At 33.7% G+C, this 282,871-nt stretch overlaps 22 protein-coding genes, 2 long non-coding RNA genes and 1 pseudogene across 32 annotated transcripts; 8 read left to right on the top strand and 17 right to left on the bottom strand.

The window, feature by feature from the left end:
• Positions 1-32,108: 32,108 nt before the first annotated feature.
• On the top strand, positions 32,109-45,119 carry LOC126701781 (UDP-glycosyltransferase 83A1-like). 2 transcript variants are annotated; one of them, XM_050400143.1, is made up of 4 exons: positions 32,109-32,339; positions 32,602-33,098; positions 34,154-34,984; positions 45,048-45,119. In XM_050400143.1, exons 2-4 carry the CDS (start codon positions 32,627-32,629, stop codon positions 45,098-45,100), a joined length of 1,356 nt encoding a protein of 451 aa, XP_050256100.1. In that variant the 5' UTR covers positions 32,109-32,339; positions 32,602-32,626; the 3' UTR covers positions 45,101-45,119. The 2 variants fall into 2 exon arrangements, with proteins under 2 accessions (XP_050256100.1, XP_050256099.1); XM_050400142.1 differs by lacking the exon at positions 45,048-45,119 and having other exon boundaries at positions 34,154-35,238.
• On the top strand, positions 40,066-85,115 carry LOC126701782 (UDP-glycosyltransferase 83A1-like). 5 transcript variants are annotated; one of them, XM_050400145.1, is made up of 4 exons: positions 81,920-82,132; positions 82,669-82,742; positions 83,315-83,808; positions 84,019-85,115. In XM_050400145.1, exons 3-4 carry the CDS (start codon positions 83,337-83,339, stop codon positions 84,900-84,902), a joined length of 1,356 nt encoding a protein of 451 aa, XP_050256102.1. In that variant the 5' UTR covers positions 81,920-82,132; positions 82,669-82,742; positions 83,315-83,336; the 3' UTR covers positions 84,903-85,115. The 5 variants fall into 5 exon arrangements, with proteins under 5 accessions (XP_050256104.1, XP_050256105.1, XP_050256103.1 ...); XM_050400147.1 differs by lacking the exons at positions 81,920-82,132; positions 82,669-82,742 and adding an exon at positions 40,066-40,164; XM_050400148.1 differs by lacking the exons at positions 81,920-82,132; positions 82,669-82,742 and adding an exon at positions 50,696-50,700.
• Positions 50,922-51,437, top strand: LOC126704137 (UDP-glycosyltransferase 83A1-like). The gene has a single exon (XM_050403164.1). The coding sequence runs from the start codon at positions 50,922-50,924 to the stop codon at positions 51,435-51,437; it is 516 nt and encodes a 171-aa protein (XP_050259121.1).
• Positions 85,116-94,626: 9,511 nt separating the features above from the next.
• LOC126702457 (40S ribosomal protein S19-3-like) lies at positions 94,627-97,946 on the top strand. The gene is made up of 4 exons (XM_050401159.1): positions 94,627-94,818; positions 96,529-96,619; positions 96,733-96,916; positions 97,530-97,946. Exons 1-4 carry the CDS (start codon positions 94,735-94,737, stop codon positions 97,600-97,602), a joined length of 432 nt encoding a protein of 143 aa, XP_050257116.1. The 5' UTR covers positions 94,627-94,734; the 3' UTR covers positions 97,603-97,946.
• Positions 97,947-100,795: 2,849 nt separating this feature from the next.
• Positions 100,796-101,924, bottom strand: LOC126704138 (RNA polymerase II C-terminal domain phosphatase-like 4). The gene is made up of 2 exons (XM_050403165.1): positions 101,791-101,924; positions 100,796-101,645 (listed from the first exon to the last, which is right to left on the bottom strand). The coding sequence occupies exons 1-2, from the start codon at positions 101,922-101,924 to the stop codon at positions 100,796-100,798; spliced, it is 984 nt and encodes a 327-aa protein (XP_050259122.1).
• Positions 101,925-109,961: 8,037 nt separating this feature from the next.
• On the bottom strand, positions 109,962-111,365 carry LOC126702452 (probable F-box protein At4g22030). Its single transcript, XM_050401153.1, has one exon. The coding sequence runs from the start codon at positions 111,289-111,291 to the stop codon at positions 110,053-110,055; it is 1,239 nt and encodes a 412-aa protein (XP_050257110.1). The 5' UTR covers positions 111,292-111,365; the 3' UTR covers positions 109,962-110,052.
• Positions 111,366-114,226: 2,861 nt separating this feature from the next.
• LOC126702447 (probable F-box protein At4g22030) lies at positions 114,227-120,830 on the bottom strand (annotated as a pseudogene).
• An 81-nt stretch (positions 120,831-120,911) lies between these two features.
• Positions 120,912-122,744, bottom strand: LOC126702446 (cell division cycle 20.1, cofactor of APC complex-like). The gene has a single exon (XM_050401149.1). The coding sequence runs from the start codon at positions 122,345-122,347 to the stop codon at positions 121,064-121,066; it is 1,284 nt and encodes a 427-aa protein (XP_050257106.1). The 5' UTR covers positions 122,348-122,744; the 3' UTR covers positions 120,912-121,063.
• Positions 122,745-130,515: 7,771 nt separating this feature from the next.
• LOC126702454 (probable F-box protein At4g22030) lies at positions 130,516-131,742 on the bottom strand. Its single transcript, XM_050401156.1, has one exon. It carries the CDS (start codon positions 131,740-131,742, stop codon positions 130,516-130,518), a length of 1,227 nt encoding a protein of 408 aa, XP_050257113.1.
• A 2,523-nt stretch (positions 131,743-134,265) lies between these two features.
• On the bottom strand, positions 134,266-135,530 carry LOC126702455 (probable F-box protein At4g22030). The gene has a single exon (XM_050401157.1). It carries the CDS (start codon positions 135,514-135,516, stop codon positions 134,266-134,268), a length of 1,251 nt encoding a protein of 416 aa, XP_050257114.1. The 5' UTR covers positions 135,517-135,530.
• Positions 135,531-138,695: 3,165 nt separating this feature from the next.
• LOC126702450 (probable F-box protein At4g22030) lies at positions 138,696-139,998 on the bottom strand. The gene has a single exon (XM_050401151.1). The coding sequence runs from the start codon at positions 139,954-139,956 to the stop codon at positions 138,706-138,708; it is 1,251 nt and encodes a 416-aa protein (XP_050257108.1). The 5' UTR covers positions 139,957-139,998; the 3' UTR covers positions 138,696-138,705.
• Positions 139,999-141,077: 1,079 nt separating this feature from the next.
• LOC126704139 (uncharacterized) lies at positions 141,078-141,931 on the bottom strand. Its single transcript, XM_050403166.1, has 2 exons — positions 141,818-141,931; positions 141,078-141,710 (listed from the first exon to the last, which is right to left on the bottom strand). Exons 1-2 carry the CDS (start codon positions 141,929-141,931, stop codon positions 141,078-141,080), a joined length of 747 nt encoding a protein of 248 aa, XP_050259123.1.
• A 7,150-nt stretch (positions 141,932-149,081) lies between these two features.
• On the bottom strand, positions 149,082-149,543 carry LOC126702458 (probable F-box protein At4g22030). The gene has a single exon (XM_050401160.1). The coding sequence runs from the start codon at positions 149,541-149,543 to the stop codon at positions 149,082-149,084; it is 462 nt and encodes a 153-aa protein (XP_050257117.1).
• A 45-nt stretch (positions 149,544-149,588) lies between these two features.
• On the bottom strand, positions 149,589-150,332 carry LOC126702459 (probable F-box protein At4g22030). Its single transcript, XM_050401161.1, has one exon. It carries the CDS (start codon positions 150,330-150,332, stop codon positions 149,589-149,591), a length of 744 nt encoding a protein of 247 aa, XP_050257118.1.
• A 3,192-nt stretch (positions 150,333-153,524) lies between these two features.
• On the bottom strand, positions 153,525-154,810 carry LOC126702451 (probable F-box protein At4g22030). The gene has a single exon (XM_050401152.1). It carries the CDS (start codon positions 154,780-154,782, stop codon positions 153,532-153,534), a length of 1,251 nt encoding a protein of 416 aa, XP_050257109.1. The 5' UTR covers positions 154,783-154,810; the 3' UTR covers positions 153,525-153,531.
• Positions 154,811-161,866: 7,056 nt separating this feature from the next.
• LOC126702462 (uncharacterized) lies at positions 161,867-165,442 on the bottom strand. The gene is made up of 3 exons (XR_007647757.1): positions 165,342-165,442; positions 165,167-165,227; positions 161,867-162,205 (listed from the first exon to the last, which is right to left on the bottom strand). It is a non-coding gene; the product is annotated as an uncharacterized LOC126702462 (long non-coding RNA).
• Positions 165,443-168,287: 2,845 nt separating this feature from the next.
• Positions 168,288-169,578, bottom strand: LOC126702448 (probable F-box protein At4g22030). Its single transcript, XM_050401150.1, has one exon. It carries the CDS (start codon positions 169,536-169,538, stop codon positions 168,288-168,290), a length of 1,251 nt encoding a protein of 416 aa, XP_050257107.1. The 5' UTR covers positions 169,539-169,578.
• Positions 169,579-173,384: 3,806 nt separating this feature from the next.
• On the bottom strand, positions 173,385-174,636 carry LOC126702453 (probable F-box protein At4g22030). Its single transcript, XM_050401155.1, has one exon. It carries the CDS (start codon positions 174,621-174,623, stop codon positions 173,385-173,387), a length of 1,239 nt encoding a protein of 412 aa, XP_050257112.1. The 5' UTR covers positions 174,624-174,636.
• A 5,636-nt stretch (positions 174,637-180,272) lies between these two features.
• On the bottom strand, positions 180,273-181,886 carry LOC126704140 (expansin-A23-like). The gene is made up of 2 exons (XM_050403167.1): positions 181,760-181,886; positions 180,273-180,886 (listed from the first exon to the last, which is right to left on the bottom strand). Exons 1-2 carry the CDS (start codon positions 181,884-181,886, stop codon positions 180,273-180,275), a joined length of 741 nt encoding a protein of 246 aa, XP_050259124.1.
• A 6,278-nt stretch (positions 181,887-188,164) lies between these two features.
• Positions 188,165-190,981, top strand: LOC126702456 (40S ribosomal protein S19-3). Its single transcript, XM_050401158.1, has 4 exons — positions 188,165-188,359; positions 189,555-189,645; positions 189,811-189,994; positions 190,671-190,981. Exons 1-4 carry the CDS (start codon positions 188,276-188,278, stop codon positions 190,741-190,743), a joined length of 432 nt encoding a protein of 143 aa, XP_050257115.1. The 5' UTR covers positions 188,165-188,275; the 3' UTR covers positions 190,744-190,981.
• A 10,578-nt stretch (positions 190,982-201,559) lies between these two features.
• Positions 201,560-213,265, top strand: LOC126703701 (diacylglycerol kinase 1). Its single transcript, XM_050402756.1, has 8 exons — positions 201,560-201,826; positions 202,393-203,808; positions 205,021-205,387; positions 206,072-206,148; positions 207,084-207,203; positions 210,212-210,376; positions 210,861-210,998; positions 212,909-213,265. Exons 2-8 carry the CDS (start codon positions 202,648-202,650, stop codon positions 213,056-213,058), a joined length of 2,178 nt encoding a protein of 725 aa, XP_050258713.1. The 5' UTR covers positions 201,560-201,826; positions 202,393-202,647; the 3' UTR covers positions 213,059-213,265.
• A 7,062-nt stretch (positions 213,266-220,327) lies between these two features.
• On the top strand, positions 220,328-225,171 carry LOC126702225 (UDP-glucose 6-dehydrogenase 1-like). Of its 4 annotated transcripts, XR_007647688.1 has the most exons (4): positions 220,423-220,593; positions 221,405-222,912; positions 224,729-224,785; positions 224,880-225,171. XR_007647688.1 is itself a non-coding variant. In XM_050400883.1 (3 exons), the coding sequence occupies exon 2, from the start codon at positions 221,422-221,424 to the stop codon at positions 222,862-222,864; it is 1,443 nt and encodes a 480-aa protein (XP_050256840.1). In that variant the 5' UTR covers positions 220,423-220,593; positions 221,405-221,421; the 3' UTR covers positions 222,865-222,912; positions 224,880-225,171. The 4 variants fall into 4 exon arrangements, 3 of the variants coding, with proteins under 3 accessions (XP_050256841.1, XP_050256840.1, XP_050256839.1); XM_050400883.1 differs by lacking the exon at positions 224,729-224,785; XM_050400884.1 differs by lacking the exons at positions 224,729-224,785; positions 224,880-225,171 and having other exon boundaries at positions 220,328-220,467; positions 221,405-223,090.
• A 7,198-nt stretch (positions 225,172-232,369) lies between these two features.
• Positions 232,370-233,238, bottom strand: LOC126703251 (uncharacterized). The gene is made up of 3 exons (XR_007647981.1): positions 232,977-233,238; positions 232,572-232,733; positions 232,370-232,409 (listed from the first exon to the last, which is right to left on the bottom strand). It is a non-coding gene; the product is annotated as an uncharacterized LOC126703251 (long non-coding RNA).
• A 5,433-nt stretch (positions 233,239-238,671) lies between these two features.
• On the bottom strand, positions 238,672-261,998 carry LOC126701408 (pre-mRNA-splicing factor ATP-dependent RNA helicase DEAH1-like). The gene is made up of 28 exons (XM_050399489.1): positions 261,765-261,998; positions 260,545-260,649; positions 260,327-260,457; positions 259,890-260,105; positions 259,690-259,761; positions 259,021-259,107; positions 258,461-258,494; positions 258,259-258,313; positions 255,591-255,650; positions 255,370-255,441; positions 253,637-253,700; positions 249,753-249,832; positions 249,448-249,515; positions 249,297-249,354; positions 249,048-249,105; positions 248,678-248,746; positions 248,183-248,251; positions 247,920-248,009; positions 247,469-247,555; positions 246,898-247,013; positions 246,254-246,320; positions 244,740-245,780; positions 244,331-244,393; positions 243,603-243,726; positions 243,388-243,488; positions 241,073-241,135; positions 240,895-240,967; positions 238,672-239,087 (listed from the first exon to the last, which is right to left on the bottom strand). The coding sequence occupies exons 2-28, from the start codon at positions 260,642-260,644 to the stop codon at positions 239,041-239,043; spliced, it is 3,165 nt and encodes a 1,054-aa protein (XP_050255446.1). The 5' UTR covers positions 260,645-260,649; positions 261,765-261,998; the 3' UTR covers positions 238,672-239,040.
• An 8,831-nt stretch (positions 261,999-270,829) lies between these two features.
• On the top strand, positions 270,830-278,756 carry LOC126703517 (SKP1-like protein 1A). Its single transcript, XM_050402472.1, has 2 exons — positions 270,830-271,209; positions 278,515-278,756. Exons 1-2 carry the CDS (start codon positions 270,877-270,879, stop codon positions 278,686-278,688), a joined length of 507 nt encoding a protein of 168 aa, XP_050258429.1. The 5' UTR covers positions 270,830-270,876; the 3' UTR covers positions 278,689-278,756.
• The last annotated feature ends 4,115 nt before the right edge of the window (positions 278,757-282,871 follow it).

Below are 282,871 nucleotides of genomic sequence, written 5' to 3' on the forward strand. Positions count from 1 at the left end.
AAGCAACTTTTGTCAACAACTCATCGAGAAGCTGTCCATGAGTGGCTTGTGTAGTCATGAAAGACTCCATCATGGCATGGAGTGAGAGAAGGATCCACAGCTACAATCAGATCCACATAAGTCTCCTCAGCAGTAGGCATAGCACCAGAGGCAGGGGATGCAGTAGAAGCTTCTCCTCGTGATCTCTTAGAGTCCCAGTGCTTGGCTTAGCACTCTTCATCTGTGTCTGTCGTTGTCTAAGAAAGGTGGCTCCTATGGGAGCGATGATGTGAACTAACTCTAAGGGTGGAAACTCAGACAACCCTAAAGACCTCAAAATCCTATAAATATACATGGGAAAGAACAATTTCTGACCTTTACTCTTACTCCTAGAAATATCAACAATGGTTTGGATAAACAGAGAAGGAAAACACATAGACCCATCAATAACAAGAGCATAAAGAAAAGCACATCTATCTATAGGAATAGTATGAACATGCGAAATAGGATAGATGTTATGATAGGAAATCCTCAAATACAAATAATTAAGTTCAGTATACTCAAAAGAATTAATTCATAGTTCCGTACCGCAAGAAACAGGTCTACCACAAAGAAGTGACATCATGTCATCAACAGATGGAAACTTAGTGTATGGGTATGTGGGTTTATGAACTAATGGAACTCCTAAAGCTTCAGAGACAGTTTGTTTCGTTATTGTAAACTCTTGACCCCTAATCTAAGAAGTCAAGTAATGAACACCTGTGACCTCAGAATAAACAGAGAGGTTAGAGTAAAACTCTCTAATCAAAGCTGTAGGAAGAGGATCAGACACCTCACACAAGGACACCCAGTTCCTAGACACAAAATTCTCTGGATGGAGGGATCTAGCTCACTTAAAACAGTTTCCCTTTCACCCCATATAGACCTATATTTGGTCAAGGCCTCATCAGTCTCCTCACATTTGGTAGACAGAAACCAATCTCTATCAACTAAGGCTAAACCAGAAGAAGATGACCCAGGGTTCCTATTTGCTCTAGTCTTAAATCTCTTACTAACCTTAGGAGCCACGACTAAGGATAGAAACAAAAACAACAAAACAAAACCAAGGGTAGATTGCATTAAGAAGGGTTAGAGACAGGATAACATGTAATTTTGAAAAACTATATGATGCATGGTATTAGAATTCATATGATGCATGCTCTAATGCTCTAAAACAATCTAATTTCATCACAATTTGGAAAATTGACCAAGATAATTAAGAATTATAGAAATTCCCCAATTTTGAAAACCCTAACTTTTCAAAAATATTCTCATATTGATCAACTGAACAACATAACAAGTATAAAACATGATATAATCACTCAATCCATCACAAACACAAGTCAATTTTAACCAATTTTACCTAATTTCACAAAATCCCCAAATCTCTCAAGAACATTAGAACCCTAATTTTGAAATTTTCAATCAAACCATAAAAATTTTGAAATTAAAGCATGTGAATCATGTTTATATGATGCATGAACAAAAACCCATGATTTAGTTTTGATCAGAAAGCCCAAAAACATCAAAAACCCCAAATTTTGAATAGTGCAAAAATCCCTAAAAAATGCATGAAACCATGTAATATGATCAAAAAGGAAGGTCGAAAAGGTCTTGCCTTAAGCGTATGAAGAAAACCTTTGAAGCTTTGACCAAGAAAATGACAACCAAAATTTTTTTGTGAGGAAGGATCGAGAGAGGAATCGGAGAGAGACAAAGAACTTTTGAAAAAGTCTAATCTAATTCCTATATGTTTTAAAAAATCAAAATTCGATCGGTCGAGAGGAATCAAAATATACATGTAGAAAAGGCTCGACTGATCGAAAGGAATCGGGAAGGAATCGAAGGGACCCAAGACTTTAAGCTGAAAACATAATTTTCCTCTTCACATTTTGATTGGTCAATAAATAGGCTTGATCGGTTGAATCTTGAAGAATCAGAAATTTTGAAAAATTCTAGAAATTTTTCTGCAAAATCATTTGAAAAATTGTTTTTATGATATGACATGTATGTTCATGGTTTCAATTGATTTTCAAAACCAAACTTTTCTAAGAAAAATTCAAACTTTATCAAATTTCTTCAATCTTTTCTTTCCTCACTCCCCAAAATGCATTAAACACATCAAGAAGTTTAATTTTGGAAGGCCACAAAACTTAACATACAATCACATGTACAAAATTTAACAAAGTTTTGCTTGTGGTGTGTGCAACTAGTAAGTGTATGAGAGACTTACAAGGTAATATGTAAACAGAGAATAAACACACTTTCTACATTATTCATCACATAAGTTTGAAAGTAACTATCACCTAAAGAGTTTCATCATATAACTCCCACATCTCCTAAAAAACATGCTTGCAACCATGCAATTTTTTTTTTTTATATATATATTTTTTATTTTCCTTTTTCTTTTGAAGCATATTTTTCTTTGTTTTTCATTTTGCTTTTAGCTTCTTTTATCTAATGTACAATGACACCTTAAGTATTTTGCTACGCAAGTGCTACACCATACCGAGCATGGCTTTTATGATTTGCACACAAGTGTTCTTGATTGGCGAGTAATAGTGATAAGATGGTTATTTATGTCTCTCATAGGATTTTTTAGTCCTTGCATTCAAATGAATGTGACTTCAAATTCAAGAGTATGTAATTAAAAACCATAAACAACTCACACAATATAAGCATTATATAGCACAAACTAGCAAAGTGCAGAAAAATAAAGCTCATCAATGCTAAACAAGGTACACAGTCATGAAATGTAAATTTTATAAGCCAACCTAAATTACACACCTTGAAGATGTATAATACAAAAACCATTTTTTCTGATCTAAAAAAAAAAAAAAAAAAAAAAAAAAACACTAAAAAACAACAAAAACAAACCTAGAATGCAATGAATGAATGTTATGCAAATGCAAAACCTAGAGAAACAATTTTGGTTACAAGAGATAGAAAGAATTAACACAAGGACCATGTTAAACAGACTCACTGAGGCTGAGTCTTTTGCATCCGGACTCTTTTAGATGCAAACTTAGAGTTGGGATTTTGATTTGAATTGGCCCTAATTTTAACTCCAATATTGGTATAAAGGTTAAGAAACTTTACCAGCTCATGAATAAGTGCCACAAGATCTTGTGCTTTTGGCACAGGCACTTTTTGTTTGGAAGCTTGCTTTAAAGCTTGCAACTTAAAGCAATTTGGCTTAGTATGTCCCACTCCACCACAAAAGTGACAAAATCACTGAGGTTTGTGGTTTTTCTTACTTCCAAATTGATTGGGATTCTTAGGTTTAGACTCACTCCGATCTACCCTAGTTCTTCTAAAAGCTGGAACTACTTCTTTATGTACCTTAACCTTAAATACAGGTGGATGAACAACAGAAATAGAAGATACATGTATAAACTTAGGAGGATTGACAATAGAAGTAGATTCGCTCTTAACAAACCCTAAACCTGTCTTATCAGAAACAGGCTATTGATCATGTAACATCTCATCTAGTTTAGAAGTAGAAGTCCTATCTATTTGTTCTCTAGCAACAGATAATTCTAATTTTAAACTTTTAACCTTTTCAAGCAAAGTCATGTTCTCAATTTTAACAGAGTTTAAGAGTTCATTAGCATCAAACAGCTTTAGTAGTAAATTCTTCTTTTCTTGTTCAAGAGTGTTTATCTTTTTCAACCCTAACTTAACACTCATAGCATCTTTAGCTGCAATCTTGCTTAGCTTATTATAAACTTCTTGCAAATCAACATTCTCAGAGAGTTTCCCATCAGAACGGTTCTCATCAGCAGTCTTAATTTCACTTACTACAGCAATAGTAGTGAAAGCCATGAAGTTTCCTTCTTGATCACTTTCAAACTCATGATCAGAAACTTCATCACCACTTAGAGTAATAGCCATAGCTTTACCTTTGGATCTCAAGAAAGTTGAACACTCAGATTTTAGATGACCATAACCCTGACAACCATAACATTGTTGTCCTAAAGAACTATTGGAAGATTGACCTACTTTATCTTTTGATTTTTCAGAATTGTTATTTTTGGCAATGTCATTCTTCTTCACATTCTTAGTATCAACATTGTTTCTATTTCTTGCCCTCCTATTATTATTTCTCAGAAAATTTCTAAAGTTCTTGACAAGATAAGCAATCTCAGTAGATGAGAGTTCATCATCAAATCCACAATCATTAACATCATCAACAGATTTTAAGGCCATAGATTTGGATTTATTAGATTTTGGTAAGTCTAATTCATAGGACTGAAGAGATCCTACAAGTTCATCTATAGGGATAGAGTCAACATCTTTACTTTTATTTATGGCAGTCCCTTTAGATCTAAAATCCTTAGTTAATGATCTAAGAATTTTCCTAACAATTTTTGGTTGATCATAAACTTCACCCAAATTAAAAGCAGAATTGACAATATCATTCAACTTAACATAGAATTCATCAAAAGATTCATCATCAGACATTCTAATACTTTCAAATCTAGAAGTCAACTGCTGCAATTTATTAATTTTGTTAGGACATATGTAATTCATGTTAGGAACATATGTCAATGTAGAATTGACTAATCTTTTGACAAAATGCACTTTACTTGTAATTGGATAGATCTAGGATGTGTTTAATGCTTCAAGAAATAAGGTTTCAAGTTCAAGTGTTAAAGCCATGCAAGTCTGTCCAAAAATCAAGTGAAGAAGTGCTGGATTTTAAAGCTCGACAGCTAGTATTTATCGAGGTTTAAAAGGTTGTTTAAGCCTGATTCTCGACAGCTACTCGATAGATAAGCTATCTATCGAGATTTATGAAAATTAGTTTTTTAGATTTGATTTCACTCCAATCCGTGGATACATGTTTAGGTTTTCTTTTCTCACAACCCTAAACATATATAAGGATTATTTTAAGGGCTGTCACAACTGATGCAAGTAAGAGCAACTTGATGCAAAGGTTTTTTACAAGCATTTTGTAGCAGGAGACATATGCCCTAGTTCATCTTTCTCTTTAAGAAGCTGCTACGTTTGTATGCCGTAAGGTTTTGTAACCAAGGAGCTTCATGATCTTCATCATGTTGATGAATTGAAGAACTTTGTAGCCAACATCCTTTTCAAGTTGATGGTTAGTTATGTACTTGGATCCATGCATCGAATTGATTAGTCACGTACTGGGAGTTGTGCATTGAAATGAGAGATTATCACTACAGAACAAATCCAATTGGGTATTGGGGTAAGGGTTCAACTGTAGGTTGGTATAAAATATTGAGATTCCTTTACTTGTAACTGCTTGTTGTGATAATAGTGGATTCTTGAGAGTGGTGACTTTAAAATCACTCAGTAGGGTTTTTGCCTTGAAGGTTTTTCCTATTCGTAAACAAATCACCGTGTCAACTTTATTTTCCGCTGTATATTTATTTTGGTTGATGATTTGTTTGTGCTACCACGCTTATTACATGTAATTGAACTTAATTAATTCACTTGGCTAATTAATTGGTTAATTCATCACAAGGGGTCAATACATTCTTGGCCTATCAAATCTTTACTGCCTTAGTGCCTTCATGCACTATTTGTAAGATGTTCCAAGCAGTGTGAGCAATCTCAACATTTAAGATCCTCTTAAATTCTTCAATGGAAACAGAGTTAAATATAGCATTCATAGCCTTACTATTAAAGTTTGTTGCTTCCTTTTGGATAGTAGTCCATTCACCAATAGCAATGGTTGGTTTCTCCCAACCGTTCTCAATAGACAGCCACACTCTTTTATCAATAGATTTCAAGAAGGCTTTCATCCTAACTTTCTAATAAGCATAGTTATTCCCATCAAAATATGGAGGGATCACAAGAAAGTGACCGTGTTCCATGACAGCAAGGGTTAAGGATCAACTCTAGGTTAAGAAACCTATAAACGAGAGCTAACCTGCTTTGATACCACTTGTTTGTTCATTTAGATCCCTTAAACCAGATTGTTTAACCTAATATATTAACAAAGTGATTACTTAGATTAATTATTCAGATTTAGGTTAAACACAAATAAATCATATCATGCAAAGTAGTGGAAAATAAATAACATCACGATATGATGATCTAGAAAAACCGATTAAACAAATTGTTTCAAGGTAAAAACCTGGGAAGGATTTGACTTAGCTATCTTCAAGGTAAAGTAAATCCACTATAAGATAATTGAAGTTTTTACAATCAGATTTAATCCTAAATCTATTGCTATCCCATGTAGTAACTTACTAATACAACCATGTGCAAGCTCCGAATCTACAGATTCCTTCTCTTCTTGGATTTATAGCAACACAAGCCATCTTGCTTGTGACTTTGAGATCTCACTCAAAGGTTTCAGATCACCATCAATAATGATCTTGATGTAGCAACTATGTTCTACAAATGCTTGATTGTAGTTCTTGCTTTGGTAGATTCTTGTGTATTTAGAAGGTAAAAAACCTCTTAGATCTCACAAAGAGTAACACACAAGTCTTCTCTAAAAGTCTTCAAAACATTGCTAGGGTTTCCTTTTTATATGTGGAGAAGTTAAAATGAAACCCTAAACGTTTTCGTGGGCTTAGGCCTATTTAAAAATTCTACAGAAAATCTAGACTTGCAATTTTTGATTGGTTGAATCTAATTCTCGATCAGTCGAGGAAGGCAAAACCTCACTTCCTTTTTTTTGCAGTCAACTGGACTTGAAACTTGAAACCTATACTTAGACTAGACATGTTTTGTTCTCGGTTTGCCAACACAACAAAAATATGATTTTAAACATTTAAATCTAAATCTTTAGAACCTTTAAATCTAAATCTTTAAATCTAAATCATTAGAGGGGCACTTTACATTTCTTACTTTTCATTATCTTTGCACATTACTGTTAGGTTCTAAGTACTTAGGAACTTATGTATTAGAACTCTAATTTGTATTGTTGGTAAACCATGATCAAAACAGGTTTTTAGTCTTGTTTAGACATGCTCAAAGTATAACTCTTTTGTATAAAGTTGGAATCGAGCTGTTGTAGAATTTATTATGCAATTCAGTCTAGCTCGATCAATCGAGAATTAGACTCAATCGATCGAAAGTTGGGTAGAATGTTTTTCTATAGAATTTTCCAACTCAGCCCTAAGCCCATATGACATGTAGGGTTTTATGTTTTGCCCTAGGTATAAAAAGGAAACCCTAGCCACGTTTTTGAGGTGGCTCTATTTGCTGGGTGTGTGAATCTCTTATGAGATCTAGAGGTGGTTGTCTTCACACATGCTTAGGATTATCAAGAAGGAGATTTCATTGAGAGCTTAATGATCATTCAGTTGCTACACTAAAGAGCTTAAAGAAACATAAGCGGGTGTGCTTGTAATTGCTTGAGAATCCAAGAAAGAAGGAGTCCGTGGTCTTGGAGCTTGCACGTGGTCGTGTCTGTAAGTTTCCACTGGTGGGTAGCAATAGGATGTTAGTGGTTTAAGTTGCTATTGTAAAATTTCGATTCTTTCATAGTGGATTCAGGTTTATCTTGAGGATGGTTAGGTTAAATCCTCCCCAAGTTTTTACCGGTGTGGTTTCCTAGGTCATCATATCTTTGTGTTCTTTATATTCCGCACTTTACATTGATATGATTATATGATTGTGTTAACCTAGATCTAAAATTTGGATTAAGTAATTACTTGGCTAATTTACTAGGTTAATTTAGTTGTGTTTTAAGGGGTCTAAAAACGTACAAGTGGCATCAGAGCGGCTAGCTCTCTTGCAGATCTTTTGATCTCTGAGCTGATCCTTGACCCCTGTTGTCATGGAACACGGACACTCTCTTGTTATTCCACCTCACTTTGACGGGAATAATTATGCTTATTGGATAGTAAGAATGAAAGCATTCCTGAAATCAATTAATGAGAGAGTCTGGAACTCTGTTGAATACGGATGGGAGAAGCCCACTACCCTTGTTAGTGAATGGCAAACTTTTTAAAAAGAAGCAGCCGCGTTCAATAGCAAAGCTATGATGCTATCTTTAACGATGTTTCTATGAAGGAATTTAAGAGAATCTCAAATGTTAAGGTTGCTCACACTGCTTGGAATATCCTCCAGACTATGCACGAAGGCACAGAGACTTTCAAAATTAATAAGTTGCAACAATTAACTTCTAAATTTGAAAGCATTAGGATGTCTGATGATGAATTCTTTGATGAATTATATGCTAAACTTAATGATATTGTTAATTCTGCTTACGACTTGGGTGAAATCTATGATCAATCTAAAATTGTTAGGAAGATTCTTAAATCTTTAACTGAAGATTTTAGACCCAAAGTGACTGCCATCACTGAGTAAGGATGTGGACTCCATCCCTGTTGATGAACTTGTAAGATATCTTCAGTCCTATGAGTTGGACCTACTTAAGACTAACAAATCCAAATTAATGGCTCTTAAGTCAGTTGATGATATTGATATTGGTGGATTTGATGATGAGCTTTCTGCTACAGATTACCAAGAACTTTAGGAATTATCTTAGAAACAACAACAGAAGGGCAAGAGATAAGAACACTGCTGAACCTAGAAACTTTAGAAAGAATGATCCCACTAAGGTTAACAACACTGATAAACCTAGAGAAAAAATATGTCAATCTTCTAATAATTCTATGGGTCCTCAGTGTTTTGGATGTCAATGGTCATATAAAATCTAAATGTCCTACATACTTGAAGTCTAAAGGGAAGGCTATGGCTGTAACCCTTAGTGATAATAAAGTTTCTGATGATGAGTCTGCTTGTGACGAGGATGGAAACTTCATTGCTTTCACTGCTACTACTGTAGTCAATGAAAGTGTGTCTGCTGAAGAGAACCCTTTTGATGGGAAACTCTCTGAGGATGCAGATCTACAAGAAGCCTACAATAAACTTTGCAAAGTTGCTGCAAAAGATGCTATGAATGTTGAATTAGGCTTAAAGAAAATTGCATCTCTTGAGCTTGAAAAGAAAAATTTGCTTGTTAAACTATTTGATGCTAATGATCTTTTGAATAATGTGAAGATTGAGAACATGCTTTTGTTTGAAAAAGTTAAGAATTTGGAATATGAACTATCTGTTACTAGAGAACAAACTGATAGGTCTACAAGCTCAAAACTTGATCACATGCTAAGTGTTCAAAAGTCTCCCTCTGACAAAACTGGCTTAGGTTTTGTAGAAAGCATCTTTGTGTCTGCACCCCATTCTACAAACTTTGTACCTTCTTCTTCTTTCGAACCTCTTGTGAGAGAGGTTGTCAAACCCTCTATGAGTGAGGCTAAATCTGTAGAAGTTACACTTCCTAGGAAGATTAGGGTTAATCTTCATAAGTCTAAACCTAAGGCTCCTAACCCTCCTAAAGGCAAGACACATGATAAGCCTGTATGGGTTTGTCACTTTTGTGGAAAGTCTGGACACATTCGTCCAAACTGTTACAAGCTGCAAGCTGCTAAGAGAGCAAACAAACCAAAAGTACATGCGCCTTAAGCACAAGATCATATGGTACTCATTGGTGAATTGGTAAAGACTCTAAACCTTTATTCCAATCCTGGAGTTGGAAATCATTCCCATGTGAATAAGAATTCCAATGCTTGTGGTGCATCTAAAAGGTTTTGGATGCAAAAGGCTCAATCTAATTGAGTCTTTCTAACATGGTCCTTGTGCTTCAATGCTCTACTCTTTGTGACCATTGTTCTTCTTCTTTTTTTTTTCTTTGTTTCTAGGATACGCATTGCATTATATTCATGCATTTCATTCTAGGACTGTTTTTGTTTCTTCTTTTCAAAAAAAAAGGGAAGCAAATTGTGTTTTGCATTATTTTCTTGGATTTGAAAACAAGGTTGGTCAATTTATTTTCACATAACATATTTTTGTAACTTGTTTAGCTTGATAAGCTTATTTCTTGCACTTTACTAGTTGAAGCTTTGTAGTGCATGTTGTGTGGGAAAGATGTTTATAGTTTTTTATCACTTTTTCTTAATCTTGAAGTCACATGTCTTTGATTGTCGGACTTGAACCTTTGGAGAAAGGTATAAATAACCATCTCACCACTGTTCACTAGCCAATCATGAACACCTTAGTGCATATCGTAAGATTTTGTACTTGAGAAAGTGTAGCACATGCACAAAAAGAACATAAGGTGTCACCTCGGTTTAAATGCTTAAAATTGGTGTGTACATTATTGGACTTAAAGTTAAATCAATCAAATAAAATTAGTGTGTACATTATCCCGACTATTTTAATAAGTTTCTACTAAATTAAAATTTGTGTATACAATATGAGGCAAATCAAGAAACTTACATGATTGCAAGCTTATGATCTAGGAGATGTAGGAGTTATATGATATAACTCTTTAGGTGATAGTCTCTTCCAAATTCTATGTAATGAATTTTTTAGACTTTGTGTTTGATTTCTATTCACATATCACCTCACATGTATCTCAAGCTTTTGCTAGTTGCATACACTGCACGAGTTATTCTTTACTAAACTTTGTACATGTTATTGTGTGTGTTTTTGGTTCGACCAACCAAGTTTGAAAACTCCTTGAGTTTTATGCAAATCATATTTGATGCTTGAGAATTTAAGAGAATGGATTGAAAATCTTAAATTTTGGGAAACTTGGGTTCAAAACTTGAGTTTTTGAAAAACATTTCATCTCATACGTATGCATTTTATTCTTAAAATTCAATGATTTGTGGAGTTTCTACGCAAAACTAGTTTGTTTTTTTTTTTTTTTTTTAAATTGTTTTTTTTCCAAATTTCGATTGATCAAACTTGTTTTTTGATCAATCGAAATTGCGATTAAAAACTTTGGTCAGCCTCTATCCGTTTCGATCAATGCTCGATTGATATTGGTTCAATCGAAGCATTTTCAATCGATCAAACCTAATTTTCGATTAATCGAAAATCGTATAAAGAGTTTTTTCAAATCTGATTTTCACGTGTTCAAACTTACTTTCCAAAAAGTTTTCAAAACTTTGTCTCTCTATACGACTCGGTCAAGGCTTCAATCAATTTTTTTTGTCGTTTTCCTTCATTTTTTTTGCAAGGTTTTTCTCTCCCAAGGCCGGTAAGACCTTTATACCCTTCCTTTTGCATTTATTTACATGTTTCATGCATTAAATCATGTGATTTGGGGAAAATTTTGAACCTAAAAATTCTTGGGGCTTTTGATGATTCAACTTGTTTCTCTTGAAATTGATCGATGGGTTTTTGTTCTAAGACTCTATGTAACTGTTCTTGATGGTTTAATTTGATCAATTTGTTGTTTTATGAGAAATTGAAATTTCTAGGGCTTGAATATACCCGAATTAGGGATTTTGTTCAAATTGGGTTTAATTGATGAAATTCGCTTGTTGGATTGATTAATTTGATCATTATGAACTGTTTTCTACCTTGTGTAATGATCAATTGGTCAATTTGGTACAAATTGAACAAGTGGTTTTTCAAAATTTTGGGGTTTTTGTTATAAACTTTATGCTCAAGCCAATTTTGTGATTCTAAACTTAAATTGAACTTGTTCTCACTGCATTAGAGCATGCATCATGACATTATATTGCTCATGCATCATATATATTTTTTTCTATATTTTTTTGTGCTAACTTGCAGTGTTGATCCTGCCATTAGGGCAAACTTTGAGCGTAGGGGCTGGTTGCCACTATTGGATATTGGTCATCCTCCGCCAGCTGCCTTGATTAGAGAGTTCTACTCAAACCTCTCTATCCACATCTATGATTCCAACACTTTAGTAAAGAGTTGGATACAAGGTGTAGAGTATACCATTACTCCTAGGGTAGTGGCTGATGCTTTTGGGGTACCGTTGGTCTAGCACCCTGTCTATCCCTATGATGAGTCTCCTCCCTTGGATGACATCATGTCTTACATCACTGAGACTTCTATCCAGTGAGGTTCTGATCCTCTGATCACTTCTGCTGAGCTCATTGAGACTACCTATCTTTTCTTTAGGATAGCGTGTCATTCCTTGTGGCCTATCTCTCATCTGCACACCATTCCTTTGGAGCAATGTACATTTTTGTACGCTCTTGTTACTGATGCTCCTATTAGTTTTTCTCATTTGTTTCTTCATTCTGTGAATGAGGTTTATAGGAGTTCTTCTGTTGCTCATGCTCTTTTTCATGCTATTTTCATTCATCGAATTTTGCTGTTTTTTGGGTTAGATGACTTCCCCGCTTCTGAGCCCGTACACATAGTTGCTCCCATAGATGCCACCTTTCTTAGGCAAAGGGCTGCTCATATGAGAGCTTTAAACATCCTAGAGTTGAGCTTTCTGGTACGGCACCCCCTCCTCCCTCTTCTACAGGTACTACTTCTGGTGAGGTGTCTACTGATCCTGTTGGTGCTGCTGCTGCTGCTGTTCCTCCACCATTTACTTCAGATGACTTTGACATTCGTCGTACGTTGGAGATTGTCATGACCGTTCAGGCGACTCATGGTCAGCTTTTGGTGGACATGCTTAATGAGCTCTGTGCTTTGCGAGCAGATTTGGGGCATCTTAGACGTTCGCTTTCGCCACCTCCTTTTGATGATGGTTTCTAATTGCCTTTTGGTATTTCGTCACAAAAAGGGGAGTACACTTGTCGAAACTAAAAAAAAATGTGCCATAAAAAGTGTTATAGGTACATACACCTACACGATGTGGACTAAATAATATGATGAGACCAAAAAGTATTTAATATATATATATATATATATATGTATGTATAAAATAAAAAAAAGGAGTCAGTTTCAAAATAAAAATAAAAATAAAAAAGGAGTCCACGTGAGGCTAAAAAGCCACCTAACCTGCCATTACCCATAAGAAAGGATTGAAAAGAGAAAAATAAGGAGCTAAAGGAAAGCTAGTCTGCCATCATCCAAACAAAAAGGGATAAGGGCTGAAAAGAAGGCCACGGCAGGAACAAAAATTGAATTAAAAAAAAAAAAAAAGAGATCACGTGAACTGCCTAGTACCTATGAAAAGAAAATTCTAGAAACAAAACAAACCAAAAGGCTGAAAAGTGAGTGATGGCATGAGCACGTAAAAAAGAAAATGGTCCATGAAATTGCCCATTAACCGGTCAGTTGAGGAACAAAAAAAGGAGGGAACAGTTTCTCAAACTTCTCTATAAATAAAGAGCCTTCAGCTAGCAAAAAAGGGAGGAGAGAGAAACAAAAAAAAAAAAAAGCAAGTACACACACACGGCAAAGACATAGAGAGAAAGAAAAACAAAAAAAGAAAAAGAGAGGCATAGATTGAGAGAGCAACATCAAGCAGCGGAGAAATATGCAGCATAGGTTTGTATATGGGATTTTACATCAGTCCCTTTCTCCCTCATTCTCAAATTTGAATTTTTGCTTGGTAATGCAAATAGGATCGGGTTTCATGGGGACTGGGGAGTTCCTAACTCTATACATGAAGCTTTAAATATGAGTCCTTGACTCATAACTCCTATTTGTACATTACCAAATAAAAATTCTTTCACTACCAAAATCTTTCTCTCAACCTTCTTCAAATAATTTTTGTTTGGGAAAACAAATAGGGTTGGGTTTCATGAGGAGTTCTTGACTCATAACTCCTATTTGAAAATTACCAAATAAAATTTCTCTCAATTTGTGTTGTAATATCTTTTCTCTTAATTGGAGTCCTTGACTCTACCCCAAAATTGGAGTCCTTGACTCTACCCCATTATTGGAGTCATTGACTCTATCCTAAAAATTGGAGTCCTTGACTCTACCATTTTAATTGGAGTCCTTGACTCTACCCCATTATTGAAGTCCTTGACTCTACCATCTTAATTGGAGTCCTTGACTCTACCCCATTATTGGAGTCCTTGACTCTATCCTAAAAATTGGAGTCCTTGACTCTACCATTTTAATTGGAGTCCTTGACTCTACCCCAACTACATTATTGGAGTCCTTGATTCTACCCCAAAATTGGAGTCCTTGACTCTATCATTTTAATGGAATTCTTGACTCCATCATCAAATTAATGGAGGCATTAACTCTACCAAATTAATTGTGACTAATTCTTTGGGGTTATTAATTCTTTAAACAAGATTAGAGTTAATAATTCTTAAAATAAAATGACCATAAAAAAATTGATTTAAGGAAATTTTCTAATTCCCAATGTTCATAAAAAAATAATAAGAATTGCTTCAAAGGAGTTTTCTTTCCATTAATTAAATTTGGAAACTTCAATTAAAATATTATGAAAGAAAGGGAAAATTACTTGGAAAAAAGAAAATCTTTGATTCAATTTCCATAAAAAAACATGGTCATTGACTTATCCTTGAGATTAAAACAAATTATCTCACCCAAATACAAAATTATGCCAATACTTAATTAAAAGCCAAGTATTGACTTAAAGACCCATCATTTAAAATGGGGCAAAACCTTATTTGAGACTTTAAATCTAAAACCTCAAATTAAGAACTACGAAGTGGCTTGATCCCCACCAAGGGTACGTAGGCAACCTAAATAAATTATTAGGTGCAGCCACAAATAAATAAAGGCATACGTCCCCTTGAACATAAAAATAAATAAACCTATGTACAAAAATGACATGATTGGAATCAAAAGGTCTTCCCTTGAAACAAGGGATTGTAATTAAGAGATACATTATCTTGAATGGGTACAACTCACATCAATAAAACCCATACGCCAAAAGGCCTATGGGTGAAATTATGTTTGACGAATTTGACTAATTTGACAATATTTGTTAAACATAATTTGACGCCGTTTGTTAAACATAAATTAACAATCATTGTTAAACATTAGTTAACAATTTTCGTCAACAACACTTGTAGAGGATTTTTGTAGTTAGGGGAGATTTTTGTATGTTGGAGCTTGTGGAGCTATTAGATTGTATCTAGGTGCTTCATTGTGTACTTACTTTTTGGCTCTTGATGTATTGTTTTTAGGCTATACATGATAGGGGGAGGTACTTTGAGATACATTGTTATCTATGTTTCTTATTTCACTACTTATTGATTTATATTTATGAGTTATTCATGATATATGTCTTTATTTTGTGTTTTGTGAAATAAAGAATTTATTTTTGTTTTGCTTGTATTTTCCATATATGCGTTTATGTGTTTGTTGAGCATTGTGTTTGTGTTTTGTCACGGATTTCCAAATGGAGAGTTTGTTAGATTCTAAGTACTTAGGAACATATGTATTAGAACTCGAATTTGTATTGTTGGCAAACCATGATCAAAACAGGTTTTTAGTCTTGCTTAGACTTGCTCAAAGTATAGCTCTTTTGTGTAAAGTTGGAATCAAGCTGTTGCAGAATTCATTGTGCAATTCGGTCTGGTTCGATCGATCGAGAATTAGACTCGATCGATCGAAAGTCGAGCAGAATGTTTTTCTGCAGAATTTTCCAACTCAGCCCTAAGCCCATATGACATGTAGGGTTTTATGTTTTGCTCTAGGTATAAAAGGGAAACTCTAGCCACGTTTTTTAGGTGGCTCTATTTCCTAGGTATGTGAATCTCTTGAGAGATCTAGAGGTGGTTGCCTTCACACATGCTTAAGACTATCAAGAAAGAGATTTCACTGAGAGCTTGGATATCATTCAGTTGCTGCACTAAAGAGCTTAAAGAAACACAAGCGGGTGTGCTTGTATTTGTTGGAGAATCCAAGAAAGAAGGAGTCTGTGGTTTCGGAGCTTGCCCGTGGTCATATCAGTAAATTTCTACTGGTGGGTAGCAATAGGATGTTATTGGTCTAAGTCGATATTGTAAAACTTCGATTCTTTCATAGTGGATTCAGGTTTATCTTGAGAATAGTTAAATTAAATTCCCCTTAGGTTTTTACCGATGTGGTTTCCTGGGTCATCATATCTTTGTGTTCTTTATATTCTGCACTTTACATTGATATGATTATATGATTATGTTAACCTAAATTCGAAATTTGAACTAAGTAATCACTTGACTAATTTATTAGGTTAATTCAATTGTGTTTTAAAGGATCTAAAAACGTACAATTAGGATTTCATATGCAAAGAGTTTACATATTTATAAAATGTGGATAATAAGTGTATATTAACAAGTGTGTAAAAACTTTTCACATAAAATCTAAATATGTATTTCATGTGAAAAATAAATGAATATAATAGCCAAACTTTGGGAATTCGTGGGGGTTTATGGCTTTATTGTCACAACCTTAAATTTTGTGATTTTTTTAGTAAGAAAAGAGAGAGAGAAAAAGAAATAGAAAAAAGACGTGGCTTACTGACAAAAGCAATGTGCTAATGCATATCAGAATTTACGAACTAGTTCCCGAGGCATACCAGATAGGAAAAAGAAGGCCATTGTAAGAGCATCTCCAGTAGCCTCTCCAAATTTTTGCCTAATTTTTGCCTGTTTGGAGAATAAACAGTGATATTTAGCTTTTAGCTACCCACTTTTTAAAATACACTTTCCAACAGACTCTCTATTCTTTCTCTATCTCATTTAAATATTATTTCTTCATTCTTTCTTTATTATTTCTTTAATCTTTCTTTATTATTTTTTTATTCATTCCCAACAACTATATTTTTCAAATTCCTAACAGCTATATTTTTAAATTTCCCAACGGTAACATTTTCAAATTTTCCAACAATTATATTTTCTCAATAGCCTTTTTTTTTAAGGGTTATTTTTTTCAAATGGTAATATTTTTCAATAGTCATACTTTTCAAAAAGACTTGATAAATTTCAAAATTAACATAGATATGATAAATTTCAAATTACATCGAATTTTACCTGTAGAAAACTAACATAAATGAAGAGAAATTTCAAATTACATCGAATCACTATATCGTTGCCACAAGTGCTCAATGAGATCCAATTGGAGTTGAAAATGAGTTTCTGTATCTCTAATTTTTTTATGGGCTGCAATGAATGCCGTAAATTGACTAAATTCTTCTGCAGGCTCATGGGACACTGTTGTAGGGATGCTTTCAGGCAATTGTTCATAATCAAAGTCTTCTGCTCCATTAGTATCACGTTCATCTTCAATTATCATGTTATGCAATATTATGCATGCCTTCATAATGTAATCAAGAGCCTCTGTTTTCCAAAGACGTGCAGGCCCACGAATGATTAAGTTATACTGAAGGAGGAAATATTGTTTAGGCAAGTAATTAACCATGATATGAGCACAAGTATCTAAAAAAGCATTCAAAAGGTTTACTTAGCAAAGCATTTAAACTTTTAATCTCTAGCAAAACAAGAAACAAACTCCAGAGGAATGAATGATAAATCACAAATCAACACCATACTTCAGGCCTAGGTCTAAATAAATGTTTTTACCACAGGGAGTTCTTTGTAGAAGATTAAGAACTCCCTTATATGGCGTCCAGGATACTCACACTGCAAAAAACAATGGCTTCCCTACAGTTTAGAAACTGAGTTCTGGTTTTAGAAAGATCCTCTCCACTGAAACCTAAATAACTTCTTGCATTCATGTGGGTTGGTTATTTTAGGCCCTGTCCTTGGCCTGCTCTCAACTACCCTAGGCTGGGTACTTCCATTTTGGGGCTATCTTTAGTCTTAACCCAAAAAGCTTGCCCTCAAGCCTCTCGAACCTAATACTGAACGAACAATTTCATTGCTCCACACAAAGATATGCACTTGTTTTTTTGTTGGGCATGACACATTTGTTACTTGAGAGGAGATTTATTGAAAACAGACGAACATAACAAAATAAAATCAATGAAAATCAAATTGAAACAATCAAAGAAAATACATCACATATTTATAGATTCTAAACATTAGCTCAAAACAACAAAATTGAACTGAGATTAAAGCCAATACTTTGGTTGAAGGCACAAAGATAGACCCAAAAATCCCAGATGACGAAGAAGATTCTTTAATTGGACCTAAAAAGTTCAGAAGTCAAGGAAGAAGATGACGCCGTTTTCTTATTCCCGTCCATTGCTTCTCTCAGAAACCTCTCTGTTGGTGTGTGTCTATATATATATATATATATATATATATATATATTCAACAACTACTGTCTAAGAAAAAATTTCCCAAGTTCCCCCTGCCTTCTCTGTTTTCCTCAGAGCAAGATTTCAATCATATTACTGTAACACATGAATCAAAATGCATTGAAAAAAAATAAAAGAACAAGAAGAAGGAAGGAAGAAAGAAAGGGATTAAGCTCTGTATCAGGGAAGGCCTTAAGTCGAACAGTTGGCATGCAAAAATAGAGATGAAGCCAAAAAATTTATTAAAAAATAAGAAACTAAAAGGAATCAGATTAGCTTATTGACTCTAAATAAGATTGATTAAATAGCTATAGATGAGATCAAGAAACAGAGTGAAAAAGAAAAACACAAATCAGAGATACATAGAAAAAACCCATAAATCCAAAACTAAATCCAGACAGTAGCAATAGCAAATCATGCAAAACCACCAATAAATTCAAACATTATTAAAAAAAAACCATGAAATCAAATTTTGGGTACCGATTTTCGTTGTTGACCGATATTCTCAGATTTCCATTGTTGACCGATGTTCTCTGATTTCCGTTCTTCCTCACTGGTGGTTGAGCCACGATTTGGGCTTCAAAATATCTGGGCAGATCGTTTTGTGAGAGAGAGCTTCGTCGATTTTAAGCTTCACCGTCGTTTTCTGATGAGAAGCAAAGAGAGAGTTTTTTTCTAAAGAGAAGCAAGAGAGAGACGGAGTGAAGAAGAAAGAGAAAGGAAGGAAAGAGAAAAAAATATTTTTTTAATTCAATCGGTATTAGTTTAATGAGAAATATTATTTGCAAAACCTACAGTAATTGCTACAGTACTCTCCAGGCCTGGAGAGCTACTGTAGCAAATCTAAAATTTTTTTGGGAGATAGAGAGGCTGCTGGAGGAGTGATTTTGTGTGAACAGTAACTTTTCTCTCCAAAATTTGGAGATGGCCTACCCTGTTGGAGATGCTCTAAGACTGTAGACTGCCAAGTTTTTCGTCATTGTACGATTGTTACTCATGGTGGTAACAAGTAATAAATAACAAGTATGTGGCTTTATTGTCACCACCTAAAATTTTGTGATTTTTTTTTTAGGAAGAAAAGAGATAGAAAAAAAAGAAATAGAAAAAAGACGAGGCTTTTTTTTTTTTTTTTTCCTAAAAAAAAGACGAGGCTTATTGACAAAAGCAATGTGCTAATGCATATCAGAATTTAAGAACTGGTTCCCGAGGCATGCCAGATAGGAAAAGGAAGGCCATTGTAACTTGTAAGGCTGTAGACTGCCAAGGTTTTCGTCATTGTACGATTGTTACCCATGGTGGTAACAAGTAATAAATAACAAGTATGACAAACTTCTCTCAAAAGGTACGATGAACTTGGTTAGGCCAATTTTTCTTTAGTCTAATTTAATTATACAAATATATGTATATAATGTTTTTTTAAGAAATTTGAATTTTGATTCTTATTCTTCACATCTAAGTACTTATATTTGTAGTTTCTCAAAAAAAAAAAAAAAAAAAAAGTACTTATATTTGTAAAGTGATCATCATATTAAGGATGTGTAATGATAATAATGATATTTCTCACTTTCCTTGCTATGAAAATTTCTTGTGTGGATGTTTTAGTTGTGTCTTAGCATGCTTGAATGATGAGAAATTTGAGTGGGGAAGAAAGCAATGATTTTGAAAAGGGCATGTGGTTGGTCATTATGTGGTTTTCTCTTTATAGGTTTTGGAGATTTAGCCACCAAAAAAAAAAAAAAAAAAAAAGAAAAGAAAAAAAGGGGGGCTTTGTTTTGGTTTTATTGAGAAATCTGGTTTATTGAATGCTTCAGAGTGGTTTGATAACTATGACATCCGTTGATTTGGATGGGTTTTTATTTTATTTTTATGTTTTAAAATGTGTATAATTATTGAGAATAATGAGTCTTAAATTTTTTTTAATTGTGATCTATGTTTCATACTCACGTATCCTTGAATTCTTTATTTTTATTTTTATTTCATTTGCTTCTTCTATTCCCTGCTTATTATGCAGTGTACATTTGGGTTTTGTTTGATATTTTATTTTTTGAGTACATTGCTTTTCGGACAGTCGATTTGAATGGTCGAATGAAAGAGAGAGGAGTTGAAATTTGGGTTTGCTCAATTTATTATTTTAATATTCTTTTTAATTGATTTTACATCTTGTTATGCATGTAACATGTTTTAATTGATCTACATTTTATAATTGGTAGTTTGGAAACGATGGGAGGTGTCACTTATTTCTAACCTGCATCATGTGAATTGAGTTAGTTTGTTATTATAGGTTTTGAAATTAATGTAACTAGTCGTTAACCCATACGATATACAAAAAAACTATTGATTCTGAAAAAAAAAAAAAAAAAAAAAAAAAAAAAAAAAAAAAAAAAAAAAAAATCCAATAATGAGTAAATAGACATTATGAAGAAAAAAAAATCAATTGAAATTAATTATTTTTTCAACCTACTAAGACACAAATACCAAAAGTCTCAAGACTTAAAACTTCAAAATTTATAGAATCCCCAAATTCTACTTCAGAACCAAACCAAATTCAACAAATTTATATATAACATACCAAATAAAAATTTAACGTTCCCTAGACTGGAAAACATAGGTTGCATCTTTGATTTTTCTCCAAAAAAATAGATGCTTATCTTTCATGTATAATAAAAAAAAAAAAATTAGTAGAAATTTCAACCCAAAAACCAAATCCACGATTATCAACGTGAGTCTCTTTTTTTCAATGTTAGTCTCTTTTTTGTTTTTTTTAGTCCTATCATAATTTTTGTTTTTATATAGATTATCAACGTTTGAGTTTGAGTTTAAGTTGAACTTGTTAGAAAGATAGAGTTTCACTCCTTATTAAGTTTTGATTAAACAAAAATAATTTTATTTTAAAGAAAATGATAATGATGAGTTTGAATTTAAGTTGAACTTATTAGAGAGATAGAGTTTCACTCCTGGTTAAATTTGAACTAAGAAAATAATTTTATTTAAATATTGTGCTGATGTGGAAAATTGTGAGAGTTTCAGAGGTTTCAATTATATATATATATATATATATTAGCAATATGTTAGGGACTTCAAAATTTGAAAACAATAAGAGCTGTTCTTCATACCATTAAATCAGTTATGGCATCAATTATATGCCTTAATCTTAACTCCAAGCACAAGGATTTGATTTTCAATCGGTGTTATTGTGTCTTGAAATTATCATGGAAATGAAGATGGAACCATTCCTTTGTAATGGGATATTTAGAACTCTTTTTTTTATTTTATTAGTTAATTATAGTTTATCTTTATTATATTTTTAATTGAGTGATTGAATAATGAGCGGAAGATAAAAAAAAGAAAGTAAACACAAAGGTTTATGTAGTTCGACTTAATAACCTACATTCATGGTGAAAAACCCTTAATGGCTATATAATTGTCTATTAAGCTCTTATATTGAAATGAATTCAATATATATAGGATTTATGAATTACAAAACAATATTCTAACTCTAGCCTAACTATATATTAACCAATGCTAATTGTTTATTCTATAAATACATGGGACTACAATTGATTTGTTCCTCTTGGACTATAATATAGTTAACACCCCCACTATACTAATAAGGTGGAAATCTTGAGTTTGAAAGATCTTGAATGTAAAACTTGACAGGTCAGGGGTAGTATACAACCACACATGATGATGATGGTTGACACCAAGAGTTTGGAAGTTGAGTCGTTAAGTGAAAGTATTGTGTGACTAGCGTTGTTGAAGACAAGTACAACATTTTGCATGAGGCTGGCAACGCAATTAATATGGCACATATGCTGCTTGACTGACATGGTGGGATCTTTTGTTACTGGCATGTCACTAATAACGAGGTTGACATCTAGCGGACATGGCAAAGTTTAGATGTGGCAAAATGGGCGGGTCGGATCAATCGGGTTTGCGGGTTAATTGGGTTGTAGGTCAATCGGGTTGTGGGTCGAGTCATGTTGCAGGTCAGGTTGAGTTGACCCATATTTTTCAAACAAGTGTTTTTTTTTTTTTTTTTGGAAATAGATGCAATTTGTCAATTATTTATGAGTTCTTTAACTGTGATTAGATTCTCACTGGTAATACTGTTACCACTTACCAATTACCATTAAACACTTGATACCCAAATTTGGTACAACTCTTATTTCAGCTTTCTAGAAGCTAATCTTAGTATAATTTTCGATTTGTTTAAAATAGGAAGAGAAAATGAACGTGGTAAGTAAAGAATGACAAACTATAATGGAGTACATAACATATTAAGTAAAGAAGAATAAGTAAATATTTTATAAGAATTACATCTTAATTTCAATTTACTCAACATTGGTAGACGTGGCAAAATGGGCGGGTCGGGTCGGGTTCGGGTTCGGGTCGGGGGGGTTGCGAGTCAATCAAGTCGCGGGTCAAAATGGGTCATTTTCAAACGTGTCAATCGGGTCAGGTTAGAAAATTCTGATCCATTTTGACATGTCTAGCAGAGTTGCAGCCTACAAGCAGGATCCAATCCCAAAACTTCATATAGAATGACTCTATTGATATGAAAAGTTATGTGACTATGGCTAATACATGGTAGTACTTTTTAAAATTAAGGGGTGTTCAATAATATTGTTTTAGTAATGTTGTTTAAATGTTGTGAAAATACGCGTGAGTTTAAAAGTGTTGTGAAAATACATATTGTATTGTTTAATCAATGAAAACTGTTGTTCAAACAACGTTACCTAGCAGACCCTAAGTTTTGCATTTTCCAACTTGAGACCCTTGTTCTTGAAGTCAAGATTAATTAAAAATTGGTTTCTATCCTAATAAATTGGCGACTATAGTGAGAGTAAATGCTAGTAAAAGCTCGAAGAATAATAGATAATATTGCTTCAAGTTCAGACCTATTTTACTTAAGATGAGTCGAGAAAATCAAGCGTTAGCCATTGCTGGACACCAACATAAAATAGATCAAAGCTTTGATAGGTTGGGTCATAGAATAGCTGAAGTTTGATGCCTTACCTAAGCAATTCTCAAAAGAAATGGCAAAAGTACTTCGAATGTGTCCAATTACACTTTGTAATATAGACTTAGTACAAAACTCCACTGTTTTCAGACCCAAACCGGACTGGAGGTCGGACCGTGAAAACCGAAAACCAGATTGAAATATGGTTTTTTAAGCATAGAGAACCAGGCATATGTGGCAATTCCGTGAACCCCTGAAACCAGGGTTGGACCACATGGTTCATGCAGAACCAGTGGCAAGAACTCTGAGGTCCAACCCCTTAGCATTTTTTTTTTTTTTTTTTATAAAAACAACTTAACACAATTTTATTCTACTTAATTAAATTATCCATCTCTTACAAAGAATAAAAAAAATTATAATTAAAATCCTTCAAAAATATTCAACTTTACTTCAAAAATTAATCATAAATTTTAATGTTTTCATGGTTATTATTTTATTTTATTAACTTTCTTATTTAATTATTAAATATATGCTTGAAAATCATTAAATTTCCCTCACATATATAGATATATTAGTCAATTTTGCTAGTTTTATAAATTTAAATTTATATTTAGGCTTTACTTAATTATAAAATTAATTATAACATCATCATGGTTCAACCTCGGTTCAACCTCAAAAACCTTGAACTTCTCCCTTTTACTGTTCAATGAACAGTCCAGGTTTCAAAACCTTGCAAAACTCTGGAGTGGTGGATGGTCCTACTCCTCAGACCAATAATACACTGGCCAGGGGGCATGAAAGGCCTTTGGGATATCTTGAGGTTAACCAAAGTAAACCACCTCAAGTAGAACAACCTAGAGTTGAGCCACTTCGAGTAAAGCCACCTAGAATTAATGGAGTCACCTTGAATTGCAATTCTTAGGGACAATTTCCCAAGGGATGAAGAAAAATCCACTAAGGTTGTGTTTGTTTCACCTGAAAATGCTTTTAGGAAACTGTTTTACACCCTTAGGTGTGTTTGGTACCCATAGAAAATATGATCAAACAGAAATTTAGCAATCCGTTGACCGTAAAATCAACCACTAAAAGCATAAAATCATTTACACTTTGATTTTACCTTCAAACATTTTCCGAAAACCACACCTAAAGAGAGAGAGCTCAAGCACACTCCTCACATGGTCCAAAACCCATCTCCAAGCTCACCTCAGCCAAGCTCCAGCCAACCCAGATCATGTCGCCCCCACCACCCAGATCACGCCGCCCCACCGCCTAGATCACGCACCGACCAAGCTTTCTCTTTTTTCTTTCTTCTTCCTCAACTCTTCTTCTCCCTCTTGCTCAATGTCGCTACCATCTAGATCGGAGCCTTGCATCTGGTTCTCGTCGTCGCCACCCAAGACCGATCTCATCGCCGCCACTGAGACCAATCTCATTGATCCAATCTCCATCTCTTTCCCAATCTATCTCTCTTTCCCTTAATCTCTCACTCTTACTTCCTCTTCTTACTGAGTTTGTGAATAAAAATGTTTTTATTTTGATATTTGGTTGTGTTAAGTGTATATTTTGAAATTTTTTGTTATAAAATTTGTTTAGGAGCTGAAAAAATGGCTGAGAAAATGTGAAAATTTTGTAGGAAAATAGCATTTTCATAATGTTAACAAACACCAGAAATCGTTTTCTGTACTATTTTCTATTGTAGAACCAAACACTCGGATTTCATTTTCCTTACGAGAATTCACTTTCCCCTGCATTCATTTTACACTTAGAATTCGATTTACATAGAACCAAACGCAACCTGAGACTCAAGAATTAGATTTCGAAGGGCATAAAATGCGCTATAACTCTAGTCTTGAAGAATGTGAGTTTAGTGGTTAAGAGATTGATAAGGAAGGCCATGATCTTTCCATATATAGAAAATTATGGCCAATCACAAAAGATGAGTTGGTTGATGAAAAATTCACCAACCATCTAACTCGAGAATTAAAACTCGGAGGGCATGAAATCATGGTTTTGAAACTTGGACCGTTCATTGAACCGTAAAAGGGAGAGGTTCAAGGTTTTTGAGGTTGAACCGAGGTTGAACTAGGATCGAACTGTAATGATGTCATAATTAATTTAATAATTAATAAAAATAAAAATAAAGGTATTAAATTCATAAATATTAATAAAATTGACTAAAATATTTTTAAAAATTGAAACAAACTATAAATTAAATTTTATTATTTATTCTTATTATACCTAAATTATATAAATTAATGAATTAACTATAATGTTTTTTTTTTTTTAAAAATCCAAAAAAGAGGGGAGATGATGAGATTTATTATTAAAAAAAAAGACTAAAGTAAAAAACTCAAATATGGACTTTTATTAGGAAATAAATTAGTATAGTGGGGATTTGGCTATTTGCATTTTGCAAAATAGGAACTAGAAGATTTTTTTTTTTTTTTTTTTTGGCTGAATGAACCAGAATGGATGAGTGAATTTAAATTTGAAAATCAAATTTAAATTCACTCATCCATTCTGACTCCACCCACGTGATTTTTGATTTATCTATTCCCAATGCTTTTATTACTTTTACTTTGTGAAGCTTTACTTTTACACGGTTATCCAGCATTAGAACATCCACATCAGTAGATGCAAAAATTGTGTAAATTTACACATCTAAAACCTACTTTTTCTATTTTACACACTTACTTTTACAAATCAACCACATCAGTATGTCTATTATACACATTTATTCAAATAAAATATTCAATTCACACCCACCGTCAACCCAACCAGCCACCATCATCAACCCACCCAGCCACCATCTTCAACCCACAAATCTTTAGCTAATTCATTCTTATCAAACCCATAAACAGTCAACAAAATTTTTAAAAAATAAAATAATAATAATAATTCTAAGCAAAATTATGAGCAGCCAAACAAAAACCCAGGTGCGTTGGTGTTGCTCTATTCCTCCAAGGTTCCAGGCTTCAAACACCTGGCCGGATAGAGTTTTTCCAGGTGGGTTTCTTGTCGAACCAGACGAAACCGCATGTTGCGTTTGGGTCCCACCAGAGCTCGCTGTATCGGCTACGCTTGTTCCACGTCTGAACCGTGCCGGCGAGGCCGAGGAGGAAGGCGGTGCAGGGGATGAGGCCCATGAAGGCGATGGCGAAGGATGTTGCTCCGACGCAGGGGTCAAGAGTTTTTAAGCGATCTGGAAGAGGATCTGAGTTTTTGAGCGGTGTAGGCGAAGGATGTTGCTCCGGTGGCATCATTTTGGCTAGCCGGAATATCAGATTGAAGAAAAGGATCTGAGATTGAAGAGAAGGATCTGAGAGCAACAGGGACAAAGAAAGGGACTGAGATAGAACGAGAGAGAGGTAAAAGTGAGGCGAAGGAGTGAGAAAAAATTAATAAAATAATTATAAACGAGCTACAGTAACCATGTATATTTACACGGTTACTGTAGCTCGTGGAAATGTTTACACGATTTTACACATTTTTACACCCACTAATGTGGGTGTTTTTTTGCTCAAAATGTGTAAAATTTGTACTTTCTCTAAAATAGAAGACTATACATGGACTGATGGGAATGCTCTTAGCCTTCTAGTTCAATACTCCTACAGTCCTCCCTCTTCTTCCTCCTCACGAGTCACGTCTGCAACTGCGCTCATCTATTTTTTTTTTTTTAATCTCATCATGCCATCAATCGGTGCTCCTTAAATTTCTTACTTCATCTTCGGATCTTCTTCATCAGTTTCTCTCTTTCTTTTTATTTTTATTTTTTTTCACTTTAGATCCATGCCAGAATATCAGATCTGAAAATCAAATTTCACCGACGCCTTACGGTTGGATCGGCTTACGGTTTGAATGGTTTTTCAGGTCAAACCTCGGTTCAAGTGGTTCTCTCATATTTTCTATATACCTGGTTTTCATGTATAAAAATCCGTTTTGATGAGCAGTTCACAGTTAACTCGATCGGACGGTACGGTTCGGGTTTAAAAGCCATGCATGCATAAAATGCCTTATGATTTTAATATTGAAAAGAGATGTGCTACGTCTACAATATTTTTTTAATATTTTTACAACAAATCATAAGTGGTTAGTTGTTATTAGTTCTAATTTGAACCTACTACTGAAATTATTTTTCTACCCCATTAATAACAATCCATAATAACCTGTCACATTAGATTTGTTATGAAAATGTTATGGACATAACATTTCTTTATTGGAAAAAAAGTAAATTTAAATGGAAAGAGTTTGCTAATGAATGATTAGTGAAAATATCCAATTATATTCAATGTCATTATTCGATGATAGAGATTATAAGAATATTTTTCACTCACTCTAAGTGGGTTTATAATAGAAAGAAATGTAAAATTTTATACATTTTTCTTTAAAATAACTTACATATGTAAATGTATAATTGTGTAAATTTACAATGAAACTATTCATTTTACATTTAGTTTGTTATTTTATTCTGAGAATGAATGAAGAGAGTGAATAATGATTATTATACTCGAAGAAAAAAATAATTAAATAGTTAAAAAAATTTAATATTTTAATAAAATGTAGTATAAAAAAGATAATTTAATGTGAATTATTTTGATAAATGGGTATGTAAAATAATAAATAAATAAAAAAGGTACGTTTCTATATTAAAATAGATATGATTTTTTTCACAAGCTTATGTGAATTTTCTTACCAGCAAAAGACGTACACTTCGAAGTGGTATCCACTGTTCGATGGCCCATCCTTAAATCAATAATTCATAATCAATGGCCAGTATCAAAGTCGTATGTTTTCGGTTCATCAAAAAAGTTGTATGTTTTCTTACTTCGAAGTGGTACCCACTGTTCGATGGCCCATCCTTAAATCAATAATTCATAATCAATGGCCATTATCAAAGTCGTATGTTTTCTTCTTCTTCTTTTTTGAGAAAACATCGTCGTATGTTTTCGGTTCATCAAAAAAGTTGTATGTTCTCTGACTTCGAAGTGGTATCCACTGTTCCATGTCCCAGCCTTAAATCAATAATTCATAATCAATGGTCATTGTCAAAGTTGTATGTTTTCTTACATCCAAAATATTTTTACTTCGATTGAAGTTGGACATGATGTTGAAGTTGTATGTTTTCTTACATCCAAGATATTTTTACTTCGATTGGACATGCTTGCATCAATGGTCATTGTCAAAGTTGAAGTTGTATGTTTTCTTACATCCAAGATATTTTTACTTCGATTGGACATGCTTGCATCAATGGTCATTGTCAAAGTTGAAGTTGTATGTTTTCTTACATCCAAGATATTTTTACTTCGATTGTACATGCTTGCATCAATGGTCATTGTCAAAGTTGAAGTTGTATGTTGTATGTTTTCTTACATCCAAGATATTTTTACTTCGATTGGACATGCTTGCATCAATGGTCATTGTCAAAGTTGAAGTTGTATGTTTTCTTACATCCAAGATATTTTTACTTCGATTGTACATGCTTGCATCAATGGTCATTGTCAAAGTTGAAGTTGTATGTTTTCTTACATCGAAGATATTTTTACTTCGATTGGACATGCTTGCATCAATGGTCATTGTCAAAGTTGAAGTTGTATGTTTTCTTACCTCCAAGATATTTTTACTTCGATTGTACATGCTTGCATCAATGGTCATTGTCAAAGTTGAAGTTGTATGTTTTCTTACGTCCAAGATATTTTTACTTCGATTGTACATGCTTGCATCAATGGTCATTGTCAAAGTTGTATGTTTTCTTACAAAGTTGCACGTTTTGCTTACTTGCTGACTAAAAGTAAATGAAGTAACCTTCACGTCTCTGCCTCGATGAACAGATCATAGCTGCCGTCTGATATTTTGCAGGAATTTTAATCGAATTGTATGTTTTCACTTTTCACACCAGCCAAACTTTGGACTATAGCTGTTTTGCTCTGAATTTACAAGATTTAATACATTTGTTTATTGAGTTAGAGTTTTAGAGTTTGAATTGCATTTATTCGGTGCTTTTGATTTTCTAGTTTTATACATATTCTTATTGCGATTTATATTACAATTATTGTCCTGATTTGCTACACGTAGCTCATTACATTGATAAACTGCTCTTTCAATTCTTACCTGAGGACAGTCTATTCTTTATTGATTATTATTATTATTATTATTATTATTTTGAATAATTTAATAGTTAGAATAACAAAGAGAAATTTGAACCATGATTCTCCATTTATACTCATATAGAGCAGACAATTTCATTAGTTACTATACTCTAAATTACACTTTGTATCCTAAACTTTTATAATGCATGATTAGTAACTTAAACTATAACTCGTGTTACACTTTGCACTAGCCATCAATTCTACTATTATCGTGGATGGAAAACCAAAGTTTAGGGTACAAAATTTAATTGGGAGTATAGTTTAAGATAGTAAAGTGTAACTTCTTTGTTTTTATGGGATTGAGAAGATGGACAATTGGGTCTTTTTAAGTTATGTCATCCAAGATAATGGCAAAATTGATGGCGGTGTGCAAAGTATAACATGAGTTATAATTTAGAGCGCTAACCATGTATTTTAAAAGTTTAGGGTGCAAAATGTAATTTAAGGTATAGTTTAAAATAGTAAAGTATAATTTCCCCTTTATTATTAACCAAAATAGTCTTTTTTTTTATTATTAATAATAGAGTTATTAATCATTTTTTTTGTAGACACAAAAAAATTAATAAAACTTTTCAGAAATTCTAACATAGCATTTCGTTAATAGTAGATAAGAAAATAATATCAATTATTGATAAAACCTTGTCAACCCGTGAAAAATGTGGGCAAATTTTTTGTGTACATCCTTGTAGAATTATTACTCAACGACAATAGACTAAGCCTTCCAGTGTACAAAGTCCTTTTCTTTGGGCATGGTTTGAACGGCGACTCTTAATTTAAGATTAGAAAGAAAGGAAATTTTTACCAGCCAATAACGACAAAAATAGCCAAATACCACTGATTTTCGAAATTTTTAGTTGAAACTCGAGTTTGCGAAACTCGATTTTGACATGAACCTCGAGTTTACAAAAAGCGAGTATTTGAAAAAAGTCCACTTGGAACTCCAGTTTTATAAACTCGAGCTCCTTGTGATATATTTTTCCTCTGGAAGAACTAAGTTATTGTCACAAACAGAGTGGTCTGGCGACTTGACCTCGCGACTTGACTAAGTCACAAGTTTGAGTCACGAGCTAACTGCCTGGTCAGATTAGAAGTTTTGTCCTGTAATGCTCCAGCTGGCGTGACTCTTCAACTCCTCTGCATGCTTCACACGTGTACCAGTTTTGGCAACTTGTCAGTCACAAGCTAGTCACGAGGCATTGCTGAGTGCACACTCTTGAGCAGTTCTTCACACTCTCTCACACACTACCCTTACATGAATCCCACCTAAATACAGGGTTTCTAAATGTTGAATTACAAGAAAATTTGGCACGAAATAAAGCAAACAAGATGGTTAATTAAATTCAACCTTACAAACATCATACTTATAAATGTCACTTTAAATGTCACACTTTCATTATTGTGCCAAAACCAGCAAAGTAAGGGGTGGTTTAGTTTGATATAATAATAAAAGAGTGAGGTTTAAAGTGAACACACACACAAAAAACATAGTGTTGGGAATTTAGAACCTGATTATTACAAATTAACTAGTTTTATGCCAAGTTAAGTTAATTAAGATATTATGCTTTCAAGTTCAATTTATGGTTAATTGTCTCACAAACCAATACCACAAAACAACTAAACAAGTGCAAAAAATAAAGAACAATGCAATATGGTTACAAAGAGAAAACCCTAGAAGGGAAAAACTCACTAAAGATTTACCACCAACCCTTAAGGAAATAGATCCACTATATAGAATTGAAGTTTATAATAGAATTGACCCTAATCTTATAGCAACTCCAAGTAGAACTTACTGACATGACTACACACAACACTAAATCCTTGGACTCTTCTATTGTGGATTTTGTTCAACTTGAATGCTAGACTACAACTTCAAGAATATTCTTGAAGATTCTTCATAGTAGCAATCTCTGTGGTTTTTGAGTGTGCAACAACTTCACTTTTAGCATCAGTCTTGAACGGTAGTCTTGAACATCAACTAGTCTTGAAAATGACTTCTAGACTTAATCTTTGTTCACAATTTCCAACCTATAAATACAAATCTAACAAAAAAGCCTAATGGATTGCAAGAGTTCATTGTATGTATCCTTACTAATAATTCTAAATTTTAAGATCTTCTCTTTACTGATTCTTGATAAATTTTAATATCTAAATCATATATTAAGAAAATTCATATTCTTTTTTTTTTTTTTTTGAGAAGAAGGAAATTAAACCCTTGATTTTAAAAACTTTCAATTAAAATAAAATAATGAAAAATATAATAAAACATCTCTTTTTTTTTTTTTTTGGGTGAAACCTAGTTTGACATTTATTATCCTGTTATTCTATAAATCACAAAAATGTAATATTTATTATCCCGTTATATCTCCAATATTTTTCTAACTAAAATATTAATTATTGTGGCCAAGTAAGAAAAAAAAAATCTTGCACTAAGTTTTATATTAGTCGCCCAACATTATTTTTTATGATATGTTTAATACTCTACAAAATGAATTGCCAAGTAAAAAGAAAAACCCAAATGAATGAATTAGGTGAAAAGGAATTACCTTTAATTCTTGGCTTGCACTGATGCCAATCACCTTCTTCAGGTCACATTCATTTTTACTTAAAAAATTTATAAGCACAAAAAATTTGACAAAATTTTTCACAAATGCTAACAAAACATATTGTTAAAAGTAGGCAAGAAAATAATATCAATTATCGAAAAATCCTTGTCAACCCGTGAAAAATGTGGGTAAAATTTTTTGTGCAAGTCCTTGTAGAATTATTATTCTAACGACAATAGACTGAGCCTTCCAGTGTACGAAGTCCTTTTCTTTGGGCATGATTGACCGGCGGCTCTTAATTTAAGATTAAAAGAAAGGAAATTTCTACCAGCCAATAGCATTCTCTTTTTTTGGTGAAACCAATAGCATACTTGAATCCTCTGAACAAACTCTTATTTCTTTCATTTGAATAAAATTTCCTTTACCAAATTCTCAAGAACCCTTCAAGGTAAATGGAATAAAATTTCCTTCACCAAATACACAAGAACCCTTTAAGGCATGCACCTTTTTGATGACATTTTATTTCACATTTGCTATAAAGAGCTCTAAAAATCAAAGCAATAGCTCCCAAGCACGTCTGTGAGAGCCTGAAACACTCTTTTCCTCTCTTCAACTTTTAGCCGGTTTGAGCTTTCGACTTACAAGAGTTTTAAGGCCTTACTGAGCTTACTCACACAGTCACCGATCATAGATGCCGTCTGATATTCTGCAGGAGTTTTAGTCGAATTGTATGTTTTCACACCTGCCAAACTATGGACTACAGTTGTTTTGCTCTGATTTTCCCAGATTTGATACATTTGTTTATTGAGTTAGATTTTTAGAGTTTGTATTCCATTTATTTGGTGCTTTTGATTTTCTAGTTTTATTATTGACCAAAATAATCTTACAATTATCTTATTATAGTAGCATGTGCTTTACTGCTTATCATACTTTTCAGTTGTCTCCATTGGTAGTTACTAGATATTTTGGTTATGATTTGTAATTTTGCAGACTTCAGAATTTAGAATTTGGGGTCATGGGTGGCCAACCACATGTGCTAGTCATACCATTTCCAGCACAGGGCCATGTTGCCCCACTTATGAAGTTTTCTCACTTTATTGTTGATCATGGGATCAAGGTCACATTTGTTAGCCCTGAGTTCATACATGAAAGATTAAAAACTACAATGCCAATGAAGAGCCCAATAAGGCTAGTCTCATTCCCAGATGGTCTAGAACCCGGCGATGATCGAAATGATACTATTAAGCTGATCAATAGTTTTCTAGAAGTTATGCCAGGTCATTTCAAGAACTTGATTGAGAAAATTAACGAGTCTGATGATGAGCGTATCAGTTGTGTCATTATTGATGGAATGGTTGTGCCCGCACTCGAAGTAGCTGAGAAGATGGGAATTAAAATGGCTATATTTTGTCCTGCTGGACCAGCAACCTTGGCCATCATACTAAGTATACCAAAGCTTATTCAGGATGGAATTATAGATACTCAAGGTAATAATTAACTACTATTTTGTCAATTAACACCTCTAAGTCTCCATTTCGTGGTTAAGATTTTATTTTAAACTAGTCGCTAACCCGTGCGATGCACAGGATAGTTAAACAAAATTTATACACATTCACTTTTATTGGTACAATCATTTGAAAATAATTCTAACTAATATCCAAATGTAAGAGACACATTGACTTACTATTTAAAGTAGTCTTCTGAAGAATTTACACATATTGTGCAACTGAAAATAAAAATTACAACAATTAATTCCATTATCTTTCATGCTATACTTTGTAATTGTACGGAATTAAGTCAACTCAATTTAAGTATTTGTAATAAAATTGGCTTCTACTATTCTCTATTCTATAGAGATATGAACATATTGGATTTCTCAAACAATTACCGGTATTGCAATAAAATGATTTATTATTGAAAATAAGAAACAAAGAAAATCTGTCTATAGCTTAAGAAACACAATATAATAAAATTAAAGAGATAAAATTTTCGGAGGACAAAATATTTTAGATAGTTTTAGAAACAGATTATACACTTAAAAGGATTAGTAATTTATAGCACTTACCTCCCACTATTAGTATACAGATACCAAGTGCGGTCGTCGTAACCCTTTGAAAGAGCCTTCCCCAATTGGACCCTATAAAAAAAAAAAAAAAAACACCCAATTAACAAAATTGATCCAAAAGGGTCTAAAAAGCACACAAAATCAATTCAAAAAACAAAAATATGAGACAAAGTAATTACTTTTCGCTACCAATGAAATCGTCTTTTGTATTGCTGTTCCAAGCTGCAACACTTATCTCTCTAAGGCCTTCAATTAACGAAAATACAAACTTTTCTTGGAATACCGGAGTATTATGACCATCTATACACACACACAAAAAACAAAATCAGCATAACTCACTATAACTCTATAGAAGCCTCAAAAATATAAAGAGAAATTAAAGGGGTTGAAGTTCATATGGATGTTATTTTTATATTAAACAATTGATATGTTATATGGTACTTGTTTGGTTTTGATAAAAATAATTTGACGATGTAGGAGCTCCATTAAAAAATGAGTTGATTTGGCTGTCAAAGGAAATCCCTGAATGGACAAGCACAAAGTTGCCATGGAGCTGCCCTGGAGACTTAGAGTGTCAAGAATTTTTATTTGGACACGTTTTCAGGATGAACCATTTTGTCAAACAATGCAACTGGCTTCTCTGCAACTCATTCTATGAACTTGACTCATTGGCCTTAAATTTAATTCCTGAAATCATGCCTGTTGGCCCATTACTTTTGGCCAATCAATCAGGCAGTCATATTGGAAGCTTTTGGCCAGAGGATTCAACTTGCCTAAGTTGGCTTGATAAACAACCTGTGGATTCAGTCATTTATGCTTCCTTTGGCAGCACATCAACCTTCGACCAACAACAATTGGATGAACTTGCACTTGGACTTGAAAACATAGGCCAACCATTTTTGTGGGTTTTTCGGTCAGATATCATCAATGAAGCACTTTCTAAATTCCTGGATGGGTTTAGAACAAGAATAGCTGATCGTGGAATGATTGTTAATTGGGCTCCTCAAGAGCAAGTGCTAGCTCACCCTTCTACTGCATGTTTTCTAAGCCATTGTGGATGGAATTCAACCTTGGAGGGTATAAGCATGGGAGTCCCATTTCTATGTTGGCCTTACTTTACAGATCAATTCCAAAATAAGAGTTACATATGTGATGTTTGGAAGGTTGGTTTAGGGTTGAACCCAGATGAAAATGGGATTATCACCAGGCATGAAATCAACACAAAGATAAAAACATTGCTCTTTGATGATGGTATAAAAACAAGTGCATTGAAGCTGAAGGAGATGGCTAAAAAGAGTGTTACCGAAGGTGGATCTTCTTTTAAGAATTTTAAAAGCTTTATTGAACAAATAAAGCATTAAGATGTTTTTAGAGTGTTTATGTTTTATTGCTTCTATGTCTATCAAAGTATGCAATTTCATTTAAGTTTTATTGCTAAAAAATGAAGATGTGAACAGGTGTTTAAAGATTTGAATTGCCATAATGCCTTGCAAAGTTGGCATCATGAATTGCAATTAGCCATAATTTTGTTTAAGCTTAATTAACCTGCTTATTGAATATTTTATTTCCCCTTTTTCTGTTCTTTTTTGGTAAGCAAAAAGGCTAAGTGCTTCAAAGTGGCAATTTATCAATTATGACTAAAGTTTTAGCAAACATTATTGCTTCTAAAGTACACAAGTGAAAATGCTAGCTTAACCACAATTCACAAAATATTTAACATTTCAATTTTTTTGCAAAAAACACTTCTGAGTTAGCAACTTAGCATGCATGTTGACACTGAAACAATGAGTTGCAGGGATGGAAACAAGGAAAGTTTTGGACGGGGATCTCATTCCCAACCATTTCTACTACATACGAGTCAATAGCATCTCAAAAAACACTTTTGAGTTAATTGCAACATTTTTTTTTTTTTTGTAGCCTAAAAAAAATTAAAAAACGACATGACATTATTTTATTGAATAAACTGAATGCACGTGGTAAGCTTATGTGGCACTTAACAGAAAATATGGATGAAAGAATTGCTAATGCAAATAGAATAAAACTTCAAGAGGTAAAATCTAAATTCTAAAACTTCATAGTGTAAAATCCAAACAAATCCAAATTTTAGAAGTGCTGTTTTCAATTTAGCCTTAGTTTTTTATAAAAACTTAAAAAATATAAAAAATAAAAAATAAAAAGGCTGATACTATCATCGTTAATCAGTAGAGTCTATATCAATCAATAATTGCTCGGTAAGAAAATAAGGAGGATCTTCGATCTAAACCTGTTTAGATGCAAATATCTAGTTTAAAAATGATGCAGCATTATTTTATTGGATAAACTAAACAAGCGTGACAAATTTATGTGACATTTAATGAAAAATTAGAATGGATGGATTGCTAATGCAAACATAATATAACTTTAAAGGGTTAAATTTCAAATCTTGAAACTTTAAGGTGTAAAATACAAACATTCCCAAACTTTATGTGGCACTTAATGGAAAATATGGATGAATGAATTGCTAATGCAAATGGAATAAAACTTCAAGAGGTAAAATCTAAATTCTAAAACTTCATAGTGTAAAATCCAAACAAATCCAAATTTTAGAAGTGTTGTTTTCAATTTAGCCTTAGTTTTTTATAAAAACTTAAAAAAAAAAAAAAAAAAAAGTTGATACTATCATCGTTAATCAGTAGAGTCTACATCAATAAATAATTGCTCGACAAGAAAATAGGGAGGATCTTCGATCTAAACCTATTTAGATGCAAATATCTAGTTTAAAAATGATGCAACGTTATTTTATTGGATAAACTAAACAAGCGTGACAAGTTTATGTGACATTTAATGGAAAATATGGATAGATGGATTGCTAATGCAAACATAATAGAACTTTAAAGGTATAAAATTAAAATCTTAAAGTTTTAAAGTGTAAAATACAAACATTCCCAAACTTTAGGGCTTAATTTGCACTTTAGTTTAGTTTTTATTCTTTTAGTCTTTAAAATCTATTTTATTGAATTTTTATTTAGTAACTCTCATCTGGGAAGCATCGACATGCTGCATATGTGTCCCAGCCCCTTTTTTCTTTTAAGAAATTATTGGACACGTCGAAAACACGTTGGAGACACAGCCTATGACTAGACGTGGCAAAACGGGCGGGTCGGGTCGGGTTCGGGTCGGGTCAATCGGGTTTGCGGGTTAAACGGGTCACGGGTCAAAACGGGTCGTTTTTAAAACGGGTCAATCGGGTTGCGGGTCAAACGGGTCGCGGGTTGAGTCGGGTCGTGAGTCGGGTCGAGTTGACCCGTATTTTTCAAACAATTTTTTTTTTTTTTTTTTGGAAATAGATGCAATCTGTCAATTGTTTATGAGTTCCTTAATTGTGATTAGATTCTCACTAGTGATATTGTTACCAATTACCACTAAACACTTGAATTGATACCCAAATTTGGTGCAACTCCTGTTCCAGCTTTCTAGAAACTAATCTTGGTATAATCTTTAATCTATTTAAAGTAGGAAGAGAAAATAAAGGTGGCAAGTAAAAAATAACAAACTATAATGGAGTACATAACATATTAAGTAAAAAAGAATAAGTAAATATTTTATAAAAATTACACCTCAATCTAAATCTACTCAACATTGGTAAACGTGGCAAAACGTGCGGGTCGGGTTCGGGTTCGGGTTCGGGTCGGGTCAATCGGGTCGCGAGTCAAAACGGGTCACGGGTCAAAATGGGTCATTTTTAAACGGGTCAATCGGGTTACGGGTCAAACGGGTTGCAGGTCAAACGGGTCGGGTCAAAACGGGTCTGACCCGTTTTGCCATGTCTACCTATGACGATAAAAAAAAAAAAAAAAAAAAAAAAAAAAAGTTTTATAACCTTGCATCTCCATTATTTAACCTTCTCTCTCTCAATTATTGTTTTCAAAATATTTTTTTTTTTTTTTTTTTTTTTTTTTTTTTTTTTTTTTTAGAGCTGACTGCCCTTTTTTTTACTTTCAATTGGACTTTTGAGTGGCTAGCTGTCAACCACTCCTTCTCTATCACTCGTGTCTTTTTTTTTTTTTAACTCACATATGAGCAAGGCACTCACATAATGGGCGGCTTTAATATGTTTGGGCACTCGCACTGAACGTGTAATTGGATTAGAGTTAAAAATTAAAATTATTTTAATATTTAGCTTATTTTTGTTATTTTTTTATGTTTCATTTTTTTTGTCTTGTTTGAAAAGTCAATATTTTTAAGGGAATATCATTTATTGTCTTGTCTATCTTTTAAAAATGTATAAATTTCTAAAACTACCCTTAAATAAATTTATCAAAAAATTGAATTTGTTGGTTTTTTTTTTTTTCAAATAGTTTTGAAAATAAAATAGGAGTATAATAGGAATATTACTAAATTAATAACTTTTATTTTTATAAACAGGACAATATTTTGGGACATCCTAAAATAGAATAGAGAACAAACAAAGTGGGATGAAGGTAGTATTATTTATAGGCCTTATTGTACTTTTTGGCACTATTCATGAAGAAATTATACAGTCCGCTGGTGGACCACCATGTCGCTTGTCCACTATTCCACTAAAAAGCTCCTACTTGTTTAAAATTGTTGAGTCAGTAATCAATTTTTGTTTAAAAAAAAAAATTAACTCAGCAATTTTAAACAAGTGTGAATCTTTTAGTGGAATGGTGGACCATGTCACTTGTCTACCATGTGCACCTTATAATTTCTCTTATTCATGAGCCCCACAATACTTTTTGGCACTATTCATGGGTTCCACTGTACTATTTCAACTAACTTTTACCTTGATTTACAGTATTTTTAGCAATAATTTTTCAGTTTCAGCAAAATAAACGGTATCCAAACACACCCTAAAATTCAAACTTCAAACCCTATGAATAGTGTTCAAATGTCACTTTTTCAAAGTAAATGTGGGAAGAGACAAAAAAAAATTTTGAATGACATAAAAAATTTAGCTTTCTCTCATATGTATATTAGTTGGGATGATAGAAAAGCAGAGGGATCGAAAATTTTTGTATTTAGTTGAAGAGAAAAGTGAGAGAATAAAAAATATAACTTATATAAATTTACTTATTACATTAAATAAGAAAAATATTATTTATTATCAATTAAAATTAATGAAATTACTCCACGTCTTATAAAAATGAACACGTTGCACATATTATACTATTTTAAATTTTTGTTATTATACATATTTTTTAAAACAATGCAAAAAAAAAAATTTTAAAAAAATAAAAAGAAAAAAAAGAGGAGCACAGACTAACGTTGAACAACATGATGAAAATAATAATAATAATGTTATAATTGAGGGTAAAATTTTAAATTAAATGGCTCAAGCAAAATGGCTTCTATTATACTCACCAATTTAATGTGGTTTCTAATGAGCTCAATGCCATAGACTTAAACTCTCTTTTTTTTTAATAAAGAAAAACATTATTCTCCGTGAGATTATTTAAAAAATAATCGGTTTTGGTGGTGAGAAAACTCTTGGCCCGCCAAAAATTATCCTACTTTTTCTCCTTTACTGGACAAACCAAATCCAAAGATGATCCTCACTCCTCCACCGCTACCACTAGCTTCGCCGCTGCTGCTTTTCGGCAAGTACAAGTCAAAGACAGAAGAACTACTAAGAAGAAAGATAATTCTAATTCCAAAGTCGATTTCAACAACGCTGGGCTCCAAGACAAAAACAGGGGTAAATCTACTATTATCTATGTAGGTTTTTATTTCCTATCACTGCAAAAGACTTGTTATTGAGATTTATTGAATTTGGTGCCTATGATGTGTCTATCGAAATTCCTTAGTAATAAGAAAGTTGTCAAAAGGAGTTTCTTTCAATATGATCACAAGCCCAACTAAATTATAGTAAGCTTAAAGTCTATAGTGAGCCCATTTGAATTTTCTTTGATCTTCTTTTCTGTAAAATTTTTCTTATAGATCTATGTGATTGTGGAATGCTTTTTTCAAAGATGCAATTGCTTCAAAGGTGGGTTTTTTATTTTTTATTTTTTTATCTCATCAAAAAAGTTGGGTTTTTTTAATTTTTACAAAACCTCAACTTTTAAGTCTTATTTTAATTTTTTTTTTTTTTGGGAGACATAAAAATGAAACAAATATACATGTTTACACTTTAACCTTCATGTCCAATTACTTTAATTTAAATCATAAATCCGGCTCCAATTATTTTTCAGGGCCTAAATTGATGGAATAGTCCCTGGACATTAATTTAAGACTAGAGATAAATAAATAAATAAAGACTAGAGATCAAATTCTTGAGAACCCTGCAAGGCATGCACCTTAAATTGTCACATCCAATTTCACATTTGGAAGAATGAGTTATAAAAAGCAAACTAAACCAGCTATTACTCTTCAATTTTTAGTTCCTTTGAGCTTTTCACTTTAAAGTTTTAAGGCCTTATACACACTGTCACACACATAGATCATAGTTGCCTGTCTAATATTTTTCTGGATCTTCAGTTCGACTTCTTGTATGTTTTCACACCAACCCTTTCGTGAACTAGAGTTACTTGTTCTGTTTTTACCTTATTTAATACATTTATTTATGAAATTTGATGGTCAAAGTTTGAATTACGTATATGGGTAAAACACATCTAGTGTCATCTTTTTTAAGAAAAATTAAATTCAAAACAACCAAGTGTTTGAATTTGATTGAGAACCTAAAGTAATGTATCTTTTTTTTTTTTTTTTTTTTTTTTGCCAAAAATCTTGTAATTCAACTGTACTTCTTAGTGTTTCAAATGAAGATATCCAAAATTAGAATCCTCTACCCCCAACTATCGAATTATCAAACAAAGAACAAAGTTTAGCTACAACATTGGTTATAACTTAAGGTTACAAACTCACTCAATAAAATAAATATTACAATATATTACAGTAATGTATCTTTTTTTTTTTTTTTTTTTTTTTTTTATCAAGAGTCTTGTAATTCAACTGTACTTCTTAGTGTTTCAAATGAAGATATCCAAAATTAGAAACCTCTACCCCCAACTATCGAATTATCAAAAAAAGAACAAAGTTTAGCTATAACATTGGTTGTAGCTTAAGGCTACTAACTCATTCAATAAAATAAATATTGCAATATATTTTGAAAATCTAACCGTTGAATTGTATGTTCTTTACACTCTTAATACACATGTTAAATTTTGTGTCAATTGGATATTATTTACTATATGATCTATAAGCTTATATTTTGTGCATAATTTTAAATTACAAGGGATAATTACAGTAAACCTACCTGAGGTTTGGCCCGTTTCCGGTTTGCCTACCTGTGGTTTAAAACTTTACACTTTGCCCACTTGTACTTCAATCCCTTACCCCCCCCCCCCCCCCCGGTTACCCACCTCACCCTCAGATGTTAGAAAAACACTTTTTTATTCTAAAATAGAACATAACACAAATTGAAGTACACGAACTCACTCTATTTTCCTCACGAGCCCTAGAAACACGAAAATCCCTATAGATTCCCCATTCTACATCTGATATTGACATAGTGTTGCAAGTGTAAACCTAGATGAGTAACAGGTTATTTGAGAGACTAAAATCCTGGTAAGTCACTGTTTGGGTTTTTACTTTGGGCTTGTGGTTGTTTTATTGTTTTTTGAGTAATCAATCAATGGTCAATGTTACATGTAATGGAATGAGAATATTGGTTGTATTTGTTGATGTTTATGAAAAATGTGACCACCTGTTCTTTGGATTTGTGTTTGTTTATGAGCATTTTATCTGTCGTGGTCATTGTGTCTCACAGTGGACCCAAGTTTCTATTGGGTTTAAATTTTAGTGTTTGCATATGCTATTTAGTAAAACAGAATCAAAAGCAAAGCAGAAAATGTGGTCCCTCTGTGTGTGTTGCATTCCAAAAGCAAAATAGAAACATGCAAGTGTTTACTCTTTTGTTGTTTACAATTCTTTAATTGTTAATTGTATATGTGTCAAATGGTAATTTGTTATTGCAAATGGATGATGAGGAAGTGAAATTGGAGGTACATTATGAGGGTGCTTTTCTGTGGAACCCTAGTTTAGAATACTTTGGTGGGAAAGTTGAAATAGTGTACAGGGATCTTGATAGGTTTAGTTATTTTGAAATAAAAGGTATATGTGAGGAATTGAGGATTGATGAACCGTGTAAGGTTCATTATTTAGGTCCTAGGGGCAACTTGGAGCAAGACTTAAGGCTCATACAAGATGATCAAGATGTGGTGCCCATGTGCGAGCCTAATTAGGGATGGCCAAGAGACACCATCATATTGTATGTGGAGAGTGGTAATGCTCCACTTGTAGTTGAAGTTCCTGATGGTGGAGGGGTTGGTGTAGGAGCTGGTGCAGGGGCTGCTGTAGGGGGTGGTACAGGAGCTGCTACAGGGGGTGATGGTCTGGAGAAGGAGTTTGATTAGTTGAATGAAGGTCTGGAAGGAGAAGACTTTGCTGATGATGTTTTTGGTGAGTCTTCTCCACCTCACACAGTGCCATATGAGCCTAACACTGTTCCAACCATTGATACACCTCATCCAAACACTAATACACCTCATCCATCCAAACACTAATACACCTCACCCCAACACAGATGCACCTGGCCCAAGCAGTGTTCCTCCTCCAAACATAGATTTAGGGTCTGTTTGGATAGAACTTATTTTGCTGAAACTGAAAATACTGTAGTAAAATAATTTATAAATGTGTGAATAGTACCGTGAGACCCATTTTTAATGAAAAAATTATTGAAAAGTGAAGTTTGTGGGTCCATGAACAGTGCACAAATACACTGTTCTGGGTCAAAAGTTACGGCTACTGTTCATAAAAGTGATGAACAGTAGCGTTTTACTCTTGAAACGCGTGCCCACAAAAAAAAAGCTAAAACGTAAACATGAAACGCAACTTCAGTGGATCCAAACAGATACTTAGATGAAGAGTGGACTGAACCAGCTTTATAGGATGATATTGCAAGTGTGGATGGTACTGATGATAAGTAGGGGCTTGGCAATTTGGAGTTCAATGAAAGGACTGATACATGCTTACCTTTTTACATGCTTACTTGCTGATATTGAATGCTTATACAAAGATATTGTTAAACACAACATATTGTTAAAAGTAAGCAAGAAAATAATTTCAATTATCCATAAAGTCCTTGTAGAATTATTACTCAACGACAATAGACTGAGCCTTCCAGTGTACAAAGTCCTTTTCTTCAGGCTTGATTTGACCGGCGGCTCTTAATTTAAGATTAGAAAGAAAGGAATTTTCTACCAGCCAATAGCATACTTGAATCCTCTGAACAAGCTCTTATTTCTTTCGTTTGAATAAAATTTCCTTCACCAAATTCTCAAGAACCCTTCAAGGCATGCACCTTTTGATGACATTTGATTTCACATACGCTATAAAGAGCTCTAAAAATCAAACCAATGGCTCCCAAGCACGCCTGTGACAGCCTGAAACACTCTTTTCCTCTCTTCAAATTTTAGCCGGTTTGAGCTTTCGACTTAAAAGAGTTTTAAGGCCTTACTGAGCTTACTCACACAGTCACCGATCATGGATGCCGCAGGAGTTTTAGTCGAATTGTATGTTTTCACACCTGCCATACTATGGACTATAGTTGTTTTGCTCTGATTTTCCCAGATTTGATACATTTGTTTATTGAGTTAGATTTTTAGAGTTTGAATTGCATTTATTTGGTGCTTTTGATTTCCTAGTTTTATTATTTACCAAAATAATCTTACAATTATCTTATTATAGCAGTATGTGCTTCACTGCTTATCATACTTTTCAGTTGTCTCCATTGGTAGTTACTAGATATTTTGGTTAAGAATTGTTATTTTGCAGACTTCAGAATTTAAAATTTGGGGTCATGGGTAGCCAACCGCATGTGCTAGTCATACCATATCCAGCACAAGGCCATGTTGCCCCACTTATGAAGTTTTCTCACCAGATTGTTGATCATGGGATCAAGGTCACAATTGTTAGCCCTGAGTTCATACACGAAAGATTAAAAACTACAATGCCAGTGAAGAGCCCAATAAGGCTAGTCTCATTCCCAGATGGTCTAGAACTCGGCGATGATCGAAATGATAAAATTAAGCTGATCAATAGTTTTCTTGAAGTTTTGCCAGGTCATTTCAAGGACTTGATTGAGAAAATTAACGAGTCTGATGATGAGCATATCAGTTGTGTTATTACTGATGGAATGGTTGTGCCAGCACTCAAAGTTGCTGAGAAGATGGGGATTAAAATGGCTGTACTTTGGCCTGCTGGACCAGCAACCTTGGCCATCATACTAAGTATCCCAAAGCTTATTCAGGATGGAATTATAGATACTCGAGGTAATAATTAACTACTATTTTGCCAATGACCCTATGTCAATTAACACCTCTAAGTCTCCATTTCGTGGTTAAGATTTTATTTTAAATGAAAAGAAACATGGAAAAGGGGATAAAGTTCATTTTTATATTAAAAAATTGATATATTATATGATACTTGTTTGGTTTTGATAAAAATAATTTGACCCTGTAGGAACTCCATTAAAAAATGAGTTGATTTGGCTGTCAAAGGAAATCCCTGCATGGACAAGCACAAAGTTGCCATGGAGCTGCCCTGGAGAGTCAAAGCGTCAAGAATTTTTATTTGGACATCTTTTCAGGATGAACCATTTTATCAAACAATGCAACTGGCTTCTCTGCAACTCATTCTATGAACTTGACTCATTGGCCTTAAATTTAATTCCTGAAATCATGCCTATTGGCCCATTACTTTTGGCCAATCAATCAGGCAGTCATATTGGAAGCTTTTGGCCTGAGGATTCAACTTGCCTAAGTTGGCTTGATAAACAACCTGTGGATTTAGTCATTTATGCTTCCTTTGGCAGCACATCAAAATTCAACCAACAACAATTGGATGAACTTGCACTTGGACTCGAAAACATAGGCCAACCATTTTTGTGGGTTTTTCAGTCAGATATCATCAATGAAGCACTTTTTGAATTCCTGGATGGGTTTAGAACAAGAATAGTTGTTTAGAACAGGAATAGCTGATCGTGGAATGATTGTTAATTGGGCTCCTCAAGAGCACATGCTAGCTCACCCTTCTACTGCATGTTTTCTAAGCCATTGTGGATGGAATTCAACCTTGGAGGGTATAAGCATGGGAGTCCCATTTCTATGTTGGCCTTACTTTACGGATCAATTCCAAAATAAGAGTTACATATGTGATGTTTGGAAGGTTGGTTTAGGGTTGAACCCAGATGAAAATTGGATTATCACCAGGCATGAAATCAACACAAAGATAAAAACATTGCTCTTTGATGATGGTATAAAAACAAGTGCGTTGAAGCTGAAGGAGATGGCTAAAAAGAGTGTTACCGAAGGTGGATCTTCTTTTAAGAATTTTGAAAGCTTTATTGAACAAATAAAGCATTAAGATGTTTTTAGAGTGTTTATGTTTTATTGTTTCTATGTCTATCGAAGTATGCAATTTCATTTAAGTTTATTGCTAAAAATGAAGATGTGAACAGGTGTTTAAAGATTTGAATTGCCATAATGGCTTGCAAAGTTGGCATCATGAATTGCAATTAGCCATAATTCTGTTTAAGCTTAATTAACATGCTTATTGAATATTTTACTTCCCCTTTTTCTGTTCTTTTTTGGTAAGCAAAAGTGCTTCAAAGTGGCAAATTATCAATTATGACTAAAATTTAGCAAACATTAGTGCTTCTAAAGTACACAAGTGAAAATGCTAGCTTAACCACAATTCACAAACTATATTTAACATTTCTATCTTTTTGCCAAAAAAACACTTCTAAGTTAGCAACTTAGCATGCAACAATGAGTTGCAGGGATGGAAACAAGGAAAGTTTGGGACGGGGATCTCATTCCCAACCATTTCTACTACATACGAGTCAATTGCATCTCAGAAAAAACTTTTGAGTTAATTGCAACAATTCTTTTGTAGCCTAAAAAATATATAAAATGACATGGAATTATTTTGTTGAATAAACTAAACACTTGGTAAGCTTATGTGGCACTTAATGGAAAATATGGATAAACAAATTGCTAATACAAATGGAATAAAACTTCATAAGGTAAAATCTAAATTCTAAAACTTTATAGTGTAAAATCCAAACAAATCCAAATTTTAGAGGTGTTGTTTTCAATTTAGCCTTAGTTTTTTATAAAAACTTTTTGAAAAAAAGAAAAGTTGATACTATCATCATTAATCAGTAGAGTCTACATCAATCAATAATTTCTCAGCAGAAAATAGGGAGGATTTTCGATCCAAACTTGTTTAGATGCAAATATCTAGTTTAAAGATGATGCAGCATCATTTTATTGGATAAAATAAACAAGCGTAACAAGTTTATGTGATACTTAATGGAAAATATGGACGGATGGATTGTTAATGCAAACATAATAGAACTTTAAAAGGGTAAAATTCAAATCTTAAAATTTTAAGTGTAAAAAACAATTATCCTCAAACTTTAGAACGTAATTTGCACTTGAGTCTAGTTTTTATTCTTTTAGTCTTTAAAATCTATTTTATTGAATTTTTATTTAGTAATTATGATCTGGGAAGCATTGCCTGTATTGCTTGTGTTAGACACGTACGGGACATGCTGCAAATGGGTCTATTTGGATTGAGCTTATTTTTGCTAAAACTGAAAACTTAAACTAAAAATACTGTAGCAAAATATTATTTAAATGTATGAATAGTGCCGTGAGACCCATTTTTAATGAAAAGGTTGCTGAAAAGTGGAATTTGTGGGTTCGTAAACAGTGCACGGATGCACTGTTCACCGTGGAAAAGTCAACATTTGTGGCTACTATTCATGAACAGTAGCCGCATTACTCCTGAAACGCATGGAAACAAAACAAAAACAAAAACAAAAAAAAAAAACAAAAAAAAAAAAAGAAGAAGAAGAAGGACGCGTTTACTGCGTGCAACTGTAGCATGGGTCTCATGCCCAAAACGCAAACGCTGAAACGTAATAAAATGTCCAAACCAACAGGTACTATGTGTCCCAGTCCCTTTTTTCTTTTAAGAAATTATTGGACACGTTGAAGACATGTTGGAGATACAGCCTATGTCAAATAAAATAAAATAATAATAATAAAAAATGAAAAAAGAGAGATTTATAACCTTGCATCTCCATCTTCAATCTTTCCCTCTTTCTCATGTTGTGTTTATTTATTTATTTATTTTTTTTACCTTCTCTCTCAATTATTGTTTTCAAAAAATTTCTTTCTTTCTTTTTTTAGAGTTGTGTGGCTGACTGCCCTTCTTTTTACTTTCAATTGGACTTTTGAGTGGCTAGCTGTCAACCACTTCTTTTTTATCACTCACGCGTCTTTTTTTTTTTAATTCACATATGAGCAAGGGGCTCTCATAATGGGCTTTAATATGTTTGGGCACACACACTAAAATTCAAACTTCAAACCCCATAGTGGATTCCAGTTAGCTCAACTGGTAAAGTCTCTAATGGTTGTATAAGAGATCTGGGGTTCAATCCCCGCCTACATCAAAAACTGATTGGTGTCTTGGTCTGATAATAAAGAACTATTATCAGGAGCGGACGCCATAGGTTAAAACTCTCTCAAAAAAAAAAAAAAAAAAAAAAAAAAAAAAAAATCAAACCCCATAAATGGTGTTCAAAGGTCACCTTTTCAAAGAAAACGGGGGAAGAGATAAAAAAAAAAAAAAAAAGTTGAACAATAGAAAATATTTAGTTTTCTCTCCTATATATTTAGTTGGGAGGATAGAAAAGTATAGAGATAGAAAATTTTTGTATTTGGTTGAAGAGAAAAGTGAGAGAATCAAAAATATAACTTATATAAATTTACTTATTACAGTAAATAAGAAAATTACTCCCTCCGTCCCACTTTTTTTGTCCTGTTTGAAATGTTAAACTTTTTAAGGAAATATTATTTATTGTCTTGTCTACCTTTTAAAAATGTATAAGTTTTCAAAACTACCTTAAAAAAATTTATCAAAAAATTGAATTAGTAAATTAATAGGGGTATAATAGGAACATTAGTAAATTAATAACTTTTATTTTTAGAAAACAAGACAATATTTTGGGACATCTCAAAATGGAATAGAAGACAAAAACAATGGGATGGAGGGAGTATTATTTATTATCAATTAAAATTAATAAAATTACATCTTATAAAAATTAACACATTACACATATTATACTATTTTAAAATTTTGTTATTATATATATTTTTAAAAACAATGCAAAAAATAAATTGGAAAAAAAAAAAGACCACAAACTGATGCTGAACAACATGATGGAAAAAAAAATAGAAATAATGATATAATTGGGGTAAAATTGTAAATTAAATGGCTCAAGCAAAATGGCTTCTATTATACTCACGAATTTAATTTGGGTTCTAATTAGCTCAACTCGTAAAATCTCTAATGGTGTATAAGAGATTTGGAGTTCAGTCCCTGCCTACACCAAAAACTATTCTTCGGTGCCTCGAGATTATTTAAAAAAGGGTCTAATTAATACCATCCATTTTTGGAAAGTTTTTATGAGGAATTGAAAAAACTATCATACCAGTTAATTACTTTGTCTTTTTTTTCATAAAAAAAATTCCTAAAATAGTTTACTAACGTGTGCCCTAAGGGCACCGTTAGTAAATCCCATTAAAAATAACCAGTTTTTGGCGGTGAGAAAACTCTTGGCCCACCAAAAATTCTTCTACTTTTCCCTCTTTTAGAGCATTCCAATCAAAGTTTTCAAAATTTTTAGCATTTAGCATCTCAAAAAGTCATTTTGTTAATTTTAACACCTTATTTTACAATACACCAAATATCAAAAGTTCTATTTTTTTACCACTTCATTTAAAATAATATAAAAAACTTATTAAAATAATAATAATAAACTACCTCTACAAACATTAAAAGCAACGCCACTTATCTAAGGAATATAATAATATTTCTTGTTATAAGATTTGAGCTACAGTAGGTTGCTATCTATGGCAGTCTACTGTAGCTCATATGCCAAAATTTATAAAAATAGCATCTTCGTTTTAGGGTGTTTTTTGAGGAATGGGGTGCAAAAATTTGACTTTTTAGCTTTTAAAAGTCTTATTGTGAATGCTCTTACCGGACAAACCAAATCCAAAGATGATCCTCACTCCTCATCGCTACCACCAGCTTCACTGTCGTTGCTTTTCGGCAAGTACAAGTCAAAGATAGAAGAACTACTAAGAAGAAAGATAATTCTAATTCCAAAGTCGATTTCAACAACGCTGGGCTCCAATACAAAAACATGGGTAAATATACTATTATCTATGTAGATTTTTTTTTTCCTACCACTGCAAAAGACTTGTAATTGTGATTTATTGAATTTGGTGCCTATGATGTGTCCGACGAAATTCCTTAGTTATAAGAAAGTTGTCAAAAGGAGTTTTTTTGAATATGATCACAAGCCCAACTAAATTGTAGTAAGCTTAAAGTCTATAGTAAGCCCATTTGAATTTTCTTTGATCTTCTTTTCTGTAAAATTTTTCTTATAGATCTATGTGATTGTGGAATGCTTTTTCAAAGATGCAGTTGCTTCAAAGTTGGGTTTTCTTAATTTTTACAAAACCCCAACTTTTAGGTCTTTTTTTTTTTTTTTTGGAAAGAGACATAAAAGTGAAACAAATATACATATTTACACCTATTTTTATTAAAGGTGGGTTACAAGAGACAATGTGGCAATTTTTAAATCTCGGGTAGGCAATGTAAATTAAGGTCAAATTACAATAGGTTTATTGTAATTACTCCATAATTAATATAGGTATCTCCGTCGCACCTGTGTCCTAAGTTTTCAAAACTTGTCATGTCATATACGTACCCATAACCATACATGTAATTGTGACCATACTTCCTAGTCTATGATTCCTATTAAAGGCACGCGTAATAGTAATATGGATGAATCTTGAAAATATTTTTTGTTATTGGGCCTGCACGGGAATTCTATGTCCCCAGCAAAACCCAAGAAATTTTGGTTTACCAAATACCCAATCACCTTCATGTCCAATTCCTTTAATTTAAGATTAGAAATTCAGCTCCAATTATTGTTCCGGGCCTAATTTGATGGAATAGTCAATGGATATTAATTTAAGACTAGAGATCAAATTCTTTAGAACCCTGCAAGGCATGCACCTTGTCTTGCTGCATCCAATTTCACATTTGCCAGAAAGAGCTATAAAAATCCAACTAAACCTTCTATCTCTCTCCAAATTTTAGCTCCTTTGAGCTTTTGACTTTAAAGTCTTAAGGCCTTAACAGTTAATTCACACTATTTGATTGTCACACACACAGATCATAACTGCTGTCTGATATTTTGCTGGATCTTCAGTTGACTTCTTGTATGATTTCACACCAACCCTTTCACGAACTAGAGTTATTTTGTTCTGCTTTTTACCTGATTCAATACATTTATTTATGAAATTAGATGGTCAAAGTTTCAATTACATATATGGGTAAAACACAACTAGTGTTATCTTTTCTAAGAAAAATTAAATTCAAAACAACCAACTGTTTGGATTTAATTGAGAACCTAAAGTACTATATTTGAGTTTTACCCTATATTTGATTTCTTTTTTTTTTCTTTATATATATATATATATATATATATCCTTATTGTGTATTAAGATTATTGTCTTTTTGCCATTCGAATCCCCCACCCCCACCTATCAAATTATCAAAAATATATGTGGATATTAATTAAGATGATTGTCTTGATTTGCTACATGTTATTACATTGATAAATTGTTCTTTCAATTCTTACCCTGGGGTCATTCTCTTCATGTTCCTGTTTTATTATCAAATCAGAAATTTTACAATTATCCTTTTGTAACAGTAGTGTGTGATTACCAATGCCTTTCTCGGCCTTCTAGCTAAGATCAAGTGTGTGATTTACCAATTATCATGCTTTTTGCTCATAATATATTGTTTTATTTCCTTGTTTTTTACTACCTTCAAACTATGAGACCATTCTAAAGCCTGTCAGTATTCGACTTCTTGTGAATTATTGGAGCTCTTCTAAAAAACAAAAAAAGTTTTTTTTTTTTTTTGGCATTCTTAGAGTGTCATGCTATCCATATTCTAGCTATTTGTTGGAGATTTACATGAGATATTGTTCATGATTTAATTGGAATATGACTTCAATGTGTTATTTTGTAGATTTAGGAATTTTGAATTTGTGATGTTATAATTTTTGTGGCAATATAGCGTAGAATTTGTCATGGGCAGCCAATCACATGTGCTAGTCGTATCATTTCCAGCACAGGGCCATGTTGTGCCACTTATGAAGTTGTCTCACCAGATTGCTGATCAAGGGATCAAGGTCACATTTGTTAGCACTGAGTTCATAATTGCAAGATTAACAACAACAATGCCAGTGAACGGCCTGATAAGGCTAGTCTCATTCCCAGATGGTCTAGAACCTGGGGATGATCGAACTGATGCTCTTAAACAGATAAATAGTTTTCAAGAAGTTATGCCAGGTCATTTCAAGGACTTGATTGAGAAAAGTAACAAATCTTATGATGATCGGATTAGTTGTGCCATTGCTGGGATATCAGTTGTGTGGGCATTTGAAGTTGCTGAGAAGATAGGAATTAAAAGTGCTGCATTTAGGCCTGCTGGACCAATAACCCTGGCCTTTACACTCCGGATCCCAAAGCTACTTGACACCTCTAGTCTCTCCATTTCACTTGAAATGAAGAAAGTTCATTTCACGGTTAAAATTTTATTTTAAATGATGAAAACAAAAAATGGAAAGAAGTTAAAGTTCCATGAAGGTTACTTTTAAATTAAACAGTTGATACATGATATGGTACTTGTTTGGTTTTAGTAAAAAGAATTTGATGACCCTGTAGGAGCTCCAATAAAAAATGACTTGATTTGGCTGTCAAAGGAAATCCCTGCATGGAAAAGCTCAGAGTTTCCATGGAGCTTCCCAGGAGAATCAAGGATGCAAAACATTTTTTTTCAATATGCTTTCAGGATGAATCATTCTGTCAAACTATGCAACTGGCTTCTCTGCAACTCATTCTATGAACTAGACTTGTTGGCCTTAAATTTAGTTCCTGAGATCATACCTGTTGGTCCATTACTTTCAAGCAGTCAATTGGGCTGTCAAATTGGAAGCTTTTGGCCTGATGATTCAACTTGCCTAAGTTGGCTTGATAAACAACCTGTGGGTTCGGTCATTTATGTTTCCTTTGGCAGCACCTCAATTTTCAACCAACAACAATTTGATGAACTAGCACTTGGACTTGAACTTATAGGTCCTCCTTTTTGTGGGTTATTCGGTCTGATATCACCAATGAAGCACTCTCGGAATTCCTAGATGGGATTAGAAAGAGAATAGCTGATCATGGAAAGATTGTTGATTGGGCTATCTCACCCTTCTACTGCATGATTTATAAGCCATTGTGGATGGAATTCAACCTTGGAGGGTATAAGCATGGGAGTCCCATTTCTATGTTGGCCTTACTTTACAGACCAATTCCAAAATAAGAGTTACGTATGTGATGTTTGGAAGGTTGGTTTAGGGTTGAACCCGGATGAAAATGGGATTTTCACAAGGCACAAATTCAACACAAAGATAAAAGCATTGCTCTCTGATGATGTTATAAAGACAAAGGCACTAAAGTTGAAGGAAATGGCTAAAAAGAGTGTTAGTGAAGGTGGATGTTCTTTTAAGAATTTTGAAAGCTTTATTGAACAAATAAAGCATTAAGATGTTTTAGAGTGTTTATGTTTTATTGTTTCTATGGCTATCGAAGTATGCAATTTCACTCAAGCTTATTGCTAAAAAATGAAGATGTGAGCAAGTGTTTAAAGATTTGAATTGCCATAATGGCTTGCGAAGTTGGCATTATGAATAGCAACAAGCCTTTACATATTATTTATATATTTTCACGCATCGCAATGTTCTTTAATCCAAGTTCAGGTATAAATATTTAGTTGTTTATAGAGACTTGATCTTTATATAAAAGGCAAAAAAAAAAACATTATTTTGGTTCTTATATTTTGGGGTTATAGTCAATTTGATCCTTAGATTTTGGTAGCTGTCAATTTGGTCTATATTATTTTTAACTTACAATCAAATTGATCTTTACCGTTAACTTATTAACAAAAAAAAAAATAGTGCTACAGACACAAATTATTTTACAATATTTTTACAAACTGCATTATTGGCACATGGTTAATAAAATAATAATAATAATAATTTAATTACTGCTTTTTAAAAAGCCCCATCGGCAATTTTATTGACATCAGCAAATTAAAAAAAAATGGAAGAAGGGATGAGTTTTTTTATTATTAAAAAATATCAAGTTTTTCTTACACTTTCTTGTTAGCCAAACACAGAAACCCAGAAATGCAAAAGTAAAACTCATCCCAGAAAATTCATTCGTTATCTCACAATCAAAACTTATCATTATCACCCACAAAACCTTTGAATATGAATTCAGCAGCACAAAGTGGCGTACCCCTACTATAACACAACTAAAACGCGCAATCCCACTTGAAGGAAGTGAAAAGAGGATTGATTCCTTCTAGTGGGAATCAGAGTTAGTGAGGAAAAGATTTTGGGTTTTGGGTTGGTGTGAGTGCCTAAGCAAATGTCTTCTATGTTGTGGGTTTAGGTACTAGTATTGATTACGAGGTACTGAATTTTCTAGGTTGAGCTTATTTTGTGTTTTCAGGTTGCTGTGTTTGGCTAACAAGAAAGTGCAGGAAAATTATGATTTAAAATGGAAAAAAATTTTAAAAAGCACTCATCCTTCTTCTTCTTTTTTCCGTTTTTCTTTGATCTTTCTGATGTTTAATTTTTTTTCATTTTTAAAATTGATGATGTGGCTTTTTTTAAGAAGTAATTTAAAATTTTCATTATTTTATTAGTCACCCGTGTGCTTACAATACACACCATTTGTTACGTAAATATTTTCCGTTAGTTAGTTAATGATAGAAACCAATTTTATTGTAAGTTGAAAATAATATTAACCAAATTGACTACTACCAAAATGTAGAAATCAAATTAACTATGACCTCAAGATGATGTTTTCTTGGGTGCATATAATATGCACTCAGTCATATATAATTTAAAGTAATTTTTATTCTTTTTATTTAGTTTACCTATGATTCTTGTTAGAGGCTCGCTTAACAATTATAATATGGATGAATCTTGAAAAAATATTTTGTTATTTTTCTTGCACTGGAATTCACTGTCCCCAGCAAAACCCAAGAAATTTTGGATTCCCAACTACCCAATCACTTTCATGTCCAATTACTTTAATTTAAGGATCTGTTTAGATACTGCTTATTACTGAAAACTGAAAACACTATAACAAAATAATTTTTAAATGTATGAATAGTGTTGTGGAACCCAGTTCTAAAGAAAAATTTGCTAAAATCTGTACTTGCGGGTTCCGTAAACAGTACATGGGAAACACACAAAAAAATGCAGACATGCATGTTTGCTATTTTCAGTGCAAGCTAAACATACACTAAGTGTGAGTTTGGGAAGTACTTTTTGCGCGTTTCCCAGTGGATGCATTTTTTTAGTGGGTCTCGTGCACTGTTTATGGGAGCTACAAGTACTTTTTTCAACAAAAACAATTTTAAAACTGGGTCCTACGGCACTATTCACACATTTAAAAATTATTTTGCTACAGTGTTTTCAGTTTTTAGCAATAAGCAATATCCAAATAGACTCTTAGTGTGTGTTTGGATACCAATGAAAAATTAAAATTATTTTACTATTTACCTTATTTTTTATACTATTCATGGGCTCCATTGTACTTTTTAGTACAATTCATAGGCTCTGCTATACTATTTCAATTAATTTTTACCTTTATTTATAATACTTTCAACACTAAGTTTTCAGTTCCAATAAAATAAACGGAATCCAAACAAACCCTAAATCAGAAATCCATCTCCAATTATTTTTTAGGGCCTAAATTGATGGAATAGTCAATGGACATTAATTTAAGACTAGAGATAAAATAAATAAATAAATAAATAATAGAGATCAAATTCTTGAGAACCCTGCTGCAAGGCATGCACCTTAAATTACCACATCCAATTTCACATTTGCAAGAATGAGCTATAAAAAGCCAACTAAACCATCTATTACTCTTCAATTTTTAGTTCCTCTGAGCTCTTCACTTTAAAGTTTTAAGGGCTTATACACACTGTCACACACATAGATCATAGCTGCCGTCTGATATTTTTCTGAATCTTCAGTTCAACTTATTGTATGTTTTCACACCAACCCTTTCATGAACTAGAGTTACTTGTTTTGCTTTTACCTTATTCAATACATTTATTTATGAAATTTGATGGTCAAAGTTTGAATTACATATATGGGTAAAACACAACTAGTGTTATCTTTTCTAAGAAATATTAAATTCAAAACAACCAAGTATTTGAATTTAATTAAGAACCTAAAGTAATGTATCTTTCTTTTTTGCCAAGAGTCTTGTAACCCAACTAGTTGGTACTTCTTAGTGTTTCAAATGAAGATATCCAGGATTAGAATTCTCAACCCCCAACTATTGAATTATCAAAAAAATATGTACTTTGAGGGGGGATATTAATTAAGATTATTGTCTTGATTTGGTACATGTTATTACATTGAGAAACTGTTCTTTCAATTCTTACCCTGAAGTCATTCTCTTCATGTTTCTATTTTATTATCAAATTAGAAATTTTACAATTTTCTTGTTATAACAGTAGTATATGAATTACCAATACTTTTCTTGGCCAAGGAAGTCAATACCATATCGGAAGGCGTTTTGGTTTATTCAAAAAAATGAAATATTTCGGTACCGATTTATATCGGTGTACCATTTCGGGATTACTGCTAATACATATATACCATATATGCATTGAGTTAAAAGTGTGTATATAGTTATTAAATTTATATCCATCCTATATGTTTTTCTTTTTTTCTTTTTTTTTGAAAACTATCCATCCTATATGTTTAGTTCAACATACCCAATAAAAATGGGCCAAGTCCAATATATCATATCAGTCTTACATTATCTATCTAAGACTTAAAAAATTAAAAATAAATTTAAATATAAGTACAGAAAAAATAAAAAGTTTTCAAAAAACAAATTGAAAGTAAAATTTCAAAATTGAAACTTTTAAGATTGATTGTCTTGGAAATAGAAGAGAGAGTTTGTGTGGATAATAACACTACTCCTTGTCCCTCAGCCACATATTTTAACTTTCAATCATTTCTTATTTTTTGTTGTATTTTCATTTTGTTACTTTTTCTCCTTATCTCCTTCTCCACTTATTCAACTATTCTCTCTTTCTTCCATAAACCATCCAACCAAGCTTCAGTTCTGCTCAACCCAACTAAAGCTTCAGGTCTGAAAGTTGAAATAGTGTGTAAAACACCCTTGAACGTTTAGACCCCCAAGTACAAAATAACCAATTCAAGCTTTATGTCAAACAACTAGTGCGCAGAAAATGAACAAAAGCTATAAAACAGAATTGGTAAACAATCTAAGCCAATTAAAATCACAACTCACAGCAGATAATAAAAGGCAAAGATAAAAGGGAAGGAAGATGCAAACACAAGGACAACACATGATGTGTTATCGAAGAGGAAATCGAAGCCCTTGGCGTAAAACCTCTTCGCCGCCCTCTAAGCGGTAAGTAATCCACTAGTAAATGTAGTTGGGATACATGGACAGCAATAGACCCTCCAAGCTTCTTGCTCCAACGAGGTTGCGCCGAATCTATTTTTTTTCTAGCTTCCTGGATTCCGCTACTTGACCATAGCATCAACCAATGTAAATTGGTTCCTTCCTAACTGCTTCCTAGAACACCAAACAACCCTCTCACAGTAATGGATATGCTGAGAAAAGGTTTTGGTAAAAGACCTCTCAAAGGTTTAACAATGGAGAGGAAGAGAGTTAAGGAATTTGAAGAGACTCTTATGAAAAGATTGTAGATGAATCAATCTTGTTTTTCTCTAGGGTTTCTCTCTCAAAATTCTCTCTGGAAACTCTCTTTCTTATGTGGGTATGAGGGGTATTTATACTGGGGTGAGAATGGAATGTGAAGAGTTAGGTTTTACAAAATAGAGGTGGCTCGCAGCTTGGCCTCGCGGCTTGACTGAGTCGCGAGATCTAGCTGCGCGGCAACAGAACTGCCAGTTGTCTTATTTTGTCCTGTAGTGCTCCAGCTAGCATAACGCTTCAACTTCTGGCATGCTTGGCACGTGTGCTGCTTCTGGCGGCTTGAAGCCGCAAGTCACCCGCGAGATAAAGTCGCGACTCTCTATTTTCTTGCACACTCTTGAGCATTTCAACACTCTATCTCACTCACTACTCTTACAACAAACCCACCTAAATACAGGGTTACTAAATGCTGAAATACAAGCAAATTTGGCACGAAATAAAGCCAACAAGATGGTTGATTAAATTCAACCTTACAAGGTCCACCACTTATACTGCTTTTTGCTCATAATATGTTGTTTTATTTAATGGTTTTTTACCTTCAAACTAGCTCTTACGCACATAGTTCTATGAGACCATCTAAAGCCTGTCAAATATTCAACTTCTTGTCACTTATTGTATCTCCTCTCACAGAAAAAAATAAAAAATAAAATAAATTTGACTTATTGTTGCAGTGTTAAAGGGTGATGCTATTCTTAATCTACCTATGTGTTGGAGACTTACTAGAGAGATTGTCTATGATTTAATTGGAATATGACTTCCATATGTTATTTTGCAGATTTTGGAATTTTGAATTTGTCATGGGTAGCCAACCACATGTGCTAGTCATAGCATTTCCAGCACAGGGCCATGTTGCCCCACTTATGAAGTTGTCACACCAGATTGTTGATCATGGGATCAAGGTCACATTTGTTACCACTGAGTTCATAAATGCAAGATTAATAACTACAATGCCAGCAAATAGCCCGATAAGGCTAGTTTCACTCCCGAACGGTCTAGAACCCGGGGATGATCAAACTGATGCTCTTAAACTGATAAATAGTTTTCAAGAAGTTAAGCCAGATCATTTCAAGGACTTGATTGAGAAAATTAACGAATCTGATGATGATGATCGGATCATTTGTGTCATTGCTGATGTAACAGTTGCATGGGCATTTGATGTTGCTGAGAAGATGGGAATTCAAAGTGCTGCATTTTGGCCTAATGTACCAACAACGTTGGCCCTTATACTCCTTATCCCAAAGCTTATTGAGGATGGAATTATAGATACTCAAGGTAATAACTAACCAGTGTTCTTTGCACCTCCCAGTCTCTCCATTTCACTTGAAATGAAGAAAGTTCATTTCATCGTTAAAATTTTATTTTAAATGACGAAAAGAAAAATGGAAAAGAAGTTAAAGTTCACATGAAGGTTATTTTTGAATTAAACAATTGATACATGATATTGTACTTTGTTTGGTTTTGATTAAAATAATTTGATGACCCTGTAGGAACTCCAATAAAAAAAGACTTGATCTGGCTGTCAAAGGAAATCCCTGCATGGAAAATCTCAGAGTTTCCATGGAGCTTCCCAGGAGAATCAAGGATGCAAAACATTTTTTTTCAATATGCTCTCAAGATGAATCATTCTGTCAAACTATGCAACTGGCTTCTCTGCAACTCATTCTATGAACTTGACTCGTTGTCCTTAAATTTAATTCCTAGGATCATACCTGTTGGTCCATTACTTTCGAGCAATCAATTGGAAAATCATATTGGAACTTTTTGGCCTGTGGATTCAACTTGCCTAAGTTGGCTTGATAAACAACCTGTGGGTTCAATCATTTATGCTTCCTTTGGTAGCACCTCAACCTTCAATCAACAACAATTTGATGAACTAGCACTAGGACTTGAACTCACAGGCCTACCATTTTTGTGGGTTATTCGTTCAGATATCGCCAATGAAGCACTTTCTGAATTCTTGGATGGGATTAGATTGAGAATAGCTGATAGTGGAAAGATTGTTGATTGGGCACCTCAAGAGCAGGTGCTAGCTCACCCTTCTATTGCATGTTTTATAAGTCATTATGGATGGAATTCAACCTTGGAGGGTATAAGCATGGGAGTCCCATTTCTATGTTGGCCTTACTTTACAGATCAATTCCAAAATAAGAGTTACATATGTGATTTTTGGAAGGTTGGTTTAGGGTTGAACCCAGATGAAAATGGGATTATCACAAGGCACGAAATCAACACAAAGATAAAAGCATTGCTCTTTGATGATGTTATAAAGACAAAGTCACTAAAGTTGAAGGAAATGGCTAAAAAGAGCGTTAGTGAAGGTGGATCTTCTTCTAAGAATTTTGAAAGCTTTATTGAACAAATAAAGCATTAAGATGTTTTTAGAGTGTTTATGTCTTATTGTTTCTATGTCTATCGAAGTATGCAATTTCATTCAAGCTTGCTAAAAAAATAAAGTTGCGAAAATGGAATCATTAATAGCAACTAGCCTTTGTTTTGCCAACTCATGAATCTCAATTGCATACTTGTATCATATTATATACTATATTATTATGTAATAAAAATTGTGTTTGAAGCATTAGTCATTTCTGTAATTGATGTTAATAAAAAGCCTGAGAGAATTGCATCAAAGAATTTTGTAGGAAGAAGTCCAATGAAATATAAATAGTGTTATTTTTTTTCAATGATGATTGTAAGAGTCATATTTTTATGTATTGGCATATCCGAGATTAAAAAGCACTTTATATGCAATTGAGTCTTAGTTTCTAGTGTACTTAAGAATAACATATTGTTCACCAACAAGTGGTACAAGTAGTTTTATTGAAAACACAAGATTACTCAAAAAAACTGCTCAAGAAAAGCTGAATTGCTGGTCTTGATACCCATCGATATATCAAGAATAAATGAATCTTGATATCTCTCTATCTATCATGCCTTGCAAAAACTAAACGTTTGCTTCTAAGCATGTACATATCATAGCTCCTATTGGTGCCTCCTTTCTTAGGCAAAGAGCAGCTCAATTAAAAGCTAGCTCAAAACGTCCTAGAGTTGAGTCTTCTATAGGTGACGCATTTAGAGGTCATCCTTCTGGTGATCCTCCAACTGAGGAGTATGTGGATCCCACTGCTGTTGTGGATCCTGAGCCATCCACATCTACTGCCATTTCTACTAGATCTATGTTGGAGACCGTACTTATAGTCCAGTCTGCACATGGACAACTGCTCTTGGACTTGCTCAATGAGGTTGCTACCTTAGAAGCTGAGCTTGCTGCCACTAGTGGTGCCTCTCCATCAGCTCCACCCTCGGATCAGCCATGATTGCCCTTTGGCAATACGTCGCAAAAAGGGGGAGTGCATAGAGATAGGGGGAGTGTGATAGATGAGATAAGGGGAGTAGTTTTTTTGATGTATTTTGAGATGTATGTTCTTTGTTCTTATTTCACAAACTTTGATGCATTGTTTATGGTTTATATATTATGATGTTTATTCATTATATGATGGTTACTCATTATAATATGTGTAGCTTATTTTAAACGTAGATCAGAAAATTCTGCAGAAATTTCAAACGCAGCCCAAGCCATATGATGTGTAGGGTTAAGTGTTTCACTCCTAGTATAAAAGGAAAAACTCCAACCACGTTTTAGAGGTCTTTGAATAGCTTTTTATTTTCTCTTGTGTGAGATTTGAGAGGTGTTTTCCTTAAAACACAAGGAAAGCTCTCCCAAGTCTAGATTTGAAATCAAGTTTTGGTGGTGATTCAATTGTTGCACAAAGATCCTTCAAAGTACAAAATCTTTGAGTGAAGTCTTAAAGTCACAAGTAGGAGAACTTGTGTTTGGTGCAGATTCAAGGAAAGAAGTAGTCTATGGACTCAGATCTATCATGTGGTCGTGGTAGTAAGTTTTCTACTCGAGGTAGCATTAGGATGTTAGTAGTCTAAGTCCTTTTATAAAACTTCAATTCTTTCATAGTGGATCTATTTTTACCTTGAGGATAGCTAGGTCAAATCCTCCCCAGGTTTTTTACTGGTTTGGATTTTCCTGAGTCATCAGATTTTTGTGTTCTTTACTTTCCACATTATATTTGTTTTGCTCATAATTGTTTAACCTAGACTTGAATAACAAACTTGTTAATCAACTTGACTTAATATTAGGTTAACATATTGTGTTAAGGTGGCTAAAAACCTAACAATGGTGTAAAATCCAAATATTTCCAAACTTTAGGGAGTAAAATCCAAACACTCCTAAAATTTAGGGGGTAAAATCCAAATTCTGAAATGTTAGGCTGTAAAATCAAAACACCCACAAACTTCAGGTAGTAAAACCCAAATTCTGAAACTTCAAGATATAAAGTCTAAACATCCCCAAATTTTAGGAGTGTAATTTGCAATTTACCCTAATTAATTTAAAGGGTAATTGCAGTAAACCCACCTGTGTTTTGGCCTAAAATTATTTTGCCTACCAATGATTTGAAAAGTTTCAATTTACACACTTGAGGTAAACTTCGTTCATTTTCCATAACCAACTTTTGTTAAAAACAGGGGTAAATATGTATTTTTGCTCTCCTTTTTATGTCTCTCCCCCCCCCCCCCCCCCCCCCCCCAATAACATAAAAACTCAATAGAAATAAGATCAAAATGGAATTGGTCACTCTTTCCATTCACATAGATCTTAAACACGGAGAACATAAACCCAAAAAAATCAAATCCAAATCAAATCTCCACAATTTTATAGCTAAAGCCCACTTTCTACTAATTTTATATTTGTTGCTTGCTAACCCACTTTCCACCAATTTTATATTTGTTTCTCTTTTTTTCTTTCTGGGACAGTCTCTCGCCTCCTTCTGTCAGACCAGAAGGTCCAAAACTTTCTTCTCTTCTCTCTCATGGAAATTTTTGTTACGCAGGAATTTTCATTGGTTTGCTCATATGAATTTTCTTTGATCTGGTTTGTGTTTGGAACTTTGGATTGGGGTTTTGTTTGATCTAGGAGGTTCAAAATTAAGCCGGATCTAGAGGAAAAGGAGCAGATCGATAAAATTAAAAGAGTGTAAATATCTTGAAAAGGTTTGTGTGGATTTGGTTCTTGGTGACAAGATGTTGAGGTTAAGGACCCGGTCAAAATCCCCACCAAGTATCTGCACGTCACCACCAGGAAGTCCCCTTGTGGTGAAGGTACGAACACTTTGATAAAATTGTAAAAATTTGGCTTGGCAACGCACTGGTCCAGGTTGATTGGGTCATTCAATAGCTGATTTTATAGATTATTTTTCCATAGAAACTAAATGTTACGCCCAGTATTGAGAAAAAAAAAAAAAAAAAAAAGGGGTTGATTAGGTTGTGGATTTCCTTTTTTATTTTTTCCTAAAATCATGTGGTGTTCTTGTAATGGTTTTTTTGTTTGGCTTTGTTTACTATGGCCGAAATATCCTTCCACTTTGGTTTGGTTTTAGTTGGTTGATTTGGTGGTTGAATCTTAATGCTTCTTAATTCTAGAATGAATGTGTTATGAGAAATTTTGTATTTTGATAGGAATTTTGGATGAACTATTAGATTTCGTTCCTCTTCAATTTTTTACAAATAGCACTTTTTTATTTTATTTTCTCTTGTCTTTTTACTTTTTTTTTTCCGATAACTTTTTACTTGTTTTTTGATTTGGGAAGAGAGAGACATAAAAAGAAAGTAAAAGTACATATTTATTCATGTTTTTAACAAAAGTAGGTTACAGAAAACAAACAGAATTTGCCTCAGATGGATAAAGTAACACTAACCACAAATAGGAAAAGTGATTTTGGGTTAAACCACACTTGAGTTTACTACAATTTTCCCCTAATTTAATGAGAGTATTTTTAAAAAAAAAAAAAAGAGTAAAAAGTAGAAGGACAAAGTTTAGCTATAAAATTGATTATAACTTTAGTTTATAACCTTACTCAATATCTTTTTATTTGAGTGAATTTGACAAATCTACCATTAGATTACATCATCTTCTTATATCTTCCATTCTTGCAAAATTTTTAAAAAATTAAAGATCAATAGGAATTGTAGGGACACAGTTTTAGTTGACCCGATCCTCGTTGGTCAGGTCTTGGCCCAAAAGGTCCCACACAATGAATTTTTGTAGAGTATGGGTTGAAGAACTGGGTTTCAGTTAGCTTAAACGGTTTGTTGCATGGGCTCAAGGGATACAAAAACAAGAACAAAAGGAGATAGCAGTGAAGAGAGATCCTTCTCAAATGATCAGGTCTCAAACTTGATTAATGGGCACAGATTCATGCAAATAAAATTTCTCTACAGTGTTCTCTCCTCTCTTTTTCTCCGTCTCTCGTCCCCTCCTCTTGGGGGACTTTTACATATTATATAGGCCCTCTCCTATCATTTGGGCTTTACACTTGTTGATCATCCAAACCTCCACTTGAGCACATGTCCCATCAGACACCCTTATCAATTTTTTGTGAGTTGCAATGGCCAAGGTAGCACTGTTCAGGGGTCTTCTCTTCATTAATGCGGCCAGGAGAGTAGTTGTGATACATTTAATATGGTGGTGGCAGCCTTTGCTGAGATATTTTGGGTCTCCTTCCTTTTTGCGGATTCGGGGAATGGACTACAGTGGCTGGGACGCACCTTCGATCTGGATTTTGCAGTGTCCGAGGAGGAATTCGTCCTCGGACATATTCTCTTTACCCCAATGGGCCTAAATAAGGATTCTGGGCCACAATGTCTTCTCGAACGGACTGGTCCTCGGACGGGCCCAGGGCCCAATCAACCTATTATTCTGGGCCGGTCCCCACAATAGCCCCTCAAAACTCCGGTTTTTGATCTCCTTCCGAGGAGAAAAGCGGGGTTTTGACATTTACAAAGGATGGAATTAATGACATCTTGGTTCGCGCGTGCGGGCAGTTACTTTTAACGCGTTACAATTTACGAGGCGCGGCCATTTACTCCAGGTAGCTTTATGTCTCCTTTATCCAACGGCAAGGCGTAGATCTGACGGCCAGCATTTTTCCTTGAATTTTTGAGCGGGAGTGATTTTCTCTCTCCCTCTTGCTATATAAAGCACTAGAGAGGCTCATTTTTTCTTTTTTATCTGCATATCAGAAGTCCAGAGAACTCCAGCGCCCAGAGATCTACGAACACTTCCGTTCTTCAGATTTCCATAACCGTTTCTGCGAAGCGTCCTTCCTAGAAGAGATCTTCAAGCATCTTACTGGTCGTTTGTGGAGGTACTCATAAGTTTCGTTCGTTTTGTTGCTTCGAATTTCTCCTCGGATTTCACTTTTCTCCTCAGTTTTTATTTTCCTCCCTCCAGTTCATCTTAGATGGGTAGATTCAAAGACCTAGTAGACACTCCTGTTGCCATGGAGGCTTTTAGGGCAAAATACCACATCCCGCAGGGGGTGGTTCTGCGGTACTGTCCCCTAGAAGGAGTATTGACAAATAGAGACGTGGGTGAAGTTGTCATTCCTATGATTGCCTTTATTGAAGGAGGAATGACACTCCCCATGCGTAGGATTACCCGGGACTACTTGTTCCACCATAGGTTGACACCGCATCAGTGCGCTCCGAACATGTTCAAGGTATTAGGCTGCATAGATGTCTTGAACGAGTGGATGGGTCTAGGCCTGACCTGGCATGATGTGGTTCACCTGTGCGAGTGCCACTACGTCGAAAAGGGAGGGTATTACCTTAAATCTCCGTCCGAGGTGGTTAGGTTAATCTCCTACCTCCCCATATCCAATAAGACTATGAAGGATGACTTCCTCATTGCCTCAGGAGAGTGGAGCGATGGTTTTCATTGTCCAACTCGGGCAGGAATTCCAGGTGCAGCGCCTTTAGAGCCAATCCTTTAGGGAGGGGGCTTAGCTCTTCGGATTCACTCTCTTTTTTGCTTAAGAGTCATAAATTTTATAATTTAACTCTAATCCCCTTCTCGGTTGTATTGCAGATAGAGCTCTGGTTGCTCCCAAGCTGAGCCACGTGAACGTTCCGGCCTTGAACTATCTTCTAAGGTCAGAAATCTACGTCACCGAGGACGAGTAGCTGCACACGTGTCATTTGGTTTTGGGCTACCGACCACTAACCCGCTCTTTCCAAGCCATTGGCCACGCCATAAGAGCTGGTAGTCCAAGGTTGGCTAGGATTGACGTATCCAAGCCCAAGTTTTTGGCCCGACAAGATCTCAAGCCAGTCGTGTTACCTAGCGTTCAGAATCTTCCACCAGCCATGCAACTGCCTCCGCCAGACAACCTTGACGTTGCTGCGCCGGTTGAAGGAGAGACCGAATCATCTCGTCTTTCTCTTGAGGAGGAGATAGACGAGTTCTATTTTGAAGAGGAGGTTCATCAAGCCCCTTTGATTGAGCTTTCAGACCCTGAAGGGGAGCAGGATCGAAACTTCATGGTCGGCGCTCCGATTATTATAGCCTGCTCGGACGACTCTTCAGACGAGGAGGTAGACAATATGGCTGGCAAAGGAAATATCTTACAAGAATTGATGTCCTCCCGAGGAAAGGGTCAATCTTTGAAGGTGCTTGCTCAGTCACAGACCCAGGACCTTCCTCCAGTCACTCCTCAGGTTCCTTCTGACCTCGGCCTAAAAGTTAACCCGGACCTAAAAAAGAAAAGGCCGGCTGAAATCCCTGAGGAAGGCGAGGTGGTGCCCCGCCAGGGCAAGCAGCAAAAAACCACCCGGGGGCAAAAGAATAAAAGGGCTTCCTCCGTGGAGAGCCGAGAGGAGGAGAACCGAGCTGAAGTGTGTGTTCAACCACGCACTTGGAGCCCAAAGTTGGAGCTAGATGGGGTTGCTATCCCTTACACTGCATCGGTCCGAGAATACAACAAGGGCCGAGTAGGGTACATAGCTGACGCTTTGGAGTAGCCAGTACTCCTCCCTCGGGATATGGAGGCCTACAGGCGGTTCTCTTAGCCCGAGCTCTTTCTATCCCTTAAGAGGGACCTTGCAATGGTAAGTGACCCTTCTACCCTTTCGTTAAATCATTAGACATTGTTGCATTCTAAGACAATTTTTGTTTTGTTAGCAGATCACTCAGCAGGTGTTTGTGGCTGAGGAGTTTTGTCGCAGCAACCGCAGCTTAGCTGAAGCTGAGGCCCAATCTCGGACAGAGGTGGAGAAAACCGTGGGGTCCCTCAAGCAAGAGAACTTTGAGCTTACGGAGAGGTTCAAAGAGGCGGAGAAAAAGCGCCGGAGTGTTGAGGCCGGCTTGAAGAACGCTGAAACCCAAGCAGAGGACCAGCGCCAACAATTGTACGTGACCAAGACCAGCTTGGCCATTGAAAAACAAACAGTGCTGGATCTCAAGGCTGCGCTACAAAAAGCCGAGGAGCAGATCCGGCTGGCTAAAGAAGAGGTTCAACTAGCTCGGGAAGCAGCCGAGGCTGAAAAGAAGGCCTCTTACCAGCTTGGGGCTGAGGAGACTGAAGCCAGGCTCTCTGTGGAGATTCCAGAGGTATGCAGGGATTATTGCAGCATCTCATAGGCTCATGCCCTTGATGCTGCAGGAATTCCTACAGACTCGGTGCTGAGGTTGCTCGGGAAGGTCTTCTTTCCGCCGGAAATCCGAGAGAATCCTGATGGCGCTCCTGAAGCTTCTGAGCAGGCCATGGCTATTCCTGATGCCATCCCTCTACTTTATAAAGCCAAGGATCCTACCAAGGAGTCCATCTCCGAGGTTCCTCCTCCCCTGCCAGAGCAGAAAGAGAATCCTCTTGCTGAGGCTTAGATTTTAGGTTTTTAATTATTGTATTTTTTTTTTCTTTGAATGAGAGTTGTCTTATTTTTGTTCTTTTGTAAAGACCTCTCTTTGTATTGACCCCGGCTTATTAATATAAAATGTTCTTTTTTCCTTTCTCTTCTGATGTTTACTAATACTGTTTCTCTTGGAATTGCACGAGAGTTGTAAGTCATTAGTTTCCGTCTAAAACTTGTAGAGGTGCCTCAAGTTAATAATTTCCCCTAAGTCTGTGGTCCGAGAAGCCATGCAGGACTTAGGTTCTGTTTAAAACTTGGATAGATGCCATAAGTTATTAATTTCCCCTAAGCCTGTGGTCCGAGGAGCCATGCAGGACTTAGGTTCTGTTTAAAACTTGGATAGACGGAAATGGACCATTGCGATGATCATGGAACAAAACATAGGCTGAGCTATTTTCATTAATAATAATATTTTCTTAGGTTATTTACATTCCACGGGTGAGGTACAGTTTTTTCATCTAAGTCTTCTAGGTAATAGGCACTTATTTCGACCACAGATGTGATGCGATACGATCCCTCCCAGTTGGGTCCCAGCTTGCCCCAGGAAGGGTTCTTAGCGCTGCCGAGAATTTTCCTCATTACGAGGTCGCCTGGACTTAGAGGTCGCAGCTTTACATTGGCGTCATATCCCCGCTTTAGCTTCTGATGATAATAGCCCATATGGATCATCGCTTTTTCCCTTTTTTCCTCAGCTAATTCTAGACTTCTCCCCAGTAACTCGTCATTGTTTTCTGGGGTAAAGGTGCTAGACCTCAATGTGGGGAAGCTGTTCTTGATTGGGAGCACAGCTTCGGCCCCATAAGTCATTGAAAAAGGAGTTTCGCCCGTTGATCGTCGCAGCGTCATTCGATAGGTCCATAAAACATGCGGGAGCTCTTCCACCCATCTCCCATTTGCATCATCCAATCTCTTTTTCAGACCGCTTACTATGACTTTGTTCACGGCCTCGGCTTGCCCATTTCCTTGGTGGTAGGCAGGAGTGGAATATCTGTTGGTGATGCCAAACTCGTTGCAGTATTCCCTAAAGTTCTTACTATCAAATTGAAGACCGTTGTCCGAGATGAGGGTGTGAGGAGTTCCGAAGTGCGTAATAATGTTTTTCCAAATGAATTTCTTGGCATCCACGTCCCTGATGTTGGCCAAAGGTTCAGCCTCTACCCACTTGGTGAAATAGTCGGTGCCGACTATTATGTATCGCTTATTCCCTGTTGCTTTAGGGAAAGGACCGACAATATCAAGATCCCATTGAGCAAACGGCCAAGGGCTAAAGAGGGGGTTAAGGATTCCTCCAGGTTGGTGGATATTTGGGGCGAATCTCTGGCATTGATCACACTTCTTCGTATATTCTTGGGCATCTCTCTGCATATTCGGCCACCAGTATCCTTGGGTGAGTGCCCTGTGCGCCAGCGATCTTCCTCATGTGTGACTCCCACAAATTCCCTCATGTAGCTCCTCAAGCAGGGACTCGGACCCCTCTGGGTGTATACATAATAGGTACGGCCCAGAATAGGAACGCCGGTATAGCTTGTGGTCTTTCGACAACCAAAACCGAGGTGCATTCCTTCGTATCTTCTCGGCTTCCAGTTTTCCCTCTGGTAGTGTATCGTCTTTGAGGAAGTTCATTATAGGATCCATCCAGCTGAGACTCTTTCTAACCTGATGGACCTGAGCTGGGTCTCTTCTAATTGAACTCGCTTAAACTAGATCCTCGACAAGGATTATTCGCGGCAGATCATGCGCCGAGGACGTGGCAAGAGTGGCCAACGAATCTGCATGGGTGTTCCCACTTCTGGAAACGTGTGTCAGATTGAAGGATTCAAAACCCGACTGTAGGCGTTTGACTCGTCCGAGATACTCTTGCATTCTAGCATCTCTAGCTTCTAACCCACCCATCACTTGGCCAATGACCAATTTGGAGTCCGAGAACGCTTCCATTACCCTTCCGCCCAGTTTTTGAACCATCGTCATCCCTTGAAGTAAGGCTTCGTACTCAGCCTCGTTGTTCGTAGCCGAGAACCCGAGTCTTAGTGATTTCTCAATGGCAATACCTTCGGGCGATATTAAAACTAGCCCAATTCCAGATCCTCTTTGGTTGGCCGCGCCATCCACGTAGACCCTCCAGCGCAAGGTCTCCCATGCTGAGATTGTGCCAACCGATTTTCCATCCATGTCTTTCTTCTAGGTTATTGTTTCTACAGAGGGTTCAGCGAATTCTGCGACTAAGTCCACGGGGACTTGACCCTTGACAGAGGACCTAGGCATATATTTAATATCAAAGGCTCCCAAAAGTGCACTCCACATAACGATCCTTCCTGTGTAGTCGGCGCTTCGAAGCACCGCTCGAAAGGGAAGCTGGGTTAGAACGATGACCGTGTGTGCCTGAAAGTAATGAGGGAGCTTCCGCGTGGCGTGCACTACCGCCAGAATTGCTTTCTCCAATGGTAAGTATCATACTTCGGCCTCATGTAATGATTTACTTACGTAGTACACTGGTCGCTGTACCCCATCGTCATCCTGTATCAGTACCAGGCTTACAGCATGAGGGGCTACGTATGCAAACAGTACCTCGTCTGCCTCAGGGCTAGACATGATGGGTGGTCGCGACAAGTATTCCTTAAGTTGCTGGAAGGCCCGGACACAATCCTCTGACCACTCAAACCCTTTCCACTTATTTATCAAGAGGTAGAAAGGTCGACATCGGTCTGCAAATCGTGATATGAACCGGTTTAATGCTGCGATCATGCCAGTGAGTTTCTGCACTTCTTTCGGATTCCGAGGAGCCTGTAGGCTATTAATCGCTTTGATTTGATTTGGGTTTACCTCTATCCCTTTGTGGGTTACCATATAGCCTAGGAATTTCCCAGACCCGACCCCGAATGAGCACTTGGAAGCATTGAGCCGCAACTTGTGCTCCCTTAAGATGCCAAAAATGATCTCTAGGTCTTTCACGTGCTCGGACACCACCTTGCTTTTTACCACCATATCGTCTATGTAGACTTCAATAACTTTGCCTAGTTGCGGTTCAAATATTCTGGTCATCATCCTTTGGTATGTTGACCCTGCGTTCTTTAGTCCGAAAGGCATCACCTTATAGTGGTAGTTTCCGACGGGTGTCATGAACGCCGTTTTCTCCTGATCCTCTAATACCAGAGGTATCTAATGATAGCCCTGGAAGGCATCCAGGAAGCTCATTTGAGGGTGGCCTACAGTCGCATCTACCAGTTGGTCTATTCGAGGTAATGGGAACGGGTCTTTCGGGCATGTCTTGTTCAAGTCTGTGAAGTCTACGCAGACTCGCCACTTCCCCATTTTCTTTCTTACCACCACCGTATTTGCCAGCCATTCAGGGTAAAAGACCTCTTTAATAGCCCCTGCCTTTTTCAGTTTTGTCACTTTGTCTCTAACAGCACTGGCATGTTCCTTTGAGGGACGTCGGGGTGGTTGCTTCTTTGGAATGGAAGATGGGTTAACATTCAAGTGGTGACAAATAAGGCTAGGGTCAACCCTCGGGGCGTCGTAAGCGTCCCATGCAAACACATCGACATTTCTTCTCAGAAATTCGACCAGTTCCTCTTTTTCTTGAGGAGGCAACTCGGAGTCGACCTGGAAAAATCTCTCCGGGTCATTGTCAACGATAAACTTTTCTAAACTTTCACACCTTATCTCCTCGGCTGACTCATTGACTTGCCCCGCCGAGGTAGCTGGTTGCTATAAGTTCTCAGAGGCTGAGGACTCGGCTTGGGACCGACGTGAGATGGCGGCCATTATACACTGCCTGGCCATGGCCTGATCTCCACGAATCTCTTCTAATTGGCTTCTGGACGGGTATTTTACCTTTTGGTGAAGTGTGGAGGATACAGCTTCGAGGGCATGGATCCATGGCCTGGCTACTATCGCTGTGTAGGGCGAGTAGGCATCAACCACGATAAAGTTCACCTCCACCACCTCTGACCCAGTCTGTATGGGTAGTCTGATCTGCCCTTTTGGCGTAACAGTCTTCCCTTCAAAGCTGATAAGGGGAAAGTCATAAGCCGTCAAATCCTCCGGCCTCAGGTTCAACCCCTTGTATAGATCAGGGTACATTACCTCTACTGCGCTACCCGGGTCTACCAGCACCCTTCTCACATCGAAGCCTCCAATTCTCAGTGTAACCACTAAGGCATCGTCATGAGGTTGGATAGTTCCCCTCTTATCCTCGTCCGAGAATCCTAATATTAACGAGCTTCCCTTTTTAGACCTTTTAAATTCTCTTCCCCCGTCCTCGGCAGAGAGCCGAGCCACAGACAGCACCCTGGAAGGAAATGACCCGGTTCTTCCTGGAGCGGCGAGGATGACATGGATCGTTCTTGTGGGGGGTCTTAAGGATACATCTTTTCGAGGCTCTTGCATTGCCTGGCCCGGATGACCGCTCGAGGGGTGTAAAAGGTGACGTAACTTTCCTTCTCGGACCAACTGATCTAGGTGATTCCATAGATTCTTGCAATCCTCAATGGTATGTCCATGGTCTTGATGATAGTGGCAATACAGGTTCTGGTTATGTTTTGAAGGGTCTCCAGCCATCTTTCCCGGCCATCTGAAGAAGGGTTCGTTCCTCACTTTCTCCAGCACTTGTTGTACTGGCTCTCTGAATACGGCATTCACCGTTTGCAGGTTACTTTGTCCAGCCTGTCTCGAAAAATCTCTCCTCGGCTGGTTATGGTTATATCGTTCCGACCTGAAATCATTCGCTTTGGGGGGAATGATCTTCTCCTTTCCCTTTCCTTGTAGCTGATCTTCTTCCACCCTTTTGTACTTATCAATCCTATCCATCAACTGATGAACGTTGGCAACTAGTTTACCAGTGAGAGATTTCCTTAAGCCATGCTCAGTGGGGAGACCGCTTTTGAATGTGCTAATAGCGACATCGTCATGGTTCTCATCCAACTCGTTATACATCTCTCAATATCTATCCGAATACGCCTTCAGGGTCTCTCCCTCGTGCATGGATAAGGACAACAACGAACTTAGGGGTCGAGGGACTCTGCTATTTGTAATAAAGCGAGAGCAGAAAGCCTGAGTGAGCTGCTTATATAAGCCTATGGAATTTGTCTTCAGGCTGTTGAACCATCTCATTGCCATTGGTCCCAAGCTGGATGGGAAGACTTTGCACATTAGGGCTTCATTTTGCGAGTAGATAGCCATTTTTTGGTTAAACTGACTCACGTGCTCCATCAAGTCTGCTCGACCATTGTAGATGGCGAACGCTGGTTGATTAAAGCGTCGAGGCAACTTAGCCCCTTCAATTCTGTACATGAAGGGTGATCTTGAAATCTAGTCTAGTGCCCTATTCATAGCATCGTTTCCCAAACTCTTGTTGGATGGGCTCTCATACTTTCGTACAGGACGAGACTCCTTCTCGCAAGAAAATGTTTCACTTGGGGGTGTTCTCGATCTCTATCGATAACTCACGTCCTCCTCGTTAGAGGACGCATCTGAGTTGGAAGGAGATCGCTTTCGCCGCGCACGTCGCAACTTCCTTTTCAGGTCATCTATCTCTTGCTGCATGGCCTGATGACTGTTTCGCCTTTGGGATACGTGACTACCTATCTGGGTATGACTTTGGCTCGTCTGGGTAGTATGTACGCTTCCCTCACGATACCTTCTGCTGCCTGGGTTGGCAGGATTATTTTGCCGCTGGGACTCAATGGGTTCTGTCTGTTGAGGGTTAGCTTGGCGAGGATTCTCCTGGTGTGGACCTAGTTCTGCCATGCTCGACCGTTGTGCTTACTGATATTTTAGTTCTTCCCACAGACGGCGCCAATTGTAGGGACACGGTTTTAGTTGACCCGATCCTCGTTGGTCAGGTCTTGGCCCAAAAGGTCCCACACAATGAATTTTTGTAGAGTATGGGCTGAAGAGCTGGGTTTCAGTTAGCTTAAACGGTTTGTTGCATGGGCTCAGGGGATACAAAAACAAGAACAAAAGAAGATAGCAGTGAAGAGAGATCCTTCTCAAATGATCAGGTCTCAAACTTGATTAATGGGCACAGATTCATGCAAATAAAATTTCTCTACAGTGTTCTCTCCTCTCTTTTTCTCCGTCTCTCGTCCCCTCCTCTTAGGGGACTTTTACATATTATATAGGCCCTCTCTTATCATCTAGGCTTTACACTTGTTGATCATCCAAACCCCCACTTGAGCACATGTCCCATCAGACACCCTTATCAATTTTTTGTGAGTTGCAGTGGCCAAGGTAGCACTATTCAGGAGTCTTCTCTTCACTAATGCGGCCAGGAGAGTAGTTGTGATACATTTAATGTGGTGGTGGCAGCTTTTGCTGAGATATTTTGGGTCTCCTTCCTTTTTGCGGATTCGGGGAATGGACTACAGTGGCTGGGACGCACCTTCGATTTGGATTTTGCAGTGTCCGAGGAGGAATTCGTCCTCGGACATATTCTCTTTACCCCAGTGGGCCTAAATAAGGATTCTGGGCCACGATGTCTCCTCGGACGGACTGGTCCTCGGACGGGCCCAGGGCCCAGTCAACCTATTATTCTGGGCCGGTCCCCACAGGAATGTTATTAATAAATTATTTAAATTGCAATTTTTTGTACTTTAAAATTACGTATAAAATATAAGTTTATAAGTCATATAATAAATAATATCCAATTGATATAAAATTTTACATATGTATTAAGAACGTAAAAAACAAGCAATTCAACGGTTATATTTTCAAAATATGTGATAATGTTTATCTTATTGACTAAAGTTGTAGTTTTAAGTTATAACTAATTTTGTAACTAAACTTTATCCATAGTAAAAAAAGTCAGATTTTTATTATTATTTTTATTGATCTAAAATAAATTTAAATTTTTGCATGGTGATTTGAACGCTCAAAGATCAGTTCAACGAAAAAAACAAAAACTTCAACGGTCAATCAAAAAAACTGAAAAAATAAAAACAAAAACAAAAAACAAAAAACAAAAAACTTCAACGTTCAACCATGTGCTATACGCAGAAGTCCTTGTATGCAACGCAAGAACTTCATCCTCAATTTCCTTCTCTCCTCCCACGGTTCCACCCATAACCGAGCCACTGTATCAGCAGCGAAGGTACTCTGATCTTTTCCCCTCTCTCAATTAGTCAATTTGATAATTGATGCACCAGATTTTCTCCTAACTTATTCTGTCTTGAACTATCGACTTCCTCTCTCTCTACCAACTCCAAGTTTCCAATAATTTTATAACTTTCTGATTTCTGGGGATTACATCTGTTAGATTCGGATTCAGAAGAAACGACTATATTATAAATATATAGGCTAGCGTGAAAACAAATTACAGAATTTACAGTCTGCTTGCTAAAGTTGCGTGAGGTACTTTTTTCTATTCAGTTCATTTATTAAATAATTATTCCTGAAATTTTCAGTTAAACAAAGAATAAACACTATGCAAAATGCAAATGCATAATAAAGAAGAATTAAACATTATTCCTGAAATTTAGAAAACACTGTTGCGTGAAATTTAGTCAATTGTTTATGTAATTGTTAAACAAAACTTATATTTGTTCCCTTTTTTTTTTGGGATCCAATCCTCTCCATTTCCCTTTGAAATGGAGAGTGTCCATTCCATGGACAGGATCTTTTTGAAAAATAACAAGGGTTAAAAACGTGACAGCTCATAACTTAACTCAATATGAATCTTAACTGTGGTTAAACACTTAAACGAGAGGGCTCTTTAACTCAACCGGACAAATTCTACTGGAAAACAGAAAAAAAATAAAACATAAAAAGTGAAAAGAGAGAGAGAGAGAGAGAGAGAGAGAGAGAGAGAGAGAGAGAGAGAGAGAGAGAGAGAGAGAGAGAGAGAGAGAGAGTTACAGCTCTTTTAGGAGGTAAAAGTGAAAACCAAACGTGCACGTTCAAAGCTTCAAAGAACACGTTCAAAGGTTCAAAGAACAAGTTCAGAGCACATCTCTGTTTCTATCTTGCCAAAATAGAGGTATATCCGTAAAACTTGTTTATGGTTATCTTATTTGATGTTTGATCATTTTTCTGCATTTATATTGTTGTCTTGGTGAGTTTAATTATATTGTTGTTTTGGTGGCTGGATGCAAGTTAGAGTCTATTTGAATTTTAATTTTTAATTTTTTGAGATAAAGATTGAATCTTTATAATGGCTGGATGATTCTTGGAGTCTATCTCATTTTTCTGCATTTATATTGTTGTCTTGGTGAGTTTATATTGTTGTTTTGATGGCTGGATGCAAGTTAGTCTTTTTGAACTTTTATTTTTAATTTTTTGAGAAAAAGATTGAATCTTTATAATGGCTGGATGATTCTTGGAGTCCATCTCAATTTTTTTGCATTTATATTGTTGTCTTGGTGAGTTTATATTGTTGTTTTGATGGTTGGATGCAAGTTAGAGTCTATCTGAACTTTTATTTTTAATTTTTTGAGATTAAGATTGAATCTTTATAATGGTTGGATGATTCTTGGAGTATCTTTTTTTTTTTTTTTTTTTGAGATAAAGATTGAATCTTTATTAGTATATGGCATATTTGATTGCCTGGTCTATCCATACCAATGGTCCCTGTTCTGCCTGGTCTATTTCCCATTTGATTGCTGACATTCAAGACTTGGCTATGTCTTTTGTTTCTTGCAATTTTAGTTGGATTAGTAGATGCCATAACTCTACTGCTCATTCAGTAGTCAAATTTTCCCTTGCTTCCACTGACTCGTTCATTTTTACTTTGGCTACTCTTTCATTTTTACTCTGTCTCATTTTTTTAAATCATCTCTATTTTGAAAACAAATGATAGGTGAAAGTTATAATAAATTTATGGTCAATTTTTTCTAGGGATAATGATGGAAATACATGTTCCTTCTAATGTGCCCATGGAATCTACCCCATTTAAAGGGATGGAGTTTGAAGCAGATGAAAATGCATATGATTTTTATAATGAATATGGCAGAAAGGCTGGTTTTAGTATTAGAAAAGAGTATGTAAATAAATGTAAAAAGACTGGAGTGGTTACTTCAAGGAGATTTGTATGCGCGGAGGAGGGAGTTCGATGCAAAGACAAGAGAGATCAGAATATAAAGAATCTATGAGCAGAAACAAGATATGGTTATGTGTCCCACCCCTTTTTTCTTTTAAGAAATTATTGGACATGTTGAAGACACGTTGGAGATACAGCCTATGTCGAAAAAGAGAGAGAGAGAGAGAGAGAGAGAGAGATTTATAACCTTGCATCTCTATCTTCAATCTTTCCCTCTTTCTCATGCTGTGTTTCTTCAATTTTTTTAACCTTCTCTCTCAATTATTGTTTTTAAAAAATATCTTCCTTCTTTTTTTCTCTCTCTTTAGAGTTGTGGCTGACTACCCTTCTTTTTAATTTCAATTGGACTTTTGAGTGACTAGTTATCAACCACTTCTACTTTATCATTCACGCGTCATTTTTTTTTTTTTTTAATTCACATATGAGCAAGGCACTCACATAATGGGCTTTAATATGTTTGGGCACACACACTAGAATTCAAACTTCAAACCCTATAAATGGTATTCAAAGGTCACTTTTTCAAAGAAAATGGGAGAAGAGGTAAAAAAAAGTGGAATGATAAAAAATATTTAGTTTTCTCTCGTATGTATTTAGTTAGGAGAACAGAAAAGCGGAGAGATAAAAAACTTTTATATTTGGTTGAAAAGAAAAGTGAGAGAATCAAAAATATAACTTATATAAATTTACTTATTACATTAAATAAGAAAAATATTATTTATTATTAATTAAAATTAATAAAATTACATCTTATAAAAATTAACATATTACACATATTATACTATTTTACATTTTTGTCATTATATATATTTTTAAAAAAATGCAAAAAATAAATTTAAAAAAAAAAAAAGAGAGAGCAGATTGACGCTGAACAACATGATGAAAAAACAAAGGAAAGAAAAAAAAAATAGAAAAGATGTTATACCAAATCCAAAGATGATCCTCACTCCTCTATCGCTACCACCAGCTTGGCCACCGCTGCTCATCGGCAAGTACAAGTCAAAGACAGAAGAACTACTAAGAAGAAAGATAATTCTAATTCCAAAGTCGATTTCAACAACGCTGGGCTCCAAGACAAAAACAAGGGTAAATCTACTATTATCTGTGTAGATTTTTATTTCCTACCACTGCAAAAGACTTGTGATTGAGATTTATTGAATTTGGTACCTATGATGTGTCTGACGAAATTCCTTAGTAATAAGAAAGTTGTCAAAAGGAGTTTCTTTGAATATGATCACAAGCCCAACTAAATTGTAGTAAGCTTAAAGTCTATAGTGAGCCCATTTGAATTTTCTTTGATCTTCTTTTCTGTAAAAATTTTCTTATAGATCTATGTGATTGTGGAATGCTTTTTCAAAGATGCATTTGCTTCAAAGTTAGGTTTTTTTTAATTTTTACAAAACTCCAACTTTTAAGTCTTATTTATTTATTTTTTTTTTTGGTTAGAGAGACATAAAAATGAAGCAAATATACATATTTACACTTATTTTTATTAAAGGTGGGTTACAAGAGACAATATGACAATTTTCAAATCACGGGTAGGCAATGTAAATTCAAATCAAATTACAGTAGGTTTATTGTAATAACTCCATAATTAATATATGTATCTCTGTGGCACCTGTGTCCTAAGTTTTCAAAACTTGTCATGTCATATACGTACAGGGCCGACGGGGGGGAAGGGGGGCAGGCGCCCCCCCGAACTTTCAATTTTTTTTAGTTCTAATATGGTACATATATCACACATGCCCCACCAACACAAAAGACATTAGGTTGTAGTTGTACACAAGATGCAAATCCTACTGCCATAAGGAAATAGGAATCATAGGGGAATGGGGCTGATCTAATAATGATTAAAAAAAAAAAAAAAAAAAAGAAAAGAAAAGAGGATCCTACTGCCAAATGAAAAAGGAATTACACAACCTAATACTAATACTCATAGGACTCTATAAATATATATATATATATATATATATATTTATTTATATATTTATAGTATAAAGGAGTAAAGGATGCCTCACATTAAAAAAAAAAAAAAAAAATCTTTTGATACTAGTCTCTTTCAATTTGTAACTTAGAGTTTTTGTTGAGTTTTTAAAAGCATTCAGCACTTAAAGGAATTGTCCAGCTTGCTGAAAAGATGGTAGAAATGAAAAATGATGCTTCATATCCATTGGTTTACTCATTAGTGACCTTGGCATTGATCTTACCAGTTGCAACAGCTATTATTGAAAGAGTTTTTTCAGCAATAAACATAATTAAAAATCGACTATGCAATTGAATGGGAGATCAATGGATGAATGATTGTTTAGAAAGATATATTTAAGACTATTGAATGTGAAAAAATCATGCAACGGTTTCAAAATATGAAAAATCGTCGAGGGCAATTGAGTAAATTAAGTTAGGTGTGAAAAGCCAAATTAAAGTTTACATTTTATGTTAGATTCTATATGACAAGTACATTAGAATATAGTTGCTTATTTATTTTGTTATTAATATTGATTATTTTTTTAGATTAGTTTTTTACTTTTAATCTTGTCTTTTAATCTTGCCTCCCCTAACCTAAATTCCTGGCTCCACCACTATATACCATACCCATAATGGCCTGTTTGGAAGTTTAGAGAGGGAGGAGAGTAGAGGGGAATGGTTATCCTCCACCTTATTTGAATGTTTTTAAAATTAGTAAGGGGAAAGGAGTAATTAGCCCTTCCTCTTGTTTGGATGTTTTAAAAATTAGGATGGAAATGAGAGGAAATGATTTAAATAGACAAATTTACCCATATTTGAAAATCTTTTTTTTATCTAATTAATAAAGCAAAAACTTTTTTTTTTTAATCTGTTCTTTTACTGTTTGGATGCCAAGAAAATGCCATCCCCCATAAGAAATTTTTTTTATTGTTATGAGTGCTCTTTAACTTGCATACAGATACCAATAGTTTCTTTATTGACCAGTAACAAATATCTGCAAAACTCTTCATAATGGACTTAGACAAAATCCTTTCTCATCACCACCATGAAGGGCATAGAATTCTAAGAAAATTTTAGGATATTAAAGCTCCAGAAACAATAAACTTTGCGTCAGAAGTCTCTCATTCAATAACATTACAAGGCTCTAGATGTCAAGAATGGAAACCTCCTTATTGGAAACGCACAAGTTTGCAAAACAATAGAGACATTAAAATTATTATTTTATCAGATCAGTCACAACAAGGTGTATGTGCATGTGCATAGTGAGGCTCCGCTTTGATTTTCGTAAGATTTCATTTATTTTTGACTATCTCTATTTTCTCAGCAACCAAACGGTGATATAATTGTACTCTATATGTAAATCTTACTCTGTTCAAAGTAGGTGATCTTATGAGCATCGGATGAGCATATTGTCCTTATAATCATTGTTTTTCCTTTCCCTTGTTCTATAACGTTAAAACAGGGTATCCTTAGCTTGTATACTGTTTGATATTATTAATACAATACCTATCTTTTATCTCAAAAAAAAAAAGTAGGTGATCTGATTGGTTTGTTTTTGTTCAAAGTAGGTGACATTCATTTTCATCAACTTCAGATGGATGAGATTTTTTTTTCTTGGCTTTATCTATTTTCTCAGCAACCAAACGGGGGATAGGTGTACTAGATTTGTGAATTTTACTCTGTTCGATTGGATTGTTTTGTTTCCTATTCTTGGATTTTGAAAATTGATCAATTTTGTTTTGTTTATATCTTCAATCATGAAGCAGCATGTTGATCAATTAAAAATAATATACAACGACTTGGTGCTGTGTTTGATTCCTAAGAATATGCTTTGAAGAGTTTTCAAAATCAAATAATTGATCGTCTGTTTGGTTACTAAGGAAAATAATTTTTTAGTTAGTAGTTATTGAGGAAAATATTAAGGGAAAGAAAAGAAAAGAAGGATCTATGTTAATTTTTTGGTTTGTAATTTTGTTAATTTAGAAAGGGTAAATTGGGGAATTCATTTGGTCAATAATTCATTTACTCTACTCTCCCTCCAAATCTCTCCAATTTAGGGGAGTTAAAAATGAGGGGTTAGAGGTAGTTGAAACCCCTCCAAAGCCCTCCTCCTCCTTCCTTAAAAAACTTCCAAACAAGGTAATTGAATTACTCTCCCTCCCTTTACTCTACTCCGCCTCCTTTTTTTAACTTCCAAATAGGCCATAAATGTAATTGTGATTTGTGACCATGCTTCCTAGTCTATGATTCTTATTAAAGGCACGCGTAATAGTAATATGGATGAATCTTGAAAATATATTTTGTTATTGGGCCTGCACTGGAATACTGTGTCCCTAGTAAAACCCAAGAAATTTTGGTTTTCCAAATACCCAATCACCTTCATGTCCAATTCCTTTAATTTAAGATTAGAAATTCAGCTACAATTATTGTTCCGGGCCTAATTTGATGGAATAGTCAACGGATATTAATTTAAGACTAGAGATCAAATTCTTTAAAACCTGCAAGGCATGCACCTTGTCTTGCTGCATCCAATTTCACATTTGCCAGAAAGAACTATAAAAATCCAACTAAACCTTCTATTTTTGTCCAAATTTTAGCTCCTTTGAGCTTTTGACTTTAAAGTTTTAAGGCCTTAATAGTTAATTCACACTATCTGATTGTCACACACACAGATCATAGCTGCTGTCAGATATTTTGCTGGATCTTTAGTTGACTTCTTGTATGATTTCACACCAACCCTTTCATGAACTAGAGTTATTTTTTTCTGCTTTTTACCTAATTTAATACATTTATTTAAAAAATTAGATGGTCAAAGTTTGAATTACATATATGGGTAAAACACAACTAGTGTTATCTTTTCTAAGAAAAATTAAATTCAAAACAACTAATTGTTTGGATTTAATTGAGAACCTAAAGTACTATATTTGAGTTTTACCCTATATTTGATTTTTTTTTCTTTTATATATATATATATATATATATATCCTTATTGTGTATTAAGATTATTGTCTTTTTGCCATTTGAATCCCCCTCCCCCACCTATCAAATTATCAAAAATACATGTGGATATTATTTAAGATTATTGTCTTGATTTGCTACATGTTATTACATTGATAAATTGTTCTTTCAATTCTTACCTTGAGGTCATTCTCTTCATGTTCCTGTTTTATTATCAAATCGGAAATTTTACAGTTATCCTTTTGTAACAGTAGTATGTGATTACCAATGCCTTTCTCAGCCTTCTAGCTAAGATCAAGTGTGTGATTTACCATTTATCTTGCTTTTTGCTCATAATATATTGTTTTCTTTCCTTGTTTTTTACTACCTTCAAACTATGAGACCATTCTAAAGCCTGTCTGTACTCGGCTTCTTGTGAATTATTGGAGCTCTTCTCAAAAAACAAAATTTTTTTTTTTTGGCATTCTTAGAGCATCATGCTATCCATATTCTAGCTATGTGTTGGAGATTTACATGAGATATTGTTCATGATTTAATTGGAATATGACTTCGATGTGTTATTTTGCAGATTTTGGAATTTTGAATTTGTGGATGTTAAAATTTTTGTGGCAATATAGAGTAGAATTTGTCATGGGTAGCTAATCACATGTGCTAGTTGTATCATTTCCAGCACAGGGCCATGTTGCGCCGCTTATGAAGTTGTCTCACCAAATTGCTAATCAAGGGATCAAGGTCACATTTGTTAGCACTGAGTTCATAATTGCAAGATTAACAACTACAATGCCAGTGAATAGCCTGATAAGGCTAGTCTCACTCCCAGATGGTCTAGAACTTGGGGATGATCGAACTGATGCTCTTAAACTGATAAATATTTTTCAAGAAGTTATGCTGGGTCATTTCAAGGACTTGATTGAGAAAAGTAATGAATCTTATGATGATCAAATTAGTTGTGTCATTTCAGGGATATCGGTTGTGTGGGCATTTGAAGACTGAAGTTGCTGAGAAGATGGGAATTAAAAGTGTTGCATTTTGGCCTGCTGGACTAGCAACCTTGGCCCTTACACTCCAGATCCCAAAGCTTATTGAGGATGGAATTATAGACACTCAAGGTAATAACTAACTAGTATTCTTGACATTGACCAAATTAACTACTACCAAAATATAGAAATCAAATTAACTATGACCTCAAGATGATGTTTTCATAGCGTCACTCAGTCATATAATTTAAAGTAATTTTTATTCTCTTTATTTAGTTTACCTATGATTCTTATTAAAGGCTCGCCTAACAGTTTTAATATGGATGAATCTTGAAAAAATATTTTGTTATTTTGCTTGCACTGGAATTCACTATCCCCAGCAAAACCCAAGAAATTTTGGATTCCCAAATACCCAATCACCTTCATGTCCAATTACTTTAATTTAAATCAGAAATCTAGCTCCAATTATTTTTCAGGGCCTAAATTGATGGAATAGTCAATGGACATTAATTTAAGACTAGAGATAAAATAAATAAATAAAAGACTAGAGATCAAATTCTTGAGAACCCTGCAAGGCATGCACCTTAAATTGTCACATCCAATTTCACATTTGCAAGAATGAGCTATAAAAAGCCAACTAAACCAGCTATTACTCTTCAATTTTTAGTTCCTTTGAGCTTTTCACTTTAAAGTTTTAAGGCCTTATACACACTATCACACACATAGATCATAGTTGCCTGTCTGATATTTTTTTGGATCTTCAGTTCGACTTCTTGTATGTTTTCACACCAACCCTTTCATGAACTAGAGTTACTTGTTCTGCTTTTACCTTATTCAATACATTTATTTATGAAATTTGATGGTCAAAGTTTGAATTTGATTGAGAACCTAACGTAATGTATCTTTTTTTTTCTTTTTCTTTTTTTTGTTACCAAGAGTCTTGTAATTCAACTAGTTGGTACTTCTTGGTGTTTCAAATGAAGATATCCAATATTAGAATCCTCTATCCCCAACTATCGAATTATCAAAAAAAGAACAAAGTTTAGCTACAAAATTAGTTATAGCTTAAGGCGACAAAATTGGTTGTAACTTAAAATAAATATTACAACATATTTTGAAAATCTAACCGTTGAATTGTATGTTTTTTACACTCTTAATACACATGTTAAATTTTATGTCAATTGGATATTATTTACTATATGATCTATAAGCTTATATTTTATGCATAATTTTAAATTACAAAAACTTGCAATTTAAAAAATTTATTGATGACATAGCTATTGATCTTTAATTTTCTTGAAATTTTACAAGCATGGAGGATATAAAAAGAAGATGTAATCCAATGGTAGATTTGTCAGAATTCACCTCCAATGAAAAAATATTAAGTAAGTTTGTAGCTTAATACTACAACTAATTTTGTAGCCTAAGATTACAACTAATTTTGTAGCTAAACTGTGAGGGGGGATATTAATTAAGATTATTGTCTTGATTTGGTACATGTTATTACATTGATAAATTGTTCTTTCAATTCTTCCCCTGAGGTCATTCTCTTCATGTTCCTGTTTTATTATCAAAACAGAAATTTTACAGTTATCTTGTTATAACAGTAGTGTATGAATTACCAATCCCTTTCTTGTCCTTCTAGCTAAGATCAAGTTTGTGGTTTACCATTTATACTGCTTTTTGCTCATAATATGTTGTTTTATTTAATGGTTTTTAACCTTCAAACTAGCTCTTAAACACATAGTTCTATGAGACCATCTTATGCCTGTCAAATATTCAACTTCTTGTGACTTATTGTATCTCTTCTCACATTAAAAAAATAAATAAATAAATTTGACTTATTGTTGCAGTCTTAAAGGGTGATGCTATTCTTATTCTACCTATGTGTTGGAGACTTACTAGAGAGATTGTTTATGATTTAATTGGAATATGACTTCCATATGTTATTTTGCAGATTTTGGAATTTTGAATTTGTCATGGGTAGCCAACCACATGTGCTAGTCATACCATTTCCAGCACAGGGCCATGTTGCCCCACTTATGAAGTTGTCACACCAGATTGTTGATCATGGGATCAAGGTCACATTTGTTACCACTGAGTTCATAAATGCAAGATTAACAACTAAAATGCCAGCGAATAGCCCGATAAGGCTAGTTTCACTCCCGGATGGTCTAGAACCCGGGGATGATCAAATTGATACTCTTAAACTGATAAATAGTTTTCAAGAAACTAAGTCAGATCATTTCAAGGACTTGATTGAGAAAATTAACGAATCTACTGATGATCGGATCATTTATGTCATTGCTGATGTAACAGTTGCGTGGGCATTTGATGTTGCTGAGAAGATGGGAATTCAAAGTGTTGCATTTTGGCCTGCTGGACCAGCAAACTTGGCCCTTATATTCCATATCCCAAAGCTTATTGAGGATGGAATTATAGATACTCAAGGTAATAACTAGTATTCTTGACACCTCCTAGTCTCTCCATTTCACTTGAAATGAAGAAAGTTCATTCACTGTTAATATTTTATTTTAAATGATGAAGAGAAAAATGAAAAAGAAGTTAAGGTTCACATGAAGGTTATTTTTAAATTAAACAATTGATACATGATATGGTACTTTGTTTGGTTTTGATAAAAATAATATGATGACCCTGTAGGAACTCCAATAAAAAATGACTTGATTTGGCTGTCAAAGGAAATCCCTGCATGGAAAAGCTCAGAGTTTCCATGGAGCTTCCCAGGAGAATCATGGATGCAAAATATTTTTTTTCAATATGTTTTCAAGATGAACCATTGTGTCAAACTATGCAAATGGCTTCTTTGCAACTCATTCTATGAACTTGACTTGTTGGCCTTAAATTTAATTCCTGGGATCATACCTATTGGTCCATTACTTTCGGGCAATCAATTGGAAAATCATATTGGAAGCTTTTGGCCGGAGGATTCAACTTGCCTAAGTTGGCTTGACAAACAACCTGTGGGTTCAGTTATTTATGCTTCCTTTGGCAGCACCTCAACCTTCAACCAACAACAATTTGATGAACTAGCACTTGGACTTGAACTCATAGGCCTACCATTCTTGTGGGTTATTCGGTCAGATATCGCCAATGAAGCACTTTCTGAATTCTTGGATGGGATTAGATTGAGAATAGCTGATAGTGGAAAGATTGTTGGTTGGGCACCTCAAGAGCAGGTGCTAGCTCACCCTTCTACTGCATGTTTTATAAGTCATTGTGGATGGAATTCAACCTTGGAGGGTATAAACATGGGAGTCCCATTTCTATGTTGGCCTTACTTTGCAGATCAATTCCAAAATAAAAGTTACATATGTGATTTTTGGAAGGTTGGTTTAGGGTTGAACCCAGACGAAAATGGGATTATCACAAGGCGAGAAATCAACATAAAGATAAAAACTTTGATCATTGATGATGGTATAAAAACAAATGCATTGAAGCTGAAGGAAATGGCTAAAAAGAGTGTTACTGAAGGTGGATCTTCTTTTAAGAACTTTGAAAGCTTTATTGAACAAATAAAGCGTTAAATTGTTTTTAGAGTGTTTCTGTTTTATTGTTTCTATGTCTATTGAAGTATGCAATTTCATTCAAGCTTGCTAAAAAAATAAAGTTGCAAAAATGGAATCATTAATAGCAACTAGCCTTTGTTTTGCCAACTCATGAATCTCAATTGCATACTTGTATCATATCATATATTATATTATATTATTATGAAATAAAAATTGTGTTTGAAGCATCAATCATTTCTGTAATTGAAGTTAATAAAAAGCCTGAGAGAACTGCATCAAAGAATTCTGCAGGAAGAAGTCCAATGAAATATAAAGTGTTATTTTTTTCAATGATGATTGTAAGAGTCATAATTTTATGTATTGGCATATCCAAGATCAAAACGCACTTTATATGCAATTGAGTCTTAGTTTCTAGTGTACTTGAATAACATATTGTTCACCAACAAGTGGTATTATTGAAAACACAAGACAATTAAAAAAAATTGCTTAAAAAAAGCTGAATTGCTGGTCTCAATACCCATTGATATATCGAGAATAAATGAATCTTGATATCTCTTGATCTAACGAGCTTTGCGAAAACTAAACATTAAATTCTATTTTTAGCCCATGATGACTTGACCTTCTTGGAATTTGTGCACTAGGGTTCCAAAACTTTTTTTTTTTTTTAAACATAATTTATGTTCATCATCATTGAGACAGAGACATACATGCATAACAAGAGTTGTTGTGACGTCTATGCGCCTAAGATTTTGTACCTAGCTACTACCAATTCATCCAAATGTGGATTAATGAACTCTAAAAGTTACAAAAATCAAAAGGATCAGTTGTAGATACAAAGCATCAAGTGCAAGTTGTTTATATTGGGAGATTTAGTACTAAGGAAAGTCTTGGGGAATACCAAAGATCCTACCATGGGAAAACTAGGACCTAATTGGGAGGGGCCATATCGAGTTACATTAATCTCGGGGACAAGGGCATATCGACTAAAGGACCTAGATGAAAGACCTGTAGCTAGGCCATGGAATGTATTTAACTTTAAAAAGTATTACTTATTACCTTTGATCGATATATAGAAGTTCGTACATTATCCATGTTTACTACTGTTAATTCTAGAAAATAGCAAAGGACATTAAGAAGGCCCAAGCCGCGACGTTGAGATTATGGTGCAAAAAAACAAACTCTGTGGTACTAGACTCTGTCTTTGCCTCGAGTAGGTCTTAAGCTGAATTTTCTATCTTAGCCTGACTCTAGGGTTACTAACAGAAAAGGAAATTGAGACTTAACCCCCCCCCCCCCCCAACGGTGGTACTAGACCTTGTCTTTGCCTCAATTAGGTCTTAAGCTAAATTTTCAGCCTTAGCTTAACTCTAGGTTCACTAATAGAAAAGGAAATTAAGACTTAAAAAAACAAAAAAACAAAAACAAAAAACAAAAAGGATGCAAACCCCATGGTACTAGACCCTATCTTTGCCTCAGATAGGTCTTAAGTTGAATTTTCTGCTTTAACCTAACTCTAGGATCACTAATAGAAAAGGAAATTAAGACTTAAAAAAAAAAAAAAAAAAGATGCAAATCCTGTAGTATTAGACCCTATCTTTGCCTTAGATAGGTCTTAAGCTAAATTTTCTGCCTTAGCCTGACTCTAGGGTCACTAAGAGAAAAGGAAATTGAGACTTAAAAAAAAAATGGTGTTAACCAATCCCACAGAGCTGAACTTTTTTTCTCTACTTTCATTAAAACAAACTTCCTACCTTAGTGAAATTCTAGAACTAAAGGAGGAAAGAGGATTACAAAACAATAAAGAATGAAAATAAATGCTCTAGAAATATGGGAATGCAATATATATATATATATATAGAAATAGAAGAACGATAGTCTAAATTACAAAATTAACCCTCTAGACAAGGCATATAAAAACTAGAAATAAAAAGAAAGTAAAGCTAGGATCTAAGAAGCTTTAAGCCACCCCTCCACAAGACGGCTCCTCTTCAGAACATGCCAAATCACCTACCATTGGGTTAACTGCAGGTGGACCCCTAGCCTCCCTCATCGGGGACTCATCATTGATAATAGCCTGGATCTCGAGGTTTGGGACTATTATCAATTCATCCGAGATTAGGATGCTATCATCTTGCCTCAGAGTAGAGGAAGCCTCTACCTGCATCTTGTCTAAGGCCTTGGTCCACCCCTTGGTGAAGTAAACTTGAAGATTCCGCTGCACTTCAGGCTTCACCAAGATAATGTAATCAGTCTGGTCTTGGTAATATGCAACTTGAATCTTCTCATCGTCCACAGTGACAAAGGCCTTTAGCTCGGTCTCCTTTTCTTCTAACTTCTCTTTAGCTTCCTGGAGCTCTTTCTCTAAAGCTTCTTTCCTCTTAGTTATAGCCTTGGTATTCTCCTTGGCCTCAGAGTGAAGCTTCTCTGACTCGAATACTTTGTTCATTGCATCTGAGATTTTGCTAAGGAGATCCTCGTTGTCCTTAGCCAGCTCTTCTAACTTGGCCTTAGTAGCCAAATACCTTTTCTTCAACATTGTGGAACATTGATAACCCCACAAGATAATAGTTAGAAGTAGAACTTAACTTATGAAAAAAGAAAGAAAAGTAAAGAGATGGGGGGGAACTTACCACGATCACTTCCCTCTTCATGTTGAAGCGGAGGGAGTTGTCATCCCACTTCTCCCAGTGGTTCATATCTTTGGGAAGAAGGAGTGCCTGACCCACACACTCAACAACGAGGCCCCCTCAACCCTATCTCTAGGGCCTAACTCTGTCAGTCATAAGAAGGGACTCCCCATCTACTACGAAGGACATTGTGTAAGCTGGGGCTCCTTAAGTTTGGACAGGGGCATTGGTCCCCACAGTAGGAAAGTCTTCAAGGTCAAGGATCGTCACCACAGGACCAGAACTCCCCCTCTCTCCCCTTTGCTGTTTTCGCCTACCTTGCGACCCGTGAGATGGAGTAGTGGACACAGGAACAGCTGAAGTCACCACGAGGGCAACTGGGGCTTGAGTAGAAGGGGGTGCACCCAGAATTTGGTTGAGAGTGACTCGGGTTCATTGGTAAGACATTTCTTCCAGAGTATCTTCTTTAAGAAGAGTGGTCGAGAGTTCAAGCACTTAAATCCTAGTAGAGGGATCTTGAGAAGTGGAATTACCCATCTTTCTTCTTCTTCTTTGGCACAGGCTGTTGATAAGAATAGCTACCGTAACTCCTAGGTGTTCCCGGGGTAAAAGGAGGTGGAAAATCCTTACATCTTCGTCCTTCTGCACTCTTTTAGACAGGGATAGAATGTAGTCCTTTACTCGGATGTCAATGTAAGGGAGTAAAGGGTGATTTTGTGTGATTGCCCTTCCCACGTTTTAAAAACTCCAGTATACAGAGGTATACCCGAGGATAAGATACTTGGCCTAAAGTTTCTCGTCTGAGTGAAGGTATATGGGAGATCTCAGCAGCCTGTTCAAATCTGTGGAGTTGATCAACTGTCTTCTCTTTTTGAATGCGTGGTCATCTGAAAAGATAAAGGAGCGATATAGAAATTAGTTAGGAAGATAATATTGAACGAACTGTGTTAACACATACATATGAAATGAATAAATAAAGATATAAGAAAGAAGCTCCTAAAAATCCTACCCACCTACTCTACTCGCAGTTGTGGGATAATGGATTCCATCGAGATACCAATTCCCCGAGATGATCAAATAATCTCCTTCTTTCTCTTTGTTGAAATCCGGAAGGCCCGATATGAGTCTTACTTCCCCATGCTGGATTTTGAAATAAAATCCCGAGGATTTACTATCTTGGAAGCTATATATATATATATATATATATAAATATTTAATATCATGCTCGGTTAAACTAAGGTCGAGTCTCCTATTAAGTACATCTACGCTACTAACAACTCTAAATACATTAGGGGTACATTGGTCGGGGCACACTTTGAAATGCCTTAAAAAGTTGGTTAATAACTTACTCACAGGGATCCTAACCCCACCCTATACAAACGCTACCTAGGGAATAACGACCCTACCTTCCTTTCTTGAGAATATTGCCTCAGACTCGGGGCAATGTCTCACCTTTACATCCTCGAGGATACTATACACCCTTTTAAACTCAGCTAACCTTTCAAGTGTATCAACCATGGGTTTGAACTTCCCCATTGACTAGATTTGATATGCAAAAAATTAAAAATTAAAAATTAAAAAAGAAGAAGAAGAAGAAGAAGAAGAGGAAAGAGGAAGAAATTAAAGACTTACAAACAAGAAAAAGAGAGACGAAATGCCAGAGTACACCTGAGTAAGGTCAAAGAAGTTATTAGAGAGAAGGAGTACGAAGAACTCGAGAGAGCTTGGAGAGGGAAAGGAGAAAAATAGAAAATGGGAACTCATAAACTAGTTTGAGTTCCCCCTTTTATAGAGAAGGAGAGAGCAGGAAAAAGGGGGAAAGTGACCCTTGGTCTCCCACACCCTTTTCCATTTTCCAAAATGCACATCTAGCCATTCATAAACATGCATGCCATTAATCGAAGGGCAATAAACTTGGGCACGTTTGGAACATTTATTACTTGATAGCGCCACCTCACATCAGTGACAGTTAATGATTACCTCCCATCTATCTCAAACCATGATCTCCACCTCAGCACTAATGACATGGAGTTCGTGGGAGGCTATTGTGTGGGGAGTGGATTCAATTATGGGCCGAGGCCCAAAGGGCTTGAAAGCTCATACTAAAAAGGACAGGTTGAACCCATCTCTATGAACCACAAAGAGAAGTGTCCCCCTAGACGATTCCCAAGGAGATCGGGATATGCCACCAACATTGAAACTCTCATATGAGGTAATAAACACAGATGATCTCAGAAAATACAAAGGAGTAATATGGAACTGATTCCTTTTTTATATTGAGGTGCCATTCTCACCAAGTATATACCTTGGGAAATTCACTAAGAGGATAAGAATCACAAAAACTATCACCTCCGCATTAATTAAAGGTTTTCTACCTAATTTCTTCCACATTAAGTGCATATAGGACAACCTAAACAGTACAAACACCCCCCAAAAGTCCTGTTTCAAGATAAGAAGGGGGGAGAAACCAATAGAAGAAGGGGAAATATCCCAAAAAGATCAAATTAAGGGCAAACCAGCTGGAAGGATAAGGAATGGGAGAATGCCTATAAAAGAAGAGGAGATGACAATGAAAAAGGGGATGAGAAAAAAGACTAGAAAAGAGAGAGGAAAAATAGAAGAAGAGACATTCCTTTATTTTTAAAGTCCTAGTACCACAGGAAAAGAGTGTAATGGTTGTTGCTTGTAATATTAATACAATCTTGCTTTCATAGAGTAGTTGTTTGAACTTCCTATTGTGGAGTTTTCACCTTGTTTAATTGATAAATGAATTGTGATAATCGGTCACCTAGGAAGGAATTTGTCTTAATAGCTTATTTAACCTTCTTGAGAATTTTTGACCCCCCCCCCCCCCAACACACACACATATATTGATAAGTAACAAAAATTTTATTCAAAATAACAAGGACACTATAAATGTACTATTGGGCAATAAAATCAAGAACATATGATTTATATTATTGTAAGAGGTTATTATTATTATTATTTTTAAAATAATTGTAAATGTGGGGCAGGGTGGGGTCTCACAAGGCCCTGTGAGGCTGAGATTAGACAAGGTAGGGGGTGTTTGGTAATATTGTTTAGATAACAGTTTTAGTTGTTTAAACAATACATCCCGTATTTTTACAATACTTTTTCACCCACACGTATTTCCACAACACTTAAACAACGTTATTAGAACAACCTTATCAAACAGCCCGTAGTTTCCTCAACTTGTCATCCTCTCAAAATCTTCAACTCCAAACTATCCAAATATAAAAAACTAGTCGCTAACTCGTGCAATGCACGAGATTGTTTTAAATCAAATGTTAACATGTTCACATTTAAACATTTCTCAAATTTCAATTATTGAAAACTAAATTGGCTCTAATATAAGATGAAACATGTAATATTATGAAGAAATATTAAAAATGAGATAAATACAAATAATATGAAGTAATATATTACAATAATCAGAATGTACTCTTACATTTGGTTTAATAAGTATTACAAAAGAACCAGTAAATAGAATAAATATTCAATTGTGCTTACATCTTCAAGCTTTATTCAATACTTTTCAAGAATGTATTTCCTCCCTTTCTTAGGCTCTTCTCTTTTCTCAACTTCTTCAAGCTACTTAATTTTTTGCCAAATTAGTATCAAGTATAACACCAAACTATACCAATTCATCAAAGATTTACAATGTAAAACCAAACACTCTTAATGTCAATAAATTTCATGATAACCCCACCCCAACTATTGAATTATTAAAAAAGTTCAACATTTCTATAATCTTCATGAAAATAAGTATTCCATTGGTTTTCATCATGAAATTCAGAAAGAAATAACAAAATAGATTATTCACACACAAAAAACCTTCAATATATCCAAGTTATAAATAAAATACCAGTACGAATAGTGCTAAGGCGAAAAAAGGTACTATCTTTTGCCATATATAAATACAACATGACCTGTGACTTTGCATTTGTGGTAAGCATAGGTTTTTTCCTTGGTCATGGTAATCACACCTATTTTATTATATTTATTTTGCTTGATGACTAAGTTTGAGAAAGTGTAATCCTATGAGTAAACCTAGTATTTCAGCCAGATGTGGCCATTTATGGTTGCAAACCTATTACCCACCAAACATGGTGCCATGCATCAGTTTTCACAATATGGCTTGCATTGACGCTTTGAGCAGTATTGTAGAGACTGTAAATTAATTAAAAATGTGAATCCAAAACAAAGTACTTACTAATCTTTGAATTTAGCAGTCTTAGGAATGTCCAAATCAATATAAACTCATACTCTCTTGTAATGCACGGGATTCATTAGAAAAAAAAAGTACAATTATCTATATATAAACTTATATTTGTGGTAAAAAGGTCATTCTATTCAGGCCCATCAGCTACCTAAAAAGAGAAAGTACCCACTCCAAGTACCCTGCTTGGAATCAGAGTTTCATTAATTTTTATTTTTTGGAATGCTGAATACTTGCTGATATGATCATTTGAAAGTACTATGCACAAATATTCATCATAACAATAGCATATCACTGACTCTAACCAAATGTACAACAACCAATTATGCATAATACAAAATACAAAACCAAGCAAAAGCCATCATAAAAAAGTTATAAAATTATTACAAAGAAAGGCTATTATGTGGATGGCCTACTCATATTTCATTGCAAGGGAAATATATTGTGGTAGAAGTAAGGAATGCAATCAATAAGTCAAAGAATTTATACAATCTTCATAAAATTCTTGATCCATTCATTCGTATGGCAGAAAATCTTGAAGGCTTAGAAGAGTTTGTGGATTTAGCAATGAGGTGTGTGGCAGACTCAGGAGACAAAAGGCCTATAATAGATGAGGTTTTTAAAGAAATTGAGAACATTAAGAAGCTGGAATAGTTTCTGAAATGAATTCCATTTTTTGGTCTGTGATTACAATCTTTAGCTTGTAAAATACATGACAAAAGAGTGTGTCGATGAGAAAGTTATAAACTGAAATTTTTGTTTCAGAAATTCAAGACCAAGCTGGTCAATACTATTACTATAATAATTTGTCAAAATTGTATGCAAAGTATATCCTCTTGTGGTACTTTGGCAGACAGATTTAAGTGTCCTATTTGCCTATTTCAGTCTAAAACATGTGCTGCACATTTTTGGCTATGTTGATGATTGCTTCATTTCATAACACAAATCCAATATTCATCATTTGCACACCATTGAATATTGAAGTTTCAATGGAATCATCACAATAACAGGGAGAGGCCTACATCAGAGGGCATAGCATCTTGTAGACATGTACAATATAGAGGTAAATAATCCAACTTTGCTGTGCTAGATATAGATGCTAAAGATAATGACATTTGAGTAAAGGTTTGTCACATTTTGAAAATCGAAGGACCCCAAAAACCATGCTCTTGAAACGGATAAAAAAAAAAAAACCTCTCTCAACAAAGAAAAAAGGAAAGGGAAGTAATAGGGTCTCTCAAAGCTAGAAAAAAAAATGCCTTAGAATTTGAAATGAGATCCCACCCACCCACCCATCTACAATAGGTTATTCCAGCTTCTTATTGAGTCCATCCCTCACTCCAAGGTAAACTATCTCTACAAAACCTAATGAATATATCAAAAATTCTAAAACCAAAAAATTCACATAAAACCACAATACACAGTTTAGTTGCAAACAGTAGAATATATCAAAAATTCTAAAACCAAAAAATTCAAATAAAACCACAATACACAGTTTACCATTATGTCAAAGAATAAGCTTAACATCTACTAGAATAAATTAAAAAGAATAATTGCTGGAGGTTCACTACAAAACAACAGCTACAACCTAACTAAGAACATAAAACTTCTTCCTACATTTTACAATCAAAGACAGACCAAAGCAAAAAAGACATGAACTTGTACAGAAGAGGTAGAAGGTTTGAAAAAAAAAAAAAGTAGACTGAGTGGAGACAAAGAAGGCTGACATTTTAGGTGCCCAAATAATTATTCAATCAAACAAATGATTAAGCTAAGCTAAATCAGATGCCCAAATACAAACTATCTGACCTAAAATTTCAAAGTGCCATAAGTTTAATTGTTAAAAGAGGGAAAATAAATAAATTTAACATACCTCTATGTTTATAAATTCCAATTGAACGTTTAGCAATTCAGAAGCTAATCTCCGCTGCAACAATGCAAGAATTAGCTTGAGTTAGTGTTTGAATTATTAAAATCGTATTGTTTAAATACAAACACAGAGGATCCATTTAACAAACAAAAAATCAATTGAAAGATCTAAACTTATATGTATGTATATTATTACTCATACCTAAAGAGACAACAAAAACAGGGGTAGGTATATAAGAGAGAGAATCAGATCAAACATGTATTTCTATTTTTGCTTACTTTGAGATTGAATTCCTGGACTAAAACTTAAAATTCAGAATTCCAAAAACAAAAACACACAAAAACCTCTTTATCTAACAGATTAGAAAGTAGAAAATCGAAATTTTTGTATATAAAATCAAAATTTTTGTTTTTTTATAGAGCAGGGTTTTGATCGCTTACCATTGCCGGGAAAAGATTGTCTCAGATGGGAGTGGCGACCAAGGAGAAGGATTTGAGTCTAGGGTTTTCAGTTTTGGGTATCCTGCGAATTCTCTTGCATACTCCAATCGTGTTTCCAAGCTGAGTTTGTGTTTGTGTCAAACGCTTTTTTTTTTTTTTTTTTAAGACAAACGTCCGGTCAGATGGGAGTGGAGACAAAGAAGAAGGATTTGGGTCTAGGGTTTTCAGTTTTGGGGTTTCGTATTCTCTTGCAGACTCCAATCGTGTTTTCCAACTGAGTTTGTAATTGTGTCTAACGCCTTTTATTTTTTAAATATTATGCTGACATGGAAAAATTATTTTTTAAATATTGTGTTGATTTGGAAAATTGTAGGAGTTTCAAAAGTTTCGGTTATATATATATATATATATATATATATATAGGGATAATAAATCAATAAAAACCTGAATTTTTTTAAGGACTAAAAAAAAAAAGAATAGCTGGGTCAAAGAAGTAATTTTCAAAATCTCAGTGACCAAAAAAAAAAAAGAGTCATGCGCTTGGTTAACCCTAATTCCTGAAACGTATCTTATATACTCTCTTTTCACAAACCCTCTCACACACATACAACACATCGCCGCAAGAGCACAAGCAGCAGCACCAGAAGAAAGAAGAAAGAAGAAAGAAGAAAAAATGGAGGCGGCGAGAACCGTAAAAGATGTGTCACCTCACGAGTTCGTCAAGGCCTATGCCGCTCACCTCAAACGCTCTGGCCATGTATATCTCTCTCTCTCTTTCTCTATTCATAAACTCTTATTTTTACATGTTGATGATGCGTAAATCTGTTTTGTTCTATGAATCTGAAACTTTTACCTTTTGTTTTGTTTGATTTATTTTTTAGTGAGAAGTGAAAGTGATTGTTCTTTTGGTTATTTGTGGTTAGCCATTTGATGAAATATACATTGGAAGCTTATTATTGTGGATGTTTGAGTTGCAGGGCAGATAGGTTTGTTTTGTACTTCTATGTAAATCTGAAAATTGCAAAAAAATATTTTATTTTTCATGGAAATCCCAGGTATCCATTTTTGGGATTGTTCCAAAGATGGGTTTTTTTTTTTCTTCTTTTGTGTGTGGAAAGACGTGATTCATTTGAAAAGTTATAGAAATGATAGATTCTATGGAACTTCTTGTTTTAAGGGTTTTTTTTTTCATTGATGTATAAGGGTGCTTATTAGGATGGAGATGTGGTGTAAAGAATAGTGGAGTAGTTCTTCTTTATATATTGGTTTGTTCGTGTCATGTCTTTAGCAAATTTGTTCAGGGGGATATCTAATAGTTAAACATGATTACATGGTCTAAAAGGAAAAGTTTAGATTGATTTCCTTGCGTGTTTATATTTGTAGAACTATATTGTAGTTGTGTATTTTTAGATGAATGTGTGACAATCATTAAAATCAAAGAACTGAATACAATAGTTCAAAACTCAGCAGCAACACTGCAAGCAATCATCAACAACAAATAAGCTGCTACAAACAAAACCACAAACACACCAAACAACAACAATGGGCAACAGACAGCACCCTGAACCACACTTGTTACCAAAACAATAAAAACAAAAGAACATGTCGGCATTTGAAGGCATATTAGATGTGCTCCATACACGTAGATTTAAATATTCTCTTCTTTAGTTCCTTTGCACCCCATTCAATCACAGTGTCCCACCAACAATTATAAGGATCATTGATTAAAAGAGCTGCATAGTCTTCTTCTAGTGTCTTTGAGTGAAATAGCATGCCTGGCCCTTTAGGCACTCCCATGGCTTGCGAGAAGGAAAAAGGACTCATCCTTTGCATCTGGAAGTCCACAGAAAAATTATTGCTAACAAGTCGCTGGGTTTTGATGCACATGGCCCTGGGCTAAAGTTCGTGGGCTTGGTGTAGTGAAAGAGAAAAAGTAGCTTCAGTTTTGAAAGAAGAGGTGATCTGTGTCTCAACAAAAATTCTGAAAAATACACATAAGCAGTTCCCTTTATAGCCTCAAGATAGTAGCCTATCCCTTTTAGTCAATTGATGCCTTAATGCCAACCAGCATATGAATGAGTGTTTAGCTATCAACAGGAACTAACATATTTTACTTCTGTTAATGTAATTTCTATTATTCTATTAGTTTTTAACATTGGACTTTCCAAATGTGCACATGAAGTAAAATAATTTGTGATTTTGTTCTTTGCAATTGTTTGTAAATTGTTATTTTGTTTTGTGCAATCATTTTTATGTGGGTTTATGTGAAAGCAGGCTGTTGCTTGTTCCCATATTTGTATAGGGGGTTTAATTTGCTTTCTCGTGTTTTTTGTTTATTATGGAAATTAACAAGTTCCTGTGGCTTTCGTTGGCATTAAGGATTTATATTGTTTTGTAAATGTAAGCAACAGTTTTTAGCCATGCTGCTATTCTTATGTTTTCTTTCTGTCTCCATGTTTTCTAATAGGTTGAGCTGCCTGAATGGACTGATCTTGTTAAGACTGCAACATTTAAGGAACTTGCTCCATACGACCCAGATTGGTACTACATTAGAGCTGGTATGTCTCCCTCTCTCTCCCCCCTAAAAAAAGTGTGTGCATGCAATCACATGTAAATGTTTTCTACTATAATTGTGTATTGTGATTGCATTTTTAACTCAATTGTACTGTAGCTTCCATGGCAAGGAAGATCTACTTGAGGGGGGGTCTAGGTGTTGGTGCCTTCAGAAGGATCTATGGAGGAAGCAAGAGAAACGGCAGTCGCCCACCTCATTTCTGTAAAAGCAGTGGTGCTATTGCTCGTCACATACTTCAGCAATTGCAGACAATGAAAATTGTTGAAATTGATGCAAAGGGGTGAGTATCTTTGGCATTGATTTTGGTTCATTTATTAAAGAATGGCAATTTGTGGCTCAATGTTTGGATTATTCAAACCCCAAATAAAAATATTCTCCTTATTACTTGAATTGTGTATTTGAAAGAAAAGGGTTCCTGATGTGGTTCATTTCATACCCTCAAAAGTTGAGGGTCTGTTTATTGGGTTAAAGGTATCCAAGGTTTTCCTCAGTGAGAAATATGATCTCAATTTATAAAAGTTATTCTTTTTGGGATACAAATTAATAAGACATGGTAATTTTTCCTACAATCTTCTGCACGGTATAAATGAAAGCATCTAGAAAACGGATTTTTGTTTACATTATAAATTAAGACAATTTTTTGGGCATTCTAGTCACGTTGAAAAGAAGCCTGAATACCTGATAAGAAACTTTGTTTTACTGTTCTCTGTGCGAATAATTTTTAGGAAAGGACTAATTTTTTTTATCTAAATTCAGAACGAAATTTTATTCACATGGGTCAATCATGTATTGTTCTTTGATAAAGTACCTCCCAACATCATGTGAGGACAATATCATCAATCTAACATCCCATAAATTTTTTGGTATTTACAACAACTTCTATTGTCTGCCAGCGGAAGGAAAATCACATCCAGTGGCCGGCGAGATCTTGATCAAGTTGCTGGACGCATCACACTTACCCATTGAGGGATTAATGCAGGCTTGTTAAGGATGGAGAACTACTTGAGAAGGACCTTGGGATTTAGTTGTTTGAGTGGACATAAATATAAGAGGCCAGTAGCACATTTAATTTTCAGCTTTTACTGTCAGTCACATTTGACCTCAGCTTCTATGAGTTCACTGTGCTAGTTGTTTTTACTATTTTATGCAACTGTTCAAGCGTAATTTTTGAAAATGTTCTTATTAATGATTTACCTTTCTTTGCTTCAACTGCTTCGATGTTAGCTTATGGTGACTGAAATAGTTTTATTCATGGCCTTGTAATGAAATAGTTTTATGCTCCTTGTAATGAATTTGAACGCATTCATCGACATGTGCACACATCATAAATGCATACATATATGAACTTATGAATGTTCCAGTCTCTACCAAAATCCATGTTGAACTTCACTATAGCTCATCAAGAGCGTGAGAGAGGAGCCTCATTAGCTGTGTTGTGGCATATAGAGTGAATTTTTTGAGAAATTGTCTGCTAATTTGACGTGGTTAACCTAAATATTGTGGTTTTGGTTGCATTGAAACTAGTACTCTGTTATTCTGATATGGTCACCAGTAATTCCAAAGTGTGTGAGGTGGTTATTTACTATTCAGTGCACCCTTGTAACGGGCGTCTCACTGACTGTACTTAAACAATGATTAATTGATTGAACTAAAGTTTGAAACTCAATTTTAATTCTTTTTTATTTGGGTTTGAAACTCAATAAGTTAATGCAAAAAACCAAACTTGACTCAATATTGTGAGCATTATAACTTTAATGAAAATTTGTCAAATACTTTTTATACTTGTTTTATAATATTTTTTTGATGGTTTGTTTTATAAAAAATAATACTTTAGTAATGTGAATGAATTAATCGGTAATTTTTTTCCTAGATAATTCATAAGTAAATCTTTAGACTAACATGCAATGCATAAAAAGGTTTTAATAAAATTTGATCTTTGTTTTTTTCTTTTATTTTGTCTAAATAGAAAATGGTGATGATTAGTAGGAATTTATTATTATTATCTTTATTAATAAAACTATATATTCTACTGTTTAAATAATTTGGTAAGAATTTAGTGGAGACTTTAATTATGAAATATAATTTAAAAAAAAAAAATATATATATATATATATATATAATAAAAGAATGAGTATAAAATTATGAAAAACTTAAAAGTTTTATTTTATTTTATTTTATTTTATATATATAGAGAGATTATAGATTACATTTGTGGGTTCAAGTTAATTTATTTAACCAACTTAGTAGGGCTCAAGTACAAGCTCAAACTCATTTGGGAAATTAACAAATCAAACGTGAACATAAAAACTGAACTAGTTTAAAGATTGATGTCAATATTTTTAGTCAAATGAACCAAGTTAGAACAACTCAACACTTGTCTTTGCTACAACTTGATCTTTTCATGACAGATTTTGGAAGAAACTAAGAAGACATAATTATATTGAGATAAATTTGCATTACACGATCACATTGAGTTTGCAAACTATATTATTAGCATCAAGGTCCTCGTGCATCTGGCATTTCTCCATTTTCAATTAAACATTCACCATGCAACTCTTCCGCTTAATCTATTAGTAAAAAGTGGCATTCATGATTCATGTCACAGTGCTGTTTCAACTAGTTCTCTACCTATTCTATTGGGAGTTTGGGACGTAAACATTCAGCCAATTCTAAGGAAAAATGACCAAAATTCAATTGGATTGATACCAAAAATTAAAATAAAAAATAAAAATTCCTGAAAAGTATATCATAAAAAAATTAGAATATAAGGCAAGAGACAAGGGTTCAACGCCCAAGCCACATCTTGTTTATGTTGTATACTACCTTTATATTGTTATACAACGTCTATACAATGTAATGTATATCTATTAGTACACATCATTCATTTCACGTTTTAAATGTGAACATTAATAATAAAAAAATGTGTACATCACTCATGAAATTATGAACATTTAAGTATGAAAAGTGTACAATAATGAGTATGAAACAATATTTTGAGATTGGGTCCTAAGATCGATAGATGCCAAGCAAGTCCGAAAAAGTTTATAAGCCACACTTATTATCACAAGAGTTGTATTAAAAGCGAAACAAGTAGCCTTGACGATTTGGTTCTGTTTCACTGGGCACAAGCTAGTGGTGGATGGTGGCTTTCATTTTCTGTATAAACAGTTTTGGCCCTTTTGGTGATAGTAAAACTCTTTCCGCTTCCATACTCTGTCTATATATGTTAAACTATGATTCAAGATCTGTTTAACCACCTGATGTTAGACTAACATGGCTAAATATTCTCCCACCCTTCAATTCATGCAATTGCAGATACACAATATGACTTTTCTATATAACAATAGCATAATTCGATATATTCAACAGGGTAGACTTGTTTAGAATCCCATGGCCACATTCACAGACAAAATTGTGGACGTCAAGGAGATATAAGAATCATATTATCAAAAACCACAGCAATCATGTCTCATCACAATTGAGGAAGAATTCGATTCCTACACGTAGCAATTAACTACTTGAAATCAAGCTCAAAAAAGGGAAAAACATGTTCCATACAGTTTGTGAATCCACAAAGTTGTGTGGAATAAACACTGCCCCACAAAAAAATAAAGTTATGAACCCTGAATTTCTTTGTCTAGGAAAAACCCTCTAGTTCACTAATTGCAGTGTTACAACCAAAAAAAAAAAAAAAAAAATTGGAAACTATGCCCAGTCCTGTTAGTAGAAGTGAACTAAGATGATCTCAACTTCTAGTTTTTCAGCTCAACCTGAAAATCTTTTTCAGGATACCTTTTAGAATCCCATGGCCACATTCACGGACAAAATTGTGGACGTCAAGGAGATATAAGAATCATATTATCAAAAACCACAGCAATCATGTCTCATCACAATTGAGGAAGAATTCGATTCCTAGACGTAGCAATTAACTACTTGAAGTCAAGCTCAAAAAAGGGAAAAACATGTTCCATACAGTTTGTGAATCCACAAAGTTGTGTGGAATAAACACTGCCCCACAAAAAAATAAAGTTATGAACCCTGAATTTCTTTGTCTAGGAAAAACCCTCTAGTTCACCAATTGCAGTGTTACAACAACAACAAAAAAATTGGAAACTATGCCCAGTCCTGTTAGTAGAAGTGAACTAGATGATCTCAACTTCTAGTTTTTCAGCTCAACCTGAAAATCTTTTTCAGGATACCTTTTACATGCATCGTAGCAAGCATGTAACCACCTTGGATGGACCAAAATAGTTTTGTCCAGCTCTGCCTGCTGAGACTCCTCTGCTGTGGCAGCACAAGTGACCACATGTGTGAAGGGGGTAAGAACATCATCCATAGAACAAATTGCTCCCAACTCCTCTGCCATCAACCAAAGACACGAATTTTCTGGCTTCAAACTCGGGGGAAAATTACCTTTGAAGGTTAATTTACATCCTTGGAGTACCCTAAGGTTTGCAAGTATCGATCTAACATCTCTATGCACAAGACCACCCTTGGATTTTGGGTTGAAAAAAAGTCTGTGGATTAGTTTAAGTTTTTCAAGAATGGTGGCGAGCACGCCAGTGGTCTCATCTTCATCAGTGTTCAATGCAGAAAAAGATGCAATACTCTTGGCACTTTTTGAATTAAAGTAAAAATATTTCTGAACAAGAATCAAGTTTGATTGATCATGTTTCCACACATGCAGGTTATCATCAAGAATAATAGCCATACGTTTGTACCTTGGCACAAGATCAAGACTCTTCTCTTCTGAGTCAACTAAATCTTCACGTGCAATAACTCTGGACTTGAAGTAAACTTTTTCAGGGTCAAGAAACTCAACCATTTTTGATGCATAATCTCGTTTACCCATTGTACACATATGCAATTCAAACATGGTACTTGCTTCTTTCAGAAAAGTGTGAACGAAAGGCCTCAACTTGGTCATCAACGCCCAAGGTTGCACACGGAATAGGCTATCCTTGAACTTATGTTGCAAAAGTTCTTCAGGGGTTTTCAGATATTTCGATCTTTTTGTTGTATGAAGCAAAGTTTTATCTAGATCAAGAACTAAAACAATCTTTTTATTGTTTAACAATTTTTCTTACTACCATCTGTAACTGAGGAATTTCATCATCAGTGCTAACCCACAAATTCTTATCAATGTACTTGAACCTGAATGCTTCATTCACACAATCCATACACATTCCTCCATAAGCCTTAAGATTTGCTTTATGTGTATCATCATGAACACCCATGATACTAAATGAACTGGAATACAAGCCTGATGAATCTTGTGGGAAGACCATCTTGGGAATAATGATCTTTATGATGAATCTTGTAAGTTTCTTTATCCCAAGATTTGTGACTCTCTCTCTCTCTTATGTATTAATGTATAAACGAATACACAAATATATATATTCAAGGAAAAGATGTAGATTACAAAGGAAGTATCAAAATATTCTCAAAAAACCCAAATTCCAAATACACACCCAAAAGAGCTCTCTGGCCACAGGGGAAACCTTAATTTTCCCAAAGTAAATTGCCTCAGCTAGAACGCTATTACAAAACCAATGTTGAGGCACAAAACATGTATATATATATATATATAGCAAAGGCTGGTTTGTGCCGTGGAGCATAATTACCGAATCCAAGTAGGACTTTATTTTTTATTTTTTTATTTTATTTTTTATTTGAGAAGGAATCCAAGTAGGACTTGGATTGCTTAAGTCGGCAAACGTATTTTATAAAGATTTTTAATAACTTTGTTTCAAAACAATTTTAGTGTGTAATGAAATTTCACTTACCTTCTTCTAAAATTTCACTTAATCCAAGTAGTTGCACAAAATTGCAGTAATTTTTAGATAAAAACAACATTTTATTTGTTCTTATTAATTTTTTTAAATAAAATAATAATAAGTGTTTTAACAAAGCATACAACCTATAATAAGTGTTTTCTAAAATTTCAAAAAAAGATTAAATTTAGTTGGTGGGTACCATATAACTACAACTTACAATTGTGCCTATCTAAAATATAATCTACAAAACCTAAAATTAATAGAATAGAATTACATATATATATATATATATAAAGGTTTCAATAAATAAAAAATACATAAAAGCAAATAAGATAGAATTAAAAAAAGAAAAAGATAAGAATTGAATACTATTGTGTATCAACATATGTTTTGTTAATTTTTTAAGTACATTTTGTTTTTTGATAAATATGCATCTTATGTCATCTTTTTCCTAGTAATTAACAAAAGAAAGTATTTGGTTTACATCTGCAACTACAGTTGTGTCTATCTAAAATGATATCAATAAAGTCTAAAATCAATAGGATAGAATTACCTATATTAAAAAAAAAAAGGATAGAATTTAAATAATAATAAAAAAGAGATAAAAAGTACGTAAAAGAGAAAATGATAGAATTTAAATACTGTGTATCAAACTACGTTTTTGTTTTTTTTGTTTTTTTTTTTTTTAACTACATTTCTCTTTTCTTTTCTTTTTTTGGATAAATTTGCATCTTATTTAACCTTTTTCCTAATAATAAAGTTTTAAAAAAAAAGTGTAATTGATTTTCATCTAAACTCATTCTTTTTGTTCATATCATCTTCTTCACAACCTAAAATTCTCTCTATATTCACACAATTTTTTAGTGTATTATTCTTTCTTCTACATATCTTACAATTATTTGCTATATTCTTCCCTTCTCCTTTCTACCCTACCTACAACCTTGTAGGTATTTTTTTTTTTCTTTCATCAAATTGAATAGATTTTGTTTATTTGTTGCCTTTTTATTATATATTATATGATTTTTATCAACAAGTTTTAAAGATAGACTGAAATTCTATGTTTGATCGCACCTTTTAGTGTTTTTTTTTAGACGTTATTATAGCAAACAATATATTTGTATCATTTCTTTTCTCATTACATGATCATTATTTGTTTGTTGACATCAATATTTTATTGTGGATTTAATTTGTTATGGTTTTTGTTTGATGTTTTGTTCCATGTAATCTATCTTCTTTAAAAGCAAAATTTGCTATCAACATGAAATTGGATACAAGAGAAAAAGAATGATCTAAAAATGTTCTTATATCCATCAGTCCAAGTTCCTATGTAAGTTTATCTTTACTTAACTCAGTTTTCATTTTTTTTTTTTTTTTTTAAGTTCAAAAATTTGGATTGTTTTTCATTAAAGAATTGGGATTTTGGCTTAATTTTGTTTTCAACTGTTTTAATTATTGAATTCATTATTTTTTCATGTGAAATATTAATATCTATTTTTTTTTCGAGAAAAAAAAATATGTGCTCTTAAAGGCTAAAGCAAAATACAATTACAAAAATTACTTTAAACTAGGGTGTTATATTTAATTACAAACATTACTTTAAGTTAGGGTGTTATATTTATTTATTAGTAAGTTAGAATGTTACATTATGTTAGGGTAGTATATTTATTTATTATTAAGTTAGGGTATGGATACATATGTTGGTTTTACAGCTAAGTGGTGATACAACTTATAACCATTTGAATAAAATCAACACTAAAACAAATGATTTAAATATCAAAATAAAACATAAAAATTAAATTTCTTTTAACTGTACAAGTACAATTTATTTTTTAATCTTAAATTTGGAATTAATTATTTTAGGATGATTTGCCTCTTCATAAATAAATAGGAATTATTAAAAAAAATTAGAAAAAATTTTATTGATCATTGTAATTAAATATATTACATATAAGGACAAATATAAAAAATTCAGTTTGTTTTAAGATTTTAAAAAATAGATTTTGTTTTTGTTATTATCTTTTACACACACACATAGAAAGAGAGAGAGAGAGTGAGAGAGAGAGATTTTATTAATAATTGTTATACTATTTTTATAATTTGCCACAGTTTTTAAAATATTTTATAATATTTTTTTTGAACAAAAAAAATACCAAACTTGAACTTACATAATATACATCTTCCATGTAACTTACATTTTTTTTTTTCATTTTTTTTGTTATTCAATTTATTTATGTTATCAAAATATTTTTTATTAAGTCGTGCATCGCACAGCATAATACTAGTAAATAAATAAAGAGTAGGTTAAGGTGACAAGTACTTATAATTGTGACCAAATTTCTTGAGAAATATTAGGATCTGATATGGCAAAATTGTAAGTGGTGAAAAAAAAATAGTGAGTTTATGTGAAAGTAACAAATAGTCAATTACCATTAATCACATAAAATAATTGAAACAAAAAGTATGATAAAAATTGTGGTTCTAAATTACTTATTACTTATGAAGTTCATAAGTGAAAATGCCAACTTCATCACAACTTCTCTTAATTTAGCAAAAATTTTCCAAACACTTATTGTCATGCCGAGTTTGAAATTAACTATCGGTAATGATGGTAAGTAATTCTAGTATAATCATCATCAATCATCATATCCACATGCCCCCATTGTTAACAAAATAGGTGAATCTTTCTTAAAATAATGCATCTCCTTAAAAAAAAAAAAAAAATGCTAAAATGGACCAATAGTGTCATATATATCAAGGTTTTCAGACTCGGACTAGATCGTACGGTCTGACCCAGATAATTGGGAACCTGTCACTAACACGATTCTTTTAACCACCAGAACCGTTCTATGCACAAAAAGCACGAAACTGTTCTAGCCGCGGTTGAACCGCCTAGATTTGAGAACCGTGAATGGTTCTCATGGTTCAGATCAACGTTTTTTTTTTAAAAAAAAAATTAGAAGCTCACAGCACCTTATCACCATGGTTGAAGCTTCAACCACTATGAGATGCTGTCAAACATTGAAAATATTGAGATCCCATCATCTCTATCTCGCTAGCTCTATCTCTCGTTTATTCTATATCCAAAACCTTTTTTCTTAATCTTCTTCTCTTTCTCTCCCTGTCTTGTTCTCCTACCTCTACTCCGTCTAGAAGTTGCATAAACTGGTTTAAGAAAACTAAAGAAAGGTAAAAAAAAGAAAGAAAAGGTATGAATTGGGAAGTTGGAGTGACGGAAGAAATGAAGGTTAGGAAGACGAAAGAAGGGAAAAATATGTAGAAGTTAAAGGCTGACTTGGTGCAGATATTTTTTTTAAAGGTGTGGTGTAGATTAAACCTTATGGAAGCCTTGGGGAAATAAAATAAATAAATAAAAAAAGGTAAAGTTGATGTCCTGATCCAAACGTGATGTGTTGCTGTGGAGTGGCAAGTGAATGGAGAGAATAAAAGAAAAATATTTTAAATTTGTATTGGGTTAGAAGGAGAAAGATTATGCCTACAATATTTTCACAATAAATTTTAAATGGTGGGTTGTTACTGGTTGTCATTGTTGGAACAAAAAAGTAATCTCAATGATACGTTCAAATTTGAACCAACCTATAATTTATTGTAAAAATATTGTGGACGTAGATTTTCTAGATTAGAAATTAACGTAATGATATTTTTACTTAATATTTTTATAATATTTATACAATAAATTCTTGTATTAGAATAATATTTAAAGTAATGTTAATTCTCTAAATGAATTAGACTATTTTAGTTAATTTTTCTATTTTTTATTAATTTAATGTTTTTATATATATTTAAAATAATTATTAAATTAATTATGACATCATCACAGTTTGACCTCGATTCGACCTCGGTTCGACCTCAAAAACCTTAAACCTCTCCCTTTTACGGTTCAATAAACGGTTCGAGTTTGAAAACTTTGATATATATTAGAATCTCCATACGGATATAATGTGAAGTGAATATATGTATAAAAAAATAAGTAAATATATTTGTATATATAATTAAAATACTAAAATTATTTTTAGGGTTACTGCACTTCCTCTAGAATATGTAATGTCTTCCTTAAATTTTAAAACTGAACAATGTTTCTCTCAAACTTTAAAACTGGGCAATGTCTCCTTTTAGACCATTCTCATTAGCTTATGCCAAAAAAAAAAAAAACATTTTGTATCATTAAAACCTAATTTATTTATTTTGCATTACCACTCTAACAACACACTCATAGGTTCTAGTTAGCTCAACTAATAACGTCTCTAATGATTGAATAAGAGATTTAGAATTTAATTCCCTCCTACATCAAAAACTAATTAGTATCTTAGTTTGATCATAAAGAACGAACGTTATAGGTTGAAATTCTCTCTCTCTCAAAAAAAAAAAAAAAATCTAACACACCCTACATTTCATTCTCTATTTTACACTACATCATAATAAATAATATATATTTTTAGACCCACAACAACAGCAACGGCCACAAACCTTAGTTTTCTGAACCAAACAATAGTCCACCATACTACTAAGCTGCCATGTGAGAACCGCGCCCAAAACCTCAGGCGTAAATGGGTTCTAGTGTTGGTGTTCTGGCATGATGCAATGTTGAGATTGGCAATGGTGGCAACGTGGTTGCTTGGGTATTGATGGTGGCGGAATTGATTGAGGAAGAGGACGTACGGTGGTTTGCTTGTTGTGGTGGTGATATGAGAGAGGGAGAATTTTCCTTTGCCAGAAACCAAAGGATAGGAAAGAAATTGAATAAAAAAAGGCCTAAAAAGAAATGCAAGCTGTGAGCTACAGCATCCTTTATTTTTAGAGAATATTGTAGCAACATGTAAAGTTTTCTACAGTGTTGCATAATGGGCTGGAGGCGTATTTTTGGTGTTTTTTTTTGCTATGGTATTCTCTAAATTGCATTTAGATAATTGGATGACTAGATGCTAGTGGCAGCTTTAGGAATTTTCTTGAGGGAAGTCATTAAGAAACTTAAATTAAATAAATTTTAATAAAAAGATAACTTGAATATATTGTGTTATTGAGAAAAAAAACACATACATGAAATTTTACAATTTCTTTCTACGAGTTTTCATATTTTGAAATCATGACATGATAGTTTATTGTCAATTGTCATTATCTATTATCAATTAATGTAGATGTAAACATTTTATTTTGTTAAGTTTGTATAACATTTTTATTTTTGTGTAGTTGTCATTATTTATTAGTTATTTCAAAAATTATTTAAAGTTATAGTATATTTATATTATACATGTACATCTTCACACACATTACAATTCACACAAATAACATTATATCAAAAAATAAAAAAATAATACACAAAATTAGTATCAAACACAGACACACTCACACTCACATGTATATAATATATATTTATAATAAAGAGAGATATTCAAAACTCAAAAACACTCACATTTTACTCTTAAGAGTTGAAAACATATAGAAAGTCAGATAGAGATTAATAGAGATGAAATGAGATTCATGAGAGAAAGGAAGAGTGATTTGTGTTGTTAATTAGTTTTGGGATGAGTTGATCTATGTTGTTTGATTTTTGTGCTAGATTGATTTGTGATTAGGGTGTGTAAGATTTAAACTAAGTTGTGCAAAATTTTTAAGGGTAATTAAATTAATAAAAAATATTTTATATATATAATTTTTTTTTTTTTTTTTCAAGTCAAGGGATTCAAATCAGGGGGTTCATTTGAACCCCTAACTTACAAGTGCAGCCGCCCCTGCCAGATGCATGAGCCAATGATAATGCTTTCATTATTGGTATGCTTCTCTTAAAATTTAAAACTGAGCAATGTGCTCCCTTAAGCATTACGTAGTAAGTATTTTAACATATTGTGTTAAGATTTACTTCAAATTTGATGGAAAATACTTTTTCTTTTAAATTTAACTAGTAAGTTACTCGTGCGATGTATGGATAATGTTATAATATTTTATGTAAGATAGTTTTAAAGAATGTTGTATAAATATTATAACAAATTTATTTGTAATGAGTTCATCATAAAAAGCAATAATTATAAATTGTACACACATATTTATTATAATTATTCGATTGAAATAATGAGAAATAAAAAAAAATAAAAAATAAAAAATAAAACTTTGGAGGAGTATTATAGAATAAAAGTTGATATAAAATTTTTCTTTCTCTTTCTCCTTAATTCTAAAACAAAATACACGTTCTAAACTTTCACAGTCAATCACATCATTTACAAAACTCATAAATCCACAACGTCCGACCTTAACATCAAAATAGTAATTGTCGGTGTCACTCAACATAAAATGCAAGCCCTCATTCCTTGGTTGTAGCCAACTTATAAGAGTAGGATTAGATGAAAAAACAATGTTACAGCTTGAAAGATTGAAGGTAAATGACATCGTTTTTGGTTTGTGTATATTTGACATGGGATGGCATGAAGGGTTATGGATAGGTATATATATATAAAGGGATAGAAGTGTAAGAGGTGAAAATGATGAATTAAAATGCAAAGAGGTTTGTGGTATGTATGAAAAATGAAAAGTCTTGAAACATTGAACCAAAGGATACAAAGAATATTTAATTTTTAATTAGAAAAGTCTTGAAACTTTGAACCAAATGAAATAAAAAGTCAATATTTAATTTGTTCTTATCTTGAGAATATTTCAATTCTCTTTGTATAGAATACTTCACTTAGCAGAACCTCATGCTTTTCTATATGACGTCTCTTTATATATATATATATATATATTAATGATTGATTAATGTAAATCATAATTCAATAATTATAACAAAAGATGGAAAATTTAAATTCTAAATGTTTTCATTAGAAACACCAAAAAAGTGGCAAGCTGCAATCGATGAAATATATATAAAGTGAAATATTTAGAAGAGTAAATTATTTTGATTCATACACACACATATATGGATTCACACATCTGATATTTTTAGTGTTTCATATACTAAAATATTCATTAATTCGATTATATTATTATTGCACATTGAAAATACCAATATATATAACTATATCTCCCCAAAAAAGAAAAACTCAACAAGAAAAGCAGACTCCTTTTGTAGGTTTACATTGAATTTTTGGTTTGTTCACTCCTTGGCCTGAGATGGCAAAAAGGAAAGAGGCTGTGGTAAGGTTTTACTTGAGCCATTTCCAATTCGATGACCAACTGCAACTATTCAATGGTATTGTATTATAAAACAATAGAGTATAATTCAAATAATCTATCCAGTGCAATTCTTTGACCATCTGTCTTGAATAGTTTACTAATTAGTAAACTATTCAAGACAGATGGTCAAAGAATTGCAACTAATCTACAATAGAGAATTACTTTTTCAACAACATAAATTTGAACTCTCTTGTGCTATGGTCGTAAAGTTATTTGTGTCTGCAACTTAAATTTTCAACAACTTGTAATAGGAAAATCAAGTTATTGTATAATATGCAAGAAAGTGAGAAACTAAGAAAATACATACATATTTACAAACTCTTTTTGCACAAGTAGCTAATATAAAATTTGAGAATTTTGAGCATTTTTTCTATGTTAGAAGATTGTACAAAGAATAAATTAAGTTATAAACAATCAACAAATCAAAAAATTGAATTAACTATGTACAAAATATCCAAAACTAGAAAAGCTTGCTTGCGAATTCGTCTACATGGGAAGAAGCTGACTTTCTAGCAAGTTCTCTGAGTTGTGATAAGCTTCTCCCAAGTTTCAAAGCCACCTTCATTTCAAACAATTCCCCATTTTCTCTTTTCTCCAAATCTCTTTCCTCAAGTGTGGTTTCAATTGATTCCTGCAGTAGTTGGAAAAAGCCACCACAGTTTCTATACATCTCAATCACCATCCCAACTTGCCCACCATGCTCAAAAGCATTAACTGTGCTAGCTAAAGCCCCAGCAGCCACTGCTACTATTGGTGCCCATGATCCATTACCAACAAAAGCTGAGCCCAATGCTGCAATGCCTGTGAGTAATGGACCTGAGATAGCTAAAGTCTTATTGATCTTCAATGCCAAGTTGCCAAGTCTTACATAGTCCTCAATGTCTTTTCTCTCCACCACCTTAACAATCTCTCGCATTTCCATTTCAAGTTCCTCACTCCATCCATTGTTAAATTGTTTTCCTTCATGTAAAAAGTTTTTCTTTTGTAGTACTTGATTTTTAGGCCACCAACTAGCTGGCTCAAACTTTGCAGGGAATTTTTCAAGCATCGCACCAAGCAAGGGAAGTGGGTAGGCTTTATCAAGGGCCAAAACTTTTTCCATCACCTCCTTCACATCTTCTTGAGCTGGAGTTCCAATGGCGAGCAAGGTTTGGATTTGGCTCTGGAGCTGCTTGAACAATCTTGTAGCATTACGTTGTTCTTCAGCAAGCTGTGAAGGCTGAATTTTGTTCATTATTAGCAACATTCCGGTGGCCGCGGAATACAAAAGAGTAGACGATAATTTCAACGCCAAAAGGGGCATTCCAATGCCACCAGCTGTGGCTGCAACACCAGCCATTGTTGCAGCTGTGAGAGTTATCATGTTGATGGAGTTTAGAAGAAGGGTGTTCCAATTGTCACGTTGTTCTCCAATGTTGGCGTGCATCTCTACTCTATCAGCAACGGCCTCCAAGAGAGCATAGAGTTGAGTGGTAACAATATTTGTACTAGAGTTGTGTGATCTATCATTGATCTTTTCTACTGGGATTGTGTTTATGAACCCGTCTCTTATATTCAGTTCCTCACCTAGATTTCTCATTGGTATTTTTGGAAGTGAGAGAGAGAGTTTTGGAAGATTTGGGACATGAATAGCGGCATTGATTTTCCTTGAACAACAACATGAAGAAGAAGACGAAGGTAAAAGAAGAACTGAAGCCATTTGATTGAGAGGTTTTCTCTTTTGGTTCTTGTGTATATATGTTATAGAAAAAGAAAGGTTTTGAATGAAGGTGATGAGGCTCTCAACTCTTATTTATAGTGTGGAACTATAACTGGGTCAGCTACAGAAAAATGTTGAATTCAAAGGTTGACTGGCCTGATCCATTCGTATTGGCTGACTTTTTCATATTTTTTTGGGGGGAATTAATTTTATTGGCTGACCCATTCTGTATTCATAATTTTCTATGTTCAAAATTTTTTTCTGGTTTATAGCGTCGAACTATAACTGGGTCACGACGCAGCTATATATTACTCTATTACTACAAACTAATTGGCTAATTGCTTTCTTATATTTTTTGTCATACAATTTTAGATATCTCTAAGAGGTCAACATCTCAAAGGCGAAAGCATGTGTCCTTTTCATAGGCACACCCAGACAAGTTTAGTATATTAGTATAGTAGAGTATCTTTTGTGTCACCATTTTTATTATAACTATAAGTTGTTTGACAATAAATAATAATAAAAATGATAGGTTTATATGAAAGTAATTATTTATAATTTATGATAGACTATATCATCAAATAATGATAAATGGTGGTGGTGTAGAAAAGTTATTATATATGTCTTTTATTTGGTTTTTGATATTGTATTTTGAGGACCTTTGAATTGATGATAAAAGCTCAAAATATACTTAAGAGAGATCTATAAAATTTACCTCAAAAAAAAAAAGATCTATAAAAAAATTATAAATAATAGGAACAAAGAAAACTTACAAATTGGAGCCAAATTCAACTTATTTCATTAATTAGTAGATGGGGGAAATTCAAATATTGGAACTTGGTCTAAATTGATTTTGAAAGCTCAAATTATGTACTTAAAGAGAGATCTATAAAATTTTCTTCAAAAAAGAAAAAAGAAAAAAAAGAGATCTATAAAAAAACATAAATAATAAGAACCAAGAAAACTTACAAATTGGAGCCTAATTCAACTATTTTCATTAGTAGAGGGGAAATTCAAATATTGCAACTATGTAATAGAGATTGAAAATGAGCGACAAGTACAAATTGTGATTTAACGTTTTATTATACTTACCTCATATTTAATATCATTCCACTGTAACATTTTTGTTTTTACAATTCATAGATGCAATCATGCAACAAGTTCTCTTGCGATTCAATATCATTCCATTGTAACATTTTTTTTATCTTTTACAATTAATAGATGCAACAAGGTGTAGAAACTTAATATGAGCTTATGATTGTAAGAGATTCATAGGTAAGATCACGTTATCTTTTTCATCACTGCACACTTTAATGTAATACAAAACTTTAGCATTAAAAAACATGTGGTACTAATTCTAAATGTAGATTTCAAATTATTTTTTTTCTTGGTTTTAGTCCCAATTTGATAAACAAACAACTTCATTACTTCAGTTTCTTGAAAGAAAGATTTTTTTTTTTTTTTTAATTTTTTATCAACCATCGTGTTTCATGCTAATATCAAATTCCTTATACAACATTCATAATAATAATCAACACTTTTTTCACTTTGAATAATAATAATTTACAAAATTCAAACGAATACTCTTAAAATTCTTTCATTTTTTTTTCCTTTTATCAATATTGTTCAACATATCTATGTGTATGCACGAGTTACAAGCTAGCACATATATATAAAATAAGAAACCATTTCATATTTTAAAAATGTATGGTTTAAAAAAAGTATAAGCTAATATTATGTATAATTTAAATATCTTCTAAAAAACATGTATAATTTGAATGATGTAATTATGATTGTTTTTAATTGTACTATGCATATACAGGGGGTTACACTCTAATTTATACATAAAGTCAAACCTGAAAAAAAAAATCCAATTAGATTTTCAATTGGTGTCTAATTTTGCACCACATATCCCCTTTTTTTTTTTTTTTTTTTTTTAAAAAAAAATTGTGGCAAGTGAGTTGTTAGTGCAAAAGCAAAAGAGTCAAATAAATAGGAAGGAAAAAGAAATGTTTGGTTTGACTTTGACAAGGTATTAACATGATTCTTGGCAACGGAGATTAGAGAAAATTTTAAAAATATTAATGAAAATGAAAAGGGAATTTATATTTATGTTGGACTTAAGCTTTAGATTAGGTTTTGTTCCCATCTAAACCAAGTCGAAATCAAAACTAAACTCTAGCATAACAGAAAATTAATAACATTTTCTATCTATATTTTTAGCATATAGTATTATTATTATACAAATAGTGGTTGGACAAACTAAAATTGAGAATTTCATGGATAATAATTTAAATGATTTTTTTTATTTGTTTCAAATAAACTTATATTTATTTTATAAGTTGATTATTTATATTTTCAAATATGTAAACATTATATACTTTATATATTAACTAAGCAAAAATTTAATATGCATTTAGTGATGCTTTTTTGTAAATGTATCTCATGTATATGTATGAGATTACAAACTAGTTCATTAAAACTAGAATACACAGCTATTAAATTATAATTAAAATAAAACTCAAATGCCCTTAAAATTGCAATTTTCAATGCACAATAGTTTCAAAAAAAAAAAAAAAAGCCAAAATTAGTTAATAAAAAAATAAGGCTAAAATGCAAATTGCACCAGCTAAATTTGACCGTTTGACTGAAATTCATTTCAGTCATTTAATTTTACTTTCGTTCAATTGAATTATTTAAGTATCAGATTTATTTAATTTAGGTCTTTGGACCAATTTTCATTTTATTGTATGTTAGAAACTAAGAAAATACATACATGCATATTCTTTTTCGAACTCTTTTTGCACAAGTAGCTAATATAAAATTTGAGAATTAAATATTTTTTCTATGTTAGAAGATTGTACAATGAGTAAATTAAGTTATAAACAATTTATAAATCAAAAAATTGATTTAACTATACACTAAATATCCAAAACTAGAAAAGTTTGCTTGCGAATTCGTCTATATGAGAAGAAGCTGACTTTCTAGCAAGTTCTCTGAGTTGTGATAAGCTTCTCCCAAGTTTCAAAGCCACCTTCATTTCAAACAATTCCCCATTTTCTCTTTTCTCAAAATCTCTTTCCTCAAGTGTGGTTTCAATTGAATCTTTCAATAGCTGGAAAAATCCACCACAGTTTCTATACATCTCAATCACCATCCCAACTTGTCCACCATGCTCAAAAGCATTAACTGTGCTAGCTAAAGCCCCAGCAGCCACTGCTACTATTGGTGCCCATGATCCATTACCAACAAAAGCTGAGCCCAAGGCTGCAATGCCTGTGAGTAATGGACCTGAGATAGCTAAAGTCTTGTTGATCTTCAATGCCAAGTTGCCAAGTCTTACATGGTCCTCAATGTCTTCTCTCCACCACCTTAACAACCTCTCGCATTTCCATTTCGAGTTCCTCACTCCATCCATTGTTGAATTGTTTTCCTTCATGTAAAAAGTTTTTCTTCTGTAGTACTTGATTTTTAGGCCACCAAACAGCTGGCTCAAACTTTGCAGGGAATTTTTCAAGCATTGCACCAAGCAAGGGAAGCGGGTAAGCTTTATCAAGGGCCAAAACCTTTTCCATCACCTCCTTCACATCTTCTTGAGTTGGAGTTCCAATGGCGAGCAAGGTTTGGATTTGGCTCTGGAGCTGCTTGAACAATCTTGTAGCATTACGTTGTTCTTCAGCAAGCTGTGAAGGCTGAATTTTGTTCATTATTAGCAGCATTCCGGTGGCCACAGAATACAAAAGTGTAGACGATAATTTCAATGCCAAAAGTGGCATTCCAATGCCACCAGCTATGGCTGCAACGCCAGCCATTGTTGCAGCAGTGAGAGTTATCATGTTGATGGAGTTTAGAAGATGGGTATTCCAATTGTCACGTTGTTCTCCAATGTTGGCGTGCATCTCTACTCTATCAGCTACAGCCTCTAAGATAGCATAGAGTTGAGTGGTAACAATATTTGTACCAGAGTTGTGTGATCTATCATTGATCTTTTCTACTGGGATTGTGCTTATGAACCTGTCTCTTATATTCAGTTCCTCACCTAGATTTCTCATTGGTATTTTTGGAACTGAGAGTGTTGAAATCAAGAATGCAAGCTCAAAGAAAGTTCAGTAATGGCGGAAAGCATGCAGAGACGTGAAGGCATGCAGAGAGAGAGAATGAACATTCTGAGCTTTGAGAAAAATGATTTCGTATATATTAAAATAACTGACTCTGTTTCTTTATATAGCAGAAACAGAGCAACCAAATGACCAAGTGAAGCAATACTATCAATCAATACAAACATGACAAGTGGCCTAACTAACTAAGTATGCTCTGTAATATCTACACCCATGTAATACAAGCACTGCTATATACAAAACTACAATACAAAAACTACTAAACTAATAGCTACAAGATAATATCTCCAAGATATTCTATGTGACAAATATCTGCAGGCTCAGATATTTACAAGATATTTTACACTCCCCCTCAAGATGAACTATATATGTTGATTAGATTCATCTTGGATAACAAATAATGAAATTGCTTATACACGAGTGCCTTAGTAAAGAAATCCGCAATCTGGTGTCTAGTAGGTACATGGAAGGTCTTGATCACTCTAGCTTGAATTTTTTCTCTAATGAAGTGGCAGTCTATTTCTATGTGCTTTGTTCTGTCGTGGAAAACTGGATTTGCAGCAATATAAATAGCTGTCTTGCTATCACAGTAAAGGGAAGCTGCATGATTGTGCTCTAGTCCAAAAGTCTTGAGCAAAGCTATCAACCAAACAACTTCACTTGTGACTGTAGCCATTGATCTATACTTAGATTCTGCTGAAGATCTTGATACAACTTGTTGCTTTTTACACTTCCAAGAAATCAAAGACTCACTAAGAAAGACACAAAAACCTGATATAGACCTTCTAGTATCTGGACATGCTGCCCAGTCAGCATCACAGTAGGCCTTAAGCTTCAATTCTGAGTTTGCAGAGAGAAATAACCCCCGACCTGGTGTCTTCTTTAGATATTTAAGAATTCTATAAGTTGCCTGCAAGTGAGGCACTTTGGGAGAACTCATGAACTAACTAAGTTTGTGTACTAAATAGCATATGTTTGGTCTGGTGAGTGTCAAATAGAGCAATTTACCTATCATCCTTCTGTACAAGGAAGAATCAGGAACATCCTCTCCCATTGAACTACTGAATTTGGCAGACCGCTCCATTGGCACATTAGCACATTAGCAGGCTTGCAAGCTAGCAAACTCGTATCAGACAACAACTCCAAGGTAAATTTCCTTTGACATAAACTAATACCCTTCTCGGTTCTAGCAACTTCAAGGCCTAAGAAATACTTCAAAGTGCCAAGATCTTTTAGCTTGAACTTGTTGTCTAGGAAAAGCTTGAAGGTGTTGACAGCCTCCACATTATTGCTAGCTATAAGAATGTCATCAACATACACTAGCAAAATGATGATTGAACCTTTGTGGACCTTGGTGAAGACTAAATAGTCAGATTTGGATTGGATGAAACCATCAGCAATGATAGTAGCAGACAACTTAGCAAACCACTGTCTACTAGCTTGCTTGAGTCCATAAAGAGACTTTGTGAGCTTACAAACCTCCCCCTTACTGTCAAATCCAAGTGGAGGAACCATTCACACCTCCTCATCTAAATCCCCATGAAGAAAGGCATTGTTGACATTCAATTGAGAGACATGCCAACCATAAACAGCAGCAAGAGCCAACAATGTTCTAACAGTGACAAACTTCACCACAAGAGAGAAAGTCTCATAATAATCAATGCCCTCAACTTGAGTGAATCCTTTTGCAACTAGTCTTGCCTTGTATCTCTCAACAGACCCATCTGCCTTGAGTTTAATCTTGTATACCCACTTGCAGCCAATGGGAACCTTGCCAGGAGGAAGTTTGGTCATAGCAGCTTGCCACAAAGGATCAATCAATGCTTGAGCATAAGAGGTAGGTTCCTTGGCAACAATCAAAGCAATGGAAAAAGCCTTATGTGAAGTAGACAATCTATTATATGAAAGAGTAGAAGAAAGAGGGTAAAGAATACCTAAACTGTCAGAAATAGAAGAATCATGAGATTGAGGTAGAGAAGCAGTGGCCAACACATGAGCAGATGCAAGATTACAATGATAGTCATGAAGATATGAAGGTAGCTTATGAGGTCGAGAAGACCTTCTAACAAGTGGTAACTCAGGTACAGGAGAAGAAATAGGATCAAGAAGTTCATTATGATCAGAATGAACAAAAACATATGGAGGAGCTGAAACAGAATGCACAAGGTCAAGAAATTCATCTGGGGGAACATCAGGATCAACAGAAGAGAAAGAAAGAGAAAATTTTGCAGAAACAGTAGGAGGAATATCTGGAACCGAATTTTGAGGTGGAAATATAAGAGAAGAATTGGAAGTAGAAGATATGATAAGTTTAGAAGTCCAATGTTTGAAAGGGAAAATGAACTTCTTAAAAATGACATCCCTAGACAAGAAAACAGTTTTAGAAGCTAAATCATACAATTTATAACCTTTGGTACCAAAAGGATAGCCAATGAAAATGCATGCTTTAGCTCTAGGATCAAATTTTGTTCTATGTCTAGTTAAGGTTGAAGCATAACACAGACTGCCAAAAGACTTAAGATGATCATAGGTAGAAGGATGACCTAAGAGTTTCTTATAAAGAGTAAGATTTTGTAACAATGGATTAGGAAGCCTATTAATGAGATATGTTGCTGTCAAGACACAATCCCCCCAAAATTTCAAAGGCAAATTAGCCTGAAATCTTAAGGCTCTAGCAGCATTTAAAAGATGCCTATGTTTTCTTTCAACCACAACATTTTGCTATGGAGTTTCAACACAAGACAGTTGATGAATGATACCCTTAGAAGCATAAAAGGAAGAAAGGGCAAATTCAGGTCCATTGTCTGAGCTAAACACTTTGATAGGAACATTAAATTGGGTCAAAATCATATGAAAGAAGGATGGAATTAAGGTTGAAGCATCAGACTTGTGCTTCAACAAATATACCCAAGTACACATGTTGTGATCATCAACCAAAGTGAGAAAATACTTTAATCCATTCAGGGAAGGAGTGGAATATGGTCCCCAAATGTCAGCATGAACCAAATCAAAGCAAAGAAATGCTAGAAGAATGAGTAAAAGGCAATGTGTGCTGTTTAGCTAAAGGACAAATGTGACAGTCAAAAGGCTTAGTATTATTGCAAGATTTGATATCAGGTACAATATTATTCAACAAAGTCAATCTTTGTGAAGATGGATGATCTAATCTATAGTGCCATAGCCTAAAAACACTATCAAAAGAATCAAGATTACAAGAATTAACACTTTTGCCATGAAAACATGATGACAACATAGACAAAGCCTCAGAAACAAAATCTAGTAGAGTGACCTGTGAAGTGCACTGCAATGTGCAAAGGCCTCCTGAGTTATGAAGCTAGCAACCTGATAGGTAGTGGCAAAACTTGCTTCTGGTGGGGCTTGAGTACCAAAATGGCATTGTGAATTTAGTAAACCAACCAGTTGTTGATACTCAGCTCTGGTGAGGGAGACAAGTTCATTAGAGGTATCCTCAGTTGTAACCAGATTGCTTGCAAAGGTTTGAGACTTGTTCTTGAACTTGTACCTAGGAGGGTAACCATGTAGTTTGTAACATTTATTAACTACATGTCCCATAGCACCACAGTGAGTGCATTGAGGTCTGCCAGTCCTTGACTTATTGAAATTCTTGACATTACCACCAGACTTGGGTCCCAATGCTGCCAATGCAGCTGCTGTGTTAGTCAAAACCTTCTTCCCAGTACTAACCTTTCTTTGCTTCTCATCTTGAAGCAAAAGAGAGAAAACCTTACTCAAAGGAGGTATGGGATCCATAAGAAGAATTTGACCTCTAATTGCAGTATAAGTCTCATTCAGTCCCATCAAGAATGACATAGTACAATCCTCCACATGGTGTCCACAAGTACAGGTTCTATAGGTAGAAAATTCATCCCAAAGACCCTTAAACTTTATGTAGTATGCATTGATACTTAAATCCTCTTGAGTTAAAGAGCTAACTTTCTTCCTTAATTCGAAGATCCTAGGACCATTGCCTTGTCCAAACCTGTATTGTAGGTCAAGTCAGACCTCTCTTGCAATCTTGAAATACACTATGCTTGATTGTAAATCCTTAGAAACAGAATTGAACAACCAAGCTAATACTGTGCTGTTACATTTACACCAAGCTGTGTACAGAGGATGGTCAATGGATTGTGGCTTAGAAATTGAGCCATCAATGAACCCTAGTTTGGTCTTGGCATCCAAAGATATTAGAATAGCTCTATTCCAAGTGTTATAATTCTCCTCAATAAGAGGTTGAACGACCAATGAAACACCAGGATTATCACCACTGGATAGGAAATATGGACTAAAGGAATTTTCCCAAGGCTGGACAGTACAAGCAGTTGCACTAGATGTACTTTCAGCCATACTTAGTACAATGATGAAGATACAGAGTCCCAAACAAGAATTGGCAAAAAAAAAAAAAAAAAAAAAAAAAACTAGACTTTCCAGAGAATTCTTCAAAGAACAATGAATGCAGTGATATGATGTACAACCAAATCAAATCAAGATTCAATATACAATCTTGATGAAATCACAACAAAGAACAGCAAATTGGGAAATGAAACCCTAAGAAATCAAATTAAGATTCAATTTACAATCTTGATGAACTCACTGCAAATCGGGAATTGAAACCCTAAGATTGGAAAGAAATCAATTTCCAATTATGAAGAAAAAGAATCTAGATTTCAATATGCTAAAGAAATCAAGATCTAGAGAGTGATGAACTTAGCGCAAGAATCAATCAAAAACACAATGAAGAAAATTTCTAATTGATTTGAAAGAAGCACCAAGAAATCGAAAAACGAAATTGAACTAGGAAGAATCAGAGAATACCAGACTTGAACGATTCTCTGATCTAGTTCAGCTCTGATACCATGTTGAAATCAAGAATGCAAGCTCAAAGAAAGTTCAACAATGGTGGAAAGCATGCAAAGACATGAAGGCATGCAGAGAGAGAGAATGAACATTCTAAGCTTTGAGAAAAATGATTTCGTATATATTAAAATAACTGACTCTGTTTCTGCTAACCAAATGACCAAGTCAAGCAATACAATCAACCAATACAAACATGACAAGTGGCCTAACTAACTAAGTATGCTCTGTAATATCTACACCCGTGTAATACAAGCACTGCTATATACAAAACTACAATACAAAAACTACTAAACTAATAGCTACAAGATAATATCTTGGAGATATTCTATGTGACAAATATCTACCAGACTCAGATATTTACAAGATATTCAACAGAGAGAGAGAGAGTTTTGGAAGCTTTGGTACATAAATAGCAGCATTGATTTTCCTTGAACAACAACATGAAGAAGAAGATGAAGGTAAAAGAAGAACCGAAGCCATTTGATTGGGAGGTTTTCTCTTTTGGTTCTTGTGTGTATATATATATATATACATATATATATATATTTTTTTTTGAGGCAAAAGTTTTCACTAAGAAAAATTAGGAGAATACAACACAAACTTTCTCGAGTTGAGAGTAATCAGAACTTTAAACATAATACCAAGTATATTACTATCCTTACACATTCAGCAAAAAAGTAGAACTTTACATCACTATCTTTCTTCAAACAAACAAACAAACAAAAGTAAAATTTAATTCGGATTGGCGTTTTGCATTGTCCCGTTGTTGAGTAGTTTCACTATCGGATAACCTGGGAAAAGGGCTCGGGGTTTGCTTTTGGAGCACGTTTTGCAGCTTGGGGGTCTCCAAAGACATTCCAGAATTTAATTTTTTCATCTGCTGCTGCTGATGCCACTGTGCAACCATCTGGGCTCTGAGCCATAAACAGAACTCTGGAAGTATGACCAGTGAGCTCGGCCATCTTCACCATTGATGGATATTCCCAGAGAGTAAGCTGGTTCTGAGTAGACCCATGAGAGCTGAGCAGCTCTCTCTCATTCTTGTTCCACAATAATGAACAAACCTGAGAGCCAGTGTCCACAGAATTCAAGCATGCACCAGTATGAGTATTCCAAAACTTTATGCATTTACCATCTCTACCTCCACCAGAGGCTAGCAAATTGCTCTCGAAAGGACACCAAGCAAGAGCTTTCACTGCAGATGTGTGATCTTCGAGCCTGTGAGCCCATTGCGTTGGTGAATTTGAAGATGTCCTTGATTTGTCCCATATGAATAGTAGATTATCATTTCCTCTACTTGCCAATTTCTGGCCTGAGCGTGACCATTTCAGCCCGCAAACCTCTTGCTTATGACCTCTGTAGGTTTCGACAATATGTGATCCGACTCTTACATCATGGTTAATGATCAGACTGTCCATTCCTCCAGTGGTAAGGATGTGATGATTGTCGTTCCATGCCAGTGATCCAACTCTCAATGTGTGGCCTCCTGGCAAAGTTCTTGGCTGTTCCTTAGATGTTAAATCCCACAACTGTACTTCTGAGTTGTTCAAGCCAATGGCAATGTGCTGGCCATCAGGAGCCCAGCTAACACTTGTAATCGGGCCTTTTCCTTCATCAACAGTGACAAGTTCTGAAGTAGAACCATTAGAAGCATCCCAAAGATAAACTGTATTTCCAAGAGCAATTGCAAGAACATTGCAGCTTCCCCAATCCAGTAAATTTAAGTAGTAATCGTCCACAAGGTCAGGGGCATCTAATGTCCTCTCAGAAGTCTGAGGAATGCTTCGCTTGGGCTTGGTGGGCTTATCCTGCTGCTGAGAAGAGGAGAGAGCAGGGGGCTTGTTCTTGAAAGGGAGAATTCGAGTCCCGGTCATGTTGAGGGCCTCTGCCAGATGCTTCCTGTAGGGTGAGCTTGCAGGTGGGTTCTCTTTGCCTTTCCTCCCTTCATTCAGCATAGAGTGCGCATAATCAAAATTAATTGCTGATCGGTTTGGAATAAATCTATCCAAGTTTTCTTTGGAACTCTTTTTCTTTGATGAAGAAGAATTTGATCCTGAGTCCATAACTCTAGCACAAACAACAACAATATATATACAGACAAAAAAGAAAAAACAGAGAGAGAGAGAGAGAGAGAGAGAGAGAACACAAAACCCTACAAAAAGATACTATTAGTAACAGTTAGAAATTAAAGAAATCAAAGAATCAAAGCCTGTGAAACAAAGGGTTAGATCAAAAGCAACAAAATAGTATAAAGAAATAGTTTTGATGAAGAGAGCTTGTTATTGTTGTGAATATTTTGAGCGCTTGTGAACAAGAAGTAGATCTTGAGAGAGAGAGAGTTTGTGAGGGTTGTGAGAGGAATGAGAGGGTTTATATCGTGAGAAATACTGATGAGGATTATTAGGGTTTTGTTCTGGTTCTTGTGTATATATGTTGTAGAAAAAGAAAGGTTTTGAATGAAGGTAACGAGGCTCTCAACTCTTATTTATAGACTGGAACTATAACTGGGTCAGCTACAGAAAAATGTTGAATTCAATGGCTGACTTGAAAATAGATATAAAGAAGTGCCTAACGGCTAGTGTTTCAAATATAATATCATTTCTCATTCAAGAAATGGTGTCGGTTTGATCAGGACAAGTAGCTGTGTTATTGGTCAAAGATGGTGTGTTTCAATACTGTCTAACCTTATCTCTGGCTTGTAAAATATCAAAGTTCAGTGGCAGAAAAGTCCAGCGGTTGGTGATGTTAATTAAAGTCGGTCTGGAGGTTAGAGTTTGTAGATGATGACGTCACTCACTTGTGTAACCGTCCCAATTTTTTAGCTATTTGTCTTTTTTGACTGATTGTTTTCTTATATTTTATGTGTCATACAATTTTGGATATCTCTAACTCTAAGAGGCGGGTCAACATCTCCAAGTCGAAAGCATGTGTCCTTTTCATATGCACACCAAGTCCAAAGTTTAGTACAGTAACGTAACTTTTGTGTCACATTATATATATGAATTTTTTTTTTTAGTGATAAATATTAGAAAAAAAAAGTGATAAGTTTATATGAAAATAATTTTTTACAACTTATTATTAACCACATCATCGGATAATGATAATTGGTGGTGGTGTAAAAAATCTATAATGGGTATGTCTTTTAATTATTTGGTTTTTGATATTGGATTTTGAGGACCCTTGGTCTAAACTGATTTTAAAAGCTCAAATTATGTATTTAAGAGAGATTTATAAAAATTTTCCTCCAAAAAAACACGTAATAAGAACCAAGAAAACCAAGAAAATTATTATCATATATAAGCTCAAATGTAAAAATACCTTCGATAACGTAGAAAACCTTCAATACTAGAAACGAAAGATTTTTTTTTTTTTTTTTTGAATAAAGTCAATTCTCCACAACCTTGGCCATGGACTTGTCTTCCAAATTTTTTTCACAGCTCTTTTGCCTTCATCTCTCTCGTAACAAAATAATTTTGATTTTTGGCAAAACGCGTAAAAGGACAATACCATAATCCTGTACCTTCCTCTAGTCTTTAACATATTTTAAAGTTTGCTATTTTCCACAACAATATACACTTGTTGGATGGTAAATAATGTTATGAATACTGTTTCGGAGCCCGATTCGGTTTGTTTAATAGGACGATATATTTCGGTACCGGTCAATTTCGACGTACCGTTTCTGAGTGTTTCGAGATTTCTTAAAAATAGTATATATATATATATATATATATATCTTATTACTTTTAGAAATAAAAAATAAAAAAGTTATATTTTCATACATTTATAGAACTTGTTAATTTAAAATTAATCTAATTAATTAACTTTAACAGTTAAGCTACTATTATCTTAATTAAAATACTAATTATTTCTTTTAATGCAACAAAGTGAGAACAAAATTAAAATAAGGCTGGGCAGTTCAGCTAAGCACACTGCCCAAGCCAAACCAACCCTATGTCCAACATTTTATTCTTTTATTATTCTTACTTTTTTCCTCACAAGCCATATATTTTTTTTAAAAAAATTTCTAGGTATAAATGCACTTTTAATTCATACATTTTGCATTTTTTTCATTTTTGTCCCTACATTTTATTTTTACCACTTTTAGTCCATAAACCAATTAACGCTTGACATTTAGGCCCTTTCCATCACCCAACTAACAACAAAAGCTGACGTGACTAACGATGGAATAAAAGAATAATATAATCACACACATTAATTAATTAAATTTAAAAAAAATTTAAAAAATTTAAAAAAATTAAAAAAAAAATTAAAACTCATTAGTTTTTGGGAAGAACTAGCTATTAATAATCTTCATGTTCTTCTTCTTCTTTAGAACATGAACTTCATGTTCTTCACCAAATCAAGACAAACCCAACTGGCCAACATTTATAATCAATCTCAACACAAAAAATTCTAACACATTCAACATTGAAACCTCTAGTAAATCAAACCCATAAATCCAAGAAATAGACCCATAAACCCTCTCTAATGGAGATCCAAAATTGTTAAGCTTGACTACGTGAGCCATAATATTCCTCTAGTTAAGCTATTGCTATTCTACTTCAACTCATCATATGAAGCAAAAGACTACAGTGTTTTTGAGCAAAGGAATGGTGGATTGATTTTGGTCTATTCAGATTCTTTAGAAGATCCAAGTTCAACTTTATTTGCAACAAACCCATACCAGCCGAATCTTGTATTTCGGCCGAAATCAATCGAAACAACTCGGATCTCTCAAAACACGTCGGAACAGGCCAAAATCTCATCCGAGGTGGAATAGAGGGGCTTGCTATTCCATTTTGCTTGCCGATACGAGATTTTCCGGCCGAAACGGAACGGTATCCATAACTTTGATCGTAATATCCATGATGTCTCATTATCACACGGCTAAAGTTGTTTGTTCCATCAAATTTGGCATTAAAGACAGTAATTGTCCACAACAATGATATTCGAGGAAAGAAATTTCGCTCACAATATAAAATTACATAAGTAGTATTGAAACTTATTCTTGAAATCCAATCTTGAATATACCCAAAAATTTAAATCCCATGATTGTTATAGAATTCAATGTATATATATAGGGCTGGGTTCAAGTTACACCTGGTGTAACTTTAAGTAATATTACACCACCCAATAAATTGTTATAGAATTCATATTTTGAAAATCCTATAGTTGAATTACATGTTCTATATATTTTTAACATTCATGCTAATGTTCATGTCAATTGAATGTTATTTACAATTCAATCCATAAACTCATATTTTATGCATTATTTTAAACTACAAAAATTTGAATTTAAATAATTGATTAATGACATAGCTATTAATCTTTGATCATCTTGAAATTTTGCAAGTATGGAGAATATACGAAGATAATATAATCTAATGGTGGATTTGTCAAAATTAGCATCTAATTAAAAAAATATTGAGTGGTGTAACATTACTTAAAGTTATACTAGGTATAACTTGAACCCATAAGATTCTGCCATGTGGCACACTTTATGAAGATAATTGAAGTACTCTTAAGCCATATTAGAGATAAGAACAAAATTAAAATTAGAGACTCTTTATTTTCTTTGGTTCAATGTTTCAAGACTACTTTTGTTATAATTTATTTAATGTTTCAAGGCTATTATTTGTTTTATTTGGTTTAATATTTCAAGACTTTTCATCTCTCTTACACACACAAAACTCTTTGCATTTACATTCACCTTTTTCACTTTTGCTCCTTTATATACACATGCCCACACCCCTTTATGTCATCTCATATAAAATACACTCAAACAAAAAACGATATTATTTACCTTCAGACTTTCAACAACACCTACATAACTCTAACATTGTCATATTATTTGATTCTAACCCATCGTCTGAGTAAGCTATAACCAAGGAAGGGAGCTTGTGTTTTTTATTCAGTTATAGTAGCTTATAGTTTTGATGTTGAAGTCAAACGTTTTGGATTTTATGAAGGCTGTGATTTGCTTTGAGTCTTTGGGTATTTGGGATTTTGGTTTGGAAAAATCATAAATGTATTTTGTTTTAGAACTAAAGAGAAAGAAAAAGAGACATTCTAATTGATTATTTGTGAAATTAGCTTCTTTTTTTTTTTTTTTTTAGAACTCATAATGTGTAGGTTTCTTTGTAAGTTTTTTTACTACTATATTGTGCGGAATGAGCCATAGTGATAAAATAAAAATCGATTACGATTTCAAAGTGTTTTGCGCTTTTTTTTAAGGATATGGAAGCCTAACTAAAGACAATTAAATTTTGATAAATTGATGTATTTTTAGCTAATTTTTCTTTGTTTAATCATGTTTTCTTTATGTTAATACTTACAAATGATTTCTTTAATTTCATTGAGATAATGAATTGGGTATTTGAGATTGAGGTCTCGATATTTGGATGTGAGAATAGAATGGTTAAGGAAATGTTTGGGAAATTTCTTAAATTTATGTAATTTTAGAATATAATAGTATTCTATGCTTTAAAAATTCTTATTTTTTAGATTTCAAAATCATTTAATCAGAAAAAAAATTAAGCCTACTTTTAACAATAAATATTATAATATGTTATAGTCTTATATATAGTGCTATGCAAATTTTTTTAATAAAATATTAATTAAGAAAATCAAGTTTCAAACTATTCAACAAAATTGTGAGCAAACACAAATATTATACAACAAAATAAGTATTATATGTAGGTCTTAATATACATAAAAATAATCTCAAATAAAAATTGTAAAGTATCCGCGCATCATGCTAGACATCATCTAGTAATTTCGAATAGCAATCACATTGGCTTAGTCAAAATTTTCTATCTATTATAAAATAAGAACTATTTTTTGTACTTTAGCTAGCCATTTTCAAAACACTAACACCTAATTTTTTATCCTATATTCTAATTGTGTTTAAATTTTGTGCCACATGTCCTATTTAATTTTTTTAATCTTTGTACCGATTGAGTTATCAAGTGCAAGAAGTAAATATTCCAAAATGAGTGAACCGTAAAAAAATCAAATCAACCAATAATCAATTTTGCTGCTCTTGCTTTTCAAATCCAACGATTTGAATTCACAAGGTTCACTCTGTTTCGAGAAATCACTAGAGAAAAATAAACACTTCTAAAAAATAAAAATTTTATGTCGTTTTCTGTTTTCTTGATTTCCTGTTTTGTAGGGATCAAAACAAGATGTGGAGATAATAAAATTTCAGAAAGAAAATAGGGCAGGTTATTTTCGGTAACAAAACACTGTTAATTTATTTTTAGTACGATGATTATTATTGATAAAAATTTATACGTAAACTTTGCTATCTGTAAGGGGTTTGGAAAAACACATTCAACCTTAAAGTTCTTTTTTTGCTGCTTATATATTATCCTTTTTTTTTAATTAAATTAAATGTGAAATTATTATTGAATATATAATCTGTTTGAAGTTGCATGTAACAGGTTATGCTTTTTTCGTTTAGGTATTTTTGTTCTCTCTGTGGTCAAGGGGTGTGCAAGATGGTATGATATTTCTTTTGATAGTTGAGTGGACTTAATTTTGCTTTTCAATTTTGGGTAATTATTGGATACTCCCTGAATATACTATAAATGCGTACTCCCTTCTTTCACAAAATAGTGGGTCCCACTAATTAAATTTATGGTGAAACCCACAATTCATGTGAAAATGGGGAGTACGCATTTATGGTACTCCCGGAGTATTCAATAATTTTCCTTCAATTTTTGAATAGGATTATCACTTGATTTCATTTGCAATAACTCTTAATGTCTTAATTGAGTACATACAAATGTTCATCAAAGCAAATACCTATTAGCATTGATTATATTTTGTTATTACCAGTTTTTATTAAATTAAGATGGAGTTAATTTTCTGGAGATAGTCCCCTTGCCAACAAGAGCTTTCTCATGGTAACCTGTTATGATTTCAATAGATTTTACGTTCAATAATAATCTGAATTTTTTTTTTTTTTAAGATAATATGTGATAAGCAAGAGGTAAACGGTCTTGGCCTTTGGTTTATCAAGTTTGCCTAGACCATATGAGTTTCTATGTTTCATTCTATCTTTAGCTTAGACCATGAATTCCTTTCCAAAGTAATATTTTTGATCATGGATTAATGAGAAGTTTGATCGTTCTTTTTCTTATCTGCATTTGCATCCCTTAATGATCATTTGGAGTAGGAAGATCACGTCAGATAGAATTAGAGAGAAGGCAGCTACCAGTTGCAAGGAGCCTAATTCAACTATTTTCGTCAGTTAACGTCGCTTCATATTTAGGGACATGCTCTCCAAATAGTAGTGATAATTATCATGATTTTCAATTATATGGTTATGTTTCTTCATGCTTAATTTTAAATAAATTTAGTTGGTGAATGATTGCTTTAACAGTTGTTGATTAATTGGCAAAATAAGAAAATTGTTTTGTGAAGTACTTTGTAATTTGTATGATCACCTTGCTCACTTAGGTAAGATAAGTTTAGCATCATCACTATTTGAATGTTTCCATACATAAGTATGGATTACAATCTAGTTTTTATATATAAATATAAATATATATTTTTTTAATTTGATTCTCAATTTTGTGCCACGTGTCCCATCTAATTTTTAATTTTTGTACTAAGTGAATTATTAAGTATAAAAATGGAAAAGTCCAAATCCAATTAGGTTCTAAATTGGATTTCAATTGGAGTTTAATTTTGCACCACATATCCTTCTAATTTTTTTAATTTTTATGGCAAGTGAATTATTGGATGCAAGTCCTTTTGGATATACACTATTGTAAGTTTCTTTAAAAAACTTTCTCCCCTCTCTCCGTGCATATGTGTTAAAATACTTAGTATTCTAAAAAAAAAAAAATTATTGGATGCAAAAACCAAAAAATCTAAATCTAATGAAATTCTAAATCATATATATATATATGAGAAATCATTACATATTTTAGAAATATATGGTTTAAAAAAAGTGTAAACTAATACCATGTATAATTTTAACCTCTTCTAAAAAAAGTTATAATTTGAACCATGTAATTGTGATTATTTTTAATTAATATTATACCCATGGATATGCACGGGGTTACACACTGGTATATATATATAAAGTCAAAACTTAGATTTTCAATTGGTGTCTAATTTTGCATCACATGTTCCATGTATTTTTTTAATTATTGTTCCAAGTGAGTTATTAGTACAAAAACCAAAGAGTGAAAATAAATAAATAAGAAGGAAAAAGAAATGTTTGGTTTGACTTTGATAAGGTATTAACATGATTGTTGGCCATGGGGATTGGGGAAAATTAAATAAATAATGAAAATAGAATTTAAATTTAAATCTAAACTAAACTAAACTAAACTCTAGCAAACTGAAAATTAATAACATTTGCTATCAATATTTTTTCTTATAGATTATTATTATACTGACAGTGGTCGAACAAACTAAAATTGAAAATTTCGTGGATAATAATTTAAATGATTTTTTTATTTATTTCAAATAAACTTATATTTTGTTTTATAAGTAGTTTTTTTATATTTTTAAATATATAAACATTATTTGTAAACTAAGTAAAATTTAATATACATTTAGTAATGCTTATTTGTAAATATATTTCATGCATATGCATGAGATTATAAGTTAGTTTCATTAAAACATGAATACCCAGCAAATAAACTGTAATTAAAATAAGGGAATTCAGATGCCCTTAAAAGTGCACTATTCAATGCACTAATTTTAATTTGTGTTTCAAAAATAAACTGCCAAATTAGTCAATAAAAAAAATGCTAAAATGCAAATTATATCTTCCAAGTTTGATTGAAATTCACTTCAGTCTTTTAGTTTTACCATCCTTCAATTGAGTCCTCTAAATTTCAAATTCACTAATTCAATAATTTAGGTCTTGCGTCCAATTTTTATTTTATTATATGCTAGAAAGTGAGAAACTAAGAAAATACATACATGCATATTCTTGTGCTGCGGTCGTAAAGTTATTTGTGTCTGCAACTTAAATTTTCAACAACTTGCTATAGGAAATTCAAGTTATTATATAATATGTGCAAGAAAATGAGAAACTGAGAAAATACATACATATTTGCAAACTCATTTTGCACAAGTAGCTAATACAAAATTGGAGAATTAAGCTTTTTTTTTCCTATGTTAGAAGATTGTACAAAGAATAAATTAAGTTATAAACAATTGACAAATCAAAAAATTCAATTAACTATGTACGAAATATCCAAAACTAGAAAAGTTTGCTTCCGAATTCGTCTAGACGGGAAGAAGCTGACTTTCTAGCAAGTTCTCTGAGTTGTGATAAGCTTCTCCCAAGTTTCAAAGCCACCTTCATTTCAAACAATTCCCCATTCTCTCTTTTCTCCAAATCTCTTTCCTCAAGTGTGGTTTCAATTGACTCTTGCAGTAGTTGGAAAAAGCCACCACAGTTTCTATACATCTCAATCACCATCCCAACTTGTCCACCATGCTCAAAAGCATTTACTGTGCTAGCTAAAGCCCCAGCAGCCACTGCTACTATTGGTGCCCATGATCCATTACCAACAAAAGCTGAGCCCAAGGCTGCAATGCCTGTGAGTAATGGACCTGAGATAGCTAAAGTCTTGTTGATCTTCAATGCCAAGTTGCCAAGTCTTACATAGTCCTCAATGTCTTCTCTCTCCACCACCTTAACAATCTCTCGCATTTCCATTTCAAGTTCCTCACTCCATCCATTGTCACATTGTTTTCCTTCATGTAAAAAGTTTTTCTTTTGTAGTACTTGATTTTTAGGCCACCAAACAGCTGGCTCAAACTTTGCAGGGAATTTTTCAAGCATTGCACCAAGCAAGGGAAGTGGGTAGGCTTTATCAAGTGCCAAAACTTTTTCCATCACCTCCTTCACATCTTCTTGAGTTGGAGTTCCAATGGCGAGCAAGGTTTGGATTTGGCTCTGGAGCTGCTTGAACAATCTTGTAGCATTACGTTGTTCTTCAGCAAGCTGTGAAGGCTGAATTTTGTTCATTATCAGCAACATTCCGGTGGCCGTGGAATACAAAAGAGTAGACGATAATTTCAACGCCAAAAGGGGCATTCCAATGCCACCAGCTGTGGCTGCAACACCAGCCATTGTTGCAGCAGTGAGAGTTATCATGTTGATGGAGTTTAGAAGAAGGGTGTTCCAATTGTCACGTTGTTCTTCAATGTTGGCGTGCATCTCTACTCTATCAGCAACGGCCTCTAAGATAGCATAGAGTTGAGTGGTAACAATATTTGTACTAGAGTTGTGTGATCTATCATTGATCTTTTCTACTGGGATTGTGTTTATGAACCCGTCTCTTATATTCAGTTCCTCACCTAGATTTCTCATTGGTATTTTTGGAAGTGAGAGAGAGAGTTTTGGAAGATTTGGGACATGAATAGCGGCATTGATTTTCCTTGAACAACAACATGAAGAAGAAGACGAAACTGAAGCCATTTGATTGAGAGGTTTTCTCTTTTGGTTCTTGTGTATATATGTTATAGAAAAAGAAAGGTTTTGAATGAAGGTGATGAGGCTCTCAACTCTTATTTATAGTGTGGAACTATAACTGGGTCAGCTACAGAAAAATGTTGAATTCAAAGGTTGACTGGCCTGATCCATTCGTATTGGGGGAATTAATTTTATTGGCTGGCCCATTCTGTATTCATAATTTTCTATGTTCAAAATTTTTTTCTGGTTTATAGCGTCGAACTATAACTGGGTCACGACGCAGCTATATATTACTCTATTACTACAAACTAATTGGTTAATTGCTTAACGACCCAAGGAAAAATGCTAGTCATATCTGCGCTGTATCTCAAAATGACTAGTTACAATTGAAGATCCTTACAGTTGTTAATAAAGTCCAGTTCAACCAAAGAAATACCCGATGTGGGACCCTAACGTCATCGTTAGGGCCCACTTTGTGAAGTAGTGTCTCCGAGCTCACATGGGGTTACCGGGCCAGCTCTGATACCATATATAACAACTCAAGGAAAAGCGCTAGTCATATCTGCGCTATACCACAAAATGGCTAGTCACAATTGAGGCTTCTTACAGTTGTTAATAAAGTCCAGTTCAACCCAATAGATACCCGATGTGGGACTCATCACACACCCACACATATCACACAATCAATCAAATTGGGACATCACAGTAATAATTATAAGTTGTTTGATAATAAATAGTAGAAAAAAAAATTATAAGTTTATATAAAAGTAATTATTTACAATTTATGATAGACTATATCATCAAATAATGATAAATGGTGGCGGTGTAGAAAAATTATTATATATGTCTTTTATTTGGTTTTTGATTTTGTATTTTGAGGACCTTTGAATTAATGTTAAAAGCTCAAAATGTACTTAAGAGAGATCTATAAACTTTACATAAAAAAAAAAAAAGATCTATAAAAAAATTATAAATAATAGGAACAAAGAAAATTACAAATTGGAGCCTAATTCAACTTGTTTCATTAGTAGAGGGGGAAATTCAAATATTGGAACTTGGTCTAAATTGATGTTGAAAGCTCAAATTATGTACTTAAAGAGGGATCTATAAATTTTTCTTCAAAAAATAAATAAATAAATAAAAACGAGATCTTTAAAAAATATAAATAATAAGAACCAAGAAAACTTACAAATTGGAGTCTAATTCAACTATTTTCATTAGTAGAGGGGAAATTCAAATATTGCAACTATGTAATAGAGATTGAAAATGAGCGACAAGTACAAATTGTGATTTAACGTTTTATTATACTTACCTCATGTGATTTAATATCATTCCACTGTGACATTTTTGTTTTTACAATTCATAGATGGAATCATGCAACAAGTTCTCTTGCGATTCAATATTATTCCATTGTAACATTTTTTTAACTTTTACACAATTAATAGATGCAACAAGGTGTAGAAACTTAATATGAGCATATGATTGTAAGAGATTCATAGGTAGGATCACGTTATCTTTTTCATCACTGCACACTTTAATGTAATACAAAACTTTAGCATTAAAAAACATGCGGTACTAATTCTAAATGTAGATTTCAATTTTTTTTTTTTTTTCTTCCTTGTTTTGACAAGGTATTAACATGATTCTTAGCAACGGAGATTGGAGAAAATTTTAAAAATAATAATGAAAATGAAAATGGAATTTATATTTATGTTGGACTTAAGCTTTAGATTAGGTTTTGTTCCCATCTAAACTAAGTCTAAATCAAAACTAAACTCTAGCATAACAGAAAATTAATAACATTTTCTATCTATATTTTTAGCTTATAGTATTATTATTATACAAATAGTGGTTGGACAAACTAAAATTGAGAATTTCATGAATAATAATTTAAACGATTTTTTATTAGTTTCAAATAAACTTATATTTATTTTATAAGTCGATTATTTATATTTTCGAATATGTAAACATTATATACATTATATGTAAACTAAGTAAAAATATAATATGCATTTAGTGATGCTTGTTTGCAAATGTATCTCATGTATATGTATAAAATTACAAACTAGTTCATTAAAACAAGAATGCTCAACTATTAAATTGTAATTAAAATAAAATTCGAATGCCCTTAAAATTGCACTTTTCAATGCACAATAGTTTCAAAAAAAAAAAAGCCAAAATTAGTTAATAAAAAAATAAGGCTAAAATGCAAATTGCACAAGCTAAATTTGACCATTTGACTGAAATTCATTTCAATCATTTAACTTTATTTTTGTTCAATTGAGTCATCTAAGTATCAAATTTATTTAATTTAGGTCTTTGTCCAATTTTCATTTTATTGTATGTTAGAAACTAAGAAAATACATACATGCATATTCTTTTATGAACTCTTTTTGCACAAGTAGCTAATATAAGATTTGAGAATTTAAATATTTTTTCTATGTTAGAAGATTGTACAATGAGTAAATTAAGTTATAAACAATTGATAAATCAAAAAAATTGATTTAACTATACACGAAATATCCAAAACTAGAAAAGTTTGCTTGCGAATTCGTCTACATGAGAAGAAGCTGACTTTCTAGCAAGTTCTCTGAGTTGTGATAAGCTTCTCCCAAGTTTCAAAGCCACCTTCATTTCAAAAAACTCCCCATTTTCTCTTTTCTCCAAATCTCTTTCCTCAAGTGTGGTTTCAATTGATTCTTGCAGTAACTGGAAAAAGCCACCACAGTTTCTATACATCTCAATCACCATCCCAACTTGTCCACCATGCTCAAAAGCATTAACTGTGCTAGCTAAAGCCCCAGCAGCCACTGCTACTATTGGTGCCCATGATCCATTACCAACAAAAGCTGAGCCCAATGCTGCAATGCCTGTGAGTAATGGACCTGAGATAGCTAAAGTCTTGTTGATCTTCAATGCCAAGTTGCCAAGTCTTACGTAGTCCTCACTGTCTTTTCTCTCCACCACCTTCACAATCTCTCGCATTTCCATTTCAAGTTCCTCAGTCCATCCATTGTTACATTGTTTGCCTTCATGTAAGAAGTTTTTCTTTTGTAGTACTTGATTTTTAGGCCACCAAACAGCTGGCTCAAACTTTGCAGGGAATTTTTCAAGCATTGCACCAAGCAAGGGAAGTGGGTAGGCTTTATCAAGTGCCAAAACTTTTTCCATCAGCTCATTCACATCTTCTTGAGTTGGAGTTCCAATGGCGAGCATGGTTTGATTTTGGCTCTGGAGCTGCTTGAACAATCTTGTAGCATTACGTTGTTCTTCAGCCAGCTGTGAAGGCTGAATTTTGTTCATTATTAGCAACATTCCTGTGGCCGCGGAATACAAAAGAGTAGACGATAATTTCAATGCCAAAAGGGGCATTCCAATGCCCCCAGCTGTGGCTGCAACACCAGCCATTGTTGCGGCAGTGAGAATCATCATGTTGATGGAGTTTAGAAGAAGGATGTTCCAATTGTCACGTTGTTCTCCAATGTTGGCGTGCATCTCTACTCTATCAGCTACAGCCTCTAAGATAGCATAGAGTTGAGTGGAAACAATATTTGTACTAGAGTTGTGTGATCTATCATCAATGACATGATTGATCTTTTCTACTGGGATTGTGTTTATGAACCCATCTCTTGTCTTCAGTTCCTCACCTAGATTTCTCATTGGTATTTTTGGAAGTGGCAGAGAGAGTTTTGGAAGCTTTGGGACATAAATAGCAGCATTGATTTTCCTCGAACAACAACATGAAGAAGATGATGAAGGTAATAGAAGAACTGAAGCCATTTGATTAAGAGGTTTTCACTTTTGTTTCTTGTGTATATATGTTGTAGAAAAGAAAGGTTTTGATTTTTTTTTTTTTTTTTGCTGAATGAAAGGTTTTGATTTTTGAATGAAGTTGAAGAAGCTATCAACTCTTATTTATAGCGTACAACTATAACTGGGTCAGCTACAGAAAAATGTTGAATTCAATGGCTGACTGGCTTGACCAATTCCTATATTGGCTGACTTTTTCATTTTAATTTTTTTGGGGAGTTAAGTTTATTGGCTGACCCATTCTGTATTTATAATTTTCTATGTTCAAAAATTTTGTCCTGTTTACAGTGTCTCAAACTATAACTGGGTAACGACGTAGCTATTTGTTTAATTATTACTACAATCTGATTGTTTTCTTATATTTTTTGTGTCATACAATTTTAGATTTCTATAAGAGGTCAACATCTCAAAGTCGATAGCATGTGTCCTTTTCATTCACACACATGTCGAAAGTTTAGTATAGTGTTTGACAATAAATAATAGAAAAAAATAATAAATTTATATGAAAGTAATTATTCACAATTTACGGTAAAACTTATTATCAAGTAATAATAAATTGTTGTGGTGTTGAAAAATTATTATATATACGTATGTCATTTATTTGGTTCCTGATATTGGATTTTGAGGACCCTTGGTTTAAATTGATATTAAAAGCTCAAATTATGTACTTAAGAGAGATCTATAAAAATTTTCCTCCAAAAAATAAAAAAAAAGGAGATTTATAAATAAAAAATTATAAATAATAGTAACCAAGAAAACTTACAAATTGAAGCCTAATTCAACTATTTTCATTAGTAGAGGGCGGAATTCAAATATTGCAACTTGGTCTAAATTGATGTTAAGAGCTCAAATTATGTACTTGGAAAACAAAAGAGATTTATAAAAATTAAAAAAAAAATTATAAATAATAGGAACCAAGAAAACTTACAAATTGGAGCCTATTTCAACTATTTTCATTAGTGGAGGGAAATTCAAATATTGCAACTGTGAAATAGAGATTGAAATTGAGCGACAAGAGGATAACTTACAAATTGTGATTTATCGTTTTATTATACTTACCTCATGTGATTTAATATAATTCCACTGTAACATTTTTGTTTTTACAATTCATAGATGCAATCATGCAACAAGTTCTCTTGTGATTCAATATCATTCCATTGTAACATTTTTCATCTTTTACAATTAATAGATGCAACAAGGTGTAGAAACATTAATATGAGCATATGACTGTAAGAGATTCATTGGTAATATCACGTTATCTTTTTCATCACTGCACACTTTAATGTAATACAAAACTTTAGCATTAAAAAACATGTGGTACTAATTCAAAATGTAGATTTCAAAAATTTTTTTTTTTTTATTATTGTTTTTAGTCCCAATTTGATAAACAAACAATTTCATTACTTTAGTTTCTTGAAAAAAAAAATTTGTTATCAACCATAGTGTTTCATGCTAATATAAAATTCCTTATACAACATTCATAATAATAATCAACACTTTTTTTTCACTTTGAATAATAATAATTTAAATTTTACAAAATTCAAAAGAATACTCTTAAAATTCTTTCATTTTTTTTTCTTTTTAGCAATATTGTTCAACATTTCCATGCGTATGCATTTGTTACAAGCTATTATATATATATATATAAATATATATATATATATATATTAAAAGTAAAAGCTTAGAGAAAATCCATTTAGGTTTCAATTGGATTCTCAATTTTGCAACACGTGCCTCATTTAATTTTTTATTTCTGTGTCAAGTGAAATATTAAGTGTAAAAATTAAATAGTCCAAATCCAATTAAATTTTAAATTGGATTTCAATTGAAATCTAATTTTGCGCCATGTGTCCTTTTTTTGTGACAAATGAATTATTGGGTACAAAAACCAAAGAATCTAAATCCAATTAAATTTTAAATCATTTCATATTTTAGAAATGTATGGTTTAAAAAATGTGTAAGCTAATATCATATATAATTTGAATATCTTCTAAAAAAATGTATAATAATGATGTTATTTTGATTGTTTTTAATTATGTCTTGTATATGCATAGGGCTACACACTAGTTTAGACATAAAGTAAAAACTGAAAGAAAATTCAATTAAATTTTCAGTTGGTGTCTAATTTTGCGCCACAAGTTCCATTTTGTTTTTTTAATTTTTATACCAAATGAGTTATTAGTGCAAAAGCGAAAGAGTCAAAAATAAATAAAGAGGAAGGAAAAAGAAATGTTTGGTTTGACTCTGACAAGGTATTGCCATGATTCTTGGCAACCGGGATAGGTGAAAATTAAAAATAATAATAATGAAAATGGAATTTATATTTATGTTGGAATTAGGCTTTAAATTAGGTTTTGTTCCCCATCTAAACCAAGTCTAAATCTAAACTACACTCTAGCATAACAGAAAATTAATAACATTTGCTATCAATATTTTTTTTTCTTATAGTATTATTATACAAATAGTGGTTGGACGTACAAACTAAAATTGAAAATTTCAGGGATAACAATTTAAATTATTTTTTTATTTGTTTCAAATAAACTTATATTTATTTTATAAGTTAATTATTTCTATTTTCAAATATGTAAACATTATATACATTATATATGGACTAAGTAAAAATTTAATATGCATTTAGTGATGCTAATTTGTAAATGTATCTCATATATATATATATATATATGAGATTACAAACTAGATCATTAAAACAAGAATGCACAGCTAATAAATTGTAATTAAAATAAACTTGAATGCCCTTAAAATTGCAATTTTCAATGCACTAATTGTGTTTTTTTTTTTTAAAGGCAAAATTAGTTAATAAAAAATAGGCTAAAATGCAAATTGCACCAGTAAATTAAATCTAACCGTTTGACTGAAATTCATTTCAGTCCTTTAACTTTACTTTCATTCAATTGAGTCATTTAAGTATCAAATTGATTTAATTTAGGTCTTTGGTCCAATTTTCATTTTATTATATGTTAGAAACTAAGAAAATACATACATGCATATTCTTTTACAAACTATTTTTGCACAAGTAACTAATATAAAATTTGAGAATTAAATAATTTTACTATGTTGGAAGATTTTACAAAGAATTAATTAAGTTATAAACAATTGATGAATCAAAAAATTGAATTAGCTATGTACAAATATACAAAACTAGAAAAGCTTGCTTGCGAATTCGTCTACATGGGAAGAAGCTGACTTTCTAGCGAGTTCTCTGAGTTGTGATAAGCTTCTCCCTAGTTTCAAAGCCACCTTCATTTCAAACAATTCCCCATTTTCTCTTTTCTCCAAATCTCTTTCCTCAAGTGTGGTCTCAATTGATTCTTGCAATAACTGGAAAAAGCCACCACAGTTTCTATACATCTCAATCACCATCCCAACTTGTCCACCATGCTCAAAAGCATTTACTGTGCTAGCTAAAGCCCCAGCAGCCACTGCCACTATTGGTGCCCATGATCCATTACCAACAAAAGCTGAGCCCAAGGCTGCAATGCCTGTGAGTAATGGACCTGAGATAGCTAAAGTCTTGTTGATCTTCAATGCCAAGTTGCCAAGTCTTACATAGTCCTCAATGTCTTTTCTCTCCACCACCTTAACAATCTCTCGCATTTCCATTTCAAGTTCCTCAGTCCATCCATTGTTACATTGTTTGCCTTCATGTAAGAAGTTTTTCTTTTGTAGTACTTGATTTTTAGGCCACCAAACAGCTGGCTCAAACTTTGCAGGGAATTTTTCAAGCATTGCACCAAGCAAGGGAAGTGGGTAGGCTTTATCAAGTGCCAAAACTTTTTCCATCACCTCCTTCACATCTTCTTGAGTTGGAGTTCCAATGGCGAGCAAGGTTTGGATTTGGCTCTGGAGCTGCTTGAACAATCTTGTAGCATTACGCTGTTCTTCAGCAAGCTGTGAAGGCTGAATTTTATTCATTATTAGCAACATTCCCGTGGCCACGGAATACAAAAGAGTGGACGATAATTTCAACGCCAAAAGGGGCATTCCAATGCCACCAGCTGTGGCTGCAACACCAGCCATTGTTGCGGCAGTGAGAATCATCATGTTGATGGAGTTTAGAAGAAGGGTGTTCCAATTGTCACGTTGTTCTCCAATGTTGGCATGCATCTCTACTCTATCAGCTACAGCCTCTAAGATAGCATAGAGCTGAGTGGTAACAATATTTGTACTAGAGTTGTGTGATCTATCTTCAATGACATGATTGATCTTTTCTACTGGGATTGTTTTTATGAACCCATCTCTTATATTCAGTTCCTCACCTAGATTTCTCATTGGTATTTTTGGAAGTGAGAGAGAGAGTTTTGGAAGCTTTGGGATATGAATAGCAGCATTGATTTTCCTTGAACAACAACATGAAGAGGATGATGAAGGTAATAGAAGAACTGAAGCCATTTGATTAAGAGGTTTTCACTTTTGGTTCTTTGTGTATATATGTTGTGGAAAAGAAAGGTTTTGATTTTTGAATGAAGGTGATGAGGCTCTCAACTCTTATTTATAGCTTGGAACTATAACTGAGTCAGCTACAGAAAAATGTTGAATTCAATGGCTGACTGGCCTAATCCATTCGTATTGGCTGACTTTTTCTTTTTCTTTTTCTTTTTCTTTTTTTTGGGTTAATTTTACTTGCTGACCCATTCTGTATTTATAATTTTCTATGTTCAAAAATGTTGTCTTGTTGTATATTGTGTCGAACTATAACTGGGTCGCGACGTAGCTATTAGTCTATTACTACAAACTGATTGTTTTCTTATATTACAATTTTGGATATCTCTATGAGGCCGGTCAACATCTCCAAGTCGAAAGCATGTGTCCTTTTCATATGCACACCAAGTCCAAAGTTTAGTACAGTAACGTAACTTTTGTGTCACATTATAGATATGATTTTTTTTTTTTTTTTTTTTTTTTTTTTTTTGCTGAGATGTTTGATGATAAATATTAAAAAAAAAATGATAAGTTTATATGAAAATAATTTTTTACAACTTACGATTAACCACATCATTGATTGGTGGTGGTGTTAAAAATTTATAATGGGTATGTCTTTTATTTGGTTTTTGATATTGGATTTTGAGGACCCTTGGTCTAAATTGATTTTAAAAGCTCAAATTATGTATTTAAGAGAGATTTATAATGATTCATAAAAAAATAATAATAATAAAAAAAAAAAAAAGGGATTTATAAAACTTTTCCTCGAAAAAAAAAAGTAATAGGAATCAAGAAAACCATGAAAACTATTATCATATATAAGCTCAAATGTAAAAATACCTTCGATAATGTAGAAAACCTTCAATACTAGAAAGGACAGAATTTTTTTTTTTTTTATTAAATAAAGTCAATTCTCCACAACCTTGGCCATGGACTTGTCTTCCAAATTTTTTTCACAGCTCTTTTGCCTTCATCTCTCTCGTAACAAAATAATTTTGATTTCTGGCAAAACGCGTAAAAGGACAATACCATAATCCTGTACCTTCTTCTAGTCTTTTTTTTTTTTTTTTTTGAAACCGGAACCAATATCATTAATTAAGAAAAGAAGAATCCAAATACAAAGCATCCACAGCAGGTGGAGGATCCTCCTCCAGCCAAACAATTTCATTGTCAAGTAATCTAGCAAACCTAGCCAAAGAATGAGCAACACCATTAGCACTACGCCTAATACAATTATAAGAGATGGACCTGAACCCTGCAGCCAAACACCAGATATCTTCGTAGATTAAGCCAAGACGTGAAAGGTCTGGTTGGGCCTGAGTAATCATTTTCATCACCACAGCATTATCGCCTTCCAGTACTATCTCTGTGAAGCCCGCATCAATGGCAAACTCAAGCGCTTTACGGCACGCCATCACTTCCACCTCCTCACTGTCACGCACAGCGCCTCCTCGAACCGCTAAAGCAGCCATGACGTCACCCTTTTCATTCCTAATCACTGCCCCATAACCTGATGCAGCACCCTCATCAAAGCAAGCACCGTCGAAGTTCAGCTTGAAAAACGTTTCTGGTGGAGGCTGCCATGTCTGCTGTACTGGACCATGATTCGGGATAGGCACATGCAAAGAGTCTTGTGCAATCGAATACTCCTTCAAATAATCAACTGCACGTTGGGCTGATCTTGAGGGATGCTGGAAAACCCCTCCATGAATAACCGTATTCCTCTGGTGCCATATCAGTCAACAAGTAACCCAGAACAGATTCCATTCCTCATCGGAAAGCTTCATCAGAAGACCTGTGACCAACTGCAAAAAATCGTTCTGTGCTGTACCAGATTTCTGAAGTCTACCCAAGCTCCCAGCCCAAACATCTTGCGCCGCGCCACAACTCCAAAGAACATGCAGAACCGTTTCAGTTTCTTGATGACAGAGACAACAACGTGCATTCTCCATCACCCTTCTTCGAATAAGATTATCTTGTGTGGGCAGAATATTAAGACAAGCCCTCCATGAAAAAATCTTTATCTTGCTAGGAACAGCTGCTTTCCATAGACGTGACCAAAGGGACCCAAGTGCTCTGTGCTCTGAAGACTCCCCATCATTTAACTCATCCTTCCTTAATTGTTTTGCCACAAAATACCCAGACCAGTATATCTGCCTCTTCTAGTCTTTAACATATTTTAAGTTTGCTATTTTCCACAACAATATACTCTTTTTGGATCGTAACATCCATGACATCTCATTATCACACGGCTAAAGTTGTTTGTTCCATCAAATTTGGCATTAAAGACAGTAATGGTCCACAACAATGATATTCGAGGAAAGAAATTTCGCTCACAATATAAAATTACATAAGTAGTATAGAAACTTTTTCTTGAAATCCAATCTTGAATATACCCAAAAATTTAAATCCCATGAACAATAAAGACTAGATAAATTTTATTTTCATTCATAAAAAAAGAAAAGAGAAATTTTATTTATAGAGTGGCGGCAGTCTCACATGAGGTAAATAATAACAATGGTCACTACATTATCAATCGATTCAATACTAGGCAATATATAACCCACTCATTGCGCAGGATACATTATCGCGAAAAATTTTATTTAAAATATTTAGACCTTTTTTTAAGTTGTTTAAAAAAATCTCTTCTATTTTCCAATCAACTGTTTAGAAAATTTTAGAATTTTTAATTCTCTACTATTTTAAATTCCATTACATATTGGAACAAAAAGTTTGTAATATATAATATTTTGAATCAGATGGTTAAACAAATCAGACCACGTAAAATTCTTTTATTATTAAGCATTACAGGCTTCATTTTTTCCTTCATAAAAATAGAAAATGAATACTAAAGTGTTGCAATCAATCCCATTGAAATATGAGTTCATATGTCAAAGTGGATAAAAAAATATTTTACAAAGATACACAATTAAAAATCCCAACAATGGAACTAAAGAGTTCAACTTGTTATACTTCTTACAAATTGTTCACTATTTCTTTTAAAAAAAAAAATTCATAGGAGGGGATCGAGGGTGCTAACCCGGCCACGATTGTATTATCTGATTTCATGTAACAATCAAATGTCCCGTACATCAATAAATCAATAAATATAAGGGTCCGTTTGGTTGGAGAGGCAGAAAAGTGAGAGGATAGAAAATGGTAGGAGAATGGAAAGTAGGAGGATAAAAAAGATTTTAATTTCTCTTATTTTTGTTTGGTTGGAAGTGGAAAAGTGGAGGGGTGGATAAAATGAATTTAAATAAATTTACTCATATACTCTTATTAAAGAATAATGCCCAATTAAAACAAAAAATTGAGATATAACCCAAAAAGAAAAGAAAAAAATAAAAAAGCAATCAACCAAATTTATTATAAAAAATGAAAATCATGTCCCAAAAAAAAATCATGTCTGGTTTTAAAAAAAAAAAAAAAAAAACCATCACTCTTAGACCCTAGAAAATCAAAAAAAAAAAAAAAAAAAAAAAAAAAAAAAAAAAAAAAAGGTAACTGGATGAAAAAACATTTTGGTGGGCCTAATTAAGGAGAAAACATCTAGCCCCACTATTTATTTTCCTTCCTCCCCACTTAACCAAACACACTCCAAAAAAGTTTTCCTTCCTATTTTTTCTCCAAAATTTTTCATCCACCCTGTTTCACCTCCAAACAAAGGGATGAAGAGAAAAAGATAATTAATATATATATGGTTGGGTTCAAGTTACACCTAGTGCAACTTTAAGCAATATTGCACTACCCAATAAATTGTTATAGAATTCATATTTTGAAAATCCTAAAGTTGAATTACATGTTCTATATGTTTTAACATTCATGCCAATTTTCATGTCAATTTTCATGTTATTTATAATTCGACCCATAAATTCATATTTTATGCATTATTTTAAATTACAAAAACTTGAATTTAAATAATTGATTGATGACATGACTATTGATCTTTGATCACCTTGAAATTTTGCAAGTATAGAGAATATACAAAGATAATATAATCTAACAGTGGATTTGTCAAAATTCGCATCTAATTAAAAAAATATTGAGTAATGTAATATTACTTAAAGTTACACTAAGTATAACTTAAACCCATAAGATTTTGCCATGTGGCACACTTTATTAAGATAATTGAAATACTCTTAAGTCATATTAGAGATAAGAACAAAATTTAAAAAAAAAAAAAAAAAAAATCAATGTTTCAAAACTTTTCATCTCTCTCACACACACAAAACTCTTTGTATTTCCATTCACCCTTTTCACTTTTGCTCATTTATATACCCATGCCCACACCCCTTTATGTCATCCCATATCAAATACACTCAAACAAAAAACGATGTTATTTACTTTTAGCCTTTCAACGACACCTACATAACTCCAACATTGTCATATCATTTGATTCTAACCCTTCATATGAATAAGCTATGACCAAGGAAGGGAGCTTGCGTTTTTTATTCAGTTACAGCAGCTTACAATTTTAATGTTGAAGTTGGACGTTTTGGATTTTATGAAGGTTGTGATTTTCTTTGAGTTTTTGGGTGTTTGGGATTTTGGTTTTGGAAAATCATAAATGTATTTTGTTTTAGAACTAAAGAAAAAGAAAAAGAGACATTCTAATTGATTATTTATGAAATTAGCTTCTTTTTTTTTTTTTTTTTTTTAGAACTCATAATGTGTAGGTTTCCTTGTAAGTTTTATTACTACTATATTGTGCAGTATGAGTCATAGTGATAAAATAAAAATTGATTACGATTTCAAAGTGTTTTGCGGTTTTTTTTAAGGATACGGAATTCTAACTAAAGACAATTAAATTTTGATAAATTGATGTATTTTTAGCTAATTTTTCTTGGTTTAATCATGTTTTCTTTATGTTAATACTTACAAATGATTTCCTTAATTTCATTTAGAGGTGGCAAAATTGGACATTACCCATGAACCTGACACGACACGACATAAAATTAGCAGGTTATGAGTTGAGACTTAACGGGTTCATGTTATATTCGAGTTGACACGGCTGACCCGTTTAATAAACAGGTTGGGTTAGCGTTGAACATATAGAACCCGTTTAATCCATTTGACCCATTTAATTAAATGATATTTTACCAATATACCCTTTAAACTCTAGATATATAAACTTATTAGTTATTGTAATTTATTTTCTTTGACATATTATGATTAATTATTTGTGATATTGTGATGTGCTTTAGTTTTGAATGATTATTTGTGATACAATTACTCGTTAGTTCTGAATTTAATATTAAAAATATTTATTTGTTTGTTTTTCATAAAAAAAAATTTTCATTTTGATAAAATCTGATAAATAAGTCGACACGACTGACCCGTTTAATAAATGAGTCGTGTTAGGGTTGAGTAATCTTGACCCGTTTAATAAACATGTCGGGTTAGTGTTGACCTATATCGTCAAATACTCATGAGTTGACACGACACAAATCCAACATGCGAACACGAATTGACACCTCTAATTTTCATTAAGATAATGAATTGGGTATTTGAGATTGAGGTCTTGATATTTGGTTGTGAGAATAGAATGGTTGAGGAAGTGTTTGAGAAATTTCTTAAATTTATATAATTTTAGAATATAAAAGTATTTTATGCTTTAAAAATTCTTATTTTTAGATTTCAAAATCATTTAATCAGATAAAAAATAAAGCCTACTTTTAACAATAAATATTATAATATGTTATAGTCTTATATATAGTGTTATGCAAATTTTTTTAATAAAATATTAATTAAGAAAATCAAGTTTCAAACTATTCAACAAAATTGTGAGTAAACATAAATATTATATAACAAAATAAGTATTATATGTAAGTCTTAATATACATAAATATAATCTCAAATAAAAATTGTTAAATATCTGCACATCATGCAGAACATCATATAATAATTTATAATAACAATCACATTGGCTTAGTCAAAAATTTCTGTCTATTATAAATTTCTGTCCATTTGCAAAACATTAACATCTAATTTTTTATCCAATATTCTAATTGTGTTTTAATTTTGTGCCACGTGTCCTATTTAAAATTTTTAATCTTTATACTAATTGAGTTATTAAGTGTAAGAACTAAAGATTCTGAAATGAGTGAATGAACCGTAAAAAAACAAATCAACCAATAATCAATTTTGCTGCTCTTACTTTTTCATATCCAACGATTTGAATGCACACGAGTTCACCTGCAAGCAGGTTCACACTGTTTCGAGAAATCACTAGAGCAAACTAATTAGACACTTGTGAAAAATAAAAAATTTATGTTTTTTTTTTTTTTTTTTTTTGATTTCCTGTGTTGTAGGGAGCAAAACAAGATGTGGAGATAAGAAAATTTCGGAAAGAGAATAAGGCAGGTTATTTTTGGTAACAAAACACTGTTAATTATTTTTAGTACGATAATTATTGATAAAAATTTATACGTAAACTTTGCTATCTGTAAGGGGTTTGGAAAAATATATTCAACCTCAAAGTTCTTTTTTTGCTGCTTATATATTATCCTTTTTTATTTAAATTAAATATCAAATTATTATTGAATATATAATCTGTTTGAAGTCGCATGTAACAGGTTATGCTTTTTTTGTGTAGGTATTTTTGTTCTCGCTGTGGTCATCATGCATGGGGTACCGGTGTGTAAGATGGTATGATATTTCTTTTGATAGTTGAGTGGACTTGGTTTTGCTTTTCAATTTTTGAATAGGATTATCATTTGATTTCATTTGCAATAACTCATAATGTCTTAATTAAGTATGTACAAATGTTCATCAAAGCAAACACCTATTAGCATTGATTATATTTTGTTATACCAGTTTTTATTAAATTAAGATGGAGTTAATTTTCTGGAGATTGTCCTCTTGCCAACAAGAGCTTTCTTATGGTAACCTGTTATAATTTCAATAGATTTTATGTTCAATAATAATTTGATTTCTATTTTTTTTTTTAAAAGATAATATGTGATAAGCAAGAGGTAAACGGTCTTGGCCTTTGGTTTATCAAGTTTGCTTAGACCATATGAGTTTCTATGTTTCATTCTATCTTTAGCTTAGACCATGAATTCCTTTCCAAACTAACTCCAAAGTAATATTGATGATCATGGATTAATGAAAAGTTTGATCATTCTTATCTCCATTTGCATCCCTTAATGATCATGTGGAGTAAGAAGATCACATGTCAGATAGAATTAGAGAGAAGGCAGCTACCAGTTGCCAGGAGCCTAATTCAACTATTTTCGTCAGTTAACGTCGCTTCAAATTTAGGGACATGCTCTCCAAATAGTAGTGGTAATTATCATGATTTTCAATTATATGGTTATATATGTTTCTTCATGCTTAATTTTAAATAAATTTAGCAGGTGATTGCTTAAACAGTTGTTGATTAATTGGCAAAATAAGAAAATTATTTTGTGAAGTACTTTGTAATTTGTATGAACACCTTACTCACTTAGGTAAGACAACTTTAGCATTACCACTGTTTGAATGTTTCCGTACATAAGTATGGATTACAATTTAGTTTATATATATATATATATATATATATATTAATTGGATTTTCAATTTTGTTCCACGTGACTCATCTAATTTTTAATTTTTGTACCTAGCGAAGTATTAAGTATAAAAATGGAAGAGTCCAAATTCAATTAGGTTCTAAATTGAATTTCAATTGGAGTCTAATTTTGCATCACGTATCCATCTAATTTTTTTAATTTTTATGGTAAGTGAATTATTAGGTGCGAAAACCAAAAAATATAAATCCAATGAAATTTTAAATTATATATATATATATATGAGAAATCATTACATATTTTAGAAATATATAGTTTAAAAAAAATGTAAGCTAATACCATGTATAATTTGAACCTCTTCTAAAAAAAGTTATAATTTGAACCATATAATTGTAATTATTTTTAATTATACCCATGCATATGCACAGAGTTACATACTGGGATTACACACTAGTATATATATAAAGTCAAAACTTAGATTTTCAATTGGTGTCTAATTTTGCACCACATGTCCCATGTATTTTTTTAATTTTTGTTCGAAGTAAGTTATTAGTACAAAAACCAAAAAGTCAAAATAAATAAAAAAGAAGGAAAAAGAAATTTTTGGTTTGACTTTGATAAGGTATTAACATGATTGTTGGCAATGGGGATTGGGGAAAATTAAATAAATAATGAAAATAGAATTTAAATTTAAATCTAAACTAAACTCTAGCAAATTGAAAATTAATAACATTTACTATAAATATTTTTTCTTATAAATTATTATTATACTGAGAGTCGTCAGACAAACTAAAATTGAAAATTTCATGGATAACAATTTAAATGATTTTTTCATTTATTTCAAAAAAACTTATATTTTGTTTTATAAGTAGTTTTTTAAATATATATATAAACATTATCTGTAAACTAAGTAAAATTTAATATACATTTAGTAATGCTTATTTGTAAATGTATCCCATGCATATACATGAGATTATAAACTAGTTTCATTAAAACTTGAATACACATCTAATAAACTATAATTAAAATAAGGGAACTCAGATGCCCTTAAAAGTGCACTATTCAATGCACTAATTTTAATTTGTGTTTCAAAAATAAACTGCCAAAATTAGTCAATAAAAAAAATGCTAAAATGCAAATTATATTCTCTAAGTTTGATTGAAATTCATTTCAATCTTTTAGTTTTACCTTTCTTCAATTGAGTTCTCTAAATTTCAAATTCATTAATTCGATTTAGGTCTTGCGTCCAATCTTTATTTTATTATATGCTAGAAAGTGAGAAACTAAGAAAATACATACATGCATATTCTTGTGCTGCGGTCGTAAAGTTATTTGTGTCTGCAACTTAAATTTTCAACAACTTGTAATAGGAAATTCAACTTATTATATAATATGTGCAAGAAAGTGATGAGAAACTGAGAAAATACATACATATTTGCAAACTCATTTTGCACAAGTAGCTAATACAAAATTCGAGAATTAAGCATTTTGTTCCTATGTTAGAAGATTGTACAAAGAATAAATTAAGTTATAAACAATTGACAAATCAAAAAATTGAATTAACTATGTACGAAATATCCAAAACTAGAAAAGTTTGCTTGCGAATTCGTCTACATGGGAAGAAGCTGACTTTCTAGCAAGTTCTCTGAGTTGTGATAAGCTTCTCCCAAGTTTCAAAGCCACCTTCATTTCAAACAATTCCCCATTTTCTCTTTTCTCCAAATCTCTTTCCTCAAGTGTGGTTTCAATTGAATCTTGCAGTAGTTGGAAAAAGCCACCACAGTTTCTATACATCTCAATCACCATCCCAACTTGTCCACCATGCTCAAAAGCATTTACTGTGCTAGCTAAAGCCCCAGCAGCCACTGCTACTATTGGTGCCCATGATCCATTACCAACAAAAGCTGAGCCCAAGGCTGCAATGCCTGTGAGTAATGGACCTGAGATAGCTAAAGTCTTGTTGATCTTCAATGCCAAGTTGCCAAGTCTTACATAGTCCTCAATGTCTTTTCTCTCCACCACCTTAACAATCTCTCGCATTTCCATTTCAAGTTCCTCACTCCATCCATTGTCACATTGTTTTCCTTCATGTTAAAAGTTTTTCTTTTGTAGTACTTGATTTTTAGGCCACCAAACAGCTGGCTCAAACTTTGCAGGGAATTTTTCAAGCATTGCACCAAGCAAGGGAAGTGGGTAGGCTTTATCAAGTGCCAAAACTTTTTCCATCACCTCCTTCACATCTTCTTGAGTTGGAGTTCCAATGGCGAGCATGGTTTGAATTTGGCTCTGGAGCTGCTTGAACAATCTTGTAGCATTACGTTGTTCTTCAGCAAGCTGTGAAGGCTGAATTTTGTTCATTATTAGCAACATTCCTGTGGCCGCAGAATACAAAAGAGTAGACGATAATTTCAATGCCAAAAGGGGCATTCCAATGCCGCCAGCTGTGGCTGCAACACCAGCCATTGTTGCGGCAGTGAGAATCATCATGTTGATGGAGTTTAGAAGAAGGGTGTTCCAATTGTCACGCTGTTCTCCAATGTTGGCGTGCATCTCTACTCTATCAGCTACAGCCTCTAAGATAGCATAGAGTTGAGTGGAAACAATATTTGTACTAGAGTTGTGTGATCTATCATCAATGACATGATTGATCTTTTCTACTGGGATTGTGTTTATGAACCCATCTCTTGTCTTCAGTTCCTCACCTAGATTTCTCATTGGTATTTTTGGAAGCGAGAGAGAGAGTTTTGGAAGCTTTGGGACATGAATAGCAGCATTGATTTTCCTTGAACAACAACATGAAGAAGATGATGAAGGTAATAGAAGAACTGAAGCCATTTGATTAAGAGGTTTTCACTTTTGTTTCTTGTGTATATATGTTGTAGAAAAGAATGGTTTTGATTTTTTTTTTTTTTTTTTTTTGCTGAATGAAAGGTTTTGATTTTTGAATGAAGTTGAAGAGGCTATCAACTCTTATTTATAGCGTACAACTATAACTGGGTCAGCTACAGAAAAATGTTGAATTCAATGGCTGACTGGCTTGACCAATTCCTATATTGGCTGACTTTTTCATTTTAATTTTTTTGGGGAGTTAAGTTTATTGGCTGACCCATTCTGTATTTATAATTTTCTATGTTCAAAAATTTTGTCTTGTTTACAGTGTCTCAAACTATAACTGGGTTACGACGTAGCTATTTGTTTAATTATTACTACAATCTGATTGTTTTCTTATATTTTTTGTGTCATACAATTTTAGATATCTATAAGAGGTCAACATCTCAAAGTCGATAGCATGTGTCCTTTTCATTCACACACATGTCGAAAGTTTAGTATAGTGTTTGACAATAAATAATAGAAAAAAATAATAAATTTATATGAAAGTAATTATTTACAATTTACGGTAAAACTTATTATCAAATAATAATAAATTGTTGTGGTGTTGAAAAATTATTATATATACGTATGTCATTTATTTGGTTCTTGATATTGGATTTTGAGGACCCTTGGTTTAAATTGATATTAAAAGCTCAAATTATGTACTGAAGAGAGATCTATAAAAATTTTCCTCCAAAAAATAAAAAAAGGAGATTTATAAAAAAAAAATTATAAATAATAGTAACCAAGAAAACTTACAAATTGAAGCCTAATTCAACTATTTTCATTAGTAGAGGGCGGAATTCAAATATTGCATCTTGGTCTAAATTGATGTTAAGAGCTCAAATTATGTACTTGGAAAACAAAAGAGATTTATAAAAATTAAAAAAAAAAATTATAAATAATAGGAACCAAGAAAACTTTCAAATTGGAGCCTATTTCAACTATTTTCATTAGTGGAGGGAAATTCAAATATTGCAACTGTGAAATAGAGATTGAAATTGAGCGACAAGAGGATAACTTACAAATTGTGATTTATCGTTTTATTATACTTACCTCATGTGATTTAATATAATTCCACTGTAACATTTTTGTTTTTACAATTCATAGATGCAATCATGCAACAAGTTCTCTTGTGATTCAATATCATTCCATTGTAACATTTTTCATCTTTTACAATTAATAGATGCAACAAGGTGTAGAAACATTAATATGAGCATATGACTGTAAGAGATTCATTGGTAATATCACGTTATCTTTTTCATCACTGCACACTTTAATGTAATACAAAACTTTAGCATTAAAAAACATGTGGTACTAATTCAAAATGTAGATTTCAAAATTTTTTTTTTATTATTGTTTTTAGTCCCAATTTGATAAACAAAAAATTTCATTACTTTAGTTTCTTGAAAAAAAAAATTTGTTATCAACCATAGTGTTTCGTGCTAATATCAAATTCCTTATACAACATTCATAATAATAATCAACACTTTTTTTTCACTTTGAATAATAATAATTTAAATTTTACAAAATTCAAAAGAATACTCTTAAAATTCTTTCATTTTTTTTTTCTTTTTAGCAATATTGTTCAACATTTCCATGCGTATGCATTTGTTACAAGCTATTATATATATATATATATATATATATATATATATTAAAAGTAAAAGCTTAGAGAAAATCCATTTAGGTTTCAATTGGATTCTCAATTTTGCAACACATGCCTCATTTAATTTTTTATTTTTGTGTCAAGTGAAATATTAAGTGTAAAAATTAAATAGTCCAAATCCAATTAAATTTTAAATTGGATTTCAATTGAAGTCTAATTTTGCGCCATGTGTCCTTTTTTTGTGACAAATGAATTATTGGGTACAAAAACCAAAGAATCTAAATCCAATTAAATTTTAAATCATTTCATATTTTAAAAATGTATGGTTTAAAAAATGTGTAAGCTAATATCATATATAATTTGAATATCTTCTAAAAAAATGTATAATAATGATGTTATTTTGATTGTTTTTAATTATGTCTTGCATATGCATAGGGCTACACACTAGTTTAGACATAAAGTAAAAACTGAAAGACAATTCAATTAAATTTTCAGTTGGTGTCTAATTTTGCGCCACAAGTTTCATTTTGTTTTTTTAATTTTTATACCAAATGAGTTATTAGTGCAAAAGCGAAAGAGTCAAAAATAAATAAAGAGGAAGGAAAAAGAAATGTTTGGTTTGACTCTGACAAGGTATTGACATGATTCTTGGCAACCGGGATAGGTGAAAATTAAAAGTAATAATAATGAAAATGGAATTTATATTTATGTTGGAATTAAGCTTTAAATTAGGTTTTGTTCCCCATCTAAACCAAGTCTAAATCTAAACTACACTCTAGCATAACAGAAAATTAATAACATTTGCTATCAATATTTTTTTTTCTTATAGTATTATTATACAAATAGTGGTTGGACGTACAAACTAAAATTGAAAATTTCAGGGATAACAATTTAAATTATTTTTTTATTTGTTTCAAATAAACTTATATTTATTTTATAAGTTAATTATTTCTATTTTCAAATATGTAAACATTATATACATTATATATGGACTAAGTAAAAATTTAATATGCATTTAGTGATGCTAATTTGTAAACGTATCTCATATATATATATATATATATATATATATATATGAGACTACAAACTAGATCATTAAAACAAGAATGCACAGCTAATAAATTGTAATTAAAATAAACTTGAATGCCCTTAAAATTGCAATTTTCAATGCACTAATTGTGTTTTTTTTTTTTTAAAGGCAAAATTAGTTAATAAAAAAATATGCTAAAATGTAAATTGCACCAGTAAATTAAATCTAACCGTTTGACTGAAATTCATTTCAGTCCTTTAACTTTACTTTCATTCAATTGAGTCATTTAAGTATCAAATTGATTTAATTTAGGTCTTTGGTCCAATTTTCATTTTATTATATGTTAGAAACTAAGAAAATACATACATGCATATTCTTTTACAAACTATTTTTGCACAAGTAACTAATATAAAATTTGAGAATTAAATAATTTTACTATGTTGGAAGATTTTACAAAGAATTAATTAAGTTATAAACAATTGATGAATCAACAAATTGAATTAGCTATGTACAAATATACAAAACTAGAAAAGCTTGCTTGCGAATTCGTCTACATGGGAAGAAGCTGACTTTCTAGCGAGTTCTCTGAGTTGTGATAAGCTTCTCCCTAGTTTCAAAGCCACCTTCATTTCAAACAATTCCCCATTTTCTCTTTTCTCCAAATCTCTTTCCTCAAGTGTGGTCTCAATTGATTCTTGCAATAACTGGAAAAAGCCACCACAGTTTCTATACATCTCAATCACCATCCCAACTTGTCCACCATGCTCAAAAGCATTAACTGTGCTAGCTAAAGCCCCAGCAGCCACTGCCACTATTGGTGCCCATGATCCATTACCAACAAAAGCTGAGCCCAAGGCTGCAATGCCTGTGAGTAATGGACCTGAGATAGCTAAAGTCTTGTTGATCTTCAATGCCAAGTTGCCAAGTCTTACGTAGTCCTCAATGTCTTTTCTCTCCACCACCTTAACAATCTCTCGCATTTCCATTTCAAGTTCCTCAGTCCATCCATTGTTACATTGTTTGCCTTCATGTAAGAAGTTTTTCTTTTGTAGTACTTGATTTTTAGGCCACCAAACAGCTGGCTCAAACTTTGCAGGGAATTTTTCAAGCATTGCACCAAGCAAGGGAAGTGGGTAGGCTTTATCAAGTGCCAAAACTTTTTCCATCACCTCCTTCACATCTTCTTGAGTTGGAGTTCCAATGGCGAGCAAGGTTTGGATTTGGCTCTGGAGCTGCTTGAAATATCTTGTAGCATTATGCTGTTCTTCAGCAAGCTGTGAAGGCTGAATTTTATTCATTATTAGCAACATTCCCGTGGCCACGGAATACAAAAGAGTGGACGATAATTTCAACGCCAAAAGGGGCATTCCAATGCCACCAGCTGTGGCTGCAACACCAGCCATTGTTGCGGCAGTGAGAATCATCATGTTGACGGAGTTTAGAAGAAGGGTGTTCCAATTGTCACGTTGTTCTCCAATGTTGGCGTGCATCTCTACTCTATCAGCTACAGCCTCTAAGATAGCATAGAGCTGAGTGGTAACAATATTTGTACTAGAGTTGTGTGATCTATCTTCAATGACATGATTGGTCTTTTCTACTGGGATTGTTTTTATGAACCCATCTCTTATATTCAGTTCCTCACCTAGATTTCTCATTGGTATTTTTGGAAGTGAGAGAGAGAGTTTTGGAAGCTTTGGGACATGAATAGCAGCATTGATTTTCCTTGAACAACAACATGAAGAGGATGATGAAGGTAATAGAAGAACTGAAGCCATTTGATTAAGAGGTTTTCACTTTTGGTTCTTGTGTATATATGTTGTGGAAAAGAAAGGTTTTGATTTTTGAATGAAGGTGATGAGGCTCTCAACTCTTATTTATAGCTTGGAACTATAACTGAGTCAGCTACAGAAAAATGTTGAATTCAATGGCTGACTGGCCTGATCCATTCGTATTGGCTGACTTTTTCTTTTTCTTTTTCTTTTTTTTGGTTAATTTTAGTGGCTGACCCATTCTGTATTTATAATTTTCTATGTTCAAAAATGTTGTCTTGTTGTTTATTGTGTCGAACTATAACTGGGTCGCGACGTAGCTATTAGTCTATTACTACAAACTGATTGTTTTCTTATATTACAATTTTGGATATCTCTATGAGGCGGGTCAACATCTCCAAGTCGAAAGCATGTGTCCTTTTCATATGCACACCAAGTCCAAAGTTTAGTACAGTAACGTAACTTAATTTTGTGTCACATTATAGATATGAAGTGTTTTTTTTTTTTTTTTTTTGCTGAGATGTTTGATGATAAATATTAAAAAAAAAAAATGATAGTTTTATATGAAAATAATTTTTTACAACTTACGATTAACCACATCATCAGATAATGATAATTGGTGGTGGTGTGTAAAAAATCTATAATGGGTATGTCTTTTATTTGGTTTTTGATATTGGATTTTGAGGACCCTTGGTCTAAATTGATTTTAAAAGCTCAAATTATGTATTTAAGAGAGATTTATAGTGATTCTAAAAAAAAAAAAAAAAAAAAAGAGAGAGATTTATAAAACTTTTCCTCGAAAAAAAAAGTAATAGGAATCAAGAAAACCATGAAAACTATTATCATATATAAGCTCAAATGTAAAAATACCTTCGATAATATAGAAAACCTTCAATACTAGAAAGGACAGAATTTTTTTTTTTTATTAAATAAAGTCAATTCTCCACAACCTTGGCCATGGACTTGTCTTCCAAATTTTTTTTCACAGCTCTTTTGCCTTCGTCTCTCTCGTAACAAAATAATTTTGATTTCTGGCAAAACGCGTAAAAGGACAATACCATAATCCTGTACCTTCTTCTAGTCTTTAACATATTTTAAGTTTGCTATTTTCCACAACAATATACTCTTGTTGGATCGTAACATCCATGACGTCTCATCATTATCACACGGCTAAAGTTGTTTGTTCCATCAAATTTGGCATTAAAGACAGTAATTGTCCACAACAATGATATTCGAGGAAAGAAATTTCGCTCACAATATAAAATTACATAAGTAGTATAGAAACTTTTTCTTGAAATCCAATCTTGAATATACCCAAAAATTTAAATCCCATGAACAATAAAGACTAGATAAATTTTATTTTCATTCATAAAAAAAGAAAAGAGAAATTTTATTTATAGAGTGGCGGCAGTCTCACATGAGGTAAATAATAACAATGGTCACTACATTATCAATAGATTCAATACTAGGCAATATATAACCCACTCATTGCGCAGGATACATTATCGCGAAAAATTTTATTTAAAATATTTAGACCTTTTTTGAAGTGGTTTAAAAAAAATCTCTTCTATTTTCCAATCAATTGTTTAGAAAATTTTAGAATTTTTAATTCTCTACTATTTTCCATTACATATTGGAACAAAAAGTTTGTAATATATAATATTTTGAATCAGAATGGTTAAACAAATCAGATCGACCACGTAAAATTATTTTATTACTAAGCATTACAGACTTCATTTTTTCCTTCATAAAAATAGAAAATGAATACTAAATTGTTGCAATCAATCCCATTGAAATATGAGTTCATATGTCAAAGTGGATAAAAAAATATTTTACAAAGATACACAATTAAAAATCCCAACAATGGAACTAAAGAGTTCAACTTGTTATACTTCTTACAAATTGTTCACTATTTTTTTTTTTTAATAAAAAAATTCATAGGAGGGGAGGGTGGCAACCCGGCCACTATTGTATTATCTGATTTCATGTAACAATTAAATGTCCCGTACATCAATAAATCAATAAATTTAAGGGTCCGTTTGGTTGGAAAGGCAGAAAAGTGATGAGAGGATAGAAAATAGTAGGAGAATGGAAAGTAGGAGGATAAAAAAGATTTTAATTTCTCTTATTTTTGTTTGGTTGGAAGTGGAAAAGTGGAGGGGTGGATAAAATGAATTTGAATAAATTTACTCATATACTCTTATTAAAGAATAATGCCCAATTAAAACAAAAAATTGAGATATAACCAAAAAAAAAAGAGCAATCATCCAAATTTATTAAAAAAAAATGAAAATCATGTCCCCAAAAAAAATCATGTCTAGTTAAAAAAATAAAAAATAAAAAACCATCACTCCTAAACCCTAGAAAATAAAAATAAATAAAAAGGCAACTAGATGAAAAAACATTTTGGTGGGCCTAATTAAGGAGAAAACATCTAGCCCCACTATTTATTTTCCTTCCTCTCCACTTAACCAAACACACTCCAAAAAAGTTTTCCTTCCTATTTTTTCTCCAAAATTTTTCATCCACCATGTTTCACTTCCAAACAAAGGAACGAAAAGAAAAAGATAATTAATATATATATATATATATATATATATATAGTTGGGTTCAAGTTACACCTAGTGTAACTTTAAGTAATATTGCGCTACCCAATAAATTGTTATAGAATTCATATTTTGAAAATCCTAAAGTTGAATTACATGTTCTATATGTTTTAACATTCATGCCAATTTTCATGTCAATTTTCATGTTATTTATAATTCGATCCATAAACTCATATTTTGTGCATTATTTTAAACTACAAAAACTTGAATTTAAATAATTAATTGATGACATGGCTATTGATCTTTGATCACCTTGAAATTTTGCAAGTATAGAGAATATACAAAGATAATATAATCTAACAGTGGATTTGTCAAAATTCACATCTAATTAAAAAAATATTGAGTAATGTAATATTACTTAAAGTTATACCAGGTATAACTTAAACTCATAAGATTTTACCATGTGGCACACTTTATTAAGATAATTGAACTACTCTTAAGCCATATTAGAGATAAGAACAAAATTTTTAAAAAAAAAAAAAATTTCAATGTTTCAAGACTTTTCATCTCTCTCACACACACAAAACTTTTTGTATTTCCATTCACCCTTTTCACTTTTACTCATTTATATACACATGCCCACACCCCTTTATGTCATCCCATATCAAATACACTCAAACAAAAAACAATGTTATTTACTTTCTGCCTTTCAACAACACCTACATAACTCCAACATTGTCATATCATTTGATTCTAACCCTTCATATGAATAAGCTATGACCAAGGAAGGGAGTTTGCGTTTTTTATTCAGTTACAGCAGCTTACAGTTTTAATGTTGAAGTTGGACATTTTGGATTTTATGAAGGTTGTGATTTTCTTTGAGTCTTTGGGTGTTTGGGATTTTGGTTTTGGAAAATCATAAATGTATTTTGTTTTAGAACTAAAGAAAAAAAAAAAAGAAAAAGAGACATTCTAATTGATTATTTATGAAATTAGTTTCTTTTTTTTTTTTTTTTATAGAACTCATAATGTGTAGGTTTCCTTGTAAGTTTTATTACTATTATATTGTGCGGTATGAGTCATAGTGATAAAATAAAAATTGATTACGTTTTCAAAGTGTTTTGTGGTTTTTTTTAAGGATACGGAATTCTAACTAAAGACAATTAAATTTTGATAAATTGATGTATTTTTAGCTAATTTTTCTTTGTTTAATCATGTTTTCTTTATGTTAATACTTACAAATGATTTCCTTAATTTCATTTAGAGGTGGCAAAATTGGACATTATCCATGAACCCGACACGACACGACATGACATGAAATTAGCAGGTTATGGATTGAGGCTTAACGGGTTTGTGTCATATTCGAGTTAACACGGCTGACCCATTTAATAAACAGGTTAGGTTAGCGTTGAACATATAGAACCCGTTTAATCCATCTGACCCATTTAATTAAATGATATTTTACCAATATACCCTTTAAACTCTAGGTACATAAACTTATTAGTTGTTATAGTTTATTTTTTTTGACATATTGTGATTAATTATTTGTGATATTGTGATGTGTTTTAGTTTTGAATGATTATTTGTGATGCAATTACTCGTTAGTTCTGAATTTAATTTTAAATTTGTTTGTTTTTCATAAAATTTTTTTTTTTCATTTTGATAAAATCTGATAAATAAGTCGACACGACTAACCCGTTTAATAAATGGGTCGTGTTAGGGTTGAGTAATCTTTACCCGTTTAATAAACATGTAGGGTTAGTGTTGACCTATATCGTTGAATACTCATGAGTTGACACGACACGAATCCAACATGCAAACATGAATTGACACCCTTAATTTTCATTAAGATAATGAATTGGGTATTTGAGATTGAGGACTTGATATTTGGTTGTGAGAATAGAATGGTTGAGGAAGTGTTTGAGAAATTTCTTAAATTTATATAATTTTAGAATATAAAAGTATTTTATGCTTTAAAAATTCTTATTTTTAGATTTCAAAATCATTTAATCAGATAAAAATTAAAGCCTACTTTTAACAATAAATATTCTAATATGTTATAGTCTTATATATAGTGTTATGCAAATTTTTTTAATAAAATATTAATTAAGAAAATCAAATTTCAAACTATTCAACAAAATTGTGAGTAAACATAAATACTATACAACAAAATAAGTATTATATGTAAGTCTTAATATACATAAATATAATCTCAAATAAAAATTGTTAAATATCCGCGCCTCATGCAGAACATCATATAATAATTTATAATAACAATCACATTGGCTTAGTCAAAAATTTATGTCTATTATAAAATAAGAACTACTTTTTGTACTTTATCTAGCCATTTTCAAAACACTAACATCTAATTGTTTATTCAATATTCTAATTGTTTTTTAATTTTGTGCCACGTGTCCTATATAAATTTTTTAATCTTTGTACTAATTGAGTTATTAAGTGTAAGAACTAAAGATTCTAAAATGAGTGAATGAACCGTAAAAATTTCAAATCAACCAATAATCAATTTTGCTGCTCTTACTTTTTCATATCCATCGATTTGAATGCACACGAGTTCACCTGCAAGCAGGTTCACACTGTTTCGAGAAATCACTAGAGCAAACTAATTAGACACTTGTGAAAAATAAAAAATTTATGTTGTTTTTTGGTTTTTTTTTTTTTTTAATTTCCTGTGTTGTAGGGAGCAAAACAAGATGTGGAGATAAGAAAATTTCAGAAAGAGAATAAGGCAGGTTATTTTTGGTAACAACACACTGTTAATTAATTTTTAGTACGATAATTATGGATAAAAATTTATACGTAAACTTTGCTATCTGTAAGGATTTTGGAAAAATAGGGTAATTCTACCGTACCCTCCATTTTTTTTGGAGGGTACGATACTCATTAGTAGGCAACCTACTATATCAGGTTACCAAAATATCACATTTGATGGTACTATCCTCACATTGTGTAGTACTAACATCACATGTGATTGTACTTTTGTCACATTCGATGATTCCCTTATTTTTTCTCACATTTGATGGTACCATTTTCACATTGCGCAGTACCAACATCACATGCAACTGTATTTTTGTCACATTCGGTGATTCTCTTAATTTTTTTCTCACATTTGATGGTACCATTCTCATATTATGGAGTACCAACATCATATGTAACTGCAATTTTGTCACATGTTATGGTTCCTTTATTTTTTTTTTTTCCACTTTGATGGTACCATCTTCACATTAGGGTGTACTCAGTTTCTGAGTCTCTAACTTTCTTCTCCTCTCTCTCAGTTTTTCTATAGTCTACGCTTCTCTCTTCAGTTTGGTCTCTCTCAAATTCTTCTCACATGTGACTGCATTCTTGTCACATTCAGTGGTTCCCTTATTTTTTTCTCACATTTGATGGTTCCATTATCACATTCGGCAGTACTAATATTACATATGACTGTACTTTTATCACATTCGATGGTACTCTATTTTTTTTTTCTCACATTTGACAATTTCATTACCAAATTAGGTTGTACCAACATCACACATAACCGTACTTTTGTCACATTCAATTATTTTTATTTTTTTTACTCACATTTAACAGTTCCGTCGTCACATTAAACCATACCAACATTACATATGAGCATAACCAACCCAACCCAACCCCACTAAATTATCTAATAATCAACGAATATATATAACAAAAATACTCCTAAAATCTCTAAAATTTCCGAAATACACTTAAATATACTAAAATTACCAAAACACATCCTAACACTTAAAAATTACTAAAATAACCACAAAACTCTCAAAAATTATTGGGATATCTAAAAAATGACCGAAATGACCCTAAAACCTAAAAAATGACCGAAATACCCTCTAAACCTAAAAAATAATCGAAATACTCTTAGATACTAAAAAAATGACCTAAATGACCATGAAACCTAAAAAAATGATTGTATTGCCCCAAAACCTAGACACTTACCAAAATACTTTTGAAACCTAAAAAATAACCGAAGGACCCTTGAAATCTAAAAAAGACCAAAATACCCCCCCCCCCCCCGCGCGCGCGCGCGCGGAAACCTCTATTTGCACAAATGACAATAAAATTTTTATACAACCACTCTATTTTTTTCAATTATTATTTTTCTCAAACCTTCTACATTTTAATTTTAGTAACATTTTTTAATAAATACATGAGCTAATAAAAAAGCCATTGATAATCCAATTAACAAGATAATGACTAAAAATCTGTATTTATAGCCAACTAAAAATTTTTTTTGCCAACTATTGACAACTAAAAATGTTCTATATCAACATAAAAAGAGAACTTAAATGCATGAATTTTTTCTCAACGTTTAAAATCTCAAACTAAAATATTTTTTCTCAAAGTTCTTAACAGCTAAAAAGTTCTATTTCAAAAGAGATGATGAAGTATCCAAAATATGTGTTTTTTACACAAAATTCAAAACAAAGAAGCCATTGATAGACTAATTGACAAGATAATGACTAAATATCTTCCATCATAGCCAACTAAAAAAAGGTCTTGCCAACTCTTGCCAACTAAAATATTTTAGAGAGAGAAAGTGTACAATACATGGGTTTTTTTTAAACAACATTCAAAATCTCAAACTAAAAAATTGTTTCGAAGTGGATCTTTTCTACTCTTTTTTCTTTGACAAGGCTCAATTGCATAACTTATTATACCAAATGTTGACGTGTTCTTGTGCAATAGGAGAATTCATCGCTTTTCTCCTTCCTCAGTCATAACTTCAACTGCATCGTCCATATATTTTGCACCAACTCCAGGAGCTCTATTCCTCCCAAACAAAATGTCAGTGTCCTCTAATTTTCAATAGCTTTGTTTTTATAAGTACATGCTTTTGTATTTTTCTAAGGAGAAAAAAGAAGCAACAATGAGTTAACTTAAATAAAATAAATTGGACAATCAAGCAAAGGAAAGGGGAAAAAATAAAATAAAAAGCAGGGCATTATATGATGATTGTATAAGTGATAAACTTATGTAGAAATGAAAGGCATTATGTATCCGTAGAATTTTCTCTAAGCAATCTTTAAACACATGGACAAAACTTGTTATAGCTTGAAAAATGCAATACTAGGAAGTAGTTAGCACATGGCAATATAGTTGAGTTAGCCCTGGGAAGTCGTTTAGTTGAACAAACATCATATATGACCCCTCTCAGCCATTTAATTTAAAATATTTTGAAATTTTAAATTTCATATTTTATACAATTGATACAAAAATTGATGTAATTTTTTTTTTTTTTTTTTTTTGGTTTGCATTGATTGGGAAAATTTTGGGTGTTATAATATTTTAGCTCTCTTGATTTGAATGCTATATGGAACCATTTTCCCACAAGTTCATACCACCACTTGCACTTGGAGCTAAATATAGTCTTTTTTACCTCATAATAACGGTAACTTGAAATGATATACAACCCAGTTTCATGTACTACAAATAGGTCTCTTGTTGTAAAGTATCTAAAAGAAGTTGAAAAACTACAAAGAAATCCATTATAAGTATCTTGACTACTACTGATTCTGCTACTTGCTCATCATAAGAAGGAAAAAATTCATTTACAAAGAAATCCACTACAATATGTTTCTTCACATCTATATTTGAATACCATCATGGCAATAATTGAAAAAGAGATAATCAAAAGCATCTTGCAATTGGTCTACATGTCTGGATTATTCATTCCTAAGTTCTCAACATGGCAACTTCTAACTTGTAGGAATTTTTGCAGCTCAATTGGTAACTAAAGTATCTGCATTTACATGGTATAACTATCAACACTTAGAAAAATGAGATGTTCATAAGGGCACCCCTCATTGCATAGAGAATTCTAGTAGTTTTCTGCACATCAAAGGGGAATTTATCAAATAAAGCATATAATAAAGGCATTATGACTAAAGTGATAAACACAGAAGGAACACAAGAATTAAAAATAAATTAACATCCTTAAAATTTATAACAAAATATTTAAATGCAAGCATTTTCTTAGCATTCTGTTTGGATTCTGATAATTTATGCAGAATAATAGACATGGTTTTGGTTGATAGATTACATAAATCATAAATGTTGTATATGACCAAGACTTAAAAAGACATTTTAATTAACATGCACTCTAATAACAAATTTCTTATGATCTAAAACATATGCCATAATTCATATAGGACATTTAAAAATCCAGCCATGTTTACAGCACCAAAAGACATCCAAACTTTTTATGCAAATTTATACTCTTATAACTCAAGAGGAAGACCACAGACCTACAAAATGTCCACTGCTATGCTGGACTGCATGCAAAATTACAATGTCAATAACAATAACTTCAAGCCCCTGCACCCTAAAAGAAAGGACCTGAGTACCCAATTCGTATATCTAACTTCCAAGTTCCAATTAGTACATTAACTAAGGGTCAATATGTGATAGACAAAGGAACTTCCCATATTAAAGAAAAATATAATTTATTTCTATTGTAGCCTTACCATATTTTGCAAAGTACATGGTAATTCATGGGAGATACAAGAGCCACCCCACTCTGATTGGATGGAACAGGAGTGGCCTTAGAGTAACTAAGGTTCCAAAACACAATCTCAGGAAAATTATTGAACCCGTTCTCCCTAAACTTTATGTGATGCTTGCTGTGTGCATCACCACCTTTACTTAAAAATATAAGGCGACTTGCAAAGTCAACAAAATAAGCACTTGTCATATAAGATGGAGAAACTCAAAAATAATATAGCACTAAGGCATTTTCCTTGAAATCTTAAGCTTGTTCCACCAACCATAGCTTCAGAAGGTTTTAACATCTAGACTTGTACAAAATTTTCATGCAAAAAAAAAAAAAAAAAAAGCTTTTAGGCTATGGTTGAATTTAATTGACAACTTTATTCACCTAATCCTCATCAACAAATAAACTAGATTGAGATATGCACAAGTTGCCAACATCCTCCACTAGGCTTTCTTCCTCATAATCATGTATAGTTGAAAAAGGAAAGCAAAGCATTCATTAGTACATCAAAAATATATTAATGAATACTTCCATCAAAATATAATTAAGGATTAAAAATTATGATATACCTGGTACTCCATGTAAGTATAACCAATGACGATCACATAACAAAGCTTCTATAATTTGTGGCAAAAGATAACTGCGAAACTTATCAAGAATGTGGCCACCAATATTTTAGTCTGAACTCTTCATATTTTAGAATAAAATATTCAATGCCTATCCTAAACTACATACAATCCACTGAACCACTACTCCTGTATACAACTAGGAGAGTGAGGATTCTGTTGGCAATTATCTTTTGAAAGCAAAAGCACTAGACAATACAGTCTACCAAAATATTGCATTAAACTTAAGCCTTTAGACTTTTATCTTTTTCTTATATAGAAAGCACAAAGATGCTAACAATAAATTTGATAAATAATATTCACTCCTTCTCCCTCATTTCCACATTGTTGTTCAACCATCCAACAAAGTGAGTAAAATAATCTAGAATGAAGAATTTACTATAAAATAAAGTTAATGAGACTTAAATTACCCTTCAAGGCTCAAGGGCCACAACATAAAAGGACAAAAGGATCCAAATTGTAAGGCGTAACCCTTTTCAAACTCTGAAATGGTGGCAATGGAAATACAAATTCTTCTTGCCCTATATTCTGAATCCTTATTTATCAACCACAATTAACAGAAACCCTAAAAATAAAAAATCAATCAAATATATTGCCTAAATTTATTTACAAATAAAATGACTTAAAACAAAAGAAATTTTTTATATAAAAAAAAAAAAATCAGGAATAGAATAGAATAGAATACTTACAACAAATTCAAAAAGCGTAGCAAAAATCTGGATGATCCTCCAGTATTCTTTTTCCAAAACCCTAAAATTCAAATCGAAAAAAAAAAATTATCAAAACCAAACGAAAACGAGACATCTTAATCAAATTTAAAATCAAAATGAATCATTGTAAATAAATAAATAAATAAATTATCACCGGTGACAGTGGTAGATTATCTGAAGGTGGTGGATGGTGAGCAATGGCATTCGCACTCTCGTTCATCCTCTTGGCCTTTTTCGTTCTCTGTTTGTTTGTTTGTTTTTTTTTTTTTTTTTTAACCAATCATTCGGTCTCTGTTTCTTTCTTTTCTTTTTGGTTTTGTTTTGCTTTTATACCCTACCCATTCTACCGGTAATAGGTTTACCACTAAACTCAAGTAAACGGTCTGGATTGAAACAATAAAAATAAGCGGCTAAGATTTGGGTGGGTACGGTACCCACTTAAAAAATAGGTGGGTACCATAGAATGACCCGGAAAAATATATTCAACCTCAAAGTTCTTTTTTTGCTGCTTATATATTATCCTTTTTTAGTTAAATTAAATATCAAATTATTATTGAATATATAATCTGTTTGAAGTTGCATGTAACAGGTTATGCTTTTTTTGTGTAGGTATTTTTGTTCTCGATGTGGTCATCATGCATGGGGTGTGTAAGATGGTATGATATTTCTTTTGATAGTTGAGTGAACTTGGTCTTGCTTTTCAATTTTTGAATAGGATTATCATTTGATTTCATTTGCACTAACTCATAATGTCTTAATTAAGTATGTACAAATGTTCATCAAAGCAAACACCTATTAGCATTGATTATATTTTGTTATTACCAGTTTTTATTAAATTAAGATGGAGTTAATTTTCTGGAGATAGTCCTCTTGCCAACAAGAGCTTTCTTATGGTAACCTGTTATAATTTCAATAGATTTTATGTTCAATAATAATTTGATTTCTATTTTTTTTTTTTTTAAGATAATATGTGATAAGCAAGAGGTAAACGGTCTTGGCCTTTGGTTTATCAAGTTTGCCTAGACCATATGAGTTTCTATGCTTCATTCTATCTTTAGCTTAGACCATGAATTCCTTTCCAAAGTAATATTGATGATCATGGATTAATGAAAAGTTTGATCATTCTTATCTGCATTTGCATCCCTTAATGATCATGTGGAGTAAGAAGATCACATGTCAGATAGAATTAGAGAGTAGGCAGCTACCAGTTGCAAGGAGCCTAATTCAACTATTTTCGTCAGTTAACGTCGCTTCAAATTTAGGGACATGCTCTCCAAATAGTAGTGGTAATTATCATGATTTTCAATTATATGGTTATATATGTTTCTTCATGCTTAATTTTAAATAAATTTAGCAGGTGATTGCTTAAACAGTTGTTGATTAATTGGCAAAATAAGAAAATTGTTTTGTGAAGTACTTTGTAATTTGTATGAACACCTTACTCACTTAGGTAAGACAACTTTAGCATTACCACTGTTTGAATGTTTCCGTACATAAGTATGGATTACAATTTAGTTTATATATATATATATATATATATATTAATTGGATTTTCAATTTTGTGCCACGTGACTCATCTAATTATTTTTAATTTTTATACCAAACGAATTATTAAATATAAAAATGGAAGAGTCCAAATTCAATTAGGTTCTAAATTGAATTTCAATTGGAGTCTAATTTTGCATCACGTATCCATCTAATTTTTTTATTTTTATGGTAAGTGAATTATTAGGTGTGAAAATCAAAAAATATAAATCCAATGAAATTTTAAATTATATATATATATGAGAAATCATTACATATTTTAGAAATATATGGTTTAAAAAAAATTTAAGCTAATACCATGTATAATTTAAACCTCTTCTAAAAAAAGTTATAATTTGAATCATATAATTGTGATTATTTTTAATTATACCCATGCATATGCAAAGAGTTACATACTGGGGTTACACACTAGTATATATATAAAGTCAAAACTTAGATTTTCAATTGGTGTCTAATTTTGCACCACACGTCCCATGTATTTTTTAAATTTTTGTTCCAAGTAAGTTATTAGTACAAAAACCAAAGAGTCAAAATAAATAAATAAGAAGGAAAAAGAAATGTTTGGTTTGACTTTGATAAGGTATTAACATGATTGTTGGCAATGGGGATTGAGGAAAAATAAATAAATAATGAAAATAGAATTTAAATTTAAATCTAAACTAAACTCTAGCAAACTGAAAATTAATAACATTTGCTACCAATATTTTTTTCTTATAAATTATTATTATACTAACAGTCGTCAGACAAACTAAAATTGAAAATTTCATGGATAACAATTTAAATGATTTTTTTATTTATTTCAAATAAACTTATATTTTGTTTTATAAGTAGTTTTTTATATTTTTAAATATATATAAACATTATTTGTAAACTAAGTCAAATTTAATATACATTTAGTAATGCTTATTTGTAAATGTATCTCATGCATATGCATGAGATTATAAACTAGTTTCATTAAAACTTGAATACACAGCTAATAAACTATAATTAAAATAAGGAAACTCAGATGCCCTTAAAAGTGCACTATTCAATGCACTAATTTTAATTTGTGTTTCAAAAATAAACTGCCAAAATTAGTCAATAAAAAAAATGTTAAAATGCAAATTATATTCTCTAAGTCTAAGTTTGATTGAAATTCATTTCAGTCTTTTAGTTTTATCTTCCTTCAATTGAGTTCTCTAAATTTCAAATTCATTAATTCGATTTAGGTCTTGCGTCCAATTTTTATTTTATTATATGCTAGAAAGTGGGAAACTAAGAAAATACATACATGCATATTCTTGTGCTGCGGTCGTAAAGTTATTTGTGTTTGCAACTTAAATTTTCAACAACTTGTAATAGGAAATTCAACTTATTATATAATATGTGCAAGAAAGTGATGAGAGACTGAGAAAATACTTACATATTTGCAAACTCATTTTGCACAAGTAGCTAATACAAAATTCGAGAATTAAGCGTTTTGTTCCTATGTTAGAAGATTGTACAAAGAATAAATTAAGTTATAAACAATTGACAAATCAAAAAATTTAATTAACTATGTACGAAATATCCAAAACTAGAAAAGTTTGCTTGCGAATTCGTCTACATGGGAAGAAGCTGACTTTCTAGCAAGTTCTCTGAGTTGTGATAAGCTTCTCCCAAATTTCAAAGCCACCTTCATTTCAAACAATTCCCCATTCTCTCTTTTCTCCAAATCTCTTTCTTCAAGTGTGGTTTCAATTGAATCTTGAAGTAGTTGGAAAAAGCCACCACAGTTTCTATACATCTCAATCACCATCCCAACTTGTCCACCATGCTCAAAAGCATTTACTGTGCTAGCTAAAGCCCCAGCAGCCACTGCTACTATTGGTGCCCATGATCCATTACCAACAAAAGCTGAGCCCAAGGCTGCAATGCCTGTGAGTAATGGACCTGAGATAGCTAAAGTCTTGTTGATCTTCAATGCCAAGTTGCCAAGTCTTACGTAGTCCTCAATGTCTTTTCTCTCCACCACCTTAACAATCTCTCGCATTTCCATTTCAAGTTCCTCACTCCATCCATTGTCACATTGTTTTCCTTCATGTAAAAAGTTTTTCTTTTGTAGTACTTGATTTTTAGGCCACCAAACAGCTGGCTCAAACTTTGCAGGGAATTTTTCAAGCATTGCACCAAGCAAGGGAAGTGGGTAGGCTCTATCAAGTGCCAAAACTTTTTCCATCACCTCCTTCACATCTTCTTGAGTTGGAGTTCCAATGGCGAGCATGGTTTGAATTTGGCTCTGGAGCTGCTTGAACAATCTTGTAGCATTACGTTGTTCTTCAGCCAGCTGTGAAGGCTGAATTTTGTTTATTATTAGCAACATTCCTGTGGCCGCGGAATACAAAAGAGTAGACGATAATTTCAATGCCAAAAGGGGCATTCCAATGCCGCCAGCTGTGACTGCAACACCAGCCATTGTTGCGGCAGTGAGAATCATCATGTTGATGGAGTTTAGAAGAAGGGTGTTCCAATTGTCACGCTGTTCTCCAATGTTGGCGTGCATCTCTACTCTATCAGCTACAGCCTCTAAGATAGCATAGAGTTGAGTGGAAACAATATTTGTACTAGAGTTGTGTGATCTATCATCAATGACATGATTGATCTTTTCTACTGGGATTGTGTTTATGAACCCATCTCTTGTCTTCAGTTCCTCACCTAGATTTCTCATTGGTATTTTTGGAAGTGAGAGAGAGAGTTTTGGAAGCTTTGGGACATGAATAGCAGCATTGATTTTCCTTGAACAACAACATGAAGAAGATGATGAAGGTAATAGAAGAACTGAAGCCATTTGATTAAGAGGTTTTCACTTTTGGTTCTTGTGTATATATGTTGTAGAAAAGAATGTTTTTAAATTTTTTTTTTTTTTTTTTTTTTTTGCTGAATGAAAGGTTTTGATTTTTGAATGAAGTTGATGAGGCTATCAACTCTTATTTATAGCGTACAACTATAACTGGGTCAGCTACAGAAAAATGTTGAATTCAATGGCTGACTGGCTTGACCAATTCCTATATTGGCTGACATTTTCATTTTAATTTTTTGGGGGGTTTAAGTTTATTGGCTGACCCATTCTGTATTTATAATTTTCTATGTTCAAAAATTTTGTCTTGTCACGACGTAGCTATAATTTATAATTTTGTCTCGAACTATAACTGGATCACGACGTAGCTATAAGTATATTTATGACTACTATCTGATTGTTTTCTTATATTTTTGGTGTCATGTAATAGAGGTCAACATCTCCAAGTCGAAAGCGTGTCTTTTTCATACGCACACCAAGTCGAAAGTTTAGTATAGTAACATAACTTTTATGGGAAAATTATTATATGTATGTCTTTTATTTGGTTTTTGATATTAGATTTTGAGGACTTTAGTTTAAATTGATGTTAAAAGCTCAAATTATGTACTTAAGAGAGATCTATAAAATTTTCCTAAAAAAAAAAAAAAAAAAAGAAAAGAGATTTATAAAAAAATTATAAATTACAGGAACCAAGAAAACTTACAAATTGGAGCCTAATTCAACTATTTTCATTAGGAGTGGGAAAAATTCAAATATTGCAACTGTGTAATAGAGATTGAAATGAGCGAGAAGAGGAGAACTTACAAATTGTGATTTAACGCTTTATTATACTAACCTGATCGTGTGATTTAATATAATTCCACTGTAACATTTTGATTTTACAATTCATAGATGCAATCATGCAACAAGTTCTCTTGCGATTCAATATCATTCCATTGTAACATTTTTTTTTTTTTATCTTTTTCAATTAATAGATGCAACAAGGTGTAGAAACATTAATATGAGCATATGACTGAAAGAGATTCATAGGTAAGATCATGTTATCTTTTTCATTACTACACACTTTAATGTAATACAAAACTTTAGCATTAAAAAACATGTGGTACTGATTCTAAACGTAGATTTCAATTTTTTTTTATTTTTTTTAATTGTTTTTAGTCCCAATTTGATAAACAAACAATTTCATTACTTCAGTTTCTTGAAAAAAAAAATTTGCTATCAACCATAGTGTTTCATGTTACTATCAAATTCCTTATACAACATTCATAATAATAATCAACACTTTTTTTTTCCACTTTGAATAATAATAATTTAAATTTTGCAAACTTCAAACGAATACTCTTAAAATTCTGTCATTTTTTTTTATCAATATTGTTCAACATTTCCACGCGTATGCACAACTTACAAGTTAGTGTGTGTACATATATATATATATATTAAAAACCAATATCAACATTGTTCAACATTTCCATGCATATGCACAAGTTACAAGTTAGTGTGTGTGTATATATATTAAAACCAAAACTTAGAGAAAATTTAATTAGATTTTAATTGGATTCTCAATTTTGTACCACATGTCCCATTTAGTGTTTAATTTTTGTGCCAAATGAGTTATCCAAACCCAATTAAATTTTAAATTGGATTTCAATTGAAGTCCAATTTTGCGCCACGTGTTCATCTAATTTATTTTATTTTTGTAGCAAATGAATTATTGGGTGCAAAAATCAAAGAATCTAAATCCAATTAAATTCTAATGAGAAATCATTTCATATTTTAGAAATGTATGGTTTAAAAAATGGGTAAACTAATACTATGTATAATTTGAATATCTTCTAAAAAAATGTATAATTTGAATGGTATAATTGTGATTGTTTTTAATTATACTGTGCATATGCACGAAATTACACACTAATTTATAATATAAAGTCAAATCTGAAAGAAAATCTAATTAAATTTTCAATTGGTGTCCAATTTTGTGTCACATATCTCATTTTGTTTTTTTAATTTTTGTGTCAAGTGAGTTATTAGTGCAAAAGCTGAAAGAGTCAAAAATAAATAAATAAAAAGAAAAAAGAAATGTTTAGTTTGACTCTGACAAGGTATTGATATGATCCTTGGCAACGGGGATCAGTGAAAATTAAAAAAATAATAATGAAAATGAAAATAGAATTTATATTTATGTTGGACTTAAGCTTTAGATTAGGTTTTGTTCCCATCTACACCAAGTCTAAATCTAAACTAAACTCTTAACATAACAGAAAATTAATAACATTTCTATCAATATTTTTTCCTTATAGTATTATTATTATACAAATAGTGGTTGGACAAACTAAAATTGAGAATTTCATGGATAACACTTTAAATGATTTTTTTTATTTGTTTCAAATAAACTTATATTTATTTTATATGTTGATTTTTTATATTTTCAAATATGTAAACATTATATACATTATATATAAACTAAGTAAAAATTTAATCTGCACTAGTTCATTAAACAAGAATGCACTAACTAATAAATTGTAATTAAAATAAAACTCGATTGCTCTTAAAATTGCACTTTCAATGCACTAATTGTGTTTCAAAAAAATAAAAAACAGCCAAACTTAGTTAATAAACAAATAAGGTTAAAATGCAAATTACACCAGCTAAATTTGACCATTTAACTTTACTTTTGTTCAATAGAGTCATTTAAGTATCAAATTTATTTAATTTAGGGCTTTAGTCCAATTTTCATTTAGGCTACGTTTGTTTTGGGTGTAGATGATTTTCAAAATTCATTTTACACCCAGCAGCATGTTTGGGTGCACATGTAAAATAAAGTTTTTCGAAAAATGAATAACTTTGACTGTAAAATAAGGCCTTTGACCCGGAAAATGATTTACGTTTCCGTTTTACTTTCAAATCATTTCCGGACTCATAAACAGCCAAAGAGAGAGACAGAAAGAGCAAGAAGAGAGAATGAGCTAGATCGCGCCTCAACCCCAGACGTGCCGGCGAGATCGCGCCGTCAAGATCGCGCCTTCGAGATCACGCCGTCAAGATTGCGCTGCCGAGATCATCTCGCCGAGATCGTGCCGTCCTCCTCTGGGTCAGATCATCGCCGCCGAGATTGTCCAGTCAAGATCGCGCCTTTAATTTTTGTTTTGATTTTTGAATTAACCGAGTTTGATCGCCGTCGCTACCCTCTAGATCGCCTCGTCCTCCTCTAAGCCAGATCATCTCCTCTTGATCTCGTCACCACTGCCCTCTTGGTCAGATTGTCTCCTCTCAATCTTGTCATCCACTCACCGATCTGCTTTCTCTCTTTGATCTTTGATTTTTTTGTTGTTGTTGTGGTGGTGTGGGTGGTGGTGGTGATTTGGTGGTTTTTGTGTTGTGTGGTGGTGGGTTTTGTGTGAATAGTGGTGCATTTTCTGTGGGTACTGGTGGATTTTCTGATATAAAATTTGTTTGGAAGCTGAGAAAATGTGAAAATTTTGTAGGAAAATAGCATTTTCAAAATGTTACCAAACACTGAAAATCGTTTTTTAGACTATTTTCTATTGCACACCCAAACGCCCAGATTTTAATTTCTTTATGGAAATTCATTTTCCCCTACATTCATTTTACACTCGAAATTCGATTTACATTGAACTAAATGTAGCCTTAATTATATGTTAGAAACTAAGAAAATACATACATGCATATTCTTTTACAAACTCTTTCAGCACAAGTAACTAATATAAATTTTGAGAATTAAATATATTTACTATGTTAGAATATTGTACAAAGAATTAATTAAGTTATAAACAATTGATGAATCAAAAAATTGAATTAACTATGCACAAATATAGAAAACTAGAAAAGCTTGCTGGCAAATTCGTCTACTTGGGAAGTAGCTGACTTTCTTGCAAGTTCTCTGAGTTGTGATAAGCTTCTCCCAAGTTTCAAAGCCACCTTCATTTCAAAAAATTCCCCATTTTCTCTTTTCTCCAAATCTCTTTCCTCAAGTGTGGTTTCAATTGATTCTTGCAGTAGTTGGAAAAAGCCACCACAGTTTCTATACACCTCAATCACCATCCCAACTTGTCCACCATGCTCAAAAGCATTAACTGTGCTAGCTAAAGCCCCAGCAGCCACTGCTACTATTGGTGCCCATGATCCATTACCAACAAAAGCTGAGCCCAATGCTGCAATGCCTGTGAGTAATGGACCTGAGATAGCTAAAGTCTTGTTGATCTTCAATGCCAAGTTGCCAAGTCTTACGTAGTCCTCAATGTCTTTTCTCTCCACCACCTTCATAATCTCTCGCATTTCCATTTCAAGTTCCTCATTCCATCCATTATTACATTGTTTTCCTTCATGTAAAAAGTTTTTCTTTTGTAGTACTTGATTTTTAGGCCACCAAACAGCTGGCTCAAACTTTGCAGGGAATTTTTCAAGCATTGCACCAAGCAAGGGAAGTGGGTAGGCTTTATCAAGGGCCAAAACTTTTTCCATCACCTCCTTCACATCTTCTTGAGTTGGAGTTCCAATGGCGATCATGGTTTGGATTTGGCTCTGGAGCTGCTTGAACAATCTTGTAGCATTACGTTGCTCTTCAGCAAGCTGTGAAGGCTGAATTTTGTTCATTATTAGCAACATTCCTGTGGCCGAGGAATACAAAAGAGTAGATGATAATTTCAATGCCAAAAGGGGCATTCCAATGCCACCAGCTGTGGCTGCAACACCAGCCATTGTTGCAGCAGTGAGAATCATCATGTTGATTGAGTTTAGAAGAAGGGTGTTCCAGTTGTCACGTTGTTCTTCAATGTTGGCGCGCATCTCTACTCTATCAGCTACGGCCTCTAAGATAGCATAGAGTTGAGCGGTAACAATATTTGTACTAGAGTTGTGTGATCTATCATTGATCTTTTCTACTGGGATTGTGTTTAAGAACCCGTCTCTTATATTCAGTTCCTCACCTAGATTTCTCATTGGTATTTTTGGAACTGAGAGAGAGAGTTTTGGAAGCTTTGGTACATGAATAGCAGCATTGATTTTCCTTGAACAACAACATGAAGAAGAAGATGAAGGTAATAGAAGAACTGAAGCCATTTGATTGAGAGGTTTTCTCTTTGTGTATATATGTTGTAGAAAGGAAAGGTTTTGAATGAAGTTGAAGAGGCACTCAACTCTTTATTTATAGTGTAGAACTATAACTGGGTCAGCTACAGAAAAATGTTGAATTCAATGGCTGACTGGCTTGACCCATTCCTATTGCCTGACTTTTTCCTCTTTTTTTTTCTTTTTTTTTTTTTTGGTAATGTCTAATTGTATTGGCTGACCATTCTGTATTCATAATTTTCCAAGTTCAAAATTTTGTAGTCTTGTTTATTGTGTCGAACTATAACTGGTTCAGGACGTAGCTATTAGTCTATTACTACAAATTGATTGCTCTAAGAGTTTTCCTTCTTATATTTTTTGTGTCATGCAATTTTAGATATCTCTAAGAGGTCAAACATCTTCAAGTCAAAAGCATGTGTACTCCTACGGCCTTTTTCATACACAACTTACAGTCAACCATATCATCAAATAACGACAAATGGTGGTGGTGTAGAAAAATTCTTATATGTATGTATTTTATTTGGTTTTTGATAGTAGATTTTGACGACCCTTGACCTAAACTAATGTCAAAAGCTCAAATTATGTACTTAAGAAAGATCTAAAATAATAATTAATAATAATAAAAAGCAAATAATAGTAACCAAGAAAACCATGAAAACTATTATCATATATATGCTCAAATGTAAAAAATAAAATAAAATAAAATAAAAACCTTCGATACTAGAAACAAAAGAGTTTTTTCTTAGAATAAAGTCAGTTCTTCACACTCTTGATCATTTACTTATTCTCCAATTTTTTTCATAGCTGATTAGCCTTCGTCTCCTTCATAACAAAATAATTTTGAGTATTGGCCAAACATAAAAGGATAGTGCCACAAGCTTGTATCTTCTTCTGGTCTTTCTTTGACATATTTTAGGTTTGCTATTTTCTAAAACAATATACTCTTGTTGGATCATAACATCCATAACATCTCATCATCACATGCAGCAAAAAAAAATAAATAAATAAATAACATCTCATCATCACATGTTGAAGGTGTTTGTTCCATCGATATCAAATTTGGCATTAAAGAGTATAATTGTTACTACCGAAGGTTTTGTAAAGGATTCATCTTACATCTTTCTCTCCAATACTCAGATCCATGAACCAATCAATAATTTCTTTAAAGAGAACAAATCTAAATGCCTGGGTGTCGAACTTAACTATAATACTAGTTTGTAGGGAAAGATAGGGCTTCCGGAATCATTCTCATACAACAGCATTGATTATGAAAACTATTATAGGTTTGAAAAATATCTCACAAATAAATAATAGAAAGTAAAATGGACACAGCCACACATGAGTAGATCACCAAATATTACCATACCAAATATTACCATGGTTCAACTTTAAGCCTATGTCCACAAGAATGAGATACAAGAAAAAAAAATTCACTCACAAATATAAAATTACACTAGTATAGAAATATTTTCTAAAGTATACCTAAAAATTTAAATCACAACAAAGACTAGAGAAATTTTATTTTCATTCATAAAAAAAAAAATTAAAAATTAAAAGGGAGAGAAATTTTATTTATACAGTAGCAGCAATATCACTATCACAAGAGGCAAATTAATAACTAGGGTTGCACCATTATCAATAATAAACAATAATCCACGCATTACGAATGCTAAATTATCATGAAAAAATTTGTTTAAAATATTTAGAACTTTTTCGAAATTTTTTTTAAATCTCCTTTATTTTCCAATAAATTGTACAGAATTTTTGGAATTTTTTAATTCTCTATCATTCTCCATTACATATTGGAACAAAAAGTTTGTAATATTTAATATTTTGAATTAAAATTGTTAATAAATAACTGACCACATAAAATTATTTTATTATTAAGCATTACGGACTTCATTTTTTCCTTCAGAAAAATAGAAAATGATTATTGGTAAACATAAATGTGATATTAGTAATGGACCCATATTAGAACTAATAAGAATTTGTTACATCAATAGTTAGTAAAAATGTTGTAAAATAGTTTGTGACTATAATATTACTCTTGTTCAATGAGTAATGCTACTGCTGATGTGGCTTTATTAATTTTCAAATAATTATTAATAAACTTTGTGATGTTAATAGTGAATCCATATTATAACTAATAAGAATTTGTCACATCAATAGTTTATAAAAATATTATAAAATAATTTATGATGGTAGCATTACTCATTATTTAATATAAGATTCTCTAATTGCGTGGAACAATTAAACCTCCCTGGCATTAAAAGACCAATAACTTATAAAGAGCAGTCACGTTGGCTTAGTCAAAAAATTGTATCTATTCTAAAATAAGAACTATTTTTTATATTTTAGCTAGCCATTTTCAAAACACTCACATTTGATTTTTTTTTTTTTTATCATATATTCTATTACATTAAAATATTAATTCTTTATTTCATTAAAACAGAAATGCACAAATGCACAGCTAATAAATTGTAATTAAAATAAAACTAATACGCCCTTAGAAGTGCACTATGAATCAACGCACTAATTTCTTATCAAATTTCCGGTCATTTGTGTTTCAAAAATAAATACCAAAATTAGTCAATAAAAAAAATACCAACAACAAGTACTTTTATTGACCAGAACCACGTCGCATCTGTAATATAATCTAAATGCCCACCAAATGTCTTATACAAATTACAATCCATTTTTCCTCAATTTCTTAGACTTTTTCTTCTTCTTTTTTTCCGTTAGAATGACAAAGTCAGAAAATAAATATGTCAATAATTGACCTATAGGTCCTATACACAGATAGAGTATATAATATATTTTTTTATGTTATTAAAACTATTAAATAAAATAAATAAAACTATTGTAGGGATAAAGGCCCAAAATTATATATTGGGTCTTGGCCCTTGGCCGAGGGCGTTGGCTGATCCGAGAACGAATAAACAGTAATGAGGATGTTAAGCTCAGAGTCCCATGAGTAGGTTGCAAGTGGAAAGGTTGAGGAAGGCAGGCCGAGAAGGAATGTCTCCTCGGATAAACAAAGCATAAATCAAACATATATCCTACCATTCAAGGGGACCTTCTAGAAAGTTCCACTAATAAGGACTTGCCTTGTAAACACGCAAGAAGGATGGGAGCTCAGAAATATCTAAAAGAAAAGTTGCTACCACCACATTGAATGTTCTGTAACTAACTCTCTAACCATATTAATGAGAAAGTAATCTCTGGACAGTATTTTTCAGCCTTACAGCTACCCCCAAAAGACTTTAGGAGGGTGCTGATGGGACAAGGATCAACATTAGCAATCTACGGTCCACATGTAGGGCATAGATAAGAAAGAAGAGATAGTATAAATTAGAGTGAAGACCATAAGAGAAAGGGAGGAAAAAAGAAGAAAGAAAGCACTGTAGCAATCAAAATTGCATCTGTAACCTTTTTCATTTGATTTATAAAAAAACTGACCTCCTCTGACTATGCCGAGAACGAATTTACTTAAACAGATCCTTCCTATTTTTGCTTGATTGTTTTTTAAATCCATTCTAACTGTTATCCAACTCATTAGTGTCTAATTTTCCAACCTACTATCTACAAAATTCATTGTATTGAGCTTGCTGAGCCCAGATCCATTTACATTTTGGGCTTAGGTTTCAAAGTGCGTCCTTACAACTATAATAAAAAGAGACTCTCAAATAACTAAAAAATAGAAATACTGATATGTCTCTTCGTTGTTTGAACTTGGACATCAAATATGATTTATGTTTGGTCATATTGGTTGACCCAATTATAAATGCAATATTTTGCTGATCACCGTTATAAATAAATAAATGGGTGACCACTATTTTTTTTTTAATTATATTCTTGATACTTTCCTATAGACGTTAGGATTTTGGCATTATTACGTTGGAGCAAGGTTGTCAAAATCAGGATCCTACGTAGGATCGTGGGAGGTAGGTAGAATTGTGGATTGTAGGATCGGATCATGGATCATAAGATCCTACCTATTTTCATATTTTAAGTAAAAAACCTATTGATAGTGACTTTGGTAATGTTTGGATAGAGCGTTGCGTTTTGCTGCGTTGCGTTTCTACGTTTTCCCCTTTTTTCTTTTTTTTTTCACGCGTTTTCCTCCCCACAAGCAGCTACTGTTCATGTACTGTACATGAACAGTAGCCGCAACTTTTGACCAGTTTTCCGTGAACAGTGCATCCGTGCACTGTTCACGAACCCACAAATTTCATTTTTTATCAACTTTTTCATTAAAAATGGGTCCCACGGCACTATTCACACATTTAAAAATTATTTTGCTACAGTGTTTTTAGTTTTCAGTTTTTAGTTTCAGTAAAATAAGTTCTATCCAAACAGACCCTTTGTATGTTATATAATCACTTAAAATATGAATCCATTCATTAAAAAAGAATTGCATCATAAAATGTAATTTGCACGCACTACATCGTTTTTATGTCATTCTAACGAAACAAAATATATTTAAATTTTGACATGATATATCTAAAAAGTTCAGTACATGTTTAATTAGCAACTAAGTACCAAAATATTATCTATACACATGAAAAATGTTTTCCAAATTCTAAGTTCCAAATTCAAAATAAGTTAGGCTAGTTAGCATATAAAAACTAGCTAACTACAAATTTACAATATGTAATCCAAAAGAGAATTCTCAATCTAAGGTAAACTAGCTAATTACAAATATGAAATTCAAAAGAGAATTCTCATTCTAAGATTCTTCTAATCTAATCACTGTCATTGTCATATCTCATTTCATCATCTAAATATTTTAGGTTTTGTTTTTGAAAACGATAAACTTAAGTGCTATAGGTTTTTTTGAGATTTTATGTTGACATAGGGGTAAATTTAGGACTTCAATTCATTATTAGGCTTCTGATAACCCGTTGGACTTGTGGGTTTAGGTGGATTATCTTACCCAAATGAATCCCACTTAAAAAAAAAAAATCAAGCCAAATGGTAGGATCAGTAGGATCCCCTACGATCCTACGATCCTATGCGATCCTATACACGATCCTACCATTTTTGTGATCCTGCTACGATTTTAAACTTTTTGGTGAGGTGAGATCGTAAAATCATGTGATTTTACAATCCGGATCGCGATTTTGACAATCATTCGTTGGAGAATAGAGATCTGGGATTATTTCTATAAATTTCTATTGATATTTTTCATTCTAATATCTCAAAATTCAAAGGCTTTACTTTCTCAGTTCCAGAATATCTTAATCACATACTTTAGAAATAATTACTATTTCTGAAAAAATAATGCAAGAGGTCAACATGAAAATTTACCAAAAAATAAATCAATAGGTGTGATGTGAATGTATACCATGAAGGCATGAACTTCTCTAAAACATTCTTAATTTTTTTATAAAATAAATAAAAATAAATGGACCATAGATTAATTTGGGCAGTTTTCTTGGCCAAGTTCAGGAAAATAAATTCATTGATAAGCATAACAAAATCAAAATTTATTCTTCAGACTTTGAATTTCCATTACATGCTAAATCTCCTAAATCTCAAATAAACCATATGTACATAGACAATTCTTAATCAAACAAAACATGTCCAAGATCTACTAGCAGCCAAGATTTCAAAAAAAAAATTTCCTGTTACTCATTCCTAAAAATTCTTGCCCTCATATACCCTATTGAATTGCCAATTTGAGGGTGCAACATTATCAGATTGCACTATTCTACCCTCACTACCAGTCACTTGGAAAGACAAGCTTTGGCCATCTAAACGAACCCCAGTTTGCCAATTTTGGCCCCAGTTACGTGACATTTGTATCCAACCAGTATTGGAACCCTTAATTTTCACATTACTAACTTCGCCAACACCCCCAACATTGTACACTAACACCAGCAACCAATATGGATTTCCCTTTAACTCAAACTTAATCCCGCCTTTCTTGTAACACATGACTCTCCGATACATAACAGGAACAATTCCACCTCTGTATTCTGCAATCTTTAGGAACATTGACATGGAGAGGTCGAAATGTTTCTGTGGTGGGTTGCACCAAATGTCTTCGGTTTTGGAATAGTCAGGAGGACAAAAATTGGTGGCTGTTACTCGAATTATACCTGCACCTTTTTTGCACCATGGTGAGTCTATGCATCTTATTTGAAAGCAAGCACCACATGTAGCCCCATTGTTGAAAAGGGCAGTGCTTAATGCTGTTGTCTCAAGACCATAACCTTGATCGAATAGATTTCCATAACCACAAGCTCCCACTGCAACAAAATAAACAAAATCAAAATATATCAATTTTCTTCATTATCAACAACAGGAAGGTAACCCCACCGGTAGGTTCATTGGTTTAGTACGTGACAATTCAATTCACCATACTATTGATCTATGGGATTTCTGGGGTGTCTCATCAGAGACAAAGATTAAGATACCACTTTCTTTTTTAAGTATGTAAAATTGCCTTCTATGTTAGGAGAGAAGTTCTTCAATATGAAAGAATGCCAATGTGTTTTATCACCAATGGTGCCTTCTAGGCTTCTACTACAAATGAAAAACAACATGATTTTAATTCATTCGTTTTGTCATGGTGGTGAAATATTAGTAGACTACTTCTAATTGCCATGGTTGAAGGACAATAAGGTTGTGTTTGTTTAGATGAAAATTGATTTCCGAAAAATATTTTTCATATTTGTGGTTGTTTGAGTCAAATGAAATTGCTGGTCAACATATATATAAAATAAAAATACTTTTATTAAAAAAATGTTATTTACTTGTATCCACCCAACCACCACTACCCACTAGAGTCCTCAGGCCACCGCTCGCCACCCCCAATACTGGTGGTTGGTTAATCACAATTCTTTTAAATCTAGAATTCTCTTTTTTTTTTTTTAATTTTATAACATATATATATATATATATATATATATGTTTTTGGGAGATGAGAAAACGTGAAGAAATAGTAAAAATATGTTTTTCTTAAAATATAAACAAACACAATCTAAGAGTGCCAATGTCCATGGTCTAATGTCACCTCTCTAGGTGTAAGTACCTAGGGGTTGTGGGGTTGGGTATATTTAGTGTATGTATATTTCTAAACCAAGATCCAAAAAATGAAAAAGGACAATAAGAGCACTTACTCATGGTTTCACCGCCTCCAATATCACCATAAAATGTTGCATGAGCATAATCCCAGCCATGAGCACCATTAGACGCGACCAGAGCCACAATAGTAGCCCAAGCAGCCACAATTCCAAAGCCAGCCATTTTGCCTTAATGATTAATCAATCTTTCTTTTGAGCGAGAGAGTGTATTAGGGATAGTTTTTATAGGTCTTAACGAAGAGATTATGAGAATTGGAATTTATTTACTTATTTACATTATTATGGCCCTTATGGCTATTTTTCAGTAGAGATATGAAATCATCGGTTATATAATTGCAATTAATGTATGATGATATTTTAGTGATTGGACGAATTATTTTTTCCTTATAATTAATAAGATTCCAATTAAGTACTCCTTTGGTGATTGGTAGTAAAAGTATACGCAGAAGAAAAATGTTTAAGTTATAAACTTTTTTACAAAATTTTTTACATTATTTAAGTTAAAAAGTGATGTTAGTCGTTTATTTAAATAAAAATTAGTAAGAATCTAATTCACGAAGAATTTTGTAGCATTACTCTACATAGAAAACAAAGGGTCAAATGGTCAATTATGAATGAATTTATGATGGGGTTGTGCAATTTTGGGCATTGACCCCTTTCCAAGTACTCCTCATTAATATTACGTGAAGAAGAAGAAAACCAATATGGTTGGCAACTATGTCTCAAAAATAACATTAGAATTTTTTTTAATTTTTTCTTATGATTAAATATAGAATGCTTTTAGTAATTATAGAAAGAATCTTTTTTCTTTTTTTTCTTTTTTTGAGGAAATATAGAAAGAATCCAAATGAAGGTGATTTATTAAAGGAGAAAGCTCTGATTAGGAAGACATTTTTCTATGCTTTAATTTACCATAAAATCTCCTTTTTTTTTAAAGGATAATATCTCCATCCTTGATAGTTGATACGCTTTTGGTACGGTACCACAAGGCACATCAATAAACTTAATTAAGCTTAATTAAATACAATTAACTTTTTTTGAGAAACAATTAAATACAATTAAATTAGGGAGTTACAGTATCTTTATTTTTTAAAATTTTTTTAGATGAATTTATTTTTTTAAATTTAGTATCTCACTATAAGTACATTTTTTTTTCCTTGTTGGAAGATTTTATGTAGTTTGCCATAAAACTTTAAACATTCCTAAGTATTTTTATTTTGGAAAAAGTTTACCTCCAAACCGGTTTAGAGGAAACTTCCTCCAACATACTACATAGTGATTAAACCGTTAAAGAGGCCATTAACATGTATTTTTAGTCATATGACTTTTTAAATAAGTTATGTGATTTCTTTAAATAATACACATAAATAATCTTATAAATAGTTATATAATCTTATAATCGACATTAACATTTTGTGGAAAATGAATCATTTTTTTAAAATCATTTTCTAGAAATATCACATTTTTCTAATACTACCCAACATAGAAAAATGCATAAAACTATTTTCACATCAGGTTTTCCATTAAAACAAACATAGGGTTTCATAAAGTGTGTTTGTTAAGTGAAAATTTAGGATAAATATTTCTGATTTCCAATAATTTATAAAACTTAGTTGTTTGATAAAATTCGTGAGAATTACAATTTCCATGAACATCTCAATTTCCATGAATCTCAATTCCCATGAATCTCAATTCCCATGAAATGCAGGAATCCTTAACCCTACCTTTAATGTTGGAAATATCAATTCCCACATATGTTGTATATGTGAGAATTTTTCATGTGATAAATAAATTCAACTTTTCATATTTTTATTTATTAAATTAAGTATAAACAATTCATTTTAAAACCCAAAAAAAAAAAAAAAAATCACAATTAAGGTTGCTCCCATTTCACTTGCCGCTATTATGAAAAATCATTTTTGCTTTACTTTACTTGGGCTATTAAGATGTTTTTGTTCATTATGTTATCTCTTGTTTATTCTTATATTTATCTTTCAACCAAATAATTATTAATTATTTAGTTTCTAAAATAATGTATATAAGACTTTTTGAACAACCAAACAATTTTTTTAAATATAGTGTTTTCTATAGCATGCTAAATTTTCGAATTTAAAGTATTATATATCAAACAACATAAATGTCAACTCTTTCAAATTTAATTCCTGTGAAATTGTCAAAAATCCTTGTGATTAAAAAATTTTAACAACCAAACAGACCAAAAATAATATAAGTTAATCAAACATACACTTAGGATCCGTTTGGATGGAGTGGAGAAGGAGGGGGTGAAGGGGAATAAAGTAGAATTAGCTGAAAATAGGTCTAGTGATGATTTTGATATTACTCAAGTCTCATGAAAAGTAAATTATAATTTATAAAAAAAAAAAAAAAAAAAAAAAAAAAAAAAAAAAAAACCTATAATATCACCCTTTTTTTTTACTCATTCAAAAAGTAAACTTTCATTTCTTGGATGGAGATGGATTTCTACGTGAAATAGAATATCCAAATATTATCATTTATCTAAGAAGTGTTTTAAGTTTAACTGTAGGACTGGAACTGATAAACTTGATTGATTTCTTCTAGAATTATAATTAAATTTTGTGCAAAATTTTCTATACCACTTGGTGTATTATTAGGCATTTTAGGGGTTTTTTTTTTTTTTTTTTTAAGAATCTCTAGGGTTTCAAAATAGAAATTTCACTCCGATTTCCGATTTGGCTATATATAAGTGGTACAAATATCAAGAGTGACTATATTTTAAGAAAAAACAGGTTTATATTGTAGAGGGCCTAGAGGCATTATGTGAAAGAAAAATCAATTGATAATTTGACATAATTGTGTACATTAGGCCAAAAAAATCCAATTACAAGACCATTCACAATTAACTCGTCACTCAAAAGTTACAATACTCAACAACAATGTTGGGTATTGTAACAAAGCTAAATTATTTCTCTCACCAATTTTTATTTATTCCCAACTGACAATTCTCCCTCTTAAATTTTTCCCAAATCTTTCGATCTCATTATGTCGACTTCTCTTTAACAATTCCACAACTAACTTCTCACTCAATTCTGGTCAATTCTATTCTACTCTCCTTTACTCACCTTCCATCCAAACTAGTCATAAGGTAGTCAAGTCCAAGCGAGGATGCAAAATGGGAATATGAGCCATTCTTTTTGGTTGAAGTCAACAATATCTAATCAAGGACGCGAGAATTGTGCAATGGTGCTTTTTATGGTGATGGCAGTCTCGAATCCAATGAAAAATGGGGAGGTGGAGTTGTGAAGGCCAACAACAATGGGATTTAACGACTTCAACTAATGATTTTGAGGGGTTGAGTTGTGGGAGCGGTTGTGGTGGGGTTAGGCATGGCGGTGGTAGTGTGGTGAAGGAAGGAGAGAGTGAGAAGAGAGAGGGTGTGGCAGTTGGAGATTTTTAAAAAATATAGGTAAAACAAAGAAAAAATATAAAGAGTTTGTTGAATAGTGAATCCAAAAAAAAAAAAATAAGGCATTAAAATAGAAAAGTGACTTTCTAGCAAAAAATTTAGCTAGACCTTTGTTAACATTTCTATCATATGAGATAAACCCTCTTTGAATCCAAATTTTGGAGAGTCAACCTCAAAATCACAGCTCCAACAGACTCCAACTTTTATTATTTTTCGAGGATAGCAACAAACTAACTTATGGGTAGTCAAAACTTGCAATTACTATAGTAGCTCTCCATGCTTGTAGAGCCATTGTAGCTCTTTATTCTATTAAACTATACTTTTGTCCAAAGGTTCCCCTCCCAACCTCATGGGGTCACATAAACGAGAATGAAAAACCTAATTGAAGGCAAAGAAGTTCCAAGATTGAAAAAGCCACTGACCCAATTGCATCAAGTTATGCGTGGCTACTTGTTTCCTCTCATATGGCATTTTGGGTTTTGTTTAATGGGCCTATGTTTTATTTTTTTGGTAAAAATGGGTTTGTTTGTTAGGGGAGGCCCAAATGACTTATAGACACAATTTGTTGGACATGTGAGTGACATGATGACAAAGGCAACATTTAAAAATGTCAAAAAGTGGAGACTAAAGTGTTTTTTTTTTTTTTTTTAAATAAATTAAACATATATATATATAAAAAAAAAATTAAAAGAGATTTTTTTTCAAGTTTCATTGAGTTCTTGTATAGTTCAAAATAGTTAAAAGTTAAAACTAACCAGGTTTGAAGGGCTTAAAACTACTAGATATTAAGGGCTTAGGTAAAGTTATAATTCAATCCATTTGATGGTGCATGTGTGAATCTTCCACTTGTGTAGTTGTGTTAGTTCCTTGTGTACTAGTCTACGCTTCTTGTATATTTACTTCCAAAATTTTATTTTATGAGACTGTCTCATAGAGCGTTTCTCTCACAACATGTGGGTTCCATAAATGTATGAGACTCACTAAATATGAGAGAGACATTTCATAAGACGGTCTCATAAGATATTTATTATTGATTCCTAGTGATTACAAACCGTTGTAGTGCCTATGTAGGGTGATCATTAAACCTAGCAAATTGGTCTTGGCCTTGATTACCCACTCGAACCCACATGAAAGAAAAGGGTATGGGTAATAGGAATAGTAAGCTGTTTTAGTTTGATTAGTTATATATATTGGCTCAACCAATTCCCAATCCTCTATGTTAAAATTTTAATTTTAATTTTTTTAATTGATTCATTTTCAAAGTATACTACTATATTTGTATTCTAAAGTTGTATTATATTTTCTATATCAAAGATGAAAATATTAATGACATTACTCGTTAACTTAACATGTAATACTCAAATATAAATGTTTCCAATGTCTAACATTAAGTAGGTTTTTTTACCCATAGTTTAATATTGAGTTTATTTCCTGATTTTCTTTTTCTTTTTCTTTTTTTACATAACATGTTACTTTAAATCTCTATATATTTTTAGTTTGAGTTTGGCTCCTCATTTTTGTTTAATTTTTAACTTATTTATTTATGTATAACTTTTTAAAGCTAAAATTTTTTTTAAGTACAATTATATTTTTATTTCAAATTTCAGCAAAAAGTTAATCCAATGCACACTTGCATTTATTGGTGATTTAATTAACTTTTTATTTTTATTTTTATGAAAAGGTGATTTAATTAACTTATTTAATGTTTCATGTACAATGTGCGTAATGTTTCATGTAGAACATGCATACACACTTGTTTTTCCCTCTTCTATGGAATTATTGAACTATAAGATTATTAGAATTAATTATTAAACTATAAACTTAATTTTATGTATTATTCAACTTCTATCTTTGAAAGTTTTTTATTCTTTGGTATTGAAAGAAATACCATTAAAAAAATATTAGAAAGTAATAAAGTTGTTTTTGTATTTTCTTTCGGTGAAAGATGTAAAGGCCGTCCAGGTTAACTAAATCTGTCAAAGATGGTAAGGTTCATAGAAATAACCACCCATTTTAATTCAATAAAGTTTATAACCCATATCCGATTTGACATTTACTTTATTGAGTTAAAAATTATTTGACCCAACCCATTTGTCAAGTTTAGTTATTGAGGAAATTTTATGTGTAATGGGAATAAATGTAACCCCTCTTATATTGGTGTTATTGTGGTTACACTTAATTCTATCTCCTAGGTATCATAGTATATTGTTTCTAAAAAAAAGTTATCACAGTTTACTTTATTTTATTTATTAGGGGTAATTACACCTCTTAAAGTTTAGGGGAATGATACTCCACCCTAAAACTGAAGAGAATAACACATTTCTCCCTTGAGTTTCAAAGAAATTAACATCCCCTTTTATTTATATTAGTAACGAAATATTCTAAGTTTTTATGAGAACTTCTTTACAGAAGTTTAACCATGGTTAGTAAAAAAATAATTTATAAATTTAGAATAAAAATACAAAATTTATCAAGCATCAAACACTTGCAACGACAAATCTCTCCATAATCTTTGAAAAAAGAAAAAAAAGTAATAAGCAAAATTCATATTTAATATTTTAAAATAAACTTTAATTAAAATTTTAAAACAATTAATTTTTTAATCCTGAAATGGAGGATTATTTTGAAACCTACCCTTAAGCATAGAACAAGTAAGTGCACACTACTTTTAATATTTTCTTTTTTAGAAGAACCATATTTAATATTAATTTAACAAAGTTGATCATTGCTCACTTTTGATATAATAGTCACTTTATAAAAGTACATAATTCTTGTGAGGTAAGAGGCAAAACTCAAGATTCAAATTTATAAAATTTAGTAAATCGAATGTCAAGGGGATTTTATAATTATCCTCTTTTTTTTTTTCTTTTTTCTTTTTTTTTTGGGTTTAAAGAGAAAGAGAAGTGAGGGCATAAATGGAATATAGGGTTTAAGTTGAGGGACAAATAAGTAATATCGTAGTCCTCATTGAAACATTAAAACCCTAATCTCTAAAATCTCAAGTTCTTCCTTCCTCTCTCTCTCTCTCTCTCAAACGCTCACATCTTGTAGAGTTGTAGGAGGCACGCCGCGGCAGAAGCAGCAGCAAGACCCAGAAGCAGCAGAAAATGGAGACTGCGAGAAATGTGAAAGACGTGTCCCCCCACGAGTTCGTCAAGGCCTATGCCGCTCACCTCAAACGCTCTGGCCATGTATATCTCTACATTCATAAACACTTATTTTTCTATGATCCTGAAACTTAACACTTATATGTGGGTATTTTTTATTTTGAATGTGTGTAATTTTTCAAGGAATAATGTTGTTAATGGTTTGAGTTGAATGGGTGGTTTTTTTTTTTTTTGGGTGTTCTGGGAATGTGGTTATGTATTGGGCAATGATATTAGTTTTTATGTGATTGTTAAAATTGATTTTTTTTTTTTTTTAAGAAAATGTGTTATTTCAAGGAAACCCAAGTACCCATTTTTGGATTTTATTCAAAGATGGCATTTTGGAACTTTGATTCACTTTTGAGGCAAACATTGTTGATGTTTGATGGCCTTTCATGGTATGGAAATGCAGTTTAAAATGTAAAGAACAGTGGAGCAACACTTTTTTAGATTATTGGTCTGGTTGCTGTTTCATGTCTTTTGCTGATCTGTTCCTGGACTGGGATATAAGCAAAAATTTTGAGCCATGCTGCTATGCTTATTTCCTATTGTTAAACTAGTTGATTAACAGAAGCTTGTTGTGAAACTTGTTGTTAGATTAATTAATTTATAGAAACTTGTTGCAAAACCTATTGTTAGATGTTAGAATAATTAATAGAGCCTAAACTGTGTTAAGCCTATTTTGATATAAATTAATAGACCTAATACATGTCAAAAACACTTGATTATAGTATTTCAATACATTAAATACATATGATTTAAGTTCTGTATGTATAATAACTATGTCTAGATTTTGGCACTTCACTTGAATTGGTCTAGTGCCCTTTTGCTGCCTCATGCCTTGGTTGATGCAATACCTTGGTGTTTTAAGGTTGCCTTTTGCATTTGACTGCCTTGCTGGTGTGTTACAGTATTGACAACTTTGGTGCTGATAGTTCTGTGACATAATAAATGGTGACAATGCAGTCTCACTAATGTCGGCTGCACTCTCCATAATCCATCCATGTTATTGAAATTAGATGTTTGATTGATATGGATGCATTGCCCTGGCATATGATGGTATTGCGTGGGTGATATTCACTCTTTTAATGTGTCTCTGTCATCTGGTTAGTTTTTATATGCTGAAGCCTGTTATTTGACTTATCAATCATGACTAGGCTCTGGATTTTTATTGTACATCAGTAGGTGGTGGTGTTGGTATTCTCATGTTTCCATTCTCTATCTCCTTGGTTTCTTATAGGTCGAACTCCCTGAATGGACCGATCTTGTCAAGACAGCAACATTTAAGGAGCTTGCTCCATATGACCCTGATTGGTACTACATTAGAGCCGGTGTGTCTCCCTCCTTCACTTCTTCTTCTCTCCACCACCTCTCCCCCCCCCCCAAAAAAAAAAAAAAACCCACAAAAAAGGGCGCATTTACATACACAAGACTAATACATTTATAGTATAACTGTGTATTGTGGTTGCATCTTCTTAACCAAATTTTTACTGCAGCTTCCATGGCAAGGAAGATCTACTTGAGGGGGGGTCTTGGTGTTGGTGCATTCAGAAGGATCTATGGAGGAAGCAAGAGGAATGGCAGTCGTCCACCTCATTTCTGTAAAAGCAGTGGTGCCATTGCTCGTCACATACTTAAGCAATTGCAGAACATGAATATTGTTGAGATTGACACAAAGGGGTGAGTATCCCTGGCATCATTTTGGTTTCATGATTAACAAATAAAAAAATGAATAGATGACTCTTTTTTCTTGATTTAATGTACGATTTTCAACACTCAACCACCCCCCCCCCCCCTTTTTTTTTTGCCTCTAGGGCAATGGAAAAAAAAAAAAAAAAAAAAAGGGGCTTCTGATATGGTTATTTTCCTAGTAACAAAATATCAAGCTCCATTTACCCAGATAAAATATATCCAAAAAAGGTTTTTTTTTCTCAATGAAAAATGTAATTTTGTGCAGAAAAGGATTCTTTTCTCCAAATGACTTAATAGGACATGGCAACATTTCCTTTCAATATTTTTTGCTCAAAGCAAATCTGAAGCACCAAGAGAACTGATTTTTGGTTAACCAAGGAAATTAGGGAAATTTTATCTTGGGTTTCTAGCCGCAAATAAAAGAATTCTTTCTGGAATGAATCTCAGTTTGTTTTACTATTCTCAGTGTGTGAATCAGTTTTTAGAACAACAATTTTTCTTCCACAATAGATTCTGAATGAATTTTATCTACATTATTCAGTCAAATATTGTTCTTTGATAAATTACTTTGCCCACTTTTGAGACATCATGTGATGACAATTTTTCGTCGACTCAACAGCTCATATACTTGATACTTAAAACAATTTCTATTCTTGTATGCCAGTGGGAGGAAGATCACATCCACTGGTCAGCGAGATCTTGACCAGGTTGCTGGACGGATTGCAGTTGCCCTTTAGAGAGATTAATGCAGGCGTGCTGAGGATTAAAAGACTCTTGAGAACTTTAGAATGTAGTTGTTTGAAGTCGATATAAGAAGACATTGTTATTTTTTTATTTTCTCATTTGGCTTCAATACTTTTTTGATGAACGTGGCTTCTAGGAGAGTTCACTATGCTGGTTGTTTTCACTTTGTTGTCCTATTGCTAAACCTATTTTTTGATATTATTAATCATTAAATGGCTTATATTTTGGTTTGCTTCCAGTGCTATTAAATTGTCTTGTGCTTGTCCTAATATATAATTACAAACCACGTTCCGACACTAATGTGCTGCTAGTAAGAAATATGCCAATTAGATAGGCCATAGAACGTCGTTGGCGGTGTTGTGGCTTGAGGCTTTATGGGTGAATTGTTTGGCTAATTCAAAACTTTTTTATATTATTAATCATCAAATGGCTTATATTTTGGTTTGCTTCCAGTGCTATTAAATTGTCTTGTGCTTGTCCTAATATATAATTACAAACCACGTTCCGACACTTGTGTGCTGCTAGTGAGAAATATGCCTATTAGATAGGCCATAGAACCGTATAGGCCATAGAACCTTGTTGGCGGTGTTGTGGCTTGAGGCTTCATGGGTGAATTGTTTTACTTATCTTTTACTCAAAACTAAAATACCTTTCTTGTTATACAAGGTTGTAGTTTGTGGTTTACTAAGTGGTTTGTCAAATTACATTTTGGGAAATGATTGTTACACACTTTTCGAACTAAAATTATGACTTGAAGAAGTTGCAATTTGTGGGCAAAGTTGTTGTGTGTAAGGTTATTGTCGCAATAGTGTGTGGGATCCATTTAAAAAATAAAAAGAGTACGTGGATTATAATCCTTGAATAGCAGTTACCCAACTCAAAGAGCTGCATAAAAAATAGACTAATATAAACGGATTCTCAGTCCTCACATACTCTACTTGCGTGACTGCAGGGACCCTTCCAATTATAATTCGAAAATTGCAGACAGATCGTTTTTCCAAAATATCAGACAGGTTGTTATTTGTGTGACTACAGAGACCACAAAGCAGAACTCTCATCGATTTTCAAGATGATTTCTATAACCCATGTTTATATTATGACAAGTGCTTCAACACCCCTCACATCATCGACATTTTGGATAATGTAGTTCATAACTTCATACTACCTTTTGCTTGAAAATAATGGGCTTCAGTTTGCTTCACTCTCCATGGCAAAGGCAAAGAAAGAGTTGAAGAGCAGTGGAGATGTTTGTCAAAAGAGAGTAGCTTTGGTATAGAGATAGAGAGGCTGTGGAATGTTAAAACTTAAAAGAGAGTAGTCAAAATGTTTGTTAAAAATGCCAAAGAGACCTGTGGAGAATTGAAAAATAGAATCCTTTATAGTCTTTGGAGAATTCCATTTTTTGTTTTCATTATGTTAGTTGTTAAGTGTGGGGAATTTTTTTTTTTTTTTTTTAAATTAGTTTGAGTTGTGGGTTTAGCTTTGGCTGGTGGTAGGTGGTAGCTAGTTCTCTGACTTTGTTCCTTGTGCTTGCTGCTTTTGCAGCTTCTTGTTCTTCGTTTGGGCTGTAAGTTGTTCTTCGGGGTTTTTTAAAAAAATAACTATAAAACACATACTATATTATAAGTTAGCCAACGTTTCAAACTTATTGCATTTCTAACAATTCGAGTCCAGTGAAGTCGATTTGCCCAGAAAGTTGACGTTAGGAAATCGAGTTCAGTAAACTCAATTTCTATGTATACAAACCGAGTTTAACAAACTCGGTTTGTGTACATAGAAATCGAGTTTAATAAACTCGATTTCTATGTGTAAAAACCCAGTTCTGCTCATCACCTCCATCAGCTCCAGCTTCTTCGACCAAGTATCATCAGTTTTCAAACCTCCACTTCTCTCCTCACAGACTCATCATCAAAAACCATTGGGTTCTCTCTTCTTCAACCCAAAACCCTTTCTGTTCTCTTTCTCCTCTCTGCCAAACGCCACCTTTCCTCCAAACCCACAACCTCCTCTCCTTCCTTCGCCACTCACTTTCCAACTCCCTCATTCTCTTCTTTCTATCAAAGCTTCTCGTTTCAACATCTGGGGCGCCAAAGACGATGACGTTTTACACGAAAGAGGGAATGAGAGTGAGAGAGACGGACGGCAATGGAGCGGGAATGACCGGAGCTGAGACTCCGTCACTGTCGCCGTCCCTCCGCTCCGATGCCGTCGCCCCTCCGCTCCGATGTTGTAATCTTTTTTTTTCTGTTTCTTATGTTCTTTTTTTTTTTTTTTTTTTGGGTGTAATGTGAATTGAGTTGAGATTTTTTGAGCTTTTTTTGGGTGTATAGAAATCGAATTCAGTAAACTCGATTTCCTAACGCCAACTTTCTGGGCAAATCGACTTCACTGGACTCGAATTGTTAGAAATGCAATAAGTTTGAAACGTTGGCTAACTTATAATATAGTATGTGTTTTATAGTTATTTTTAAAAAAAACCCTGTTCTTCGTATCTTGGCTTTTGCAGCTGGCTTTGGTATCTATTGTTCATGCAACTGCCATACTTTGTCTTGATTAAAAAAAAAACAAAACAAAAAAATCGTTCATCGAATTCAATGTGTCCATAAACGCCTCACAATTCCATCAATTTGTCTAAAAGAATCCATGGACATGATATTAATTATACATTAAACCTCTTCAACCTGCTGGATGCTACAAAGCCTCCATGGATTCACGCTAGAAAATTTGTTTATTTATGCTTTTTAATGGGGATAAGATCAGGGAATATGGTACAAAAAATGAAAGACACACGTATAACTCCTGGCTGTGCAGGAAAATATTATTTAACTTCCTGATTGTGCAGAATAATATCGTTAGATATTTGCATGAAGTAAGAACGACAAGCAGAGCTAAGGGATTGCAAGTAGTAAATCTAGTATCGGAGACTATACCGGTTTGACAAGTGGAACGATATTATTCGGTACCGGTCAATACCGATGTACCGTTTTGGGTGTACCGCTATTTTTTTATATTTATAAACAAATAAATATATATATTATAATAAAAATAAAAATTTACCATAAAACATTACCTTAATTTAGAATAAATTATTCATGATTTTAAACTTTAGCATACTATAAAAACAAATAATATTAATAAGTTAATGCAAATAAGTTACCATTTTACCATTACAAAAATTGAAAAATTACAAAACTTAAAAAAAAAAAAAAAAAAAAAAAAAAAAAAAAAAAAACTTATTTTTGCACTAGCCAGTACGCCCGTACTGGCCAAAATACCCGATATGGCCAGTACGATTGGTATTTAAACTGGTACAAAACGTTGATGTTGCAAACCAAATGTGGAGTGAGGCAAAGTTAGGCCACTTGCTTCTTCTTGGTCCATTTCGAATGCTTGAGGCTTGGTGTGCTTGAACCTTGATTATGATGAAATGGCTTGGGCTTGCACTTAGAAGGCTTGAACCATATGATCATTTGGTATTTGCTTGAAATGGCTTGACCTTACACTTGGAAGGCATGTATCTTGTGAACTTTTAGTCCTTGATGTTAATCATGCGAATACACCTTTGATGGGCTCAAGTATTGGGCTTAGAATGATTCAAGAAACAATTTTTGGTTTCCATACTAAGTAGAGTTCAATCACAGGCCTTTGGGCTTACGTTCATTCATAGCATACAAGGTTCAAACAATTATGATGGGCTCAAGCGTTGGACTTGGGCTCATCATGGTTCAAACAACGGCCAAACACATGCATAATGCAATGCAATTAACATGGGCCGACCTAAAGATAGGTTCTATGGGTCATTACAACATGGGTAGAAGGTAGGTTAAAGGTCCCCACAAGCTAGGATGTCGTACCTCCCAACTTGTGATGCCAAGAGCACCGTGTTGGTCCGAACGGTACAATTTATTCTTATGAACCACCATGGTATAACCATGATGATCCTTGTCGCGGTGGGTGGTAGGTTCACCGCTGGGTATGTGAGTCTCAGGAAGACCACAATCCACAACTAATATTACCGGGCTTCCGTACTAACACACAAATAAAATAAATTTCATTCAAGCAAATGATGCATGACATGCAAAATAATGACATATTATATACAAAAAAGCAATAAACAAACAATGACATGGTTGGCCACCATAATCTAATTGAAACTTAGCCCTCAACATCCCCAGTGGAGTCGCCACTGTGAGAGACCGCACCCCGGCCCGTTTTTATGATTTTGGGCCAAACTCACATGAATGAGTGGAGTCGTGTTATTGCCTCTCAAAATGGAGATTTGACTAGTTATATTTTTCCTTTTAGATTAAGGGTTTTACAACGGAGTCACCACTTATTTAATTATTGAGATAAATAAGAAAATCATAATTGAAAAATTCCTCATTTTATTAATTTGAAATTGAATTTACATTGATCGTAAAAAAATTACATGACTTTGGTCCTAGATACAATCTAAAATAAAGTACAAAATTTTATTTCCTAGTTACAATCTAAAAATTGAAAATTATAAGAATAAACATTGGTCTATCAATCCTTGATCTAAATTTGGAGGCTATGTTACAAGATGGGAAAGTGTTAGGCACTCACCTTACCCGGTGAAACTGGTCTTCTAGACTATGGTGGCCAACATTCATATCACATCATCCAATATGTTATCAATCAATTTACATGTTGAATTTAAAGTGTGTGCATGTGATAAACCTTAATTCAATTTATTAAACATTTCATTTGGATTGACAAATAAATTCTAGTAAATGTGTGTGGATGATGATATCCTAGATTCAAGAATTTAAAGGAATTATTAAACAAACATATTTTTCATATTTTTGATGTAGATTTAAAATCAAAACTAGTGTCATGTATGAACATGTGATGAACAACCAAGAACATATGAAGAACATATAAGAATAATTAAAAACATTCAAACATATTCAAAGGAATTTAAATGATTATTATTATGCTTTAATCTTAAACTCTCATCATGGCAACACCAAAAATAATTAGGGAAAATGATTATACCTTCATGCAAGATCCATATAGTGGAGGAGGAGACTCTTGAAGGAGGTCTTAAGGATGGAGGAAAAGAAGAGTTAGGAGAGGAAGAGTGAGTCTCACTCAATACCTTGAGTCTCAAGAAGACCAAGATATGACAAGACTACTCAACTTCCTAGAACTCAAGAGAGGAGAAGAGATGAGTTTTTTTTTTGTGTCTTGGAATGAAGGAGAGGAAGAGTTTATATAGTAGTGGTAGAAGAAATATAAATGGAAGACCATTTATCGAGAGTTGACAAAGAATCATGAACCTAGACCTCATTTTAGCTTTGGGGAAAATCTGGTGCATTATGGAGAGATTGGTGGGAGTGAGGAGCAAGCCAAAATTCGGTTTTCCTATAGCTGCTGTAACAGCCTGTAGAGCCAATTTCAAAAAATCGTATCTGACTCAATTCTAATCAGAATTGTCTCGTTCTTATACTCAATTGAAGCCCCGGATGTCTAGTTTCTGAGAAAATTAACCTCATTCATAGATTCAAAATATTCTGAAAGATATCGATGAAATGGTGAGCAGAAGTCAATTGTTAGAAAATGGTTTCAGCACAATTAACATTAATAGATCCCAAATTAACTCTCAATTAACATTAAATGGCTTCAATCACTCCCATTTCAGACTTAATTGGTTCCAAATTTACTTTAATTAAAAGATAATTGTATAAATTACTCATTGAATAATTAATATTTAACTATCTAATTAATTAGGTGTATGCAACATCACCATAAAATGTAGTCCTAACCAATCAAATTATGACACATCATTGATCTCAGATTGATTATACTTATAACCAATTAAAATCAATTGTTCATAATCATATATAGTTGGATTCAATTTGTGATAGTGCATCCCAGCTATTAAAACTTGATTTGATGATAACTTTCAATCTAGTGGTCTAATTAGGGCTTATAACCAGTCGATTTGATCGTTACAACATAAAGATCATTTTGGTGAAATGAGATTAAGGATCTAATGACCAGAATCAAGATGCATATTTCTAATGCAAAATTATCCTTTTACCCTCCAGGTGAGGTTAAATACGGGTTGCAAAATGAGATGTCAACAAATTGTTTCTATAAATTGATAAAGATTATATGAAAAAGTAAAGCACAAAATAATTAAAAATTATAATTGATAACTGTTGATATCCATTTTTGACAAAAGGCCCAACAGCAGAAAAACCCAATAATAAATGAAGAGGAAGGAGGAAAAGAATGAAAGAAACACGATAGAAGTAAATGGGCCAGGAGAGCCCAAGGAAATAAGTAAAAACCTAATGGGCTAACATGACAGGAAATAATATTCAGTGGGTCCATGGGCACAACAAAGGTAAAAGTAAAGTAAATATGCCACAAAAGCCCAATGAAAGAGGTAAAAACCCAATGGCCAACATGGCAGGAAATGATAGCTAGCATGCCTATGGGCACAACAGAGGTAAAAGTAAAGTTAATGGGCCACGAGAGCCTAAGAAAAAAAAGAGTAAAAACCCAATGGGCCAACATGGTAGGAAGTGGCAGCTAGTAGGCCCATGGGCATAAAAGAAGTAGAAAATGGGAATAAAGTGTATGCCAGTGGGTTAAGAAGGCCTAAGAAAATAAGAAAGAAGAAGAGAAAAGGCCCAACGAATTGATTTGGCAAGAACTTATGCCAAGTAAACATACAATCCAGGAATGCATGAAAAGAAATAAGGCAAACCCAAAAGCTCGTGCCCTCTTTCGTAAAGGATAAACATGAGTAAAAGAGACACGCAGCAAAACGAAACAAGGCTAGTTTGCTATGGCAAAAATAATGTGAGAATGAAAGAAAACAAAGAAAAGAGGATAGTGGAGCAAGCACACAATGGCCAAAGCACCACCAATTTGTACCCAGCCAATATAAGAGAGGTGGACCCACGATTAAAGGGTTCAAAGGGTGTGGTTTGGTGGTGGGGGGAAATAATCTATTTTAGGTTTTCAGCCATAGTTTCTTTTGGGAAAATGCCTTGCTAGGATGACATTTTGCCCAAAAGAGGTAGTTGACGACTGGGACCACCTGATGCATGCCATAGAGGTAGGTAGTGAGAGATCTAAGTTCTTATCCATTCAGGCAAGGAGGGAAAAGCTTATAGCAAGATCAAACAAAGAGAGATTTGTCATGGAGTGGGTAGGGGAAGAAAGAGAATGCACTGGGTTTACTTAGTAATGATAATGGCCGAGCAACCAATGGGTTGGTGGGCAGTCCCGAAGGGATGTTCATAACAAATAAAAAACAATTGATGAAATCCTAGGAGTAAAAGGGAGAAATCTCATGGAATCATCCCACTATAAAGAGGGGCAATAGCCATAAACGAGGGGAGGAACTCACGGCAAGAAAATAGTAAAAGACTAAAAGAGAAAGAACTAAGAAAAAGAAAGAAAGAAAGTAAGTGGTAAAGGAAGAGAGAAAACACGATAGAAAATACCCTTCCTCTTGGCAAACCCACTCTCTAGAATCACATAAGTAGTAATGGATAGCCATTTAAGCCCATTCTCCAAAATGCATAACTTTGATGGTAGAAGCCTATGACAAGGTTGTTCAAGTAGGGGTTCGGGCTCCTTTTTAGTTCACTTTCTGTGGAAATATTTGACACAACTTTGATTGCAAACCCATATAATCTCACTCGTTAGAAATTATATTCGCTGTATTAGCTGTTCTGCCATGGCATCTTTCATTATATTTGCTGTATCAGTTGTTCTGTCGTCGCATCTTTTATTATATTAGTCATGACAGTCGGTTTGTCGTGGCATCCTTTATGAGGATAATAATAGAAAATGAATGAAAGATGATTATTACAATGATAAGTGATAGTGAGTTTTAATTTCAACTTTTTATTTAGTTAGTGGATAATGTGATAATTTCTCATTAAAATAAAAGTAGATTTCAGTTAAAAAAAATACTGGAGATAAGCCAAACCCAAGTTAAAATAGATAATATGTACTAGCCTCTGAGCACGCGCGTGAGCGCATGCTTAAAGGCTCTTCAATTTTTTGGTAAAGGTTAATAGTTTTGCATTCATTATAATTTAGAGCATTTATTATAATTCACGCGCGTGCTCAGAGACTCTTCAATTTTTTGGTAAGGTTAATAGTTTTGCATTCATTATAATTTAGAGCATTTATTATAATTTGAAATTACTATATTTTCCAATCACAAAAAAAGCCTAGGGGTGTGATGAAAAAATTATTTCACCACACATAATACTCATCACACCCGTAGATTTTTTTTTTTTTTTGTGATTGAAAAATGTAGTAATCCCAAATTATAATAAATACTCTAAATTATAATGAATGCAAATTATTAACCTTTACCAAAAAATTGAAAAGCCTCTAAGTACGCGCTCACGTGCGTGTTCAGAGGCTAGTTATTTTTTATCATTATGCTAAAACACAAACTTTTCACATTAAAAAAATGACAATATTAAATTTCATATAGTAGGATATTTACAAAAAAAATGTTCATTAACAACTACTTGATAGATTGACTACCACTTCGCTCCCCTAAATTCATCCAATGTGCCTACCATGCAATCTAACAAAATTGTTGATATATCACCCTGAAAGAAATACAAAAAATAGAGAGTAAGGTTTAAATGCAAAAAATAGAGAGTAAGGTTTAAATGTAAGAAAAACAACAAACAAAAATAATAGGAGGAACAAAAATATATATCATTCCCACTCTTTAAAAAAGAGACATTAATTAAAGAAAATATTAAACAATTATCAAATTGACCAAATAAAAGAAAAGATTAAAAAAGAAAAGTGTAGTCCTATTTGTACGCATTATTTTTGTGGGAGTTAAAAGATTTTTTTTTTTCTTTCAAACTCTAAATTACATAAAAGAATAAAGTTTTTTGTTTTTTCTAAACTCTAAGTTAGTGTTCAACTAAATATTTTGTTGAAAAAAAATATCAAAAAGTAATTTGAGTTCCAATAGAACTCATATTTTTTTTTCTTTGAAATATTCACCTTTAGAAATATGAGTTCAAATAGAAAATTCACTTTTAGAAATATAAGAAAATTCACGCTTAAAAATATGAACTCTCTTCAAAAAAATATGAACTCATATTTAAAAATTTTAGTCCAAATAGAAATCAAATAGAACTCATATTTTATATTCACGTTTTCAATATGAGTTCTAATATAAGTTCAAAACGTTTTCATGCTAATATGAGTTATAAGACTTCAAAAGGTGAATATAAGAAGTTATATTTGAACAAAACAATAGGAATATAAGAAAACGTGACGTGAAAGTGTTTTTTTTTTTTTTTTTAAATTAATTAATTTATTTAAGATAAGATAATGATATGGAAAGGATAATGATAACAAAGTAAGGAAACCAAATATAGAAAGCAAAAACTAAATGACAACTCATAAAAGCAAACGTAATAAAGAGAATTCAATACGCATGAGATGTTTTAAATAGAGGTCATAAAAGATACTTACATTTTTGTTGTTGACTACACTTCAAGTCCAAAGTCCAAATAGTTCGTTGGAGATGGAGGACAAAATACACGAAAATCTTGAAGATCAACAACCTAGTGCAAGTTCCTTGAAGTTATACCAAAATCTTGAAGATAAACAGCCCAATGCATGGTCCTTGAAGTTTAAATACCAAAATCTTAAAGATAGGCATCCCATTGCACGTTCCTTGAAGAAATATGTGAAAGAAATTAATGGTAAGGTTGAAATATAAGGGCTATTTTACACAAATATTTGATTTATTTCTAGAAAATAAGAAGTTGTTCATGAATTAGAAAATCAAAATAGAAAAGACCAAAGTATATTGACATACACATACCTTTGAGCAAGAGCAAATTTGAGTAGAGAAAATAGAAAAAATGATGATAATGGTGAAAAGAAGATTAACAGAATTGAGAGAATTGGAGAGTTGAAGAAGAAGCAATTTAAGTTTGAAAATCAACGTGAGTGTATCGAGAGTGTGGTCCTATTTTGTAGATAGTGTTTTAAATGGGAGTTTTCATTTAGAAAAATGATCCAACCAAATTGTCCTGATACGGTTAGCAATTTGAAAACCAACAGGAGAGTAGTAGTATCTAAATTTAAGGGATATGGATGAAAAGTTATAGTGATAGTTTTATTGTATGAAAAAAAAAAAAAAAAAAACTTTTATTTGGTTAGTGATCCTGTTTTGTGGAGTTTTTTTTTTTTTTTTTTTTTTAATTTTATTCTATATATATAAATTTTATTTTTAAAATATAATTTATAAGTGGATAAAGTAATTTAAAAATTAATAGAAAAGTGGTCCTATTTTTTAGGCAATATTTTAGTGGGAGTTAAAGTTACATTTTTACCAGATTGTCCTTTAATTTTATTTTTATTTAAACATAAGAGTGTAAGAACATTTTTAAACAAAAAATTGGAGATCCAAAAAACCTCTTAAATAATAATATAGATAGATAAAATAAACAAAATTAAATTCTTTATAATAAAATAAACAAAATTGTTTGGACAAGAATGCTCTAATGGATAGAAAGCAGGAAAATACTAAAAAGATATGCACCCCATAATTAATACACCTAATAAAGTCCCACGTGTCTGAACCGGGTGAGCTGTCAAGTATCCAACAGGCCACCGTAAAAGCGAGACATTGGGTCCCACAAAAGAAACTTGCCACCTAATCGCCATCAATCTCTGCCACGTGTCATCGTCAACCCAGCTAGATTCGTATCTATGCCTTCGTCGTGCACTCGACACTCTCTCTTTCTTTCTCTCTGTCTCACACATTATACAGAATCTCCCCAAAAAAAAATTAATCGAAAAAAAAAAAGAAAAGAGAAATAATTTAAAATTTTTTCTTTTTTGATGATTTCGAATTTTGAAAAGCTGTAAAGGATTTTAAAATTTTGCTTTTTGATTCTCTTTGTCTATAATATATATGGCTTTTTATTACGTTTTTCACTGCTTTCTCTATATAATTCAAGGTCATCAAAACTAGGGTTTTTCTTCTTCTGCTTCTTCTTTAGATCGATCTCTCTCACACCCAATCTCACTGTAAGTTCTTCTTCTTTCTATTTTTTTATTTTATTTTATTTTTGTTGATGAATGAATGCCATTGTTGTTTGATATAGTATGTTGTGAATTTTGTAAGGTTTTTTTTTTTTTTCTTTGTTTGTTGAGGAACGGATTACAAAGCAAGTGAAAGTTTTTTTTGAGTTTGAAAGTGCTGTGTAATGGAGGTTTTGGGTTTTGTGTAATCCAAGCGATCAAAATTTTAACTTTTTGTATTTTTTTTTTCCATTTTTTCTTAGAAACCAAATGGTTTTTTTTTTTTTTTGCAATTGTCATAATTGTGATTGAAATTTCACGTATTTAAAAAAAATTTGTAGTTATTTTTTATATTTATGTGCAACTTAATTTTCTAATTTTGTATGTGTATTGTAACAGTAGTGATGCCTGTGACTGTGAGCACTAATTGCTTTGAGTTCAAGTCTAGAAAATTATTAAATATTATTGACATAAATTTGAACAACAAAGGATTTTTGTAACCTAGGTGAATTATCTTATTTTTAAAGCTGTCGTTTGAAAGTTTTTATAGGTGAAATTATTGTGTTCTACAGGTATTTGGATGTTCGCTTTGGCCCCAAATTCTGATCAACGCGTAAGATCTTTCAGTTAACACCTTGGGCATTGAGTAACATAATTTCAACAAATTTTTACTCTTTTTGGCACTATCAGTGATTTGGTAGGACAGCGAATTGGAGGATATATATGTTGGTTGTTGTATTGATTGAATTTGGTTGTTGTTGTCATTGGTTTGGTGGTTGCCGCCCATATCTGTGTATATAGAATAGGTAAAAGTTGTATTGTAAGGAATGGATGAGTATAGAGATATTGAGATGTTACTTCCAATTTGGGGCAACAAGAATCCTACAGATAGGTTTTTCATTATATCTTGTTTTATTGCTGCCCTAGTTGGAATTTTGACTATAGCCTATACAGCTTTCCAATGGAGGAGAAACATCAATCTAAGTTGGACGAGAGCCATAGCCAGGTCAAAGAAAAATCCAAAGGCAAGACACAAAGTTCCTGTAGCTCCTCATACTTGGATTCTAGAATCTGTGTCTCGCGGAAAAAATTTAAATTGTTGTGTGTGCTTGAAGTCCATGTCCCCGTCGCAAACTCTTGGCCCCATGGTGGCTTCCGATAGTTTTATTCACCGTTGTCACATTTGTGGTGTGGCAGCACATCTAAGCTGCTCTTCTAGCGCCCATAAGGATTGCAAATGTATATCCATGGTTGGATATGAGCATGTCATGCACCAATGGGCTGTTCGATGGACAGAGACCACAGATCAACCTGATGACACTTCTTTCTGTAGCTATTGTGAGGAACAATGTAGTGGGTCTTTCCTGGGTGGATCCCCTATATGGTGTTGCTTGTGGTGTCAACGACTGGTACATGTTGATTGCCACAGTAATATGTCTAATGAAACAGGTGATGTTTGTGATTTAGGCCCATTCAAAAGATTGATATTATCACCTCTCCATGTTAAGGAGTTATCCTCAGGTGGATTTTTGAGCTCAATTACTCATGGAGCCAATGAGTTTGCATCTTCAGTTCGTGCAAGTATCCGGAGTCAGGGCAAGAAGTACAAGAATGGAAATGAATCCTCTATTGACACTGGAAATAGTGGTACTACAGGAGACATGTCCACAGAAAGTACAGCTGATACTCACCAAATGGTTAATGGTTCTAATGGAATAGAGGAAAACTGTAATGGTAGCATGAATGTGGAGGTTCAACATCAAAATGGTGATGTAGACAGCAAACTGGATCGGAAACCCAGTTTCAAAAGAAGTTCATCAATGAATCAGAAGGATGAGACTCAGTCATTGAGGATGAAACAGAGATATGAGATAATTGATCTGTCTCCAGATGCAAGGCCCTTGTTAGTTTTCATCAACAAAAAGAGTGGGGCTCAGCGTGGGGATTCACTTAGGCAACGTTTGAATCTACTTTTGAATCCTGTTCAGGTTTGATTTCTCTATCACACAGTTCCTTGGGTTATTACTTTTTGGGAGATGTGTCAACTTTTTTCTTCATCTTCCTGAACAAGTAGAATTGGAAGTATCATCTTAATGCTTTTGGTTGAGATCATGATTTTTGAAAAGTTTTAGGATAGATATTCTCAGTGGAATGAGTATCCCTTTTCTTTCCTTTTTTTGGTAAAGCAGTTGTAACATTCCAGTACACTCAGAGAATGACACACAAGGTACTTTGTAGCATGGTGAATATACAATACATTAACTTTGAAGTATATTAAATTAGAGTTGGGTTCAAAGTCACACCTGTTGTAACACTAAGCAATGTTATACCACTTCATAACTTTTTTTGGGCCTAATATTTTGACAATCCCACCGTTGGATTATATGTTCTTTACACGCATGCCAAATTTCATGCCAATTGAATGTGTTACTATTTGATCCATAAACTCATCTTTTATGCATAGTTTTAAAATACAAAAACTTGAAATTTAAACGTTTGATAGATGACATATTTATAGAGATTTGATCATTTTTAAATTTTACAAGCATGGAGGGAATAAGATGAAAATGTAATCCAACGATGGATTTTTCAAAATCTGCATTTCAATAAAAAAATAAAATAAAAATTAAGTTATGTAACATTGTTTAAAATTACACTTAAGTGTAACTTGAACTAACTCATTAAATTATTACAATTATAAAACTATGGAATCTGCCATTTCTTTCTGTTGAATTGACATTTTTGTTAAAAGTAATGGGATTTTGGACCTGGGGATGATTGTCTGAAAGATTAATTAATTTTCCCCATTTGAGGTGGCATGATGTGACTTTTTGTAAGTGTAATTGTAGGGGGTTTATACCTTGATATTACCTTCGTTGAAATACATTATGGTTTGGTCACGATCATCACTTATGGTGCCAACTGGATGGAATTAAGCAAGCTCATTTAACAGGGCAGCTATTTGTTATTTTCTTTGTGGAATGACTTCCTTTTAGTCAGTGGGAGGCATTTGAAAAATTCATAATATGGTCAGCATCTTTGGTGTAGCATGCAACCTTAAACTATCAGTGTTGAAATGTTATCAACTTGGATCATGCTTGATATGCTCTCTTTTATCTGTATGACTTATTTATTTATTTTTTATTATTATTATTTTGCCATTTGATTTTTATCAGGATTTTCCTGGTGCATCTTTTTAGGTTTTTGAGTTGAGCTCAACACAGGGTCCAGAGGTGGGTCTTTTTTTATTTAGAAAAGTGCCTCACTATAGAGTTCTTGTATGCGGAGGAGATGGCACTGTTGGTTGGGTTTTAAATGCCATAGACAAGCAAAATTTTGTTTCTCCTCCTCCAGTTGCTATTCTTCCTGCTGGGACAGGAAATGATCTTGCCAGGGTCCTATCCTGGGGAGGTGGTTTGGGATCAGTGGAGAGACAAGGTGGCCTTTGCACGGTGTTGCACCACATTGAACATGCTGCAGTAACCATTCTTGACCGGTGGAAGGTGGCAGTGTTAAATAAACAAGGAAAACAACTCCAACCACATAAATTTATGAACAACTATCTTGGTATGTGAGTGTTTTTTTTTTTTTTTTTTTTTTTTTTTTTTTTCTCTTTTGCAGTTACTGTGTATACTTATTAGTAGAAAAAAGGTGCCCTTAAAGCAGATGATAAATTCTGGTTCATAAATGGTATAGGCCTGCTGTAGGCATTTTCAGTGCAATGTTTCACTTGAAGTTATAGATGATTAACTTGAGATTAGTCAATTATTAAATGAATTTTTTCAACTCACACCTTTCATCCTGCCAACTATTGGTTTCTAAAGTCACTTGGTTCAGTTGGGCAAAAAATCAATTGGTTTGAATTAACACCAATGCTTAAAAACGAATAAGGAAAACAAACTCTGAACTTTCTCTGTTTATGTTATGTATTTATAATGTATGTAATTTTGTTGGGTTTACTTGGTATATTCTGAGTTACAAACCTGACCATGTTATCACCCTATTTTTTCTTTTGAGTATTGCAAAGTGACCAATCCAATGGACCTGTGAATATTTTGGTTGGGTAGATTATATATATATATTGGCATACAACTTCAGGGTGGGTCCAATTACATTCAGCTTCTACTACCTGCTTCGTATGATTTATTTTCCATTATATTTTACAACCCCTCCCCCCCCCCCCCCCAGGGAGTGTTCTATGACACATATTCTCATGCATTTGATAACCAATTCAGCATGCATTGATTACAGGAGTTGGGTGCGATGCAAAGGTTGCTCTGGACATTCATAATCTACGAGAAGAGAATCCAGAGAAGTTCTATAATCAGGTAACTTAAACTTCAATTATGATAAGTCTTGAATACTTGACATATGAACTTCCCATTTGGAATATACTAGACATTACATGGAGTTGTCCTGAATCCAAATAGTTGTTTACTTATAACCAACCCTAAGAAAGGTATATGCTTCTCTAGTTGTCATGATTTGCATCGGAGATATTTTATCACATTAAATAATTTACTTGAAATTTTACGATGATATATTTAGGGAATGAGTGAGAAAATAACACCTATGAGCTCTATCTTAAATAGCATTTCCATGGGTTGAAAACCTATTAGATGCATATGTAATTTATCAATATTAAAAAGAGAGAAAATATGTATTTATATGGTTACTAGCAGTTGTTAAAGATAATGAATATTTGTGCTAGATCATCCAAGTTGCAGTCTATATTATTAGTTCTTGTAAGCTGGTGCAAAGTTTCTTTCCATATGCATAAAGATGGGAATCATTATGCTTAACATGAAACTTATTTATGAAATTATATGGACAGTAGAGCCCATTATACTAGCTAAATTGTCTACGAAATATCATAATTTCAAACTTCCAAAATTTTGTTGACATATGCTTTGAAACAGATCTAATTGCTAAAAAGGTTGTTGACATGTTATGACTAGGCACAAATCTACTTATATATAATAATAAAAAAGACTAGGCACAAATCTAATTGCCAAGTCTTTTAATATTTTAATGAATTTTTTGTTGTTGAGCTCCTGACTCCCTCTCCCCAAACAAAAGAAAGAAAAAAAAAGGAGTTCGTGTGTGTGGCCGGCGCACTGTGGGGGGGGGGGGGGGGGGGGGGCGATAAAACCTTTTGCTTATGCAGACTATTTTCTCACAATTATTATTTGTTGTTTGGATGATTTTATCTTATTCTGATTGTTAATTTCGACTTACGGAAATGAGTAAAATATATGTGCAGTTTATGAATAAAGTTCTTTACGCTAGAGAGGGTGCCAGGAACATAATGGATAGGACATTTGAAGATTTCCCTTGGCAAGTTCGTGTTGAAGTGGATGGGGTTGACGTAGAGGTCCCTGAGGTGAGTAATAGTAATTATATGCATGTAGAAATGCTATTTGCTTTCAAAGAAATTGTCACCACTGGTTGGCCTTTTAGGTTTTTGGACAGTCTTTAGCATTAATGATGAACAAGCTAATATCCCACGCAATACACGGTGCATTTTGAAATATTTTGTAAAAAAAAATATCTTTTAACCCCTTGTGTTCATTAATACAATTATTGTTAGTCATGTTTAATTTAGAGTTTTAATGGTAGAACTAAATTCAAACCAAACCCTAGTTCCTAACCATGATCAAATCCTATTAAAGCTCAATATTAAAATTAAAAATTCTATTGAGTGTAGTTAGTGCCAAATCTGCGAAATTTAAATTTGGCAACATTCTCTGTTATTTTTTGTAAGTATCCCAAACTAACATCAACATGACAATTTGCAATATGCAGTCATTTGAAAGTCACAAACAACAATGGTTAAAAAGTAATTCCACGAACATTTATATTTGGTTGCCCCTTTAAAGCTTTCAAATATGAAATTCCTCATCATAAGTAGAAAACTTTTTAAATTTACAAAACAAATCGCCAAATATAAGCATCTGCATGCCTTAGAACTATAAATTATTATTAAATAAAAAAAAAAGTTTCTTGTAGCTGGAAAACATGAACGGAATTTACATTCTTTAATGTGTAATTGTGTCATTGTCTGAATGGTCCACTTCCTACAGAAGATTGCATAAACTTCATCTCCTGCACATGTAAACTCAGACCTTTTAATTCACCTTGCACAAAGTACATTAAGCAACACATAAACTAACATGAGGTCTACTACATTGATGCTTAACTACATCCAAATAACACTCAAAATTGATTAGGAATGAAAACATTAATATCCAAATGTTTTATGGAATCAAAAGCATACCATTAATTAATAACAAAGAATGAACATTGATAAAGAGCAAGTTAAATTCAAAAGAGAAAGAAGACAAAATTAAAATGCACACAAAAGATGAAATTTCTGCTGTGTTGATATCTAGCAATAATATATAGTTAAACCAAAAATTCCCTATAGGGCCTTTGAGCACTGTAGCACTAATAGGTGGCTAATGCCTAGCAGTAGTTGAAATGAGATTTTAATCGAGGATAGTCATTATTCAGCCCCATATAGTTTATGTTACGTGAATGGAAGTTGGAAAGTAAGAAAAGGACGTATACAAATAGTTGTGATAAGATGCTCTAGATTTTAACCTTTCATATGATGATTATTGTCCCCAAAAAATAAAAATAAACCCAGTCGATTACTAAAATTAAAAATAACATCTCAAAGAAAATAACGGGAAAAATCAAATTGACCTCAAAGGGACATTCCAATTATGATGATATGTTTGTGGTATTTGCAAAGGTGTGGAGAGAGCAATTGGAGACGATTAGATTCCTTGCCATTGCCCTTGTCATAGGATTTCATAAACCACTTCTTTTTATTTGTCTGTAATAATTCCAACAAAACACCCAACACATCAAAATTGCAAACTCTAATGTTGAACTGATAACAACACAATTAAAACCTAACCCTCTGTTGCAAACTCTAATATTAGGTTGATAACAACAACAAAAATTAATTTAGTTTATATTAGTTAAAGCACAGTATTTATGTTTCCTCTTACTTAGCCAAGAATGCAATCACTTTTCTAGAATAAAATTTCAAAAGGAGAAAAAGAATAAAATTTCAAACCCTTACTCACCATGTTTGAACTTTACAGATTCCAGAATGCAAAGCCGCAATTTTGCCATAGGTTTTACTCATTTCAAGCACAATCTGTCCAACAATACATCAAGAATTTGAGTTATAAAAATGTGATTGCTAAAAAACGTGTAGCTAAAGATTTTAGAAGAAAAAAGAAAAAAGAAAAAAAGAGAAACATTAAAAGAAAAGAAGAGAAGTGATTGTAAAAGGAGACTCATGGCTAGAAGGAAGTGTACTAATTAATATATAACTTAGATAATTGAAAGAAGTGGGCAACTGAAGGGTTAGATGTAGAAGAGCTATATAACTTAGATAATTGCAAGAGGTGGGCAACCGAAGGGTTAGATGTAGAAGAGCTGAATTAATGGTATTTCTTTTCTTTTTTTTCTTTATTAAACAATTAATGGTATACTTGAAAGGTTAAAGTTATTTTAGTCAATTGAGACTTGAGAGAGAGAGGAGTGATGAGGAGTAATAAGTAATAGATGAGGTGTAACTTGAACCAAAAAAATTGAATAGCTATCAAAGACGGCGCCACATGGCAAAACCTCATGCTTTCCCGCATGAAGTCTTTGCTTTTATATATATATATATTGACTGATTTGGAGTATTTATGATCTATTAAATTATTAATATACATACACACTCTAATGGATTTTTTAAATTCTGGGTACTGTTGCCAATGAGATCTAACTTAAACGGAACTCCCTCCAGGGTTTGGTTGTGGGTTAATGAAATATGGGTACCGTAGAGGTAAAATTTTCACCAAATGCAATTGCAATCGTTGTGAATTTCTCTTAACTCTGCTGTTTTCTTTTATAACTTTCTCCAAGTTTTCTGAATTAGAAACAATTGATATGATTTTTCCCCTTCGCTTGTGACTAAGTGACCCTGAAATTTTTGCAAATGTCTCAAATTTTTCAGCTTTCTCTTACTGTAAACAATGACTATAGATGAGAATATGCATTTCATCTCCTCCTCCTCATCCAACTTCTCTTTTGCTATATAAAACTTGGAAAAATATTAGATTTTTTAGCTCTCTTTTTTCCCATCCTCCTTGCCTGTATTACTTCTTTCACCCTCTTTCTTTTCCCTTTTCTTTTGATACATTTTTATATATCTGAGGTTTCTTTATAGACATTTATTGTTGGATTTCTTCGTTTCTTCCTCTATGAACTAATGATTTTGGTGCAAAATCATCGTTTAAATAATTTTCAACCTTGAATTTTTACTGTTCTCAAAATGTATCCCATTACTCCTACAAATTATATGATTATATTGAATATTTGCAGGATGCAGAAGGTGTACTTGTTGCAAACATTGGAAGTTACATGGGTGGTGTAGATCTGTGGCAAAATGAGGATGAAACTTATGATAATTTTGATCCACAATCTATGCATGATAAGGTACTTGAGGTTGTGAGCATCTCAGGGACATGGCACCTTGGGAAGCTTCAGGTAAAGTGGTTTCTTCATCATTCTCTTACTGATGTGTACACTTCTATTTTCTACTTTTGAGTAATTCAATAATTCTGTTAATGTGAAAAAGTTATATATCTGTACTTGATGCATTCTTGTCAAATTCGAATTTCTTTCCGGATTAGGGGGAACTGTATTCTTTTTATTCTCTAGCTGGTGCAGCATGAGGTTTTAGTTTGGAATTTAAGGGAAGTTAAATAGCCCTAGAGTAACACGCTTCATCATGGTGGTGAAGACATAAAGCACTTGGTTATAAAATATTTAATCCGGAGGTGAAGTCAATGCCCTTTTGGCAGAGATACAGAAGTTTATGCTCTATTTGGCAGTATTGATTTTCCAGTTTTTCTAAATCATAGGGTCAACAGGAAATTTTTTTTGCCTCTATTTGGATCTGGAATCCTGGTGCTACTTTGGATTTTGAGCTTGTGAAATGCCTCTGAACAGCTTTGTTGTTTGTAAACAGGTTGGCCTTTCTCGTGCTCGAAGACTTGCACAAGGGCAAGTGATTAAGATACAGCTCTTAGCTGAATTGCCTGTTCAAATTGATGGGGAGCCTTGGATTCAGCCTCCGTGTACATTGGCAATATCCCATCATGGCCAGGTTCCCCTTTCCCCCACACCTATATTACACTACATATTTTTATTATCTTTGCAATATTTGGATTTTCGTTTCCCCTTTTTGTTGGATATCATCTTAAAATTCTATTTTGACTTGGTTATCTATTTGGGTTTCCTTGGTGTGGCGGAAAGTTTATTCATTGTCAAAGAAGTAATGTTGTATTTCTTGTTCACTAAGGAATAGGAATTAGAGCTTTATTATGATAGGTAATAAGAGTTATAGCTAAGAGCTTTATATATAGGTATTGCATTAAAAGGTTTGATGGCTTTGGCCAAGTGGTCATTCTCACATGAGGAGGAGTAGAATACTTAAAGAAGAAGATGGTGTGGTTTCTTCAAAGAATTTTTTGGTATTTCTTTTGGGGTTTAAGAACACCCATGTGTGTGAATTAAGAGTTTTATCTATTGTTTGAGTGAGAGTGCCAATAGGTTTTTGGTGCTTTGTGGACTTTTTTTTTTTTTTTTTTTTTTTTTGATAAGGGGCTTTGGACTTGTGAGTGTCAAGTTTGTGAGTAAGTTCAAGTTTGTTTTGGGTGTATTGAGATTTGGTTAGTTAGTGTTTTTGATAGCTTTTGGATGTTTGTCTGTGAGAGGTTTTGAGTTGTTTGTGAGAATATGTTAGTGAGATTTGGTTGAGAGTGTAATTCATATCATTGATGGTGGATTTAGTTGATGTTACCCATGAATGTAGTTATGAAATTGGCTGAACCATGTTCCATTAGCTTATGCTAGTCCCAAATTCCAACAAACTAGTATTAGCACGTCCGCTGTCCAACACTTCATTATTTCCTTGATTTTATCAATTAATTGAAATTGTTCAACTATCAAGTTGCTGAGAGTTTCATCTACATGTCAGCGCCAGATTATTTGGCTTTTTGCTAAAAGTGGGTTATGTTTGTACCTAGAAAAAGTTAGGTTTTAAAAACCTATACTTAGGGCACGTTTGGTAAATTGTAACGGAAATTACATAGAAATAGGAATAGGTATTACAAATAATATAAGATGTTGTAATGTAACACTTATTACTATTCATTTATTTGGTGACAACACAATAATAGAACCCTAAAAACAATAGAATGAAAGCATTTTAAATCAAACTTAAAATATATTTTAAGAAATATCTTACTCATATAATTATATTTCCTAAAAAATAATATTTTTTAAATTTGAAAGAGAGATTAGTTATTTTTTATGATTTTTTATTTTCATAATTGTTATGTGTATATGGAAAGTTTGTTTATTTGGAAATATATTAATTTTAGAAATTAATACATCTACTAAGAAATAGTTATTACAATCATTTTAGAGATTAATAGTTATTTCTCATTTTAAAGAATAACTATTCATAAGGAATGACTATTCCTTGCAATAAAAACATAACCAAACTACTAAATAATTAAACCACAAGAATAATTATTACATTACAGTGCCTATTGCAATCTACCAAACGTACTCTTAAGCAAATAAGCTAAAAGGCTAAACAAAAAGCTGATTGGCTAACATACTAAATTGGATTATCTGTCCTTTTGAGATAATAAGACCCATAAATTTTTTTTTGGTGCACCAGAAATCTATGCAATAATCTCCTTGTACAAATTTGGTGGTTATTATGTACTTATCATTAGAGGAAAAGAGAAGGTGGGGGGGAAGAAAGAAAGAAACAAAATTTCTGTAATTGTTAGAATATTGTTCTCCAATTTTTGCTCTAATCAATTCCAAATTTGTTGATTTCAAAGGTTTCCTGTTGTTTTCCCACTATATTGTTTCCATTTGATGCCCAAATCATTTCTTGGTTTCTATTTTGCAAAAATGTTTGTCCAAAACTTTGCTTTTTACTCTACTTATAATCCTCTTTATAATTTGATTGTTTTCTAATTACTTTGGACTCTGCAGGCCTTCATGTTGAAAAGGGTGGCTGAGGAACCTCTTGGTCATGCGGCTGCCATAATCACTGATGTCCTTGAGAATGCCGAGACAAATCATGTCATCAATGCTTCACAGAAGCGAGCTCTTCAACAAGAAATGGCACTGAGGCTGTCCTAGAGTTTTTTTTACTAGGTCCTCCAGTTCGTGGTTAGGGTTTTGGTTGCAGTAGTTCTTTTTGATAATTAAAATAGTTACATGTATTTTTGAAACCACTTATATCCATTTCTCAGGTGTCATATCTTGTGGTTATGTACTGCTTCTATGTGAAGCATGCTTGTAAAAGAAACCTTATTTAATATCAATAGGAAGAAGCATTTTGAATCATCTTGACAAAAGTTTTGGGTTTTGACTAAGATACGATGTGAATTAGAATTCAATGTTCTGCACTTTTCTGGTTTGAATTTAAGCTTGGCCTGTTTAAAATGGAAGGCAGTTCTTTATTGTGTTTGCTGCTAAATGAAACCTTATTTAATATCAATAGAAAGAAGTATTCAGAATCATCTTTACAAAATTCTTGTGTTTGACTAATATTAGATGAGAATTTGCATTCACTGTTCTGTACTCGTCTGGGTCGAATTTAAGCTTGGCCTGTTTAAGATTGTAAGGCAGTTCTTTATTGTGTTGGTTCTCTTTACAAGAGAAGCTACTAATGTATCTTGGCCGTGGATCTAGAGGAACTTTTGATGTTAAATGCTTTCGCTAGTGTGCCCTGAATGTCAAGAAAAAGGATATTAAGTTGTGTATTGATCAAACTGACATTTTTTTTTTGTTAAGTGCAGGAGCTTGCCTATGGATCCAACTTCTGAGCTAGAGGCTTGCGGGTGTCGAAAATTTTAACTTGCATTTGGTCCTCTATTCACATGGCTAGAAATTCAAGTTAATATTTTTGGTTGTTAAGGTACACATTTAATTGGATTTTGAATCCATGACCTTGCTTTCAGATTTCTATCTATGAGAGTAGGTGGTTCATTAATTTAATACTGTAATAAATACTGGCCTGAAACACAAGTAACTTGATTGAATAGTTCTTTTTACATGCTAAGTTTGCCTGGCTGAAAATAAATACAAAGTCTGCACAAATTCATGCATGAGCAACGCTATACAAGCTGGATTTGCTTTCAGTTGCATTATGTACAATAGCTGACTGCAAAGTTTGGTCAATCTTCCAGCTAATGAGCTCAGAAACTGGCAAATAGAGAGTTGGTTCTTAATGATCCATGTCAATGATCCTTTTTCTGCTTATTCCTTAGCAATCCTTGTTTAACCTTCTTCCAGAGCCGTGTTACAAATCCTCCTGAAACCTCATTTGCATCTGCCATGCTCATCCTTTTGTCAAGGACTGCACAGGCAGGTAGCGAAGATGAAGCTCTCCGTGATGTCTTTGCATTTTCTTTGTAGGTACGGCCTAGCTGTTGGCAGTAGAAGGGAGAATTTTTTAAGTGGCACAGGTATGGTGGAGAAGACACATTTGAGGCTTGAATAGCCTTGTTGAGCTGATGGGTTATAGCGTGTAGCTCGAAAGAGTCATATAGGGTGCTGCCATCATGCTTGGGGCTCACCTTAAGATTCTTGATAGGGCTCAGTGTCCAGAACTGGGCATGAGTTTGATGGGTCCTTGATGATGCCTGTTTTTCCATTAGGAGTTGCATGGAAGTAGACAGGTAGTATATTTGGTTTGAAGCCTCTCATATTGGGGTTGCACTGGTTTGAATGTGTTCCTATTATATGTATGGAGATGCCTTGTAAGTAACGTGGTTAGGTGCATGCTCAACAAGAATTTTGCCTCGTTTTCTAATATTCAAATTTGATATGATCTGCCGTGTTTTAATTATGGGACATTGTGAGAGTTAACTAAAGGCTATATTTGGCGTCACAAACAAGGCCACAAGAGGCACTTTGCTAGTGCTGTTCTAAATCGGACAGGAGGGTACAATCAAAGGTGGCTTTCCTACTTAAACGTTACCATAAAAGTATCTTACTCATTAGATATAGTGAGCTATGGCCACCAAGGAATCAACGAGCACTACGCCTAGTTACCATGAAACCATCAAAGGTGGTGGTTCGATGATCTAACTACAAATTGGCATGTAAATCAATAAACAATTTTTTAAGGTGTTACTTGGTAGGAAAGTAGAGTATAGTGCGATTCTTTTAGTTGGATTAAGATTCTCGAGTTTTCAGGTGATTCCATCGAGTATCTAAAATTTTATTCATTCGTTTTGAAACATGTGTATAATTTATCATGTTATTAACATTTAAGAAAATATAAACCATCACCATTATAATATATCTTTAAAATTATGGATGATGTATAAACCTAATCAATTCAGTTTAAGATGGATAGGCAAGATTTTAGGAACTCTATAGTAGAATTTTTTTTGGTACTGAGTTACTCTAAGAATTCTTGAGGATTCTTTTTTTATTTTAGGAACAACTCTTGAAGATTCTAATTCTTTTACTTACAATATATTAGTTATAATTTGATCAAACAATAGAATAGGCATTTATTTGGGATTTAATACTTACTCATCCTAAAGACCAATTTAATTTTGTCAGGGGGAATAAAGGGGCTAGGTGGGCTTTTCATTGTTATGATAAATAAAAATTCTTTGTTCCACGTTACAGGGTAATTAACTAATTATAGGTTGAAAATCTCTCAAAAAAAAAAAAAAAAAACTAATTATAGAATATCTAGAAGTATACTAAATGTGTATTCATTTCTCTTACATAATAGTGGATCTCACTAATTAAATTCATGGTGAAACCTACTATTCATGTGAGAGGAGCGCTTAAAAAAAAATCATGTAAAAAAAGGGAGTATGCATTTATTGTACTCTTGAAGTATTCTGTAATTTTTTTTTTTTTTATACTCCATTAATTGCAATTTATCACATATTTTTTTACCTTTCCTTATAAAACAACTTGAATTTAAAATTGACAAAAATCATATACATAGTTGAGAAGAGTGATAATATTCGACATGACATGGTTTTTACGAGTTAGTGTTTAGTGTAAGTGGGTTCATATTAATTAATGCATTTATTTTGTGTTGAGTTGCTTGCAAATCAACTTGAAATGACTCGATTTAGATTGTGTATTTTTAAATTTGGTGGAACTTCATTATATTGAAAAAGTAACTTTTAACTTTTAGATTATATAATATTACCATATTAGTACTTTTAGTTGATGTTATTATGAAATATAATTTATGTAGAATATATTTATTTATAATTATAATAATTTAATGATTATAAATTATAAAAATATGTTAATACTGTAAAATGGGTTGAAATATGTTGTGTTCAGAAATGTTTATTAAGCATGCTACGTGAGTCATATCGTGTCAAACTTCTTAATAAACATGCCATGTTAGGGTTAAAGGTTTTTGATATTACTATTATTAAATAGGTCAGGTAAGAATTGATCCACATCACAACAAAACACAAACCCACTAATATGAATTGCGATCCTAAAATAGCATTTTACTATTTAGTTGAGTATAAAATGGAATATAAAAAGTGGGATAGAAAAGGTTTATTCTTATAAGACTAATAATGACTGTATGTTGTCATCTTTTTTTCCTCTTACTATGATAGTGACCATAGTGATTAATCCTTTGTTTTTCTCTTCTTCTAAAAAAAGTAGTCACATACTAAAAACCATAAAACTCAAGTTTGACCTAGTGAGTGATGAGTTTCCATGTGACAAAGGAAAAATTAAATATTGCATAAGAACATGTTTGGAAGCATAAGAATATTGCATAATAATATATTAGGAAGCATGCTCATTTGCAGAAAAGTACAAAGCACATGAATATATGTCAAACCACCACACTTCAATGGACATCCAAAACAAGGAACACAAGTCAACAATACAATATATAACAAAGTCAACCTCAAAATGTAATTCCATTGGACCACGTGGCACACAGTATACCACCTGTCCTCTTTTCCACACGTGTGCTTCAGTGATTGATTCCCTATTAAACCGTTGGATCTTCAAGTCAAGATTCATGCACTTGTAAATTAAATTTACAAAATTTAATCTTGGCTATATTATAGACCCTATTCTTTTATTTGATCTTGGTGAGGTTTTTTTTTCTCTGTTTGTTTCAACATTAACGTTTTCTGGAAATTGGTTCATTTTCCAAAGAGCATTTTCTAGAAAATTGTTTTATTTTCCAGTGTTTGGTAACAACCTTAAAAATGCGCTTGAGAATGTTTTCTGGTGTTTGGTATGCAATTTTTTAAAAATATTTCTTGTATAATTTAAAACATGTATATTATGTAAACTAACTAATGTAATTGTTATAAATAAAAAACTAAGAATGAATTTGGTTTTCATACTAATTAATCTAAAATTTTGACAATAGATACAATCAAAATTAATTAGTTGTCAAATTTCATGATCTCTACCACTCATCTTGCTCATATATATAAACAGTAACGTACGTACACACACACACACATATTAACCATTTGTCTACTATGGTCAACCACAAGCCTTCAATATTACTCTAAATTATGTATTTACATAATGTACTGCATAATATATCATCACTACATAGTATCTGCCAACAAAAAATGTATTTGCCAACAAATGCAATACTCCTAAACAATTATCATTCATTATGTAACAATATTATTAGTCCATGGTTAAGATTGTCCCATGTAAAAGCAATTTAGAGCAATATAGGTACTATGTTTAAAATTTTCATCTTTTACTTCTTTCATTCTTTCTTCTTCTTCTTCTATTATTTTATTTTTTTGCACTTTATGTACGAAAAAGAAGTAACTTTTGCCTGGAATCCATCAAATCGAAAATTTCTTAGGTAAAAAAGAAAATCGAGCTTGAAATTCAAAGCAAAGAATTGGGATTTTGGTAGAGAGGAATGAAATAATTACAGCTGAAAATTTGTTCTCCTTTGCAAGTCGGAGCTATTGATTGATCAGTGAAGTAAAGAAAAATCTAATCAAAAAATTGTGTTATAGAGGGGAAAAGAAACATGGAGAAAAGAGTAAGAGAGATAGTTAAAGAGAGAGATCTATGGAAAGAGGAGAGACCAGAGTTAGCGACGATGAAGGTGTGAGGAGAGAAAAAGCAAAGGAAAGAGAGAAAAAGTGAAAAAACTTACCATGAGAGAGAGAAGACGCTAAAAAATTATGTTTCCCACGACTATAGACGAAGATAATATTTATAGAAGATGCAACACATGAGAGAAAGATTGTTTTCCAAAAAAAAAAATTTGGAAAACAGCTTATAGAAAATAAGCCTTATTTTTATTAGAGTTTTTCGTTGACCAAAGATAGTTTTCCATTGACCAGGTTTTTTTTTTTTTTTTTTTTTTTTTTTTTTTTTTTTTTTTTTTTTTGTGCTACCAAACACTAGAAAATGTGGAAAACTATCTTTATAGAAGGTTTTCCAACAAAACAAACAGAGCGTTAAGGGTAAAAAGATGGGTTATTTACATAGTTATATTTATTTATTATTCATTAAGTGTTTTATACATATCACACAATATGATCCTTATATAAATAGTATTGCAAACAAAACAATTAAGATTATTATTAGTGGAATGCTGATATGGCAAAATCTAGACCATTAAATTATTAAAGAACGGTTAAGATTTAAGAAAATTTATTTAATAGAGTACCTTAAGAAATCTAGAGGATCTAAATCCATAAGTAACCTACTATATTTGCATTAAAAAAAATAACTATTCTTTTTTTTTTTTTTGGGGGGGTAAAAGATGGGCTATTTCTTATTTACATATTTATTTATTCATTAAGAGTGGTGTACGTGTCACACAAGAAGATTCCTGTATAAGTAACCTACTATATTTGAATTATGAATTAAAAAAAGCAAAAAAACATGAAAACCTACTATATTTGCATTAAAAAAATAATTCTTTGCCTTTATACTGGTGAGGTTTTTTTTTTTTTTTTTTTTTTTTTTGGTAAAAGATGGATTATTTACATATTTATTTATTCATTAGGAGTTATGTACATATCACACAATATGAATCCTACATAAGTAGCCTACTATATTTGCATTTTAATAATAAAAAACAAAATTACCTGCCGTATATGTGAGGTGCATTGAAAAGCAAGTAAAACAAAAATGCTGAATAATAAGAGAAATGCTATGTTTACAATAATTTTATAAAAAATCTTAAATAGCAGTTGTTATCATTGTTATTGATGTACAAAAAATTAATTTTAGTGATTGGTTAAAATTAAAACCAGTAACAACTTATCGCCTAAGATTTGTTTTTATTTTTTTTATATTTTATGAACCACCTAAAATTTGTTGTGAAGGTGTTATAAAAATGTTGCGAATATAACACTTTTGGAACAATTTTAGACCTCTTATTTAAACCGAATTATTTTCTAGTTTCCTAACCAGCATTATATATACCTAATCACAGTTTAAAGGAACTTGCAATTAGGTTCTTTTTTTTCTTTTTTCGAGGGGGTGCAATTTGGTTCTAAGCAAACTACCCCTCTCTCTCTCTCTCTCTTCTCTCTTGTAGTATACTTCACGCTTTCCATTCCATCAAACTCCTTTGCTGCTGATTTGTGGGCATTTTCCAAGGTATCAACACGTTAACTTTCACTTGTTCCTTTTAAATCAAGCTCTCTGACAGCCACTTTATTTATTTATTTATTTTCATTTATACTTCTATGTACTAATCCCGTGGCTTTGATCTCACTCAATCACCTTTTCAACCCCCCACCAAGCACGTTGTTTCTGGGCCATGAAACGCTTTGTTTACTAGAATTGTTACATTTTTTATTAAGAAGGTGAAGAATTTCAACTAACGGCATTCATTATCAGACTAAGACATTAATAATTTGTTTTGGTATAAGTGGCATTTAAAATCCAGATTTCTTATTCAAGAAAAATTTTTACCAATTAAACTAACTAGCCAGTAACACACATAATTGTTAAATTTTTGGTGAATAGTTAAAGCCTCATATGTCACATCATATAAAAAAATACCACGTAAGAGAATATTGTGTGCGTCCTTTTTGTTTTATTAATATGAAAACTACTTCTTGACTTTTTGTGAGAATTGGGTTTTGCCCAAACTCATTTTTGTAGTATATCCCTTGAAAATTTTATTCCTTTGTGTTTTATTAATATGAAAATTACTTTTTGACTTTTTTTGTGAGAATTGGGTTTTGCCCAAACTCATTTTTTTAGTATATCCCTTGAAAATTTTATCCCAAAAACACAATATTTTGTTTTTGTGTTTATCCTTATTTCAAATCTGGCTTTATAAAGATATTGATAATGATTTGATATACATAAAAGTCTTAAATGGTGGGTGGCTTGAACTATATTTCCCTTGTTTGTTATTTGAAGGTGTGTTTGAAACGTGTTGAACGTCCCAGTCCACCTTTTAAATCTGACTTAGCTTTGCTTTGTAAAAGTACAGAGCAGCAGTTTAGATCATGGGCTTGAGGTATTTAAGGAGATGTTGGTGTCCTTATTTCCTTGCCTCACCTAGTATTCTAGTACATGTATTCCCTCTTCTTCCATCTCTTTTATATTGACCTTGTGTCCTTATTTCCTTGCCTCACCTAGTATTCTAGTACATATATTCCCTCTTCTTCCGTCTCTTTTATATTGACCTTTATATAATTAAGGTACTTTTTTTCAAAGAACCTTTTTAGTAAATGACACTTGTTTAAGGTTTGGTCAAATGCTTTATTTTTCTTATTTTTTCTGAGTGTTTGCTGCAGAGTTTTTCTCTTTGTTCTCGATAATGAGTCTGGTAATTAAAGTTTTGGTCTTATTTAATGTGTGTTGCTATCTAAAAATGCCCGGGTTGTGTTTGTTGGGACCATTGGGAATTTATTTTGATACAAGACTAGCCTCTCATAGCCTAAGAAGGACTTTCTAAGATTTATTGTCTTGCTTTTTTTTTTTTACCTCCTGGTTCAGAAGATTTAGATTCCAATTCAAGTTTGTTTATTGTTCTTTGTAGTTTAAGCATGAACATTTTAATGGTATAGATCAACCATATTATTATGGATCTATTATTGTAAAACTTCACATAAGATATGACTTTGGAAGGGCAAAGTGATTATGTTATATTTTATCTTGTTTTGGGCAGTAATCAACCGTTAAGTTCTAGTCCTTTCTTTCAGTTCCTGTTCAGATCCATATATGCTTGCTTTGGTTTCACTTGTAACATGGACATATATGACTCAACCTTCTGTGGTAGTTAATAGGTTCTAACCCATATTCCATAATTCAGTTGCTGTTGAATCAAAACTAGGCAGCCTTTTAGCAATGGTGATGGGACATCAATGTAGTTGACTATGAATAGAACTAGTGTAATATTTGACGTGCTTTGTAGTACGTGTCTGTATATGTGCAAAAATTTTCTGCAACAATAAAATGAGAGCTTAGTTTGATGTATTATATATGATGCATGATTTTTTGTCCCCTCAGGAATTTAACCTAAGAAAATGGTGAAAATTTGCTGCATTGGAGCTGGGTATGTTGGAGGTCCTACCATGGCAGTCATTGCCCTCAAGTGCCCCTCAATTCAAGTGGTTGTTGTTGACATCTCTGTCTCTCGTATCACGGCCTGGAACAGTGAACAGCTCCCCATTTATGAGCCGGGTCTTGAAGATATAGTGAAGCAGTGCAGAGGAAAGAACCTTTTTTTCAACACTGATGTGGAAAAAAATGTTGCAGAGGCAGACATCATTTTTGTTTCAGTTAACACCCCAACCAAAACTCAGGGCCTTGGAGCTGGCAGAGCTGCAGACCTGACATATTGGGAGAGTGCAGCCAGGTTGATTGCTGATGTTTCAACATCCAACAAGATTGTTGTTGAGAAGTCAACTGTCCCAGTGAAAACAGCCGAGGCAATTGAAAAGATCCTCTCTTTCAATAGCAAGGGCATCAACTATCAAATTCTCTCAAACCCGGAATTTCTTGCTGAGGGAACAGCTATTCAGGACCTCTTTAACCCTGATCGGGTTCTCATTGGAGGGAGAGAAACCCCTGATGGCCAAAAGGCAATTCAAACATTGAAAGATGTATATGCGCATTGGGTGCCTGAAGACAGGATCATCACAACCAATCTCTGGTCAGCAGAGCTCTCAAAGTTAGCTGCCAATGCTTTCTTGGCCCAGAGGATTTCGTCTGTCAATGCTATGTCAGCTCTCTGTGAGGCAACTGGGGCAGATGTTTCACAGGTTTCCCATGCTGTTGGTAAGGACACCAGAATTGGATCCAAGTTCCTTAATGCTAGTGTTGGTTTTGGTGGATCTTGCTTTCAAAAAGACATACTCAACTTGGTCTATATTTGTGATTGCAATGGCCTACCTGAAGTTGCCAACTACTGGAAACAAGTCATTAAGGTGAATGACTACCAAAAGAAGCGGTTTGTGAACAGGGTTGTCTCTTCAATGTTCAACACAGTTTCTGGTAAAAAGATTGCCATACTTGGGTTTGCCTTTAAGAAGGATACTGGGGATACAAGGGAAACGCCAGCAATTGATGTGTGCAAAGAGCTGTTGAGAGATAGAGCACGGTTGAGCATATATGATCCACAAGTCACCATGGATCAGATCCAAAGGGATCTCTCGATGGACAAGTTTGATTGGGATCATCCAGTTCATCTCCAGCCAATGAGCCCTAGTACTGTGAAGAAAGTGAGCATAGTTTGGGATGCTTATGCGGCTGCAAGGGATGCTCATGCGATCTGCATTCTAACCGAGTGGGATGAGTTCAAGACCCTTGATTACCAAAGGATTTTTGATAATATGCAGAAACCTGCATTTGTGTTTGATGGTAGAAACATGGTGAATGTCAAGAAGCTGAGGGAGATAGGATTCATTGTGTACTCAATTGGGAAGCCATTGGACCCATGGATTAAGGACATGCCTGCTGTGGCATAAGATGAATATCCTCTCTTGTGAATTGAAAGCTGCACCTGAGCATTAGAGGTGAATTTGATTCTTTAAATTTTTTATGTTCATTTCTTTATTTTCTAGCCTGTGTGGCATTACAATCATGTAATGGTACTTCTGTTGTTCACATTGGAATCGTCAAAACTGATATTTGCCTAGGTTAATTTGTTGTTATGAAATAATGGATGAAATATAATTTCTAGTTCTTTGGAAAGTTGTCAATCGTGCAAATTATTTTCATTTTGGAAAGAAATTTTATGGTTTGCATAATTCCTTAGTCGTTTACTCTATGTTCAGGAGTTTATAAAGGAATCAAATAGAATGGATTCTAATTAACTATGTGTTTGGACTTTGGGTAGAGCCTTTGTAGCCAGAATTTGGAGTGTGGAATTTATTTATGTCCTTGATTGGCTTCACAAATGAAGAAATTTTCAATTTACGCATGGAAAATTAACATGAAATTTGAGAGAAATAAATTTAAATTCCATCTAATGTAATTTGAAGAATTCACTGCGAGAGTCTTTCGTCAGCACACCAAGACCAAATTCCCATTATTTACGGTGATTCTTCACATCTAATCTCTGCTTCTTTGTTGCTATTCAAATTCAAGATTCAATGTAAGCCTGAATCTGCTTCTGTTCTGGTTTTTTTTTTTTTTTTTTTCTTGGATTATTTATTTATGAAACCTGAATGACAAAATATTGTGGATTTCTTGCACTTGCAAGAGTTTTTTTTTTTTTGGTTATTTGCAAATATGGCCTTTTATGAACTGGTGTTTGTACAACCTGTATAATGGCTTGATCTGGATGGTTTTAAATTCGTACTCTGTTATTGAAATAACACCTATAAGTGGGTTGAACTGTTCAAAATATTAAGGTACAAAATCATGAATCAAAACAGGTCAGAAAATTTGTTAATTTGAATTGAGTTTAAAGTAAGCATGATTTAGAATGTAGGTTTTGCAGTCAGGAATGGCTAGAGTTTGCTTGAAGGAGTTGTTGCATATGGGGACTCTTGGTCATTAGTAATAGCTGAGAGAGAATGTTGATATTGATTAGAGACAAATCTGAGAAAACTATACTTTAGAAAGAATAGATCATCTTCTTTGTGCTATTGAGAACCATACATGAGAGCAAGCAAACTGAGAGAGAATTTTGTTTCCAGTTAGCATGGGTTTGACACTTCTTTTATTAGTGTGGTATCTAGGCTGTTGTGCCTTGTATCAGACGGTATATGAGAGGAGCAGGGGTGGGAAAGCGGGATGGGGTCTTAGCTTTTGTTCTTTTTTTTGAGGAAGAGGATAGAAAATGGCAGTGCAGATAGTTTTTAACAACTACAAATGCAGCTGGTATAAGGGATAGGGAATGGAAGGGAAATACATTGCATATGTGGTGAAGAGTCTTGAAAATAGAGGGTTGATTGCAAAGCAAGTTGTTTGTGAGGGCAAAGGAAACCTAGGATGAAGGGCAGATGAACTACCCTAGTGCAATTGTCAGCACAAACTTAATGCACTTAAATCTCTTAAGCAAAATGGTTGGTCTATGTGAGACTAGAAAAGAAGAAGTGGTTTTGAAGATTCTTAAGGATGAGAAAGAAAATGCGGCAAGTGGAGATTGGTTGATGGAGATTTGTGTTAAAAAGGGTGTGCTTATAAAGGATGATCTAGCATCACTGAAAGCTGTTTGTGATAAAATTGAAGAATTAGACAACAAGGTCAGTTAGACGTATAAATCGATAGAGCTGTTTATTATACTTCTATGCTAGAAAGTTTTAATGACCTTTTTTGAATTTGCCTTTTTTTTTTTAACTGGTTGCTAATTTCTTATTGTCTTCTTTACTGTATTTTTCCCAGCATAATGTGCTGACAAATTTATTGCAAGTTAAAAAGGTGCTCATATTGTGGAGAAGTGTAAGGCTAAAGTGAATTATTAGGTGATTTAGAAAGTATTTTATAATATGTTTCCATTGTAAATCATAATTTTCTTTTAAATTTTGAACATTAGGATAAGGAATTTCTTGCTGCTTCAGTGGTCAAAATGGCTTTTCATCATTCAAAGATTTCGTTTGTGGTAGTCTACGAAAGCTTGTGAAAGCTTGATGCATGAGAGGTATATGATGAGGAAAATGCGAAACCAGATCTGACTGAAGAACAATTTAAAATTTGTGCTTGATTTATGGGGAAAGTGAAACAATTTCTCATATCAAAGAAAGTTCAGGGTAATTGGAAGAAAAACCTAGTGACAATGTTTATTTCAAGGACATGGAATGGATTTATTTGAGATTGCTCTTAACAAACTTGAATCATTATTAGATTTCAGATTTCAATTTTAGTTACTTAAATGATTTTCAATTTTTAAGAGGATGTGTAATCACTATTATTAAGAAATGATGTTATAGGAATAATTTTATGATGTGACTTACTATCATAATACTCTTTTGATAAGAAATTAGTTCACTCAACAGAGTTGTATAAGTAAGGATTTTACAAAATCTGATTAGATTCAAACTATTATTTTACAATATCAATCATTTTATATATATATATATATATATATATGAGTTAGAAGACTCTTAGTATTATTAAGAGAGGGAGAGAAAGAAATATATATATATATATATTCTGAATAATTGTTAAGATTTATATAATTATAAATATTAACATATTGTTTTTTTAGTGAATTCATACCTTAAACACATACAATAGAGTTAATAACTAAATATAAAAGTAGGATTCCATGTATTAAGTATTTATAGGTGTGCATTAATTATTTATAAATAATTATATGGTTGATTTTTTTAATTATATCAAAAACATTTTATTTGAAATATGACATCCTTGCTTATGTTTATTTATTTTTTATTATTAGTTTTTTTTATCCTAGTTGAAACAAAAAAAATTAAAAAGTAAAAGCAAATTTAGTAACACATGCAATCAAGAATACCCAAAATAACTATAAGCACAAATTAGTTAAAATAATCAAATATTTGTAAATTCACGAAAAAAATATATTTTAATATTTATAATTATATAAATCTTCCTTTTTTTAAGGATATACGGCATATGTAATTATATAAACCTTAAGTGCGCCAAGAGCTTTCTAACTAACTAAACTGGTTGACACATTTTGGCATTTTCAATGAAATCATCTAGAATTAAAATTATTATTTTCCCTATTTTAACTATCAAATTAATAATAATGATAATAGTAATAAAAAGCTTAACAATTAACAATTTATATAACCTTAACTCATTTTATTAACATTCCTTTTAGTGATAGAATATGTGGGGCCCGGCCCAAAATAATGGGCTAGTCAAACTACGGGCCCGTCTGAGAAGCATCCTGTCCGAGGAGAAGTCACAGCCAAAACCTTATTCAAGCCCAATTGCGGTAAAAGAAACCTGTCCGAGGAGTAACTCCTCCTCGGACATTACGAAGTTCGGACGAAGAGCTCGCCCCAACCATTGCAGTTCATCCTCCAAGCATATAAAAAAGAATAAAACCCAAAATATCTCATGGAAAGCTGCCACCACCACATTAAATGTGTCACAACCACCCTCTTGGCCGCATTAATGAGGAAAAGACCCCTGAACAGTACTATCTTGGCCACTGTAACTCACAAGGGAGTGATAAGGGTGTTTGATAGGACAGGTGCTCAAGTGGGGGCTTAGATGATCAACAAGTGTAAGGTTTAGATAAGAATAAGAGAGCTATATAATGTAGTGGAGTCCCTCAAAGAGGGGGACGAAGAAATGTATTCGGCACTCAGGAAATAGAATCTTCTGTTAGATATCCATTCTTGAGTTTTTATTCCTGCAATAATATTGTCCATGCATCAGACCGACTAAGCTCACTGAGGCTAAGTTCTTTGACCCATCCTCTACAAATATTTATTGTGTGTTGCGCCTCAGGCCAAGGCCTGATCAATAGGGTTTGGACCAGGAAAATCGTGCAACTACAATTGGCGTCGTTTGTGGGAAGAACTAGGGCATCAGCTAGCACAACGGTCGAGCATGGCAGAACTAGGTCCACACCAGGAGAATCCTCACTAGGCTAACTCCCAACAGACACAACCCGTCGAGTCCCAGAGGCAAAATAACCCCGCCAACCCAGGCGGCAGGGGGAATCGTGAGGGGAGTGTGCATACTATCCGGACGAGCCAGAGTCACACTCAGATAGGTAGTCACGTGTCCCAGAGGCGAAATAGTCATTAGGCCATGCAGTGAGAGATAGATGACCTGAAAAGGAAGTTACGACGTGTGCAGCGAAAACGATCTCCCTCTGACTCAGACGTTTCTTCTAATGCGGAGGATGCGAGTTACCGACGGAGGTCAAGGACCCCCCCAAGTGAAACCTTTTTCCTACGAAAGGGAACCACGCCCTGTACGGAAGTATGAGAGCCCATCCAGCAAGGGTTCGGGGAACGATGCTATGAAGAAGGCGCTAGACCAGGTTTCAACGTCACCCTTCACATATAGAATTGAAGGGACTAAGCTGCCTCGACGCTTCAACCAACCGGCGTTCGCCATCTATAACGGCCGAGCAGACCCGGTGGAGCATGTGAGTCAGTTTAACCAGAAAATGGCAATCTACTCACAAAATGAAGCCCTAATGTGCAAAATCTTCCCATCCAGCTTGGGATCAATGGCGATGAGGTGGTTCAACAGCCTGAAGACAAACTCCATAGGCTCCTACAAGCAGCTCACTCAGGCTTTCTGCGCCCGTTTTATCACAAACACCAGAGTCCCTCGACCCCTCAGTTCGCTATTGTCCTTATCCATGCACGAAGGAGAAACCCTGAAAGCATACTCGGATAGATATTGGGAGGTGTATAACGACTTAGATGACAACCATGATGATGTTGCTATCAGCACGTTCAAAAGCGGTCTCCCCACCTAGCATGGCTTAAGGAAATCCCTCACTGGTAAACCAGTTACCGACGTTCATCAGTTGATGGATAGGATCGACAAGTACAAAAGGGTGAAGGAAGATCAGCTGCAAGGAAGGGGAAAGGAGAAGGTCATCCCCCCCAAAGCAAATGATTTTAGGTCGGAACGGTATAACCCTAGCCAGCCGATGAGAGATTTTTCGCGACAGGCTGGACAGAGCAACCCGCAGACAGTGAACGCCGTATTCAGGGAGCCAGTACAACAGGTGCTGGAGAAAGTAAGGAACGAGCCCTATTTTAGATGGCCAGGAAAGATGGCTAGAGACCCTTCCAAGCGTAACCTGAACCTGTACTGCCACTATCATCAGGACCATGGGCATACCACCGAGGATCGCAGGAATCTATGGAATCACCTAGATCAGTTGGTCCAAGAAGGGAAGTTACGTCACCTTTTGCACCCCTCGAGCGGCCATCTCGGTCAAGCAATACAAGAGTCTCGAAAGGATGTGACCTTAAGACCCCCCGCCGGAACGATACATGTCATCCTCGCCGCACCAGGAAGAACTGGGCCACCCATCCCCAGGGTACTGGCTGTTGATCGGCTCCCTTCCGAGGACAGGCAAAGGGAACCAAAAAGGTCAAAAAAGCGAAACTCTTTGATACTGGGATTCTCGGACGAGGATAAGAGAGGAACTATTCAACCTCACGACGATGCCTTGGTGGTTACGTTAAGAATTGGAGGCTTCGATGTGAAAAGGGTGTTAGTAGACTCGGGAAGTGCGGTAGAGATAATGTACCCCGATCTATACAAGGGGCTGAACCTGAAACCGAAAGATTTGACAGCCTATGATTCTCCCCTTCTCAGCTTCGAAGGGAGGATTGTTACGCCAAAGGGGCAGATCCGACTACCCATACAGACTGGGTCAGAGGTGGTGGAGGTAAATTTTATCGTGGTCGACGCTTACTCACCCCTACACCGCAATAGTTGCCAGGCCATGGATCCACGCCCTAGAAGCCGTATCCTCCACACTTCACCAAAAAGTAAAATACCCATCCAGAGGACAAGTAGAAGAGATCCGAGGAGATCAGGCCGTGGCCAGGCAGTGTATGGTGGCCGCCATCTTACATCGGCCCCGTGCCAAGTCCTCGGCCCCTGAGAGCTTATAGCAACCAACCACCTCGGCAAAGCAAGGCGATGGGCTAGCCGAAGAGATAAGGTGCGAAAGTTTAGATAAGATCGCTGTCAACAACGACCCGGAGAAGTTTTTTCAGGTCGGCTCTGAGTTGCCTTCTCAAGAAAAAGAGGAACTGGTCAGATTTCTCAGAGGGAATGTCGATGTGTTTGCATGGGACGCCTACGACGCCCCGGGAGTTTATCCTAGCCTTATTTGTCACCACCTGAACGTCAACCCCTCTTCCACTCCGAAGAAGCAGCCACCCCAACGCCCTTCAAAGGAACATGCTAGTGCTGTAAGAGACGAAGTGGCAAAACTGAAAAAAGCAGGGGCTATTAAAGAGGTCTTTTACCCCGAATGGTTGGCAAACACGGTGGTGGTAAGGAAGAAGATAGGGAAGTGGAGAGTCTGCGTGGACTTCACGGACCTGAACAAGGCGTGCCCAAAGGACCCATTCCCCCTTCCCCGAATCAACAGATTGGTGGATGCAACCATGGGTCACCTTCGAATGAGCTTCCTGGACGCCTTCCAGGGCTATCATCAGATCCCCTTGCGCTAGAAGACTAAGAGAAGACGACTTTCATGACGCCCATCAGAAATTATCACTATAAGGTGATGCCGTTTGGGCTGAAGAACGCAGGCTCAACCTACCAAAGGATGATGACCCGGATGTTCGAGCCACAGCTGGGCAAGATCATTGAGGTTTACATAGACGATATGGTTGTGAAGAGTAAAAGGGTGTCCGAGCATGTGAAAGACCTTGAAAAAATCTTCGCTATCTTAAGGGAACACCGGTTGCGGCTAAATGCTTCCAAATGTTCATTCGGGGTCGGGTCTGGGAAATTTTTAGGGTACATGGTAACCCACAGAGGAATAGAAGTAAGCCCTGATCAAATCAAAGCAATTAACAGCCTACAGGCTCCTCGGAATCCGAAGGAAGTGCAGAAGCTCACTGGCATGATTGCAGCATTAAACCGGTTCATATCGCGATCAGCGGATCGATGTCGACCTTTTTATCTCCTGATAAACAAGTGGAAAGGGTTTGAATGGTCGGAGGATTGTGTTAGGGCTTTCCATCAGCTTAAGGAATACTTGTCTCGATCACCCATCATGTCCAGCCCTGAGGCAGACGAGGTGCTGTTTGCGTACGTCGCTGTAGCTCCCCATGCTGTAAGCCTTGTACTGATACGGGATGATAATGGGGTGCAGCGACCGGTTTACTATGTGAGCAAATCATTACATGAGGCCGAGGTGCAATACCTACCTTTGGAAAAGGCAATTCTGGCGATAGTACATGCCACCCGGAAGCTCCCTCATTACTTTCAGGCGTATACGGTCATCGTTCTAACTCAGCTCCCCCTTCGAGCAGTGCTTCGAAGCGCTGACTACACAGGAAGAATCGCCATGTGGAGTGCGCTTTTGGGGGCCTTCGATATTAAATATATGCCCAGATCCTCCATCAAAGGTCAGGTCCTCGCAGACTTGGTAGCGGAGTTTGCTAAACCCTCTGTAGAAACAATAACCGAGCAAAAAGACATGGATGGAAAGTCGGTTGGCACAATTTCAGCAGGAGGAACCTTGCATTGGAAGGTCTATGTGGATGGCGCAGCCAACCAGAGAGGATCCGGAGTCGGAATAGTTTTAGTATCGCCAGACGATGCTGCCATTGAAAAATCACTGAGGCTCGGGTTCTCGGCTACGAACAATGAAGCCGAATACGAAGCCTTACTTCAAGGGATGACGATGGTTCAAAGATTGGGCGGAAGAGTAATAGAAGCATTCTCGGACTCCAGGTTGGTCGTCAGACAAGTGATGGGTGAGCTGGAAGCCAGAGATGCTAGGATGCAAGAGTATCTAGGACAAGTCAAACGCCTACAGACGAGTTTTGAGTCCTTCAATCTGACGCACATTTCCAGGAGTGTAAACACCCATGCAGACTCACTGACCACTCTCGCCACGTCCTCGGCGCATAATCTGCCGCGAATGATCCTTGTTGAAGATCTAGTCCAGGTAAGTCCAATTAGAAGAAACCCGGCCCAAGTCCATCAGATCAGAAAGAGTCCCAGCTGGATGGACCCCATAAAGAACTTCCTCCAAAACGACATCTTACCGGAGGAAAAATTAGAGGCCGGGAAGATACGTAGAAATGCTCCTCGGTTCTGGCTATCAGAGGACCACAAACTATATCGGCGCTCCTACTCTGGACCGTACCTACTCTGCGTACATCTAGAAGAATCCGAGTCTCTACTTGAAGAGTTACACGAGGGAATTTGTGGAAGTCACACCGGAGGAAAGTCGCTGGCGCACAGGGCACTCACCCAAGGATACTGGTGGCCGAACATGCAAAGAGAGGCCCAAGAATTCGCTAAGAAGTGTGATCAGTGCCAAAGATTTGCCCCAAATATCCACCAACCCGGTGGGGTTCTCAACCCCCTCTCTAGCTCATGGCCGTTCGCACAATGGGGTCTTGATATTGTCGAACCTTTCCCTAAAGCTGCGAGGAACAAGCGATACATAATAGTCGGAACCGATTACTTCACTAAATGGGTGGAGGCTGAACCTTTGGCCAACATTAGGGACGTGGATGCCCAGAAATTCATTTGGAAGAACATTATCACCCCTTCGGAACTCCACGTACACTCATTTCCAACAATGGTCTTCAATTCGACAGTAAGAGCTTTAGGGAGTATTGCTGCGAGTTTGGGATCATTAACTGCTATTCCACCCCCGCCTACCCATAAGGAAATGGGCAAGTCGAGGCCGTGAACAAGGTCATAGTGAACGGACTGAAGAAAAGACTGGATGAGGCAAAGGGGAGATGGGTAGAAGAGCTCCCGCACGTCTTATGGACCTATCGGACAACGCCGCGACGGTCAACCAGTGAGACCCCCTTTTCGTTGACTTATGGGGCTGAGGCCGTGCTCCCAATCGAGAACAACTTTCCCACACTGAGGTCTAACTCGTTTACTCCAAACGGTAACGACGAGTTGTTGGGAAGAAGTCTAGACCTAGCCGAGGAAAGAAGGGAAAAAGCAACGATCCATATGGCCTATTATCACCAGAAGCTGAGACAAGGGTATGATGCCAATGTTAAACTGCGACCTCTAGGTCCGGGTGATCTCGTGATGAGGAAGATTCTCGGCAGCGCAAAAAACCCCTCTTAGGGCAAGCTGGGGCCCAGTTGGGAAGGACCATACCGTGTCACATCCGTGGCCGGGATAGGCGCCTACTATCTAGAAGATTTGGATGAAAAAACTGTACCTCGACCATGGAATGTAAATAACCTCAGAAGATATTATTATTAATGAAAGTGGCTTAGCCCATGTTTTGTTTCGTGATTATCCTCTCCTTACTGGTCTATTTACGACTATTCATAGTTTTAAACAAAACCTAAGTCCTGCATGGCTCCTCGGACCACAAACTTAGGGGAAATTATTACTCATGACAATTTATACAAGTTTTAAACAGAATCTAAGTCCTGCATGGCTCCTCGGACCACAGGCTTAGGGGAAATTATTACTTATGACAACTATTCATAGTTTTAAACAGAACCTAAGTCCTGCATGGCTACTCAGACCACAGACTTAAGGGAAATTATTACTCATGACAATTTCTACAAGTTTTAAACAGAACCTAAGTCCTGCATGGCTTCTCGGACCACAGACTTAGGGGAAATTATTACTTATGGCAACTATTCATAGTTTTAAACAGAACCTAAGTCCTGCATGGCTCCTCGGACCACAGACTTAGGGGAAATTATTACTCATGACAATTTATACAAGTTTTAAACAGAACCTAAGTCCTGCATGGCTCCTTGGACCACAGACTTATGGAAAATTATTACTTATGGCAACTATTCATAGTTTTAAACAGAACCTAAGTCCTGTATGGCTCCTCGGACCACAGACTTAGGGAAAATTATTACTCATGACAATTTATACAAGTTTTAAACAGAACCTAAGTCCTGCATGGCTCCTCGGACCACAGGCTTAGGGGAAATTATTACTTATGGCAACTATTCATAGTTTTAAACAAAACCTAAGTCCTGCATGGCTCCTCGGACCACAGACTTAGGGGAAATTATTACTCATGACAATTTATACAAGTTTTAAACAGAACCTAAGTCCTGCATGGCTCCTCGGACCACAGACTTAGGGGAAATTATTACTTATGGCAACTATTCATAGTTTTAAACAGAACCTAAGTCCTGCATGGCTCCTCGGACCACAGACTTAGGGAAAATTATTACTCATGACAATTTCTACAAGTTTTAAACAGAACCTAAGTCCTGCATGGCTCTTCGAACCACAGACTTAGGGGAAATTATTACTTATGGCAACTATTCATAGTTTTAAACAGAACCTAAGTCCTGCATGGCTCCTCGGACCACAGACTTAGGGGAAATTATTACTCATGACAATTTCTACAAGTTTTAAACAGAACCTAAGTCCTGCATGGCTCCTCAGACCACAGACTTAGGGGAAATTATTACTCATGACAATTTCTATAAGTTTTAAACAGAACCTAAGTCCTGCATGGCTCCTCGGACCACAGACTTAGGGGGAAATTATTACTTATGACAGATGGGGAAATTATTACTTAGGGGAAATCATTTTAAGGCGTGCGCGCAGTCTAGCACCATTGCAACCCTCATTCAAATTCGCTGCCCAGCATCCTTTTTATCTCGACCGTTTACATTTATTTATGTCGTTGCAAACGTTAAAAAAAAAAAAAAAAAAAAAAAAAAAAAAAAAAAAAAAGAGGGAGCGGTACTAGCATACATCCATAGAAAGCAAGGCAAACATTCTATATTAATATTCCGAGGTCAATACAAAGAGAGGTCCTTACAAAAGAGCGCAAAAACAGAACGACTCTCATTCAAAAAAAAAAAAAAAAAAAAAAGGAAGGGAATACAGAAATTAAAAGCCTAAAGGCTAAGCCTTAGCAGGAGGATCTTCTTTCTGCTCTGGCTGAGGAGGAGGAGCCTCGATGGTAGGGTCCGTGGCAGGATCCTTCGCTTTATCAAGCACAGGGACGGCATCAGGCACCGCCAGATCCTGCTCCGAAGCTGCTTGGGCGCCATCAGGATTCTCTCGGATCTCCTGAGGATAGAAGATGTTCTCGGACAGTCTTAGCGCCGAATCCGTAGGAATTCCTGCAGCATCAAGGGCATGAGCCCATGAGATGCTGCAGTAGTCCATGCACACCTCGGGGATCTCCTCGGATAGCCTGGCCTCCGTTTCTTGGACCCCGAGCTGGCGAGAAGCACTCTTTTCAGCCTCTGCAGCCTCTCGGATCAGCTAAGCCTCCTCTTTGACCCGCCGCAGCTCATCCTCGACTTTCTGCAGGGCAACCTTGAGATCCAGCACTGCCTGCTTCTCGGTGGCAAGGTTGATCTGGGTCGAGTACAGCTCTTTGCGCTGATCCTCCTCCTGGGTCTCAGCACTTTTCAAACCGGCCTCTGCACTCTTGCGCCGTTTCTCCGACTCCTTGAACTTCTCCGTGAGTTCAAGGTGATCGTGCTTAAGGGACCCCAAGGCTTTCTCCATCTCCGTCCAAGACTGGGTCTCAGCCTCAGCCCGACTGCGATTATCACGACAAAACTCCTCCGCCACAAATACCTGCTGAGTAATCTGCGAATGAAACAAGATTGGTTTAAAATTTGACGGGGTTAAATAAATTAATAAAACAGTAAAAGGGTCACTTACCATTGCAAGATCCCTTTTGAGGGATAGGAAAATCTCGGGCTGAGAGAACCGCCTGTAGGCCTCCATATCCCGAGGAAGGAGTAGGGGTTGCTCTTAGGCATCAACTACGTACCCTGCTCGGCCCCAGTTATACTCTCGGATTGACGCATTGTAGGGAATGGCAACCCCATCTAGCTCCAACTTGGGGCTCCATGTGCGCGGGGTGGCGCGCACCTCAACACGGTTCTCCTCATCCCGGCTTTCCACGGAGTCACCCCTTCTGCTCCTTGGCGCCCGGGTGGTCTTTTGCTGCTTGGTCGGCTGGGCAACCACCTCACCCTCCTCAGGAGTGTCAACCGGCCTTTTCTTCTTCAGGTCCGGATTAACCTTAAGGCCTAGGTCCGAGGGAATCTGAGAGACCACAAGGGGAAGGGTCTCGGCCTGTGACTGAGTTGGTCCTTTTGATGACTGACCTTTTGATGATTGACCTTTCCCTCGGGAGGCCATCAACTCCCGTAAAGTTTTTCCCTTCCCGGCCATGGGTTCTATCTCTTCGTCCGAGGGGTCGTCCGAGCAGGTTATGATTATGGGAGCACCAACTGCGGAGTGTTGGTCCTGCTCTCCTTCAGGATCAAAAAGCTCAACCAAGGGGGCTTGCTGAACCTCCTCCTCGAAATAAAACTCGTCTATCTCTTCCTCAAGGGAAAGATGAGATGATTCGGCTTCCCCTTCAACTGGAACAGCAACGCCAGGCTCGTCTGGCAGAGGTAGTTGCTCTGCTAGATAGGGATCTCGAACGCCGGGTAGTACGACTGGTGGAAGATCACGTTGAGCTAGGAACCCGGTCTTAGACACGTCAATCCTAGCCAACCTTAGACTGCCAGCCCTTATGGCGTGACCGATAGCTTGGAAAGAGCGGCTTAGAGGTTGATAGCCCAGAACCAGATGAGCCGCACGTAACTGTCCGTCCTCGGTAACGTAAATTTCCGACCTTAGAAGGTAGTTCAACGCCGGCACATTCACGAGGTTTAGCCGAGGAGCGACATGAATTTTATTTGCAAACGTCTAAGAAAAGTGGGATTAGTTCATGAAATTTTCCAATTGTAAAGAAAGCGAGAAAAATAACCCCCCAATACTAAACCCTTTCCCGAAAAGGATTGGCCCTAAAGACGCCGCACCTGGGATTCCTACCCGAGTTGGACAATGAATACCATCGAACCACTCCCCCGAAGCAATAAGGAAATCGTTTTTCACGGTCTTATTGGATATTGGGAGACAAGAGATCAACCTAACGACCTCGGATCGGGATTTAAGATAATACCCTCCGTTCTCGATGTGGTGACACTCGTACAGATAAACCACATCGTGCCAGGTAAGGCCTAGATTCATCCGCTCGTCTAGGACATCTACACAGCCTAGTATCTTGAACATGTTTGGGGCACACTGATGCGGCGTCAACCTATGGTTGAACAGGTATTTCCTTGTAATCCTACGCATGGGAAGTGTCATCCCTCCCTCTATGAAAGCAATCATGGGGATAACAACTTCTCCCTCGCCTCTATCTGTCAATACTCCTTCAAGAGGACAGTACTGCAGCCTCACCCCCGGGGGAATGTGGTATTTTGCCCTAAAGGCCTCCATAGCGGCCAGAGTTTTTACTAATTTTTCGAATCTACCCATCTGAGCTGAACTGGAGGAATGAAAATAAAGACCGAGGAGAAAAGTAAAGTCCGAGGAGGGAATCGGAACGGCGAAATGAACGAAATTTACTAATACCTTCACAAAACGCTCAATGGGATGCCTGGAAATCTCTCTTGGAGGAGACGCTTCACGAAAAACAGCTATGGAGGCTTAGCGGACGCAAGTATTTGTAGATCTCTAGAGTTCGATGGAGTTCTCTGGAATCCTCTGGGGTTTATGAGATGCAGATAAAAAGACAACTGAACCCCTCTGACATCTTATATAGCCGGGAGGAGAGAGAAAAGATCGCTCCTGCCTAAAAATTCGAGAAAAAATGATGGCCGTTCGATCCACGCCTCACCGTTGGATGAAGGGGACAGAAAGCCTCCGGAAGTAAATGGCCGCGCCTCATAAATTGTAGCGCGTCCAAAGTAACTGCCCGCATGCGCGCCCTAAGCCCTCCTTACTTCCATCCTCTCACTAACATCAAAACTCCGCTTTTCTCCTCGAAAGGAGATAAAAATCGGAGTTTTGAGGGGCTATTGTAGGGCCCAGCCCAAAATAATGGGTTAGTCAAACTTCGGGCCCGTCCGAGAAGCATCCTGTCCGAGGAGAAGTCACAGCCAAAACCTTATTCAAGCCCAATTGCAGTAAAAGAAACCTGTCCGAGGAGTAACTCCTCCTCGGACATTACGAAGTTCGGACGAAGAGCTCGCCCCAACCATTGTAGTTCATCCTCCAAGCATATAAAAAAGAATAAAACCCAAAATATCTCATGGAAAGCTGCCACCACCACATTAAATGTGTCACAACCACCCTCTTGGCCGCATTAATGAGGAAAAGACCTCTGAACAGTACTACCTTGGCCACTGCAACTCACAAAGGAGTGATAAGGGTGTCTGATAGGACAGGTGCTCAAGTGGGGGTTTAGATGATCAACAAGTGTAAGGTTCAGATAAGAATGAGAGAGCTATATAATGTAGTGGAGTCCCTCAAAGAAGGGGACGAAGAAATGTATTCGGCACTCAGGAAATAGAATCTTCTATTAGATATTCATTCTTGTGTTTTTATTCCTGCAATAATATTATCCATGCATCAGACTGACTAAGCTCACTGAGGCTAAGTTCTTTGACCCATCCTCTACAAATATTTATTGTGTGTTGCGCCTCGGGCCAAGGCCTGATCAATAGGGTTTGGACTAGGAAAATCGTGCAACTACAGAATATATACTTCTTTTTTTCTTTTTTCTTTTTTTTTTCTTTTTTTTTTTATTTTTACAAAATAAAATTTCTAACATAATCTAAGTATATATGTGTGTAAAGCTCCCTCCTTAAAGCTTGAGCCCCGGCCCTTATCTCCTACACTCCACAAGCATTTGAAATGACCACCGCACTAAGGGTACGCGGTGGTGACAAAATATATACTTCTGTATGTGTGTAATCAGGGCAGTACTAGCCTAAATTTGTGGCCATTAAAAAAATATATTAATAAGGCAAATCATTTATTTCCATATATTAATTATGTATACATAGTGCACTAATTATTAATGTAAAAGAATTTTTATGGTTATTTTTCTAAATTTTGCATAAGAAATAATTGATTTGAAAACGACACTTTTGCACTAATACAGTTATCTATATATATAATAATAGGTGAAGCTGAGTAAAACTCAAATTAGAATTACAAATTAGAGTTTCAATTTTACGCCATGTGTCCTAAATTATTTATTCTTAAAAAGTTTTATTTCTTAATTTTAAAATCAAATGTTCAACCACATCATAAATATTCATCCAAGTGAGTTATTAAGTACAAAAACCAAAGAGTCTAGAATGAATGAATCGAAAAAAAAAAATTTAAATAAATAAAAATGCTTCACAATAATTTTTATAAAAAAAAATTAAAAAAAAAAAAAAAGACAATTTACATTTTATACTTAATAATATCTTTAAATTTTTTTTTAAAGAGCTAACAAAATACAAAAATGACTATCAATAGTATTTAAATTATATATATAAGAATTATATTATGTATCTTATTGTATATCTTTAAGTATATTCATGCATATGCATAAAGTTACAAGCTAGTTTAACAATAATTGAAACAAAATCCAGCATAAGGCCAAAGCAAAATTAATAACAAGCAATCAAGAATATTTAAGAAAATATATAATTAACCATGCACTTAAATCGGTAGAAATGATTAAATATATGTCAATTCACTCAAGCAATTTCTTAATAATACAATCTTAACAATTTACATTTCCTTTCTTTGTAATGACATAGTATGATTAACTCTAATCACCAAAATATTATTAATGAGTATTTATAAATGAGTTATAAAAATATTTTATTTTTTTGGGCAAAATATTTCAAAATGAGCAAGACAGTGGCTAGTTAATCTTGATATGTTCAACATTTTACAAGCAGGTATTCTTTATCTACATTGTTGACTCAGGTTATGCTCTACCCCAAGAGTAAGGGACCAATACACTAGAATTTCTTTGTAAAGAATATTATGCTTTCAAAAAAGCAGCTTCTCCAAATTGCTAAGTTGCAGCATGCACGAGTGTGATTTTGCCCAGAGGGCAGAAAAATTTTCAGAAACTTTTAGTATTCTAGATATACAAAATGGTATTTACATTTCCTCTACTGAAGTGTCTCCGATATGTACAGTCATCTTCTCTACTAAATCATCTGCAATATGCTTTCCTGATACTTGTGGCCAGTTTGCCAGTCCTACAATCCTTGCCCTTCTTCTGCACGCGGCTTTTTCTTCATACCAGCTGTCACAGATAAATATAATTTAGCAATCCAGGCAACCAAATGATATAAGAAAGTCAGTCTTGCTATATGTTATCTAAACATTAAACATGAAAAGGAGCTATAACTTTAACACCAAAAATCAAGTAGTTATACTAATATTTACCATAAATCAACCAAAAGCGTAAATGCCAAGATTCAAAATGAGAGCCAGTTACTGATGCTGTTTATAAAATGCTACAACAGAATATTTCTTAGTAGAATTTAGTCTTCTTTCAACATGTGAATACATCCTCTCACAAAAGTAGATGCATGTTTCAACTTAAATTACACGAGTTAGAACTTCAGCTACGCACCTGCTTTCACAATAACTTAAAACTAAAAAAGCTGACTATGGAGAAAAAATGGACAGAAAAAAGAATGGTCCATTCTTTCATTCACACAAATATAATTATATATGCCACCCTTAAAGATTCTGTTCTGCATGCAGTATTTTCATCTTTTTCATTAAGTGGATTCTCAAAAAAAAAATTCTTTTTCATTAAGTGATGAGTAGTTTTCCTCAGTTTACTTCTAGTTTTCTGTTCTTAAAAATTCCGATTTTGTTTTCAAGTACAGTAGCCACAGTTAGTTAGAAGTCACGTTACTGTATAACCTGCAAACATCTATTTTCAATTTTGAGGAAAAAATAAAAGGGGGGAGATAGAAGTTTGCATTTTGAAATTCTTGAATAATGCCAGACTTTTAAACCTTACAAGACTATTGGAGAAGACATCTGACAACTCATGTAAAATTTCAATAGATAATTGTCCAAAAAAAGAATAGAAAACATGAAACCATCACTTTTACAGCAAATAGAGCCCATTTATGCTACCCACAGCATTCAGAAGAGGTGCATGGTTTCCTCCTAAACAATGTTCTTTCTTGCAGACTATTCTTAAGAGATGGCATAGACATTAAAAATTTACCCCTTGTTTCAAAAGCTTAACTTGATTAAAAAAAAAAGGGTGAGCAATTACTTAACCATTATTTTCCATTGCTCCCACTCACAAGTCCACACTCCCCCTTAACAAGTGGGCTCCATACATGGATTTTTTTTTTTTTTTTGATAATTAATAAGTGTATTGATATCAAAAAGGGGGAACACCCTTAATTTTTTAATAAAATGTAAAATAGAGACTAGATTCAAACTTAGGAGACTACTTATCCCAAACAGAATATTTGATAGGAAAGTATGAATTTAATCACTTGACCAATATTTTCTAACAATAATGGGGGTTTTGTAGGTTTTCTACCAAGAAGAATGATTTTGAGCATGCTTGGAATATCATGAAATATATAACCAATACATTTTATTTCAATCCACTAACAAATAGTCAATAAAGGAAAGATAGAGCGATTAATGATAATTAAGGAAGAATGATTTGATTTATGTCAAAAGAACGAAGAGAGGTGGAGGAAAACCGAAATAAATAGTAATACAAGTAGTAAAAAATGACATATTAATTAAAGAGGTCAAAGGGAGTATGATTTTGAATTTAGTTAGAATGGAGGAAAAGAACACATGTGAATGACCCCAATTAGTTTGTTAAGGATCCATAGTCAATTTCATACTTTTGGACTAAGGCCTCATCGATATTGTAAAAGGTCTAAACAATCAAAAAGAAACTAATTATTTCAATATTTAATCAGCAGGCCTTGTGAGAATAGGGAAACTTAATTTATTATTCTTTCTATCCCTAACAATATTAAAATATAAGGTGAAGTTATGTTAGAGGCCCTAAACAATATTGATAGTGTTGAAGAGAGAAAGAGAGAAAGAGAACATACAATCTTCGACATCCTTAAGCTGGTAATAGTGTGGGGCTATTTCCACCAACCACTCCGGCTTTAGTTCCGTTACCTGTAATTCAAATTCTCATTTTTTGTTAAGATAGTAAATATTCCAAATTAGCAGAGACTGAAGAGCCAACTAAAATCAAATGCTTCGAGGGCGAATGACAAATACCTGTCTCATATATTCCTTGGTTGTGAGTACCAATTCATGGTATATAACCCATCTTGGAAGGATCTGAAGGTGAAAAAGATAGAAAATAATGTCATTCACAAGTCATTTCTCTTAGGATATCAGTTATTAAATAATTACTACTGTAACAGTCCAGCCAAGTGGGAATAAGTTTTATTTTTGAGTATACTAAAGAAGAGAATGTTAAGGTATTCTAGATGGAACATCAGACCGAAAAATATAAAATAGAACATTATCAACCAAGGTGGCATAATCAATCCTCATTCATACTAGCCCTATTAAAAAATCTCCTTTACTAAGATTTAATCGCGGCTTTTCATGTTAAGGAACACCTCGCTCCATAGGGAAGAGGGAAAAGTGTGCCAGCACATATTTTATTTAAAACATAGAAAGCCTGAGACATTAGTTTATATAAATTTGGAAGCCCAAACACCCAGTTTGAAAAATGAAAACCAGGAGCAAGATAGTTCAACTGGCTCATTATAAGGCAGTAGACAAAAAAAAAAAAAATTATTAGTGTATAAAAAATGCACCTACACATCTAACACAAAGCACCAATCCCACTGAGAAGCATCAAAATCTTTGTGTGAATGTTATTACCAATTTTCCTTAGTTTAATCTTTTTCATTTTACTTTTTCTGATAAGTATCATATTTTTAAAATTTTTCATTCAAAATAATTATTTTAAAATCAGAAACAGGCCAAACTGGAACTACTCCAACTTCAAGTCCAACAACAAGCCTTTTTTTTAAAAAAAAGTAAGATAAAATTTATTAATCAAGGCTACTTCATGCAAGGAGCATGAACTAACAAAAATATATACAAAAAAACAAACTATGTACAAAAAAGAAGAGAATCTAAGAACAGCGGTATGGAATCACTACACGTGAATCCCCAAGCTCAAGATTAATTTGTTACTGCTTTGCAAATTCATCTATTCAAGACTTATTGTGAAGTCTAATCAAAGTGATAGACTGTGGTTTTAAAGATTTAGTTATATGTTTTATAGGGTGGAAACAGTTTTTTATTAGGGTTTTTATTTAACAAATTATTATCAATTTTTTAATCAGAAGCAATACCATTATTTCTCCAAATCCTGTGACTTAAGGGTATTTTGGTTGAATCTATAACTTTCTAGGAGATCCTAAGTATCTTAGGTTTTATTTTCTTAGAGTCTAAGTTAGTCCTTTTATTAGTTATTACTACTTTATTAGCTTTTTTTCACCAGTCTAACGCCGGACTTGTTGGTCCAAGTGGTAGCTCCCCATGCACCAAGTTCAGGGGGTCCAAGGGGCTGCATTTTAGTATAGTAATGTCAAACCATTTTATAAAATAAAATAAGTCCACTAGTCAAACTAGCAATCCTAATACTAATAATACAAGAATGAGTCCTTATAAATAAATAAATATTATATATATATATATATATTTATCCTTGATGTACTAAACAAATAGATGGTGTTGAATAATAAGAATTGAGAATTCAGTTGTGAAAGGCACGTGTTGTACCTGTGTCAGACACAAGACACACCTAGGACACTGTTGCACCCATGTCCCAACTGTCCTTTTATTTATTATTATTTTTAATTTAGGATCAGAGGAGCAACACTTATCTTTTATTTCTTTTTAGTTTTAATCTTGAAGACTTATCTAGTTATCTTTTATTTTCTCTTTTAGACATCATATGTAAGTCATGAATTCATTTTATTATCCTTTATTGTTCTTAAATTGATATATTTAATATTATATGAAAAAATAGATGCTTAACAACATTTAGAAATAAACATAAAAATATATTAAGTTCGTGCTTCATAGGTCCTAGTATCTTTCTTCTTTTTTCCTTTCTTCCCTCCATTATCTCTCTCCTTCTCGTGGTACTATTCTTGAATACTCTTTACACAGTCACAAAACACTATAATTCTCTCTTTTTTCCCTTTCCTTTACAACCCCAAATTAAACCCTTCAGCTTTCCTATCAACACCCTAAATCCACCACATCCACATGGGTGGATGTGACCACACGTAGACAAATTTCATAATTTATCCTACAAATGAACTGAGGTCTATACATCCTAGAAACCATTTAATGAATCAACATGCTTCAAACTATGTATCACTTGGTTAAACTAGACAATAAGAAGAATACACATCTAATAGCATTATATGTGTAACTCCACCTATCCCTTTGATTGAATAGATTGTGCTTTAATCGTAAGCTCCACAACCCAACATCATTTTTTTTTATAGGTCTCCACAACCCAACATCATCAATGATTAATAAAAGCATGAATTACTTACTTGTGCCAGCCCTGAGCTCGGATGTATGTGAACAGTCTGTGGATGTTTAACTGTCCGATAAGACCCATTCTTTTGTAGCCTTGCAGAATGTGGGAAAAAGCCTAAAAGGAACCATTTAGAATTAATTTCAGCAATGAACACACACACAGATAATATATATATATATATAAAAGGAATCATTCTGACTTCCTCGTCATTGCAAGCAAAGTAATTACCTGATGTTATAGCTTTTTTTATAGGTTCTGAATCACTGGCATTTGAGGTTAATTCAATTTCAACCCTTTCCAAGAGCCCCTCAAGTTGATCACGTATGTCCCTTGCACGTTTCATACTCCTAACCTGTAAACATTGAAATTACAAAAAACATTAAGAACACTTATGATTACAAACAACTAGCACAACAATTAACCCTTTAAGCCAGTATAAGAATGTCTAAATTGCTGTACAGTCAACATAACCAATAAAGCTAATGCTAAGGAAGTTTACAATCTTCATTGAACTCATTAATTTAAAGACAAAATAAAGAATAAAGAGTTTATTTATAAATTTATGGACTTAAAAATAAAAATTTTAGTTTGGGGGGGGGTGAAGCACTTCTATTGTTACACCATTGCCACTTAGCTGTGTCAAATCCCTATTTTAGTTGTAAACAAGAATTATACATACAATATAGTACATATTAATTCTGACTGAACTAAGCTCCAGAAGAAGATTTTTTAGCTATTAGCAGTTTCTAAAACCAATTCATCTCAAGGCCTTCGCACCTAGTGACATGAATGCAATCAACACTGTTAAATTACTGATTGTCCCAAAAACTTAAGCTATTAGGAGATGGCAGATTTAATCATTTAACCACATAATTCTAACGAATACATAGGCTTCTATTAAAACATTGGCACAATTAAGGTTGTTACAACCAAGAGCAGTTGTGCCCAAACCATACCTGTATATAATTTTCATAGCACCATTGTGTTGAGTAATTTGTCTCCTTCCAAGAATCGTAGACCTGAATGAGAAACAACAAATGAGGTCAATACCAATTCTCAAACACGGCTATTCATTGCAATGCTCATAAATCATTAAGTATAATAAAACACTACAGCCACATCACTATTCTTTTGGTTATTACTGAAAATGCAGCCAGAACACCCTATTGTACATTAGTACAAAGGACATTACTATCCAGCCACACTTGGAAATCCAGTTACATCATAAAATTTTAAAGATCTCAACTAAAAGAAACTTAAACCATTCAAATTTATTGAGCATGTCAGTCAGTGAACATTTAGAACTGGAAAATGTGTATCCACAAAATAACACAAAAAAAATAAAAGGACCATTATTAACCGAACCTTTAGCAATGCGATGTGGTCCCCTACATTTCCAGTGTGAAAATTCATTCGCGCATTGTCAGCATGGACTTGTTTGTCCTTTGGACGATAAAATATCGAATTTCCAATAGAAAGCATAGCAGCAATGGAAATCATTTCATCTGAGCATTTGTAATTGTCAGAAGCAACTATTGCTTTGGATAGCATAGGATCAAGAGGGAACTCTGCCATCCGTCTGCCCACTTTAGTTAACTCACCCAGTTTGTTCAATGCACTCAGAGCAAAGAGTAGTTCTAGGGCTTTTAATAATGCTTCAGATGGAGGTGGGTCCATAAAATCAAAATTTATCAAGTCGTGGATCCCGAGGCTCTTAAGACTAAGGACAACATTTGCAAGGTTAGTCCTTTGTATTTCTGGTATGGTATTATCTTCCATATCATTGTAATAGTTGTAGGCAGTATATAACCGGAAGCATTTTCCAGGACCTGTTCTTCCCGCTCGACCTGCCCTCTGGTTAGCTGACGCTTTGGAGACTGGAGCAATTAGCAATGACTCCATTCCAGTCCTTGGATTATAAGATTTCATTTTACAAAAGCCTGGGTCAATTACGTACTTGATCCCATCAATAGTCAAGGAGGTTTCAGCTATATTTGTAGCAAGAACAACCTTCCGTGCTCCTTCGGGAGTGGCTTCAAATATTTTTGCTTGGAGCTCAGTCGGTAGGTTTGCATATATTGGACATATAATCAGCTCAGCAATCTTTGTCCCTAGGCCCCTTATCCTGTGCTTTATAATTTCTTCTGCTGTTTCAATCTCTTCTTGACCAGTGAAGAAAACCAAAATATCTCCCAGTTCTTGTGTCACATGAATTTGAAGAACAGTAACTATAGCTGCATCCAAATAATCAGCTTCTGGAGCTTTTGTGTAGTGTATTTCAACAGGATAGCGCCTCCCTGGAAATTTAAAGATTGGAGCTGAATCAAAATAATCACTAAATTTCTCCGCATCAAGCGTTGCACTTGAGATTAGCAACTTAAGATCGGGGCGAAATCGAGCAATATCCTGTTACACAAGAGCACCAGTAGTCAGATAGTAAACAAATGATTAAAAATAATATTAAATGCCAAATAGAGTCCTGAAGCCAAAGGTAGTTGACAATTCCAAAGAAAAGAATGTGCTCCCTGTACATCTAACTGGGACGAGTAAGCTGTCTGATTGGTTCCATATTAAGCATTCTTCAATTCTAATACCTTTCAGATGGCAATACTGAAAATATACATGCCAAAGGCATTTCATGAATCACTTGAAATATTTTCCATTATTTCCAGGAAAACAAACAACTGAAACTTCAATACACCTTGCCAATATTATACTGCAAGACTCACCAAAACATTGGCAGACTGATCTACACACCCAATTACAGGATTGCCACTTGTGATTGGAAAAATGACCCAACAGTCCAATAAATGAACTTCAATTAAAAAAATAAAAACCATAAAACATTAACCGCTTTAAATTAAAGGTTTTACACTCACCTTCACTAATCCAAATAGAATATCAGTTGAGAGAGTTCTTTCATGGGCCTCATCCACCATCACCACACTGAAAATTTTGCAAACATCATGAGATTTTTACTTCATAAGGCTCCTTTACGGCCATAAATAAATCTAAGGACTGAGTCCATATTATTATCTTAATTTATAAGATAAATAGGTTCAAAGTCAAGTAAACAGCCCCAAATTCGACCACTTAAATTATGTACGTTCTATAATAACTATAAAAATGTCTGAATTGATCTTTATCCTTTATTTAATTAATAATTAAGAGTAATAGCTTTGAGTCTTTAATAAAATACTGCTTGTAGAAATATCAATAGGCAAATCAGCAAAACCAATATAACTAAATCATAAGACTCTGTTGGGTTAGGAGGATAGAAAAGATTTGTGTTTTGCACCATATGTGTTTGGAGAGAATTACTTATATTCCCTTAATATATAAAGGTAAAAACATGAAAAAGTGGAGGGGTAATTTAGTACTTTCTTCTCAATTCCATTTCCCCTCTCATTTTCTTCCATTTGGATGGGGAAAAAAAATGGTGGGCCTGTATGGCAAATTTCAAACACCCATTTTATTTCCTATCCCTTTTCACCCCAACCAAACACACAACAAAATAGCTCACCTGTAGCTTTCCAGATCTGGTTCACCAAGAAACTCTCGCAACAACATCCCATCTGTCATATATTTCAGAACAGTCTTTTCTGAAGTGCAATCTTCAAAACGGATAGAATAACCAACCTGCATATGACATACACCATTACTGTTGGCCTTCAACAGAGGAAAATTAAAGAAATCATATTATGGTAACCACAATGTTTATTGCATCATTTTGACACAAACAATAAGGAGAGAACATTTCAAGAAAAATCATAAAATGGGGATAATAGTAATGTTGCAATCCCAATTAGGTTGATTTATTGATACAAAAGATGAAGCAAAATTCAAGACAAAAATTTCAATCCCTCCATATCTGGCTGTTCTTTTTTTTTTTTCAGCACATATACATCTATAACATCAGATCACATATTTGAATCAAAGCGTGCGTACAGGTACAACATACATCATTCATGAAAAGGCATACAATCCAACACAAAAATATACATTATTTTTCACAAGGCTTAATTAGTACTAAGAACTTAACAACAGTGGGCTATCTAAAAACAAACCAGAATACAGAAATTAAGATGGCGTACCTCATGCCCAAGTTTGACACCCATTTCTTGAGAAACTCGAGCAGCAACGCTCATAGCAGCAACCCGTCGTGGCTGTGTACATCCAATCTGTAAAGAAAGGCCAAAATCATGATTAAAACCTAGGCTGAATTTTAAATATTTTCAATTAACCAACCTACTCCATCCATCACCAAGACCTCTGCTTAATTTTAGTTTGCAAAGGCAACTAGGGACGATACAATTTACATCAGAATGTGGAAAATGGTAACACACTTTATTTGAAGGGGGAGGATCTGTCAGAATGTGTGTAACATAAACTCAGTAACATCATCTCAAATTTTTCTCTGAATTTTTCACAAGGGAATCAACAAAAGGTAAAAGCAATTGTATTGAGGAAATCACCAGAAGATTTCCACTAAATCTCATTCAAAAAAAAAAAACCCACCATAACTTATAACCAAAAACCTGATACCTTTCCACGCTTTGTGTATCCAACTTCGTGAAGATATTGGGGTATTTGCGTAGTCTTTCCAGAACCAGTTTCACCAACAATAACAAGAATCTATCAAAAAAATAAAAGGTAATCATAAAGAAGTTTACACCTTAAAAGACATGCATTTGGATATGTGTGCATCTATGCAGACATATACATGACATTTCTCAAATTGATAATACAAAACATAATCATAAATATAAAATACTTTATTAGGTGAAAAGTGTGAAGAAATTCAAAACCTGATGATCCTCAATTGCTTGAAGCAATTGATCTCGATATGGATAAATAGGTAAAGATTTTCTATCCTCCTGAATGAGCAAAAAGAAAAATGATAATCAAAATTTTTTTTATTTATTAACTTCCCTCAATTTTTTGAAATTTCCAAAATATGTGTTGTTTCACTTGAAAATATGTTATTCAGTCTCTTCAAACTTTTCTCATTTTTTAGGGCAATTCTGCCTTTCTAACTTCTGCCATAGCAATAATTTTTTAGTGTCATTCCATGTTTATTTAAACAACTAGATAAAATTATTATTCCACAATTTTCTGAAAATTTCCTCAAACATCTTATTTTTTAATGTAATATATAATTCGAACTATTTAAACATCTTTTTTTTTTAAGATATCTTTTGCCCAATCATGCCACATGCTTAAAACAGAAGAATTTGATCCTAATAATTTATGGGAAAAGTATTTCAAACCCCCCACAAAAGCGATTTTGACTACAAACTGACCTGAAGCTTTTCCAAAGCTGATTTTGCCATAGACTTCTCAAGCAACTCGGTGGCCTCCTCATTATCAATCTGCAAGTGAAGAAAGTGACAAGCAGATAGAAATTTAGCACAAAATTAGGGAGGAACTGCCACAGAAGCAGATAGAAATTTAGCACAAAACAGAAGAATTTGATCCATATTATCCATTGCTTATTTACAGTTGCTTATTTACAGTAGCTTATTTGCATAGCGTGAGACAGAGCTAAAAGCTAGCTTATTTCCAAAAAGCTGAAAGTTAGATTATTTGAAATAAAGCTGAAACAGTACATAAAATAAGTAAAAAGCCAGCATATAATCCAATTTCAAATGCATGCAAAGTTAAAATACATACATTTTCGCCACCCATAACTGATGCTTTGATAAAATCAATCTGATCCTCAAACACAAACCTGTATATGGAAAGAAACAACAGATGCTAGTCATAACCATGCTCACATAAAACAAAGGAAACTATGACAACAACCTAGTGTAATCATTATATATCACAAAAGAAAAAAAGAAAATGTCAGTGAACATCCTAAAAGCATGTAAACAAGATTCACCAAAATGATGCAATAGAGTAGAAATTGAATAAACATACTGATAGTCATCAGATATTTGCTTTTTATTTTTTGAACCATATTTCATCGTTGCCTTTCCTGCAAAGGTAATGATTTCAGAATTAGAATACTGATCACAGAGGAGAATTTTGATTAGATGATGAACAAAAAGAATGCTAATCTTCAACTCACCAATTTGATGCTCCTCCCAGGCCTCTTGTTCGGCAAATGGATTCATTTTATCCGCAGCACCTTGGTCTCTATAAGGCACAATAAGTAAAAAAAAAAAAAAAAAAAAAAAAAAGCTTAACAAGACTGAACAAGATGCATTTCCAGAAAATAAATTCATAACCATGCTGTGGTGGATGGAGCTCCTAAATGAAATGTGGCTATTGTAGTGTGTGTGTGTGTGTGTAAGAGAGAGAGAGAGAGAGAGAGAGAGAGAAATGCAATGATTGTAAACATCTCGGCATCCTTTCTTTCCAGTGTAACCTGACCTGTAACGTTGCATAGCCACAGCAAATCTCTTTTCCTGATTGACACCCCCTTCCTCATCATAGGCTTCTGGCATCCTGTACTGCACTTCCAAATAATGTAAGGGAGTACAGCACATAATTAGTTAATAAGAACAAGAAACAAATATAGGCAGAAGATAGGACAGAATTCATTCACTCGTTATCTTAAGTTTTTTGAAGTTTATTTGAAGCAAGAGGATAATTTCTTAATAGAAAGGTCTTCAAGCATGTCACCTAGCCAAAATCAAGTATGTGCGCAATGGCAATATGATATTCATTATTTAAAGTTTGATATTCCAACACTGCATAGATGTATACTTGTGACCTACATTTGAGGAAAAATATATCTGATTTATTTTAATGTAATCGTCTTTTGCATACTGTCAACTCTATATTTCAACTTGTGTGTTGGATTTTGTATTAATCTATTCTAAAAACTAAAATATAGACACATAAAACATTTTCATAGAAATAATAATGGATCATATCCCCTGGCAATTTCTGCCGTCCTACTGTGGTGCATATATGTTTGATGTTGAGGTTGAACACCAATATCATTTGCTTAATGCATGGTGATTGTAACTAAACTCAAGAACAAACCAATCTGACCTTCTGCAAGCGTAAAGATACATGCCATATACTTGCATTAGTATGTGTAAGTATTCAGATGTGCAGACAAACAAATATGCATAAATACATATAAATATTTTTTTGAAAGTTAAATACATATAATATAGGCAATCTGTGTGTCAGTATGTGACAGAGAGAGCCTTTTTTTTTCTTTTCTTTTTTTTGATAATTGCAGAGAGAAACTCTTCAAAAAATTAAAACATTTGGGGGGATATTTCTAAAACTAAGAGTTTTTAAAATTGAATGGAAGTTTTAAATTTAATGTAGCTCCCATCCAGATCTGAGATACTGAGCATGGAAAATATTATTTAGTATTTTTTTTTTTTTTAAATAGGTAAAAATGCAACTAACTGAATTTTCCTTTTTCCATCTAGAAAGTACATTAAGGAACAGAAAGCAACTCTAATAAGCATTGAAAATTATTTGACTACAAGTCAGTGGACTGCCCAACCATAATCAGACTTAAGAATGAAAAGGAACAGGAGGAATGGAAATACTGTATTTGATGGTTCAAACAATTCTGCAATCCACTCAATTGTGTACATATCATCATCTAGGTTCCTAATTTGTTCAATGATCACCTTTGAAAAATATTTGCCATCTTTAACTGATTGAGAGGCAGAAAATTCATTTTATGGTTTCACATTTCTTATCTTTCTACTTTTTTTCCCAGCAATACTACTTATAAATAAATAAATAAGTTAAAATTACAAAATTTTTTTTTTTTTTTCTTCAGAAAAGGCAATAAAGTTTTCATCTAAACCGGTTTGCAGAAATCTCATCCAACCCACTACATTGCAACATAGATGATCATCAGCTTAATTCTATAGCTTGGCAATAACAACCAATTCCTCAAATATTAATGTTATGCAACATTTGTAAAATTGTCATGCGCTACCAGGGACTATGCAAAGTAATTACAAACACAATTAACATTACCATAAAAATTTAACCAGAACAATGAATGAATAAATGGATCTGACAACAATGCTTTGATGAAATGGTTGGTTACCTAGATTGGAGAAAATTCAGAGAGATTTTCTATGGGGTAGTATGGGTGAAGAATTTATTTCATTTGGTTAACTGGAATATTTGTTGCAATCCAGTCTGCGATGGGGGTTTAGGATTTAATAAGCTGTTAATCTTTAATCAAGCTTTGTAGGGTAGTGCTTGTGGAGTCATGTGCGTGAAGAAATGGCACTTTGGAGACAGTTCATTGAGTTAAAGTACAGATCCAGCAGTGAGTTCTGGTGCTCAGGGGTGGCTAGGGGAGCATATGGATTGCGTTTGTGAAAGTAAATTAGAAGTGGTTGGGATATATATATATATATATATATATATATCTCAGTAAGAAAAGAAGCTTTATTCAATCAAAAAAGAAGAAGAAAGGCCGAGGCCAAAGTAAACAGGGAGTATACTAAGGACACTCCAAAGGAAAAAGAAAAACAAGAATACATCAAAGAAAAAGAATAAAACAAAACAACCCCAAGATTCAGGAAAGAGCCAAACTGTCCAAAAAGGTCAGAAAGTCTAAACCTGAACTGACATTAGAGCAAAACACCTTCGGCCACTCAAACAGAGTACCCAAAATTTGAGATTTCAGTTGAACATTTGAACATTTTGATCCTTCAAAAACTCTCATATTCTTTCCATCCAAATGGTCCATAAAAGACAAGCCAGAATAGCTCCCCACGTAGTAGATTAAGTTTTTTTACCACACATTCCAGACCAAATAATGAGCAAGTCTGGCACCTTCTTTGGCATCACCCAAGTAAAGACCCAAAAGAGAGAAAATAAAAACCCATAATTCACGTGCAACGCCACAATGCAAAAATAAATCATCAATATCCTCCCCATCAGATCTACACATAACATAACAATCCAAAATTATCAAACCCCTCTTCTGCAGGTTGTCAGTCATTAAGATCTTCCCTTTCACAGTGGACCAGACAGAAACCAACCTGAGGAGGAACTCTCACACGCCACACTGTCCTCAAAGAAAAAAAAAAAAAAAAAGCATCTCCCACCTCTCCTCAAAAGCTGATAAAAAGAACTTACTGAAAATCCTCAAGACTAAGAAGCATTCCAGATTAGTATATCCTCCTGAGGAAAATTAATCTTTACAGAATATAACTCCATTAGGAATAAGTCCATGCCCTCTAGCTTCCAATCATGAAGAGGCTGAATGAATGTGATTCCAATGGATACAAGCATTGGAACCATCCAAATATTCGGCTACAAAAGCCTCTTTATTTTTTGCAATTTCAAAAAGGTCCAGGAATCTGTCCAAAAAGGACTCATTACTCCACCAGATATCCAACCAAAAATGAATCTTATGACCTGTTCCCACTTCAAAAGAGATGTTATTCAGAAGATCAGGCCAACCCTTGCTTATATACTCCACAAACTAACACCATAGGGCCCTACCACCAAATCAGTACACCAGCCACCCCTAGAAATACCATATTTTATCCCTATAACTTGCCTCCAGAAAGCATCAGTTTCCACCCCAAACCGCCACAACCATTTTTTCTGATATATTCAAACACTTCATTTGTTTTGATGTAGGCAATGGCTCTAAAATTAGATTCTGGCACAATCTGTGGCAAGGAGAGACTTCCCTCAAGGAAAGGTATCCTACATTGTTTCTTATGGCACAAGATAGTGAAGCTATGATGGTTAATTATATAGAGTATAAGGGTGACCAGTTGCATAGGAATCCTTTGTTTCTTCGTGCAGTGCAGGACTTAGAAGTAGATGATGTGGCCCAGTTATCAGAGCTCTACAACAAAAAATTTAGACATGGGGAGGATGATACATTAGTGTGGACCCCTTCACCTCAAAAGGCTTTTCAAGTGAAGAGCTACTACAACACATTGCTAGGGGGTGCAGACTTTCCTTGGAAGAGTACTTTGAAAATCTGTATCCCTCCAGAGGTTGCTTTCATTTCACAGGGTGTGTTGAGGAGGACTTTAACAGCAGATAATTTCAAGAGATGCAGTATCATTGTTATGGAGTGGTGCTTTATGTGTAAACAGAACAAGAGATGCAGTATCATTGGAAGGTTATTAGAGTTCATGGACTCATTGTACACTAACTATTGCCACGTGTTCTGTTTTGTCCTTCTTTTGTATCCTTTATGTGCCTTCTTCTATACACAGCTTGTGTAATGGGAATGCACTATTTTTGGTTAGAATGAATTTATTTACTAATCGAAAAAAGAAACTGTTGATTACCTCATTTGTATCGTCATCCTCCTCTGACCGCTTCTTCACAATCTCATATATTTCCTTCTTGTACCTAAACAAACATAAAATCCATGCATTTTGTCATCAATCAAAATTCCAGAAATTTGAGAAAAAGGGGCAGGGGGAGGAGAGAGGCATGTTTGGAGCCCATGACAGGGATTCTGACCTTTGAACTATTAATTACGGATACAAAATGAATAAGTTCAAAAACATATCTCACATGAGTACTCAACCAAAGGTTGACTATAGTTGATTGTCACAGACTTGGTTCAAAAATGCACCATGTGTATAAAGAACAACACAGAGAATGTTTTAAGTCATTCTATCATCTTTCTGCTGCATGCCACCAGGGTGGCCATTCTAAAGCTTTTTTTTTTTTTTTAGTATAAGAAACAGATGCCAACAATTTTGAAATTTTATTTGATACTAGTACTATACTCAAGCAATGTGTCATGAGCTCAAGTCTCTGGCAATCGGTCTCTTCAAAAATTTAAGAATGCCTACTAGCTACCTCTCCCAAACTAAGTAGAAACATTAGCCACTAGGTAAGCCAGCCCTCTGCTAGTTATAAGCAATGTAAGCTAAAGAAATGTTTTAATAATATGATAAACTACCATTTGTCCAAAAAGCTTATACTATTTGGAAACTATTAACAATGGTTGATTTAATCATTTAACCATTATTCTAACACTCCCCCTCACATGTCAGACTAAACTCCCCCTTAATAAGTGGGGCCTAACATGTAGGATTTTTAACTTACTAAATAGAAGGTAGAGTGGAATTAGGACCACCTGCTCTGATACTATAATAAACTACCACTTATCTCAAAAACTTAAAGTTATTAGAAAATTGTGAATTTAACCATTTAACCATTATTTTAACAAATACTATTGAAATTGAACAATAAAAAAAATAGTAAAAATGAAAGAACAAAAATTAATTTCAGTTATGTGGCAAAGAAAAGGTGTAAGATGGAGTTCCCAAGAGACATCATCACACATGCAAACACAATATGCAAGACCTAATAAAGGACTTCTTCATTAGTCTAGGAAAAAAGTCTTAAGTGTGTAAAATAAATGGACAAATGGACAAAAGAACTGTCCACATTGCAAAAGGAGAGGGAATCCACTAGGACAACCACAGATTTTTGTTCTTTTTCCAAAATGACAAAAGATTTGGGGGGTGGGGAAGAAATTCGGCATCTGCATATCAAATTATTGTGAAATAAAACTTTGAAACACTAAACAAAATTAACGAAGTTCCCAAGTACCAAGTGTGATTTTTTCTACTTCTTTTTTAATCATGCAAGGAATTTTTTTTTTTTTTGATAAATAACGAAAAATTTTATTAGAAAAAAGCAAACCTAGTACACTGGCAGTACTATGAAAGAAGTACAAACAATTCAAAAAAGAATGATCAAACAAGTGCAAGAGAGAAAAACAATGGGGAGAGACAGAAGTAGCACTCCAATCCAACAAAGTACGGAAAAAGGCTTTAATCATGCATAGTAATATAACATCATATCATAAAGGTTCAACATCCAGCACATATATACTCTTTGAAAAATTATGTATACCAACCAATCTCATAGAACATAATATTAGTTTGACATACTATTTAAAAGATAGATAATTTAATGCAAAGTGAGTACTCATAGACTCATAATATGGAGAAGGAAAACGAATAATATAAGAATACACAAGCAGTAAGAGACAAATTACCTTAACTCACGATATTCTGCTTCAGTAAGCTTCACACCATCAAATAGATATTGCTCATCTTCTATATCATCTCTGAGGTGAAGCCAAATAAACAAAATTATTAAGAAAGAGCACCTACCACTATTTCCATTATTCTTTTTTTCAGGTCGAAAGTCATCAAAAAGCAGAAGCTGCAGCGTGCAGCTGAACTAAGGTAAGAGCAAAATGTACATCCATCATACCTTAATTCCTCTAGTTTCTTTTGCTCCCTTTTCTTTAAGTACTCTTGTCTTGAAACTTTTCTGAAACAAGGCAAGAAAGAGATGATTAGTATCAATATTAATCCACCACATAAAATTGGAACACCAAATGGTGCAACAGATAGAATATACATAAAATCCTTCACTTCACTTGATTCTTTCGCATTTTTGGAATTTTTAGATCTTTGTATTTCTCAAACCTAATTTTTTAGTTTCTCTGGAATAGTTCCAGTGTGCTAGGGCTTCACCATTTTTTCTTTATCAATAAAGCCTTTACTTATAAAATAATTAAGGTAATATGAGAATGATTATTAATTTTTTTTGCAGAATCTTCATCCAATCTGGCAAACACAAATGACAAATAGCAAGACTTCAGAACAGCACGGGGAGTCAAGACATCAACATCATTTGTGGAAGGAGCTCATGGCAATCAGATGTAGGAAAAATGGTTGAGGGGAGGGGGTTGGACATTGAATTCAGTGGGAGATACACATGGAGTGGGAGTTGGGAAGGGTATTAAAGCCAGTTGGACTCTTTTTCATGTTTTATTAAATTTCAGGTTAGTAATTGTGGAAGCATCAGATTTTGGAATGATGTCTGCTGTGCTGATGAACCTCTAAAGGTGTTACTTCTAGAGCTATTTACGCTAGCTGTGAATAAATCTGCTACAGTGAATGAGTATATATAAGTAATAGATGCTGCCAATTAACACTTTTTTTTACTGACTCTACTTGGTCAGGATAAATATTGGAAAATATGATTAAAAATGTTGGAAGTTGTATGGAAATGAGCCTATTACGAGGCTCTGAGAGGGGTTATTAGTTTAGATTCCCCTTGAAAGGCTAAGTGGAGTTGAAAGCACCGACAAAGGTTGCATTTTTTGTTTGGAAAGCAACTATGGGGAAATTTTCTACAAATGATTTTCATATAAAGGGAAGAAGGGGGGTGTGATTGGTGTTGCTATTATTGTATATAAAAATGAAATGAAAAATCTACGGATCTTTGCTACTTCATTGCTTAAGTCCTATGGTGTTAGAAATAGGCATGGATGTAGTCCTTGGAGAAGCATAAGGACAAGTGAATAGATCTGTACTTCTGAAGGCTGACTTATGAGATTGGGGATGGTAGAAGAGTGAGGCTTTGGCATTAAAAATAGTGTAGGAATTATGCAATAAAGGAGTTATATTGATTAGTTACATGGACTCTATTGCAGCAAATAAGAATGTTTCGAGCACTCTTGCCCAAGACCTTTGAATAAAGGTGGAATTTCTCATGGAATACTAGATTTGAACAAGCTTTCAATGATTATGAAAGAGGGAGTTGATTCTACGTTAACATCTTAATCGATTGAAATGAAGGCTAAGCAGTGAAGGAAATTGATTAACTCCTTTTACGAGGCCCTACAAATAAGAGATTCTAGTGGTATGAGGTATATGGTGTACAATGATACCGAGGAAAGTGGCTTTCTTTGTACTACAGATCAGTAGCCCATAAAACTGGGGTTGTTTATTTTTACTGTTTTTTTTTTTATAAGTGTTGTTTATTTTTACTGTATTTGGGATTCATTGGATGATGCCTAAGAAGTCACAAAATCTATTTGAGATTTTCTTCATTCTCTCTCTTTTTGCTTGTAACTCTATGATTCATGTATTTCTTTAGGGAAACTTTGCGTACACATCCTATGCACATGAGGCTTCTCCTCTATTTCAATAAATTTTTATTAATTGTAAAAAAAAAAAAAAAAAAAAAAAAAATGATAAGTAACATAAAATATTATTAAAAATCATAGCCAACCCAAGTAGATTGGGAATGTACTATAGGGGCAAAAATCGGGAGCTTATAAAAATTTAGTTAAGGACTTCTGTCTTTGCGGTTTTTGGTGTAAGATGTGTTATGCCCAAATCAGTGTCTGCTTTGCTCAAATATGACAAAGGAACCTACTTCGTTAAAAAATAGTTCTTAGTCTGCTAAGCACACTTGTTTGTGCTTCTACACATCAACACAGTGCTTTTTATATTAGTAACTCTCAATAATTTTCATCTAGGTGTTTCGTAGACAGCTAAAAATTTATGAAAATACATTCTTGAGATCATATTTGTCATGTTCAAGCTCATTTAATACTGTTAAATGATAAACTTGATACAATAGAATGTGATAAAGAAGGCTTTTTTTTTTTTAATTTGATAATAACGTGTCTGTGCTTCCTAGATTTGAACCTGGTCTCCATTGGAAACACCAGGAGGTGCTAGTTGAACTACAAGGCTCTTGGTGTAATAAAGGAGATTTCAGTAGGCTGTCAAGCACTGTCTTTCGTATTAGTCAGCAAGTCGCAAACTGCATAACTAAATTATCTCAACAAGCCTATTTCTTCTCAAAATGTGTCTCTTACTTTTGTTATCATCAAAAAAACTCAAGCAAGACTCTATCCAGCTTTATAAGGTTGACTAAATGACTCCTTTGTCCCATTCTGTGCTAGCTAGAGGATTAACTTTAAAGAATCCTTTAGTCACATTAAGTACACATCATGCTCTTAATAATTTTTTTAATAAAAAGAAAGATGTTTTCATTTCAAACAAAGATGTAATATCATGTTAATAAAAATGAATAAATGAAAACACAACCAAGGGTATATATATATATAATGACCAACCTTAAAGTTCCGATGCCATCTTGCTCCAAAGCATTAGACCTCCTTATTGCCTCTTCTGTTGTGCAATAAAATACATAGCTGAACCACATTTACATCTAAATGTATATACATCTACAATATGTATTTGTATGAGCAACTATGCATTTATTTGTGGGATGTAATGAGTGTTGATGTATTTAAGCAGGACTCTAGAATACCATACCTTCCTCCCTTCGTGTTAACTTTGACTCTGTTAGCTGTTAAAAAATCAACAACCAAAAAGAAGAAATAAATAAATAAAAGAGGCAGAATATAAGTAACATGAAAGTTAACAAATAAAGCATGTTGTAAAAGATCATCTGTTTGTGCATATATGTATCTTGTATGTACAAAAATGACATTTAATACTAATCATTCACACATATAGGAAGACACAGCAGAGTCTATCGTGCTATATCAAGGCAAAAGTATTAAATTTTGTTTAGTGTAAATAAATCTACATAGATGTAGGGACAATGAATCCAAGCCTGTATATACAACTATATATGTTACATGGACGTGCCAAATTAATTTGCATCTGCTGGCAGGCTCAGATATGTGGCCACTCTTTAGCTGCCTCTTTATGCATAGAGGTATCAATCAATTATGTAAGGATCTATAGGGAACATCAACCATGATACTTTGAAATAACAAGACATAGCCCAACAAGTTACAAATATATCTTTTAACAACAGCTTAAAGTAACAGATCAAAATAACAATTTTGAAATAAATAAATGTGTACCTTCCGTGTCCCTATTGCATCCCGTTCCCTTATATTTTGCTCTAATTGCTCCCTCTCTCTTTGGTCACGCAGTCTTTCTTCTTCTGACTGCATAACAGTTGAAACACAAACCATATATTAAATTTGGGAAAGGGGAAAAAAGAACTAAATAATGAAAATAAAAATAATGTTTTTCCCTAATAGAATTGATGTTTCAGGAAACACAAGTTACAAATTTTAACAAGGCAAACAATAGTATAATCAATGAAACCATGTAGGTATTCAAAAAAACAAATTTTAGATAGGATACTGTTTAAATGTCCTCACCCAGCATTGCCAAGTTGGATGTGGTTATATAATATAACAAGTAAACGAACCAGCCAATGAGAATACCAGCTAAATGCCTTAAAAGTATTAAACTGAATCAATGGATGAAGTCAATTATTTAAGGTTGGTCGTGCATTATAACTCAGCCATCTTTTTCAATGAGCCAATGAAATATAGCTCGAATGACATTTCCTCCTCACATATTAATGGGATGGAGGGTTAGGACAAGGGTTCAAGACCTACTATGGGCATGTGTAACTTACCAAACAAAGAAGAATTCTTTTTTTCAGTGAACATTGTGGTGTAACAGAGAGAGAGCATCTTAGAAAAATAAAACAACTTGGCTTAAGAATAGTAAGATACCTCTGAACCATCATCTTCATCTTCGGATGTTTGTCTTTTAACCTGTCCTTTTCCTTCCCCCCATGCAATTACCTGTGGCATTGCATTAAGGCAAACAAAAGTGATTTGCCATTAGAACAAGTATTGCCCATTAGCTTATGGGGAAAAAAAAAAATATATATATATATATATATATATAAATTAGATTATAAACACAATGCCTCATCGTCTTCATCATCTTGACTTTCAATCTTCTTCCTGAAACGTTTTCTATTTGTATCTGCTTTTCTGGTTTCAGGAGCAGCTGCAATGGAAGATCGATGCTCAGCATCATCCCCAACAACATTATCTTCTTCTTCATCATCTGCATCCAAAAGTGCATAAGTCTTCTGTTTTCTTGCCAACATCGCAGCTTCCCTCTCTTGTTTCTGATAAAGCTGTTTTTTTTTTATAGGTAGATAAGATATCAATAGAAAAGACTACTTCATGGGAAAAAAAATGATAAAGCTGTTACAGACACCACTTAAAGTGAAAGAAGGCAGGAAATTTTTAATTTGTTTATGTGAAGAATAAGAAATTAAAATGGCAAAGGTCAACTGCAGATGCTCATTGAAGATGGAAGTATATGCATTGACAAAATATCCAGTAAAAAACTCACGTTTACACCAGATGATTTACGGGGTACTCTAGTGAAGATTTCTTCAGCAAATGCACGGGTGTCACTTGATAAAGACAATCCACATTCCACTAGATTATTCACCACATCAGCAGGTGATGTCGCTTTCTTTGCTACAAAAAATGCAACATCTCCATTAAACAAAGTGCTAACCATAATCACAAAGTGAAATATGTTAAGTACACCATATCATGCTTTACCTAGTCCAATAATATATTGAACTAATGTGGGCTGAGAATATCCCAGTATCAACATCAACTTATCAGATACCCATGTCTTCAAATTCCCATCGCTCGCCATTTTCCCTGGCATCAAATAACGTAACCAAAACAACCAAATCAAACCAGTGGTTCCACCTTTTAATATTGGGTATAAATAACGTAGGCGACAAACTATTGAAATTAAATGTGGCCAAATATAGTAGTGCCAATGGAAATTTTTTATTTTTTAGCATTTTAATTAGGGGAAGGAGCTTTCCGGATTTGAACCCTAGATATTTCTATTGGAATTTCCATTTGACCTAGAGGTCATTGGCTAGTGCTGATCAAAGTACAGACGATCAAATGAACCAAAAGATTAATAATTCCTCCTAGGGTCATCTGGTTGCTGAAACTTTCAATTATAAAAGAACAATAAAAAAGAATAAGTTGTTGATTTTCTATGGACTTGAGAAGAAGAAAAACTCCACTTATTCAGCTGAATCATCACAATAATCAATGTAAATTTCACATCACTTTCAGAACCCAGAGCATAAAATAAAAAAGGGCAAAATATTCAATAACCAGTTCGTGGATTTTTTTTTCTTGGTTCCAGTTAACAGGTGCCCTTAGGGAATTTGTTAATGGATCATTTTAGGAAAGTTTTAATACCACTTTTATGGGAAATATAAAAATCTGTCAAAAAATTAAGTTACCTTTTTCTTTTCCCATAAAAAAATTCTGAAATATTTCCTAAACCAATGCCCTCAGGGCATCCATTAACTTTTCCCTTTTTCTTTGCCATATCCTCAGTTTTCTCAGCAAACAAACAGTAAATTTACTTTCAACATGTCACAATAACACTCTCTGACTTAGTTTAAGCTATATTTCCATTGTTCATTACTAAAAAAAAAACTTTTTTTTGTGCAATACATTCAGTTCCCCAATTTAATTCAAACAGTGTTAATATTTTCCAAAGGAAAATTGAATTCAATGAAACCATGTGTTTATATTAACTATAACTAAGTTTGCCTCATTCATAAATAAACATATACCCAGGTATTAGAATTAGAAAAAATGAGTTTCTGAGCAACCAAACAAGAAATTACTGGGTTCTTATATTCCAAGCAACCAAACACAGAAGATAGAATTGAAGTTCAATTTCAAAAGCAAAACAATAAAATTTAAGGAAAATAATCAGAGAGAGAGAGAGAGATTATTACTAGGGTTTGTTCGGCGAGGAAGAGAGAGAGTTTGGGTTCTGAGAAAGGTTGGCTACGGCGCTGTGCCTCGCACGTGGGAGGTTTTCAAGCGTGTGACGCAAATAAAGTGTGAATGCGAGACAGACCACCGGAGGAGACAGAGAGCCGAAGATTGTGAGTTTCTGAGAGAGACAGCGCTTTGGGAAGGAGGGTTTTAGTTTTACCGTTTCTGTGATTTCGGAACCGACCTTTTTTCAAATAAAAAATCCCTTGTTTTTTTTAATTTTTTTTTTTAATGGGTTTTAAAGAATTTTTTTACCCTACTCCAAATTTTTTTTAGGCGTAAATATACTTTTTATCACTACATTTTTGGCCAGTTTTCGATTTCATTTCTAAACTGATTTTACTCCTAAGTTAGTCCATGATTTTTTAAAATCGTTTTTAAAATAGTCCCTACCGTCAACCCAGTTACGGAAAATACTGAAGTGGTAAACGAATTTCACTGTTTACTGACATGGCTAATAAAATAATATTAAAAAATACCACGTCACCATCCATGTCAATGTTTTAATGAAAAGTCAGCATTTTAATTAATAAAAAAATTAAAATAATTTTTAAAAAATTAAATTGAAAAAATTCAAAATCAAAAACAAAAAAAGAAAAAACTTTTTCAGATCCTCTCTTTCTCTGTGTTTGTGTTTGTATCTTTCTTCTTTTCGTTTCCTTTTTTTTTTCAGATCCTTTCTTTCTGTCTCTTGGTGCGTATTTGTGTTTGTATCTTTCTTTGTTCAAACTTTCAATCCCTCTCTCTTTCTTAATCTTTGACATTTTCTCTCTCTCTCTAAACCCGACTCTCTAATCTCTGGGTTTTTCTAGTTTTCCGTGGGGTGGTCGGTAATGGAGGTGGAGATCGGTGTGGTTGGGGTGGTCATGGTGGAGATCAATGGTTAGGGTGGAGATCAGTAATCCATGGGTCTTGGATTATGAGTTTGGTTGGAGATGGAGATGGCTGGGTTTGGTTGGAGAAGCTGGGTTTCAGTGGGGGTGGGCTGTGGCCATGGCGATCAATGTGGCCATGGAGAAGGAAACAGTGACGACAGCTAATCACGTTGCTAGTTGTGGGTCTTAAGTGGTGCTTCTGAAGAGATGAAAGCCATGAAATGGGTGAGCCCAGACCGAGCTCATTGAAATCGAGTCACGAAAGCCATCATTGTGGGCCTTGCAATTCAGTGACTCGATGTGACCTTTTAGATCTGGCCGTTGACGAAGTGGATGACCGAAGCAGAGATTTTGAGGTCTGGGTTTATTGATGACTGAAATAAGGAGCTGCTTATGGTTTCTGGGTTATTCATCTTAGTGGGCTTGTTGCTTGATCTCTCTATATGTTTATTTCTGGTTTGTAAAATTGCGGGTTTGATGGAATTTTTCTGGGTTTGTTGTTTGATATTGATTCATGGGTTCGATGTTCACTTCATTTTTTGGATTTCATGTAAATTTCTGGGTTTGATGTTCATCTCAATTTATGGGTTTAAGCTTATGAGGTTAACCAAAAGCAAAAGCAAAAAGAATTAAAACGATTATGAATTTTTATTTTTTAAGAAATGATTTTAGTTTAAATTAGATTTTAGGTTTTTTTTAATTTAATTTTTTTAAAATTTTCTTAGCTGGTTTTTTTTATTAATTTAAATGCTGACATGGCATTTAAAAAATGTTAAATATATTTTTTATTATTATTTTATTAGCCACGTTAGCGAACAGTAAAATCCGTTTGCCACTTCAGCATTTTCCGTAACTGGGTTGACGGCAGAAACCATTTTTAAAACGATTTTAAAAAATCAATGACTAATTTAGGAGCAAAATCAGTTTATAGACTAAATCGAGAAATAGCCCAAAATATAAGAACCAAAAGTGCATTTACGCCTTTTTTTTATTACAGGTGAATTTTGACAAATTCATCGTTATATTGCATCTTCTTATTATATCTTTCATACTTGCAAAATTTCTAGAAAATTAAAAATTAATAGTTATATTATCAATAAATTGTTTAAATTTCAATTTTTTGTAGTTTAATATTATGTATAAAATATAAGAATATAGATCATATAGTAAATAATATATGATTGATACAAAATTTGACATGTATATTAAGAGCATAAAGAACATGCAATTCAATAGTTAGATTTTCAAAAGGATAAAGTTTAGTTACAAAATTGGTTGTAACTTAAGGTTACAACCTTACTCAATATCTTTTTGTTGGAGGTGAATTTTGATAAATCCATCATTGGATTACATCTTCTTCTTATATCCTCTATGCTTGTAAAATTTCTAAAAAATTAAAAATCAATAGCTATGTCATCAATAAATTATTTAAATTTCAAGTTTTTTTAATTTAAAATTATGTATAAAATATAAGCTTATAGATAATATAATAAATAATATCTGATTGACACAAAATTTGACATGTGTATTAAAAATATAAAGAACATACAATTCAACGATTAGATTTTTAAAATATATAATAATATTTATTTTATTGAGTAAGATTATAACCTTAGGTTACAACCAACTTTGTTGCTAAATTTTGTCATTTTCAAAATACGTAATAATGTTTATTTTATGAATAAAGTTTAGCTACAAAATTAGCTGTAGCCTTAGCTTACAACCTAACTCAATAAAATAAACATTACTATATAATTTGAAAATCTAACCATTGAATTGCATGTTCTTTATGCTCTTAGTACATATGTCAAATTTTGTGTCATTTGAATATTATTTACTATATAATTTATAAGTTTATATTTTATACATAATTTTAAACTACGAAAACTTACAATTTAAACAATTTATTGATGACATAGCTATTGATTTTTAATTTTTTTATAAATTTTGCAAGCATAGAGGATATAAGAAGAAGATGTAATCTAATGATAGATTTGTTAAAATTCACCTAAAATAAAATATATATATATATATATATATTGAGTAAGGTTGCAGTCTTAGACTATAACCAATTTTGTGGCTAAAGTTTGTCATTTTTTTAATTGTTCACAAGGTTCAGTTAGTTCTAATTGTTAAAGTATTTTTTAATGCGAAACTACAATATTGGTCTCTCAAGTTTACCCTGCGTATGCAATTGGTTTCTTAAGTTTCAAGTGAACACAATTAGTCCCTCAAGTTTTCAGAATAAGTAATATAAGTCATTATGTTAATGACGTGGCATTTATTTTTATTTAAAAATTACAAAATGAATTTACACGTAAGAAACAATCTAACCTGTTAAATTCAAATCATAATCCTAACTCGATACCAACATAAAACTCATTTTCAATCTAATTCACAAGCCCAGAGAGTGATTGAACAAACCCAAGTCCTAGCCGCCACCGGCAACGCTGCTGCCCTCCATTGGAGACAATGGCCTATTTCTTCTTAGACATCCACCATTGTTATTGTTAATCCGCAGATCATGGTGTATTTCTTCTTCAATCTTTTTACTCTTACGCTTCCCAAATGTCCAGTGGCTACATCTTTGATAATATAGTAAGTGCTCTCTACAATGTATTTAATGCTATTTATTTCTTTTTCTTTTTTTTTTTCCCTTGAATAGTATTTTATTTTTTTTTGATAAAATTCCCTTGAATATATATATAATTTTTTAGAATACTAAATATTTTTAGCACACATACACGGGGAGAGGGAGAAGGTCTTAAAGAAACTTACGATGATGTATATCCAAAAGAGTCAACTCTTGAATATACAGCGCAGGTTTTAAACCTTTTTAACTCATACTCATTTTCCAATGTAGGATTTACCTACTATTTTTTCTTTTGAGAATACTAAATATTTTTAATATACACACACAAGAAGAGGGGAGAAGGTCTTAAGAAACTTACAATGGTGGAAAAGTTAGTTCACTGAGATGGAATATATACTGCCCGACAACCCAACTATAAGCTATAAGCCTTTGCAAGAAGTTTATCAAAAAGTATTTGATTTATCATGTTTAGGCTTAATCTAACCTTCTTCTAAAAAAAGGCTTAATTTAACTTCTTCTTTGGCAGAGGGCAGTGATGTCGCCAACAACGGCTAGGGCTTGGGCTTGTTCAATCACTCTCTCCCCCTTATCTCTTTCATGGGTTTGTGAATCAGATTGCAAATGAGTTTTATTTTGGTACCAAGTTAGGATTAAGATTTGAATTCAAACGTGTCAGATTGTTTCTTACATGTAAATTCATTTTGTAATTTTTAAATAAAAAGAAATGTCATGTCATTAAAAAATGATAGGTAATTATTATGTTAGCTACGTAAGCAACACTACTAACAGAAGTTAATAGAAGGACTTATATTGCTCATTCTGAAAACTTGAGGGACTAATTGCGCACACAGAGTAAACTTCATGAACTAATAGTGTAGTTTCACCTTTTTTAATTGTCTCTTTAATATGAGATCTTTGATCCAATCTCACTTAGAAAAAAAGTTAATTGATATCTTGGGCAAATGATAAAAAGAATTGGGATTAACATACTAGTTAAAGTCTTATCAGACAAAAGTCTCTTATTTTCAAAAAAGAATAAAGAACACTTGTCGTGAAGTTGACATAAGAATAAAATTCTATCTATATTAAAAAAAAAAAAAAATCAAATAAGAATAAAGAACACTCATCGCAATTCAAGGATAGCAATAGGGCAGGGCAGGGCCAAAGGATGGGGCCTTCACCCCTACCTCGCATGGTTTTATCTTACCCTATTCTAGCCAGCCCCGCATAGTGGGGCAAATTGCCTTGCCCCATCCCCACCCCTTAGGATTTCACAGGGTCCCGTTCTGCAAATCTTTACATCGTGTTAATCTATCACATCCTACCCCAAACCTATTACAATTTTTTTAATATAAAACCAAACTATTTCATTAATATAAATATACTTCAAATTACAATTAAATTTATTATTTTAATCAAACTATTTTTTAGTAAGGATTGAATAATATTATCAAAAGTATTTAACAAGACAATGTTACAATGAAACAAAAAATTTTAATGTTCATGCATTTAAATACTTAGTAATACAAGCTAAATATTTAACACTAATAGAGTGGGCATGGGGTGGGGCTAAAAAGCCTAAACCCACTCCATCCCACCCTAAGGTGTGGGAGAAACATCTTGCCTCATTCTCGCCCCACCACCTTTGCGCAGTAGAGAAAAATTGTCATCTTCATGAATCTAGTGACATAAGTTAAAATACAATCTTACTATAACCCATTGGCTATTGAATGTAGCTCACAATCATGCCAATTAATCATCATTTGTCTTGGAAATTAAAATTTATAGGGGTAATTATAGGTTTACATTTTACTATCAATGTAAATCTTATAATGTAGACTAAACAAATGTATATAATATCATACAATTTTATGCAAAAGTGTATGATATTGTACACATTTGCATAAAAGTGTACAATATTATATACAATTGTGTTAGTATATAGTGTAAACTAAGAATTTTTCAATTTATAAAATACACATTTTCAATTTAATTCTTGGAGGCTTTTTTCCCCTTTCAATCCTTTAATTTTCACTTGTTTCTAATATAATCTGTATCATTAAGTAAGTCCAACCTGAGGCGATCTTCGAAGACTCATCTGAAGTTGGGATTGGGGTGATTGTTTGAAATGATAGAGGTAAAGTAACAGCCGCATTATCCGAGAAAATATCCGAAGTTATGGAGGCTCTAGCAGTGCGAAGAGCTACCAAATTCACTGTTGAACTAGGTATCCGTCATCCTATATTTGAAGGGGATTTAAAGGTTATATGTAAGGCTCTTTTAGCCGCTGGCTTTTCCTTTTTAACTATTGGTCATATTGTAAAAGACTCAATGTCTATTGCGAGTTCGCTACAAACTCATTCATTTTCTCATACTAAGAGGCAGGGTAATTCTGTAGCCTATGCCTTGGTCAGGAGAACAAGGTTTTTTAACCATTTGTTAGTCTGGATGGAGTTTGTTTCACCAAACATTTCTTGTTTTGTTGTTTTTGATCTTCCAATTATTTGAATAATACTGCTTTGACTATTTTCCATTAAAAACAAAAAGGTAAGTCCAACCAATAAGGCAGTGTTTTGAAATGTGAACAATACATTTTTCCTAAAAATAATGGAGGTTTTAGATGGAACCATATTGAATGCATGGTTAGCCCAGAATAGTTTGAGGCCTAAGGCTAAAACTTTAAAGAGATCTTTTTATATCTAAATATCACTTAAATAATATTTAGTTTATTTTTTATATTATAATTTTTTTATTTCAAATATATTATTAATTCTTATTAATTAATATGACTAATTCATCCAAAATGAGCTAGTGATACTTACTATATAGGTTTTACAAAGTGGCATGTCACCAATAAAAAAAAAAAAATTTAAGCATTCATTTATTATATTGCTTTAGTGACACCAATCATATTCATGCCACATTAGTTTGTAAATTTTTTGTCATAAAATTTGTGTTAGCTTTAACATTTTTCATTTACTTAATGGTGATTAGGTTGTATTTCTATTAATTCATAATTTTTGTTTTGGAGAAAATACTAAAGTTACTACAAATTTTACTACAAAAATATTACAAATTGATGTGGCAATGAGTGACACTTCAACAAAAGAATAAATGAGTATTGAATTATTTCTTGTAATTGATGACATATCATTTTTTTTTTTTTTTTTAGAATGATGACATATCAATTTATAAGACCTATATAATAAAACTTGTAATATACTAGCATAACTCTTGATAAGTGTAAATTCATCAAGATCGTCCATCAAATGGATGAACAAATTCATAAATGCTATTTAATGCAGATCGTAACGGTCGGTCATCAAGCAGATGAACAAACCCCTAAATGACATTAAATGCAGGAAACAACCAAGGAGTAACGTATGAGTATCAACAGACGAATGACCATTGAAAGGCAACAAAAGCCTAATATTTATGACCAAAGACACGAAAACCCATAAATGTAGATATTCATTCAAATAATGAATACTATATATATAAATAAAACCCACACAACTAGAAGAGACAAAAGTACACAATTTCTTACTCCCAACTATTAGTCATTTTAATTCTCTAATTTAAGCAAGTGGATCCTTTTACCTTGATCTAACTTAGTCGTTGGAAGGACTTTGGCTAACACAACACCAGTGTTCTATCTTCTTGTGGTCCTTGCAAATTGATTGGCAGAACAATTTGTCATCATCCATCTATATAGACGATTGCACAACTAACAATTTTCGACATCATCAACTCTAATTTTTTTAGGCCTTCTTATGAGTGGGAAGAAAAATGTACTCTTAACTCGCATTTTTTTTATTCTAAAAAAAAAAAAAAGCCCTTACTGCCCCATATCTAGGGGCTTTTCTATATTAGGGGGCCTTTGGCTATGGCCTAGACCTAGGGTCGACTCTGCTTGAATAAAATTAAAATGATTGAAAGGAAAAGAAGAATAAAAAAGACCCTTAAATAATTGAATTGAAAACATTTAAAAAAAAGGGTATAACTTTTAATTAACTTAAAAAAATAAATCTTTGAGTCATCTATTAATACCAATAATAATGGTTTTAGCTTTCTATAAAAGAGACAAAAGCTATATAAAAAAAAAAAGAAAAAAAAAAAAGCCAAGAACACAATTTGGCTATGCACTTTGTAGTATACCAATGATTGTTTTATATATTATTGAAAGTGAAACGTTAGACACAATGTTTACATTTTTCATCTATTTACATTTTACACATAATATAAAGAATTGTGAACGCTATCGGGAAAAAAATTATAAACATTATATATATAAATATATTGTTTTTTGCAAAATAATAATTTTTTTTTGAGAAACTAATTTTGTTTTCTTGAAACTGAAAGAAGTTCAACATATATCATGTGTCCATTATGATATGAAAGTTTTAACAAATTTCACGTGTTGGCTTAAGGAGTAGTTGCTATTATATATTTAAATATGTATTATATCTATTTATACTATATATAAGGGGATTTCCTCTTTTTATATATATATATATATATATTTTTATACTAGATAGAATTTCTACTCTAACCTAATTTAAGCATATATGTGTGTGAAGCTTCCCTTGAAGACTTGAAACCTGGCCCTTACCCTCCCCCACACCCCACAAGCATTTATACTTGTGGAGTGACCACCACACCAAGGGTGCGCGGTGGTAGGGATTTCCCTATTTTAATTTGACTTTTATGTGGTTCAAAAATATCATCATTAATGAAAAGTAATTTCATTTAGAAATAGGTCATAAATATCAAATAACAAATTTCATTTTGAATTTAAAAAGAAAATTCCTAAAATTTAGAATTTTTTTCTTTTCATCTTCAAAAAAAAAATTACAGTTACTGCTTATATCTAAAATTTATCTTTTTTATTTGTTTGAAAAATAAAAAATATATTTCTAAATTATAATAAATGCAAATTATTAACTTTTACAAAAAAAATGGCATCTGAGCATACGCATAAGCGTGTGCTTAGAGGCTAGTTATTATATATAAATATATTCTAATAAATATTTTTGGTGTAACTTAGAAATTTAATATAAAATTCATTAATTATTTCAATCATTTGTTATTTTATTTTTGTAAATAAAATAATTATTTATAATTTATATACAAATTAATGTTCCAATAAATTTTTTTGGCAAAACTTAGAAGTTTAAATAGAATTTGTTTTTTATGGTAATTATTTATAATTTATCTAAAAACTAATGTGTTTTTGTCATTTGACTCATTAATTATCAAGATTGTTACTCTATTTAATTTCATGTTTATCAAAAAAACCTTTGAAAAAGAAAACTAATAACCTTATAAAAATTTGAGTTATTTATTAATAAAAATCATGGGAATCCTTTTTACCAATTACCATAATTCATACAAATTCTAATATTAATTGGACTCGAAAATTCCAATTTTTTTTATTTTTTTTTCAGCCAATCAAAAAGAGTCCTATTCCTATCAAAATTAGATTATATGAGTCCTATAACTAAATACCTCACCACCTTCACGCTTTTCACCCACAACTTCCAAACTCTCTCTCTCTCTCTCTTTCTCTCTCGTCTTTGTGAACTGTGAAACTAAGCAACAATGTCTTCTTCTTCAACGAGTTCCGAGAAGAAAATAACGCTGAGGAGCTCGGACGGCGAGGCGTTCGAGGTGGAAGAGAAGGTGGCGACAGAGTCACAGACGATAAAGCACATGATCGAAGACGACTACAGTGAGATACCATTGCCGAACGTGACAAGCAACATCCTCACGCTCGTTATCGAGTACTGCAAGAAGCACGTCGAGGCTGCCGACCCCGTGCCCGAGACTTCTTACTCTTCTTTGACTGACAAAACTCATGACGATCCGCTCACTGCTGCCTGGGACGCCGAGTTCGTCAAGGTCGACCAGAACACCCTCTTCGACCTCATAGTGGTCTGTAGAAACAAACCCTTTTGCCCTTTCATTCTGCTTTCACCTTTTGTTTTACCGTTTTCATTCACTGTGCAATTCTTGTAGTTTAAGATTTCTTTTTTGGGGTTTTGTTTAGAAGCTGAGAAAACAGAAGTATAATTTATAAGGAAAAACATGGGGAACTTGAGATGATTAAAAAAAAAAAATGCCTTTTTTTTTTAGGTATAAGGAAAAACATGGGGAATTTGAGTTGATAAAAAAACTTTTTATTCATGTACTGTTTTCATTGATTGTTTTGTGCTTTGTGTAGTTATCCAAAATTTGTTCTTCCTGTTGTGGTTTTCCTTAATATATATTAAAAATCAAAAGGGTGACAAGAAAAAACATGAGGAATTTCAGTTGAAATAATAATAATATTATTTTCCTTTGCCTTGAAAAGGGGTTTTTTCTTTTTTTTTTTTCAATGACTTGAAATTTTTTGATTCCTTAACGGACAAAGTTTAGCTACAAAATTGGTTGTAGCCTAAAATTACAATCTTACTTAATAAAATAGACATTACCACATATTTTGAAAATCTAACCGTTGAATTGCATGTTCTTTACGCTCTTAATACGTGTCAAATTTTGTGTCAATCAGATATTATTTACTATATGATTTATAAGTTTATATTTTACGTATAATTTTATACTATAAAAACTTACAATTTAAACAATTTATTAATAACATAGCTATTATATGGAGAATATAAAAAGAAGATGTAATTCAATAATGGATTTGTCAAAATTCATCTTCAATAAAAAGATATTGAGTAAGGTTATAGTTTAAAGTTACAACTAATTTTCTAGTTAAACTTTGTCATTCTTTAATTATATTTTACCATCTTCTTTGATTAGTATGTGTCTTTTTTAGCTTACGTTAAAAAAAAAAAAAAAAAAAAAAAAAAAAAAAAAAAAAAAAACATCGAGTTTGTGTTTTGAAACTGAGAAAATAAGAGGTGAGAAGGAAAAAATTGGGTTATGTTTTATTGTTTTTAGTTAAAAAGGTGAATAATATTCTGTTCTATGATATATATTGATTATCTTAAGCTCTACCTCTACGAATTTGTTATGGTAATTTGTTATGTAATTAGGGTTTGGTTGGTTCTGTAGGTAATGATTTTGTGGTGTTATTGTTTCACGTATTGTTTGCTTGGTTGAGTTTGTTAGTGTATAACTTAGACTAGTTTAGCCCATTGGGCTTAGTCTAGTATACTGTACTTGCAGTTTACTCTTTTTACTTGTACTGCACACATATCTAGCCTATATAAGACTCTCTATTGTATATTATTATACACATCAATATACAGATTATTCAGTCTTTCTCACACTTTATATTCTTAACATGGTATCAGAGCCATTCCTCTGACTTTCTGGTTCCTGTGGACATCTCTGGCGTTCTTCCGCTGCCCTCGTCTTCATCCAGTAGCTATTGTCAGAAGCGAGTCACCGCCATCACGCCCACAGTTCCAGCAACTCTCGGATCTCATTGTTCTGCTTATCCAACTGTCAAAGCAAAGGTATTGAGTGACAGAACAGACAATCCCGAGCAAAACCCAACCAAGAACGGCCAGAACACACTTCACACGCGCCTCCACGCGCCGCCTGAAGTTTCTACCTCACGAGCACGCGCTCCACGCGCCGCCACTCTCACTCACGCTCCCACGCACTAGACCAGACGTCCTACACGCGCTAGCTTCATTTCACGAACTGCCACGTCAGCCCTAGTGTGACGTCACACTGCCACGTCAGCACACGTCATCCGTTGACTTGACCAGGCCTGACCGTTGACCGTTGACTTTAACCTGATCGTTGACTTTGACCGTTGACCAAGTCAAAATTTTTCAACAAGACCTGTCTTGCTCAGTTTTTCGCGTAGATTCTGATTTTGGGCTCCGTTTCTGCATTTGAGGTATCTAAATCTCACTTTTTGGTCATTTTCTTCATTATGGCTCAACAAAGTGAACGAGATATCATACGTCCTATCACCATCATGTTGGATGATCCTACTAGCTATCATGCATGGTCTCAGAATATGACTGTCTTTCTCAAGGGTCGTAAACTGTGGAGATATGTGACTGGTTCAATTCCTAAGCCAGTACCAAACCCTAAGTCCAAAGCCACAACTGCTGAAGAGTCTTCCAAGACTACTGTTACAACAGATGATTATGAAGAACGTCTAGAGGAATGAGAGAGTATTCAGAGAGTAAGATCTTGTCTTACTCTGAATAGAAGATCAGAAGCATATTTAGCTTGGGAAAACAGAAACAACTTGTGAAGGAATCTTCAAGTCATGAACCTCAAACATGCGACCAACCTTATGGCCTGTCCCAAGCACTTGAACCATCCGGGGATCCTGCACATCCACACCATGATTAGTAAATAGAAGATCTACGCCTAATTCGTAAAGTTGACCAACAGAAAGCAAATTGAGGGATAACTTTGGAATATGAAAAGTGTCACTAAGGGATAAACAAGGAGAAGAGATTGGAGTTTTCCAAGATTGCTGTTACAACAGATGATTATGAAGAACGTCTAGAGGAATGAGAGAGTATTCAAAGTAAGATCTTGTCTTGGTTTATCAATACCTCTATTCCCTCCATTCATAATCTTCTTCCTCGTCTTGAAACTGCTGAGGCTGCTTGGAAATTTTTGGCCGATCGTTATAACTGCACTAATGATTCAAGCTTGGAGTTTCACATTGAATCAAAACTTTATCAAATGCGCTAAGAGACAAGTCAGTCTATTTCTGATTTTTATTCTCAGACTTCTACTATGTGGGAACAATTCTTTGCTGCAGATCCTCCACTGGTGTGTTCTAAGGACATTGAGCTCTTTGTCAAATATCGGGATCGCCGTAGATTTATGCACTTCATGATGGGTTTACTTGAGGATTTTGAGCCTATTAGGGCTTCTCTACTTAGCCGGTTTCCTACTCTTTCTCTTGATGCTGCAGTAAAGGAGCTCATTTCTAAGGAGAATCGTTGGCCTACTTATCACATGACATCATCTGATCTACTTATCACATGACATCATCTGATCATATATTAGCTACACCCTCACCACAGCCTCTCATTATTGCATTCACTGCTCCTCCGCGAATAAACTCCGGGTGTCCCACCTCTCAGTCTTTCAAAGGTACTCATTGCAAGTTTTGCCGTGCCAAAGGCCATGACATCTCTGTTTGTCGTAAGCTACAGAAATATGTGCAAGAGCAGAATAAAGCTTCTCTTCCTCAGGCAGCTGCTATATGTCCTTCAGATCCATCGGTTCCTACAGGTCCATCTTTGGCTTCCTCACTTACTACGGCTGATATTGAGGCAATTGTTCAACAGGTTTTATCCCGCACTTCCACTACCCTTTCTGTCACCTCAGGTAAACAACCCTGATTTTTTGATACTGCATGTTGTAACCATATGACTCCTGATGAATCCCAATTTTCTAATAAGGCACCCTTAGAACATCCAATCACCATTTACACTGCTGATGGAACTCCTATGCCTGTTAGTCATAAAGGAACAATCTCTTCTCCTTGTTTATCCCTTAGTGACACTTTTCATATTCCAAAGTTATCCCTCAATTTGCTTTTTGTTTGTCAACTTTGCGAATTAGGCGTAGATCTTCTATTTACTAATCATGGTGTGGATGTGCAGGATCCCCGGACGGGTCAAGTGCTTGGGATAGGCCAAAGGTTAGTTGCATGTTTGAGGTTCATGACTTGAAGATTCCTTCACAAGTTGTTTCTGCAGCTGCTACCACTGCCACCTCCTCACCTGATCTATGGCATACTCGTCTTGGTCATCCATCCTTATCTCGTCTTCAATTGTTAGCTTCTCAAGGTCATTTAGGTTCAGTTCAGTTTCAAAAATTTGATTGTACTTCCTGTCATTTTGGCAAACAAACAAAATTTCCCTTTAATAAAAGTGACTCCTTTTCTTCTGCCCCTTTTGATCTTATACATTCTGATATTTGGGGTCCTGCACCTGTTCCCACTGAGGGGGGATCTAAATATTTTGTCATATTTGTGGATGATTTTTCTCGGTATACTTGGATTTATCTGCTTCACCATAGGTCTGAACTTGTGTCTATTTACCAAACATTTCATAAAATGATTGAAACACAGTTCAATCGCACCGTTAAAGTCTTTCGATCAGATAATGCTCAAGAATATAATGATAAATCTTTCCTATCCTTTTTAGACAGACATGGTACTCTTCTTCAGAGGTCTTGTCCTTACACCTCTCAACAAAATGGTCGTGCAGAACGAAAACATCGTCACATTCTTGATGTTGTCCGCACCCTTCTCATTTCTGCCTTTCTTCCTGAGCGCTTTTGGGGTGAGGCCGCACTCACTGCTGTGCACACCATTAATCATATTCCTTCACCAACTACACACAACAAATCACCATTTGAGCTTTTCTATGGTCAAACTCCTGACTACTCCTCTCTTTGGGTTTTTGGTTGTGCTTGCTTTGTCTCTCTTCCTCCTCATAAACGAACAAAGCTCCAACCTCGTACTCGTCTCTGTTGTTTCCTTGGTTATGGTGTGTCTCAAAAAGGGTTTCGCTGCTATGATCCTATTTCTCATCGCCTTCGTGTCTCCCGTCATGTTGAGTTTTGGGAACATTGTCCTTTCACGAGTCTTCAGCAGTTTCCTGCATCTTCTTCCTCAGAGTCTCCTATTTTTACTGATCTTTTCCTCCCTCTCTATCCTGAACTTGTGGAGGATTCTTCAACATTGATTGCCTCTCCAGACGACTCATCTCCGGTTATGTCTTCAGCATATGACCCACCTGTCTTGGATCCTGTGGCACCACCCTCTCCTAAGTCTCCTATTGGTCCTGAACTTCGTCGTTCCACTCGGGTAAGCATTCCTCCCCCTTATCTCACTGATTATCATTGCTCTTTTGCTCTTGCCACTCTCTATGAACCTCACACCTATCGTGAGGCTCATACTGACCCTCTTTGGCAGCAAGCTATGAATGAAGAACTAGATGCCCTTCATAAGAATCACACTTGGGATATGTTTGATTTGCCTCCTGGTCAGTCTGTAGTAGGTTGTAGGCAGGTTTACAAGATCAAGACCAAGGCTGATGGATCTGTTGAATGATACAAGGCTCGCCTAGTTGCCAAGGGCTTTACTCAGGAGTATGGTATTGACTATGAGGAAACATTTGCTCCTGTTAATCGTCTTACATCTGTTAGATGTCTCATTGCTGTGGCTGCTGTTCGTCGTTGGCCTCTTTATCAAATGGATGTGAAGAATGCTTTCCTCAATGGAGACCTCCATGAAGAAGTGTACATGCAACCACCCCCTGGCTATCCACACTCAGGCAATCAAGTTTGCCACCTTCGCCGTGCTCTTTATGGCCTCAAGCAGGCTTCTCGAGCTTGGTTTGAAAAGTTTAGCTCAGTTGTTGCTCAGCAGGGTTTCACTTCGAGTTCTCATGACACTACTCTCTTTGTTCGAAGATCCTCTGTTGGTATTACTCTTATTCTTCTTTATGTTGATGATATGATTATTACTGGAGATGATTCTACAGGTATTCGCTCTCTTCAGCACTTCCTTAGTCAGCATTTTGAGATGAAAGATTTAGGCACTCTCAGCTACTTTCTTGGGCTTGAGGTTACCTCATCCTCTAATGGATACTATCTTTCCTAGGCTAAATATGCTTCTGATCTTCTCTCCAAAGCCGGTGTCACCGATAACAAGACTACTTCCACTCCTTTGGAATACAATGCAAAGCTCATACCCTTGGACGGTGAACCTATATCCGATGCTACTCGCTATCGTCAGTTGGTTGGCAGTTTGATCTATCTCACTGTTACTCATTCAGATATTTCACATGCCGTGGGTATGGTTAGTAAGTTCATGGATGCACCTCGTTCTATCCACTATGCTGCTGTTCTTCGGATTCTCCGATATGTCAAAGGCACACTTTATCATGATCTGCATTACTCTTCTCGATCTTCTCTCGAGCTTCATGCTTATTCAAATGCTGACTGGGCAGGTGATCCGACTGATCGATGCTCTATCACAGGTTTCTGTTTCCTGTTAGGTACTTCTCTGGTCTCGTGGCGCAGCAAGAAACAGGATGTGGTTTCCCGTTCTAGTACTGAGGCTGAGTATCGTGCCCTTGCCGACACCACTTGTGAGCTTGTTTGGCTTCGCTGGCTCTTGGCTGACATGGATGCTCCACAGCCCACTGCCACTCCTCTTTATTGTGACAATCGTAGTGCTATCTACATTGCTCATAATGATGTCTTCCATGAATGCACTAAGCATATTAAGATCGACTGTCACATCACTCGCTAGCATCTTAAGAAAGGAAATCTCAAGTTATTCTCCATCTCCTCTGCTGACCAGCCTGTTGATATCTTTACCAAGACTCACCCGCCTGATCGTCTTCGAGATCTTATATCCAAACTCCAGTTGGCTTCCTCCTTGCCACCTCGAGTTTGAGGGGGGATGTTAGTGTATAGCTTAGACTAGTTTAGCCCATTGGGCTTAGCCCAGTATACTGTACTTGTAGTTTACTCCTTTTACTTGTACTACACACATATCTAGCCTATATAAGGCTCTCTATTGTACATTATTATACACATCAATATACAGACTATTTAGTCTTTCTCACACTTTATATTCTTAACAGAGTTGAATTTCTTTTTTCCTTTTTTGGGGATTAGAGAGAAATTGTTAGAATATATTAATCAATGTGGTTTTGTATTTCAATATGTTTCATTGCAGTTGAATGGGGTGTTATTAGTTTCGGTGTTGTTGAGCTCATGATTTTTTTTTGTTTTAATTGGTGAATAAAATAAACATTGATTGAGAGGTTGATGTTTTGTAAGTTGCTTTTCCTAGTTGGATGTCACAGTAATTGCAAAAGAATGCTTGATACAATGGGTAACAATTGCAGTTCTCATTGCGCTTTGTTTTAATTTGTGGTTATTTCTTGGGTATTAAATGAATTTAATTAGTTTCATCAGTAGAAAATATGTTATCTTTCTCTTGATGGTTGACGAAAGTGTATTTGCTATTTAGAACCATAAAGCTCAGGGCATTACAATCTTTGATAATTGCTAAGAAGTTAAATAGTCAATTTCTGATTTCTAGTTTTATAGATAGGGTTGCTATATGGTTATAACTTAGAAACTCTCGTATTTTATAGTTTGTGATGTTGTTTACACACTTGAGTATCTTTTTGGTAATTGTGGTATGCATTGCTTGCCCTTGTGCTGTATTGACAAGTTTTTTTTTTTTTTTTTTTTCATTGTTTCAATTTTCAGGCGGCTAACTACTTGAATATTAAGGGGTTGTTGGATTTAACCTGCAAGACTGTGGCAAACATGATGAAGGGAAAGACTCCACAAGAGATTCGCGACACATTTCACATCAAGAATGATTACACTCCAGAGGAAGAAGAGGAAGTTCAGAGGGAGAACCAGTGGGCATTTGAGTGACATAATAAAGAATTGTTCACAACTGCATTTAGTTTTAAGAATGTTGATACAGTGATCATAGGGTTCAACTTTTGTTTTGAATAATGTTGATACAATGATAGCTAGGGTTCAGCTTTTATTTTGTCTCAAGTAGTAAAAATATGGCGAAAAGCACATTTTCGTCCCTACATTTTGACACGATTCCCATTTTGGTCCCTATATTTTATTTTCACCGCTTTTAGTCCCTGTTTAGAAAAACGCCTTCTGTTTTAGTCCTTTCCGTCAGTGCGGTTAGGGCACTGACCTACATGGCAAACGGAATTATTAAAATAATAATAAAAAATGCCAAGTCAGCATTTAAATTTTTTTAAAATAATTTATTAATTTTAACTAAATAAAAAAACAGAAATAAAAATAAAAAATCACATTAATTGAGATTGAAGTGTGTCTCGAACAAGAACAATAAGAACATAAACTCAGATCTAAAAATACAAAATTAAAATCCAAAAATCACCAACCCAGAAAATAACAACAGAAAATTAACCTTTTCTTGCCCTTTCTTGTCAACCAAACACAAATACACAGTTATCCTAGCATACCAGAAAAGCAAAATCCTAGAGAGAGAGTAAGATTCAGTGATGGTAGGAGAGTTATCCTCACTAGCAACAGTGGCGGAAGTAGCCTCGAGAGACGGAGTCTACGGCGCAGTTCTAGCGTCAACGACAGAAGAAGTGGCGGCGGAGGAGGCACGAGTCTTAACAGTGTCGAGCATTTTGCGGCTAATCTCGCGAGAGTAAACCTGGAGGATCTCGATGCCGTCGTCCTCAATAGAGGCGGATGCAGCGGCGGTGGAGAAAGCCTCAGTCTCGATGAGGCGTGTGGCGGAGGAGGCCTCGTCACTCGGCAAGGTGCCGTAGCACTTGGAGAGAATGGACTGCTTGGAGAGCGTCTTGATGAGGTGCGCTACCACGGCGTTGCGCGTGCGCTGCGTCGACGGCCATATGCTGAACACTAAGGTGTTGGTATTTGAGAGAGAAAGAGAGAGTCATAGATCTGAAAGAAAGAAGAAAAACAAAGATACAAACACAAATAGAAAGTAATGGATCTGGAAAGAACGAAGAAAAAGAAGTATAAAATGAGAGTGGGAGTGTTGTGCTGGTTTCATTTTAATTTTTTGGGTTTGTGTTTTGTGTTTTGTGTTTGTTTTCATGTTTAATTCCTTGTTCAAGTTTAATTTGATGTTCTTATTTTTTGGGTTTGTGACTTTTGGATTTTAATTTTGTGTTCTTAGATCTGAGTTTGTGTTCTTGTTGAAGACACACTTTAATCTCAATTAATGTGATTTTTTATTTTTATTTCTGTTTTTTATTTAGTTAAAATTAATAAATTATTTTTTTAAATTTAAATGCTAACTTGGCATTTTTTAATGACAAAATAAAATTTATTATTATTATTTTAATAATTCTGTTTGTCACGTAGGTCAGTGTCCTAACAGTACTGACAGAAAAGACTAAAACAGAAGGTGTTTTTCTAAATAGGGACTAAAAGCGGTGAAAATAAAATATAGGGACCAAAGTGGAAATTGTGTGAAAATGTAGGGACGAAATGTGCTTTTCGCCTAAAAATATTTGAGTCAACCGTTTTCACTTTGTATTAATTATAAACAATAAACTTAGACACCACTACAACATCAATTTTTTTCAAGTATGAACCGCTAATTGGAAAAATCTACATGAAAGTACATTAGCCAGAACCATTTGCATCAAAGGGGAAAAGTAACCCACATGTTCTATTTGGTTCCTAGGAAAAAAGTTTAAAGGAAAATCAATATCTCAAGCAGCAAAATTCCTTTTAATTGAGCCAACTATATATCTGAACATAATACGAAACGAGAGAAATCCTTTCCCTTCCTAAAGCTTTCCGTATCAGCCTCTTATACAAAAGAGAATTATTTTTTCTCGTTATACTGTCTAGCTATGCCCAAGGGAAGTAACAGTATTAAAAAAACAACTCAATTCAAGACCAACACTAAGGATGTGTTTGTTAGGAGATGAAATAAGGTGGATGGAAAACTTTGGAGAAAAAATAGGAATGAAAACTTTTTTGAGTGTGTTTGGTTGGGTGGATAGAAAGAAAAATCAATAGTGGGGTCTGAGTGTTTTTCCTCCAAACCCATCAAAAAGTTTTCTTCCCAAAATGGAGAGAAAACTGAAGGGAGAAAATGAGGCTGCTTAATGGACGAAAATGTCCATGTGCACTTGCACATTATCTCTGCCAATTTTTTTTTTTTTCCTTTTCCTTTTGCCAATTTTTTTTTTCTTTTTTCATTTTCCATTCCTAGGCACGTTTCTTCTCCCAATTTTTTTCTTTCTTTCTTTTCTTATCTTTTCCTTTCGTGGATGTTCCCCCCCTCCCCCCCCCCCCCCCCCTTTTTTTTTAATTAGACATATTTTTTTTTGGGACATGATTTTTATTTTTTAATAAATTGGGTTATTGCTTTTTTTTTTTGGTTGTTCGTCACTTTTTGGTTTTAATTGGCCATTACTTTTTAACTAGGGTATATGAGTAAATTTATATAAATTCATTTTTTTCATCCTTCGACTTTTCCACTCCCAAGTCCAACCAAACAAAAAGGAGAGAAATTAAAATCTTTTCCACTTTTCCATCTTCCCACCATTTTCTGTCCTCTCACTTTTTCACCCTTCCAACTAAACGAACCCTAAAATGCACCAAAAATTTCACTCAAATGGACTTTACCACTAACATTGAAAGGAAAATAAAGTGAAAAATTCAATAAAAATTTTGATGTCACATAAATTTGACACAAATTTTCAACGAATTTTTCAGTCACTCTTTTTCTTTTGTGATTCAAAAAATTTAGGAACAAACTCTTGGCACACATTTGATTTGGCCATAACTTGCTTGAGTGTCAATAGGTGATTGAATTATCACATGCCAAAGTAAGTTGTGCAATGTGTGTGCCAAAAATGCATATGCCTAGTAGACATTTCAATGAACAAGATACCACAAACAAATTATCAATTATTGGAATTATATAACAATATCACCCAATCCCAAAATATTTCACTAAACAAGCTACAATGTGTTGAAAAGGAGCTTGTGAGACTTGGATTGAGAGACCAGTGAGATTCTAGGGTTGAAAGGGAGATTGTACTGTCGAGGGTAAATTTGGGTTTTTAGAAAAATTGTCAGGGTAAAATATCCCAAAAGCCTGAACTTGTCTCGAACTCAAAGTTGTAAAAGATTTTTGTTAGGGGTTAAGAGATATAAATTATATAAAATCTACACCAAAAACTGATTGGTGTCTTAATCTGATGATAAAGAGCTATCATCATGAGTGGACGCCATAGGTTAAAACTCTCTAAAAAAAAATTATATAAAACCTAAAATAAAAAAGAACTTGAATATATCAACATCACAAAATGTGATATTTTCTAGTTGTTTTAGGGTTCGAAGAAAGATTGTTCACATCAACATGATCACGCTTAGAAGATGAATCTTGCGGTTTACGTGGTTTCCTTATTGCAAATATGTTCATAGTACTAGCAAAAGATAAAAAAAAGAAGATAAACTATAAGTTTATTTGTCATATTTTTTCTAATACAATAAACATATTAATTATTATTATTATTATTAAGTAAACTATAATTATTATGGCTTACAATACTTTAATTTATTTACCATTCTTTTATTGAATTCACAGGACATTTTGAGCCTATGTATTTATAATTATTTAATTGTTTATTAGCATACAATTCTTCAACTCATTTACAATTCTTTAATTTATTAGTTTTTTTTCTAATATTAATTTACAATTGTTTAATTGTTTTTTTTTTGGGTGTGTTTTAATGCTTCTACTGGACTGGACTGACTCACCCACTCAAAAGTGAAAAAAGAAAAAACTTAGGGACTGTTTGGTATATTAATTTAAACACATATTTTCAGTTTTTAAATAATAGTACACGTATTTTTACAATTTTTTTATCCACACTTATTTTTAAAAAAACTGATAACTGTTATTTAAACACACGTATCAAATGGGCCCTTAAAAACTCAAAAGCATTGTAATTTGTATTGGGTTCAATTAGCTCAATTGGTAAAAATTTTTATGTTTGAATAAAAGATTTCGGTTTCAATCTTAGCTTACACAAAAAATTGATTGGTGTCAAAACAAAATTATTTT

Source organism: Quercus robur, chromosome 10 (assembly GCF_932294415.1).
Source record: "Quercus robur chromosome 10, dhQueRobu3.1, whole genome shotgun sequence".
Classification (NCBI taxonomy): domain Eukaryota; kingdom Viridiplantae; phylum Streptophyta; class Magnoliopsida; order Fagales; family Fagaceae; genus Quercus; species Quercus robur.

Bases quoted from the DNA above. Each gene is read 5' to 3' on its own strand.
- LOC126701781 (XM_050400143.1), top strand. From the start codon at position 32,627: ATGGGTGGCCAACCACATGTGCTAGTCATACCATTTCCAGCACAGGGC. The intron at 33,099-34,153 runs GTAATAATTAAC...TTGACGATGTAG, and splicing joins TGGAATTATAGATACTCAAG to GAGCTCCATTAAAAAATGAG. The intron at 34,985-45,047 runs GTGGATCTTCTT...GTGTTACCGAAG, and splicing joins TAAAAAGAGTGTTACCGAAG to GTGGATCTTCTTTTAAGAAT.
- LOC126704137 (XM_050403164.1), top strand. From the start codon at position 50,922: ATGGGCAGCCAATCACATGTGCTAGTCGTATCATTTCCAGCACAGGGC.
- LOC126701782 (XM_050400147.1), top strand. From the start codon at position 83,337: ATGGGTAGCCAACCACATGTGCTAGTCATACCATTTCCAGCACAGGGC. The intron at 83,809-84,018 runs GTAATAACTAGT...ATGACCCTGTAG, and splicing joins TGGAATTATAGATACTCAAG to GAACTCCAATAAAAAATGAC.
- LOC126702457 (XM_050401159.1), top strand. From the start codon at position 94,735: ATGGAGGCGGCGAGAACCGTAAAAGATGTGTCACCTCACGAGTTCGTC. The intron at 94,819-96,528 runs GTATATCTCTCT...GTTTTCTAATAG, and splicing joins ACCTCAAACGCTCTGGCCAT to GTTGAGCTGCCTGAATGGAC. The intron at 96,917-97,529 runs GTGAGTATCTTT...ATTGTCTGCCAG, and splicing joins GTTGAAATTGATGCAAAGGG to CGGAAGGAAAATCACATCCA.
- LOC126704138 (XM_050403165.1), bottom strand. From the start codon at position 101,924: ATGGTCTTCCCACAAGATTCATCAGGCTTGTATTCCAGTTCATTTAGT. The intron at 101,646-101,790 runs GTTCAAGTACAT...TACAACAAAAAG, and splicing joins TGTGTGAATGAAGCATTCAG to ATCGAAATATCTGAAAACCC.
- LOC126702452 (XM_050401153.1), bottom strand. From the start codon at position 111,291: ATGGCTTCAGTTCTTCTTTTACCTTCGTCTTCTTCTTCATGTTGTTGT.
- LOC126702446 (XM_050401149.1), bottom strand. From the start codon at position 122,347: ATGGACTCAGGATCAAATTCTTCTTCATCAAAGAAAAAGAGTTCCAAA.
- LOC126702454 (XM_050401156.1), bottom strand. From the start codon at position 131,742: ATGGCTTCAGTTTCGTCTTCTTCTTCATGTTGTTGTTCAAGGAAAATC.
- LOC126702455 (XM_050401157.1), bottom strand. From the start codon at position 135,516: ATGGCTTCAGTTCTTCTATTACCTTCATCATCTTCTTCATGTTGTTGT.
- LOC126702450 (XM_050401151.1), bottom strand. From the start codon at position 139,956: ATGGCTTCAGTTCTTCTATTACCTTCATCATCCTCTTCATGTTGTTGT.
- LOC126704139 (XM_050403166.1), bottom strand. From the start codon at position 141,931: ATGCACGTTGTTGTCTCTGTCATCAAGAAACTGAAACGGTTCTGCATG. The intron at 141,711-141,817 runs GTACAGCACAGA...ATATGGCACCAG, and splicing joins GGGTAGACTTCAGAAATCTG to AGGAATACGGTTATTCATGG.
- LOC126702458 (XM_050401160.1), bottom strand. From the start codon at position 149,543: ATGGAAATGCGAGAGATTGTTAAGGTGGTGGAGAGAAAAGACATTGAG.
- LOC126702459 (XM_050401161.1), bottom strand. From the start codon at position 150,332: ATGGCTTCAGTTCTTCTATTACCTTCATCATCTTCTTCATGTTGTTGT.
- LOC126702451 (XM_050401152.1), bottom strand. From the start codon at position 154,782: ATGGCTTCAGTTCTTCTATTACCTTCATCATCCTCTTCATGTTGTTGT.
- LOC126702448 (XM_050401150.1), bottom strand. From the start codon at position 169,538: ATGGCTTCAGTTCTTCTATTACCTTCATCATCTTCTTCATGTTGTTGT.
- LOC126702453 (XM_050401155.1), bottom strand. From the start codon at position 174,623: ATGGCTTCAGTTCTTCTATTACCTTCATCTTCTTCTTCATGTTGTTGT.
- LOC126704140 (XM_050403167.1), bottom strand. From the start codon at position 181,886: ATGGCTGGCTTTGGAATTGTGGCTGCTTGGGCTACTATTGTGGCTCTG. The intron at 180,887-181,759 runs GTAAGTGCTCTT...ATTTTGTTGCAG, and splicing joins TGGAGGCGGTGAAACCATGA to TGGGAGCTTGTGGTTATGGA.
- LOC126702456 (XM_050401158.1), top strand. From the start codon at position 188,276: ATGGAGACTGCGAGAAATGTGAAAGACGTGTCCCCCCACGAGTTCGTC. The intron at 188,360-189,554 runs GTATATCTCTAC...GGTTTCTTATAG, and splicing joins ACCTCAAACGCTCTGGCCAT to GTCGAACTCCCTGAATGGAC. The intron at 189,646-189,810 runs GTGTGTCTCCCT...TTTTTACTGCAG, and splicing joins TTGGTACTACATTAGAGCCG to CTTCCATGGCAAGGAAGATC.
- LOC126703701 (XM_050402756.1), top strand. From the start codon at position 202,648: ATGGATGAGTATAGAGATATTGAGATGTTACTTCCAATTTGGGGCAAC. The intron at 203,809-205,020 runs GTTTGATTTCTC...GCATCTTTTTAG, and splicing joins TACTTTTGAATCCTGTTCAG to GTTTTTGAGTTGAGCTCAAC. The intron at 206,149-207,083 runs GTAACTTAAACT...ATATATGTGCAG, and splicing joins CAGAGAAGTTCTATAATCAG to TTTATGAATAAAGTTCTTTA.
- LOC126702225 (XM_050400884.1), top strand. From the start codon at position 221,422: ATGGTGAAAATTTGCTGCATTGGAGCTGGGTATGTTGGAGGTCCTACC.
- LOC126701408 (XM_050399489.1), bottom strand. From the start codon at position 260,644: ATGGCGAGCGATGGGAATTTGAAGACATGGGTATCTGATAAGTTGATG. The intron at 247,014-247,468 runs GTACGCCATCTT...TGTCATATGCAG, and splicing joins GTGTCAAACTTGGGCATGAG to GTTGGTTATTCTATCCGTTT. The intron at 246,321-246,897 runs GTGAGCTATTTT...CAAAATTTTCAG, and splicing joins CCAGATCTGGAAAGCTACAG to TGTGGTGATGGTGGATGAGG.
- LOC126703517 (XM_050402472.1), top strand. From the start codon at position 270,877: ATGTCTTCTTCTTCAACGAGTTCCGAGAAGAAAATAACGCTGAGGAGC. The intron at 271,210-278,514 runs GTCTGTAGAAAC...TTCAATTTTCAG, and splicing joins CCCTCTTCGACCTCATAGTG to GCGGCTAACTACTTGAATAT.